General features: G+C 45.4%; 2 protein-coding genes across 5 annotated transcripts; one reads left to right on the top strand and one right to left on the bottom strand.

Annotated features, from left to right (window-relative positions):
* Positions 1-52,398: 52,398 nt before the first annotated feature.
* LOC137522655 (membrane-spanning 4-domains subfamily A member 4A-like) lies at positions 52,399-169,906 on the top strand. The gene is made up of 7 exons (XM_068242727.1): positions 52,399-52,472; positions 55,751-55,925; positions 90,703-90,822; positions 102,290-102,346; positions 126,597-126,758; positions 147,080-147,199; positions 167,978-169,906. Exons 2-7 carry the CDS (start codon positions 55,764-55,766, stop codon positions 168,104-168,106), a joined length of 750 nt encoding a protein of 249 aa, XP_068098828.1. The 5' UTR covers positions 52,399-52,472; positions 55,751-55,763; the 3' UTR covers positions 168,107-169,906.
* A 2,499-nt stretch (positions 169,907-172,405) lies between these two features.
* On the bottom strand, positions 172,406-255,785 carry LOC137522654 (pancreatic secretory granule membrane major glycoprotein GP2-like). 4 transcript variants are annotated; one of them, XR_011022382.1, is made up of 11 exons: positions 255,641-255,785; positions 244,103-244,165; positions 228,294-228,398; positions 220,843-221,057; positions 214,507-214,661; positions 200,580-200,819; positions 187,265-187,418; positions 185,568-185,640; positions 179,530-179,559; positions 173,463-175,038; positions 172,406-173,415 (listed from the first exon to the last, which is right to left on the bottom strand). XR_011022382.1 is itself a non-coding variant. In XM_068242726.1 (10 exons), exons 2-10 carry the CDS (start codon positions 244,149-244,151, stop codon positions 174,974-174,976), a joined length of 1,086 nt encoding a protein of 361 aa, XP_068098827.1. In that variant the 5' UTR covers positions 244,152-244,165; positions 255,641-255,785; the 3' UTR covers positions 172,406-174,973. The 4 variants fall into 4 exon arrangements, 1 of the variants encoding a protein (XP_068098827.1); XR_011022384.1 differs by lacking the exon at positions 255,641-255,785 and adding an exon at positions 247,780-247,788; XR_011022383.1 differs by lacking the exon at positions 255,641-255,785 and adding an exon at positions 247,625-247,784.
* Positions 255,786-288,358: the final 32,573 nt, after the last annotated feature.

Below are 288,358 nucleotides of genomic sequence, written 5' to 3'. Positions count from 1 at the left end.
GTTTGGATACCAGCATATTTCGTAAGCCAACAGCTACTAACTCCCTTTTGGCATGGGATAGCTATCACCCAGAACCCCTAAAATGTGGGATCCCGAAAGGACAATTCCTTAGGGCTAGATGAAATTGTTCGGATTCCATTGTGTTTGACAAAGAATGTAAAAATTTACATAAAAGATTTCGTGACAGGGGTTACCCTGTTAAAGTCCTGGAAAACGCTGAGTCTAAAGCGAGATCCACTGTCAGAACAGATCTCTTGCATCCCAAAGAAAAGCAGGATTCAAAAATGGGTACAACAAGAATCATTAGTACTTATTCCAGGGAGTCATCTTCTGTTAAAAAGATCATTAGCACACACTGGCCTATTTTACAACTGGATCCGGATCTGAAAAAAATGATCCCCCTAAACCCACAGTTTACTTATAGGAGGGGGCGAAATTTAGGGGATTCCCTGGTGCACTCCTTCCTACCAGAAAAAAGAGGTCCTAATTGTATTAATCAACATAAGAAAAGGACCTGGCTGGATCAAGACTTAAATGGCATGCACAGGTGTGGCAAGTGTAAAGCGTGCCCTTTTGTATCCAGATGTCGCGATTTTACGGCTTCCAAAAATGGAAGAGTATTTAATCTCCTTGATTTCTTCAACTGTGACACAGAAGGTGTGATATATGCAATTCAATGTTCATGCCCTCTTATATACATTGGTGAAACAACTAGATCGGTTAAAACAAGGATCTTGGAACATCTGGGCGACATAAAACATAAAAGGAACACATCTGTGGCTCGGCATTTTATTGAGAAACATAATGGAGAATCGAATTCCTTTAAATTTTGGGTGATACAGGAGTGGCATCTGGGCCCCCGTGGGAGTAACCTAGATCGGATATTGAGACAATTGGAATCCAAATGGATCTATAGGTTGGGTACCCTAAGTCCAGGGGGTCTAAATGAGGGGTTTACTTTCTCCCCCTTTCTATAACATACTTATTTTATGCAGTTTTGTTCATATCCATTAATTATTATTCTTATCCTGCAATCATTCACCATTTTTGATGATTGACATCTTTTCCTCTGCTCCAGCTATTAGTGAATATACATAAAAGATAAGTGTGTCACCTCCTCTATAAATATAGAGTTTCTATTCAATAATATGTGGGCAATGTGTTTTTCTTTCCCAATTTCATACGTATGTATATATTTATAGCATGTGTGTTTAGGGGATAGAGGTAATGCTGATATGCGTACTATTGTCCTCAAGGCAACACAACACATGCGTACATTTTTACGCATGTACCCTTACACATCCGCATGACGGGGCTGACGTATGCGTATTGCGTATTTTTGTACGCATGCGGGTACGGAATCCCGCCCCTGTTGCCACCTGATTGGCCAAGCCTTCGAACTGGCCGAGGACGGCCACTGACCAATCAGAAAGCAAGATTCACGGAGACATAGAGTTCTCCTAGAAAATATTTGTTCATGTGGACCTGAGGGGTATAAAAAGGAAAGATCTTAAAAGTATATGGTTACTACTAGATGGATATTAACTTTCAAGTCCCAAATCCCTTGGTGAAGGCATGTATTTTAATGCATGGGATTTACATGAATGATAGTCATTAGTGGAGTTGTTGATGGACAGAGACTCTAACCAATGAGTTGGCGGTTTGGAGGGGGTGGCGCCCCTGAATGAACCTGGGGGAGTGTTTGGATGCCCCCACCCCCCTTGGAGAGTATAAAAGAAGCCAAGCTCTGCCATTATCGTTTGGCTGCTATCATGTTATGAGCTGATATGCTATGTCTCTAAACTTGTTATTTTAAAATGTAAACTTTGCACCTTATCACTTTGGCACTTATCTTGAGCACTTTATCCCTTGAAAAAGCTCCGTTAATGGAGTGAAACATGTCGGGTTATTTGGTGGGGGGTGTGTAATTTTTATGTTTAACTAAGTGATGCTAGAGGACCTAAGAGAGGCAAATCTTTCCCTTATTCACTTAGCATTGACCGTATAGGTCCAGCATCATTTTTGCAAGAATTTTTGAGCAATCAGACAGCCAACAACCTCTTTTTTATATTTTATTAAAAGTTAAGTTTTAATGATTCAGTAAACAGGATTACTTGTAGTGTTTGCAGTAAAAATTCAGGTTCTGTGTTCATGTGTATACATCAATCAGGTAGTGTAATTAGTGTACTGCTTCACACTGACAGACTAAACTCACTGTGTAACGCACCGCAAACAGCTGTTTATGTAGTGACGGCCGTGCTGGACTGGTGCGCATCATGGCGAGAGTGCAGGTGATGGCGGTTTTCAAGCCCATATGGTCGGGCTGAGGTAGTTGAATGACAGAACAACAGTCACTGAGTGTCCAGCTGATCGAATTTGGTCTGCCCACAATGAAGCAACGACCTTATTATCTTCTTGGGTCAGGTGTGCCCCCAACCCCAACATACTAATTTAGCCGGTCATTGCTTCACTGTGATACGCAAGCCCCTTCACCGCAACAAGGTAACAATCACAAAGGGGAATTGACACATGTACATACCTTTTGTTTTGTTGTTGCAGCCGCAGTGCAGCCAGAAAAATTAGGCAGGCATGTACACGCACCATAAAAACTATTATAGCGGCTGCTGCTAGCAGCGGCCTTAACAATTCAGGAATCTACCTGGAGTCCTGGACCCTGTTGGTGGTGGCAGAGAAGGCAGTCACACAGTGTGCTGGCAGAGATGTTGTGTGTGGGGACTGACTTCGGGCAGGCAGTAGCCCTCCGCGATCCATGCCTCATTCATTTTGATAAAGGTGAGGTACTGAACACTTTTGTGACCTAGGCGACTTCTCTTCTCACTGACAATGCCTCCAGCTACGCTGAAGGTCCTTTCTGACAGGACGCTTGAGGCAGGGCAAGCCAGAAGTTGGATGGCAAATTGTGACAGCTCTTGTCACAGGTCAAGCCTGCGCACCCAGTAGTCCAGGGGTTCATCGCTGCTCAGAGTGTCTACATCCACACTTAAGGCCAGGTTATCGGCTACCTGCCAGTCGAGTTGTTGGTGGAGGGTGGATCCGGAATGGCTAAGGCGAGGCGTTGGACTTGGACTAAAGAATGTCCGACATCACCATGAGATCGCTAGAGCATCCTGTCTTTGCCTGCGTGGACATGGGAGGAGGAGAAAGATTACTGGCAGTGGCACCTTTATTCCATTGTGCTGTGACATCACCCTTAAACGCACTGTAAAGCATAGTTGCCAGCTTGTTCTGCAAGTGCTGCATCCTTTCTGCCTTCTGGTGATTTGGAAACATCTCAGCCACTTTGTACTTATACTGAGGGTCTAGTGGTGTTGCCACCCAGTACAGGTCTTTCCCCTTGAGTTTTTTTTTTTTATAAGGGGGTCCCTCAACAGGCTGGACAGCATGAAAGACGCCATCTGCACAAAGTCGGATGCCGACGTATCCATCTCCTCTTGCTCTTGCTCATACACAGGCATCACAGGTGAGCAGCACAAGCCCCCTGTGATGCCTGCTGTGGTTGTTCTTCCGCCTCCTCCTAAAAAAAAAACACCTTCTGTAACGATTGGTGTCAGCAACACAGATTCTTTCTGATTATTGGTGATCTGTAGTATCACCAATAATACAGATGCTATACCTGATTATGTGGTGATCTGCAGAATCACCAATAATACTAGTATAGCTAGACACAGGACACCCAATGTGAGATTGTGTTTGGTGCAACAGTATTTATCTCCCGAGAAGCGGGAGATACAGACACTACTGCAGCTAAGGATTCCCTGAGGAGCAGGGAATCAGACTGCACTGCAGCCAATGGTCCCCTGAGGGGCAGGTTCCCATTGACTGTGCTGCAAGATGATCTCCTGAGGTGGAGGTAATGCAGACTGTACTGCAGTCGAGAATTCCCTGAGGAGCAGGAAATTCGGATTGTACTGCAACCAGTGGACACCTGAGGAGCAGGAACCACTGGCTGAGCTGCAGGAGAGAGAACTGGTGGAATGAGTGATTATGATAGAACTGCAGCCGAGGATTCCCTGAGGGGCAGGAAATCAGATGGTACTGCAGCCAGTGGACACCTGAGGAGCAGGGACCACTGACTGGACTGCAAGAGTGATAACTGGTGTAATGAGAGATATGATCGGACTGCAGCAAGGGACTCCCTGAGGAGCAGGGAATCAGACTGTACTGCAGCCAGTGGACTCCTAAGAGGTAGGAACCACTGGCTGAGCTGCAAGATGATCTCCTGAGGAGCAGGTGACCATAAGCCTGTGCTTGCAGCTGAAGTACACCTGAAGAGCAAGTGTAACGGATAGTATAGTGAGGCTGATCACCCAAGGGTTGGGTGACAGCCAGAAAGGTTAGACAAGCAAAGTCGGCAACACACGGACAAATAAAGTACAGAGACGGAAGACTGATTCGGTATCCGGGTACAGGCAATGTCGGCAACAGGTTATCAGATAGGCGGAGGTACTGAATCAGCAAGCAGGAGAGAGGTCTGGAAAGCCAGAGATCATAACAGGTATAACAATCCTAATCTAGGTGTGAAGTCCTTGGTTTCAACACCTGGGAACTAGTCTAACACATAAACAGTAGCAACGTAGCAATCTCCTAGTCTTAGGTGTGAAGTCCTTGGTTTCAACACCTGGGAACTAGTCCAACACATAAACAGTAATACTTTAAAGGCTATCAACGGAATCTGACTAGAGATGTAGTGAACGGTTTGCCGGCGAACGGTTCCAGGCGAACATTGGGGGTTTGCGTTCGCCTGCGCCAGGCGAACTTTTCCGGAAGTTCGATTCGCCCCATAATGCACTATGAGGGTCAACTTTGACCCTCTGCATCACAGTCAGCAGGCACATTGTAGCCATTCAGGCTACACTAAGCCCTGGAGCCCCACCCCCCCTTATATAAGGCAAGGTCCGGCGGCCATTACACTCACTCGTGTGCCTGCTAGTGAGAGGAAAGGGACAGCTGCTGCAGACTTGTTCTTCTAGATACAGATTAGTTAGGTTCTTGGCTGCTTAGTTTGCTCCTGGCTGATTGTTATTGCTTTTATAGCACCCTAGCTCTTGTCAGAGCTCATCCTGTACTTTTTTTTTTTTTTACTGTGTGTCAAACTGACACTTTTGTTGCATGCACAGCCTTGCTAATTGATAGTGTGTGTGTGCCACTGCCAGCAGCCCAGCACATTCAGTGACTGACTACCTGTGTGTGTGACAGGGAGCTGCACATTGTACTGTACCCAGTACTGCATATACCCAGTACCTGTTGTGTTTACTTAACCCACCTCATCACTGCATATACCTAGCTTTGTGTTGAGTGAACCCAGCTCACTGCATCCTACTACTACCTGTTGTGTTTACTTAACCCACCTCATCACTGCACATAACTACCTGTAGTGTTGAGTGAAACCAGCTCACTGCATATACCTTCTACCTGTTGTGTTTACTTAACCCACCTCATCACTGCACATAACTACCTGTAGTGTTGAGTGAACCCAGCTCACTGCATATACCTACTACCTGTTGTGTTTACTTAACCCACCTCATCACTGCATATACCTAGCTTTGTGTTGAGTGAACCCAGCTCACTGGATCCTACTACTACCTGTTGTGTTTACTTAACCCACCTCATCACTGCACATAACTACCTGTAGTGTTGAGTGAACCCAGCTCACTGCATATACCTACTACCTGTTGTGTTGAGTGAACCCAGCTCACTGCATATACCTACTACCTGTTGTGTTTACTTAACCCACCTCATCACTGCACATAACTACCTGTTGTGTTGAGTGAACCCAGCTCACTGCATATACCTACTACCTGTTGTGTTTACTTAACCCACCTCATCACTGCACATAACTACCTGTTGTGTTGAGTGAACCCAGCTCACTGCATATACCTACTACCTGTTGTGTTGAGTGAACCCAGCTCACTGCATATACCTACTACCTGTTGTGTTGAGTGAACCCAGCTCACTGCATATACCTACTACCTGTTGTGTTTACTTAACCCACCTCATCACTGCACATAACTACCTGTAGTGTTGAGTGAACCCAGCTCACTGCATATACCTACTACCTGTTGTGTTTACTTAACCCACCTCATCACTGCACATAACTACCTGTAGTGTTGAGTGAACCCAGCTCACTGCATATACCTACTACCTGTTGTGTTGAGTGAACCCAGCTCACTGCATATACCTACTACCTGTTGTGTTTACTTAACCCACCTCATCACTGCACATAACTACCTGTAGTGTTGAGTGAACCCAGCTCACTGCATATACCTACTACCTGTTGTGTTGAGTGAACCCAGCTCACTGCATATACCTACTACCTGTTGTGTTTACTTAACCCACCTCATCACTGCACATAACTACCTGTAGTGTTGAGTGAACCCAGCTCACTGCATATACCTACTACCCGTTGTGTTTACTTAACCACCTCATCACTGCACATAACTACCTGTTGTGTTGAGTGAACCCAGCTCACTGCATATACCTACTACCTGTTGTGTTGAGTGAACCCAGCTCACTGCATATACCTACTACCTGTTGTGTTGAGTAAACCCAGCTCACTGCATATACCTACTACCTGTTGTGTTTACTTAACCCACCTCATCACTGCACATAACTACCTGTTGTGTTGAGTGAACCCAGCTCACTGCATATACCTACTACCTGTTGTGTTGAGTGAACCCAGCTCACTGCATATACCTACTACCTGTTGTGTTTACTTAACCCACCTCATCACTGCATAGACCTAGCTTTGTGTTGAGTGAACCCAGCTCACTGCATATACCTACTACCTGTTGTGTTTACTTAACCCACCTCATCACTGCACATAACTACCTGTAGTGTTGAGTGAACCCAGCTCACTGCATATACCTAATACCCGTTGTGTTTACTTAACCACCTCATCACTGCACATAACTACCTGTTGTGTTGAGTGAACCCAGCTCACTGCATATACCTACTACCTGTTGTGTTGAGTGAACCCAGCTCACTGCATATACCTACTACCTGTTGTGTTGAGTGAACCCAGCTCACTGCATATACCTACTACCTGTTGTGTTGAGTGAACCCAGCTCACTGCATATACCTACTACCTGTTGTGTTTACTTAACCCACCTCATCACTGCATAGACCTAGCTTTGTGTTGAGTGAACCCAGCTCACTGCATATACCTACTACCTGTTGTGTTTACTTAACCCACCTCATTACTGCACATAACTACCTGTAGTGTTGAGTGAACCCAGCTCACTGCATATACCTACTACCTGTTGAGTTTACTTAACCCACCTCATCACTGCACATAACTACCTGTTGTGTTGAGTGAACCCAGCTCACTGCATATACCTACTACCTGTTGTGTTGAGTGAACCCAGCTCACTGCATATACCTACTACCTGTTGTGTTGAGTGAACCCAGCTCACTGCATATACCTACTACCTGTTGTGTTGAGTGAACCCAGCTCACTGCATATACCTAGCATCCCCCCGAGATGGACAAAATGGACAAACCAGGTAGAGGAAGAGGTAGAGGCAGACCCAGAGGAAGGCCACCAGGCACCGGCAGGTCTGTGCGAGGTCAGGTGGTGTTGCTGTGATTTCGTGCGGACCAGCCCCAAAATACAGTGCTCAGAAGAAGGCACGTGCCATCACTTCCAAAAATCGTGAGGAGGTGATTGAGTATTTAACACAGAACACCTCATCTCCCGCAGCCACCAGCGCTACAACAAGCACCACATCCGCTGCATTTGACACTTCGCAGGAGTTATTTGGTGGTGGTGGTGGTGAAATCACCGATTCACAGCCACTACTGCAACAACAAGAAGAAGGCGTAGGTACACCACCTCCTACGTCTGAGTTAGGTGGCGATAGTATGGACGTAACGTGTGTGGATGTGGATGATGGACCACCTGAAGTTGGTGCAGTTGAGGAGGTTTCTGAGGAAAGCGCAGCTGGCCAGGAGGACTATGATGACGATTATACGGATACCACATATGTTCCCGGCAGAGGAGATGACCAGGGGGACAGTTCAGAGGAGGAGTCAGAGAGGACTAGGAGGAGATGACTCCATGATAGAAGCAGAGGGAGCTCGTCCTCAGAAACAGCTGGGGGCAGTGTCCGGCGCCATGTATCGCCAGCTATGGCCAGACACCCAACATGCCCTTCAACGTCAGCTGCTGATGCCACCGTAGCGCCATAAGCCCAGGGGGGCTCAGCGGTTTGGAAATTTTTTAACGTGTGTGTCTCAGATCGGAGCAAAGCCATCTGTTGTCTCTGCCAGCAAAAATTGAGCCGTGGAAAGGCCAACTCTCACGTAGGGACAAGTGCCTTACGAAGGCACCTGGAGAGAAGGCACAAACAGCTATGGCAAGAACACCAGAGGAAAAGCAGCACCCCTCAAAAGACAAGCCACCCTCCTTCTCCTCTTCCTCCTTCAGGTGCATCGTCTTCATCCACTTTCTCCCTTGCACCTTCACAGCCACCCTCCTCCACACCGCCTCTTCCCTTCAGCGGTTCCTTCTCCTCTGCCCACAGCAGTACCCAGCTGTCCGTGAAGGAAGTATTTGAGCGGAAGAAACAAATGTCTGCCAGTCACCCTCTTGCCCGGCGTCTGACAGCTGGCGTGGCGGAACTATTAGCTCGCCAGCTATTACCATACAAGCTGGTGGAGTCGGAGGCTTTCCGTAAGTTTGTGGCGATTGGTACACCGCAGTGGAAGATACCAGGCCGCAATTATTTTTCACAAAAGGCCATACCCAAACTGTACCGTGCAGTTGAGAGGCAAGTGGTGTCATCTCTGGCACACAGTGTTGGGTCAAGGGTCCACCTGGCCACGGATGCCTGGTCTGCCAAGCACGGGCAGGGCCACTACATCACATACACAGCCCATTGGGTCAACCTGGTGACCGATGGCAGCAAGCAGGGAGTACGTGGCTGCGCAGAGGACCGACTTGTCACACCTCCACGGCTTGCAGGCAGGCCTCCAGCCACCTCCTCTCCACCTGCTATCACCGCTTCGCTGTCGTCATCCTCCTCCTTCTCCTCCTCCTTGGCTGGTGCCGCCATCTCCTCTCCAGCTACACAGCCCCAGCACCCCAGGGCCTATGCTGCATGCAAGGTGCGACGGTGTCATGCAGTGTTAGACATGTCTTGCCTGAAAGCGGAGAGTCACACTGGAGCAGCTCTTCTGGCTGCTCTTAACAAACAGGTGGAGCAATGGCTGACCCCACACAAGCTTGAGATCGGCAACGTGGTGTGTGACAACGGCAGCAATCTCATTGCTGCATTGAATTTGGGAAAGCTGACACACATACCCTGCATGGCACATGTGCTTAATCTGGTCGTGCAAAGATTTGTGTCCAAGTATCCAGGCTTAGAGGACGTCCTGAAGCAGGCCAGGAAGTTGTGTGGGCATTTCAGGCGCTCTTACAAGGCCATGGCACGCTTTGCGGAGATTCAGCGTAGAATGAACTTGCCGGTGAGACGCCTGATTTGCGATAGCCCGACTCGCTGGAATTCCACCCTGCTGATGTTCTCTCGCCTGCTAGACCAGGAAACAGCCGTCACCCAGTACCTGTATAATTACAGTACAAGGATACAATCTGGGAGGATGGGGATGTTCTGGCCCAACAACTGGACACTGATGCGAAATGCATGCAGGGTCATGGAGCCCTTTGAGGAGGTGACCAAACTGGTGAGTCGCGATGAGGGCACCATCAGCGACTTGATCCCCTACGCCTACTTCCTGGAGCGTGCCGTGCGTAGAGTGGTGGATACAGCTGTGGAGGAGCATGAACAAGAAGAGTTACGGCAGCAGGAGTCATGGGAGACATTTACACCCGAACCCGGTGTTTCCACAACACAGGCGGCAGCACAGAGGGGGGAGGAGGAGGAAGAAGAGGAGTCGTGTGGGGAAGGAGAGGAGTCAGACTCTGATGATGGTGATGATGAGGAAGGTGTTTCTGTGGAGGAGGAAGAGGCGGTGGAAGGAGAACAACTGCGGCAGCCATCACAGGGGGCTTCTGCTGCTCCACATTCCCGTGGTATTGTTCGTGGCTGGGGGGAGGAAGAGGAGTTGCGTCCCGTCACTGAGGAAGAGCAAGAGGAGATGGAGAGTACGGCTGCATCCAGCTTTGTGCAGATGTCCTCTTTCATGTTGTCCAGCCTGTTGAGGGACCCCGTATCAAAAAACTCAAGACGAATGACCTGTACTGGGTGGCCACGCTACTAGACCCTCGGTACAGGCACAAAGTGGCGGACCTGTTAGCAACTCAACATAAGGCGGAAAGGATGCAGCACTTGCAGAACAAGCTGTCGATGATGCTTTACAATGCATTTAAGGGTGATGTGGCTGCAAAACGCAATCAAGGTACCACTGGCAGTAACCCTCCTCCTCCCAAGTCCACGCAGGCAAGGACAGGACGCTCCAGCGATCTCAGGGTGATGTCGGACATGCGGACGTTCTTTAGTCCAACTCCTTGCCATAATCCTTCCGGATCCACCCTCCAACAACGCCTGGAGCGGCAGGTAGCCGACTACCTGGCCTTGAGTGTGGATGTAGGCTCTGCGAAAAGCGACGATGAACCCTTGGACTACTGGTTGCGCAGGCTTGACCTGTGGCCAGAGCTGTCCCAATTTGCCATACAACTTCTCTCTTGCCCTGCCGCAAGCGTCCTGTCAGAAAGGACCTTCAGTGCAGCTGGAGGCATAGTTACTGAGAAGCGAAGTCGCCTAAGTCACGACAGTGTTCAGTACCTGACCTTTATCAAAATGAATGAGGAATGGATCACGGAGGGCTACTGCACGACCGAAGACTAAGTCAGTCCCCACACACAGCATCTCTGCCTGCAGGCCGCTTGACTGCCTTCTCCGCCACCACCAACAGGGTCCAGGACTCTAGGCGGATTCCTGAATTTTTAAGGCCGCTGCTAGCAGCGGCCGCTACACTAATTTTTCTGGTGCGTGTACATGTGCCCATCCCCCTTCGTGATCATTACCTTGCCGCGGTGAAGGGGCTTGCGCATCACAATGAAGCAATGACCGCCGGCTATTTGAGTGTCTCGGGTGGGGGTGGCACACAAAAGATAATAAGGTCGTTGCTTCATTGTGGTCAGACCAAATTTGATCAGCTGGACAGTCACTGTTCTGTCATTCAGCTACATCAGCCGGGCGAGCATATGGGCTGAAAAGCCACCATCACCTGCACTCTCGTCATGGTGCACACCAGTCCAGCACAGCCGTCACTACACAAACAGCTGTTTGCAGTCACTGCATACCTTTCACTGCATCTGTGACTGCACATTATACCTGGCAGTCAGTGCATAACTTGCACTTGAATGGATACACTTTTAAACAATTTAAAAATACAACCATCTATCATTTTCAAACAATTTAAAAAAAGGGAAAAAAAACTTGCCCTCTGTAAAACATTCTTGGCAAATGCTTTCGACTTGGTTTGTCTTCCGCTGGCTCAAGGGTCCATCTGACCACTGATGCCTGGTCTGCAAAGCACGGTCAGGGCAGCTACAGCATGGGTCTCAGCAGGCTCCCACTTCGGGCCGGAATCCAACCTTCATTCCCCGCGGTGACAATGGCAGACTTGCCCTCCATAACGGATTCCCGTTAAAGGATTTAAAGTTGATTCATTACAATTAGGGCCGCAAAAGGTCCTCCTGAGTCCTGTATTGTTATTTTTGGTCACTACCTCGGGGCGGGCGTGCATGCCTGCCTGCCTCCCTCCTTGCCTGGATGTGTGGTGGTAGCCGTTGATCAGGCTCCAACTCCGGAACGCAATACAAGAGGGAGCTCGTCCTCAGAAACAGCTGGGGGCAGTGTCCGGCGCCATGTATCGCACGCTATGGCCAGACACCCAACATGCCCTTCAACGTCAGCTGCTGATGCCACCGTAGCGCCATCAGCCCAGGGGGGCTCAGCGGTTTGGAAATTTTTTAACGTGTGTGTCTCAGATCGGAGCAAAGCCATCTGTTGTCTCTGCCAGCAAAAGTTGAGCCGTGGAAAGGCCAACTGTCACGTAGGGACAAGTGCTTTACGAAGGCACCTGGAGAGAAGGCACAAACAGCTATGGCAAGAACACCAGAGGAAAACCAGCACCCCTCAAAAGACAAGCCGCGGAGAACAACCGCGGCAGCCGTCACAGGTGGCTTCTGCTGCTCCACGTTCCCATGGTATTGTTCGTGGCTGGGGGGAGGAAGAATGGATACACTTTTAAACCATTTAAAAATACAACCATCTAAACTTTCAAACAATTTAAAAATACAACCATCTAAACTTTCAATTTAAAAATACAACCATCTAAACTTTCAAACAATTTAAAAATACAACCATCTATCATTTTCAAAAAATTTAAAAAAAGGGCAAAAAAAATTGCCCTCCGTAAAACATTGTTGGCAAATGCTTTCGACTTGGTTTGTCTTCCGCTGGCTCATGGGTCCATCTGACCACAGATGCCTGGTCTGCAAAGCACGGTCAGGGCAGCTACAGCATGGGTCTCAGCAGGCTCCCACTTCGGGCCGGAATCCAACCTTCATTCCCCACGGTGACAATGGCAGACTTGCCCTCCGTAATGGATTCCCGTTAAAGGATTTAAAGTTAATTCATTTCAAATACACAGCAGGGCCTCGAAAGTCCGCCTCCTGTATTGTTATTTTTGGTCACTACCTCGGGGCGGGCGTGCATGCCTGCTTGCTGCCCTCCTTGGATGTGTAGTGGTAGCCGTTTCTCAGGCTTCACACCGGATTCCATCCCTCATTCCCCGGCCATTACCCGGGGTCACAAATGGCAGACTTGCCCGCCTCCATATGATTTTCGTGAAAGGAATGTGGTGTCATCTTTGCCCGCCATAACTGGTTCTCGTTAAAGGATTTAAAGTACATTCATTTCAAATACACAGCAGGGCCTCGAAAGTCCTCCTCTGTATTGTTATTTTTGGTCACTACCTCGGGGCGGGCGGGCGTGCATGCATGCCTGCCCGCTGCCCTCCTTGGATGTGTAGTGGTAGCCGTTGCTCAGGCTCCACACCGGATTCAAACCCCTCATTCCCCGGCCATTACCCGGGGTCACAATGGCAGACTTGCCCGCCTCCACAGGATTCTCATTGTAGCGGTACTGAACAAGTACACAGCAAGTAGAAAATGTAATTTAAAAACAAAACGTAAGCTTTTTAACAATGCCATGGAAAGTTGAGAAGGAAGTCAGACATTACCTGACATCACTGAATGAGGAAGAGCAATCTCGCCATGTTGCGCAGTAGTCCAGCATGGCCGTCACTACACAAACAGCTGTTTGCGGTGCGTTACACAGTGAGTTTGGTGTGTCAGTGTGAAGCAGTACTCTAATTACACTCCCTGATTGATGTATACACATGCAAGATGTTTTAAAGCACATTAGGCCTGCAATTTAGCATTCAATGTGATTTCTGCCCTTAAAACGCTGCTTTGCGTCACATCCAGATTTTTCCCCGGGACTTTTGGAAGGTATCCCACTCCGCCATGCGCCCTCCAGGTGTTAGACCCCTTGAAACATCTTTTCCATCACTTTTGTGGCCAGCATAATTTTTTCTATTTTTCAAAGTTCGCCTCCCCATTGAAGTCTATTGCGGTTTGCGAACTGATCCGCGAACTGAACCTTCCGCGGAAGTTCGCAAGCCCGGTTCGCGAACCGAAAATCGGCGGTTCGCGACATCTCTAAATCTGACTAAGTGTGAATTCCCAGCTCCGGCTGGTTCTAACACACTGTAAAATCTGACTGGGGTCTGAGTGCTCACACGTAAGCATTCACAACAGCAGACAACTTGCAACTGACAGGCAAGTCGTATATATACCCAGAGCGCTCCACAGCGCCGCCCCAGTCACTCAGCCAATCCGGAGCATAGCTGGAGTCAGCTGATCAGCATGATCAGCTGACTCCCCTTCTGCCAGCATAAAGGTCCTGTCGCCTGGCACGCGCACGCGGGTAGCTCTCAATCTGTGTGCACTAGAAGGACCAGGCGAACCAGCAGCATGTTGCTGCGCGGCAGAAGCCGCTGGCTGGAACACGGAGATAGCCGCCATGCTGCTTGCCCACGCGGCGGCATCTCCGCTATTCATTACAGTACCCCCCCCCCCTATTTCCTCAGCATGCATCAGAATCAGAATCAGAATCAGAATCAGAATCTTTATTTTCGCCAAGCACGACTAGGTCTTGCCCGGAATTGGTTTTGGCACGTACAGGATGCAAGTAGTATAGGGCACACAGAATACATCAGAAGGATCAACAACACTATATCACACATTTACATACAGAGAAAGCAGGATAGGGCACACAGAAAACATCAGAAGGATCGACAGCACTATATCACACATTACATACAGAGAAAGCATACAATCGAAAAAAACGCGCAATTCTTCTATAATCACAAAATCACGTTATAGTGGGGAGTGCGTGGAGAGAGTTCAGTGAGTTCACAGCTGAGGGGAAGAAGCTGTTTCTGTGTCTGGTGGTCCTGGCGTAGATGGACCGATACCTCCGGCCCAAAGGGAGCTGGCTGAATAACCGGTTTCCTGGGTGTAAGGGGTCATTTGCAATCCTCAAAGCTCTGGAGCGCAGCCTTGAGTGGTAGAGGAGGTCCAGAGCAGGTAGCGGTTTACCGATGATTCTCTCTGCTGATCTGATGACTCTCTGTAATTTGTGTCTGTCGCTAGCGGAGGAGCTGGCATACCAGACTAGGATGGAAGAGCAGAGGACAGATTCAATCGTAGCGGAGTAGAAGTTGGTCAGAAGTTTTGGGGACATACCGAACTTCTTCAGTTGGCGGAGAAAGAATAACCTCTGCTGGGCTTTCCTCTGGGTGGTGGAGGTGTTTGCCTTCCATTTCAGGTCGTTGGAGATGATTGTGCCCAGAAGTCGTACACAGGGAACTCTTTCAACTTCTTTGTCATCAATACGGATTGGAGGAGGGGGGTTGGCGTGCTTCCTAAAATCAACAATCATCTCAACAGTCTTTGCCGTGTTTAGGACCAGCCCGTTCTCCCTGCACCATTGGCAGATGCTCTCAACCTGGTGGCGGTACGCTTCCTCATCATTTTTGGTGATGAGGCCGACGATGGTGGTGTCGTCAGCAAATTTGATCACTTTGACGGATTCCGCTGTGGATCTGCAGGCGTTCGTATACAGGGAGAACAGGAATGGCGACAGGACACACCCTTGAGGTGCTCCTGTATTTGTAATCCGAGGTTGAGAGGAGATGGTGCCTAGCTTAACGGCCTGGGATCTGTTGGTGAGGAAGTCCATGATCCACAGGCGCAGAGTGGGGTGGACCCCAAGTGTGGCAAGGTTCTCCTGAAGTATTTTGGGGCTGATGGTATTGAACGCTGAGCTGAAGTCCAGAAGGAGGATCCTGGCGTACGTGCCGGGTTTGTCCAGGTGTTCATGGATAAGCTCCAGGCAGATATTGATGGCGTCGTCGGTGGACCTGTTTGCTCTGTATGCGAACTGGTGCTGATCCAGCAGGGCCTCAGTGGCGAGCTTGAGGAGGGGGAGCACCATACTTTCAAGAACCTTCATGATGACTGATGTAAGTGCCACGGGCCTGAAGTTGTTAAGGTCGGCGACGCCCTGCTTTTTGGGGACAGGGATGATGGTGGACCTCTTAAAGCAAGCGGGGACTTTACCGCTCCGAAGGGACTTGTTGAAGATAGAGGAAAGAATGGGAGCGAGCTGTCGAGCGCCGGTTTTCAGGCAGGCTGGTGACACACCGTCCGGGCCAGAGGCTTTCCTGACATTTAGCCTTAACAAGTGATGCAGAACATCAGCCTCGTTCACCGGTGGAGGGGGCGAGTTTGTTCTCAGGGTCTCAGAGGCAGGGAGGGGTGGAGGTCCTCGTGGCTCTGGGGGAGTCTGGTTCTCAAATCTACAGTAAAATTCGCTGAGATTCTCGGCGAGCACAGCGCTCGGTGTTGCATGCTGCGGGGGGGGCTTATAGTTAGTGGCGGCCTTGAGCCCTTTCCACACAGCTCGTGAGTCGTTAGAGGAGAGGTTCTGTTCCAGTTTATCTGCATAGCTCTTCTTGGCAGCTTTCAGTTCTCTGTTCAGGTCATTCCTTGCCCTTCTGTATTCATCACGGTTGCCTGACTTGTGCGCGTCCTCCTTGCTTCTGCGCAGTTTCCGTAGTTTTTTTGAGAACCACGGTTTGTCGTTAGGGTAGAGTTTAAAGGTTTTCGTTGGAATACAGTGATTCTCACAGAAGTTAATGTATGAGGTAACATTTTCTGCCCATTCGTCCAAGTTTGGCGATTCCAGGGTCTGCCAGTCTGTGCAGTCGAAGCAGGCCTGAAGTTGTAGCTTAGCTTCACTTGACCACACTTTGGAGGATTTAAGGACCGGTTTCGAAGTCTCCAGGCGTCTCCTGTAGGTTGGTAACAGGTGTATGAGGCAGTGGTCCGATGAACCTAGTGCTGCCCAAGGGGTGGCTTTGTATGCCCCCTTCAAGACCGTGTAGCAGTGGTCCAGTGTGTTGGCATTCCTGGTGGGGCAGGTGACATGCTGATGAAATCGGGGTAGCTCCTGGCGGAAGTTGGCCTTGTTGAAATCACCCATGACGATGAACAGTGAGTCAGGGAGGGCCGTCTCCCACTGCGTGACAGTGTCGCTGAGTTCGCACAGGGCATTTTTTACCTCAGCATCAGGTGGGATATACACACCAACGAGAACAAAGGAGGAGAACTCCCTGGGTGAGTATGCCGGCCTGCAATTTACCAGAAGGAGCTCCAGCTCTGGTGTGCATTTTTTGGCAAGTACGGAGGAGTTGGAGCACCAAGCAGAGCTAATGTAAAAACAGATGCCTCCCCCTTTCTTTTTCCCCGAGAGGGTGCTGTCACGGTCTGCCCGGATAAGGCTGAAGCCTGGGAGATGTAGTGCGCTATCAGGGATGTTGTCATGGAGCCATGTTTCCGTAAAGCAAAGAATTGGGGTGTTGTTGCCAAGTTCACGCTTGTCACCGAGGAGTCTCAGTTCGTCCAACTTGTTTGGGAGGGAGCGGACATTTGCGAGGAGGGCTGCCGGGACGGCTGACCGCAGGCCTTTCCTCTTCAGTCTCACCCGAGCGCCTGCTCTGCAGCCTCTGTGCCGCCGGCTTGCGCGGGGTTCTGGCTCGGGGGCAGTGATTACCTGGATGTGGCTCCATACGGAGTCGGGCAGGAATCTGTCCTCAGGATGTAGGGCTGCAGCATGTTCCCATGTGAGGAGCTGTGCCCTAGAGTAGGTGGTACGTGGGGGGTGCCTCGTGGGATGCATGCCGGCTCAGTGGGAGTCTACAAAGTAGCAGTACAATACCGTGTCTAGCAGCGAAAACATACATGCCTCGAATTGCGACAGTCTATTTCAAGCAGTACAGCACATGTTAAAAAATTAGCGCAACACAGACCGTTCCCAGCAGTACAACCTTCCCAGCAGTTCAACCCAGGTATATACAGTGGTGCGATACAGGTTATACAGTAGACACAGACCAACTCAGTAGGCAGACCAATATGGCAGCGCAGTACAGTCCATCATATAGCAGTGCAACACAGATGAAAATAAAGTGCAGTACAGTCCATCCCTCAGCGGTGCAGCACAGATGTGTATGGCAGTGTGAAAAAGTCTATCGTTTAGCAGTGTGTCACAGATGGATGTAGCAGTTCAGTACAGACCAACATTTAGCAACAGCATAGAAGTCATAGCGGGCTGGGTGCATAGGCAGAAATAACAGGCTCTAGTGTGCAGCAGTATAGGACAGTACAGCGGCAGTGCCAGAGACAAGGGGGGTGCCAGTGCAAGGGTCATGAAGAGTGGAAGCATCACAGGTCAAAAAAAAGCACCCAAGTCTCACCTGGCATGGAGGGAGGGCCAGAGTGGTGGGCCCCAGCGAGGTGGCATCCGGATCCAGAGCCCATGCGTGCGTGCTGTAGCTGCTGAGTGGAGAGGCTGTGGCTGGGTGGCGAGGCTGCAGCTGTATGGAGAGGCTACTGGGTGGCGGGGATCCAGCGGCAAGCAGTGAGGAGCGGTGACTGATCGGCAGCAGCGTGAGGTGTCGGCTCTTTCGTCGGAGTCAGCGGCGGGTTCCTTCAAAGTGCAGTGGCAGTGGATTGATCGGGCTGCCCTGAGAGTAGGTCCCCACGTGGTCCCCTCATGGGTGGCCGTGCGGGCGCGCGGCCGAAGAAGTAGCTACCGCTACTGAGGAGGGCTTCTGGCTGGATCTGGCTGGATCTCCGGAGTGCGGGGAGCAGCAGCTCTCCGTTTGTCCACAGCTTGTGGTGGCGGCAAGGCTGTCCGGGTGTCCGGGTGAGGAGGAGTGATAGCAGGCTGCGAGCCTGCAGGCCTGGTGTGTCGGAGGTCCCCCGTGGTCCCCACGTGGGTGGCCGCGCGGATGCGCGGTCGAGGAAGTAGCTGCCGCTACTGAGAGGGGCTTCTGGCTGCCGTGGAGGACCGGATCTCCGGAGTGCGGGGAGCTTGTGGTTGCGGCGAGGCTGTCCGGTGAGGAGGAGTGATGGCAGGCTGCGAGCCTGTGTGCCGGGGGTCCTGTTCACGGCAGGACTGAATTCCCCAGGTGAGCGTGAGGTTGGTCCCTGATAAAACAAAGGAGCATGGGCCTGCGCTACTAGTGTAGCTATTTGGGGGAAAAGAGAAATAATAAGAAAAAAAAAAAAAAAAAAAAAAAACTAGTAAGCTAGGAATAAACTAAAAAAACTAAGGTGAAAGCAGGAGCCTTGTGCCGAGGCAGCCGTCTGCAGCGCCATCTTGCGACAATCCGGTACCCAAGTTCTCTCCTCCAGACCATACCCCTTCCAGTGGACCAGATACTGTACAGAATTCTGCACTAACCGAGAATCCAAAATCTTCTCGATCTCATACTCAGGTTGGTCGTCCACCATCACAGGGGGGGGGGGGGGGGGAGAGGAATCCACGTGCACCGCAGGCTTCAAAAGAGACACATGGAATTATCTCACACCTCTCATGCTGGCTGGGAGATCAATTGCATAAGTGACATCATTCATCTTTCTGGACACTGGGTATGGTCCTACAAATCTGGGTCCCAGCTTAGGTGACAGTTGTTTTAAAGCTAAATGCCGAGTAGATACCCACACCATGTCCCCTGGGGAAAACTTCCACTCTACAGACCGTCTCTTATCCACCTGTTTCTTCTGGAAGGCTTTCCCCAAATTCCTCTTAACCATTCCCCAAATCTCCCTCAATGCCCTCTGCCAATCCTCCAGGGCCGGAAATGGGGTAGATGCCACAGGTAACGGGGCAAACTTGGGAGAGCTTCCCGAAACTACTTGAAACGGGGAAAATCCTGAAGAGGAACTCTTCAGATTGTTATGTGCAAATTCCGCGAATGGCAAAAACTTTACCCAATCGGACTGTGCATCTGCCTCATAACATCTGAGAAACTACTCAAGGGACTGGTTAACTCTCTCGGTCTGACCATTGGTCCGTGGGTGGTAGCCTGATGAAAATGAAAGGTCCATACCTAGCTGATGGCAAAAGGCTTTCCAAAATTTTGACACGAACTGGACTCCCCGATCTTACACCACATTCTCCGGAATGCCATGCAGCCGGAAAACGTGCTGGATGAAGAGATCAGCTAACTCCTGGGCCTAGGGGAGTCCTTTCAAAGGGACAAAATGAGCCATCTTACTGAACCTATCCACCACTACCACCCAGATGATCGTCTTGCCCTCAGACTTGGGAAGCTCTCCTACAAAGTCCATTGACAAATGAGTCCAGGGTTCATTTGGCACTGGTAGGGGTTGTAGTGTACCCACTGGTGCCTGGCGGGAGAGCTTACTTCTTGCACAAACTGAGCACTCTCTTACAAACTCCTTACAATCTGTTGCTAGCGTAGGCCACAAAGCACATCTGGCCAGTAAATCCTGAGTTCTAGCAGCCCCAGGATGCCCCGCATTTTTGTGGCAATGGAATAATTGTAAGAGTTGCAGACGGAAAGGCAGTGGTACAAACATAACTCCCTTAGGCTTCCCCTCTGGAACGTCCTGTTGATAAGGGCCCAGAGTAGCCGTCCAATCCTTCCAAGTCTGAGTAGCTGCCAAGACTACTTTCTGAGGTAGGATGGTTTCAGGGGTTGAAGGTGGCACTGTCTCAGGCTCGAAACACCTAGATAGGGCGTCTGCTTTGACGTTTTTACTACCTAGTGTATACGTTATGACAAATCTGAATCTTGAAAAAAATAAAGACCAACGGGCCTGTCGAGGGCTAAGTGTTTTGGCCCCTTCTATGTACTCCAAGTTCTTATGATCCGTATAAACTGTGATAGTATGCTCTGCCCCTTCCAGCCAATGTCGCCATTCCTCAAAGGCTAATTTAATGGCAAAAAGCTCTCGATTGCCAATGTCGTAGTTCTTCTCAGCAGGAGAGAACCTACGGGAAAAGTAGGCACAGGGGTGAAGTTTGCCCTGCAAACCAGAGCGTTGAGACAGTACGGCACCAACCCCGACCTCCGAGGCATCGACCTCTACTATGAAGGGGAAGGTGACATCCACATGTCTCAAAATGGGAGCAGAACAGAACAATTTTTTCAATGTGGAAAAAGCAGAATGTGCCTCTGCTGACCAGTGATAAGTGTCAGCCCCTTTCTTGGTAAGACTGGTGAGGGGTGACACTACCGAGGAGAACCCCAGGAAATTCCCAATCTTTTTACAAAATCATAATCTATGAAGTTGGCCGCAGAACCAGAGTCTACAAAAGCTTCTGTGGGAACAGTCTGACCTTCCCACGTGATAGTGCAGGGAAGGAGCAGACGATTGTTGTTTAGAGGTAAAGACTGCTCGCCTAGGGTATTACCTCTGACTACACCTAGGCGGCAGCGTTTCCCGACCTTTTAGGACAATTCTGAACCATGTGACCCTCCTCCGCACAGAATAAACAGAGTCTTTCTTATTTCCTGCGATTCTTTTCCACCTGCGTCAAACTCGAGTGTCCGATTTGCATTAGCTCAGGCGGAGGTGACGAGGTTGGAGAGGAGGTGTAGGAGACATATCTTACAGCATTTCTACCCCGGGTATGTTTTTGATAGCATAAGCGGCGATCTACCCGTACAGCCAAAGAAATTGCCTCGTCAATGGACTTGGGCTCAGGATGTCCCAACATCAAACTGCATCAGATAAACCTGACAAAAACCAGTCCAACAGTGCATATGTTCCCCATCTAGCTGATACAGCCCACTTCCTAAATTCTGCTGCGTAAACCTCTACCGGATCTCGGCCCTGACGCAGGGTCTTTAGCTTCCGTTCAGCGTTGGAAGCGATATCCGGATCATCATATATAATGGCCATGGCCTTAAAAAATTCCTGAACTGATGACAAAGCCTCATGCTCAGCATGAAGACTATATGCCCATGTTTGTGAATCCCCTGATAAAAGGGTCTTTATAAACGTAACTCTCTGAGTTTCAGTTCCCGATAGGGTAGGCCTCAACTCAAAATATGATAGCACTCGATTTCTGAAATTCTGAAAGTCAGATCTATGTCCAGAAAACTTTTCAGGTACAGACATGCGAAGGTCTGTAACTGGAGGGGATCGCACTGCATTCACAGCCGTTTGGAGGACCTGTATAGACCCAGACAAAGCTGTGATCTGAGTCTGTTGGCCATCAAGCACCCTGATGAGATTATCCACCGAAGTGGCTAAACCGTCAACTCGGCTGTGTAGTGCATCCATATTGTTTTGGTCTGCTGTTCTGTAACGATTGGTGTCAGCAACACAGATTCCTTCTGGTTATTGGTGATCTGTAGTATCACCAATAATACAGATGCTATACCTGATTATGTGGTGATCTGCAGAATCACCAATAATACTAGTATAGCTAGACACAGGACACCCAATGTGAGATTGTGTTTGGTGCAACAGTATTTATCTCCCGAGAAGCGGGAGATACAGACACTACTGCAGCTAAGGATTCCCTGAGGAGCAGGGAATCAGACTGCACTGCAGCCAATGGTCCCCTGAGGGGCAGGTTCCCACTGACTGTGCTGCAAGATGATCTCCTGAGGTGGAGGTAATACAGACTGTACTGCAGCCGAGAATTCCCTGAGGAGCAGGGAATTCGGATTGTACTGCAGCCAGTGGACACCTGAGGAGCAGGAACCACTGGCTGAGCTGCAGGAGAGAGAACTGGTGGAATTAGTGATTATGATAGAACTGCAGCCGAGGATTCCCTGAGGGGCAGGAAATCAGATGGTACTGCAGCCAGTGGACACCTGAGAAGCAGGGACCACTGACTGGACTGCAAGAGTGATAACTGGTGTAATGAGAGATATGATCAGACTGCAGCAAGGGACTCCCTGAGGAGCAGGGAATCAGACTGTACTGCAGCCAGTGGACTCCTAAGAGGTAGGATCCACTGGCTGAGCTGCAAGATGATCTCCTGAGGAGCAGATGACCATAAGCCTGTGCTTGCAGCTGAAGTACACCTGAAGAGCAAGTGTAACGGATAGTACAGTGAGGCTGATCACCCAAGGGTTGGGTGACAGCCAGAAAGGTTAGACAAGCAAAGTCGGCAACACACGGACAGATAAAGTACAGAGACGGAAGACTGATTCGGTATCCGGGTACAGGCAATGTCGGCAACAGGTTATCAGATAGGCGGAGGTACCGAATCAGCAAGCAGGAGAGAGGTCAGGAAAGCCAGAGATCATAACAGGTATAACAATCCTAATCTAGGTGTGAAGTCCTTGGTTTCAACACCTGGGAACTAGTCTAACACATAAACAATAAAACTTTAAAGGCTATCAACGGAATCTGACTAAGTGTGAATTCCCAGCTCCGGCTGGTTCTAACACACTGTAAAATCTGACTGGGGTCTGAGTGCTCACACATAAGCATTCGCAACAGCAGACAGCTTGCAACTGACAGGCAAGTCCTATATATACCCAGAGCGCTCCACAGCGCCGCCCCAGTCACTCAGCCAATCCGGAGCATAGCTGGAGTCAGCTGATCGGCATGATCAGCTGACTCCCCTTCTGCCAGCATAAAGGTCCTGTCGCCTGGCGCGCGCGCGCGTAGCTCTCAATCTGTGTGCACTAGAAGGACCAGGCGAACCAGCAGCATGTTGCTGCGCGGCAGAAGCCGCTGGCTGCTGGAACGCGGAGATAGCCACCATGCCACTTGCCCACGCGGCGGCATCTCCGCTATTCATTACACCTTCGTCATCTGACTCCTCTTCCCCAGATGACTCCTCCTCATCCTCCCCCCTCTTCTGTGATGCCGCAGGTGTTGATGATGCCGCAGGTGATGTTTCCAAAAAAACTCTTTCTCCTCCTGTTCCTGGTCACGCTCCTCTACAGCTTGATCTGCCACTCTACGCATAGCACGCTCCAGAAATAAAGCATGTGGGATCAAGTCGCTGATGGCACCTTCACTGCGACTCACCAGGTTTGTCACCTCCTCAAACGGACACATGAGCCTGCAGGCATTATGCATGAGTATCCAGTGCGGGCTTCTTGACCATGTGCCTTCGTAAAGCAGTAGGAGAACAGAGGCGCCAGCAGGATAAAAGCGGATAAAAACTTTAAAATTTGCTGGGAGCAAGTGGTGGACTTACCTCCATAAAGCAGACACGAAAGACTGTCTGAATAGCAGCAATCACATTTATTAAATAGTACCCCAAAAAAGTGCAGCGCGTTTCGCAGGCCCAGCCCACTTCATCAGGCAATAAACATGGGGACAAAACAGAATTTCGGCAATAGCAGGTGAGACATCATCAACACTGTATGCTGTCTACATTTTATGTGCCTTCGTAAGGCAGTTGTCCCTACGCGGGTCTTGGTCTTTCCACGACTCAATCTTTGATCGTAGTTAGTGCAGATGGCATTGCTCTCATCTGAGGCAGACACACAAAAAAAATTTCCACACCGTTGAGCCCTGGAATGATGGCACTTTGGTGGTGGCGTCAGCTGCTGACCTTGAAGAGCATGTTGGCTGGCTGTCCATAGGTGGCAATACATGCTGCGGGACACTGCCACGAGCTGTTTCTGATGACAAGCTCCCCCTGCTTCTTTCAGCAACTCGTGTCCTCCTACTCCTCTCTGATTCCCCTCTGAACTGTCCCCCTGGTCATCATTATTAGGATCCCACGTGACATCCATGGCAGTATCATCACCATCATCATAATCATCCTCCACAGCTTTGCTTGTATCAGACACCCCCTCAACTGCACCAACAACAGGTACTTCATGATCCTCCCACCTTACGTCCATACTGGTGCCTAACTCAGACATATGAGGTGGTGGTGTAACATGCTTAGCGCCGTCATCTTGTTACAAGAATTGCTGTAAATCAGACAGTTAATTCCCCACCAAATAACTCATGCGAAGTGTCAAATAGGGCGGATGTGGTGCTAGTAGTAGCAGTGGTGGCTGCGGATGAAGATATATCATGGTTCCGTGCAGAAGCTGAGGAAGATGAGGTGTTCTGTGTTAAATAGTCAACTACGTCCTGGTAATCTTGGGAGTTGATGACACGTGCCTTCTGAACACTGTACTTTGGTCCAGGGCCGCATAAAATCATGCCTCGAACAGACCTGTCGGGTGGCCTGCCTCTGGCTCTGCCTCTGCCTCTTGTTTTGTCCATATTGGGGGGGGGGATGAAGTGAAAGGTATGCACTGACTTGACTAATACGATGTGCCGTTACACAGGTGCAGTGAAAAGGTTGCAGTGACTGCTGGTACAGCAATGTGCGGTCACACAGGTGCAGTGAAAGGTATGCAGTGACTGGTATTACAAAAGTGTAGCTGTCACACACAGGTACAGTGAACAGGTATGCAGAGACTGGTATATAAAACTGCGTGCTGTTACACAGGTGCAGTGAACGGTATGCACGGACTGGTATTACAAATTTGCAGCTGTCACACACACAGGTGCAGTGAACAGGTATGCAGTGACTGGTAATACAAATGTGCAGCTGTCACACACACAGGTACAGTGAACAGGTATGCAGTGACTGGTATATAAAACTGTGTGCTGTTACACAGGTGCAGTGAAAGGTATGCATGGACTGGTATTACAAATGTGCAGCTGTCACACACACAGGTGCAGTGAAAGGTATGCAGTGACTGGTATATAAAACTGTGTGCTGTTACACAGGTGCAGTGAAAGGTATGCATGGACTGGTATTACAAATGTGCAGCTGTCACACACACAGGTGCAGTGAAAGGTATGCAGTGACTGGTATTACAAATGTGTAGCTGTCACACACACAGGTACAGTGAACAGGTATGCAGTGACTGGTATTACAAATGTGTAGCTGTCACACACACAGGTACAGTGAACAGGTATGCAGTGACTGGTATATAAAACTGTGTGCTGTTACACAGGTGCAGTGAAAGCCATGCACGGACTGGTACTACAAATGTGCAGCTGTCACACACACAGGTCCAGTGAACAGATATGCAGTGATTGGTATATAAAACTGCATGCTGTTACACAGGTGCAGTGAAAGGTATGCACTGACTGGTATTACAAATGTGCAGCTGTCACACACACAGGTACGGTGAACAGGTATGCAGTGACTGGTATATAAAACTGCGTGTTGTTACACAGGTGCAGTGAAAGGTATGCATGGACTGGTATTACAAATGTGCAGCTGTCACACACACAGGTGCAGTGAACAGGTATGCAGTGACTGGTATATAAAACTGCATGCTGTTACACAGGTGCAGTAAAAGGTATGCACGGACTGGTATTACAAATGTGCAGCTGTCACACACACAGGTACAGTGAATAGGTATGCAGCGACTGGTATTACAAATGTGGAGCTGTCACACACACAGGTGCAGTGAAAGGTATGCACTGACTGGTATTACAAATGTGGAGCTGTCACACACACAGGTGCAGTGAATAGGTATGCAGTGACTGGTATTACAAATGTGCAGCTGTCACACACACAGGTACAGTGAAAAGGTATGCAGTGACTGGTATATAAAACTGCGTGCTGTTACACAGGTGCAGTGAAAAGGTAGGCACTGAATGTGCTGGGCCTGGCACAATATAGCAATTAGCAAGGGCCAGCTGCGACAGACAGGGCTGTATATGCAGTGTCAGTGGGCCACACACAAAAAATAAACACATCACAAGAACATTAGCTCTCAAAAGAGCTGTTTTGGGGTGCTTTTTAGCAATAAGTATCAGCAAGGAGCAAGCTAACTAAGCTTTCCGAATGTCTTTGCAGCAACCTCTCCCTTCTCTCACTACTACAGCAGCAGACAGAGTGAAATCATGGCCGACGCTGCTGCCTTATATAGAGGGGGGGGGGGGAGGCTCCAGGAGGGAGTGCAGCCTGATTGGCTGCCATGTGTCTGCTGACTGTGATGTAGAGCATAGGTTCTCAACATGTGGTACGCGTACCCCAGGGGGTACTTCTCATGGTTCCAGGGGGTACTCGGGCTTCATATACTTAACCAAGAATAACAAATTTAGAGTTTTAGAAAATGATGAATCTTATTTAAATAACACCAAATTAGTGTTTTAGCTAATTAAAAGCAACATTAACTGCTTGGAAATGGTTTAGAACCAATTATCATGTATTATGATTAACCACTTCCACACCATGACACCATGACATTTTATGCTGATCTGTGCAGCGTGGGCTCTCCAGCCCACAGCACAGATCAGCTAGCAGCCAGGGCGATCAGACTTCCCCCCTTTTTTCCCCACTAAGGGGATGTCCTGCTGGGGGGGTCTGATCGCCGCCGGCTGCTTGCGCTTGCGGGGGGGGGCTCTTCAAAGCCCCCCTCCGCAGCGCTTCCTGGCCTCCTTCCCCTTCCCTCCCTCTCCCTCCCCCTGTGAGCGGCGCAGGACGGAGTTCCGTCCTGCGCCTGATGGGATAGGCTTTAGCCTATCAGGTGCCGGCGGTCCCCGGCCAATCAGAGGCCGGGGATCACCGATCTCCTCTACGGCGCTGCTGCGCAGCAGCGCCGTATACATGTAAACACCGGGGAAGATCTTCCCCGTGTGTTTACATTTACCCTGCGAGCCGCCGATCGGCTCGCAGGGTGTTCACGGAGACACCCTCCGTGAGCTGACATGGAACGGCCGCTCATACGAGCGGCCGTTTCCATGGTATACACTTCTGGATTCAGGGGCGTGTATATACGTACCGAGAATCCGGAAGTGGTTAAATATATATTTGTCAAGGGGTACTTGTGATAATGTTTACGATGCTAGGGGGTACTTGGTGAGTACAGGGTTTTAAAAAGGGGTACATGCCAATGAAATGTTGAGAATCACTGATGTAGAGGGTCAAAGTTTAGCCCAATTATGTAGTATAGGAGCGGGTTGAACTCGCCATAATATTCGCGTTTCGACACGAACGCAAACCAGCGATGTTCACACGAATAAGTTTGTGGTCGAACTGTTCGGGACAACTCTAGTCAGCTTGTCATTAAGTGGTTAATGTTATTTATAAAAATATGGGTTTGTAAATAGCGATGAGCACAAAATTTAAAAAATGCACCTTATTTCCAAACAAAATATTGGCACCATACATTGTACTAGGGAAATATTTTAAATGCTTTAATAACTGGGACAAATGAGCAAATACAATGTGTGGGTTTCAACTATGGTAGCATGTAATATTTTAAAACTATAATGGCTGAAAACTGGGAAATAATACATTTTTCTTCTTCTTTTTCCTGGGAAAATGCATTTAGAATAAAACAATTCTTAGCAAAATGTACCACCCAAAGAAAGCCTAATTGGTGGGGAAAAAAAGTTATAGATCGTTTCATTGTGATAAGTAGTAATAAAGTTATAGGTGAATGAATGGAAGGAGCCCTGAAAGGTGAAAATTACTCTGGCACAGAAGGGGAAAACCCCTAAGTAGTGAAGTGGTTAATACATTTTTATATTTGATTTGGGCATTTTATAAAAAATATTTTGTATTTTTACATTTGCAATTGGATTGGCTATGTAAATTACATGAAAACAGAGAAACTGCATTAAAGAGAACCCGAGGCGGGGTTCTTACATCGCAATCCCCATACAGAGGCTGGGTCTGTCTATAGAGCCCAGCCTCTGTTGCTATTTAGCTTGCCCCAAACCCCCCCCCCCCCTGCGTGCTGTGAGACCCCATAATACACAGCCGCGCTATGTGGCTGTGTTTACCTCACTAATGTCAGTCTCCGCTCTCCCCCGCCTCCTGAATCGCTCCGGTCCCCGCCCACGTTCTTTCCCTCCAATCAGCGGGGAGGGAAGGGACGTGGGCGGGTACCGGAGCGATTCAGGAGGCGGGGGAGCGACGAGACTGGCATTATTGAGGTAAACACAGCGCGCTGCGACACGCTGCGTGTCGACAGCGTGGCTGTGATTAATGGGGTCTCACAGCGCCCAGGGGGGGCTTTGGAGGAAGCTACATAGCAACAGAGGCTGGGCTCTATAGGCAGACCCAGCCTCTGTATGGGGATTGCGATCTAAGAACCCCGCCTTGGGTTCTCTTTATAAAATCGCTTAACACCATGTTTTGCTTGCAATTTGTTTGCACTACCAATGAACATTACAAAAACGCTGAAAAACTGAGGTGGCAGCGTGTTAGCGATTGTGTAAAAATAGCTTTGCAGTCATGGAAATGCTGCACCAAGATTTGCTAAACTGACAGTGTTGTTCCATTGAGAAAAATGCATGTGTTCCAAAAATGTAAATGCATAAAGTGGAAATGGACTGTAAGGCTTCTGTCTGATGTTTTTTAATTGAAAAGGATGCTAGTGAGTTATTACTTTTAGTTATGCAGATGCAGATCAGACCAAAAAGGGGCAACCAACAAAGAGAAGCAAAAGGAAAAGATCCCAAAATAGGGACTGTCTCTCCAAAAGATGAACAATTCAAGGATATGAAACTCACTTCTAATGAAATGTTTATGTATTTATAGGTATTTCTTTGGTCATATTCCTTTGCTATTGACTTAAGCTTTATTGACTGAAAGAAATGGTTACAAGTAACTATGGTCATGTTTTTTCCCACTCTGATGTGTCTAGGGTTGCCACCCAGCCGGTATCTGGCCGGCCCAGCCCTTAATTTTGCTACAAAGCCGGCGCCGGAATTTTTTTTTTACCGGCAAGTCATTTGCCGGTAAAAGGCTAAACTGTCTCCTGCCCTCCTTACTGCGCAGTGGCCGGGCTAGTAGGGCTACGCCAGGCTGCTCCGCCCCTTCTCCCTGTCATCTGTGAAGATTCGGCCATGCTGAAGCTCCGCCTGCCAGCAAGTTTTAAATGGAGCGTGTACTTGCTGGGGCTGTGATGGGGAGCAGAAGCTGCCGCCAAGACTTCAAGGAGAGGGCTGCGGGACCTGGCACTTCACCGCACTGAAGAGGAGCGATGGAGCAGAACAGCAAACTGAGGAAGTCGAGAAGAAAGCCAGAGCAGCGTGATAAAGAATGCATGTCGGGGTCGGGGAGGAGCAGGTCGTATACGCTGTCTGGCTTTCAGTCTGGCTTGTTTACTTTTTGTGTCTCTCCCCCTCCTCTCCCTCCTGAATGTTGTGTGTGGTGTGGGCAGAAAAGATATGTATGTGTGTATGTGTAGGCGTGTGTACAGTGTGTGTGTGTACAGTGTGTGTGGTGTGGGCAGAAAAGGTGTGTGTGTGTATGTACAGTGTGTGTGGTGTGGGCAGAAATGGGTGAAGACAGAGATCTGTGTGTCTGTGTGCGTTTGTGCATGTGTGTTTTTGAGTGGTGTATGTTCGTGTTCTAAATTGGGGTAGTGTTTTTGTGTCTCTCTGTTTGTGCCGTGTCCTGTGTGTGTCTGTGCCACATCCTCTGCGTGTGTATCCCTCTGTGCCCCTTCCTCTGTGTGTGCATCTCTCTGTGTGCCCATTCATGTGGCACTGACATTGTCGGCAGCACTTTACAGAGTACATAGTCATGTCACTGACTGTCCCCAGAGTAGCTCACACTCTAATCTTACCATAGTCATAGCCCAATGTCCGACCATATTGTTATTATTAATATGTATTTATATAGCACTGACACCTCCTGCAGCACATTACAGAGTACATTTAATTTAATTCTGCCATAGTCATAGTCTAATGCACTACCATATTATTATTATTATGTATTTATACAGCACTGGCATCTTCTGCAGCACATTACAGAGTACATAGTCATGTCAGGGTCTGTCCTCAGAGGAGCTCACAATCTAATCCTACCATAGTCATAGTCTAATGCACTACCATATTATTATTATTATGTATTTATACAGCACTGGCATCTTCTGCAGCACATTACAGAGTACATAGTCATGTCAGGGTCTGTCCTCAGAGGAGCTCACAATCTAATCCTGCCATAGTCCTAGTCTAATGTCCTAACATTATTATATGTATTTATATAGCACTGACCTCTTCTGCAGCACTTTACAGAGTACATAGTCATGTTACTGACTGTCCTCAGAGGAGCTCACACTCTAATCCTACCATAGTCATAGCCTAATGTCCGACCATATTATTATGTATTTATATAGCACTGACAACTTCTGCAGCACTTTATAGAGTACATAGTCATGTCGCTGATTGTTCACAGAGGAGCTCACAATCTAACCCTACCATAGTCATAATCTAATGTCCTACCATATTATTATTATTGTGTATTTATATAGCACTGACATCTTCTGCAGCACATTACAGAGAACATAGTCATGTCACTGACTGTCCACAGAGGAGCTCACACTCTAATCCTACCATAGTCTAATGTCCTACCATATTATTATTATGCATTTATATAGCACTGACATCTTCTGCAGCACGTTACAGAGAACATAGTCATGTCACTGACTGTCCACAGAGGAGCTCACACTCTAATCCTACAATAGTCTAATGTCCTACCTTATTATTATTATGTATTTATATAGTACTGACATCTTCTGCAGCACATTACAGAGTACATAGTCATGTCACTGACTGTCCTCAGAGGAGCTCACACTCTAATCCTACCATAGAGTACATAGTCATGTCACTGACTGTCCCCAGAGTAGCTCACACTCTAATCTTACCATAGTCATAGCCCAATGTCCGACCATATTGTTATTATTAATATGTATTTATATAGCACTGACACCTCCTGCAGCACATTACAGAGTACATTTAATTTAATTCTGCCATAGTCATAGTCTAATGCACTACCATATTATTATTATTATGTATTTATACAGCACTGGCATCTTCTGCAGCACATTACAGAGTACATAGTCATGTCAGGGTCTGTCCTCAGAGGAGCTCACAATCTAATCCTACCATAGTCATAGTCTAATGCACTACCATATTATTATTATTATGTATTTATACAGCACTGGCATCTTCTGCAGCACATTACAGAGTACATAGTCATGTCAGGGTCTGTCCTCAGAGGAGCTCACAATCTAATCCTGCCATAGTCCTAGTCTAATGTCCTAACATTATTATATGTATTTATATAGCACTGACCTCTTCTGCAGCACTTTACAGAGTACATAGTCATGTCACTGACTGTCCTCAGAGGAGCTCACACTCTAATCCTACCATAGTCATAGCCTAATGTCCGACCATATTATTATGTATTTATATAGCACTGACAACTTCTGCAGCACTTTATAGAGTACATAGTCATGTCGCTGATTGTTCACAGAGGAGCTCACAATCTAACCCTACCATAGTCATAATCTAATGTCCTACCATATTATTATTATTGTGTATTTATATAGCACTGACATCTTCTGCAGCACATTACAGAGAACATAGTCATGTCACTGACTGTCCACAGAGGAGCTCACACTCTAATCCTACCATAGTCTAATGTCCTACCATATTATTATTATGCATTTATATAGCACTGACATCTTCTGCAGCACGTTACAGAGAACATAGTCATGTCACTGACTGTCCACAGAGGAGCTCACACTCTAATCCTACAATAGTCTAATGTCCTACCTTATTATTATTATGTATTTATATAGTACTGACATCTTCTGCAGCACATTACAGAGTACATAGTCATGTCACTGACTGTCCTCAGAGGAGCTCACACTCTAATCCTACCATAGTCATAGTCTAATGTCCTACCATATTATTATTATGTATTTATATAGCACTGACATCTCCTGCAGCACATTACAGAGTACATAGTCATGTCACTGACTGTCCTCAGAGGAGCTCACACTCTAATCCTACCATAGTCATAGTCTAATGTCCTACCATATTATTATTATGTATTTATATAGCACTGACATCTCCTGCAGCACTTTACAGAGTACATAGTCATGTCACTGACTGTCCTCAGAGGAGCTCACAATCTAATCCTACCATAGTCATAGTCTAATGTCCTACCATATTATTATTATGTATTTATATAGCACTGACATCTCCTGCAGCACTTTACAGAGTACATAGTCATGTCACTGACTGTCCTCAGAGGAGCTCACAATCTAATCCTACCATAGTCATAGTCTAATGTCCTACCATATTATTATGTATTTATATAGCTCTGACATCTCCTGCAGCACATTACAGAGTACATAGTCATGTCACTGACTGTCCTCAGAGGAGGTCACACTCTAATCCTACCATAGTCATAGTCTAATGTCCTACCATATTATTATTATGTATTTATATAGCACTGACATCTTCTGCAGCACATTACAGAGAACATAGTCATGTCACTGACTGTCCTCAGAGGAGACCACAATTTAAGGCAGCCATACACTGGTCGATGTGCCATCAGATCGACCAGCTGACAGATCCCTATCTGATCGAATCTGATCAGATAGGGATTGTATGGCTGCCTTTACTGCAAACAGATTGTGAATCGATTTCAGCCTGAAACCGATCACAATCTGTTCAGCTGCTCCTGCCGCCTGTCCTCCCCCCGCGCATACATTACCTGAGGCTGGCTCCCGGGCATCTTCTCCACGCTGCACCGCTCTGTTCTTGCTCCATTTCGGCGCTTCCTGTGTCACTCCGTGACCAGGAAGTTCAAATAGAGCGCCCTCTATTTGAACTTCCTGGGTCACTGCAGTGACCCAGGAAGCGCCGGGATGGAGCGGGTGCAGCGCTGAGAAGATGCGGAGAAGACGCCCGGGAGCCCGCATCAGGTAATGTATTTTTCATCGGATCGGCCGCCGCTAGCGACGCGCACTTTACCCGCGGGCGATCGAGGGTAATTTCCCGCACGGCGCGATCGACGGACCGATCCGATTTCGGGAGGAAATCGGATCGTCGGCGGCGTTTACCGCGAACGATTGGCAGCAGATTCGATCCCAGGATCGAATCTGCTGTCGAAACGGCCGGGAATCGGGCCAGTGTATGGCCACCTTTAATCTGTATTATAGTGTACCATATGTCCTAGACTTTTTTTTCCCCACTGCATCTTGTTACTTAGCTCCCACTGCACCCTAGCACCTACTGCATGTCTCTCACCCACTACTTGTTAGCATCTTCTCATGCTGGATCCACACCATACAATTTTTTGGCAGATTTACCTGCCAGATCGATTATTTACAGCATGTCCGATCTGAGCATCAATCAATTTTTTTGAGCAATTTTCTGATCGATTTCTTTTCGTTTCTATTAAAATCTATCAGAAAATGGCTCAAAAAATTCGATCCTCAGATCGGACATGCTGGAAATAATCGATCTGGCAGGTAAATCTGCCAAAAAATTGAGAATGAGAAGATGCTAACAAGTAGTGGGTGACAGACATGCATGGTGTGCATCCAGCATTACTACTGTCACTTGTCTGCTGCTGCCTGTCTATCACTACCTGCTTTTCACTAAAATATATTCATTAATATCTACCTTTAACTAGAATCTACTGATCACCACAAGCCTCTCATGTGAATCGACCAATCACTACCAACCTGCCACTAGCATCGTCCGATTACTACCAGCCTGCCACTAGAATAGTTAATTAATTAAGGTAATCAAGACGGCCGGGTAAGTTTACCTTTCTGAATTTGATTTGCCCCATCCAAAGAAGTGATATAGCCCCTGCGAAAGCTTATACTCTGTGCCTGTACTGATAGTAAACTCACTGAAGTGTTGCCTGATCTTTGCTCCCTCCAGTATGTACAGTGTAAGCGGTTACTCTGTGCATGTACTGATAGTAAACTAGCTGCAGTGTGTGCTGATCTCTGCTACCCCCACTGTGTACAGTATAAGCTGTTACTCTGTGCATGTACTTATAGTAAACTAGCTGCAATGTGTTCTAACCTCTGTACTGATAGTAAACTAGCTGCAGTGTGTGCTGATCTCTGCTACCTCCAGTATGTACAGTATAAGCTGTTACTCTGTGCCTGTACTGAGAGTAAACTAGCTGCAGTGTGTGCTGATCTCTGCTACCTCCAGTATGTACAGTATAAGCGGTTACTCTGTGCCTGTACTGATAGTATACTAGCTGCAGTGTGTGCTGATCTCTGCTACCTCCAGTATGTACAGTATAAGCTGTTACTCTGTGCCTGTACTGATAGTAAACTAGCTGCAGTGTGTGCTGATCTCTGCTACCTCCAGTATACGATGTTACTCTGTGCCTGTACCGAGAGTAAACTAGCTGCAGTGTGTGCTGATCTCTGCTACCTCCAGTATAAGCTGTTACTCTGTGCCTGTACTGATAGTAAACTAGCTGCAGTGTGTGCTGATCTCTGCTACCTCCAGTATGTACAGTATAAGATGTTACTCTGTGCCTGTACTGAGAGTAAACTAGCTGCAGTGTGTGCTGATCTCTGCTGCCTCCAGTATGTACAGTATAAGCTGTTACTCTGTGCCTGTACTGATAGTAAACTAGCTGCAGTGTGTGCTGATCTCTCCTACCTCCAGTGTGTACAGTATAAGATGTTACTCTGTGCCTGTACTGATAGTAAACTAGCTGCAGTGTGTGCTGATCTCTCCTACCTCCAGTGTGTACAGTATAAGATGTTACTCTGTGCCTGTACTGATAGTAAACTAGCTGCAGTGTGTGCTGATCTCTGCTACCTCCAGTGTGTACAGTATAAGCTGTTACTCTGTGCCTGTACTGATAGTAAACTAGCTGCAGTGTGTGCTGATCTCTGCTACCTCCAGTATGTACAGTATAATCTGTCACTCTGTGCATGTACTGATTGTAAACCAGCAGTATTGTATGTACAGCATTAGCTGTAAAGCCTGATTCACACATACAATTTTGATTAGCCAATTTTACTACTTCTAGGTATTATGAGAGCTCAGTTCTGTTCATAGTACCAGGCACGTGCAGAGGGGGGTGCTCTGGGTGCCCAGGCACCCCCCCCCTTTTTAAAAACAGCAAAAAAGGCCCCTCTGATCGCGCAAAATAAGTCCCGCCCCCTACCGCGGTAAGCCCCGCCCACCCGCGAGAAGCTCCGCCTCCGCCTGGGAAACTTTCAGGTGAAGAGGCCTGGATAGGAATCCTAGTGTGGCATACTGACCTCACCCTCCACCTAGGACCCATACTGACCTCTACCTCCCCAAGCACCCATAGTGACTTCTCCCTCACCCACAGGGACCTCTCCATCCACCTAGCACCCACAGTGACTTCTCCCTCCCCAGCACCCACAGTGACCTCTCCATCCACCTAGCACCCACAGTGACCTCTCCCTCCACCTAGCACCCACAGTGACCTCTCCCTCCTCCCAGCACCCACAGTGACCTCTCCCTCCACCTAGCACCCACAGTGACCTCTCCCTCCCCCAGCACCCACAGTGACCTCTCCCTCCCCCAGCATCCACAGTGACCTCTCCCTCCACCTAGCACCCACAGTGACCTCTCCCTCCACCTAGCACCCACAGTGACCTCTCCCTCCCTCAGCACCCACAGTGACCTCTCCCTCCACCTAGCACCCACAGTGACCTCTCCCTCCCCCAGCACCCACAGTGACCTCTCCCTCCACCTAGCACCCACAGTGACCTCTCCCTCCACCTAGCACCCACAGTAACCTCTCCCTCCACCTAGCACCCACAGTGACCTCTCCCTCCCCCAGCACCCACAGTGACCTCTCCCTCCCCCAGCACCCACAGTGACCTCTCCCTCCACCCAGCACCCACAGTGACCTCTCCCTCCACCTAGCACCCACAGTGACCTCTCCCTCCCCCAGCACCCACAGTGACCTCTCCCTCCCACAGTGACCTCTCCCTCCACCTAGCACCCACAGTGACCTCTCCCTCAACCTAGCACCCACAGTGACCTCTCCCTCCCCCAGCACCCACAGTGACCTCTCCCTCCCCCAGCACCCACAGTGACCTCTCCCTCCACCTAGCACCCACAGTGACCTCTCCGTTACCCAGCACCCACAGTGACCTCTCCCTCCACCTAGCACCCACAGTGACCTCTCCCTCCACCTAGCACCCACAGTGACCTCTCCCTCCACCTAGCACCCACAGTGACCTCTCCCTCCACCTAGCACCCACAGTGACCTCTCCCTCCCCCAGCACCCACAGTGACCTCTCCCTCCCACAGTGACCTCTCCCTCCACCTAGCACCCACAGTGACTTCTCCTTGCACCTAGCACCCACAGTGACCTCTCCCTCCACCTAGCACCCACAGTGACCTCTCCCTCCACCTAGCACCCACAGTGACCTCTCTCTCCACCTAGCACCCACAGTGACCTCTCCCTCCACCTAGCACCCACAGTGACCTCTCCCTCCATCTAGCACCCACAGTGACTTCTCCCTCCACCTAGCACCCACAGTGACCTCTCTCTCCACCTAGCACCCACAGTGACCTCTCCCTCCCCCAGCACCCACAGTGACCTCTCCCTCCCACAGTGACCTCTCCCTCCACCTACCACCCACAGTGACCTCTCCCTCCACCAACACCCACAGTGACATCTCCTTCCCCAGCACCCACAGTGACCTCTCCCTCCCACAGTGACCTCTCCCTTCACCTACCACCCACAATCACCTCTCCTTCCCCAAATCTAGCAGTGATCCTGCCTACCCCAGCACCCACACTGACCTATCCTTCCCCCAGCACCCACAGTGATCTTTCCCTCCCCCAGAGGCTACACTCCTGTCCCCTGCAGACAGGGGAGGACTGGGACCTTTTGGCCTGGAGGGAAAACACAAACTAGAGGCCCGGTTTCACGGCAGCCCCAGCACAAATGACGTCACATGCGCCCCACGTGCTATATACCGGTAGTCACATGGTCATGCCAATGCAGAAATACAGCAAGGATACTAGAGGGACAGCTTGACAGGTAAAGTATAAATGCACAGGCACCGTGGGGTACATAATAGATTTTGAGGGAAAACGCCGGGGTTTCCATTGCATACATAGTTTGTTATTATTGCACTTAACGAATACATCGGCACGAGATTTCCCAGCATCTCAGATTGATACATTCAACTACTTTCCACCCAAAATAAGTCAAATTGTTGATTGGGCATGCTTGTGGCGGCACAGATTTTCATCCGATTGGATAGTTATCGAAGCAGTTGGTGGATCGGCCAGCCCTAAATCATTAAAGGAGAGGCAGCCTGGGGGGAAATCTCCCCCCTTCCCCCCTGGCCAGTCCTCCCCTGCCTGCAGCACTTACAGGGACCTCCCATCCCAAAAGCAGCGCCCACAATGATCTCTCCCAACACACAGCATCCACAACTACTCCCTCCTCCAATAACTACAATGACCTCTCCCAGCACCCACAGTAACCTCCCCTTCCTCCAGCACTCATACTGACCTCTTCCTTCCACAGAACCCACAGTGACCTACCCTTCCCCCAGCAACCACACTGACCTCTACCTCCCCTAGCAGCAATTATGCCATTCATAGCAGTACCCACAGTGACCTCCCACTCCCTGCACCCACCGCAATCCCACCAATATTCAGCACCCACATTACACTCAACCAGTAACCCCCACTATAGCAAGCACCCAGTACTTGCATCAAGCACCCTGCACCTAATACTTATATCCAACCTCCATATGGCACTTAGTACTTGCATCATTCACCCTATAGCTGGCTCCCAGTACTCACACCCACTTGGCACAGTTCTTGCACATTATCTGAACTCACATAAACCAGTACTAGCACCAAAAGTACCTGCACTCAGAATCCACATGACACACAATGCCCACCCATAGCTAGCACCTAGTGCAGGCAATGCACCAAGTATTCGCACCAATGTACCTGCACCCAACACCCACATGTTTTATCTGCAGTACTTCCAGTTGCACTAAGCCTCCACTTGGTGCCCAGCACAAACACCAAACACTCACATATGACATCTAGTACTTGCACCCAGAACTCACAAGGGCTTGAGTACCTGCAATCAACACCTACATGATGCTTGACACCAACCCATACAGCCAGAATGCACATGACACCCTGTGCCAGCACCCAGAACCCACATGGCACCCAGCATCTGCCTTTAGCACTCACATGACAACAAATACCCCACTAGCCAGCACCCATTACCCAGATGTTACCATGTACTCGCTACCAGTACCCACTTGGCACTCAGTATTTGCACCTAAGACCCACATGACACCCTATAACCCCCATAATCAACACCCACATGGCATAGTACTCACACAGCACAAAGTTCCAAAGCCATTATATGCACCTAGTACCCATCCATGGCCAGCACCCATATAGCACCCAGTACCCATCCTTGGTCCGAACCCATATGAGACTCAGTACTCTCCCATGGCACACATCCAGACCACACATGGCACTCCCTACTCACTCATGTCCAACACTCACATGGCTCCCTGTACCAATTAGCACTCGCATGGCACCCACTATTGTTTATCACCATCTGCTACTCATTCAGCACTCAATACTGCATAGCACCCACTGCAAATAAACACCCAAACACTGGACCTTGGTACCCACAGCAGCTTGACACGGACTGTACTTTGGCTCATCGGCACCCACTGCAACTTAGCACAAACTGGACCTTTGCGTCTTACCACCCCCTGCATCTGTGCACCCACTGCACCTTGGCACTTACTGCAGTTTTGCATCTACTAATGCTTAGCAACCACTGCTTATTGGCAACCACTGCTTCTTTGCCTGAAAATAAGTTTGGGTGCTGATCTAGAGGGACAGAGGTCCCAGTAATGAAAGGTGAATCCATGCCTACATCAGGCTCCACTGTGCCCACTCTAATAGTGCGCACCTATGACTGCTGATTTGAGGGTGGTGGCACCAAAGAAGTTGGTTGGAAGAAGACACAAACTCTGCCTGATACTTCTATAAAGGTGTGTGTGTGTGTGTGTGTGTGTGTGTGTGTGTGTGTGTGTGTGTGTGTGTGTGTATATGTGTGGTGGTGGTGGTGGAGGGGGGGGGGGTTAAGACTGCCTAGTGCTTTCTGGAGAAGGGGTATTACATACACAATTTAGCACGATTTATCGATTAGGGCCCCTTTTTCAAATTTGAGCACCCCCCCTTGAGAATCCTCTGCACGGCCCTGCATAGTACTGTATATAAAGTCTGTTGGCTCTCATACTACATGGGGGTGGTAAAATTGGTCAGTGATTGACCAATCAAAATTGAATGTGTGTATGCATCTTTACTCTACACCTATACTGATAGTAAACTATCTAATTAAAGGATAGGGGCTCCGTCCAACATTTTGCTGGGCAGGCCCTTCATCTTTAGGTTACACGCTGCTAAGTTTATGTACATTTGGCCACGCCCACTCTGAATTACCACACCCATTTTTTCCGCTGGTTCTCCCTGCCTGGTGCCCGGATCTCCTGGGATCCTAGCAACGCCCCTGCCTTTCACCCCTCTTCTAAGATTGGCATCAATTCCAGCCAATCACCAGCGAGTGTTGCCGCGCCCCCTGGCTGTGTTATTCACTCGCACAGGCTGGGGTAGGAGGAGGAGTCGGCAGCTGACAGTTCTTGCTGCCTTTGTGAGCTGCACATGTGCCCGGTCTCTGTGCTGGCTGGCTCCACTGTACGCAACAATAATGGCTGGCTGTACAATAGATAGGACCTTTTAATTTCTCTTCACCGGCTGGGAGTCCCATCTAAGGGATACCATGGATAGGTCTCTATATTTTAATGTTATGCCTATTATCAACCATAATCTGTTGTAATCATGCCCTCTTCTTACTGTTCTTGTTCAGTTTTGGCAGTCATCTTGTGCAATTTTGAAAAAAATAGGGCGTAACAGACCACACCCACTTTTAGGCCACACCCCCACAGGCCACACCCCCAAGCCGGTATTTTTTTACCCAAAAGGTGGCAACCCTAGATGTGTCCTGGTTTAAGCTTTTTGTCTGAATGCAAGGCATGGATCAGTGCATGCATGTGTGTTCTTGCAAACAGGAAAGAGTTACAAAACAGCAGTTATTCCTGATGTAGCCCTGCTACAAATAGTGCAGCTTCTTTAATTTAAAAAACAAAAACAAAAAAACATGTATTTTTATTTCTGGCCAGCATCAGCTATGAGAATTAGTGCTGGCACAGGCTGTATTTACACAGAGCAAGCAGCCAGCACTCAAGATGGCTGTTCTGCTCTCAGTCAGGGGGCGGGTGTCAGTTACACAGGTTGGGAACGCCCCTCCAGCTGAAGAGGCAAGTAGAGATGGGAAGTTCGGATCTTTTCAATGATCCGGATGATTCGAATCGGATCATTGAAGAGATCCGGATCTTTGATCCGAATCTCGGATCATTTTACTACCGGAAGCGTTTGGGGGTGAAATGAACAGCAGGACAGGTCTGTGGACAGGAGAAGGGGAGGGAGTGGACACACAGAGAAGGGGAGAAGATGGACAGAGGGCAGGGAGTGGACAGAGAAGGGAGGAGGGACGAGCAGAGAGCAGAAATGTTTGCACGTAATACCCACATGCTGAAGTCATATGCTTTACATATATTTCACCTATATGTTCATCTGTACACTTTGAAAGAAAAGGTCGCACAGTGAAAGAAAGCATTCCCAGAAGATAAGTGCAGCTGTTTAGTGCCGAGTGCAGGAGGATTATATTGCCTTTCAATCACACTGTCTGCAAAGTTACTGAGCTGTGCTGAGCCAAAAGCTTCCCATGTGTTCACTGTGCAGCACTACGGAACAGCCAGCCTATAATGGGCAGCACATTGCAGCCAGTATGTGTGCTCTACACCAGTGGCGTAGCTAAGGAGCTGTGGGCCCTGATGCAAGTTTTACAGTGGGGCCCCCCAAGCACTCTATACATAACAATTGATACGGCGCACCAAAACCTGCCAATGGCAACTACAGTGTCAGAGGTGCAAGAAGAGAATGGGGAACAGCTTGTTAATGATTACCACTATTCAAAGGGCTCGATTCACCAAGCGGTGCAAAGTGTTAGCACCGTGGTGAAAAGGCCCTTATCACGCCTAAAGTCACTTTAGGCATGATAAGTAGAAACTCGCGCGAAGTTGCCGCGCGTACGCGCGTACGCGCGTAAGTGCGCGCGCAGCACCCGACGCTTCGCGCGAAGCTCCCATTAAGCCCTATGGGACTTTGCGCGCGCTCTCACGCGCGTACGCGCGAACGCGCTTACGCGCGGTAACTTCGCGCGAAGAGCAGGAAAAATCGGTGATAACTCAGTGGTGAAAAGGTCATCACGCCTAAAGTCTTTTAGGCGTGATAACTGGGTTATCACCGCTTTGTGAATCGAGGCCCAAGTATCTATAGAAGTGATTATTATGAGCACATGACCAATAGAGAGCTAATACTGAAGTTGAGGTAGGACCCCCCGGGGCCCCTCTGGCCCAAGGGCCCCGATGCGGTCGCTACCTCTGCACCCCCTATTGCTACGCCCCTGCTCTACACATATCTGGCAGTGGCACCCATGTCCCCTCTCTCTCATCTACCTGTCTCCCTGCAAGGCTGCCTCCCTTCCAACAGAGCGATCCATCTCAGCTCTGCTTCCAAGACCCCGCTGCCCGCTGAGAGGGGGCGTGTCGCTCCTGGCCCCGCCCCCTTTTACGATCCGAATCACTCATTTTGATGATTCGGATGATCGACTCATAAAATAGATTCGGATCAAAGATCCGAATCGTTCATGATCCGGACAACACTAGAGGCAAGCCCTCTCTGATTTTTACCTCAGGAGGTGACACAGGCAGCGTGAGGAGAGATGACAGAGACCAGAGGGGGAGAAACTGAGCTGACAGAGAGAGAAATGGCATTCAGTAGCAGAGGAATTTAGCTCACTGATGACACACAGAAAGGGGACCATGAGAGACAGCTCCCTGAGTCAAAACAGGGAGACACCTCATCCACAGAGGAGTGAGAGATAGCTCAGCAAGGCCAAGGAGACCACTTCAGGAAAAATTGACAGATAAGTGAAATTTCACCACACAGAAACACAGAAAGAAAATGACAGGAGTTTTCCTAATAGTAATGACACAAAAATCAGACTGTCAAATCAAATCAGCTAAATATTCTTCGTCTGATTCTCTACAGTTAGATAATATATATACAGTGTGTGTAAGGAGAAGAAATGTTGTCATAGCAACACCAGAGTACTGTATAATGTGAATCAATGACTGTGCTTCCCTACCTGTCACCACAGAGCTGATCAGTGAGAGAATCTGTGTGCAGTGGTGCTCAGCAGAGCTCGAATATTCGAGTAGCTCGAATATTCAAGCTCTTTTTCAGCTATCCGAGCTCGGTATTCGAGCTCCGAATAGCTGTAGCTATTCGAATGGGCTATCCAAGTACACTCAAATAGCCCATTCACTATTCGAGCTATTCGAGCAAACGGCGCTATTCGAGCTCGGTACCGAGCTCGAATAGCGTCATAGCCCAGATTGATGTCCTTAGAGCCAATCAGAGGGCTCCCAGGCCCTCTGACGGCAGCCAATCACAGAGGGGGACCCTGGCCAGCCCCTACCCTATGAATAGCGGCCGCCATGTTCCGTTTCTCCATGCTTGCCTGAGACTTGTACAGAGAGAGAGTTGCTCCTTTGTGCTTTGGCTTAGCAAGTGCTCTATTGTGATCATTTACCTAGCGTTTTTGCTCACCTACACCTGCCATATACACCTATATTGTTGTTAGTTAGATAGACATTGTATTTTAGTTAGTAGCTTGTGTGTTACATTAGAGACAGGCAGCTGCTGCAAGCTTACAGGTTTAGGCCTCAGGGGGGCCTTGCCTCTGTGGGCAGCTGTCCTCTGTTTATTTCTCTCATCTATACCAGTATTTCTGCTGTCCTTTACTAATAGTATTGTAGTTATACTGTACTAGGAGTAGGACACTCACTGACTGTCACTGTTTATAGGCTACTAGCTAGCTCCTGCGTGTGTGCACTCACTCACTGTCTGTGTGTACACACACTCTATTTCCTTCTGATTACTGATAGATTATTGTTAGTTAGTTGTACTTACTGTTACTACTTACTCTTACTGTACTAGGAGTCTAGGACACTCAGTCAGACAGTCACTGTGTTCATAGGCTACTAGCTCCTGCGTGCGGTCACTCACTGTCTGAGTGTACACACACCACCCACACTCCATTTCCTTCTGATCGCTGATTGATTATTGTAATTAGTTAGTTCTACTTACTGTTACTACTTACTCTTACTGTACTAGGAGTCTAGGACACTCAGTCACTGTGTTCATAGGCTACTAGCTCCTGCGTGCGGTCACTCACTGTCTGAGTGTACACACACCACCCACACTCCATTTCCTTCTGATCGCTGATTGATTATTGTAATTAGTTAGTTCTACTTACTGTTACTACTTACTCTTACTGTACTAGGAGTCTAGGACACTCAGTCACTGTGTTCATAGGCTACTAGCTCCTGCGTGCGTGCACTCACTGTCTGAGTGTACACACACCCACACTCCATTTCCTTCTGATCGCTGATTGATTATCGTAATTAGTTAGTTCTACTTACTGTTACTACTTACTCTTACTGTACTAGGAGTCTAGGACACTCAGTCACTGTGTTCATAGGCTACTAGCTCCTGCGTGCGTGCACTCACTGTCTGAGTGTACACACACCCACACTCCATTTCCTTCTGATCGCTGATTGATTATTGTAATTAGTTAGTTCTACTTACTGTTACTACTTACTCTTACTGTACTAGGAGTCTAGGACACTCAGTCACTGTGTTCATAGGCTACTAGCTCCTGCGTGCGTGCACTCACTGTCTGAGTGTACACACACCCACACTCCATTTCCTTCTGATCGCTGATTGATTATCGTAATTAGTTAGTTCTACTTACTGTTACTACTTACTCTTACTGTACTAGGAGTCTAGGACACTCAGTCACTGTGTTCATAGGCTACTAGCTCCTGCGTGCGTGCACTCACTGTCTGAGTGTACACACACCCACACTCCATTTCCTTCTGATCGCTGATTGATTATTGTAATTAGTTAGTTCTACTTACTGTTACTACTTACTCTTACTGTACTAGGAGTCTAGGACACTCAGTCACTGTGTTCATAGGCTACTAGCTCCTGCGTGCGTGCACTCACTGTCTGAGTGTACACACACCCACACTCCATTTCCTTCTGATCGCTGATTGATTATCGTAATTAGTTAGTTGTACTTACTGTTACTACTTACTCTTACTGTACTAGGAGTCTAGGACACTCAGTCACTGTGTTCATAGGCTACTAGCTCCTGCGTGCGTGCACTCACTGTCTGAGTGTACACACACCCACACTCCATTTCCTTCTGATCGCTGATTGATTATCGTAATTAGTTAGTTCTACTTACTGTTACTACTTACTCTTACTGTACTAGGAGTCTAGGACACTCAGTCACTGTGTTCATAGGCTACTAGCTCCTGCGTGCGTGCACTCACTGTCTGAGTGTACACACACCCACACTCCATTTCCTTCTGATCGCTGATTGATTATCGTAATTAGTTAGTTGTACTTACTGTTACTACTTACTCTTACTGTACTAGGAGTCTAGGACACTCAGTCACTGTGTTCATAGGCTACTAGCTCCTGCGTGCGTGCACTCACTGTCTGAGTGTACACACACCCACACTCCATTTCCTTCTGATCGCTGATTGATTATTGTAATTAGTTAGTTCTACTTACTGTTACTACTTACTCTTACTGTACTAGGAGTCTAGGACACTCAGTCACTGTGTTCATAGGCTACTAGCTCCTGCGTGCGTGCACTCACTGTCTGAGTGTACACACACTAAATTTACTTGTGATTACTACTGATTATTGTAACTGCTAGTTGTACTTCCTGACTGTTACTACTTACTTACTGTACTAGGGGACACTCACTCAGTCACCTCACCAACCAACCCACTCCATTAAAGTACCCCACTTTTCACCCGCCCTTTTACAAAACTTTTGTCTATACGCCCAAAACATTTAAGATGTCTGGAAGTGGCAGCCAGCGTGGTTTGGGCAAGGGGAAGGGCAGCAAGGGAATCAGGAGGAGAGGGAGCAGCATTGTGGCAAGCCGCGGCCGCGGGCGCGCCACCATGCACAGTTCCGCAGCAGCAGCAGCAGCGTCAGTGGCTAACATTCCTCCCATAGCCACTGGCCGTGGACGCCTTGGGCGCCGCCCAGCAGGAGCATCTGCAACTCACGCTGCAGAGACACAGCAGCAGCAGCGTGTAGCACCTGCTCCCATTTTCCTCCAGCCGGGTCGGAAACGTCCCATTGAGGAAAAGGATGCAGACACTGTGGTGCAACTCATGACGGAGGATGAGCAGCCCGCCATCAGCTCTGCATCCGAGGCCTCCACCCTCACCACCACCACCACCCCTGTTCGCAGCAGCCGCCCAGCAGGGTCTGGGGAGGAGGCCAGTTCACCGTCACTCGCCGACCTGTCATTCAGCAGTCTTTTGACCCCAGGCATCATGAGTAAATTGTCTGCTGTTGTTGGCGATCTTGAGGAGGAGATGCTGATGGGCACTTTGGGGGATGAGGGATTGGACAGCAAGACTGTGGCGACAGTCAAGCAGCCCATGCATGCATCAGGAGAGGAGTTTGGGGGGTCCTCATCCCAGCAGGACATGTTTCAGGAGGGGGAGGATGATGATGACCCGGTGACAGACAGAGACTGGGTGCCACCACCTCCAGGGGATGTCGTCCTCAGCAGCTCTGAGGAGGAGGAGGAGGATGCTCTTGTGGGCCTTGCAAGGAGGCGCATCATTGCAAGCATTGGCAGCAGCAGTAGGCAGGTCCCACAGCCTGCTGGTGTCTCAGGCTCAGCAGCAGCAGCATCTGCCAGTATCACCACCAGCCGCACCCAAGCCCCCCAATTTCCCCCCGTAACCACCACAGGGAGACAGGCAGCAGCGCTTCCATGCCGTAGGGGGATGTTTAAGTCACCAATCTGGCGATATTTCACCATGCCCACTGTGTACAGCAAGTACGCCACTTGCAACCACTGTCAGCGGAAGTTGAGCAGAGGTGCAGACCCCTTAAAGTTCTGCACCAGCTCGCTCATCAACCACCTTGCGGCTAAACATTTCCACCAGCATGAGGAGTTCCAGAGGCTGAAGGCATCTGGTGCTGGCAGTGGCACCACACCCATCACTGCACAGCCTTCAGCAGCAGCAGCAGCAACAGCAGCCACCCGCCCTCCTGCTCCTCCAGCAGCACCAGCAGGAGTGCGGAAACGCACTGCTCCTCCCCCCTCTGCAACTCCTGCCGCCGACACTGAGGCCTGTTCTGGCAGCCAGTCCTCAGTGGCCTCCTCCGCTGTGTCTGCTGATTCCCGTGTCAGCAAAAGGCCACGCCAGAGCCTTTTGAGCGAGTCCTTCCAGGGGGTGGTTAGGGCTCTGCCTCCCAGCAGCCGTCGCGTGCGGCAGCTGAACGGCTTGCTGGCACGGGCCATGTGCTCCCAACTCCTGCCGTACACGCTCGTGCAGGAGGGGAGCGACATTCGTGCGCTGCTTGCTTGCGCAGCCCCAGACTGGCAGCTCCCCAGCAGACACTTCTTTGCCCGCAAGGCCATTCCTGCACTGCACCACTTTGTGATGGCCAATGTGGAGCGAGGGCTGGAGCACGCGGTTGGTGAAAGGGTCCACGTCACCATGGACTCCTGGAGCAGCCGCTTCGGGACAGGCCGCTACCTGTCCTTCACTGTCCACTGGGTCAGCTTGGTGGAAGGGGGTGAGGATGGGAGAGCAGCAGCGGGCACAGCAGCAGCAGCAACACAGTGGGTGGTGCCACCCCGCAGGCTCAGGGGAACTGCAGCAGGTTCCTCCGATCCTCTGCCATCCTCCGGCACACCTGGCCAAACCCCCCGCCTCAGCAGCAGCGTGAAGGCCCGCCACTGCCAAGCGCTGCTGCACTTGGTCAGCCTTGGGAAGACCAAGCTGACGGCAACCCATGTGTTGGCCAAACTCCAGGAGCAGGAGAGGATTTGGCTGACCCCCAGAGGCCTCAGAGTCGGAGAGGTGGTGGCCGACAATGGGGCCAATCTGGTTGCCGCAATAGACAGGGGAAACCTGACCCACATCCCCTGTCTTGCCCACGTGCTGAACCTGGTGGTGCAGAAGTTCCTGCGCACCTACCAGGGGATGGGCGAACTGCTGGAAACGGCAAGGAATGTTGTGCGTCACTTCCGGCGCTCGGCTGCAGCCTGTGCGAGCCTGGAAGACGTGCAAAAGGAGCTGAATCTGCCACGCCATCGGCTGATCCTTGACGTTCCGACTCGCTGGAACTCCACCCTGGCGATGTTGGAGCGTCTGGTTGAACAGAGGCGCGCTGTCAAACAGTACCTTGCCCTGGCCACTGTTTCCGCAGCTCAGAGAAGGGACAAGACCAGCAACTTCCCGTCCATCGTCCCCGATGATGACTGGAGGCACATGCAGCAGGTGTGCTTAGTGCTGGCTCCCTTCCTGCAGGCCACAAACATGGTGAGCAGGGACCATGCTATGGTCTGCGAGTGGGTGCCCCTGGTTTCTCTGCTGAACAGGGCCCTCGATGCTTTGCTGGAACAGGGAGCGGCAGCCTTGGACCAGCAGGAGCGGCAACCAGCTGCGCAGTCCACCTCTGAGGGGGAGGAGGAGGAGGTCTTGGTGGAGGTCCCTGACCTGGCTGCTGATGAGGGGGATCAGCACAGCGCAGCTGAGTTGGTGCGGGGGTGGAGAGAGGATGAGGCGGCAGAGGAGGAGGATGAGGACAGCACTGACGTTGATGTGCCAGCAGACGTGGCCCGCCTCTTCCCAATGGCAGCGCACATGCTGACGTGCCTGCGCAGGGACCCCAGGGTGATCCAGATGAAGCAGAGGGAGGACATCTGGATCAGCATGATGTTGGACCCACGCCTCAAGGGGAAGTTGAGCCAGTTCCTGCCGCCTGCAGGAGGAGACCAAGCGCAACAAATAAGGAGCTTGCAGCAGGCCCTTGTTGAGCGCTTGGAGGAAGCCTTCCCCCAGCCTTCCACCCCCACTGTCCAGCAGCCAGCACAGAGGCAGCAGCAGGTGCCTGCATCCAGCAGCAGCAAGCGCCCCACAGACCTGCTGTCTCTCAGCCACGAGCTCTACAGGACTGTAGAGGCTCCGGCAGCAGTGACTAGAGAGGAGATGCATGCAGCAGCATCCTCCTCCGGTCACAGCCAGCGCCTGACCCGCATGGTGGCTGACTACATGGGGTCGTACAGCGGGCTTGACAGCGATGCCCCTGTTGATCCCATGGAGTATTGGGTCAAGCGCATGGAGATCTGGAGCGAGCTGGCGCAGTACGCCCTGGAAGTGCTGTCCTGCCCCCCTTCCAGCGTGCTGTCCGAGCGCTGCTTCAGTGCAGCTGGTGGCGTAGTCACCGAGAAACGCTCACGTCTGTCTCACAAGTCTGTGGACAGACTGACGTTTCTCAAGATGAACCAGGCGTGGGTGGAAGGCGAGTTCCTGGCCCCTGTTGTCGGCGAGAGGGGGACATGAACTGGCTGCCGGAACCATCGTTAATGTGCCTTACCACCCTTTACCACCTCCTGGCTCCTGCTCACTAAGCCAGCCTGGTTCACTTTGACTATTACGTCGCCTGCAGCCACACATTTTACACCTACAGTGGGCTGCTGTGTACTGCCCTTCTGCTGTCTGTCTGTGTTTCCCACTGCCAGGGTACACAGATGATTTACCTTCTGCTGCCACTCTGCCACCAGCTATTACGTCAAACAATAGCTATATTGGTTGCAAAACCAAAAACCAAAAAACCATAAAAAAAAAAAAAAGGTTTAATTTTTCTGAGGTGCCCGGGTTGAAAACTGTGTTGTCCCAGTTGTGTATTGGACACAATGTGGGCTGCACGACCGCTGTCTGGGACCTCCTGTTGTGTTTATTTACAGCCCTGGTATCACCGCTAGGTACCAGGGCTATTATGTCACGCTGCCTACCTGCTGCCACACTCACACTGCTCCTCCATACCTCCTCCTGCTGCTGCTGCTGCTGCTGTCTGTCTGTGTTTCCCACTGCCAGGGTACACAGATGATTTACCTACTGCTGCCACTCTGCCACCAGCTATTACGTCAAACAATAGCTGCTCGCCTACTCCTCCATTCCTCCTCCTGCTGCTGCTGTCTGTCTGTGTTTCCCACTGCCAGGGTACACAGATGATTTACCTTCTGCTGCCACTCTGCCACCAGCTATTACGTCAAACAATAGCTATATTGGTTGCAAAACCAAAAACCAAAAAACCATAAAAAAAAAAAAAAGGTTTAATTTTTCTGAGGTGCCCGGGTTGAAAACTGTGTTGTCCCAGTTGTGTATTGGACACAATGTGGGCTGCACGACCGCTGTCTGGGACCTCCTGTTGTGTTTATTTACAGCCCTGGTATCACCGCTAGGTACCAGGGCTATTATGTCACGCTGCCTACCTGCTGCCACACTCACACTGCTCCTCCATACCTCCTCCTGCTGCTGCTGCTGCTGTCTGTCTGTGTTTCCCACTGCCAGGGTACACAGATGATTTACCTTCTGCTGCCACTCTGCCACCAGCTATTACGTCAAACAATAGCTGCTCGCCTACTCCTCCATTCCTCCTCCTGCTGCTGCTGTCTGTCTGTGTTTCCCACTGCCAGGGTACACAGATGATTTACCTTCTGCTGCCACTCTGCCACCAGCTATTACGTCAAACAATAGCTATATTGGTTGCAAAACCAAAAAAACCATTAAAAAAAAAAAAAAGGTTTAATTTTTCTGAGGTGCCCGGGTTGAAAACTGTGTTGTCCCAGTTGTGTATTGGACACAATGTGGGCTGCACGACCGCTGTCTGGGACCTCCTGTTGTGTTTATTTACAGCCCTGGTATCACCGCTAGGTACCAGGGCTATTATGTCACGGCGAGCTGCCTGCCTCATTGACTGCCTGCTGCCACACACTCATCCTCCTCCTCCTGCTGCTGAATTTACCTCCTGCTGTCTTTGTGTTTCCACTGCCAGGGAGCACATACAATGGCGCTTCCAACATGCGTGCGCCCACCAGCTATTTGTTACGCTCAAAAATAGCTGCATTTCTTTAAAAAAAAATTGAAAAGAGAAATACGTGAAGAAGAATAAGACTATATTGAAAAGGAAGAAGAAGAAGAAGAAGAAGAAGAAGAAGAAGAAGAAGAAGAAGAAGAAGAAGAAGAAGAAGAAGAAGAAGAAGAAGAAGAAGAAGAAGAAGAAGAAGATATAGAAGAAGAAGAAGAAGATATAGAAGAAGACGATATAGAAGAAGAAGAAGAAGAAGAAGAAGAAGATATAGAAGAAGAAGAAGAAGATATAGAAGAAGACGATATAGAAGAAGAAGAACAAGTATATACAGTAACACTACTGAACAAAATTAAGGACACAACTTCTCTTTCCACATTTTTTTTTAAAGGAACATCCCCACATAATCACTTGCTGTTGTTACTTGGAAAAAAAGAGGTTTCTTGCATCATTCACCCTCAAAACAAGTGTTGGAAGCTATTTAAGGCCAATTCGAATAGTCAGCTCGAATAGTTAGCTCGAATACCGACTCGAATAGTGAGCTCGAAGTCCGAGGTCGAATCGAATAGTAAAAATTATTCGACTCGAATATTCGAATGACCTCGAATAATTTACTATTCGAATTCGACCAAACTCGAATTTTAAAAAGGGGTATTTGAGCACCACTATCTGTGTGTGCACTCACTGGTACTGATTATTAATCTGTCTCTCCACAGTAAAGCCAGTCAGCCTGTGTTTGAATGCATTTGCTCTGTACATTGACTGTGCATATGCCTCAAGAATAATCCCCAGTGTGGCTCTGCCTGATATGAGTGGAAAAGACACTTACCTGACGATATTTTTGGAGTGTTAATCTCTCTGTGTGGAGAAAAGAGAATAACACATTAGTAAAGAAATGTATCAATTCATGGGAGAAAAATAGGAACTTACCCGTGAACAGATCTGTTGCTGTGTTCTGTGTGTTCTGCAAGTGAAGTGATTGCATTTAGAGCTTAAACCAACCTGCAGTGAGAAGTAATAAAAGGAGAGAATTGATACTTACATATGCGACATACAGGAAAAAGAAAAACTTTGATAACAATAAAGGGAAGAAACTTACTTCAGAATTATTGAACTGGCATCTTGGAGTGTGCTGCATGTAAAGTAAAGTAAGGTTATTATAAGCTATCATCTGCTTCAGGAAAAGATCTTTCATCAGCAACTTATCATCAGTTCTTTTAAAGGAGTACCCCTACTCCATGATCATATACAGGTTTAAGTGTGAATATGAATTCATAGCCACTGTATGGTTAGATAAGACTTTTGCAAGGAACTGAAGACTGTTATGGTCATTACCATACAGTAAGGACTACTTCGAGTCAGTCACTACTTATCTACCCAACCAGAAGCATTAGTCCATTTCCTATTTGGTTTCTCTCAGGTGTATTTGTTCACATACATGTATGCATACATATTTTTAGATAGGAAAGAGAAAACTGTATCGCTATAGACGTATTGAGAGTGAGATGAAGAAAAAGGTCTGATGAAGATTTGTGAAATGTGTATTTGCTGTGTTTTGTTCTTTGTTTTTCCTACAGGTGCAGGAACTTCAAGCAAGGTCCAAGTGCAGTAGCCTCTAATGATATTTCAGGAAGTAACCTTTTTCTTTCCAGGTGCTAGATCTTTAAGCAAGAAGTGTTAACTCTGAATTTGTTGCTTATTTTACCTCATTAATTTAGTGTATTTCAAGGGTGGTCTTGATATTGAGGATTTCAATTGGGGGTTTGTATTCTTGTTCTGCATGTTAGTGGACATTATTTCTTTGTTTGCCAAATAAAATCAATTGTTATTTTTCACCAATTTATCCTCCTGGTCAGTCGCTGTCCTTCCGCTTTAAGAGTAATAAGGGAACTCTCTCCTTGTGATAGTAATCGATTGGTCTGTTACACTGATAAAGACCGGATTTGGTTATGCAAGCTTGTTCAGTATTTGGGTAACAGCTGGTCCAGTGTTGATAAAAAAAAGGAAGAAAACTCCTCCTAACAAGTAACGTCATTGCCAAGTTCCTGTAACTTGATTCACTGTGTCTGCTGAGACTGAGAGCTGTGAGCCAGAGAAAGGAATTCAAGGAAACAAACGGTTCTGCTAAAAAGTATTCTCCCAGAAACAGGTAGTATGTTACTACACAGATCTGGACCACTCCTCTCATGTCCCGGGGATCATCAGGGGTGTGGGACAAGGGGGTGACTGGCAATCCCCATAATACTGTATACTGTATGTTGTTTAGTAACATTTTCAGGCAGGCTGAGTGAGGGCAATAATAAAAAACACAAGTAATATTCCCCTTGCACTACACATTTTAATATGCCAAAGCAATGGTATTGCCTATAGCTGGGGTATTTTAAATATCTGAATTCATACACATTTGGTCATGGGTACACATTAAAGTGTAGCAACGCCAACAAGCACTGATGTCTTTTGCATGCACTGAGTGACAAATCGCATTTGTATGTGTACAGTATATAAGCTGCTTGAGTAGAAATAGTGATGGTCATTGAGATTCAGCTTGCATGCACATTTAAAGGACCACTATCGCAAAAAAAATTGTAAAGTTTAAAATATATGTGTAAACCACCAAATAAAACGTATGTTTCTTCCAGAAGAAAAGCACTATAAATTACTTTTCTCCATTCTTGCTGTCACTTACAGTAGGCAGTAGAAATCTGATGGAACTGACTGTTTTTTGACTAGTCCATCTCCATCCGGGGGTATTTTTGATATTTCATTGATTCTTTACAAAAGCACTCCCTGGAAAGGATCTATACAAAGATGCAGGCTGGCCTCTGTTCCTGTTCACTAAGTGCTTTTGAAAATATAGAAAACCCTAAGAATCCCTCATGAGGAAAGAGGTTTGTCCAAAACCTGTCAGTTCAGTCAGATTTCTTTTTTTTTTTTTCTGCAATTCAGTTTAGTCAGATTTCTACTACCTACTGTACACAAAAGTAACATAGGGGAAAAATAATTTATAGCACATTTTACTCTGGGAGAAATTTACTTTTTATTTATGTGTTTTGCTGTATTTTAAATTTTAAAATTGTTCGCAATTGTGGTCTTTTAATACAAATTCTATGCAGCTTGAAAGTGGACTAATCAAAACTCATAAGTCAGCATTTTATTGGCCTAATTCTAAGCTGCTTGCCATTTGTATTAACCACTTCCCTACCACTGATTTTTTTCCCTTCTGTACCAGAGCAATTTTCACATCACGCTCCTCCCATTCATTCGCCAATAACTTTATCGCTAATTATCACACTGAAATGATCTATATAGTATTTTTTGCGGGACAAACTAGGCTTTCTTTGGACAGTACTTTTATTTTATAATAATTTTACAGGTAAGACGAAGAAAAACATCGCAAAAATGTATCATTTCTCAGCTTTCAGCCATTGTAGTTTAAAAATAAAAGGTGCTATTGTAGATAAAACGAATACAATTTATTTGCCCATTTGCCCCAGCTATTACAATAATAATTTAATTTGTGTCTCTAGTACAATGTATGGTGATACTATTTTATTTGGAAATAAAGGTGTACTTTTTCCGTTTAGTGTTTTTTTTATAATAGAACAATAATTACAAGCCTTTAATTCCGAAAGCAACAGTAATATACCCTCATCACGTACATATTAAAAAAGTCCCTGAGGTAATGTTTTATGTAGTTATTTTTAAATTACATTGTTTTTTTAATTTTTCTTATAAGTGTTTTATTTTGGTAACTATGGGGTTGTGTGGAAGGAGTTAAAAATTAATAATTTATTCCATTTTTCTATGTAAAATTGTTTTATAGTGTAATTGGGTGTATTTCACTTTTTTGGCCACAAGATGGCACTACACTTAGTTCCTGTCTGCTGTTAATAGTAGACAGGAACTAATGCGTATGTCAGTTTGATTTCGGTTTTGAAGAAGAGCTGCGTTTCACTGCCACAAGTTTCCATTCATCATAGCCACGGTGATCTGAATTGGGAACAGCTGTTTTTCATACCCCGATTATGGAAAGGTAAGATTGCAGCACCGCTAGCGGGAACTTCGGCAGTAAGTAAACAGTGCATATACAGTATATACGCCCCTGATCCGCAAGTAAAGTAAACAGAGGCTTATATATATATATATATGTACCAAGGATCCAGATGTGGTTAAAGGACATAGGAGATAAAAATAAACTGATGATATAAACAATTGTATCTATCCTCCTCCTCCTAAAAATGACTTTTTTAAAGATATCCCGTAGCTTTATTTTGTATTTATATCTAATTTTTAAGTTTTTACAGTTTCATTGTCTCTGCTCAATGACACCTTCATTAAAGTATGCCAGAGCTCAAATCTCTGAACTATCTACCCTCTTTTATCTCTTTCCTTCTCTCGGAAGCCAGGAAAGTGTTTTATGGCTGTAATTACTTATCAGAAAGGGTTATGCTACTGTCCAACCCAGTCCAGAAACTGTTACTTGCATACCTGATTTTAACCTTTTTAGGCAAAAAACAAAAATAAAGGAACACAGCATAGTCATTTGTGTGCTTGACACTGTACAAACCCAGGTCTATCTCATCATGTCACATGTCACCTCGGTTCTCCTTTAAGTTTGCTTGCATGCTAGTGTGATGTTCATAAATCTGGTCTGTAGATGTCACTGTTCCATGTGTACTACTGCATAAGATTATCTAGACTGTAGTGGGTCTTTGATTCCTGTTCTGCCTGGCTAGGGACATGGAGAGAAGACACTGCTTATATAGAGAGTTGGTGAATCCTGTAAATAAACCTAGTTTCATGCTGGATCCACACCATACAATTTTTCGGCCAATTTACCTGGCCGATTGATTATTTCCAGCATGTCCGATCTGAGAATCGAACGATTTTTTTTAGAGAATGTATGACCGATTTCCATAGAAACAAACAGAAATCGAACATAAAATCACTCAAAAAATCGTTCGCTTCTCAGATCGGACATGCCGGAAATAATCGATCGGCCAGGTAAATCAGCCAAAAAATTGTATGGTGTGGATCCAGCATCAGTTTTCCTGCCTCCATAACTACTGAACACAACAGTTAGCTTATCATCTGATAGACCATGTCTATTTAGGAACCACTTCACTTCTTCCTGCACCACAGACTTACAATGCTGCAATCTAATCAGAAAGTGCTGTCTGTGCTCCCTTCCTCTCTGCAGTCTGATGCAAGGTGAGCAGCAGCCCCTTCCAAAGAGTGGCTGCTGTTTATCTCTATCACTTGATCTACTTCAGGTCACATGATGAAATGGAAAAAATGCAGTATTTATTAACTGCAAAATTATTTTACACACTCAATTACTTTGATTATTAAGGTACCAGGAATACAGAATGTGTAGATGTAATGCTGATTACAAATAATTAACTGACCACTTCTGTTTTCTATCAGCAGCTGGAGAACTATGTCAACACTTGACCCAGCAAAAAATACAAATGGTGTCCCTGAAGCCCACCTGCAAGTTAATCAGACCAGGGAGCCCAATGAAAGGGATTTTCAAAACCAAACAACAAATCTCCCCAAACCAGTTCAGAAATTTTTTGAAGGAGAGCCTGAAGCTCTTGGGGTAAGTCAGCTTTTCTGAGTGGCAGGAATAAAATTTTGATAAAATACAAACAATTCAACATTCAGATCGAGGGGTTTTCCTGCCAGTGGAAACCAAGTATGCAGTAGTTATTACCACTTGCAAATTGTAAAATGAGATGGGAGGGGGGGGGGGGGGGGCTGGGGTTGTTACACATTTTATTAAACAAATGATGGGATGTTCTCTCGAACAACCATTTCATAGCACTCATCACAAGAGGTACAGAGGCATGGAGATCTGGAAGGCCAGTTCAGCCAATAGCTTGGGTGCTCTTTGTTGCTGTTTATATAACAGCACTTATTCTGCATCTTCCGACTCCCTCTCCCACCCTTTAGGCCCATACACATGCTTGATTGATATACCCCAACTGGGATTGGGACCCAATCCCTTGTGTAACATTACTGGGCTGAGGCTATACAGACTCGTATTCAGCCTACAGTTTGGCGATGCATACTCGGCGGAGTCGGTGAACTGCGAGAACAAAACAATCGGCCATCGCCTGATCGAATTGACCCACCTAGTGAATCGCTTGCCAGGCAGTGGTCACCCTGACACACACCAAATTATCAACAGGCTGACTTTAATCTAGCGTGTATATGGGGCTTTACTTACATACTTTGCCCTCTGTGAAAATACACTTATGAAAATGTGGATCTGGTTTAAGACTTGAGACGATAGGAATATTGTTTCAAGGAACTGCAATTTTTGTTTTTTGTTAAAGCGTTTTTGTTGCTGTGTGTGTGCGTGTGTGCGTGTGTGTGTGCGTGCGTGTGTGCGTGCGTGCGTGCGTGCGTGTGTGCGTGTGTGTTTTTCACTAATAACTCCTTGAGGCAAGAAGGAAGCATTTGTGCTTGAAATGAGTATTTTATAAAATGTTTCTATAGTTGCTGGCCTTTGTTTGCAAAAGGTTATTCAGCACTCTTGGAGACACCTGGGTATGATGATGATGTGTATGTGTGTGATTTGAGAATGGCAGGTGAGTTGATTAATTGATTATTGAATACACTTTTTTTATTCTTGGGGTACTCTTTTAAGTATTGAGCTATATACACATGGCAAGATAATATCGTTGGAAATGGCGATTAAAGACCATTCAACAAGCAAATACAGAAGATGTTAAAGAGACTCCGTAACAAAAATTGCATCCTGTTTTTTATCATCCTACAAGTTCCAAAAGCTATTCTAATGTGTTCTGGCTTACTGCAGCACTTTCTACTATCACAGTCTCTGTAATAAATCAATGTATCTTTCCCCTGTCAGACTTGTCGGCCTGTGTCTGGAAGGCTGCCAAGTTCTTCAGTGTTGTGGTTCTGCTATGAACTCCCCCTTCCAGGCCCCTCTATGCACACTGCCTGTGTATTATTTAGATTAGAGCAGCTTCTCTCTTCTCTCTTATCTTTTACAAGCTGGATAAATTGTCCTCTGAGCTGGCTGGGCTTTCACATACTGAGGAATTACAAACAAGGGCAAAGCTGTTTGCAGGAAGAAAAGAGCAGCCTGAAACTTCAGTGCATGGGGGAAAGAAACACACAAATGATCTCTTGAGATTCAAAAGGAATGCTGTATACAGCCTGCTTGTGTATGGATGTATTTTTCTGTGTGTGGACATACTGTACATCAACCTACTTCCTGTTTTGGTGGCCATTTTGTTTGTTTACAAACAAACTTTTTAAAACTGTTTTTAACCACTTTTAATGCGGCGAGGAGCGGCGAAATTGTGACAGAGGGTAATAGGAGATGTCCCCTAACGCACTGGTATGTTTACTTTTGAACAATTTTAACAATACAGATTCTCTTTAAATAACAACTAGTGAGATATATGGAGGCTGCCATATTTATTTGCTTTTAGACAATACCAGTTGCATGGCTAGCCTGCTGATCCTCTGCCTCTATTACTTTTATTCATAGACCATGAACAAGCATGCAGCAGATTAGGTGTTTCTGACATTGTCAGAGATGACAAGATTAGCTGCATGCTTGTTTCTGGTGTTATTCAGACACTACTTCAACCAAATAGACCAGGGGGGCTGCCAAGAAACTGGTATTGTTTAAAGAGACTCTGTAACAAAATTTTCAGCCTTATTTCTATCCTATAAGTTCCTATACCTGTTCTAATGTGGTCTGGATTACTGCAGCCTTTTCTAGTTGCACTGTCTCTGTAATATATCTAATCTTCTTTTCTTTGTCAAGCTTTGTCGACCCAGGGAGGAAGTGGCTGCCTCTGCTGCGATAGGGAGAAGTTATGCATGCCCCCTGCAGGCTCTGTGTGTGTGCTTTGTTTATCCCTCACAGACAGGTCTCTGCTCTCAGTTTTCTGAGTTTGTGAGGCTGAGGGGGGAAGGAGTTGCTGCCTGTCACAGGCTAATCCCAGACTGGAGTGCAGATAATTCACTATGTAATAAAAACTTGTAGTATACTGTAACATGATATACAGTATATATATACAGTGGCTTGCAAAAGTATTCAGCCCCTTGAAGCTTTCCACATTTTTTCACATTACTGCTGCAAACATGAATCAATGTTATTGGAATTCCACGTGAAAGACCAATACAAAGTGGTGTACACGTGAGAAGTGGAACGAAAATCATACATGATTCCAAACATTTTCTACAAATAAATAGCTGCAAAGTGGGGTCTGCGTAATTATTCGGCCCCCTGAGTCAATACTTTGTAGAACCTCCTTTTGCTGCAATTACAGCTGCCAGTCTTTTTAGGGTCTGTCTCTACCAGCTTTGCACATCTAGAGACTGACATCCTTGCCCATTCTTCTTTGCAAAACAGCTCCAGCTCAGTCAGAATAGATGGACAGTGTTTGTGAACAGCAGTTTTCACATCTTGCCACAGATTCTCGATTGAATTTAGATCTGGACTTTGACTGGGCCATTCTAACACATAGATGTAACGGTTTTGTGTCGTAGCTCAGATGTCTGATTATATGGTGATCTGCAGAATCACCAATAATACAGACGCTATACCTGATTATGGGTGATCTGCAGAATCACCAATAATACTAGTATAGCAGACAAGGAGCAGAGAGAGTGTAGTGATTTGGTGCAACTGTAACTTTAATGGTTAATGAGACCTCACCAGAGGGGCTGGTGAGGTATAAACAGTACACTGACCGTGTACTAACGTACAACCTCCAGCAAGCTGGAGGAACAATACTGAAGAGGCTGAATCTCCCGAGGAGCAGGTGATTCAGAATATATTGCAGGCAAATGAACACCCGAGGGGCGGGTGAGTCAGACTGTACTGCAGCCTGCGAGACACAGTAATACTACAATGACAGATTACCTAACGAGCAGGTAATTAAGGCTGAACTATAGCCTAGCAGAACTGCTTCACCAGCGGAGCTGGCGTAGTTAACACCTCACCAGTGGCGAGTGCCCACTGGTGAGTAGAATGGTCAGGCAGGCAAGGTTCGGCAACAGAGAGGTAAGTATCAGTACAGGATCGTGAGACAAGAGAGTAATCGGTAATCAGGCAGAGGTTCAGCAACAGGTAGGCAGATAAGCGAAAGTACAGGATCGGAAAGCAGGATCAGAGTCAGGGTAATTGCAAAGAGTCATACACAGGAGATCAAAACAGTAAGTAATATCCTAGTCTGGGTGTGAAGTCCTTGGCATCAACACCTGGGAACTAGTCTAAACAAATCACAATAACAAGGTAGCAATATCCTAGTCTAGGTGTGAAATCCTTAGCATCAACACCAGGGAACTAGCCTAAGGTCTGAGCGCTAACACGCAAGTATTCACGACAACAGACAAAGAACAACTGGCAGCGGGGCTCCATATATGCTGAGGATAACTCAGCAGAGCCACCCATTAGCTCAGCCAATCGGAAGGGCTGCCAGAGTCAGCTGACCGGAGGATCAGCTGACTCCCCTTCTAGAAGCATAAAGGTCCTGCCGCTGGGCTCGCGCGCGCGCAACCCGTATTCTATGCGCGGCTGAAGGACCTGTAGGAGGCACACTGTCACTAAGAGCAGCGGGGACCGCCGCCAGCTGGGACGCGGAAGCGGCGGATCTGCCGCTCTCTGCTGCGGCGGTTTCCCCGCTGTTCATTACAGTACCCCCCCCCCTCTAGGCGTCGACTCCGGACACGCTTCCTGAGTTTCTCCTTTGATTCTGTTTACCCCAACCATCATAGGGCAGGGGGGAGAGGAACATCCCTGTGAGAAAGACCCCCTTCTCCTCCTGAACCTGATAGGAAGAGCCCAAACTCTGTCTGCCGTAATAACTTTCCAATCCACCACCTGTTCTTCACCATGCATCAAGGGGACCCCTGTGCTGGCCACTTGATCATCCTGTAGACCCAAAGTTGCAACAACTAGACTTTCAGGGAGGATGCTAACAGGGGTAAGAGACTGCACAGATTCTGGCTCAAAGCATCTCGAGAGAGCATCCACTTTAATATTCCTACTGCCTGGTCTAAACGTAATAATAAAGTCAAACCGAGTAAAAAACAGGGACCACCGGGCCTGTCTAGGTGTGAGCCACTTAGCACTTTCAATATACTGCAAGTTTTTGTGATCTGTAAAAACTGTGACAGTGTGCTGAGCCCCCTCAAGCCAGTGGCGCCACTCCTCAAATGCAAGTTTAATAGCCAATAACTCCCAATTCCCTATATCATAGTTTCTTTCCGCTGGGGAGAACTTCATGGAAAAGTATGCACATGGATGCAACTTGCCTTGTAAGCCAGAATGTTGGGACAGAATGGCCCCCACCCCAATCTCTGAAGCATCCACCTCTACCATGAAAGGGAGGGACACATCAACATGCTTCAAGATGGGAGCAGAACAAAACAATTGTTTGAGTGTGGCAAATGCGGTCAGTGCCTCTAATGACCAGTTGTGGATGTCCACCCCCTTCTTGGTAAGATCCGTGAGAGGCGCAACTATCGCAGAAAACCCCTTGATGAACCGTCTATAATAATTGTCAAAGCCCAGGAATCGTTGGAGTGCCTTCAAGCCGACAGGACGAGGCCACTCCAAAACAGCAGATAGCTTATCGGGGTCCATCTCTAAACCTTCAGTGGAGATTATGTAACTAAGAAAGTGAACCCGGGAGACCTCAAAGAGACATTTCTCAATCTTGGCGAATAGGGAATTTTGACGTAATTTGCCCAGGACAAATTTTACATGGTCCCTGTGTTCAGACAAGGTACGGGAAAAAATGAGGATATCGTCCAAGTAAACTAAGACAAATCGTCCCAGCACCTCCCTGAAAACCTCATTGATCAGTTCCTGGAAGACGGCTGGGGCATTGCACAACCTGAAGGGCATCACGAGATATTCGTAATGCCCGTCGGGCGTGTTAAACGCCGTCTTCCATTCGTCACCTTCTCTTATACGTATCAAGTTGTAGGCCCCCCTAAGATCAATTTTGGTGAACACACCCGCCTCTGTAACTTGAGAAAATAAATCGTCGATTAAGGGCAACGGATAACGATTTTTTTACTGTAATCTTATTCAAACCCCTATAATCGATACACATGGTCTGAGACCACCGTCTTTCTTTTTAACAAAAAAGAAACCAGCCCCGGCCGGGGACTTAGATGGACTGATAAAGCCTTTTGCCAAATTATTCGCAATATATTCTTTCATAGCCAGTTTTTCTGGTCCTGACATATTATATAAATGACCCCTAGGAGGCATGCAACCCTATCTTAAATCTATGGGGCAATCGAAGCTTCGATGTGGTGGCAGATTGTCGGCTGCCCGGGGGCAGAATACATCCGCAAAGTCAGAATACGGACTGGGTAACCCCTCTACTTGAACTTTGGTGCTACCAAGTGTGACCTTGGCTAAGCAATGATCCTGACAATAAGGGGACCAACTCAATAATTGCCCGGAAGCCCAATTCAAACGAGGAGAGTGCTTCTCGAGCCATGGCATCCCTAAGAGTACTGAGGTGGTGATCATCTTGATCACAAAGAACTGAATGTTCTCCTTGTGGAGGACCCCGATCTGACACGATAGAACTGGGGTCTGTAAAGGAGATTGTCTGTTCTGTAATGGTGAGCTATCTACTGCGGTAATTATCAGATCCTGACCTAAGGGCTGAAGAGGGAGCCCAAGCTGGAGAGCAAAGTCATAATTCATAAAGTTGGCGACCAAGCCTGAGTCCAAAAATGCCTGCGCCTACAGGACTCGGTCTTGCCAAGTGATAACACAGGGCAAAAGGAATCTGTCCTCCGCTCAAGGGACAGCTAGCTGAACCACCCATCGTGGTACTCCCTACCACCAGGGTGCGGTACAGCGCATCAGTTTCCTGTGGAGAGTCTGAATTCACCACCCCTGACTCTGTCAGGGAAGCCGACCCCTTTGGTTTCTCCAGTTCGCAACCCTGAGGTGACTCTGGGTCGTCTAAAGAAGTACTTCCAGCTACTCCCAATGATAAAGTTCCACCTTCTTGCTTGGGACAGCCAGAAATCACATGCCCTTTGTCAGCGCAATATAGACATAGTTTTTCAACACGCTTTCTATGTCCCTCGACCCCTGAGAGTCTGGCGTGTCCAATCTGCATTGGTTCGTCAGTGGGTGGAGAGGAAGGCGTAGGGGCTGCAAAGGTACAAGAAGCAAACCTTCCTAGGGTTCTAGCCCGAGTTTGCTTTTGATAGCGAACTCGTCTATCAATTTTGATGGCCAAGGAAATGGCCTTGTCTGGAGTCGTGGGTTCTGGATGACCCAACATAAGATTAGACACAGTGTCAGACAATCCTGACAAGAAACAGTCTAAGAGTGCATACTTCCCCCACCTGGCTGACACTGCCCATCTCCTGAACTCGGCGGCATAAACCTCAACCAAACTATGACCCTGCCTGAGGGTCTTTAACTTCCTCTCAGAAGTCACTGCCAAATCAGGATTGTCGTAAATTACAGCCATGGCTTTAAAGAATTCCTCCACTGAGATCAAGGCCTCATGCCCCATAGGGAGACTGTATACCCAGGATTGGGAATCTCCGGACAACAAAGTTTTAATGAATGTGACCCGTTGGGCTTCTGTACCTGAAGAAACGGGTCGTAATTCAAAATATGACAAGCATCTATGCTTAAAATTACTAAAATCTGAGCGATGCCCCGATAATTTTTCAGGTGGGGGTACCCTCGGCTCGATCACAGAAGGGGGAGACATTCGAGTATTAGGGTCCAATAAACGGTTAACTGACTCAGCTAGTTGGTCAATCTGAGTCTTTTGAGCGTTTACCGTTTTAATGAGTTCATTAACGGTGGTGGTTAACACGTCAACTCGTTGGCAGAGTGCCTCCATTACACTTACTGGTCTGTTGTTCTGTAACGGTCTTGTGTCGTAGCTCAGATGTCTGATTATATGGTGATCAGCAGAATCACCAATAATACAGACGCTATACCTGATTATGGGTGATCTGCAGAATCACCAATAATACTAGTATAGCAGACAAGGAGCAGAGAGAGTGTAGTGATTTGGTGCAACCATAACTTTAATGGTTAATGAGACCTCACCAGAGGGGCTGGTGAGGTATAAACAGTACACTGACCGTGTACTAACGTACAACCTCCAGCAAGCTGGAGGAACAATACTGAAGAGGCTGAATCTCCCGAGGAGCGGGTGATTCTGAATATACTGCAGGCAAATGAACACCCGAGGGGTGGGTGAGTCAGACTGTACTGCAGCCTGCGAGACACAGTAATACTACGACAGGTTACCTAACAAGCAGGTAATTAAGGCTGAACTATAGCCTAGCAGAACTGCTTCACCAGCGGAGCTGGCGTAGTTAACACCTCACCAGTGGCGAGGGCCCACTGGTGAGTAGAGTGGTCAGGCAGGCAAGGTTCGGCAACAGAGAGGTAAGTATCAGTACAGGATCGTGAGACAAGAGAGTAATCGGTAATCAGGCAGAGGTTCAGCAACAGGAAGGTACGTATCGGTACAGAATCGTGAGACAAGAGAGTAATCGATAATCAGGCAGAGGTTCAGCAACAGGTAGGCAGATAAGCGAAAGTACAGGATCGGAAAGCAGGATCAGAGTCAGGGTAATTGCAAAGAGTCATACACAGGAGATCAAAACAGTAAGCAATATCCTAGTCTAGGTGTGAAGTCCTTGGCATCAACACCCGGGAACTAGTCTAAACAAATCATAATAACAAGGTAGCAATATCCTAGTCTAGGTGTGAAATCCTTAGCATCAACACCAGGGAACTAGTCTAAGGTCTGAGCGCTAACACGCAAGTATTCACGACAACAGACAAAGAACAACTGGCAGCGGGGCTCTATATATGCTGAGGATAACTCAGCAGAGCCACCCATTAGCTCAGCCAATCGGAATGGCTGCCAGAGTCAGCTGACCGGAGGATCAGCTGACTCCCCTTCTAGAAGCATAAAGGTCCTGCCGCTGGGCGCGCGTGCGCGCAGCCCGTATTCTATGCGCGGCTGAAGGACCTGTAGGAGGCACACTGTCACTAAGAGCAGTGGGGACCGCCGCCAGCTGGGACGCGGAAGCGGCGGATCTGCCGCTCTCCGCTGTGGCGGTGTCCCCGCTGTTCATTACAATAGATATTTTTTATTTTAAACCATTCCATTGTTGCCCTGACTTTATGTTTAGGGTCGTTGTCTTGCTGGAAGGTGAACCTCCACCCCAGTCTCAAGTCTTTTGCAGACTCCAAGAGGTTTTCTTCCAAGATTGCCCTGTATATGGCTCCATCCATCTTCCTATCAACTCTGACCAGCTTCCCTGTCCCTGCTGAAGAGAAGCACCCCCAGAGCATGATGCTGCCACCACCATATTTGACAGTGGGGATGGTGTGTTCAGAGAGATGTGCAGTGTTCATTTTCCGTCACACATAGCGTTTTGCATTTTGGCCAAAACGTTCCATTTTGGTCTCATCTGACCAGAGCACCTTCTTCAACATGTTTGCTGTGTCCCCCACATGGCTTGTGGCAAACTGCAAACGGGACTTCTTATGCTTTTCTGTTAACAATGGCTTTCTTCTTCTCACTCTTGCATAAAGGCCAACTTTGTGCAGTGCACGACTAATAGTTGTCCTATGGACAGATTCCCCCACCTGAACTGTAGATCTCTGTAGCTCGTCCTGAGTCACCATGGGCCTCTTGACTGCATTTCTGATCAGCGCTCTCCTTGTTCGGCCTGTAAAATTAGATGGACGGCTTTGTCTTGGTAGGTTTACAGTTGTGCCATACCCCTTCCATTTCTGAATGATCGCTTAACAGTGATCCGTGGGATGTTCAAGGCTTTGGAAACCTTTTTGTAGCTTAAGCCTGCTTTAAATTTCTCAATAACTTTATCCCTGACCTGTCTGGTGTGTTCTTTGGACTTCATGGTGTTGTTGCTCCCAATATTCTCTTAGACAACCTCTGAGGCAGTCACAGAGCAGCTGTATTTGTACTGACATTAAATTACACACAGGTGCACTCAATTTAGTCATTTGCACTCATTAGGCAATGTCTATGGGCAACTGACTGCACTCAGACCAAAAGTAATTACCCACGCCCCACTTTGCAGTTATTTATTTGTAAAAAATGTTTGGAATCATGTATGATTTTCGTTCCACTTCTCACGTGTACACCACTTTGTATTAATCTTTCACGTGAAATTCCAATAAAATTGATTCATGTTTGTGGCAGCTATGTGACAAAATGTGGAAAATTTCAACGGGGCCGAATACTTTTGCAAGCCACTGTATATATATATATATATATATGTATGTATATATATATATATATATATATATATATATATATATATACATACACACACAAATATCACTTCCTTGTTAGCGGCCATGTTTTTTGTTTGTAAACACTGCCTGAAACTGGCGATTAAAAGCCAGGATGGCGGCGGGGAGCTGCGGAAACGCAAGCAGGGACCCTGGAGATCACAGTGACTCAATTGGTATGTTGGTATTGTACAAATCGGACAGTACAGTTTCTCTTTAAAAGGTAATATATATGGCAGACTTCATATACCTCCGACTACAGTTGTCCTTTAAAGGGAACCTAAACTGAGAAGAAGATGTATTTTTCCTTTTAAAATAATACCAGTTGCCTGACTCTCCTACTGATCCTGTGTCTTTAATACATTTAGCCACAGCCCTTCAACAAGCATGCAGATCAGGTGCTCTGACTGAAGTCAGACTGGATTAGCTACATGCTTGTTTCAGGTGTATGATTCACCAACTACTGCACTCAATGAGATCAGTAGGACTGACAAGCAACTGGTATTGTTTAAAAGGAAACATCCATATCCCTCTCAGTTAAGGTACCCTTTAAAGAGAGTCTGAAGCCAGATTAAAAATGTTTTTTTTAGCTAATATTCAGCAGGGGCATGTTTGCCCCTGCTAAAACGCCGCTATCCCGTGGCATAACGAGGGGTCTCTACCCCCCAAATACCCCCTGCTATCTCTGGGGAGCGCTTCCGTGTGAGGCCGGGCTATGAGCTGCAGCCCTGCCTCACACGCGTCTATCAGCGGCGTATCTCCGCCTCTCCCCCGCCCCTCTCAATCTGCCTTCGCTGCAGAGCTGCAGGGCTGCAGAGCTGCAGGGAATCCACTGAGAATGTTGTGCACGTTGAACACAGAGGTGTTGTTTATGACCCATAAACCTGGTTCAGATTGTGCATGAAGAATGTGTAATAGAGGAAGAATCCCCTCATTCCCCTGCAGAGTACCTGCACATCACTCTTACATGTACCCACAGTCACATTGCCTAGGGCCTGATAGATGTTCTTTGCTCCGGTCTGTACCTTTTTCAAGTACTCTTACCAAGGACTAGTTTTAGTCTATGACTAAAGGGAATAAATATGGCAGTCTACATATCCTTCTCACTTCAGTTGTCTTTCAAAATTCGTAAGCGTTGGCAGTTAATAGACACATTTAATGTTACATACTTTCAATCAACAAGATTGTATTATGCAAATTAGAGGAGTCGAAGGAATCCTAAACTGCAGAGTCGGAGTCGGTGGATTTTTGTACCGACTCCACAGCCCTGGGACTGTATACACACTGCTGCCAACGAACGGTGATCTGCCAAATTGATCCATCATGTCAGTCATTCAAAATGCGGGGATCTGTCAATTATTAATTACATTGCAAATAGAAATGGCTTTAACCTCCAATTTTGGGTTCGCAAACCTCGAATGCGAACTTCCGCAAAAGTTCGAGTTTGCGCAAACCGGACGAACCGCAATGGGCGTGGTCATGACCGGATGAGGGCGGGGCTAACTGTAATTTAAAGTGAACCCAGGGTGAGAGTGATATGGTGGCTGCCATATTTATTTCCTTTTAAACAATACTAGTTGCCTGGCAGCCCTGCTGATCTATTTGGCTGTAGTAGTGAACTGAATTACACCAGAAACAAGCCATGCAGCTAATCTTGTCAGTTCTGACAATATTGTCAGAAACCCCTGACCTGCTGCATGCTTGTTCAGGGTCTATGGTTGAAAGAATAAGAGGCAGAGGACCAGCACGGCAGCCAGGCAACTGGTATTGCTTAAAGGGAGATAAATATGGCAGCCTCAATATTATTCTCACCTCGGGTTCCCTTTAAAAGTGCAACGCAAAGACAGAGGGCCCAAGTTTTGGTGACCCTTTTCCCAGAAAATTCACATAATTGTGCAGGTTTTCTCAAGAAAATACACATAATGTGAGCAGATTTTAACAAAAAACACGTCCAATGACCCCAATATGCACAATCGGTGGCAGATATGGTCCCAATATGCACAATCGGTGGCAGATATGGTCCCAATATGCACAATCGGTGGCAGATATGGTCCCAATATGCACAATCGGTGGCAGATATGGTCCCAATATGCACAATCGGTGGCAGATATGGTCCCAATATGCACAATCGGTGGCAGATATGGTCCCAATATGCACAATCGGTGGCAGATATGGTCTCAATATGCACAATCGGTGGCAGATATGGTCTCAATATGCACAATCGGTGGCAGATATGGTCCCAATATGCACAATCGGTGGCAGATATGGTCCCAATATGCACAATCGGTGGCAGATATGGTCCCAATATGCACAATCGGTGGCAGATATGGTCCCAATATGCACAATCGTTATCAGATATGGCCCCAATATGCACAATCGTTATCAGATATGGCCCCAATATGCACAATCGTTATCAGATATGGCCCCAATATGCACAATCGGTAGCAGATATGACCCCAATATGCACAATCGGTAGCAGATATGACCCCAATATGCACAATCGGTAGCAGAAATGACCCCAATATGCACAATCCGTAGCAGATATGACCCCAATATGCACAATCCGTAGCAGATATGACCCCAATATGCACAATCCGTAGCAGATGTGACCCCAATATGCACAATCCGTAGCAGATATGACCCCAATATGCACAATCCGTAGCAGATATGACCCCAATATGCACAATCCGTAGCAGATATGACCCCAATATGCACAATCCGTAGCAGATATGACCCCAATATGCACAATCAGCATCACCTGAAAAAGAAAAGAAAAACCCATTTACTCACCTACAGCCAGAAGACCTTCTTTCCCGACCTCCTGTCCCGAGTCCCGACCTCATTGTGGCGCGCCCACGATCCTCTTCCTTCCCGACGTCACGACGAGACTTCCTGCCTGCATGCAGAGAGCAGGGCTACGGGAAAATGGCCGCCCGAAGCCATGCACTGCAGACTCGAAGTCTGCAGAACAGGGCTCCGGGCGGCCATCTTACCGTAGCCCTGCCTGCTGCTCCGTGCTGCCGCTGTGTGAACTGACTTGGCGTCTTTTAGACGCCTGAAGTCAGTTCACTCCAGGGGGTGCTTTGGGGGTGCTTGGACAATTCTAGGGGGTGCTCGAGCACCCCCTTGCACCCCCCTGGCGCCGCCCCTGTGTGTAACGCACCGCAAACAGCTGTTTGTGTAGTGAGGGCCGTGCTGGACTGGTGCACACGATGGTGAGAGTGCAGACGATAGCGGTTTTCAGGCCCATATGGTCGGGCTGAGGTAGCTCAATGACAGAACAACAGTGATTGTCCAGCTGATCGAATTTGGTCTGTCCACAATGAAGCAACGACCTTATTATCTTGTGTGTGCCCCTCAACACACTCATATAGGTCATTGCTTCATTGTGATATGCAAGCCCCTTCACCGTGGCAAGGTAACGATCACGAAGGGGACTTGACACATGTACATGCCTTTTGTTGTGTTGTTGCAGCCGCAGTGCAGCCAGAAAAATTAGTCAGGCATGTACACGCATCAGAAAAATTATTAGTCTTTTTGTTAGCGGCCACTGCTAGCAGCGGCCTTAAAAATTCAGGAATCCACCTGGCGTCCTGGACCCTGTTGGTGGTGGCGGAGAAGGCAGTCAAGCGGCCTGCAGACAGAGATTTTGTGTGGGGACCGACTTAGTTTTGGGGCAGGCAGCAGCGGCCGGCAGGCAGAGATTCTGTGTGGGGACTGACTTAGTCTTGGGGCAGGCAGTCACACAGCATGCAGGCAGAGATTCTGTGTGTGGGGACTGACTTAGTCTTCGGGCAGGCAGTAGCCCTCCGGGATCCATGCCTCATTTATTTTGATAAAGGTGAGGTACTGAACACTTTTTTGACCTAGGCGACTACTCTTCTCACTAACAATGCCTTCAGCTGCGCTGAAGGTCCTTTCTGACAGGACGCTTGAGGCAGGGCAAGCCAGAAGTTGGATGGCAAATTGTGACAGCTCTTGCCACAGGTCAAGCTTGCACACCCAGTAGTCCAGGGGTTCATCACTGCTCAGAATGTGAAAGGTATGCAGTGCATACAGATGCAGTGCAGTGCAGATGCAGCCAAAGGTACTGACTGCTGGTATAATACAATGTACAGTCACACAGATGCAGTGAAAGGTACTGACTGCTGGTATAATACAATGTGCAGTCACACAGATGCAGTGAAAGGTACTGACTGCTGGTATAATACAATGTGCAGTCACACAGATGCAGTGAAAGGTATACACTGACTGCTGGTATAATACAATGTGCAGTCACACAGATGCAGTTAAAGGTATTCACTGACTGCTGGTATAATACAATGTGCAGTCACACAGATGCAGTGAAAGGTATTGACTGCTGGTATAATACAATGTGCAGTCACACAGATACAGTGAAAGGTACTGACTGGTGGTATAATACAATGTGCAGTCACAGAGATGCAGTCGAAAGGTATGCACTGACTGGTGGTATAATACAATGTGCAGTCACACAGATGCAGTGAAAGATATGTACTGACTGCTGTATAATGATGAGATGAATACACTTGAAATCCTATACCAAGAACTGGTTATGAAGGGCAAGTCTGCCTTCCATTCAAGTGAAAGGTATGCACTGACTGGTATAATACAATGTGCAGTCACAGAGATGCAGTGAAAGGTATGCACTGACTGGTGGTATAATACAATGTGCAGTCACACAGATGCAGTGAAAGGTATGCAGTGACTGGCGGTATAACACAATGTGCAGTCACACAGATTCAGTGAAAAGGTATGCACTGACTGGTGTATAAAACAGTGTGCAGTCACACAGATGCAATGAAAGGTATTCAGTCACTGGTGGTATAATACAATGTGCAGTTACACAGATGCAGTGAAAAGGTATGCACTGACTGGTATCTAAAACAGTGTGCAGTCACACAGATGCAGTGAACGGTATGCAGTGACTGGTGGTATAATACAATGTGCAGTCACACAGATGCAGTGAAAAGGTATGCACTGAATGTGCTGGGCCTGACACAGTATAGCAATTAGCAAGGGACAGACAGGGCTGTATATGCAGTGCCAGTGACACACACACACACACAAAAAACACATCACAAGAGCATTAGCTCTCAAAAGAGCTTTTTTTGTGGTGCTTTTCAGGCAACAAATATCAGCAAGCTAACAGGACCTAACTAATGCTTTCCCTATCTCTCCAGCAATGTATCTCCCTTCTCTCACTAGCAGGCAGCAGACAGAGTGAGAAAATGACCAACGCTGCTGCCTTTTATAAGGAGAGGCGGGGGGTCCAGGAGGGAGTGCAGCCTGATTGGCTGCCATGTGTCTGCTGACTGTGATGTAGAGGTTCAAAGTTTTTAGCCCAATGATGTGGTATAGGGGGTGGGTCAAATGCGCTATATGTTTGCGGTTCGACGCGAACCCCCATTGTTCGCTGGCGAACTGTTCGGGCCATCTCTAGTTGCAAAATTATGCTATTATTTATTTATCAAAATGTATTGACCTTATAGAAAATGTAATGCTTACTCTATATCTGAATGCTCCAGTGCTTCCTCCATTAAAATTGGGTGAATACAGTCTTTGCATATATGCTGTTTAAACTTCGGATGAAGTCCAATTCATCATGTAATACCGCGCCAAAACCTAATACTACTCCTTTATTGGACCCTGAATCATACCTCACAAGTGTTCCGTTTTCGGCGGGAAAGCCCCAGGTTGTATATAATAGGACTGTGAATTATAAAACATATTTTTCTTATAGTATGTGTTACTAGGGGTGTGTCGTGGGTGTGATTAGGGGTGTGGCATGGGAATGGCTTAAGTGTCCCTCAAAAAGTTGGGACATATGCTGAATGTTCTAATGCTTCCTGTGAGGAATGCAATCCGTTTGCGCATATAAATCATCTTATATCCAGAAAGTTCAAAATACAACCAACAAATGCTTCGTGTTTCACTGAATGACACTACTATTTCCACATGTATAGTCCTGTGCATTTATATATCGCTTATGGTCACACTGATTGGCCATACATCTCTGGTAGGACTTTTACTGCAATCGCTGAAAGGGACACTATGGCAAAAATTGTGCTGTTCCATTATCACCACATCAATTACAGCATACATTTACACACAGAGTTTGTGTTTAAAAAGTAGCTGATAACACTAAAGGCTCATACACACATCATAGTCTTTTGAAAATGAAAGATCACAGACCAAATTTATCCCATTCCATGTAGTATGAGAGCCGTACCTTCACAGTCTTTTCTATGGAGCTGAAATCCCCATCAGAAAAAAATCTTTGCAAGATGCTGCACACACAGATGCTGTAAAGACACAAAGATCAGTATCTGCAAAAGATCGGTTCCTGCAAATTGCATTCATAGTCTATGAGATCTGCAGATCATCATACACACCTTGTTTAACAGACATTCATCTGCAGATCAGATCCACCAGGATGGTTTTTCAGATCTGCAGATGATTGTCTGATCTACAGATGAATGTCAGTTAAACAAGGTGTGTATGATGATCTGCAGATCTCATAGACTATGAATGCAATTTGCAGGAACGGATCTTTTGCAGGAACAAATCTTTTGCAGATACTGATCTTTTGTGTCTGTACAGCATCTGTGTGTGCAGCATCTTGCAAAGATTTTTTTCTGATGGGGAGTTCAGCTCCATAGAATAGACTGTGAAGGTATGGCTCTCATACTACATGGAAGGGGGTAAAATTGGTCTGTGATCTTTCATTTTCAAAAGACTATGGTCTGATGTGTGTATGTGGCCTTATTCTGTACTCCTACAGGACTGAGCTGCATATCATTTCCATGCTGTAAGCATCGGACTGCACTGCTAAACAGACACTGTTAGGACTCTTTTCCATGGACTGTTGGTAGGCAATGAAATGCCTTTCAAACTCTCACAACTGCTTGCTGCTGCCTGGTAACTGCTCACTGCTGCCTGATAACTGCTCACTGCAGCCTGATAACTGCTCACTGCAGCCTGACAACTGCTTGCTGAGCACACAGTTCAAAAGTCAGTGGAAAAGAGGCCTAACAGATGATTTATAACTAGCAGACACTCAACAGATGATTTGAGGCTGGCTGACACACATTACAGAACCCCTTTGGTTTTTACATATAAGATAACGTAGCTAAATAAATAAACAGGCTGCTAAGTAATGCCTCTTTTCCATGGACTGTTTATAGGCAGTGAAATGCCTTTCACACTCTCACAACTGCTCATTGTTGGCGGGTAACTGCTTGTTACTGCGTGATAACTGCTTGCTGAGCACACAGCTCAGGAAGCAGATAAGGTGCGTACACATGCACTACATCCGCCCGGCGGATCGCTCAAAACCAGTCTTATCACCCGAACGATAGTCTGTACACAGATCTGGCGTGCAAACGACTGAACGACGGGACGTTCAAACGACCCGTCGTTTGCAAAAATCAGACGTGTGTATGGGCCTTTATTGTGCCTGTGTGTACAGGTCCTTCTCAAAAAATTAGCATATTGTGATAAAGTTCATTTTTTTCTGTAATATACTGATAAACGCTAAACTTTCATATATTTAAGATTCATTACACACAACTGAAGTAGTTCAAGCCTTTTATTGTTTTAATATTGATGATTTTGGCATACAGCTCATGAAAACCCAAAATTCCTATCTCAAAAAATTAGCATATCATGAAAAGGTTCTCTAAACGAGCTATTAACCTAATCATCTGAATCAACTAATTAACTCTAAACACCTGCAAAAGATTCCTGAGGCTTTTAAAAACTCCCAGCCTGGTTCATTACTCAAAACCGCAATCATGGGTAAGACTGCCGACCTGACTGCTGTCTAGAAGGCCATCATTGACACCCTCAAGCAAGAGGGTAAGACACAGAAAGAAACTTCTGAACGAATAGGCTGTTCCCAGAGTGCTGTATCAAGGCACCTCAGTGGGAAGTCTGTGGGAAGGAAAAGGTGTGGCAAAAAACGCTGCACAACGAGAAGAGGTGACCGGACCCTGAGGAAGATTGTGGAGAGGGACCGATTCCAGACTTTGGGGGACCTGCGTAAGAAGTGGACTAAGTCTGGAGTAGAAACATCCAGAGCCACCGTGTACAGGCGTGTGCAGGAAATGGGCTACAGGTGCAGCATTCCCCAGGTCAAGCCACATTTGAACCAGAAACAGTGGCAGAAACGCCTGACCTGGACTACAGAGAAGCAGCACTAGACTGTTGCTCAGTGGTCCAAAGTACTTTTTTTTGATGAAAGCAACTTTTGCATGTCAGTTCACAAGTGTTGCGCTTCTTGATATAAATCAGTATCATCCACTGCAAACCCCCCTTCATGCAATCACTCACCAGATGTTGGGGTCTCAACAGACCACACTGCGCATTCAGGGTGTATGGCCCCCCGTCACCTTACGATCAGACTGTCTCTCCTCTGCAGGTGGACAAAGTTGGAGTGCGGAGGTTGTCTTTCCAGCATCCAGGGTGATCAGCTGGGCGCTTGCAAAAAGATATGGAAAAAACAGGAAGACCCGCTTCCAATAGTGTGATACTGTTTTATTCCATAAAAAAATATATGCATAAAAATCATTTCAGCAGTCGATATACAGAGCGGTTGAGGAGGAGCTATGTCCCTTGTGGCCACCTTACCCTCTCCCCGTCTATATCGCTATTTCCAAAAGTTAAAAAACTATAAAAGTTCGCCAGAGACGTCGAGCCGCTCAACAGCCTGCGCTCAGCGTATGTCGTCACTCTGTGGCTCCGCCCTACGCGTTTCGTTGCCTAGCAACTCATCAGGGGCTAACACAGAGTGACGTGTGCGCCCATTATATCCTCTCCTAGCCGTGCTAGAGCTTCCAGCAGGGAATTGGCTCCTCCCTCACATTGTTAAGCTTTGGAAATTCAAATAAATAGATAGATAGTGGCAGGATTAAAACGGCCTTAATGACCATCATCTATTACCATAAGGTTAGATAGTTTTATAACTACAGCATTTTGTTGTACATTTTTTGCCTCCTGTACATTTTTTTTCTTCTCTCCTCTCTTTCAATGACAGGATAAAACTTTATTTAAAAAACCCTAAAGTTAACAACATTTCGTAATTGACCTTAAATAGTTACAATCCACATCATGATTATATTAATGGACTATATGTATAGCCATGCTCTCCATATGCTCTCAATTCTAAGAGGGGGAATTATCTAGTAATGAGCAACCAAATCATATAGTCAATATATGTGTTCCCGATTTCTATCCATAACCAATTGTTAAGGGCTCCGCCTATGTGTAATATGTTCTCAACTGCTCCACCACCCTCATATGGGGAAACGGTCCTCCCAACCCAGTCCAAGGTTACCTTCATCAAAGCTGATGGTGATATAGCGAAGATAGCCCAAGCCCTGGAACTGGTATGTTCATAATGTAGACAGTGTGTCCCACAATAGGGATTATGCAGTTAAAAAACAATGCTCCAATACTCTTTCATATTTCCAACCATACTCATTGATGCCTCCCCATTATGAGTTGCTTAAAAAACAGTTCAGATCAATTTCTATGTTCAAACCAAGTGGTTCTAATGTGTCCATTTCATATATGTGCTATTTAATTGTCTGGCAACAGGATGGTTTCTATCCATGTAGAACCTGCAGAATTTGCCTGGCAGGTCTAACAAAAAGAACTACCACAGTAACATCGACCACAAATGGACGCCAGTTTAAAATAAAAGGATTCATAACTTGTTCAACCAAGTATGTGGTATACTGCTTGACCTGCAATTGCGGTAAGCAGTATATCGGACGCACCACTAGAGAATTAAAAGCACGGTTGGGAGAGCACTATCACAAAATTGAGAAAGAACATACAAACCACAGTGTACCCAGACATTTCACCATCAGTCGATCATGCAAATTGCACAAGATGCAGATGACTGGCATAGAGAAGCTAAAATCATCATGGAGAGCTTGCAATAAGATCAAAGAACTCTCAAAGCTAGAGACAAAGCACATATATGAAATGGACACATTAGAACCACTTGGTTTGAACATAGACATTGATCTGAACTGTTTTTTAAGCAACTCATAATGGGGAGGCATCAATGAGTATGGTTGGAAATATGAAAGAGTATTGGAGCATTGTTTTTTAACTGCATAATCCCTATTGTGGGACACACTGTCCCCATTATGAACATACCAGTTCCAGGGCTTGGGCTATCTTCGCCATATCACCATCAGCTTTGATGAAGGTAACCTTGGACTGGGTTGGGAGGACCGTTTCCCCATATGAGGGTGGTGGAGCAGTTGAGAACATATTACACATAGGCGGAGCCCTTATCAATTGGTTATGGATAGATATCGGGAACACATATATTGACTGCAGTGGTGCTCAAATACCCCTTTTTAAAATTTGAGTTTGGTCGAATTCGAATAGTAAATTATTCGAGGTCAGTCGAATATTCGAGTCGAATAATTTTTACTATTTGATTCGACCTCGGACTTCGAGCTCACTATTCGAGTCGGTATTCGAGCTCATTATTCGAGCTGACTATTCGAATTGGCCTTAAATAGCTTCCAACACTTGTTTTGAGGGTAAATGATGCAAGAAACATCTTTTTTTCCAAGTAACAACAGCAAGTGATTATGTGGGGATGTTCCTTTAAAAAAAAAAAGGTGGAAAGAGAAGTTGTGTCCAGAATTTTGTTCAGTACTGTATATACTTCTTCTTCTTCTTCTTCTTATTATTATTATTTATCTTCTATATCTTCTTCTTCTTCTTCTATATCTTCTTCTATATCTTCTTCTTCTATATCTTCTTCTATATCTTCTTCTTCTTCTTCTATATTCTCTTCTTCTTCTTCATCTTCTTCATCTTCTTCTTCATCTTCTTCATCTTCTTCATCATCATCTTCTTCTTCATCTTCTTCTTCTTCATCTTCTTCATCTTCTTCTTCATCTTCTTCATCTTCTTCTTCTTCATCTTCTTCATCTTCTTCTTCATCTTCTTCATCTTCTTCATCTTCTTCTTCTTCATCTTCTTCTTCTTCTTCTTCATCTTCTTCTTCTTCTTCTTCATCTTCTTCATCATCATCTTCTTCTTCATCTTCTTCTTCATCTTCTTCTTCTTCATCTTCTTCTTCTTCATCTTCTTCATCTTCTTCTTCATCTTCTTCATCTTCTTCTTCTTGATCTTCTTCATCTTCTTCTTCATCTTCTTCTTCATCTTCTTCATCTTCTTCTTCTTCATCTTCATCTTCTTCTTCATCATCTTCTTCATCTTCTTCATCATCTTCTTCATCTTCTTCATCTTCTTTTTCTTCTTTATCTTCTCCATCTTCTTCTTCTTCATCATCTTCTTCATCTTCTTCATCTTCTTCTTCTTCTTCTTCTTCATCATCTTCTTCTCCTTCTTCATCATCTTCTTCTTCTTCTTCTTCATCTTCTTCTTCTTCTCCTTCTTCTTCATCTTCTTCTTCTTCTTCTTCTCCTTCTTCTTCTTCTCCTTCTTTTTCTATATCGTCTTCTTCTTCTTCACTTATTTCTCTTTCCAAATTTTTTTTTAAAGAAATGCAGCTATTTTTGAGCGTAACAAATAGCTGGTGGCGCACGCATGTTGGAAGCGCCATTGTATGTGCTCCCTGGCAGTGGAAACACACAGACAGCAGGAGGTAAATTCAGCAGCAGGAGGAGGAGGATGAGTGTGTGGCAGCAGGCAGTCAATGAGGCAGGCAGCGTGACATAATAGCCCTGGTACCTAGCGGTGATACCAGGGCTGTAAATAAACACAGCAGGCAGGAGGTCCCAGACAGCGGTCGTGCAGTCCACATCGTGTCCAATACACAACTGGGACAACACAGTTTTCAACCCGGGCACCTCTGAAAAATTAAACCTTTTTTTTTTAATGGTTTTTTGGTTTTGTTTGTAAAACAAATTACACAGATATATAGCTATTTTTTGACGTAATAGCTGGTGGCAGAGTGGCAGCAGAATGTAATTCTGTGTACCCTGGCAGTGGGAAACACAGACAGACAGCAGCAGCAGGAGGAATGGAGGAGTAGTGTGAGTGTGGCAGCAGGCAGGCAGCGTGACATAATAGCCCTGGTACCTAGCGGGTGATACCAGGGCTGTAAATAAACACAACAGGAGGTCCCAGACAGCGGTCGTGCAGCCCACATCGTGTCCAATACACAACTGGGACAACACAGTTTTCAACCCGGGCACCTCTGAAAAATTAAACCTTTTTTTTTTTTTTTTTATGGTTTTTTGGTTTTGTTTGTAAAACAAATTACACAGATATATAGCTATTTTTTGACGTAATAGCTGGTGGCAGAGTGGCAGCAGAATTTAATTCTGTGTACCCTGGCAGTGGGAAACACAGACCGACAGCAGCAGCAGCAGGAGGAATGGAGGAGTAATGTGAGCAGCTATTGTTTGACGTAATAGCTGGTGGCAGAGTGGCAGCAGAATGTAATTCTGTGTACCCTGGCAGTGGGAAACACAGACAGACAGCAGCAGCAGCAGGAGGAATGGAGGAGTAGTGTGAGTGTGGCAGCAGGCAGGCAGCGTGACATAATAGCCCTGGTACCTAGCGGGTGATACCAGGGCTGTAAATAAACACAACAGGAGGTCCCAGACAGCGGTCGTGCAGCCCACATCGTGTCCAATACACAACTGGGACAACACAGTTTTCAACCCGGGCACCTCTGAAAAATTAAACCTTTTTTTTTTTATGATTTTTTGGTTTTGTTTGTAAAACAAATTACACAGATATATAGCTATTTTTTGACGTAATAGCTGGTGGCAGAGTGGCAGCAGAATTTAATTCTGTGTACCCTGGCAGTGGGAAACACAGACCGACAGCAGCAGCAGCAGGAGGAATGGAGGAGTAATGTGAGCAGCTATTGTTTGACGTAATAGCTGGTGGCAGAGTGGCAGCAGAATGTAATTCTGTGTACCCTGGCAGTGGGAAACACAGACAGACAGACAGCAGCAGCAGGAGGAATGGAGGAGTAGTGTGAGTGTGGCAGCAGGCAGGCAGCGTGACATAATAGCCCTGGTACCTAGCGGGTGATACCAGGGCTGTAAATAAACACAACAGGAGGTCCCAGACAGCGGTCGTGCAGCCCACATCGTGTCCAATACACAACTGGGACAACACAGTTTTCAACCCGGGCACCTCTGAAAAATTAAACCTTTTTTTTTTTTTATGGTTTTGTAGTTTTGGTTTTACAACCAATTACACAGATATAGCTATTTTTTGACGTAATAGCTGGTGGCAGAGTGGCAGCAGAATGTAAATCTGTGTACCCTGGCAGTGGGAAACACAGACAGACAGCAGAAGGGCAGTACACAGCAGCCCACTGTAGTTGTAAAATGTGTGGCTGCAGGCGACGTAATAGTTAAAGTGAACCAGGCTGGCTTAGTGAGCAGGAGCCAGGAGGTGGTAAAGGGTGGTAAGGCACATTAACGATGGTTCTAAGTTCCGGCAGCCAGTTCATGTCCCCCTCTCGCCGACAACAGGAGCCAGGAACTCGCCTTCCACCCACGCCTGGTTCATCTTGAGAAACGTCAGTCTGTCCACAGACTTGTGAGACAGACGTGAGCGTTTCTCGGTGACCACGCCACCAGCTGCACTGAAGCAGCGCTCGGACAGCACGCTGGAAGGGGGGCAGGACAGCACTTCCAGGGCGTACTGCGCCAGCTCGCTCCAGATCTCCAGGCGCTTGACCCAATACTCCATGGGATCAACAGGGGCATCGCTGTCAAGCCCGCTGTAGGACCCCATGTAGTCAGCCACCATGCGGGTCAGGCGCTGGCTGTGACCGGAGGAGGATGCTGCTGCATGCACCTCCTCTCTAGTCACTGCTGCCGGAGCCTCTACAGTCCTGTAGAGCTCGTGGCTGAGAGACAGCAGGTCTGTGGGGCGCTTGCTGCTGGATGCAGGCACCTGCTGCTGCCTCTGTGCTGGCTGCTGGACAGTGGGGGTGGAAGGCTGGGGGAAGGCTTCCTCCAAGCGCTCAACAAGGGCCTGCTGCAAGCTCCTTATTTGTTGCGCTGGGTCTCCTCCTGCAGGCGGCAGGAACTGGCTCAACTTCCCCTTGAGGTGTGGGTCCAACATCATGCTGATCCAGATGTCCTCCCTCTGCTTCATCTGGATCACCCTGGGGTCCTTGCGCAGGCACGCCAGCATGTGCGCTGCTATTGGGAAGAGGCGGGCCACGTGTGCTGGCACATCGATGGCAGTGCTGTCCTCATCCTCCTCCTCTGCCTCATCAGCCTCATCCTCTCTCCACCCCCGCACCAACTCAGCTGCGCTGTGCTGCTCCCCCTCATCAGCAGCAAGGTCAGGGACCTCCACCAAGTCCTCCTCCTCCTCCCCCTCAGAGGTGGACTGTGCAGCTGCTTGCCGCTCCTGCTGGTCCAAGGCTGCCGCTCCCTGTTCCAGCAAAGCATCGAGGGCCCTGTTCAGCAGACAAACCAGGGGCACCCACTCGCAGACCATAGCATGGTCCCTGCTCACCATGTTAGTGGCCTGCAGAAAGGGAGCCAGCACTAAGCACACCTGCTGCATGTGCCTCCAGTCATCATCGGGGACGATGGACGGGATGTTGCTGGTCTTGTCCCTTCTCTGAGCGGCGGAAACAGTGGCCAGGGCAAGGTACTGGTTGACAGCGTGCTTCTGTTCAACCAGACGCTCCAACATCGCCAGGGTGGAGTTCCAGCGAGTCGGAACGTCAAGGATCAGCCGATGGCGTGGCAGCTCCAGCTCCTTTTGCACGTCTTCCAGGCTCGCACAGGCTGCAGCCGAGCGCCGGAAGTGACGCACAACGTTCCTTGCCGTTTCCAGCAGTTCGCGGCCCAGGGGCGTAGCAATAGGGGGTGCAGCGGTAGCGACCGCATCGGGGCCCTTGGGCCAGAGGGGCCCCAAAGGGCCCTCCCTCAACTACAGTATTAGCTCTCTATTGGTCCTGTGCGCATAATAATCACTTCTATATATACATTGAGTAGTGGTAAACATTAACAAGCTCTTCCCCATCCCCTTCTTGCACCTCTGACACTGTAGTTGCCATTGGCAGGTTTTGGTGCGCCGTATCAATTGTTATGTATAAAGTGCATGGGGGGCCCCATTGTAAAACTTGCATCGGGGCCCACAGCTCCTTAGCTACGCCACTGAGTTCGCCCATCCCCTGGTAGGTGCGCAAGAACTTCTGCACCACCAGGTTCAGCACGTGGGCAAGACAGGGGATGTGGGTCAGGTTTCCCCTGTCTATTGCGGCAACCAGATTGGCCCCATTGTCGGCCACCACCTCTCCGACTCTGAGGCCTCTGGGGGTCAGCCAAATCCTCTCCTGCTCCTGGAGTTTGGCCAACACATGGGTTGCCGTCAGCTTGGTCTTCCCAAGGCTGACCAAGTGCAGCAGCGCTTGGCAGTGGCGGGCCTTCACGCTGCTGCTGAGGCGGGGGGTTTGGTCAGGTGTGCCGGAGGATGGCAGAGGATCGGAGGAACCTGCTGCAGTTCCCCCGACCCTGCGGGGTGGCACCACCCACTGTGTTGCTGCTGCTGCTGTGCCCGCTGCTGCTCTCCCATCCTCACCCCCTTCCACCAAGCTGACCCAGTGGACAGTGAAGAACAGGAAGCGGCTGCTCCAGGAGTCCATGGTGATGTGGACCCTTTCACCAACCGCGTGCTCCAGCCCTCGCTCCACATTGGCCATCACAAAGCGGTGCAGTGCAGGAATGGCCTTGCGGGCGAAGAAGTGTCTGCTGGGGAGCTGCCAGTCTGGGGCTGCGCAAGCAAGCAGCGCACGAATGTCGCTCCCCTCCTGCACGAGCGTGTACGGCAGGAGTTGGGAGCACATGGCCCGTGCCAGCAAGCCGTTCAGCTGCCGCACGCGACGGCTGCTGGGAGGCAGAGCCCTAACCACCCCCTGGAAGGACTCGCTCAAAAGGCTCTGGCGTGGCCTTTTGCTGGCACGGGAATCAGCAGACACAGCAGAGGAGGCCACTGAGGACTGGCTGCCAGAACAGGCCTCAGTGTCGGCGGCAGGAGTTGCAGAGGGGGGAGGAGCAGTGCATTTCCGCACTCCTGCTGGTGCTGCTGGAGGAGCAGGAGGGCGGGTGGCTGCTGTTGCTGCTGCTGCTGCTGCTGCTGAAGGCTGTGCAGTGATGGGTGTGGTGCCACTGCCAGCACCAGATGCCTTCAGCCTCTGGAACTCCTCATGCTGGTGGAAATGTTTCGCAGCAAGGTGGTTGATGAGCGAGCTGGTGCTGAACTTTAAGGGGTCTGCACCTCTGCTCAACTTCCGCTGACAGTGGTTGCAAGTGGCGTACTTGCTGTACACTGTGGGCATGGTGAAAAAGCGCCAGATTGGTGACAAAAACAACCCCCTACGGCATGGAACCGCTGCTGCCTGTCTCCCTGTGGTGGTTGGGGGGGGGGGGGGGGGGGGCTTGGGTGCGGCTGGTGGTGGTACTGGCAGATGCTGCTGAGCCTGAGACACCAGCAGGCTGGGGGACCTGCCTACTGCTGCCAATGCTTGCAATGATGCGCCTCCTTGCAAGGCCCACAAGCGCATCCTCCTCCTCCTCCTCAGAGCTGCTGATGACGACATCCCCTGGAGCTGGTGGCACCCAGTCTCTGTCTGTCACCGTGTCATCATCATCCTCCCCCTCCTGAAACATGTCCTGCTGGGATGATGACCCCCCAAACTCCTCTCCTGATGCATGGATGGGCTGCTTGACTGTCGCCACAGTCTTGCTGTCCAATCCCTCATCCCCCAAAGTGCCCATCAGCATCTCCTCCTCAAGATCGCCAACAACAGCAGACAATTTACTCATGATGCCTGGGGTCAAAAGACTGCTGAATGACAGGTCGGCGAGTGACGGTGAACTGGCCTCCTCCCCAGGCCCTGCTGGGCGGCTGCTGCGAACAGGGGTGGTGGTGGTGGTGGTGGTGAGGGTGGAGGCCTCGGATGCAAAGCTGATGGCGGGCTGCTCATCCTCCATCATCAGTTGCACCACAGTGTCTGCATCCTTTTCCTCAATGGGACGTTTCCGACCCGGCTGGAGGAAAATCGGAGCAGGTGCTACACGCTGCTGCTGCTGTGTCTCTGCAGCGTGAGTTGCAGATGCTCCTGCTGGGCGGCGCCCAAGGCGTCCACGGCCAGTGGCTATAGGAGGAATGTTAGCCACTGACGCTGCTGCTGCTGCGGAACTGTGCATGGTGGCGCGGCCGCGCCCGCGGCTTGCCACAATGCTGCTCCCTCTCCTCCTGATTCCCTTGCTGCCCTTCCCCTTGCCCAAACCGCGCTGGCTGCCACTTCCAGACATCTTCGATGTTTTGGGCGTAAACACAAAAGTTTTTTAAAAGGGCGGGTGAAAAGTGGGGTACTTTAATGGAGTGGGTTGGTGGGCGAGGTGACTGAGTGAGTGTCTAGTACAGTAAGTAAGTAGTTACAGAGTCAGTAAGTACAACTAGAAGTTACAATAATCAGTAGTAATAATCACAAGGAAATAGAGTGTGTGTACACAGACAGTGAGTGAGTGCACGCACACGCAGGAGCTAGCCTATGAACAGTGACTGAGTGTCCCTACTAGTACAGTAAGTAGTAACAGTAAGTACAACCAGAAATTACAATAATCAATCAGTAATCAGAAGGAAATAGAGTGTGTGTACAGTACACAGACAGTGAGTGCACGCACACGCAGGAGCTAGTAGCCTATGAACAGTGACAGTGAGTGTCCTAGTACAGTTACAGTATATAACTATTCAGAAGGAAATAGAGTGTGTGTACACTACAGTACACAGACAGTGAGTGCACGCACACGCAGGAGCTAGTAGCCTATGAACAGTGACAGTGAGTGTCCTAGTACAGTTACAGTATATAACTATTCAGAAGGAAATAGAGTGTGTGTACACTACAGTACACAGACAGTGAGTGCACGCACACGCAGGAGCTAGTAGCCTATGAACATTGACAGTGAGTGTCCTAGTACAGTTACAGTATATAACTATTCAGAAGGAAATAGAGTGTGTGTACACTACAGTACACAGACAGTGAGTGCACGCACACGCAGGAGCTAGTAGCCTATGAACAGTGACAGTGAGTGTCCTAGTACAGTTACAGTATATAACTATTCAGAAGGAAATAGAGTGTGTGTACAGTACACAGACAGTGAGTGCACGCACACGCAGGAGCTAGTAGCCTATGAACAGTGACAGTGAGTGTCCTAGTACAGTTACAGTATATAACTATTCAGAAGGAAATAGAGTGTGTGTACACTACAGTACACAGACAGTGAGTGCACGCACACGCAGGAGCTAGTAGCCTATGAACAGTGACAGTGAGTGTCCTAGTACAGTTACAGTATATAACTATTCAGAAGGAAATAGAGTGTGTGTACACTACAGTACACAGACAGTGAGTGCACGCACACACAGGAGCTAGTAGCCTATGAACAGTGACAGTGAAGCAGTGGCGTAGCTAAGGAGCTGTGGGCCCCGATGCAAGTTTTACAATGGGGCCCCCCAAGCACTCTATACATAACAATTTATACGGCGCACCAAAATCTGCCAATGGCAACTACAGTGTCAGAGGTGCAAGAAGGGGATGGGGAACAGTTTGTTAATGATTACCACTATTCAAAGTATCTACAGAAGTCATTATTATGAGCATAGGACCAATAGAGAGCTATTTCTGTAGTTAAGGGAGGGCCCTTTGGGGCCCCTCTGGCCCAAGGGCCCCGATGCGGTCGCTACCTCTGCACCCCCTATTGCTACGCCCCTGACAGTGAGTGTCTTAGTACAGTTACAATATATAACTATTCAGAAGGAAATAGAGTGTGTGTACACTACAGTACAAAGACAGTGAGTGCACACACACGCAGGAGCTAGTAGCCAATGAACAGTGACAGTGAGTGTCCTAGTACAGTTACAGTATATAACTATTCAGAAGGAAATAGAGGGTGTGTACACTACAGTACACAGACAGTGAGTGCACGCACACGCAGGAGCTAGTAGCCTATGAACAGTGACAGTGAGTGTCCTAGTACAGTTACAGTATATAACTATTCAGAAGGAAATAGAGTGTGTGTACACTACAGTACACAGACAGTGAGTGCACGCACACGCAGGAGCTAGTAGCCTATGAACAGTGACAGTGAGTGTCCTAGTACAGTTACAGTATATAACTATTCAGAAGGAAATAGAGTGTGTGTACACTACAGTACACAGACAGTGAGTGCACGCACACGCAGGAGCTAGTAGCCTATGAACAGTGTCAGTGAGTGAGTGTCCTAGTACAGTTACAGTATATAACTATTCAGAAGGAAATAGAGTGTGTGTGTACAGTACACAGACAGTGAGTGCACTGCACGCACACGCAGGAGCTAGTAGCCTATGAACAGTGACTGAGTGAGTGTCCTAGTACAGTTACAGTATATAACTACAATACAAAATACAATCAATCAGTACTAAAGGACAGCAGAAATACTGGTATAGATGAGAAATAAACAGAGGACAGGAGAGAACAGCTGCCCACACAGGCAAGGCCCTGAGGCCTAAAGCTGTAAGCCTGCAGCAGCTGTCTGAGTCTCTCTCTATGTAACACAAAAGCTACTAACTAAAATACAATGTCTATCTAACTAACAACAATATAGGTGTATATAGGAGGTGTATGTGAGCAAAAACGCTAGGTAAATGACCACAATAAAGCTCTTGCTAAGCCAACGCACAAAGGAGCAGATCTCTCTCTGTGCAAAGTCAGGCAAGGACGGAGAAACACAACATGGCGGCCGCTATTTATAGGGTAGGGGCTGGCCAGGGTCCCCCTCAGTGATTGGCTGTCGTCAGAGGGCCTGGGAGCCCTCTGAAGGACATCAATCTGGGCTATGACGCTATTCGAGCTTGGTATTCGAGCTCGAATAGCGCTGTTAGCTCGAATAGCGCGAATAGTGAATGGGCTATTCGAGTTCACTCGAATAGCCCATTCGAATAGCTCCAGCTATTCGGAGCTCGAATACCGAGCTCGAATAGCTGAAAAAGAGCTCGAATATTCGAGGTACTCGAATATTCGAGCTCTGCTGAGCACCACTGATTGACTGTATGATTGGGTTGCTCATTACTAGATAATTCCCCCTCTTAGAATTGAGAGCATATGGAGAGCATGGCTATACATATAGTCCATCAATATAATCATGATGTGGATTGTAACTATTTAAGGTCAATTACAAAATGTTGTTAAAGGGACACTTAAGCCAGAAAAAAAAAATGAGTTTTACTCACCTGGGGCTTCTACCAGCCCCCTGCAGCAGTCCTGTGCCCTCGCAGCCACTCACTAATCCTCTGGTCCCCCGCTGCCAGCTAGTTTCGTTTTTGCCGACAGGCCCGTCAGGACTGGCCGCGCGTAGCTTTTTCCGCATTCCCGCCTGTAATTAGCGCTATTGCGGGACCAGAGGATTAGTGAGTGGCTGCGAGGGCACAGGATTGCTGCAGGGGGCTGGTAGAAGCCCCAGGTGAGTAAAACTCATTTTTTTTTCTGGCTTAAGGTTCACTTTAACTTTAGGGTTTTTTTAAATAAAGTTTTATCCTGTCATTGAAAGAGAGGAGAGAAGAAAAAAAAATGTACAGGAGGCAAAAAATGTACAACAAAATGCTGTAGTTATAAAACTATCTAACCTTATGGTAATAGATGATGGTTATTAAGGCCGTTTTAATCCTGCCACTATCTATCTATTTATTTGAATTTCCAAAGCCTAACAATGTGAGGGAGGAGCTAATTCCCCTCTGGCAGCTCTAGCGCAGCTAGGAGAGGATATAATGGGCGCACACGTCACTCTGTGTTAGCCCCTGATGAGTTGCTAGGCAACGAAACGCGTAGGGCGGAGCCACAGAGTGACGACATACGCTGAGCGCAGGCTGTTGAGCGGCTCGGCGTCTCTGGCGAACTTTTATAGTTTTTTAACTTTTTGAAACAGCGATATAGACGGGGAGAGGGTAAGGTGGCCACAAGGGACATAGCTCCTCCTCTACCGCTCTGTATATCGACTGCTGAAACGATTTTTATGCATATATTTTTTACGGAATAAAACAGTATCACACTATTGGAAGCGGGTCTTCCTGTTTTTTCCATATCTTTTTGCAAGCACCCAGCTGATCACCCTGGATGCTGGAAAGACAACCTCTGCACTCCAACTTTGTCCACCTGCAGAGGAGAGACAGTTTGATCGTAAAATGACGGGGGGCCATACATCGCGAATGCGCAGTGTTGTCTGTTGAGACCCCAACATCTGGTGAGTGATTGCATGAAGGGGGGTTTGCAGTGGATGATACTGATTTATATCAAGAAGCGCAACACTTATGAACTATCTTTTTAAACTACTGGCAATAACCCATAGTAGAGTTGCAGCTCTTGGAGTTACAAGACTGGTATACTCATGCAAACGCACATATCTAATTTGTGGACTAATCATTAATTACTGCTGAAGCAGAGGCGAGCGCAGCTTCCACTCATACCATATATAACTTTTGCATGTCATTCGGAAATCAAGGTGCCAGAGTCTGGAGGAAGACTGGGGAGAGGGAAATGCCAAAATGCCTGAAATCCAGTGTCAAGTACCCACAGTCAGTGATGGTCTGGGGTGCCATGTCAGCTGCTGGTGTTGGTCCACTGTGTTTTATCAAGGGCAGGGTCAATGCAGCTAGCTATCAGGAGATTTTGGAGCACTTCATTCTTCCATCTGCTGAAAAGCTTTATGGAGATGATTTCATTTTTCAGCACGACCTGGCACCTGCTCACAGTGCCAAAACCACTGGTAAATGGTTTACTGACCATGGTATTACTGTGCTCAATTGGCCTGCCAACTCTCCTGACCTGAACCCTATAGAGAATCTGTTGGATATTCTGAAGAGAAAGTTGAGAGACACAAGACCCAACACTCTGGATGAGCTTAAGGCCGCTATCGAAGCATCCTGGGCCTCCATAACACCTGAGCAGTGCCACAGGCTGATTGCCTCCATGCCACGCCGCATTGAAGCAGTCATTTCTGCGAAAGGATTCCCCACCAAGTACTGAGTGCATAACTGAACATAATTATTTGAAGGTCGACTTTTTTTGTTTTCAAAACACTTTTCTTTTATTAGTCGGATGAAATATGCTAATTTTTAGAGAATTTGGGGTTTTCATGAGCTGTATGCCAAAATCATCAATATTAAAACAATAAAAGGCTTGAACTACTTCTGTTGTGTGTAATGAATCTAAAATATATGAAAGTCTAATGTTTATCAGTACGTTACAGAAAATAATGAACTTTATCACAATATGCTCATTTTTTTAGAAGGACCTGTATATGTCTGCAGGTTTTTATCAGAATCAGAATCAGAATCAGAAATATTTTAATCGCCAGGCACGACTGGGTCGTGCTTGGAATTGGGTTTGGCACATACAATTGCTCAGCAAAAGGTTCAAAGGTATAGATACACAGAAGGCATAAATAATAACAATAGGCATAAACAGGAGTGCAAATTGATAAACAGGCAGGACTGCAGATTGATAACTAGTTATAGCATGAGTGCAAGTTAGAATGATTTGCACAGAGTGCAGTTGCAAACATAAAAAGTTACTTCCGGTACTGGGCTGAAGATGAGTGCAATTTTACGCAGGAGGACAAGTCAATAACTAAGGAAGGGCAAGGTGCCATTCAGTTCACAGCGGTGGAGGGGGTGGGACGACCCGGATGGAGTTCAGGAGGTTGACAGCAGAGGGGAAAAAAGAGTTCCTGTGCCTCGAAGTTTTGGTGGCAATGGCCCGAAACCTCCGGCCCAGAGGGAGCCGGTTGAAAAAGCAGTGACCAGGGTGAGAGGGGTCACCGGCAATCCTCATTGCTCTGGAGCGTAGTCTGGAATTGTGGAGGAGTTCAAGCGAAGGGAGGTGTCTGCCAATGATTCTCTCTGCCGATTTAATGACCCTCTGAAGTTTGTATTTGTCTCTGGTGGAGGAGCCAGCGTACCAGACTAGGGTGGAGGCGCAGAGGACGGACTCGATGGTGGCGGTGTAAAAGCACGTCAGCAGTTCTTGGGCCATGCCAAACTTTTTCAGTTGGCAGAGGAAGAAAAGCCTCTGCTGTGCTTTCCTTTGGGTCAAGGCTGTGTTTGCCTTCCAGCTCAGGTCTTTGGAGATGGTGGTGCCCAGAAGGCGGACGCTGGCCACTCTTTCAACCTCGGTGCCGTCAATGAAGATTGGTGGGGGGGTGGGGGCAAACTTCCTGAAGTCTACTATTAGCTCCACAGTTTTGGATGTGTTGAAGACAAGCCTGTTCTCCTTGCACCACTGGCAGATTCTGTCAACCTCCTGACGATAGGCCTGCTCATCATTGTCTGTCACCAGGCCAACGATGGTGGTGTCATCTGCAAATTTTATGACCTTGACAGAGCTTATATATGTATGTGTCCATGCATTCATTATTTGATGGAAAATTTTACACACAGTGACAGTGACCCGGAAGCAGATGGCAGAAACCTTGGATATTAGACAGGATAAAAATGAAAAATTAAGAATGAAATGAGAATAGGAGAGCAACAAAAATTACTGGAATAGCCCGTATTTGGCACTTTCAGTGGGTATGTTTATTTAAAAGGTACCTTTTTATCTCAGGTTTCCTTTAAGCTGCCATTTGGGTTTACAAATTTCAAATGGTCCTTAGATTGTTCATTGTTTCCAACAATGTTATCCTGCCATGTGTACACCTAGCTTTAGAGTAACAACAATGTGTTTGAATAAGGTTGGAAACGTGTCAGTGGAGATACGTTGAAAAAATAGGCTAAGTCATGGACAAGAAAGATGTAAAATGCAGTAAGAGGAAAGGCACCTAGGGGGGGAGCAGGCAGTATGGGCATAACTGTAAATGGGCCCCCCAGAAGAACTTTGAATGGGAGAACGTCCTATGTTACTTCGCCTCTCTGTTTATGATCATAAAGGCAGTGCAGGCGCCATAACTTCCCATCCCTTCAGTGACATGTATGGCCATCTTAACCCCCTTCTACTTTTTTAAACAAAAGAAAGTGAAAATGGTTGCGCATCTAACCAAGATGCACCTGACATTGCATAGGGCTGATAAGCCTCTCAAAGGCACAACTGTGCTCATTGCAGTAGAACAAGTGCATTAGAACTAATGCATCTCACAATACAAATAATGGAAGCAAACTTATGCATTAACATTATTAACTTATTAGGGGTCCTTACCCTTCTCTTATTGAGAGAGACATCAGTTCAACAGCAGGGACGGCTCGTGCAGCCTTCTCTCGGGGTCCCCACCCTAACCTATGTTTAAAATCACCCAGCGATATGGGAACATGCCAGCAGCACCCCCTTCTACAGTGCATAGTCTCCACAGAAAATGCCCCCACCACCCTACTACAGTGAGTCGTGCTACCAAAACCCTTCACTTCCACCCTCTTAACAAATGCAGCCACAATCTTTCTTCAATGACAAGTAAAGAAACCATTCCCCCCTCCTTGAAATAATAGTGTCCACCATTCTTGCTCTTTAAATAAAAAAAATCCAAGTGCAACCACTGTTGTCCCCTGAAAATAAGTGGGCGGCCAGGCCAGTGTAATTTCCCTCCCCTCATAACAAGCATTTTGGCAAGCATCCCTCCTAATAACAAGAGACCATAGCAACCTCCTTCAATAAGTTGTATGGCCATGCACACCCTTTCCCCATGCAGCTTGGGGGCCCCCCTTCCTGTGCTCTACCCCCTTTCACTTCCACAAGTGATAGGTCCAAGCTGTCTTCCCTCGCTGCGGTTGCCCTCTCTCAGTGTGTTTCCCACTCCCCAGTCTTCTTGCTTGTCATAACATGACCAGGGAAAGGCCTAGACAGAGGAAGATTAGAGCAGACAGCTGACATTTTTTTTATATCAAACTATGACTATGTGTCCTGCTGCACAATTCAGGTACCTTACCAGTGTAGGAGCTGTAAGACATGACACTTTTGTACTGGCTGTTTTCTTTTATATCACCCTGTGACTATGTGTCTTGTGCTTTGTTTGACATCCAGGCAACGCAGATCATCATTGGAATATGGATTTGTATAACTGGAATTCTTTTCACACTTATAACAGAAATAATGCTGGCTCCTTTGTTCTACAGTGGCGTCACTTACTGGACTGGCACAGCGGTAACATTATATATAGAATATTTGAATTAACCTTCCACTTCTTTCTTAAAAATAAGCACCGATTTGCACTACATAGGGTTAACTTACTACCAGCTATAGATACATACCTCTGATTTTGCTATAAAAAGATAATGGCCAAATACTTGAAGATGAGTGGTCTGTCTGTCATCACATCAGACACTGACTACCTAAGCACTGATTTATATCTGAGGCAAGCCTGAAGTACATTAAAGACACAAAAGAGGGTGTGTGTTATTCCAAGGGATTAAACAGACTTCCTAGGGAGACAGGAAAAAACACAGAGACACTAGGAGTCCTTTATGACCCATACTCACAGGCTACAATTGTGGCCGCAACCATGTGGCACGCATGTGTTGCGGCGACAGGTCGCCCGTGAGTATGGCGCGCGTGCCCCGAACCGTTGCTCGTTGCTGCTGTCGCCAGGCGATTGGCGCGGTCAATCGTCTAGCAACAGTTGCCACCGCAACTCCGCCGCAACTGTCGCTAGTCCGCGTTAGTGTTGGGCGAACATCTAGATGTTCGGGTTCGGGCCGAACAGGCCGAACATGTCCGCGATGTTCGGGTGTTCGACCCGAACTCCGAACATAATGGAAGTCAATGGGGACCCGAACTTTTGTGCTTTGTAAAGCCTCCTTACATGCTACATACCCCAAATTTACAGGGTATGTGCACCTTGGGAGTGGGTACAAGAGGAAAAAAAAATTTAGCAAAAAGAGCTTATAGTTTTTGAGAAAATCGATTTTAAAGTTTCAAAGGGAAAACTGTCTTTTAAATGCGGGAAATGTCTGTTTTCTTTGCACAGGTAACATGCTTTTTGTCGGCATGCAGTCATAAATGTAATACATATAAGAGGTTCCAGGAAAAGGGACCGGTAATGCTAACCCAGCAGCAGCACACGTGATGGAACAGGAGGAGGGTGGCGCAGGAGGAGAAGGCCACGCTTTGAGACACAACAACCCAGGCCTTGCATGAGGACAAGAAGCGTGCGGATAGCATGCTTTGTACCACCATGCAGTCATAAATGTAATAAAGATAAGTGGTTCAATAAACAGGGACCACGCGGCAACGCTAACCCAGCAGCAGCACACGTGATGGAACAGGAGGAGGCGCAGGAGGAGAAGGCCACGCTTTGTGAGACACAACAACCCAGGCCTTGCATGAGGACAAAAAGCGTGCGGAGAGCATGCTTTGTACCGCCATGTAGTCATAAATGTAATAAAGATAAGAGGTTCAATAAACAGGGACCACGCGGCAACGCTAACCCAGCAGCAGCAGCAGCAGCAGTACACGTGATGGAACAGGAGGAGGCGCAGGAGGAGAAGGCCACGCTTTGTGAGACACAACAACCCAGGCCTTGCATGAGGACAAAAAGCGTGCGGATAGCATGCTTTGTACCGCCATGTAGTCATAAATGTAATAAAGATAAGAGGTTCCATAAACAGGGACCGGCAACGGTAACCCAGCAGCAGCAGCAGCAGCAGCAGCACACGTGATGGAACAGGAGGAGGCGCAGGAGGAGAAGGCCACGCTTTGTGAGACACAACAACCCAGGCCTTGCATGAGGACAAAAAGCGTGCGGATAGCATGCTTTGTACCGCCATGTAGTCATAAATGTAATAAAGATAAGAGGTTCAATAAACAGGGACCACGCGGCAACGCTAACCCAGCAGCAGCAGCAGCAGCAGCACACGTGATGGAACAGGAGGAGGCGCAGGAGGAGAAGGCCACGCTTTGTGAGACACAACAACCCAGGCCTTGCATGAGGACAAAAAGCGTGCGGATAGCATGCTTTGTACCGCCATGTAGTCATAAATGTAATAAAGATAAGAGGTTCCATAAACAGGGACCACGCGGCAACGGTAACCCAGCAGCAGCAGCAGCAGCAGCAGCACACGTGATGGAACAGGAGGAGGCGCAGGAGGAGAAGGCCACGCTTTGTGAGACACAACAACCCAGGCCTTGCATGAGGACAAAAAGCGTGCGGATATAGCAGCAATGCTTTTTGCCGCCATGCAGTCATAAATGTAATACAGATGAGAGGTTCAATAAACAGGGACCGGAAACGCTAAACCATCCCAGATGTTCATCGGTCATGTTACTTGGTTGGGGTCCAGGAGTGTTGCGTAGTCGTTTCCAATCCAGGATTGATTCATTTTAATTTGAGTCAGACGGTCTGCATTTTCTGTGGAGAGGCGGATACGCCGATCTGTGATGATGCCTCCGGCAGCACTGAAACAGCGTTCCGACATAACGCTGGCTGCCGGGCAAGCCAGCACCTCTATTGCGTACATTGCCAGTTCGTGCCAGGTGTCTAGCTTCATGCCCGGTTTCAGGTCCAGCGGTGCCAGCCACAAATCCGTCTGTTCCTTTATTCCCCTCCAAATTTCCTCCCCTGTGTGCTGCTTATCCCCAAGGCAGATCAGCTTCAGCAACGCTTGCTGACGCATGCCAACAGCTGTGCTGCACTGCTTCCACGATCCTACTGCTGCTGGTGCTGGGTTAGCATTTCCGGATGAGGTACAGCTTTGAGATGCGTTGGAGGAGAAGGAGTCAGAGAGGTAGGTGCTGCTGTTGTTATCCAGCTGTTTGCGGCGTGGGCAACACCCGCGCCGTAGCAGGTGAGGAATCGCTGCCAGGCTCCACAAGGTTCACCCAGTGCGCGGTAAGGGAGATGTATCGACCCTGGCCGAACGCACTCGTCCAGGTGTCAGTGGTGAGGTGAACCTTGCAGGCAACGGCATTCTTCAAGCTTCGGGTTATTTAGCTGACCACGTGCTCATGCAACTCAGGCACTGCAGAGCGCGCAAAGTGGTAGCGGCTGGGAACAACGTAACGTGGGATGGCCACTGACATCATGCCCTTGAAGCTGTTTGTCTCCACCACTCGATATGGCAGCATTTCGCAGGCCAGAAGCTTGGCTATGCTGGCTGGCTGTTACTGCCACGGCCCGGGGGTCATTTGCTGGCAATTTCCTCTTGTGCTCAAACATCTCAGAGACAGACAACTCAACCGTAGCGCTGCACACCGAAGGGCTGTTGGTTGTTGTGTTTGATGAACACTGGGAGACCTCAAGAGCACTAGTCCGGAAAGTGACAGTGTCAGCATCGTCTGATGTTTGTGAATGTTGTGAACCACGCAATGGCTGGGCTACTGCTGCTGCTGAGGCGGGTCTGGTGGTGAGTCTGGTGAACCCAAGGGAGGCAGTGTTGCTGGTGGTACCCTGTCCTGCCGCGTTTGCCCACAGAGTGGGATGTTTGGATAGAATGTGGCGGCTCATGCTGGTGGTGGAGAGGTTGTTAATACTTTTCCCCCTGCTCAGGCGGGTCTTGCACACCTTGCAAATCGCCATGGTAACATCCTCAGTGCAGTCTTCAAAGAAAGCCCAGACTTTAACTGGCTGAGGACTCGGACCTCGTGCGTGATGTGCTGGTGCTGCTTAACCCACTGCTGGACGCTTGAGAGGTCATCCAAGTAATTATCTGGTCCTGTTCTTTTGGATCTGTGAGGGTTGTTGTCCTGGACAACATGGGCAGTATTGAGTGGGTTTTCTTGGGTGCTCCCCTGTGGCCTGTACGTGAACCGTCAGGGGAAACACCTCTTCCCTTGCCCCTCCCTCTTTCACCGGATTTCTTCCTCATTTCACTTATCCTTAAAGTACACGCTGACTGGCAGCAGTACAGTGGCAGTACAGAAATGCTATACAGTGGTGGGTGAGCGGTGTACCACTATTGTCAGCAGTGACACAGAGCACAATGCTATACAGTGGCGGGTGAGCGGTGTACTACTGTTCCCAGCAGACACAGAGTGGAAGTAAACACAATGCTATATAGTGTGGCTGAGCCGTGTACACAGAGTGGCATTAAACACAATGCTATATAGTCTGCTATATAGTCACCCCGAACAGGGTGATGTTCTGCAGAACCCGAACAGTGGCAAACACTGTTCGCCCAACACTACTGGGAGGGAACGCAGATTTTAGTACCTAAACACACGATACAACATGTTTTCCGGGGTCGGACTCTGAGGCACATACAGATGGTCCCGATCATCATCCTCATCATACAACTCTTCTCCTGAGTCTGACCCACCCACCACCTCTGCCACCCCAACATCCCCAGACACAGACCCCTCATCGTCCTCAACATTAACTTGGGATGCTGGCCTGAGCCAGACCTCCTCCTCCACATCAGGCCCCATCATCTCCTCAATGGCAGCCCTCATTAATCGCTCTGGCGACGGACTGATGGACACAACGTTCTCCTCCGGGGAGGGCTGCTGCTGACCACTGGCTGCTGGGGTGGATGTTATAGCTTGCGTGGGGCGTTGGCTGTTGCTGTTGTTGGGAGTGCTGCTCACAGCGGAGGTCTCTGGGGAACTCATGTTGAGCTCATATAGTGGTTGACGGTGAGTGGAGTATTACTGATCCCAGCAATATACACACTGACTGGCAGAGTACGCAATGCTATATAGTGTGGCTGAGCGGTGTACACAGAGTGGCAGTAAACACAATGCTATATAGTCTGGCTGAGCGAGCGGTGTACTACTGTTCCCAGCAGAATCAGAGTGGCAGTAAACAATGGTATATAGTCTGGCTGAGCGGTGTACACAGAGTGTCAGTAAACAATGGTATATAGTCTGGCTGAGCGAGCGGTGTACTACTGTTCCCAGCAGAATCAGAGTGGCAGTAAACAATGGTATATAGTCTGGCTGAGCGGTGTACACAGAGTGTCAGTAAACAATGGTATATAGTCTGGCTGAGCGGTGTACACACAATGCTATATAGTCTGCTATATAGTGTCAGTAAACAATGGTATATAGTCTGGCTGAGCGAGCGGTGTACTACTGTTCCCAGCAGAATCAGAGTGGCAGTAAACAATGGTATATAGTCTGGCTGAGCGGTGTACACAGAGTTTCAGTAAACAATGGTATATAGTCTGGCTGAGCGGTGTACACAGAGTGTCAGTAAACAATGGTATATAGTGTGGCTGAGCGGTGTACACAGAGTGGCAGTAAACACAATGCTATATAGTCTGGCTGAGCGAGCGGTGTACTACTGTTCCCAGCAGAATCAGAGTGGCAGTAAACAATGGTATATAGTCTGGCTGAGCGGTGTACACAGAGTGTCAGTAAACAATGGTATATAGTCTGGCTGAGCGGTGTACACAGAGTGTCAGTAAACAATGGTATATAGTCTGGCTGAGCGGTGTACACAGAGTGGCAGTAAACACAATGCTATATACTCTGGCTGAGCGAGCGGTGTACTACTGTTCCCAGCAGACACAGAACAGTGAACAGAATGCTATATAGTGTGGCTGAGCGAGCGGTGTACCACTATTCCCAGCAGACACAGAACAGTGAACAGAATGCTATATAGTGTGGCTGAGCGGGCGGTGTACCACTATTCCCAGCAGACACAGAACAGTGAACAGAATGCTATATAGTGTGGATGAGCGAGCGGTGTACCACTATTCCCAGCAGACACAGAACAGTAAACAGAATGCTATATAGTGTGGCTGAGCGAGCGGTGTACCACTATTCCCAGCAGACACAGAACAGTGAACAGAATGCTATATAGTGTGGCTGAGCGAGCGGTGTACCACTATTCCCAGCAGACACAGAACAGTGCACAGAATGCTATATAGTGTGGCTGAGCGAGCGGTGTACCACTATTCCCAGCAGACACAGAACAGTAAACAGAATGCTATATAGTGTGGCTGAGCGAGCGGTGTACCACTATTCCCAGCAGACACAGAACAGTAAACAGAATGCTATATAGTGTGGCTGAGCGAGCGGTGTACCACTATTCCAAGCAGACACAGAACAGTGAACAGAATGCTATATAGTGTGGCTGAGCGAGCGGTGTACCACTATTCCCAGCAGACACAGAGTGGCAGTAAACAGAATGCTATATAGTGTGGCTGAGCGAGGTACACAGAGTGGCAGTAAACAGAATGCTATATAGTGTGGCTGAGCAAGCGGTGTACTACTATTCCCAGCAGACACAGAGTGGCAGTAAACAGAATGCTATATAGTGTGGCTGAGCGAGGTACACAGAGTGGCAGTAAACAGAATGCTATATAGTGTGGCTGAGCAAGCGGTGTACTACTGTTCCCAGCAGTGACACAATGACAGGGGGGACCCTGGCTAGCGTGGCTGGAGCGCGAACTACCCTGCCTGCCTACCCAAAGCTAAACCCACAGACAAATGGCGGAGATATGACGTGGTTCGGGTATTTATTTACCCGAACCACGTGACCGTTCGGCCAATCAAAGCGCGTTCGGGTCCGAACCACGTGACCCGTTCGGCCAATCACAGCGCTAGCCGAACGTTCGGGGAACGTTCGGCCATGCGCTCTTAGTTCGGCCATATGGCCGAACGGTTTGGCCGAGCACCGTCAGGTGTTCGGCCGAACTCGAACATCACCCGAACAGGGTGATGTTCTGCAGAACCCGAACAGTGGCGAACACTGTTCGCCCAACACTAGTCCGCGTGTGTATGCGGACTAGCGTCAGCAACCTAATAGCTAGTGCACTGAGTTTCCGGTGGGGTGGGAGGAACGTCGGCGACAGCTTCCGTCGCATCACTGATCCCTCTTCCGCAGTGTGTATGCGCAGGGACCTGACGACGAGCTGTCGCCGGACTGTCGCGCACACGCTCCCGTGTGCTGGCGACAAGCTACATCAGTAGCTCGTGAGTATGGGCCATAATGGAGTAGTATGTGAATGTCAAGTGCTGATCACGTACTCTTATGCTGAGTACACACGGGGGACAAAAGTGGCTAGTCGCTAGCGCAGACAATAAAAATTCTCCTGGAACTCCTATCTGAACTGCTTCTTGCCTATTTGTAAAACCCCTATGTAAATTGCAGGAGGGGCCTAAGATCCTAGATCATTAAAGGGAACTGACCACATTCTCTTTCATTGGAATCCCTCCTGACATAGAAGCTGCCATGTTCCCCTCTCCCCTTCTCACATTCCTTATTTACAGAAGTCAGAGATGCTATCTTGACACATTCACACACACCCTGGCTTTGAAGACACACTCCTAATTATTCACCCCCTTTGTGGATGAAAGGCATTGTTTACCTCTTGGTAATTAGCTCAATAAAACAATTAGAGGTTCCTGAACTCTCTGCGGATGGGGACGGTCGGCAGGCCTGCTCAAACAGGCCAATTTAACAACTTTGAATGTAAAATACAAGGTAAAATTAAAGTTTATTTTAATAATGAAACAGATAGTCGGCATACATTTTTCATGTGCTATAAAAATGTCCTGAGTGAAAAAAAGGTGCTCGGTTCACTTTAAGCTCAGCAATCCAATGTGACCAAGTGTGTCCTGAAAACGTACAAGTTTGTCTGACAAGTTAGTAAAAAAGCTGAAGTCATAACATTGGTTTAACTGTCAAACACTGTTAACTGAGAGAGATAAGAGGACCTCCGGTGCCTAGCCAAGTGACATCTAGCCAAAGATGCAACAATTTGGATGAATCTATGTAAGTGGTAAGGAACATCTTTTGGTTTGTTCCCCAATAAATAAACCATAGGATAAAAAAAGTAACAACAGGAATAATACTTAATAGTCAGGCATGCAATGCAGACCAGAAGAATGTACACCTGGACATAACCACCAAGTATGTCATAAATTGCTTACCTGGCCACACCCCAAAAGCATAAGATGAAATTATTAAAATCGATTTGGTTTATCTTCACAGGAGTCATATGAGAGTGATGTAACCTAAACAAAGTCTCTATCATTGAATAATACATACTGCCTTTCGCTAAATTGGAACTACAGTGGGTCCACCTTTCTTCAGACAAACTCCGTTGTTTAGCAGATTCCCAAAGTAAAATAAAGCCCAGATGGGTCTGATGATCAGTAGTAGTTAAGGCCTGGTAGAGGAATCATATAAGGCCCCTTTGCAGGGGATCATTCTTACACCATGTCTCAAAGGGGGTGTAGGAAACATCAACATCTGGAAGGTGTGTTGATTTCAGAAAGTGAAATACTTGTATTGTTCTGAAGAGTTCTTTCTGGGCCATAGTGAATTCCTGTGCAATATTGATCATATTTACTAATTTAAGAAGAGCGAAAAAATTACCAACTTTTCAATCCACCGGGGAGTTTTTGCGGCAGCAGGGAATGCCGTCATTTTGGCTCTTCTGGCGTCTAACTCACCGGCGATGCGACAATACATACCCCCCTGAAGTTCACCAACCAAAGGCAGGCACATCTGCTCCAGGGGTGAAGTCAGAGTTATTTAAAATTTCAATCATGCCACTTTGCTTAGATTGAAAGTTGTATTTAAATCCAGTAGCCTTCCTCAGTCTCGGCATGTGGGCAAAGGAGATAAATCATTCCATGAATGTTATTACGTTTAGACCACATAGCGCTTTGCCACGTCCATGGGTGAAGCAAACAACATTCAGGGGCTACCCATAACGGTGCGTATTTACCAGCATTAACTCCTGCAAGCTGAGACAGCAGAGGCAATTTATACTGCGCCTTAAATTTGGCAACATTAATCCCACAACGAGATCAGAATCAGAATCAGAATTTATTTCGCCAAGTACAACGGTGGATTGTACCCGGAATTGGTTTTGGCGCATACAGGGTCGTTGGTGAAAAACAAGAAAATAGCACGATTAAGCATGGTACATACGTAGACGTGGGACAAGCATACATAGGACAACATTACAGTTTGTGCGTACATTTAAGCAGAGCGTCGTATACAGTTAAGCATGGTACAAACGTATAAACAAAAGCAAAATCAAAGCAAAAACAGAGCATTACAGCATACACGTACAGATAACATAATACAAACAGAGCATTACAGCATACACGTACAATTAACGTAATACAAAACATAGCAATACACTGATAGCAGGAACAGAAAAAGAGTGGGACTGGAGGAGCAGCCTGAGAGCTGATATGAGCGCTGCCATTTTCGGCACTGGACGCTACACAGCGACGCGCTCCCAACTAGACAGGTTCTACCGATTGTCCACGGAAAGTAGAGAGGATGCTGGGGGGGGATCATGATGGAGGCAGACAGCAGAGATCACTTGAGCCAGGTTGCTCGAGGAGAATTGCTCCTAATTTCAGAGTCCGCACAGCTGGTTGATGAGGGTGCAGACACAGTGGGGCCCTGTGGTGCCAGGGGGCACCTTTGCTGGGCAGCAGTGGTGGACGTGGGGCCTGGGGCCACCCAGGCTGGGCAGCAGTGGTGGATGTGGGGCCTGGGGCCACCCAGGCTGGGCAGCAGTGGCGGACATGAGGCCGGGGGGTACCTCGGCTGGGCAGCATTGGTGGACATAGGGCCGGGGGGGGGGGGGCATCCTGGCTGGGCAGCAGTGGTGGACAGGCCAGGGGCAGCATACCTTCCCTGTGGCTGCGAGGAGCAGAAACAGGCCCTCCATTCACACGGTGGCAGCGTGGTCGTTCCCATGGTGACTGAGGGAGCTGCTGCAGTCAGGCCTCCTCTGCACGTGGAGGGTGTCCCATGTGCCCTTGCTTGTCCCTAGGCCCCTGAGCGACCCGTGGTGGAGGGGTGGGGGACCGGCAACCCCAGCAGTCCTGGGCTGCAGACGTCTGGTGATGGGGAGGTCTCTGGGGGAGGTCTCCGGTGGCGGCCCTGGTCAGCTGGTGGTGGCGGCGGGAGCACGTGGCGGCTTCTTCCCAGGCGGCAGCCCCCGACATGCAAGAGCGACCGAGGGCAGTGTGGAGCCGCCGCTACCCCTCTCCGTGTGGTCCCCGGCAGGAGAGGTGGACCTATGCAGCGTGAAGGTGGTGTGGTGCGGCGCGGCACTGCGTGGTACGTGCGGCATCCCCTGGCTCCAGAGCGGTGTCCCGGCTCCCCTGGCAACAGTGATTCCCCGGGCAGGCGATCCTCACCCCGCAGCACGCTACCTCCCGATCCTCCAGCAGCCCGCGAGGCACCTTCGTGGCCCCTGCATCATCCCCAGGTGGGTGAAGGTGGTCGGGAGATTGCCAGAGGGGGAGTTAGGGGAAGGGGAGAGAAAAAGACCGGAGCCCTGTGGCCGTGGCGACCTCACCCGGCGCCATCTTGTGTATAGGGGAGGTCATCATTTTGGATTTCATTCTTGGGTGCTTGTAATCCCAAATAAATTGCATGCAATTCTTTTGTAATTGTGTTATATGTCTGCTATTTATCTCAACAGGCAGTGATCAGCACCACGGTACATGTTGGTGTTTTATTAATCAGTAATAACAATAATCTGAAAAATACAGTATTCTCAGTAATAACATCCTTTTTTTTTTTTTTTGAAAAAAAGACATGTCCTGATAGAGGTGCTTACATCAGGTCCTTATTCAACTTCTTAAACAGGGGAGGTTAGTTAGTATTATAAAGATCTTAGGATCACCCAAGATAATTTAAAGCGGAACTGTGAAGTGTTTTTAAAAACATTGTTTCACTTACCAGGTGCTTCCCCAAGTCCCCATCAGCCATCCTGTCCCGCGTCGGTCCTGCCCAAGCCTCCGTTCTCCCGCCGCCATGCCGTCGATTTCTAAGTTGATGCCAGCGCAGCCCTGCCAAGCGTATCTGTTCATTGCGTTCCCCTCTGCAATACCAGGGGACGCGAAGAAAGGATACACATGGCCAGAGCCGCACAGGCGCAGTGGCCTGGCAGCGAAACCGAAAGTAGCTGTAGGGGGGAGAACGGCAGCTCGAGCAGGACCGGCGCGGGACAGGATGGCTGCTGGGGGCTTGGGGAAGCCCCAGGCAAGTGAAACAATGTGTTTAAAAACACTTTACAGTTCCGCTTTAAATGCTTAAGGCTCATACACATGCTCAACAAAAGTTTTTTAAATGCACAATTATCAAACAACTTGAAGAAGTTGCACAACATTTGTCAAGGCGTTATCACTGATAAGAGGCGACCAACAACTGATGCATTGACTTGGCAAACAAACTGAGAGAAGCTATGTCCAACACGGCAATGTGTACAGAAGTCTGCTATGACTTTTCAATGACTTCCATTACTAAACATATTAGTCATTTACCAGTTGAGTAACAATATGTAAATTTGTAGTTGTTCGTGAAGTTGTCCGTCAAGTAGTTGTTTGCACACAAAGACGTATCTTTCCAACTTTTTTAATCGTAGTTATTTGTAAAGTTGTTTCTTTCTCAACTTCTGTTGAGCTGGTGTATGGGGCTTTATAGGTTGGTATCGTACAGCCTCTTAAAGTCCATCTCCACGTTAAAACAGACTTTTCAGTATTGTATTTTAATGGACATTTTGAAAACATGTCAGCTTCTGATATATGGTAAAGAGATACTGCTAATGACTGAAATCCCCAATGCTGCACACAGTCTGAATTTCACTGATAGTCTTTCTTGCTGGCACATATAACACATAAATCAATAATTGAAATTATAAGTAATTATAACTATTTTGTAGTTTATTTTTTTCCATTTCACCTGCAGTACATCATTTGTGGATCGGTTTCAGTGTCTGCTTCCATCCTGCCTACTGTAGGAAAGGTAAGACTTCATGACAAAATTACTAATTAGGGGCATTATAAAAAAAAGTTATATTCAGTATATTACTTTAAAGCAACCCTGTCATTAATTTAACACAATTGCTTATGTGACAGGGCTTTTATATCGCCTCTTATACATTAACCACTTCCCGACCGCCTAACGCACAGAGGCGGCCGGGAAGTGAAGCCCTGAAGGACCGGCTCACCCACAGAGGCGGCGGTCCTTCTAAGGGCATGGGCGGAGCGATCGCGTCATCCGTGACGCGATCCTCCGCCCGGGATCGTTACATGGGCATTTTGTCTCCGCTCGCCGGCCACTTAGCAGAGCCGGCGAGTGGAGGAATCCGCAGAACGAGCCAATCAGGGAGTATAAGGCACTTTGTTAGGTAAACAAAGTGCCTTATACGTGCTTCCTCCTCGCCTCGTGGTCTCATTGTTGCAGAGACCACCAGCGAGGAGGAACCACTTTGTGAGTATCCAGCACACATTGGTTTTTTTTGCTCAGAGTCCCTGATCTCCCACCCCAGCCTTCATACCCCCCCCCTGATCACCCCAGCAGACCCCTGCCAGCACCCTTGCACCCCTGCAAAACCCCCACCCCCCCCCACCTGCCACTAACTAGCGACGCTGCCCTTTAGTTTAGGTCCCTAACTGCCACCTAATCACCCCTGATCCCCCCCCCCCTACCTTTAGATCACCCCCAGACCCCATCCCAGACTACCCCCCTGTATACTGTATACATCTGTATACAGCTACCTTATCCCCTGATCCCCCTCTGATCCCCCTCTGATCACCTGTCTATCACCTGTCCATCACCCCTTAGCACCCCCACCCATCAGAGCAGACCCTAACTGCCCCGCGGGGGTAACCGATCACCTGCCCAGGCCCTCGATTGCCCTCATACCCCCCGCCTGATTACATCCCCTGCTCTTTGTTTACATCTGTCCTCCCCAGCGATCACTAACTGATCTGCGGTCAGTAACCCCCTGTGTCTGCCTCTCATCAGATCAGGACTCAGTCTGCCCTGTGCAGGCTCCTGATCAACCCCCCACCCCCTCAAATCGCCCTCAGACCCCCCCCCCCTAATCACCGTCCAAGTGCATTGTATTTGACTGTGCTGCGCTTGTATTCGATTGTGCTGCGCTTGTATTCGATTGTGCTGTAATTGTATTTGATTGTCCCGTGATCGGCTTCGATTGCCCCGTGATTGTTTGATTGCCTGAGACCCCACTTCCCACCACACCCAACCCCACCCTCCCCCCCACCACACCCAACCCCCCCCTCCCCCCCCCCCCACCACCTTCCGAGTGCATCAGATTTGCTTGTGCTGTGATTGGAGTCGATTGTGCTGTAATTGTATTTGATTGTCCCGTGATCGACTTCGATTGCCCCGTGATTGTTTGATTGCCTGAGACCCCACTTCCCGCCACACCCAATCCCACCCTCCCCCCATCACCTTCCGAGTGCATCAGATTTGCTTGTGCTGCGCTTGTATTCGATTGTGCTGTAATTGTATTTGATTGTCCCGTGATCGGCTTCGATTGCCTCGTGATTGTTTGATTGCCTGAGACCCCACTTCCCACCACACCCAACCCCACCCTCCCCCCCACCACACCCAACCCCACCCTCCCCCCCCCACCACCTTCCGAGTGCATCAGATTTGCTTGTGCTGTGATTGGAGTCGATTGTGCTGTAATTGTATTTGATTGTCCCGTGATCGACTTCGATTGCCCCGTGATTGTTTGATTGCCTGAGACCCCACTTCCCGCCACACCCAATCCCACCCTCCCCCCATCACCTTCCGAGTGCATCAGATTTGATTGTGCTGTGATTGGATTCGATTGTGCTGTAATTGTATTTGATTGTCCCGTGATTGTTTGATTGCCTCTGAGACCCCACTTCCCACCAACCCCAATACCTCTCAAATACTCCCTTTTTGCTAGGTAGGTGCTCTTTTTTTCTGGGTAGTCTCGGAGGAAACCCCCATAAATTTAGTAATCCACAATGGCAAGAAGGGGGCTTTCCGATGACGAGGTATACAGGTACATGGACCAGTCGGATGAGTTCTTTTGGGAAGAATCATCCGTCGAATCTTCCGGGTCCGAATTTGAACCTGTAGAAAGCAGTGGTTCCTTGACCGAAAGTGATGACGAGGCTATGGTCCCGGCTAGAGCCAGGCGTACCAGACCCCAAGTCGTTAGACCGCAGGTGGCGCAGGATCTGCCTCAAGGGCAGCAGGGTGGTGCTAGCGCTGATGATAGTTTTCTTGGTGAGGCAGGCACCAGCAGCGCAGCATCTCCTGGACTTAGTGCCAGTGCTTCCGTAGACCCTGGCGAAGTGGTGAGCGTCAGCATGGAAGTTGAAACTGGTACGGTGGCAAGTGCAGTAGTACCCCCATCGCAGCCACCAATAAGAAGACGGGCCCGTAGTACCCATAGACTCCCAGAGGTGCTGGCACAACCAGATTGGCAATCCCCTGATTCCGCCGCACCCGTAGTGCCCCCTTTCACCGCCCAGTCTGGAGTCCAGGTGGCGACAGCTCATCTAGGAACGGCCCTAGACTTTTTGCAGCTGTTCATCACCCAGGTTCTCCTGGACTTAATTGTGGTTGAGACCAACCGTAAAGCCACACAATTCATCACCGAGCACCCGGAGAGCATGTATGCCCAGCCTTTCGGGTGGAAACCAGTCCAAGTTTCCGACATTAAAATCTTTTTGGCCCTTATCCTTCACTTGGGACTAATGAAACAGAATGTACTGCGGTCGTATTGGTCTACGAACCCAGTAAATCATGTTCCCTTGTACCCTGCTGCCATGTCCAGGACACGATTTGAGTCCATCCTGCACTTCCTGCACTTCAACGACGACAAAACCTGTCATGAAAAGGGCCACCCTGCTTATGACCGGCTCCACAAAATTCGGCCCCTCATAGACCACCTGTCATCAACATTTGCAGATGCTTATATCCCTGAACAGAACATCTGCGTAGACGAGTCCCTCTTACGCTTTACCGGGCGCCTTGGCATCAAACAGTACATCCCAAGCAAGCGCGCCCGGTATGGGGTGAAACTGTATAAGCTCTGTGAAAGGGCCACAGGCTATACATGTCGTTTTAGGGTCTATGAGGGAAAAGACTCAAAATTGGAGCCGGTCGGATGCCCTGACTACCTGGGGAGCAGTGGAAAGGTTGTGTGGGACTTGGTGTCACCCTTGTTCCAGAAGGGGTACCATCTTTTTGTGGACAATTATTACACAAGTGTGGCCCTCTTTCAGCACTTAAAGTTAGAAGGAATCCGATGCTGTGGCACTGCGCGGCCTAGTCGCCAGGGCTTCCCCCAACGGCTCGTTACCACCAGACTTCAACGGGGGCAGAGGGCCGCCTTGCGTACTGAAGACCTGCTCGCGGTGAAATGGAGGGACAAGAGGGACGTTTACTTTCTGTCCACCATTCACACAGACACGACAGTCCAAATTCAACGGGCAACTAAGGTCATTGAAAAGCCCCTTGTCGTCCACGAATATAATGTCAACATGGGAGGGGTGGACTTCAATGACCAGAGGTTAGCGCCCTATTTAATTTCCCGGAAAACAAGACGCTGGTATAAGAAAGTGTCTTTTTATCTGATTCAATTGGCAGTTTACAACAGCTTTGTTCTCTACAGTAAGGCTGGGAGAACTGGATCTTTCCTTCAATTTCAGGAACAGATCGTTCTGGACATCCTGTATCCAGGAGGTGCCAGGCCCCCCCCCCCCCCCCCCCAGATGCAACTAGCCGACTGCATGGAAGGCATTACGCCTATCAGCTTCCGTGTGCCCCAGGTCAACGCATCCGAAGAAAACGTTGCCGTGTCTGCAGCAGGGCTGGAACAAGGACTGACACCGTTTATTATTGTCCCCGCTGTCCTGACCAGCCTGGCCTATGTGTAGGGCCGTGTTTTGAGAGGTACCACGAGCAGGTACACTATTAGAACCTAGGGAACTCCAGACACAGGAGTAGGCACACACTCAGTGGTCTTTCGCACATTGTCGCAGGGAGAGGAGAGATAAGCTTGAAAACCAAACGGGTAAGCATAAAAGTGGCAAGAAGGATCGGTTTCCATGCTTGATATTGCTGATCTGTCCTGGGTTGGCGATATAAGACGGCATGTTTGAATTTCCCTTGAGTGTGGACACCCCCGGTTTATATGTGATTTGGGCCTATGATGATGCTTTAATGCCACACAGAGTCATCTCTATTGGCAGGCATATTGCTGTATCCTACAGGCATAATGCTGTATACTAAAGTTCTGAGGCCCAGTCACATAAGTTGGTGGCTCACCCTGAGTGCAGGGTGGCACGGGGTGTCTCTCTCCTGAGGTTATCACTGCCATTGATGTGGAGGAAGATCTGCCATTGATGTGGAGCAAGGTATGTTTGCCGTTCATTTTTCCTTTCAGCCCAGAGTGCATTACCCGTATACCCAATATAAGGAGTATAGCAGAAACTCCTAATACTGGCCATACATGTAATGATTGCAGAGACCCTAAAATGCCAGGACAGACTTCACAAATGACCCCATTTTGGAAAGAGGACACCCTAAAGTATTATGTGAGGTGCACGGTGAGTTCATAAAAGATTTTAGTTTTTGTCACAAGTTAGCAGAATTTTTTTTTTATTTTTTTTTCTAACAAAGTGTCATTTTCCGTTTACTTGTGACAAAAAATAAGATTTTCAATGACCTCACCATAACCCTCATGGAATACCTTGTTGTGTATTCTTTCCAAAATGGGGTCATTTGTGGGGTTTGTTAACTGTCCTGGCAAGTGGGCGGGGTGCTAAATTGTGATCATCCCTGTAAAGCCTAAAGGTACTCATTGGACTCTGGGCCCCTTAGCGCAGTTAGGGTGCAAAAAAGTGCCACACATGTGGTATCGCCATACTCGGGAGAAGTAGTACAATGTGTTTTGGGGTGTATTTTTACACATACCCATGCTGGGTGGGAGAAATACCTCTGTAAATGGCAATCTTTTGATTTTTTTACACACAATTGTCCATTTACAGAGGTATTTCTCCCACCCAGCATGGGTATGTGTAAAAATACACCCCAAAACACATTGTACTACTTCTCCCGAGTACGGCAATACCACATGTGTGGCACTTTTTTGCACCCTAACTGCGCTAAAGGGCCCAAAGTCCAATGAGTACCTTTAGGATTTCACAGGTCATTTTGCGGAATTTGATTTCCAGACTACTCCTCACGGTTTAGGGCCCCTAAAATGCCAGGGCAGTATAGGAACCCCACAAATGACCCCATTTTAGAAAGAAGACACCCCAAGGTGTTCCGTTAGGAGTATGGTGAGTTCATAGAAGATTTTATTTTTTGTCACAAGTTAGCGGAAAATGACACTTTGTGAAAAAAACAATTAAAATCAATTTCCGCTAACTTGTGACAAAAAAATAAAAACTTCTATGAACTCACCATACTCCTAACGGAATACCTTGGGGTGTCTTCTTTCTAAAATGGGGTCATTTGTGGGGTTCCTATACTGCCCTGGCATTTTAGGGGCCCTAAACCGTGAGGAGTAGTCTGGAAATCAAATTCCGCAAAATGACCTGTGAAATCCTAAAGGTACTCATTGGACTTTGGGCCCTTTAGCGCAGTTAGGGTGCAAAAAAGTGCCACACATGCGGTATTGCCGTACTCGGGAGAAGTAGTACAATGTGTTTTGGGGTGTATTTTTACACATACCCATGCTGGGTGGGAGAAATACCTCTGTAAATGGACAATTGTGTGTAAAAAAATCAAAAGATTGCCCTTTACAGAGGTATTTCTCCCACCCAGCATGGGTATGTGTAAAAATACACCCCAAAACACATTGTACTACTTCTCCCGAGTACGGCGATACCACATGTGTGGCACTTTTTTGCACCCTAACTGCGCTAAAGGGCCCAAAGTCCAATGAGCACCTTTAGGATTTCACAGGTCATTTTGCGGAATTTCGTTTCCAGACTACTCCTCACGGTTTAGGGCCCCTAAAATGCCAGGACAGTATAGGAACCCCACAAATGACCCCATTTTAGAAAGAAGACACCCCAAGGTATTCCGTTAGGAGTATGGTGAGTTCATAGAAGATTTTATTTTTTGTCACAAGTTAGTGGAAAATGACACTTTGTGAAAAAAAACAATAAAAATCAATTTTCCGCTAACTTTTGACAAAAAAAAAATCTTCTATGAACTCACCATACTCCTAACGGAATACCTTGGGGTGTCTTCTTTCTAAAATGGGGTCATTTGTGGGGTCCCTATACTGCCCTGGCATTTTAGGGGCCCTAAACCGTGAGGAGTAGTCTTGAAACGAAATTTCTCAAAATGACCTGTGAAATCCTAAAGGTACTCATTGGACTTTGGGCCCTTTAGCGCAGTTAGGGTGCAAAAAAGTGCCACACATGTGGTATCGCCGTACTCAGGAGAAGTAGTATAATGTGTTTTGTGGTGTATTTTTACACATACCCATGCTGAGTGGGAGAAATATCTCTGTAAATGGACAATTGTGTGTAAAAAAAATTAACAAATTGTCATTTACAGAGATATTTCTCCCACCCAGCATGGGTATGTGTAAAAATACACCCCAAAACACATTATACTACTTCTCCTGAGTACGGCAATACCACATGTGTGGCACTTTTTTGCAGCCTAACTGCGCTAAGGGGTCCAAAGTCCAATGAGCACCTTTAGGCTTTACAGGGGTGCTTACAATTTAGCACCCCCCAAAATGTCAGGACAGTAAACACACCCCACAAATGACCCCATTTTGGAAAGTAGACCCTTCAAGGTATTCAGAGAGGGGTATGGTGAGTCTGTGGCAGATTTCATTTTTTTTGGGTGCAAGTTAGAAGAAATGGAAACTTTTTTTTTTTTTTTTTTTCTCACAAAGTGTCATTTTCCGCTTACTTGTGACAAAAAATAATATCTTCTATGAACTCACTATGCCTCTCAGTGAATACTTTGGGATGTCTTCTTTCCAAAATGGGGTCATTTGGGGGGTATTTATACTATCCTGGAATTCTAGCCCCTCATGAAACATGACAGGGGGTCAGAAAAGTCATAGATGCTTGAAAATGGGAAAATTCACTTTTTGCACCATAGTTTGTAAACGCCATAACTTTTACCCAAACCAATAAATATACGCTGAATGGGGTTTTTTTAATCAAAAACATGTTTGTCCACATTTTTCGCGCTGCATGTATACAGAAATTTTACTTTATTTGAAAACTGTCAGCACAGAAAGTTAAAAAAATCATTTTTTTGCCAAAATTCATGTCTTTTTTGCTGAATATAATAAAAAGTAAAAATCGCAGGAGCAATTAAATAGCACCAAAAGAAAGCTTTATTAGTGACAAGAAAAGGAGCCAAAATTCATTTAGGTGGTAGGTTGTATGAGCGAGCAATAAACCGTGAAAGCTGCAGTGGTCTGAATGGAAAAAAAGTGGCCGGTCCTTAAGGGGTAGAAAGCCCTAGGTCCTCAAGTGGTTAAAGGACCACTTTCAAAAAAAATTGTAAAATTTAACGTAAATGAAAACACATAAATGATAAGTACTTTTCTCTCAGAGTAAAATGTGCTATAAATTATTTTTCTCCAACATCCTACCTACAGTAGGTAATAGAAAACTGACAAAACTGACAGGTTTTGAACTAGCCCACCTCCTCATGGGAGTTTTTAGGGTTTTCTTTATTTATCTTACTACTGTAAGTGACAGAAACAAAGGAGAAAAGTAATTTATAGCTCATTGTACTCTGGAAGAACTATACTTTTTTTTTTGTATGTGTTTACATGTATTTTAAATTTTACAATTTTTCAAGATAGTGGTCCTTTAATAAATGGCTGGATTCAGCTTCTTCAGGGAGAGTAATTGAAGATCACTTCTTTGATTCAATATATGTTGTTACATTTGTGTTCATCATGTATAATTGCGTAGACAGACAAATATCCATGTTTCAATATATGTATGCCCATTAACAAATTCATACAAGTCCTATAATCTGTATATACACAAGCCTGAAGAAAAACTGACTCAAAATGTTAGTTAACTTCACCAGGGCAAACACAGCTAGATACACCACATAATCTTTCAATAGTGTAGATTCAGGAGCACTTGGGGAATAGCAAGAATGATATGATAAAGTTTGACCTGACATTTAACACAATTTTGAGGTTGGGAACAACTAAAACTATGAATTTTAGAAAAAAACAAGTTTAAAGGGGCAGTATTGCGAAAATAGTCCTTTTTACTTCATTACATATAAGTTATGTACAAGTGGAGTAATACTTTAAACACGTTTAGTGGCTGAACAAATTAGTAATTAGTACACTGGCATTACCTATTTGCAGCAAGGGAGCCACGTCAGAAGAAACATTTACTGACGCCGATTTAGACAATACCATTATGCTGTAGGAGGCAGCTAAATCAGCTGTTTGGGATGGCATTATATTTCCCCCTTGAGACGTTAGAAATAGGATCCTCCACCTTGTAACTGCACTCTCGTGCAGTTCTTCAGCTCATGTGAGCCGAGTGATGTCACTGCAATTCACAGATCCTAATGCTACCTGCCGAGGCCCCTTCACCGCTGCTGGCAAGGACACGGACACCTATTGCTGTCCGTTGCTGTGGTTACCAGCTTTCAGCTCTGCGCAGGATTGTGGCGGCAGCACCGAGCAGACACAAGTTGTAGCTGTGTCCTGCTAGCATCTAATATTACGATTAAAGTTGTTGTTTTATTCACGAGGCAAGCATTCTTAGAAGGAAAGAGTTAAATTTTTACTGCTTTCCTTCTAAGAATGCTTGCCTCGTGAATAAAACAACAACTTTAATCGTAATGTTAGATGCTAGCAGGACACAGCTACAACTCGTGTCTGCTCGGTGCAGCCGCCACAATCCTGCGCAGAGCTGAAAGCTGGTAACCACAGCAATGGACAGCAATAGATAAGATAAGATAGACAAGATAAATAACATTTATATTGCGCTTTTCTCCTGGCGGACTCAAAGCGCCAGAGCTGCAGCCACTAGGACGCGCTCTATAGGCAGTAGCAGTGTTAGGGAGACTTGCCTAAGGTCTCCTACTGAATAGGTGCTGGCTTACTGAACAGGCAGAGCCGAGATTCGAACCCAGGTCTCCTGCGTCAGAGGCAGAGCCCTTAACCATTACACCATCCAGCCACTACATCCAGCCAATAGGTGTCCGTGTCCTTGCCAGCAGCTGTAAAGGGGCCTCGGCAGGCAGCATTAGGATCTGTGAAGTGCGGTGACGTCACGTGGCTCACATGAGCTGAAGAAATGCACGAGAGTGCAGTTACAAGGTGGAGGATCCTATTTCTAATGTCTCAAGGGGGAAATATAATGCCATCCAAACAGCTGATTTAGCTGCCTCCTACAGCCTAATTGTATTGTCTAAATCAGCGTCAGTAAATGTTTCTTCTGACGTGGCTCCCTTGCTGCAAATAGGTAATGCCAGTGTACTAATTACATTTGTTCAGCCACTAAACGTGTTTAACCACTTGAGGACCTAGGGCTTTCTACCCCTTAAGGACCGGCCACTTTTTTTCCATTCAGACCACTGCAGCTTTCACGGTTTATTGCTCGCTCATACAACCTACCACCTAAATGAATTTTGGCTCCTTTTCTTGTCACTAATAAAGCTTTCTTTTGGTGCTATTTGATTGCTCCTGCGATTTTTACTTTTTATTATATTCATCAAAAAAGACATGAATTTTGGCAAAAAAATGATTTTTTTAACTTTCTGTGCTGACAGTTTTCAAATAAAGTAAAATTTCTGTATACATGCAGTGCGAAAAATGTGGACAAACATGTTTTTGATAAAAAAAAACCCATTCAGCGTATATTTATTGGTTTGGGTAAAAGTTATAGCGTTTACAAACTATGGTGCAAAAAGTGAATTTTCCCATTTTCAAGCATCTATGACTTTTCTGACCCCCTGTCATGTTTCATGAGGGGCTAGAATTCCAGGATAGTATAAATACCCCCCAAATGACCCTATTTTGGAAAAAAGACATCCCAAAGTATTCACTGAGAGGCATAGTGAGTTCATAGAAGATATTATTTTTTGTCACAAGTAAGCGGAAAATGACACTTTGTGACAAAAAAAAAAAGTTTCCATTTCTTCTAACTTGCGACAAAAAAAAATGAAATCTGCCACGGACTCACCATGCCCCTCTCTGAATACCTTGAAGGGTCTACTTTCCAAAATGGGGTCATTTGTGGGGTGTGTTTACTGTCCTGACATTTTGGGGGGTGCTAAATTGTAAGCACCCCTGTAAAGCCTAAAGGTGCTCATTGGACTTTGGACCCCTTAGCGCAGTTAGGCTGCAAAAAAGTGCCACACATGTGGTATTGCCGTACTCAGGAGAAGTAGTATAATGTGTTTTGGGGTGTATTTTTACACATACCCATGCTGGGTGGGAGAAATATCTCTGTAAATGACAATCTTTTGATTTTTTTTTTACACACAATTGTCCATTTACAGAGAGATTTCTCCAACCCAGCATGGGTATGTGTACAAATACACCCCAAAACACATTATACTACTTCTCCTGAGTACGGCGATATCACATGTGTGGCACTTTTTTGCACCCTAACAGCGCTAAAGGGCCCAAAGTCCAATGAGTACCTTTAGGATTTCACAGGTCATTCTGCGGAATTTGATTTCCAGACTACTCCTCACGGTTTAGGGCCCCTAAAATGCCAGGGCAGTATAGGAACCCCACAAATGACCCCATTTTAGAAAGAAGACTCCCCAAGGTATTCCGTTAGGAGTATGGTGAGTTCATAGAAGATTTTATTTTTTGTCAAAAGTTAGCGGAAAATTGATTTTTTTTGTTTTTTTTCACAAAGTGTCATTTTCCACTAACTTGTGACGAAAAATAAAATCTTCTATGAACTCACCATACTCCTAACGGAATACCTTGGGGTGTCTTCTTTCTAAAATGGGGTCATTTGTGGGGTTCCTATACTGCCCTGGCATTTTAGGGGCCCTAAACCGTGAGGAGTAGTCTCGAAATCAAATTCTGCAAAATGACCTGTGAAATCCTAAAGGTACTCATTGGACTTTGGGCCCTTTAGCACAGTTAGGGTGCAAAAAAGTGCCACACATGTGGTATTGCCGTACTCGGGAGAAGTAGTACAATGTGTTTTGGGGTGTATTTTTACACATACCCATGCTGGGTGGGAGAAATAACTCTGTAAATGGACAATTGTGTGTAACAAAATCAAAAGATTGTCATTTACAGAGGTATTTCTCCCACCCAGCATGGGTATGTGTAAAAATACACCCCAAAACACATTGTACTACTTCTCCCGAGTACGGCAATACCACATGTGTGGCACTTTTTTTGCATCCTAACTGCGCTAAAGGGCCCAAAGTCCAATGAGTACCTTTAGGATTTCACAGGTCATTTTGCGGAATTTGATTTCCAGACTACTCCTCACGGTTTAGGGCCCCTAAAATGCCAGGGCAGTATAGGAACCCCACAAATGACCCCATTTTAGAAAGAAGACACCCCAAGGTATTCCGTTAGGAGTATGGTGAGTTCATAGAAGATTTTATTTTTTGTCAAAAGTTAGCGGAAAATTGATTTTTATTGTTTTTTTCACAAAGTGTCATTTTCCACTAACTTGTGACAAAAAATAAAATCTTCTATGAACTCACCATACTCCTAACGGAATACCTTGGGGTGTCTTCTTTCTAGAATGTGGTCATTTGTGGGGTTCCTATACTGCCCTGGCATTTTAGGGGCCCTAAACCGTGAGGAGTAGTCTGGAAATCAAATTCCGCAAAATGACCTGTGAAATCCTAAAGGTACTCATTGGACTTTGGGCCCTTTAGCGCAGTTAGGGTGCAAAAAAGTGCCACACATGTGGTATCGCCGTACTCGGGAGAAGTAGTACAATGTGTTTTGGGGTGTATTTTTACATATACCCATGCTGGGTGGGAGAAATAACTCTGTAAATGGACAATTGTGTGTAAAAAAAATCAAAAGATTGTCATTTACAGAGGTATTTCTCCCACCCAGCATGGGTATGTGTAAAAATACACCCCAAAACACATTGTACTACTTCTCCCGAGTACGGCGATACCACATGTGTGGCACTTTTTTGCACCCTAACTGCGCTAAGGAGCCCAGAGTCCAATGAGTACCTTTAGGCTTTACAGGGGTGCTCACAATTTAGCACCCCGCCCACTTGCCAGGACAGTTAACAAACCCCACAAATGACCCCATTTTGGTAAGAATACACAACAAGGTATTCCATGAGGGTAATGGTGAGGTCATTGAAAATTTTATTTTTTGTCACAAGTAAACGGAAAATGACACTTTGTTACAAAAAAAAATAAAAAAAAAATTCTGCTAACTTGTGACAAAAACTAAAATCTTCTATGAACTCACCGTGCACCTCACATAATACTTTAGGGTGTCCTCTTTCCAAAATGGGGTCATTTGTGAAGTCTGTCCTGGCATTTTAGGGTCTCTGCAATCATTACATGTATGGCCAGTATTAGGAGTTTCTGCTATACTCCTTATATTGGGTATACGGGTAATGCACTCTGGGCTGAAAGGAAAAACGAACGGCAAACATACCTTGCTCCACATCAATGGCAGATCTTCCTCCACATCAATGGCAGTGATAACCTCAGGAGAGAGACACCCCGTGACACCCTGCACTCAGGGTGAGCCACCAACTTATGTGACTGGGCCTCAGAACTTTAGTATACAGCATTATGCCTGTAGGATACAGCAATATGCCTGCCAATAGAGATGACTCTGTGTGGCATTAAAGCATCATCATAGGCCCAAATCACATATAAACCGGGGGTGTCCACACTCAAGGGAAATTCAAACATGCCGTCTTATATCGCCAACCCAGGACAGATCAGCAATATCAAGCATGGAAACCGATCCTTCTTCCGACTTTTATGCTTACCCGTTTGGTTTTCAAGCTTACCTCTCCTCTCCCTGCGACAATGTGCGAAAGACCACTGAGTGTGTGCCTACTCCTGTGTCTGGAGTTCCCTAGGTTCTAATAGTGTACCTGCTCGTGGTACCTCTCAAAACACTCCCCTACGCATAGGCCAGGGTGGTCAGGACATTTGGGACAATAAAAAACGGTGTCAGTCCTTCTTCTAGCACTGCTGCAGACACGACAACGTTTTCTTCGGATGCGTTGACCTGGGGTACTCGGAATCTGATAGGCGTAATGCCTTCCATGCAATCGGCTAGTTGCATCTGGGGGGGGGACCCTGACACCTCCTGGATACAGGATGTCCAGAATGATCTGTTCCTGAAATTGAAGGAAAGATCCAGTTCTCCCAGCCTTACTGTAGAGAACAAAGCTGTTGTATACTGCCAATTGAATCAGATAAAAAGACACTTTCTTATACCAGCGTCCTGTTTTCCGGGTAACTAAATAGGGCGCTAACCTCTGGTCATTGAAGGCCACCCCTCCCATGTTGACATTATATTCGTGGACGACAAGGGGCTTTTCAATGACCGCAGTTGCCCGTTGAATTTGGACTGTCGTGTCTGTGTGAATGGTGGACAGAAAGTAAATGTCCCTCTTGTCCCTCCTTTTCACCGTGAGCAGGTCTTCAGTACGCAAGGCGGCCCTCTGCCCCCGTTCAAGTCTGGTGGTAACGAGCCGTTGGGGGAAGCCCTGGCGACTAGGCCGCGCAGTGCCACAGCATCGGATTCCTTCTAACTTTAAGTGCTGAAAGAGGGCCACACTTGTGTAATAATTGTCCACAAAAAGATGGCACCCCTTCTGGAACAAGGGTGACACCAAGTCCCACACAACCTTTCCACTGCTCCCCAGGTAGTCAGGGCATCCGACCGGCTCCAATTTTGAGTCTTTTCCCTCATAGACCCTAAAACGACATGTATAGCCTGTGGCCCTTTCACAGAGCTTATACAGTTTCACCCCATACCGGGTGCGCTTGCTTGGGATGTACTGTCTGATGCCAAGGCGCCCGGTAAAGCGTAAGAGGGACTCGTCTATGCAGATGTTCTGCTCAGGGATATAAGCATCTGCAAATGTTGATGACAGGTGGTCTATGAGGGGCCGAATTTTGTGGAGCCGGTCATAAGCAGGGTGGCCCTTTTCATGACAGGTTTCGTCGTCGTTGAAGTGCAGGAAGCGCAGGATGGACTCAAATCGTGTCCTGGACATGGCAGCAGGGTACAAGGGAACATGATTTACTGGGTTCGTAGACCAATACGACCGCAGTACATTCTGTTTCATTAGTCCCAAGTGAAGGATAAGGGCCAAAAAGATTTTAATGGCGGAAACTTGGACTGGTTTCCACCGGAAAGGCTGGGCATACATGCTCTCCGGGTGCTCAGTGATGAATTGTGTGGCTTTACGGTTGGTCTCAACCACAATTAAGTCCAAGAGAACCTGGGTGATGAACAGCTGCAAAAAGTCTAGGGCCGTTCCTAGATGAGCTGTCGCCACCTGGACTCCAGACTGGGCGGTGAAAGGGGGCACTACGGGTGCGGCGGAATCAGGGGATTGCCAATCTGGTTGTGCCAGCACCTCTGGGAGTCTATGGGTACTACGGCCCGTCTTCTTCTTGGTGGCTGCGACGGGGGTACTACTGCACTTGCCACCGTACCAGTTTCAACTTCCATGCTGACGCTCACCACTTCGCCAGGGTCTACAGAAGTACTGGTACCAAGTCCAGGAGATGCTGCGCTGCTGGTGCCTGCCTCACCAAGAAAACTAACAGCGCTAGCACCACCCTGCTGCCCTTGAGGCAGATCCTGCGCCACCTGCGGTCTAACGACTTGGGGTCTGGTACGCCTGGCTCTAGCCGGGACCAAAGCCTCGTCATTACTTTCGGTCAGGGAACCACTGCTTTCTACAGGTTCAAATTCGGACCCGGAAGATTCGACGGATGATTCTTCCCAAAAGAACTCATCCGACTGGTCCATGTACCTGTATACCTCGTCATCGGAAAGCCCCCTTCTTGCCATTGTGGATTGCTAAATTTATGGGGTTTTCCTCCGAGACTACCCAGAAAAAAAGAGCACCTTCCTAGCAAAAAGGGAGTATTTGAGAGGTAATGGGGTTGGTGGGAAGTGGGGTCTCAGAGGCAATCAAACAATCACGGGACAAACAAATACAATTACAGCACAATCGACTCCAATCACAGCACAAGCAAATCTGATGCACTCGGAAGGTGGTGGTTGGAAGTGGTGGGGGGGAGGGTGGGGTTGGGTGTAGTGGGGGGGGAGGGTGGGGTTGGGTGTGGCGGGAAGTGGGGTCTCAGGCAATCAAACAATCACGGGGCAATCAAAGCCGATCACGGGACAATCAAATACAATTACAGCACAATCGAATCCAATCACAGCACAATCAAATCTGATGCACTCGGAAGGTGGTGGTTGGAAGTGGTGGGGGGGAGGGTGGGGTTGGGTGTGGTGGGGGGGAGGGTGGGGTTGAGTGTGGCGGGAAGTGGGGTCTCAGGCAATCAAACAATCACGGGGCAATTGAAGCCGATCACGGGACAATCAAATACAATTACAGCACAATCGAATCCAATCACAGCACAATCAAATCTGATGCACTCGGAAGGTGGTGGTTGGAAGTGGTGGGGGGGAGGGTGGGGTTGGGTGTGGTGGGGGGGAGGGTGGGGTTGGGTGTGGCGGGAAGTGGGGTCTCAGGCAATCAAACAATCACGGGGCAATCGAAGCCGATCACGGGACAATCAAATACAATTACAGCACAATCGAATCCAATCACAGCACAATCAAATCTGATGCACTCGGAAGGTGATGGGGGGAGGGTGGGGTTGGGTGTGGCAGGAAGTGGGGTCTCAGAGGCAATCAAACAATCACGGGACAATCGAAGCCGATCACGGGACAATCAAATACAATTACAGCACAATCGAATACAATCGCAGCACAAGCAAATCTGATGCACTCGGAAGGTGGTGGTTGGAGGTGGTGGGGGGGGGAGGGTGGGGTTGGGTGTGGCGGGAAGTGGGGTCTCAGGCAATCAAACAATCACGGGACAATCGAAGCCGATCACGGGACAATCAAATACAATTACAGCACAATTGAATACAATCGCAGCACAAGCAAATCTGATGCACTCGGAAGGTGGTGGTTGGAGGTGGTGGTGGGGGGGGGGGGGGGGGGGAGGAGGGGGGGGTTGGGTGTGGCAGGAAGTGGGGTCTCAGAGGCAATCAAACAATCACGGGGCAATCGAAGCCGATCACGAGACAATCAAATACAATTACAGCACAATCGAATACAATCACAGCACAAGCAAATCTGATGCATTCGGAAGGTGATGGGGGGAGGGTGGGGTTGGGTGTGGCGGGAAGTGGGGTCTCAGAGACAATCAAACAATCACGGGACAATCCAAGCAGATTACGGGACAATCAAATACAATCGCAGCACAATCGAATACAATCGCAGCACAATCAAATACAAGCGCAGCACAATCGATACAATCAAAGCACAGTCAAATACAATGCACTTGGACGGTAATTAGGGGGGGGGGTGAGGGCGATTTGAGGGGGTGGGGGGTTTATCAGGAGCCCGCACGGGGCAGACTGAGTCCTGATCTGATGAGAGGCAGACACAGGGGGTTACTGATCGCAGATCAGTTAGTGATTGCTGGGGAGGACAGATGTAAACAAAGAGCAGGGGATGTAATCAGGAGGGGGGTATGAGGGCAATCGAGGGCCTGGGCAGGTGATCGGTTACCCCCGCAGGCAGTTAGGGTCTGCTCTGATGGGTGGGGGTGCTGAGGGGTGATGGACAGGTAATAGACAGGTGATCAGAGGGGGATCAGAGGGGGATCAGGGGGTAAGGTAGCTGTATACAGATGTATACAGTATACAGGGGGGTAGTCTGGGATGGGGTCTGGGGGTGATCTAAAGGTAGGGGGGGGGGATCAGGGGTGACTAGGAGGCAGTTAGGGACCTAAACTAAGGGGCAGTGTCGCTAGTTAGTGGCAGGTGGGGGGGGGGGGGGGGGGGTTTGCAGGGGTGCAAGGGTGCTAGGCAGGGGTCTGCTGGGGTGATCAGGGGGGGTATGAGGCCTGGGGTGGGTGATCAGGGGGGCTGTTAGGCAAAAAATGCTGTGTGTTGTCTACTTACAAAGTGCTTCCTCCTTGCTGGTGGTCTCTGCAACAATGAGACCACGAGGCGAGGAGGAAGCACGTATAAGGCACTTTGTTTACCTAACAAAGTGCCTTATACATTCTGATTGGTCCCATGCACGGATTCCTCCGCTCGCCGGCGCTGCTAAGTGGCCGGCGAGCGGAGACAAAATGCCGGGCTTCCGACTCCCGGCGGAGGATCGCGTCACTGATGACGCGATCGCTCCGCCCATGCCCCTACAAGGACCGCCGCCTTTGAGCATGAGCTGGTCCTTGTGGGGTCCACTTCCCGGCCGCCTCTGTGCGTTAGGCGGTCGGGAAGTGGTTAAAGTATTACTCCACTTGTACATAACTTATATGTAATGAAGTAAAAAGGACTTTTTTTCGCAATACTGCCCCTTTAACCACTTGTGCCTCTCCTACAGTATATTAAGACAGTAAGTCTGTGGTGCATGTGTAGGCACCTGGTCATACAGTGGCTTGCAAAAGTATTCGGCCCCCTTGAAGTTTTCCACACTTTGTCACATTACTGCCACAAACATGAATCAATTTTATTGGAATTCCACATGAAAGACCAATACAAAGTGGTGTACACGTGAGAAGTGGAATGAAAATCATACATGATTCCAAACATTTTTTACAAATCAATAACTGCAAAGTGGGGTGTGCGTAATTATTCAGCCCTCTTTGGTCTGAGTGCAGTCAGTTGCCCATAGACATTGCCTGATGAGTGCTAATGACTAAATAGAGTGCAGCTGTGTGTAATCTAATGTCAGTACAAATACAGCTGCTCTGTGATGGCCTCAGATGTTGTCTAAGAGAATATTGGGAGCAACAACACCATGAAGTCCAAATAACACACCAGACAGGTCAGGGATAACGTTATTGAGAAAGTTAAAGCAGGCTTAGGCTACAAAAAGATTTCCAAAGCCTTGAACATCCCACTGAACACTGTTCAAGCGATCATTCAGAAATGGAAGGAGTATGGCACAACTGTAAACCTACCAAGACAAGGCCGTTCACCTAAACTCACAGGCCGAACAAGGAGAGCGCTGATCAGAAATGCAGTCAAGAGGCCCATGGTGACTCTGGACGAGCTGCAGAGATCTACAGCTCAGGTGTGGGAATCTGTTCATAGGACAAGTATTAGTCGTGCACTGCACAAAGTTGGCCTTTATGGAAGAGTGGCAAGAAGAAAGCCATTGTTAACAGAAAAGCATAAGAAGTCCCATTTTGCAGTTTGGCACAAGCCATGTGGGGGACACAGCAAACATGTGGAAGAAGGTGCTCTGGTCAGATGAGACCAAAATGGAACTTTTTGGCCAAAATGCAAAGCGCTAGGTGTGGCGGAAAACTAACTCTGCACATCACTCAGAGCACACCATACCCACTGTTAAATATGGTGGTGGCCAGGGCCGGGCCGAGGCATAGGCTGGAGAGGCTCCAGCCTCTGGGCGCAGTGTAGGAGGGGGCGCAGAATTCATTCAGATGTCATTCCTAATTGTGTTTGAAGCAGAAAGAAATAAGAAAAGGGGATACATGGCAGTGACTGCAAGCCAGATAACTAGATATTAAGGTGTTGGGGAGGTTGTGGGCCCTGTGGCGGCTCTTAGTCTAATAGCAATCAGTGTGTGATGGATGGGGTGGCAGGGATGGAGGGGCGCACTTTGGTGTCTCAGCCTTGGGTGCTGGAGGACCTTGTCACGGCTCTGGTGGTGGCAGCATCATGCTCTGGGGGTGCTTCTCTTCAGCAGGGACAGGGAAGCTGGTCAGAGTTAAAGGGAAGATGGATGGAGCCAAATACAGGGCAATCTTGGAGAAAACCTCTTGGAGTCTGCAAAAGACTTGAGACTGGGGCGGAGGTTCACCTTCCAGCAGGACAACCACCCTAAACATAAAGCCAGGGAAACAATGGAATGGTTTAAAACAAAACATATCTATGTGTTAGAATGTCCCAGTCAAAGTCCAGATCTAAATCTAATCGAGAATTTGTGGCAAGATCTGAAAACTGTTGTTCACAAACCCTTCCATCTAATCTGACTGAGCTGGAGCTGTTTTGCAAACAAGAATGGGCAAGGATATCAGTCTCTAGATGTGCAAAGTTGGTAGAGACATACCCTAAAAGACTGGCAGCTGTAATTGCAGCAAAAGGTGGTTCTACAAAGTATTAACTCAGGGGGCCAAATAATTATGCACACCCCACTTTCCAGTTATTGATTTGTAAAAAATGTCTGGAATAATGTATGATTTTCATTCCTCTTCTCACGAGTACACCACTTTGTATTGGTCTTTCATGTGGAATTCCAATAAAATTGATTCATGTTTGTGGCAGTAATGTGACAAAATGTGGAAAACTTCAAGGGGGCCGAATACTTTTGCAAGCCACTGTATATACTGTCATTACAGTGATGAGCATAGTGCGCATGCTAGGACATGCCTGTGCTCATTAACACAGGCATGTGCTAGCAGTGTTGGGCTGATGTTAGATAGCGGGGTCCGGGACTAGAGCCTTTTCCTGGTCTGGGTCTGGCCAGGTGGCTCGACGCGAGGAGAATCCTGTCTCCTGGAGTAACAGAGTCCAACTAGCGCTGGGGATTTCTCCAGCATGCGGGTGGAAGAGGCAGCCTGCTGGTCTGATTGGTCCTTTCCAGTCAGATGACTGGGAAGGAAGTTTGGCACGTCTCTTTGAATTGCCAATCTGAAGTAAATATGGCACCCTCCATATCCCTCTCACTTCATTTATCCTTTAAGGACAAAAGCAATTATTACATTTCATCACTGCTCCCATTCATGCGCTAATAATTTTATCACTACTTATTATCACACCTACACACCTACTCCAAACATGAAGATTATTTTAAAAATTACATTTTTGGATGTGATGCCGTTATTAACTCCAGTGAGCTTCCAATGATACCCATGTTTTTGAGATAGCGCACACAGCCTATATACTATAAGCATTTCCTAGACTGAAAACCCTTGTCAGTTCATCAAGGTTTCTGTCCTAACCACTTTCTCTTTATTCTCTCTATGTCCCTGAATAGTTTTTTCCAGCTCTTGCTATACTTGATTCTTGCTTTGCCTTGTTCCTGCTTGCTCCCTGTTACTTAACCTGGACTATTAACAACCTGTTCCAGACTTCCTCCTATGCCCTGACTCCATGCTTACCTTGCATAGAATGCTGACAACTTGTTACTGTTCACCTTCTAAGTCCTTACTCTGTACCTGCTTGCTCCCTAATACCTTGTCTGGTTTGCTGATCACCAGTAATCAGCCTCAGCTCACCTACAGGGTATGTACTTGCTACCTGCAAACTTTCAATCCAACAATCAGTTTAGGGCTTGTTAGTCTTCCACTCATCATGTTTGCCATTACTTTGAATATGGAACACTACAGGACCCAATATACACTACAGGTCCCAATATGCTTTTGTAGAATGTTGACACAAAGCCAGACCTGTGCAGTCGGCTTTATCTTTTAATCAGTCGATATGACCACCAATGCAAGCCCTTAGCAGAAATGATGCTTACTGGAAAAGAGAATATAGAGCTATTCCAGGAAATTTAAAGATGCTTTCACTGGGGCTTACAGTCAGTTTTGTATAGAAATGAGATGGAAGCCCTGACAAAAGCATCTACAATTTTTTGATTCCTATGTGTCCACTGATCTGATTATTGAGGATTCTGGAAAATAAGGATTTCCATTGGTCCAGATCAATAAACGAATGGTGAGTTTCAGAGAGAGATTTCAAGATGCTTTTGCTCCTCTTCAATACAATGTTACCCCTTGTATTTAAGGACATAACGTTTCTGGGAGTACCTTGTATTTCCAGTTCAGTACTGCTCTAGGTTTTTGGACATACCAGGTATGTCCAGCATTGAAATCCCCATGTGCGCGTTCGCACATGCACCCACAAATACTTGCAGAGCTCTGATTGGTGCAAGTGAACTTTTGTTCACAGAGCCAATCAGATGTCTGTGTTGTAAATTATTTCTACTATTGTCAACAGCAGCAATAATTCATAAAAAGTACAAAAAAAAAAAAAAAAAAAGCTGAGCAGTTTTACAAAAGGGAAGTGTTAACTCCTACCCAACTTAACCGGTAATAATACCTTATGTCAACTATATTTAAGATTCGTGGATTCTATAATGGCTGTCACCCGTAGTGATTGGATGTGATTGCTAGGGCGACAGCTCGAGGACCCAACACTGTATCAATGCATAGCCTAGCAATGCATCTGTACAGCACTGGGCTCTCCAAACTGTGCACCCTAGCTATCGCATCCAATCGCTACAAACACACAGGCTGATGATAATGGTATTGTACATGCCCAACTAGTGATGGAATACGCCATATATGGTATCATTTTAACCTGCAAAGAGCTAACATAATATATAATAATATCTTTTGAGGTGTTGGATAACTGTGGCACTTGTCATGTGAAAATTAGAAAGGTGAAAAATGAAAAAAAAATGTATTTTCTGCATGTATGTCTATTTTTCCACTGTAAAATGCCTATAAAATTAAACAAGTCATTAAAAAAATTACCCAAAGAATCCTCTCTTATTATCAAGCAGCTTCCATTTGCAAATTGACACACCTCTTTCAACCCCAGAACACCCCTCTTTGGGTCTTCCTGGAAATCCCCGATATGCTCCCCAGCACTCTGCTCTGGCTTCCCAATAAATTGAGGCCCCCTACAATCAGCCCTCCCCTACTTCATAACTTACAAGTATGGGACTCAATACGCTACTCAGCCAACTTACAGTCACCTTATCTACCCCTTCTACCTCTAACCGGCAACCCGCTTTTTAAGCCAGGCTTGGATGCTCCAGGATCCTTTTCTTGGTGGACCACACACAATTTAAACTATTTGACTCACCTCCTGTCTCCCAGCGGCTTCTACTCTTGGTCAGACCTCCAGGAAAAACACAAAATTCCCAAGTCAGAATTTTATCGCTTTCTCCAAATTAGACATTGAATTAGCACCCTCCTTAAAGATTGAGCCCCCCCTGGGACCTAACCCCATTCGAAAACATCTGTCTCCACCGCCCTGGCTCTCGTGGTCTCATCTCCTCAGTTTATTTATTTCTTACATGCCCACAACATCCAATCCAACATGCCTATGTCGCCAGATGGGAATCTGATCTCAGAGAAACCAGAGATAAGGAAGATTGGCTAAATATCTGGAGCAGGGTAACATGATGCTCTAATAACTTGCATACAGTTGAAGCAGCTTCTAAACTCCTGACTAGATGGTACTTAGTCCCGGCCAGAATAGCTAAAGTTTTTCCCTCAGCTAACCCCTTTTGTTTTAGGGGATGCAGAGTCAGAGGCGACATGCTCCACACTTGGTGCTCCTGCTCCCGCCTCCTTAGATTTTGGAGCCAGGTCTACAGACTACTGTCAGCCCTATTCCATAAGTCAATCCTCAAGGATCCCTGGCAGGCCCTCTTGCACGAGAAAATTGACACTCTCAACACTCACCAAAACAAGCTGACCTCTTTAGTTTTTTCCGCAGCTACCATGTCCATAGCTAAAAATTGGGGAAAAACCTCTGTAAATTTCGAAGAAGTTAAAATGCGATTGAACAATTATATGATAAATGAAAAGGTAACCAGCATCTTACACGACTTTTGAAGGGATCTGGGACCCTTGCATTCCTTTTCTACTCTCTCTTTGCCACAATAGCAGGGGATCCACACACTTTACAGTGTGGACCCTGAAGACACTAATTTGGGCCAAATATCCATATCCTGGCCAAATCCCCTTCCTATTCCCCAACCCATTTAAAAGCATGTTCCAGATAGCTGGTATTATACCTCTGGTTCACATTTGAGATCCTCATTAGTTATCTCCCTCCCGTCACTTCCCGTCCAATAATCACAAGTGGGCTTGGTATCTCATGCATGAACTAGGTGTGCGTATGCTATACATAAGATTGAAATATGGTCTATTTCTCTCTCATTTATGAACCGTTTGCCTAGCTGTGGTTCCCTTGTATGCTGAAAATGTTATACCAACACAATGTTACCTTGTTGTCTTTCTCATTCATGATAGTGTTATTGGAACCTTATGTTTGCTACCTTATTACAAAACTTCAATAAAAAATATTTGAAATAAAAAAAAATGTACCCAAAGAAAGCCTACATTACCCCCCCCCCCCCCTCCCCAAAAAATAAATAAATAAATAAATAAAATAAAATGTGTATACCACTTTGATGGCACAAGTGATAAAAAAAGTTATTGCTGTATCAATAGTGACACAGATTGAACCTTAAAGGACAAGCGAGGCAAGTGAAATAAAACTTTGTTTACTTACCTAGGGCTTATTCCAGTCCCTACAAGTCACGTGTGTCCCTCCCCTCAGCTCCGCTCTTTTCCTTCTCTCGCTGGCCTTTGAACCCGGCACAGGCGCAGTAGGCTACTGATGATGCGGGAACATTCATACGCGGCACTGGTGCATGCCTACGCATGCGCAGAAGACACCAACCCATCAGGGTCGGCAATCTTCAGAGGCTGCCTGCAGGAGACGGGAGAAGAACGGAGCTGCGGCGAGGAACACATATTATTATTATTATTTATTGTATTTATAAAGCGCCAACATATTACGCAGCGCTGACATATTACACAGCGCTATATGACTTGTAGGGGCTGGAAGAAGCCCATGGTAAGTAAAGATAGTTTGCCTTGCTTCTCCTTTAAGGGGTAAAAACACCAAAGTGGTCCGCCCCCCCCCCCCCCCTCCCCTTCCACAGATTGTAAGCCTCTGGCAGGGTCCTCCCTTCCCTAGTGTAATCTACATGATTGTGTGCTCAATTCCTGTGACTGCCTCGTACTTGTATTACTGGGCCTACCTAACCAGCCCATAATCGCATTATCATGTATCTTGTACCGTTTGCCTGGTATAACTTTGTTCTATGTTGTATACAGTAACCTTGTTATGTCTGTCGTCCTTGCATCATTGTATATATTTATTGTCCAGCGCTGTGTAATATGTTGGCGCTTTATAAATACAATAAATAATATTAAGTGGTTAAAATTAACGTTAAGCTGATAAAAAAATGATAATTATGCTGCTGTTTTTGTTCAAGGTGAAGTCCATTCTGGTCCTGAATATCATCTGCTCAGTAGTTGCTGGGATTGCAATTGCATTACTTTCCATTTCACTTGCATTACAATACCTTTCATCTTACATGGTGTATTGTGCATACCATGGACCCAGTAAGACTTGTGAAGGAGAATATAGCCAAAAAGTAAGTAACATATGTTATAAATTATTAGCAGTTATAGCACGGCAAGAAAAGAAACAGGAATATTGCCAGTTTACGCCTTGAACTTTCACTCTAGTGCGTATTCCCAGAAGGTTTTGTCACCTTGAGCCAGGAAAAAAACTGGACATTCTTTGCTACATTCCCACTCATGCCAACTACTTCTCTTACCCCTTATAGCACATGTTCCTTCTCCTGTGCCCACCTGATTCTCCAATGTATTGCCTTCTTTTCAAACCCCTATTTCCGCTTTCTAGAGGTTTGTATTACCTTTATGTGGTGATGGGGAACTGTGGATGAGACCCGTACAGTGATAAACATCAAAAGATCTGATCCAGCACTCCATTATATATATAAGATAATAATTTAGTCATAAAATCAAATCACAGTAAAATGAAAGCCATGTTGGGGCAAAAAGAGTAGCACATAAACCATACTGACTAATAAAAAAGAACTGATCACCAAGATACTCGAGGAGACTGAGAAGGCGCTCCAGCTATGGAAGTGTCACCAAATTAAAAAAGCCAGACTGTAAGGAAACGCGGAAAAGCCGCCGCGTGTACTGACAGCAAGGCGGCTGGTTCCGCGTCCAGCGTGGCGGTTTGCACGCAGCAACGTGCGTCTGGTACTGTGGGAGAGCGCAGAAAAGCCGCCGCGTGTACTGACAGCAAGGCGGCTGATTCCGCGTCCAGCGCGGCGGTTTGTCCGCACAGCAACACATGTCCGGGTCGGCTGGGATCTCTAGTGCACCTGGATGGAGAGCTACGCGCGCGCGCGCCAGAAGTCAGGACCTTTATACCAGCAGGAGATGTATCAGCTGATCAGGACGATCAGCTAATTCCTGCTGGACTCCTGATTGGCTGAGTGGTTCGGGCGGGGCGGCAGAGTCCTGCAACTATATATACAGCTTGCTTGTCAGTTGCTGGTTGTCTGCCGTTGCGAACACTACGTGGAAGCATTCAGACCTTAGTCAGATCCAACAGTGTGTTTGAACCAGGAGGACCTGGGAATTCACACTGAGCCAGATTACTTGTATTATCATTCTGTTATTCTTCAGACTAGTTCCAGGGTGTAGAGACCACGGACCTCACACCCAAGACTAGGGAACTTGTGTTATCATTCTGTTATTCTTCAGACTAGTTCCAGGGTGTAGAGACCACGGACCTCACACCCAAGACTAGGGGACTTGTGTTATCATTCTGTTATTCATCAGACTAGTTCCAGGGTGTAGAGACCACGTACCTCACACCCAAGACTAGGGAACTTGTGTTATCATTCTGTTATTCTTCAGACTAGTTCCAGGGTGTAGAGACCATGGACCTCACACCCAGACTAGGGAACTTGTGTTATCATTCGGTTATACATCAGACTAGTTCCAGGGTGTAGAGACCACGGACCTAACACCCAGACTACGGCACTTGTACTACCATTCTGTTATACCTGAGACTAGTTCCAGGGTGTAGAGACCATGGACCTCACACCCAGACTAGGGAACTTGTTATACATCAGACTAGTTCCAGGGTGTAGAGACCACGGACCTCACACCCAGACTAGGCATTTTTTGATATCTGTTATGACTTATTGCTTTCCTGACTACTCCTCTGATCTCTGATTCGGTACCTTGCACATCTGATATTCCGTTGCCAAACCCTGCTTGCCTTGGATACTGAATCAGCCTTCTGTCTTTGTATTTTGTCTGTCCGTGTGTTGCCGACCTGGCTTGCCTGACCTCGAGAGCTATCTCTCCCCTTAAGAGATAGTCTCCGGATCAGATAAAGACATACACCTTCAGGTGTCACTCACTCTCTGGTCCTTCCTACCTCCAGCCTGACTCCACCCTTTGGAGAGTCTCAGGCTGCTGGAAGGTTCCTGTACTCTCTAAAGCAGTATTGCCTATACTGCCAAAGATCACCTGCTCATCAGGTGTGTTTCTCAAAGTATTACTGTTACACCAAACACTCTTATATACATAGGTGTCCAGAGGTTAGTAATATATCTGTATTATCGGTGATTCTGCAGATCATCAATAATCAGGTATATATCTGTATTCTTGGTGATACTGCAGATCACCAATAATCAGATTCTCTCTGCATGCTGACACCGATCGTTACACAGACAGGACAAAATCCTGTATAAGTATCCAATCCTGTGCAGAGTAACTTAAGCAGAAATTCTAACATAGTTACATAGTTACATAGTTACATAGTTATTTTGGTTGAAAAAAGACATACGTCCATCGAGTTTACACTTTAGGTGCCTTTCCCACTGCGTGATTTAAGCCACGTTTTCAGCCATGCGATATGATCTGCAGGGCACTATCTGATGTCCCCATCCATGCATTGTTTGTAATTCACCCTGAAACAAATTCCCACAAATGAATAGTGATTTCCATTCATTAAAATTAATGGAGATCACAGCCACGATGGGAAGAATCACAGATAAAAGCAAGGGCCATGCGTTGTGATGGCACCAGTGTTTCCAGATGTGTGCAATTGGGGAAGGGTCTTTACTGCCACCAAGCATAAACAGAAACAAAGCCAAAACCGCTCTAAGTAACATCTCAATGTTGCAAGAATAAACCATACACCTGGTCTTGCAAGACTATACTGGTGAAACTCGAAAAATTAGAATATCATGCAAAAGTCCATTTATTTCAGTTACTCAACTTAAAAGGCATAACTAATATATGAAATAGAAACCCTTTGCAGATGATTTGGATTAATTGGCTCATTAGAGTCTGGCACTATGGGCTTGATTCACAAAGCGGTGCTAACCTACTTAGCACGTCTGAAGTCTTTAGCCGTGCTAACCAGGGTGCTAAGTAGGTTAGCACCAGATTTCTCAATCAGATCGCGCACAAAGTTTTGTGCGCAAAGTCCTATGCGCGTGCTAAGTCTCGTAGGCTTTAATGGGCACTTCGCGTGGAGCGCCCTGCGTGCAGTGCGCGCGTAAAGTTTTACGCGCATAAAGTTTTATGTGCGAAAAGCTCGTTTAGACGTGCTAAGGGGGTTTTCACAGGCGTGCTAACAGTTAGCACCGCTTTGTGAATCAAGCCCTTTGAGCCAAAAAAACCCCCTCTGAGGGATACTTACTTTGGGGGGAAGCCTCAGGGTCCCAATGAGGGAAGCAGGAAATTTGGGCGCATGAGGCAAGTGGACAAAAAGGGCACCACCATTCACCCCCATAATAAATATAGTTTGATGGGCGCCGAACAGGAAAAAAGGGCGTCCAGAGATTATTAATGTTTTCAAATGGCGCCCGGAGATTATTAACGTTTTCAAATTGCGCTTGTGATGATTAAGGCCTCTGTCACATTAGACAATGCGTGCAGGAGCCGTTCTTCTGCGCACGTTAATTAGTCTGTGGCGTGTAGTCGAGAATCTGCGGTGCGACGCTGAGTATCGGCAGTAGTAATTAATTAACCCGACGGGGAAACGCAGATTCCCGATGTTAAAATGCTCCCGTGTGCATTGTACCGCAACGCATCGAAACGCAGCATCGGGTGTGAAAGGTAAAATGAAAGTCTATGGACTTTCATTTTACCGTGGTCATGGTCAACGCAAAGTTTCGACTTTGCGTTGAAACGCAGAAAAAGGGCTCTAGTGCCTTAGGCCTCTTTCACAGTGGGACGTTGCATTTTGATGTGACGTTAAAGTCGCAATGCAAACTTACAACGCAACGCGCCCATAAAGTCGCAACACAGCATTACCAAAATATACAGCATATACAGTAGAAAATACAGGCAATGAAAAGTATGTCTCCAAGTCATTACTGAGCATGTGCAAACAGTCTAACGCAGCTGATAATGTGTATAGCGCAATGCATGCACTACTTTCACTTAACGTGCAGCGTTAAACACCTACAGAACGTGTGCACTGTGAACGGGGCATTGATTTTTCATTGCAGTGCATTATTCTGCGTTAAATGTTGTTTTAACGTAAAAGAGGGCTTAAGTTTACAAAATGAGCCCGTGACGAATAACGTTTACAAAAATACTAAACATATCTATCATATTTAACTAAAACGTTATTTAAAATTGTATCCCTTACTGTTTGTAAAACATTATTATTCACATAATTAAGCGATCAGTAAACAAATTGTAATATATTTTTCACAGTCACCATTTGTAAAACATTATTATCTACACAATAATGCACTCACTAAGGGGGGTTTTAGTGTTAGGCACCACTAGGGGGGATTTAGGGTTAGGCACCACTAGGGGGTCTTTAGGTTAGGCACCACCAGGGGAGATTTAGGGTTAGGCACCACCAGAGAGGTTTAAGGGTTAGTCACCACTAGGGGGATCTTAGGGTTAGGCACCACCAGGGGGGTCTTAGGGTTAGGAACCACCAGTGGGGTCTTAGGGTTAGGCACCACCAGGGGAAATTTAGGGTTAGGCACCACCAGGGGGGTCTTAGGGTTAGGAACCACCAGGGGGTCTTAGGGTTAGGAACCACCAGGGGGTCTTAGGGTTAGGCACCACCAGGGGGCGTCTTAGGGTTAGGCATCACCAGGGGGGTCTTAGGGTTAGGCACCACCAGGGGGGTCTAAGGGTTAGGGATAGGTAGAGGGGGGGGGGGTTCTGTGTGAGAGTAGGTTAGGTTTAGTTGTATTAAAATGTTAGTAATATTTACTAATGTTTTACAACAGTTATTACTAACGTCAATAAAATATACAGACACTGCGCTAATAACAAAGGTGTAACAGTGGGTGGTGCACTATCCAGATCAATGTGTACAAATATACAGTGGCTTGCAAAAGTATTCGGCCCCCTTGAAGTTTTCCACATTTTCTCACATTACTGCAACAAACATGAATCAATTTTATTGGAATTACACATGAAAGACCAATACAAAGTGGTGTACACGTGAGAAGTGGAACGAAAATCATACATGATTCCAAACAAATAAATAACTGCAAAGTGGGGTGTGCGTAATTATTCAACCCCCTGAGTCAATACTTTGTAGAACCACCTTTTGCTGCAATTATAGCTGCTAGTCTTTTATGGTATGTCTCTACCAGCTTTGCACATCTAGAGACTGTAATCCTTGCCCATTCTTCTTTGCAAAACAGCTCCAGCTCAGTCAGATTAGATGGACAGCATTTGTGAACAGCTGTTTTCAGATCTTGCCACAGATTCTCGATTAGATTTAGATCTGGACTTTGACTGGGCCATTCTAACACATGGATATGTTTTGTTTTAATCCATTCCATTGTTGCCCTGGCTTTATGTTTAGGGTTGTTGTCCTGCTGGAAGGTGAACCTCCGCCCCAGTCTCAAGTCTTTTGCAGACTCCAAGAGGTTTCCATCCAAGATTGCCCTGTATTTGGCTCCATCCGCCTTCCCATCAACTCTGAACAGCTTCCCTGTCCCTGCTGAAGAGAAGCACCCCCAGAGCATGATGCTGCCACCACCATATTTGACAGTGGGGATGGTGTGTTCAGAGTGATGTGCACTGTTAGTTTTCCGCCACACATAGTGTTTTGCATTTTGGCCAAAAAGTTCCATTTTGGTCTCATCTGACCAGAGCACCTTCTTCCACATGTTTGCTGTGTCCTCCACATGGCTTGTGGCAAACTGCAAATGGGACTTCTTATGCTTTTCAGTTAACAATGGCTTTCTTCTTGCCACTCTTCCACAAAGGCCAACTTTGTGCAGTGCACGACTTATAGTTGTCCTATGGACAGATTCCCCCATCTGAGCTGTAGATCTCTGCAGCTCATCCAGAGTCACCATGGGCCTCTTGGCTGCATTTTTGATCAGCGCTCTCCTTGTTCGGCCTGTGAGTTTAGGTGGACGGCCTTGTCTTGGTCGGTTTACAGTTGTGCCATACTCCTACCATTTCTGAATGATCGCTTGAACAGTGCTCCGTGGGATGTTCAAGGCTTTGGAAATCTTTTTGTAGCCTAAGCCTGTCTGGTGTGTTCTTTGGACTTCGTGGTGTTGTTGCTCCCAATATTCTCTTGGACAACCTCTGAGGCCGTCACAGAGCAGCTGTATTTGTACTGACATTAGATTACACACAGGTGCACTCTATTTAGTCATTACCACTCATCAGGCAATGCCTATGGGCAATTGACTGCACTCAGACCAAAGGGGGCTGAAGAATTACGCACACCCCACTTTGCAGTTATTTATTTGTAAAAAATTTAAAAAGCTAGTAAAATGTAAAAAATTGTAAAAAGCTAGTAGAGACATACCCTAAAAGACTGGCAGTTGTAATTGCAGCAAAAGGTGGTTCTAAAAAGTATTGACTCGGGGCCGAATAATTATGCACACCCCACTTTGCAGTTATTTATTTGTAAAAAATGTTTGGAATCATGTATGGTTTTCGTTCCACTTCTCACTTGTACCCCACTTTGTATTGGGCTTTCATGTGGAATTCCAATAAAATTGATTCATGTTTGTGGCAGTAATATGACAAAATGTGGAAAACTTTAAGGGGGCCGAATACTTTTGCAAGCCACTGTATATTATAAACAGTGCACATATGGAGTCCAGCATGAATTTCAGACCCTATGTCCACAAGTCCACTATGGTACTTAACTCACAGCTGTGACTCGTACAGTAGGTTGCCTTTTCAGTGCGTACCACCACCACACCCTTAAGATGGGACACTCACCACAAGAAATTGACCCACTGTCAGACTGGGTCAAACAGCGCCTGCAGGGATATCAAGGCCTCCCTCTGCCTGTACCGATCATCACCGATCCACTTCACAAATTCAATTGCGGCTCCATATCAATATGCACCTCAAAACAAACCAATAGGCTCCATAGTGTAAAACCGTTCTAAAATGTATTTAAAAATTATTCCAAACCACTCACATGCTATGTCCGTTGTATATATGACAGTTTTTATGGTCTCAACCCTGATCGTGGGCCACCCGGCAGGCTCTCAGCAGCGCTGTCTCGCTGGACTCACTTCTCACTTCTGCCCTCCGCGTTCCACGTACGTGCGTCCCAGCTCGATCGGTTTCGTCACTTCCGGTGACTCATCAGGGGCATGCGCGTACGTAGATACGTGTGGGACTTAACCCATACGGCCCCTCCCTCGCATGTAGTCACGATGTTCATCATACGCATCACCAGGGGATACCAAGGCAGTCACGCCTATCGGGTTGAGCACTCCGCCCACCAGACATCGCGCACTACAGCCTGCTAGGGCATAAACCTAAATATAAACCTAAGTTAGGGTCTGAAATTCATGCTGGACTCCATATGTGCGCTGTTTATAATATATAGTTATTACTAACGTACTTATATTTTTTGTTCATTGTGATAAACTATTATCAGATTTGATTACATGAAGACACGATAAATGAAGGTTATACACAATATTATACAATTATAACGATTATACATATATTATCGTTTTTTAACTAACGTAATTATAAGTTTCACTTTTAAAACAAGGAAGATTATCGTTTTCACAATTTGCAATTTCATAAACATTATTAAATGTTTTTTAATTTGTAAAACATTATTGTAAACGAAATACAACACAATATTATTATAAATGCTATTACCCCTTATCGTTTACACAACGCGCCTGTTTTTCCCGACGCCCTTTTTGCATGGACACCCAATGAGGCTTCCTCGTCCTCCGTAGCTTGGGGGAATCCAGTGCTGGCTCCCACGAAACCTCCTCAACAAATCCTAACAAGGGTGCGCCTGCGCGGGCAATATTTACCTACCACCACAGGTGCAGTAGTGGCTCTTCGTTCGGACTAAGGCTGAAATAACCGAGCCCGATCATATCCGCTCTACTGCACAGGTGCAAAGGACTTGCGCATGCACAGTAGAGTGGATACGATCGGGCTCGGCTATTTCCGCCTCAGCCCGAACTGTGCCCGCGCTGAATCGTGGTAGGTAAATATTTACCTAGCCATTCTTCGGGAGTCGGAGCGCTGGATTGCCGGGACAGCGGAGGACGTGGAAGCCTCGGTAGAATCCAAAGGTAAGTATCCCCCAAAGGTTTTTTCTTTTAGTTGCAGGTTCTCTTTAAGTTAAATTACTAAAATAAATGGACTTTTGCACAATATTCAAATTTTTCAAGTTTCACTTGTATAATGAACTGTTGGCTAATCTACTGCTATTTTTTTAATTAGTCATCCCTACACATTTGCTTCTTACACGGGGCTCGATTCACCAAGCGGTGCAAAGTGTTAGCACCGGGGTGAAAAGGCCCTTATCACGCCTAAACTCAGTTTAGGCATGATAAGAAGGGCTTCGCGCGCGAAGCTCCCATTAAACCCTATGGGACTTTGCGCGCGCTCTCACGCGCGTACGCGCGAACTTCGCGCGAAGAGCAGGAAAAAGCGGTGATAACTCAGTGGTGAAAAGGTCATCACGCCTAAAGTCCTTTAGGCGTGATAACTGAGTTATCACCGCTTGGTGAATCGAGGCCACTGAGTTTATATTTGGTGTTGTCTTGGCTTTATCTCTGTTTATAGTATTCTTTATTATTGATGACAGTAGAGATTATTTAATTTTTTTTTTTTTTGCTTAGGTTACTCGCACAGGAATGGATGTTCATGATTGTCTACTGTCTGACTTTTTTTTTGTATTTGATAACTCTTTATTAGCTGGAAGAGTACACACTACTGTAGTTCTCTTATAGCACACACTTAGTTCTCCTCACATGTCCTGGCAATCAGTTATTTTCTATAAGTCAGTATGGTTTGCTTAGTTCTGCTTTTTGTTTGCTCCAACGGGACTATTTTGGGTTGTCATTGTCCCCTGTAGCCTTGACGCAATGGAAGTTTGATGTTATACATAAATTATTACCTTGAATATAATGGAGTGCTGGATCACATCTTTCGCTGTTGACTATACAATGACAGTGGCCAACCTTGATTCACTTTGATTTATCCTTTATTGCATTGAACACTGTATATCCTGATCGGACTATTGCACTGTCGCTACATAATGGGACTGTATAGATGGAATGGTTTACAATTACAGGTAGTACAGAACATCACAGACATCCCCACTGTTGCCACATAACACCGATAATTTGCTCCCTCCATTGGTTACTCTAAAATGAATAATCAAGATCAGGACTCGCCCGTTGGCATTTAAACCAATATACTATTAAGGCCCTGCCTGTTGCAAATCCCTTCACTTCTCACGACCTTAGATTTTCAAAATCTAAAAATGTATTGCTCAGAATCCACCTCAAAACCTTAAGGGTACATAAGGTGACTTATACTTATTAAGATAAACATGTTATTGAAGTTCCAATCCAACTTACAACTCATCTGTAAGCAATTGTTTGTTTGTTTGTTTTTTGCACTGTAAGGGTTATTAATTCAATACTACACCGCATTGCGTTACTAATTATAATGCACATTATATATTTCTCTGATTTTCCTAAATAGTAGATGCAAATGGCAGTCAGCATAATGTTTGAATCATCAACTATTAGAGTAGAAGTCAAATTTTAGTGAACAAACCTCGTTATGATAACAGTATTAAAAAACGTAAAATGCACTGTTCCAAATTATTACAGACAACAGAGTTTTAAAACATTTTGTAGGCTGTGAAAACCTGAAAATTCTCATTTGTTGAATTTTCTACATTAGGAGGTCATATTTACTGAAATCAAACGTATTGACATAGGACTCCTTATTTAATAGCAGCTTCATAATTCCTGCACCCATTGAACTTGTGAGATTTTTGAATAGCCTCCCAGAGCTGCTGTTTGGATGTAAACTGTCTCCTACCTTCATAGATTTTTTACTTGAGGATGCTCCAAAGGTTCTAATTAGGACATAGGTCAGGGGAGGATGGGGCCACACCATGGCCCATATGCAATTAACTTTTTCACCTGAGTTTTCTCAGGAGATCATTTTTCATTTTCTATTTAAAATAGCTTTTCAGCATTCTGCAAATGAAAAAGTACCAAAAAGTTGGTGAAAAAGTACTCTCAACATTGTTTTGAGTATTTTCTTGCTTGCTGTTGGCTTATAAGGCATTTTATTGATAAGTTTAAAAATATCACCTAGAAGGAAACGCAGGGGAAAAAGTTATTGCATATGGCCCCATGAGTTTTTCTCCTTTTATGCCAAAAGCAGCCAATGATGCAGAGGTGTTCCTTGCAGCATAAGATGGTGCATTGTCTTGTATGAAGATTATTTTATCAGTGACAGCACAGTTCTTTTTGTGCCATGGAAGAAAGTGGTCAGTCAGAATCTCCACATACTTTTCAGAGGTCATATTCACACCTTCAGGGACTCTAAAGGGGCCAAACAGCTCTCTTCCCATGATTCCAGTCCAAAACATTCTGCCACCTCCTTGCTGATGTTGCAGCCTTGTTGGTACATGGTGACCATCTACCACTCCATCCTCTTGGACCATCCAGGGTTGCATGGCACTCAACTCTAAGACTGTCTGAAAATGTGTTGTCATGTAGTTGTGGGCCCACTGCAGCTAATTCTACTTGTGAGTATTGGTTAGGGCCCAAATAGAAGAATTAACTAACTAACTGCAATCCTCTGGAGGATCCTGCACCCTGATGCTTGCGGTACTCCAGAGGCACCAGCAGCTACAAATACCTGTTTACTGCTTTGTAATGGCATTTTAGCAGCTACTCTCTTAACCACTTGCCGACCGCCCACTGCACAGGGGCGGCCAGAAAGTGGATCCCGCAAGGACCTCCGCATGCACAGAGGCGGCGGTCCTTGTACGGGCATAGGCGGAGCGTTCGCGTCATCCGTGACGCGATCCTCCGCCGGGGATCCATGGCCGGGGATTTAGCCTCCAGCTCGCCGGCCACTTAGCAGCGCCGGCGGGTGGAGGAATACAAATCTCTGCCGATCCATGCATATAATAGGCTTTGTAATGTATACAAAGCCTATTATACAGGCTGCCTCCTGCCCTGGTGGTCCCAGTGTCCGAGGGACCACCAGGGCAGGCTGCAGCCACCCTAGTCTGCACCCAAGCACACTGATTTCCCCCCCCCCTGCCCCCTGATCGCCCACAGCACCCCTCAGACCCTCCCCCCCTGCCCACCCCCCAGACCCCTGTTTGCACCCAATCACCACCCTAATCACCCATCAATCACTCCCTGTCACTATCTGTCGACATATTTTTTTTTTATTTCCTAAACTGCCCCCTGCTCCCTCCTGATCACCCCCCACCCCTCAGATTCTCCCCAGACCCCCCCCCCCCTGTGTACTGTATGCCTCTATCCCCCCTGTAATAACCCACTGATCACCTGTCAATCACCTGTCAATCGCCCATCGATCACCCCCTGTCACTGCCACCCATCAATCAGCCCCTAACCTGCCCCTTGCGGGCAATCTGATCACCCACCCACACCAATAGATCGCCCGCAGATCCGACGTCAGATCACCTCCCAAGTGCATTGTTTACATCTGTTCTCTACCCTAAACACCCACTAATTACCCATCAATCACCCATCAATCACCCCCTATCACCACCTGTCACTGTTACCCATCAGATCAGACCCTAATCTGCCCCTTGCGGGCACCCAATCACCCGCCTACACGCTCAGATTGCCCTCAGACCCCCCCTTATCAATTTGCCAGTGCATTATTTACATCTGTTCTTCCCTGTAATAAACCAACTGATCACCTGTCAATCACCCATCAATCACCCCCTGTCACTGCCACCCATCAATCACCCCCTGTCACTGCCACCTATCAATCAGCCCCTAACCTGCCCCTTGCGGGCAATCTGATCACCCACCCACACCAATAGATCGCACGCAGATCCGACGTCAGATCACCTCCCAAGTGCATTGTTTACATCTGTTCTCTACCCTAAACACCCACTAATTACCCATCAATCACCCCCTGTCACTGCTACCCATCAGATTAGACCCCTATCTGCCCCTAGGGCACTCAATCACCCGCCCACACCCTCAGAATGCACTCAGACCCCAGCCCTGATCACCTCGCCAGTGCATTGCTTGCATCTATTCCCCCCTCTAATCACACCTTGAGACACCCATCAATCACCTTCTGTCACCCCCTAGCACACCTACCCATCAGACCAGGCCCTAATTTGCTCCTGATTACTCGGCCAAACCCTCAGATCCGCCTCAGACCCCCTTCTGATCACCTCCCCAGTGCATTGATTGCATCTATTTTCCCCTCTAACCACCCCCTGAGACACCCATCAATCACCTCCTGTCACCCCCCTAGCACTCCTATCCATCAGATCAGGCCCAATACAACCTGTCATCTAAAAGGCCACCCTGCTTATGACCGGCTCCACAAAATTCGCCCCCTCATAGACCACCTGTCATCAAAATTTGCAGATGCTTATACCCCTGAACAGTCATTTTGAGACCCGTAAAATGCCAGGGCGGTATAGGAACCCCACAAGTGACCCCATTTTAGAAAAAAGACACCCCAAGGTATTCTGTTAGGTGTATGACGAGTTCATAGAAGATTTTATTTTTTGTCAAAAGTTAGCGGAAATTGATTTTTATTGTTTTTTTTTTTTCACAAAGTGTCATTTTTCACTAACTTGTGACAAAAATAAAATCTTCTATGAACTCTCCATACACCTAACGGAATACCTTGGGGTGTCTTCTTTCTAAAATGGGGTCACTTGTGTGGTTCCTATACTGCCCTGGCATTTTAGGGGCCCTAAACCGTGAGGAGTAGTCTAGAAAACAATGCCTCAAAATGACCTGTGAATAGGACGTTGGGCCACTTAGCGCACCTAGGCTGCAAAAAAGTGTCACACGTGGTATCGCCGTACTCAGGAGAAGCAGTATAATGTGTTTTGGGGTGTATTTTTACACATACCCATGCTGGGTGGGAGAAATCTCTCTGTAAATGGACAATTGTGTGTAAAAAAAATCAAACAATTGTCATTTACAGAGATATTTCTACCACCCAGCATGGGTATGTGTAAAAATACACCACAAAACACATTATACTGTGTGGCACTTTTTTACACCCTAAGTGCGCTAAGGGGACCAAAGTCCAATGAGTACCTTTAGGATTTCACAGGTCATTTTGCGACATTTGGTTTCAAGACTACTCCTCACGGTTTAGGGCCCCTAAAATGCCAGGGCAGTATAGGAACCCCAAAAATGACCCCATTCTAGAAAGAAGACACCCAAAGGTATTCCGTTAGGAGTATGGTGAGTTCATAGAAGATTTTATTTTTTGTCACAAGTTAGTGGAAAATGACACTTTGTGAAAAAAAACAATCAATCAATTACCGCTAACTTGTGACAAAAAAATAAAATCTTCTATGAACTCACCATACTCCTAACGGAATACCTTGGGGTGTCTTCTTTCTAAAATGGGGTAATAAGTGGGGTTCCTATACTGCCCTGGCATTTTAGGGGCCCTAAACCGTGAGGAGTAGTCTTGAAACAAAAATGACCTGTGAAATCCTAAAGGTACTCATTGGACTTTGGGACCCTTAGCGCAGTTAGGGTGCAAAAAAGTGCCACACATGTGGTATCGCCGTACTCAGGAGAAGTAGTATAATGTGTTTTGGGGTGTATTTTTACACATACCCATGCTGAGTGGGAGAAATCTCTCTGTAAATGGACAATTGTGTGAAAAAAAAATCAAACGATTGTCATTTACAGAGATATTTCTCCCACCCAGCATGGGTATGTGTAAAAATACACATTTGGAATGCAGTATATTAATCACAGTTTCTTAGCAATTGCTGAAATCAAACTGCAGGGTGGTTCTCATTTACAACTAACTAGAGATCATAGGACATTTGTTTTATTGTAAAAACTTTCCTGACAGTAGAAAACTTATAAGAAGTTCAGTAGGTCATGATTTACTTTGTATAAGAACTAGGGATGGGACGAATCCACAATTTCTTTGAATCCGAATACGAATCCGAATCTAAAAAGGTTCTCGAATATCTCGAACCTTTCGAATCCCGAATCTATCGAATCCTGCGATCCGTGGAATAGTTGCCCACAGTATAGGTAGGCAGGCTAGGTGCTCACACTATAGGTAGCTAGGTAAAGGTGCCTTCAGTATAGCTAGCTAGGCATAGGTGCCTTCAGTATAGCTAGCTGGGTATAGGTGCCTTCAGTATAGCTAGCTAGGCATAGGTGCCTTCAGTATAGCTAGTTAGGTATAGGTGCCTTCAGTATAGCTAGTTAGGTATAGGTGCCTTCAGTATAGCTAGTTAGGTATAGGTGCCTTCAGTATAGCTAGTTAGGTATAGGTGCCTTCAGTATAGCTAGTTAAGCATAGGTGCCTTCAGTATAGCTAGTTAGGTATAGGTGCCGTCAGTATAGCTAGTTAGGTATAGATGCCTTTAATAAAGCTAGCAAAGCATATGGGGCCTTTAGTATAGCTAGCAAGGTATAGGGGCCTTCTTTAAAGTTAGTTAGGTATAGGGGCCCTCAGTATAGCTAGTTAGGTATAGGGGCATTTAGTGTAGCTAGTTAGGTATAGGGACCCTCAGTATAGCTAGTTAGGTATAGGGGCATTCAGTGTAGCTAGTTAGGTATAGGGACCCTCAGTATAGCTAGTTAGGTATAGGGGCATTCAGTGTAGCTAGTTAGGTATAGGGGCCCTCAGTGTAGCTAGTTAGGTATAGGTGCCTTGAGTATAGCTAGCCAGGGTACCCCTCCCTCTGTGCGCCTCCTCTGCTCACCCCCTACATAGAAAAAAAAAGCATCGGCTCACCTAACAAGGGGATCCAGCGCCGAATCCCGCTGCATCCCCGCGCAACCGCCGATCCCCCGCTCGTCCTCTTCCGACCCCCCCGCGCCTCCTCCGCTCGGCCCTTGCATAGATGTGAGCATTGGCTCACCTAACACCTGCCCTGGATTCCGTATCTGCCGCCAGCGCAGAGCCGCAGACCTCTTGCTTCCTCCTCTGTTCCCCCTAGTGATCCGCTTTTGCAAACGCGCAGGGCCAGATTTACAGCTCAGGAGCCTATAGGCACATAAGCTCTGGCGCCCTAAGCCCCGCCCCATAACAGGCCACATCCACTAATACCAAGCCCCTTTTCTGTATTTAATAAAACGACTCAAGGTAATATACAGATATTATCAAAGACAAGTAGTGAACACCAACAATGCACAGATATTAACAACTCATGGAAATTACCAAATTTAGGCTGATATTACAGTCAGTGGCGGTAAGTGGGTGGAAGAGCACAGCAGGTAGGTATAAAGAACGTGAGTTGTCAGTGGGGATAGAAGGTGGGAGAGCTCAGCAGGTAGGTGTAGAGAGCACAGAGAGGAGTCAGTGAGGGTAGGTAGGTCAGAGAGTGCAGCAGGTAGGTGTAGAGCACAAAGAGGAGTCAGTGAGGGTAGGTAAGAGGGAGAGTGCAGCAGGTAGGTGTAGAGAGCACAGAGAGGATTCAGTGGGGGTAGGTAGGTTTGAGAGTGCAGCAGGTAGGTGTAGAGAGCACAGAGAGGATTCAGTAGGGGTAGGTAGGTGGGAGAAATCAAATTACAACTTGTGATTAGACACAGGTGAGGGGGCAATTAGATTACACACAGATGTGGGCCAATTAGATTACACACAGGTGAGGGCCAATTAGATTACACACAGGTGAGGGGCAATTAGATTACACACAGGTGAGGGGCAATTAGATTACACACAGGTGAGGGGCAATTAGATTACACACAGGTAAGGGCCAATTAGATTACACAGGTGAGGGGCAATTAAATTACACACAGGTGAGGGGCAATTAGATTACACACAGGTGAGGGGCAATTAGATTACACACAGGTAAGGGCCAATTAGATAACACAGGTGAGGGGCAATTAGATAACACAGGTGAGGGGCAATTAGATTACACACAGGTGAGGGGCAATTAGATTACACACAGGTGAGGGGGCATTTAGGCTAAATTCTCTAAATAGTAAATACATACCGGGTTTATTTATCTGTTTTCATACTGTCCTGTAAGTTCCGGTCCATCCCAAGTGTGCGAGTAGGCAGGGCTCCCGGTGGAGGGGGCAGAAATGGAGAAAGTTCTAATGTGGGGGACTGTGTCAAGGCTGTGGGGGACTCTGGGGGCAGAAGAAGGAGTTTTATGGAGGAGGAGACCCTCCCTCCCTGCATACCAGCAGCAGCGGCGGAGGAGACCCGCATCTAGAAGAGCGACGGCGGCAGGCTGTCATGCTTACTATTAGTGGCGGTATCCTCCAGTTCTTCTTCTGCAGCAGCGAGCGGCTCCATGACATCACTCATCAGCGCCCCCTGCGTCCTCTCCATGGTTACACGCAGAGTCAGGCGCTGTATCCATGGAGAGGACGCAGGGGGCGCTGCTGGGTGACGTCATGGAGCCGCTCACTGCTGCAGAAGAACTGGAGGATACCACCACTAATAATAACCGTGACAGCCTGCCGCCGCCGATTTTCTAGATCCGGGTCTCCTCCAGTCAATGCTGCTGGTATGCAGGGAGGGAGGGAGAAAGCGAGATTCGGCAGATTCGTTAAGGGGGAAATGGCGTCGGGATTCGAATCCACGAATCTCGAATCTTTCTCAATATTCGAGGGATTCGTGGATTCGCCGGATTCGCCGTCCCACCCCTAATAAGAACTGAATGAACAGAGAATTCAGCAGCATATGGCACATGCCAGTTCAGTCTTCAATTCTAGATTTTAACCCTTAAAAATAAAATAAGCAGGGCTGGATTTGTGGGAAGGCCATGCAGGCCTGTGACTAGGGAGGAGCCAAGGAAAGGGCGGGTTGACAACCAGACAGTCAACTCACTAAACTGTGTCCCCAAAGCCGACCACACTGTTCCACACAATAATGCAGATCTGAGCCAATATAACATTGTTTGTCGGTACGGTAGACCCCCCCCCTCCCGCTCTGCTCTGCACACACAGCAGCATGTCTGTGTACAGCAGCGGCGGCTACAGGCAGGGCAAAGAGCGGGCAGCTTTGCTAATTTGACAGGAGAGGAGCAGTGGCTGTATCACTGCAGAGCTGCTTGCTGTCATTCACTAATTCTCTAAAGACAAGTGTTGAGCTGCTCTACCCCTGCTGCCTCTCCCGTGCTTGTGTCTGTGTCCCGGCCAGCTGAAGCACAGCAAGAGGAGCTCCGCTCAGCGTTCAGCCGACGACGTGAAAATGAGAAGAGACTAAACTCCCCCCATCTTTTCTACCTTCAACCCTGATCTGCTACCTGAAGGCTGAAGGAACTGAACAGCTGCTGGGTCCTGGCCTCGCATCCAGCTGTGAGAGGGCATTTATGATTCAGTGGAGGAGGGGACCCGGGCAGTGTAAGTTGATAAAGATGAACTCTCTCTATGTGCAGTGTGCTTATGCTGAACTCATATCAGGTTTAATATGGGACCTAAAAAACAGCAACACAAACATGATTTACATACCTGGGGCTTCTTCTTGCCCCCCATAGATAGTGTTCTTACCCCTCAGTTGCTTTGGACTCAGTCATATTGCTGTTACCCCTCTTAAAAAGTTGCAACTGGCCTGAGTTGCAGCTGTGGTGCATGTAATGTGCTGTGCGCGGTGCCTTCTCAATCATGCTCCTCAGCAGCTATGCACAGCAGCCACAGCTAGTAACATTCTGTGTATGTGCGGTTGTTATTCTTTCCAAACCACACGTGCAGAATGCTCTGGGCCACAATTGCCTTGCCTAGCTTCGCGGAAGCATGATCAAGTACATTACATGCACCATAGCTGCGACTGTGGCCAATTGCAGTTTTTAAGTGGGGCAACAGCAGATGGAGATGAGTCTAAAGGAACTGAGGTGCCAGAAACACTATAGGGGGAGGGGGCGGGGCTAAAGGAAGCCTCAGGTATGTGTAAATCGTGTTTTGTTTACTTTACATTTTGTGGAATTGTGTGGTGGTTTTACTTAATCTTAACCACTTTCGGACCAGCAGTCTCCAGGCACCTAAGGACCAGAGACCGCTGGTCCAATCCCGACGGATTCCCGACTAATCGCCGCATCTTACCGCCGCAACCGCCATCATCGCCGCTTGCCGGGACCCCCAGGATACAGACTTTTCCGTCTCTATGACGGAAGAGTCATGTGAGCGGGTCAGGAGCCGCTCTCATTGGCTCCTGACCCTGTTTTCCCATGTAAGCCAATGGGAGCTGCTTACATGAAAGACAGGGCCAGGAGCCAATGAAAACGGCTCCTACCCAGCTCACAGTGCTCTGCCATCATAGAGGCGGCAGAGCATGCGAATTTCGGCGGGTTGAACGTGACGGGAGCGACGGGAATGGCGGGGGCGTGTGGTCAATGGGACGTAAAAGATACGTCCAGTCAGGACCGCAGTGCCCCCTGCCCGCCGTAGATTTGTACTGCGTCGGGCCGGAATAGTTTAAAAACAAACAAAACTGTACTTTTACTTAGCCCCTTCCAGCCCCCCATAGTTCCTGAGAGGTCCCACTACATTCTCTGGGCCCCCTCCATTTTCCCACTGGGACTGCAGGCGCACCTACTGCACATGCACACTCCCGCCCATGTGTTCTACTCTAGTATGCCCCGCCTCTCCATCATGGTTATTTAACCCACACTGTGGCTTCCAGCACTGGTGCTTCTGTCCCCCTACAGAAGGGGTGGGAGGGGGGTCTTCTGGCTACTTATACTGCTAAAGGGGGGGGGGGAGAATGGCTACCTATCCTGGTGAAGGTGGTCTTCTGGGTACCCATACTGCTGCCCGAGACCCACTTGTTCCTTGTGGCTGTGCTCTCATCTGTGTACAAGCACAACCGTACTTGGCATGTGCAAGTATAGTCCGCACTTGCCCAGTCCAGTAACACGAAGCTGCTCGTGCACAGAGAAAAAAGCCATACACAAGTGGCTTTGTGCTACTGGAAATTTGCGGCTCATACTCGTGCATGCCCAGTACAATTGCGCTTGAACACAGATGCAAGTGCAGCCTCAAAGAAAAGTGTCCCGAGCAGCAGTGGTGAGGTCTGAACATGCTCAGAGGGTCCCAAAACTGGAACAGTGGGAACCAGGAGGATCTATTATGGTAAGTATCTAAGCTAATTTTTATTTTTGCTGCAGGTTCTTCAGTTGAAGGGCCCTGACACACCAAAAAGCATTTTTGCAGGTCGTTTTTGTTTTTTTAAAAATGCTTCCATTAAGTTTGCATTGAAAATGCGGTAAAATCGTGGTTAAATTGCAGCGATCAGGATTTTTTGAAAAATCGGGATCGCGGCTATTTTGCTGCAGTTTTAACCACTTGAGGACTGCAGTTTTAACCCCTGCCCCCCTCCCCCCCCAACAACCAGGCTGTTTTCTGTTATGCTGGGCTGTGCAAGCTTTTCAGCCTCCTGCACAGCCCAGCTATGGAGCCCAGCGATCGGACTCACCTCGGAGTTGTCCGAATGCTGCGGCAGTATTTTTTTTTTCCTGGCCTCTATGAGGCTCTCTCTCCCTCCCTCCCTCCTCCCCTCCGTTTTCTGAATTGGAACAGGACGGCGATCCGTCCTGTTCCGCCTCTCATAGGCATCAGCCTATGAGAGGACGGCGCTCCCTGGCCAATCAGAGGCCGGGGATCGCCGATCTCGTACAGCGCTGCCGTGGACTGCATCGCTGTACGGATGTAAACAAAGGGGATTACTTTCCCCTTTCATTTACAAACAGCCTCCTAGCCACGATCGACGGCTAGCAGGCTATTCCCGGAACTCCAGCCCCAGGACTTGACGCCAATTGGCGTTAGGCGGTCCTGGGGCTGCCGCCGCGGCCACGCCCATAGGCGTTAGGCAGTCCCCAGCAGGTTAATGTAAGTCAATGGAAGCATTTTTTGAAAAAACAAAAAAACAAAAACCTGCAAAACACTTTTTGGTGTGTCAGGACCCTAAGATTGTATGTTTGGAGAAAAGGTGTATGTAAGTTGGGGGGGGGTGTGAGCTGCTATTGGTCAGGGGGGCAGCTGGTGACAGTGGGCCTTGGACAAATCCGGCCCTGAAAATTAGTACATTGGACTACAGAAAAGCCATATTTCTTATTATTTCTATAGCTATCTCATGTTTATCACATCGATGCATTTTTATTATGTGCCCACTGTTCGAAGTAGGACCTTTTGTCATGCTTATTCTACCCAGCAGAACACCTTACCCAATTCAACCAAGGCAGTACCATTCCTAAATAAACTCCAGGTTAACTACACATCTGACAACTACAGACATGTACAGTAGTTCTGTCCTGTGACAAAACATACTGTATTCTACCACTAATTACTGATATGAGACATAATACAAGCTTTGGGTCATTTGGCAGAAAAGCATTTTACAACCATTGTTAAGTTTAGATTTTAGCTGTATCCATTCTCAGGAAATATCATTATCATAATCATATTTTTTAAATCTTGTTCCTTCTCTTTTTACTTTGTAGGTAGCTATAGTCGGCCTTGTCTCCATACATCTTATACTTGCTGTCCTGATGTTCTGTATCAGCATTTCCTCTTCTGTGTTTGGATGTAAAACGGTGTGCAGAGGATCCATCAATGAAGTTGTAAGTATTCTCTGTGGAAGCAAGGTGACTCTAGCGCTAAGATACATGAAAAGCTTTTGAACTCCGACTACTGGCACTGCTGTGGAGTACTCAGGGAACCCCTTGGCTTGCACTTGGGATGCCAGCCAGTTAATTTGGGCACTGGAAATCAGTTTCAATTTTACTTTTACATTCTAAAAATTAGCTCCCGCCTGACCCTACCTACTATAACACAAGCCTTATCTCCAGGCTTCTTCCAATTGCTTACTGTCACGGACGGTTGCGGGGCCGCAGGCGCGTCCTGTAACCGCCCGTGAAGAAAAAGCGATCGCACTCGATTCCCTGCATCGATTGCGCTTCAAATCGATACAATCTGGGTTGAGTGTGTAGGGGGAGCTGAAGTCCTTTTCTTAGCAGAGAGAGCACCATCCTAAAGGCTGGATGGCTCTTTTGATATGCTAATGAGCCTGGGCCCAGAGAGTCCCTGGCTTCAAGCTGTGCGGATGGCCCATCCATCAGGTATAAGGTGACACCTAGCTGATCTCATGTAGATGTTAATTAACCAAGGGGTGATCAGGATGCCTAGGTGCAGCCAGGCAGGCTACAAATCTCCGGGAGGTCTTGACACCTTGCTCACTGGTAAAGATCAAAGGGAAGTCAGCTGTTAGCAGCTAGAACACATCCTGAATAAACCTGAGTCTCATAGCATAATCCATAACTTCCCAGATCTGTCATATTTCTGGGGTTCCTGAGATGGCAGCTTCGCCAAACGTGGGGGAAGTGTAGCATGAGCCCCAGTGCTGGTTCTGAGGAAGTTTCAGAACATTCTGAGGTAAGGACTGCCAGTTAGGCAGTTTGAAAATGCCCTGATGATACCACAGGGGTCCCACCCCTCATGTCTGGTATCAGGGCGCTGGGTAAATCGAGACAGACCTGAAAATGTTAATAAATCTGCCCTGACCTGTACGGTTCTGTGAGATAGAGCCCATATATGGGTAGATATGATTTCTAGCCCCCAGGACAAGGGGAGGGCTCATCTCATCTTCTAAGGGGGTGTATGGCTCTCCGCCCTCACTCCCTCCTACTGAAGCAGGGGCATAAGAATGGCAGAGGACCCAAACTCAGGGTCCTCCACACTGAAACATCTTGACCTCATCAGATGCCAGCTTGAGGATATGCTGGCATCCACCTGGTCTGAACTCTGAACTCAAATTGAAACCCAGAACTCTGTTTTCCCACAAAAAGGACATCTTTCCAGGAACTAAGTATTTTTCTCCCTTCTTTTATTTTTTATACTGGCTATTACTGTCTTAATAATTGTGATTTTAATAATTGTCTGTATATATTAATTATTTATATTGCGTGAATAAACGACTTTCTCCAAGTCATTCACTGTCCGCTACCCTGCTTATCAGCACACGCAGAACTGATCCCGGGTCTCTGAAGATACGCTACTGTTTGTTTGTTGTTGGCTAGACAGAATACCGTGTGTTTAACCGTTTTATTCGCAGGACTAGTGAGTCAGTTAGTGGGCTCCACGGTCCCATGGTAACCGCGGTGGTGGCAGTTTACTCTGAACCAGTAGGTGACGTTGTAATTACCCGTGTCTCACAGGCTCCCTTCTGAGTTGTCTGCGGCTAATTCTTAACGGTTCCTGCGCATTGACTGCGACCAGAGTTCGCACGATCTGTGCGCTGGCACCGTTTAGAAGGCTAAGTGCGGTCAGCCACTAGGGCTCCTGTGACAGTGTTAGGCAGCGGTTGGGACCTGTGTTGTGCTGAAAGTATCTACGATAGCGCTAGCGCTATCAAGAAACGAACTAATTCGTTGGTGTAGCTGGAAGGCAATATATTTTTTTATGTATACAGAGAGACTGTGTAGCCAGTACCCCTCCCCAAAAGTTTTATTTTATTTGGCATGGAAATGTCCGGGAACTACAAGAAAATGTGCCTGGCGGACCTGCAAAATCTTTGCCAAGAGAGAGGCATTGATGTCGGCCGCAAGACACAACGGGACCTGGTAACGGAATTGTTTCAATGGGATACCCAGCAACTGCGGGAGCCGGGGGTGTCCGCTGAAGTGGATACCAGCCCATCTGACCCAAGTCAAGGGGAACCAGAGACTGAAGATTCTGCGCATACGGAGGTTGAGCATCCTGCGGGCCCTGCTGCAACAGTTACGCAGGAGAATGTCAGTGTGGACCCCAATCCCAGAGTTTCTGAAAGTACTCCCCTGGAACCGGCCAGTACTGGACTGTCCGTTTGTACTGATCCGCTAATGCAGCAGGCATTACAAAAGCTGATGGACACTGACCTGGACAAGTACCTGCAGTACATGCGTGAGGGGCGCCAATCTGCAGAAGCGCGGACAGAGCGCCAAATGCGGGAGGAACGGGAGCGCCAATCTGCAGAGGCGCGGGAGAGACGACAGCATGAGCTCAACATGGCAAAGGTTCAACAGGCCAGCCGGAGTTCACCGCCCAGCCTCCCTGCTGAAGGAGCTGCCCCACCCGTAAGTGCAAAATTTTAATTTGCTAATATTGAAAAAGACACAGACATTGACTTGTTTTTGCGGTCTTTTGAAAAAGCATGCCGTCAGTATCGTCTGTCCCAAGACCAGTGGGCCAGACATCTGACACCTTTGCTGCGCTACAAAGCGCTTGATGCCTTCGCAGAATTGCCTGCGGAGAAGGATAATGATTATGCTGCTATAAAAGACGCTATCATTACTAAGTACCAGCTGACGCCAGAAGCCTATCGGAAAAAGTTCAGGGCCTGGCAGAAAAAGCCTTCGGATTCGTACCGAGATGTGGCCAGCAGCTTGCTCACCACACTCCGCCAGTGGACACTAGGACTCACCAAAGGGTCTTATGATGTCCTGGAGGACTTGATAGTCCTGGAACAATTTCTGAACATTTGCCCTGCTGATGTACGCCAGTTTGTGCTAGAACGCAGGCCGGCTTCAGCAACTGTCGCTGCAGACCTTGCTGGGACTTTTGCAACTACCCGGGTGGCTGATACCCGCAGAACTGTCCCATCCAGCTGGAGAGGAGGTCAGCCCAATACCTCGGCAGACCCTCCTGCCCCTGTGAGCCGTCCGCCACAGAGGCCACCCAGCGCAGCTGCTGCACCCAGGCCTGCAGCGCCTGGAGAGGTCACCTGTCACTACTGCCGCCAGCCCGGACACATGAAATTCGACTGTCCGGAGCGGAGACAGACACCACCAGCACCTGGATCATCTGCATCACCTGCACCTCACCCACAGCAGAGGCAGCCCGCCAGCGAACCACAGCCTGGATCATCAGATTTTGTCCTGTTTGCCCGCGGAAAGGAAATCCGCGACCGGACCGACCAGCAGCAACTTGTTAGAGTGAACGGCAAAGTTGTCACCGGATTTCGAGACACCGGAGCTGACATCACGTTAGTTCACTCACACCTTGTGCCAAAGGAGAGCATCAGCTCCAGCCGATCCCTTGCCCTTACTGGAGTAGAGGGCACCCTTTTTCACATAGCCCACGCGACAGTGAAGCTGGATTGGGGATTAGGGATCCATGAAAGGGTTGTTGGGGTTATGAAGGATCTCCCAGTCCCTGTGTTGCTGGGGACTGATTTGGGCAAGCTTGTGTCCTACTATGAACCTGCCACGACCGCCTTGTCGCTCACGGAAGGAGACGGACTCTCCACCCACCACCAGGTACTTTATACACTTGGGGGAGCACCAGGGGGAGGCGGGTTGAATGTGCCCAGTTCAAGGGTACCAGGTTCAATAGTGCCTGCTTCTGTTGTGATGATGCTGTAACTGTACCTGAGTTTACTGCACAACCTGTCTGTAATGAAAAAATGTCTATACCTGTCAATGTCATTACTGCATGCAATGATGACTTGAGTAATGTCCGTCTGTGCCATTCTGACAGTATACCTGTGCTAGCAGTACCGCGCCGCTGCACTGCTCAGAACCCGAGCTCAGAACAGGTGGAGGGGATTCCGGCCTCCTCCCCCTCCTCTGACCGCAGGGATGAGACCTTTCAGCCGCTGGCCTCGTGTGACATGAGCCAATTGGCTGAAACTGACAGCGCCGTATTCTCAGCCGCACTACAAAGTGACCCAAGCCTGGAGGTGCTCAGGCAGCAAGCCGCTGAGCCCCTCGCAGACGGGGCCGCTTTCAAGGTGTACTGGGAAGGTGGGAGACTGTACAGTGAGTCTGTACAGCCCCCTACAGGTAGATCCCACGCGAATACCAAATGGCTTGTGGTCCCGAGTGTGTTCAGGGGACATGTGCTGAAATCCGCACATGGTAATCCTCTGACAGGGCACTCAGGGGTCCGCAGGACACTTGCCGGTATTCGGAAACAGTTTTATTGGCCCCGGATGAACAGGGATGTAGCAAACTACTGCAGAGCATGTGCCGTCTGTCAGGAGCTGGGAAGGTCCAGGGATCCCCGCGGGGTTCCCTTAGGTCCACCGCCACTTAGCAGGGGAACCCTGCGTGGGCTGGCTGTTGACCTAACCAACCCACTGCCCGTTGTCAGCAGTCCCGGCAGACACCACGTCCGACTGCAGTGGCGCAAACGCCCTGTCCAGAATGGTCCATGTCGGGTCAACCCTGAGGGTAGCAGACCGCGCCCGGTCCAGGGGAACCAAGCCACAGGCTCCAATAGGTTTTCCCGCCGCACCGGCAACCCGAGACCCGTCAGCCAGGTTGGCCGACACGCAGCGGGCAGCCGACCCCAGAACGCCAACGGGGAACTAGATCAGATCTCGCAGGTTAGCGGCAACGACACACATCTTGCTGATGAATGTCTATCTGCCTTCTCCCCAGGGAGGGCTGTCACGGACGGTTGCGGGGCCGCAGGCGCGTCCTGTAACCGCCCGTGAAGAAAAAGCGATCGCACTCGATTCCCTGCATCGATTGCGCTTCAGATAGATACAATCTGGGTTGAGTGTGTAGGGGGAGCTGAAGTCCTTTTCTTAGCAGAGAGAGCACCATCCTAAAGGCTGGATGGCTCTTTTGATATGCTAATGAGCCTGGGCCCAGAGAGTCCCTGGCTTCAAGCTGTGCGGATGGCCCATCCATCAGGTATAAGGTGACACCTAGCTGATCTCATGTAGATGTTAATTAACCAAGGGGTGATCAGGATGCCTAGGTGCAGCCAGGCAGGCTACAAATCTCCGGGAGGTCTTGACATCTTGCTCACTGGTAAAGATCAAAGGGAAGTCAGCTGTTAGCAGCTAGAACACATCCTGAATAAACCTGAGTCTCATAGCATAATCCATAACTTCCCAGATCTGTCATATTTCTGGGGTTCCTGAGATGGCAGCTTCGCCAAACGTGGGGGAAGTGTAGCATGAGCCCCGGTGCTGGTTCTGAGGAAGTTTCAGAACATTCTGAGGTAAGGACTGCCAGTTAGGCAGTTTGAAAATGCCCTGATGATACCACAGGGGTCCCACCCCTCATGTCTGGTATCAGGGCGCTGGGTAAATCGAGACAGACCTGAAAATGTTAATAAATCTGCCCTGACCTGTACGGTTCTGTGAGATAGAGCTCATATATGGGTAGATATGATTTCTAGCCCCCAGGACAAGGGGAGGGCTCATCTCATCTTCTAAGGGGGTGTATGGCTCCCCGCCCTCACTCCCTCCTACTGAAGCAGGGGCATAGGAATGGCAGAGGACCCAAACTCAGGGTCCTCCACACTGAAACATCTTGACCTCATCAGATGCCAGCTTGAGGATATGCTGGCATCCACCTGGTCTGAACTCTGAACTCAAATTGAAACCCAGAACTCTGTTTTCCCACAAAAAGGACATCTTTCCAGGAACTAAGTATTTTTCTCCCTTCTTTTATTTTTTATACTGGCTATTACTGTCTTAATAATTGTGATTTTAATAATTGTCTGTATATATTAATTATTTATATTGCGTGAATAAACGACTTTCTCCAAGTCATTCACTGTCCGCTACCCTGCTTATCAGCACACGCAGAACTGATCCCGGGTCTCTGAAGATACGCTACTGTTTGTTTGTTGTTGGCTAGACAGAATACCGTGTGTTTAACCGTTTTATTCGCAGGACTAGTCAGTCAGTTAGTGGGCTCCACGGTCCCATGGTAACCGCGGTGGTGGCAGTTTACTCTGAACCAGTAGGTGACGTTGTAATTACCCGTGTCTCACAGGCTCCCTTCTGAGTTGTCTGCGGCTAATTCTTAACGGTTCCTGCGCATTGACTGCGACCAGAGTTCGCACGATCTGTGCGCTGGCACCGTTTAGAAGGCTAAGTGCGGTCAGCCACTAGGGCTCCTGTGACACTTACATTCTACCATCTCCTTGCCATAACACTAATTGCCCGCCCTTACTAGTTGAAACCGCCCTCTTCGCCATCCTCCCCTTTCAATACGTATAACCTTTTAATTTTACCTCATCTCTTTTCCTGGAGAAATCTTGCAAAAAAAAAAAAAATTTGATTGGTCTAAACCTAAATTTCACCCTTCAAATTATTTTTAAAACATTATTATCCAAACTATCTTCAATGCTAAATTATCTAACATCCACTAATCTAAACCTGACATAACACGAAGTGAATGCCAAACTCTTATTTCTCTAACAGTGTCTACTAATGATACGATCTGTCACGCTGTTGCGTGATGAGATAGCGTAACGTGAGGAAACTGACACACAGATGAGTAATGTACAAATATACAGTGGCTTGCAAAAGTATTCAGCCCCCTTGAAGTTTTCCACATTTTCACACATCACTGCCACAAACATGAATCAATTTTATTGAAATACCACGTGAAAGACCAATACAAAGTGGTGCACACGTGAGAAGTGGAACCAAAATCATACATGATTCCAAACATTTAAAAAAAAGAAATAACTGCAAAGTGGGGTGTGCATAATTATTCAGCCCCGTGAGTCAATACTTTGTAGAACCACCTTTTGCTGCAATTACAGCTGCCAGTCTTTTAGGGTATGTCTCTACCAGCTTTGCACATCTAGAGACTGAAATCCTTGCCCATTCTTGTTTGCAAAACAGCTCCAGCTCAGTCAGATTAGATGGACAGCGTTTGTGAACATCAGTTTTTAGATCTTGCCACAGATTCTCGATTGGATTTCGATCTGGTCTTTGACTGGGCCATTCTTACACACGGATATGTTTTGTTTTAAACCATTCCATTGTTGCCCTGGCTTTATGTTTAGGGTCGTTGTCCTGCTGGAAGGTGAACCTCTGCCCCTGTCTCAAGTCTTTTGCCAACTCCAAGAGGTTTTCTTCCAAGATTGCCCTGTATTTGGCTCCATCCATCTTCCCATTAACTCTGACCAGCTTCCCTGTCCCTGCTGAAGAGAAGCACCCCCAAAGCATGATGCTGCGACCACCATATTTGACAGTGGGGATGGCGTGTTCAGAGTGATGTGCAGTGTTAGTTTTCCGCCACACATAGCGTTTTGCATTTTGGCCAAAAAGTTCCATTTTGGTCTCATCTGACCAGAACACCTTCTTCCACATGTTTGCTGTGTCCCCCACATGGCTTGTGGCAAACTGCAAATGGGACTTCTTACGCTTTTCTTTTAACAATAGCTTTCTTCTTGCCACTCTTCCATAAAGACCAACTTTGTGCAGTGCACGACTAATAGTTGTCCTATGGACAGATTCCCCACCTGAACTGTAGATCTCTGCAGCTCGTCCAGAGTCACCATGGGCCTCTTGACTGCATTTCTGATCAGCGCCCTCCTTGTTTGGCCTGTGAGTTTAGATGGACGGCTCGTCTTGGTAGGTTTACAGTTGTGCCATACTCCGTCCGTTTCTGAATGATGGCTTTAACAGTGCTCCGTAGGATGTTCAAGGCTTTGGAAATCTTTTTGTAGCCTAAGCCTGCTTTAAATTTCTTAATAACTTTATCCATTACCTGTCTGGTGTGTTCTTTGGACTTCATGGTGTTATTGCTCCCAATATTCTCTTAGACAACCTCTGAGGCCGTCACAGAGCAGCTGTATTTGTACTGACATTAGATTACACACAGATGCACTCTATTTAGTCATTAGCACTCATCAGGCAATGTCTATGGGCAACTGACTCCACTCAGACCAAAGGGGGCTGAAGAATTACGCACACCCCACTTTGAAGTTATTTGTTTGTAAAAAAAATGTTTGGAATTATGTATGATTTTCGTTCCACTTCTCACATGTACACCACTTTGTATTGGTCTTTCATGTGGAATTCCAATAAAATTGATTCATGTTTGTGGCAGTAATGTGACTAAATGTGGAAAACTTCAAGGGGGCCGAATAGTTTTGCAAGCCACTGTATATAAACAATAGGTAAGTAAGGTCCGGACCGGTCCGTGGTCAACACAGAATCAGAGATATCGATGTACAGAGTAATTAGGCTAAATCATAGTCAATAATCGAGCAGAGTCATATACATAAGTCAGATATAAGTCGTATTGTAAGGATTAGGCAATAACGTAGTCAGGGACAGGCCGAGTCGGTAACGAATATCAGATGATAGTGGTACAGAAGGATCAGACTAGAGCGAGGTCAAGAGGCAGGCAAAAGGTCAATACACAGATAAATATACAATAGATGTTACTTCAATAATATTACTGGAATATTACAAATAATTACAAAATATAACTACAAGAACAATACTGACTGACTAGAGTACATATATATTGTGCATCTATACAATATATCAATGTATCTCAGAATGGTTTTCTAGCTACACCTGAAACCAGCAAACTGATTAGTATCAAGGCAAGCACTGGCCTTATATACAGATCTTAATTCCCCAGAAACCACTCCCATAGTGATGTCACTTCAGTGACATCACTGCTGACCTCAGCTAGATCCTCCTCCTAAGCCTATAAGGCTTATCGGCAGTCGCACGCGCACGTTTGGTCGCACGCACGCCGGAACTCACCGCCGGAGGGACGCTGGGGATGCCGCCAGAGGTTGGCTGCGAAGTCCCGCCGCTCGCCCGGACCACGCCGGAGACGCTGCGGGACCTGCCGCTGGAAGGTAACAATGTTACACAATCTTATCAAATCTATGTAGTAGAAGAGTAATATACAGTGGGATGCGAAAGTTTGGGCAACTTTGGTAATCATCATGATTTTCCTGTATAAATCGTTGGTTGTTACGATAAAAAATGTCAATTAAATATATCATATAGGAGACACACACAGTGATATTTGAGAAGTGAAATGAAGTTTATTGGATTTACAGAAAGCGTGCAACAATTGTTTAAACAAAATTAGTCAGGTGCATAAATTTGGGCACCACAAAAAAATAAATGAAATCAATATTTAGTAGATCCTCCTTTTTCAGAAATTACAGCCTCTAAACTCTTCCTGTAGGTTCCAATGAGAGTCGGGATTCTGGTTGAAGGTATTTTGGACCATTCCTCTTTACAAAACATCTCTAGTTCATTCAGGTTTGAGGCTTCCGAGAATGGACAGCTCTCTTTAACTCACACTACAGACTTTCAATTGTATTCACGTCTGGGGACTGAGATGGCCATTCCAGAATGTTGTACTTCTTCCTCTGCATGAATGCCTCAGTGGATTTTGAGCAGTGTTTAGGGTCATTGTCTTGTTGAAAGATCCAGCCCTGGCGCAGCTTCAGCTTTGTCACTGATTCCTGGACATTGGTCTCCAGAATCTTCTGATTCTGAGTGGAATCCATACATGCCTCAACTTTGACAAGATTCCCAGTCCCTGCACTGGCCACACAGCCCCACAGCATGATGGAACCACCACCATATTTTACTGTAGGTAGCAGGTGTTTGTCTTGGAATGCTGTGTTATTTTTCCTCCATGCATAATGCCCCTTGTTATGCCCAAATAACAAAATTTTAGTTTCATCAGTCCAAAGCACCTTATTCCAAAATGAAGCTGGCTTGTCCAAATGTGCTTTAGCATACCTCAGTCCGCTCTGTTTGTGCTCTGGGCGGAGAAAAGGCACTCCTCTGCATCACTCTGGCAGACAGCATCTCCTTGTGTTAAGTGTGCTGAATGGTTGAACAATGCACAGTGACTCCATCTACAGCAAGATGATGTAGTAGGTCTTTGGTGCTGGTCTGTGGGCTGACTCTGGCTGTTCTCACCATTCGTTGCTTCTGTTTATCTGAGATTTTTCTTGCTCTGCCACTTCAAGCCTTAACTTGAGCCATTTCCTCAAGCCATTTCCTCAATATGTTTCTAACTGTGGAAACAGATAGGTGAAATCTCTGCAGCTTTCTGTATCCTTCCCCTAAACCACAATGGTGAACAATCTTTGTCTTCAGGTCATTTGAGAGTTGTTTTGAGACCCGCATGTTGCTACTCTTCAGAGAAAATTAAAAGAGGAGGGAAACTTACAATTGACCCCATTAAATACTTTCTCTCATAATTGGATTCACTTGTATATGTAGGTTAGGGGTCACTGAGCTTACCAAGCCAATTTGAGTTCCAGTAATTAGTTCTAAAGGTTTTGGAATCAATAAAATGACAACAGTGCCCAAATTTATGCACCTGTCTCATTTTATTTAAACAATTATTGCACACCTTCTGTGAATCCAATAAACTTAATTTCACTTCTCAAATATCAGTGCGTGTGTCTCCTAAATGATATATTTAACTGACATTTTTTATCATAACAACCAACGATTTATACAGGAAAATCATGACGATTAACAAGGTTGCCCAACCTTTTGCATCCCACTGTACCTTGAATAGGTACTTTATGTAGTCCCCCATATTAGTTATAAGTGGTAAGATTGTACAATCAAGATTGCATCATAAGAGGGCTTGGCTAACTTGTCTTGTTCTTCCTACCCCTCAATACTAACATTATTTACTGTAATGCTATGGGTACAATTCCAGAATTAACAGTACTAATGTGCTACAGGCTCTTGGAGGAGAAATTGAAATATAATGTTGGTTACATTGTGTAAAAGATTCAGCTGCAGTTTACAGGGATAAAATGGATAGCCTGCATCACTAAAAGCTTAAATAATAAGGAAAACATAAATTACTTTAGAAAAGATAACCAAGAAGTATAAAAATATAGCTAAACATAATACATCAAATAAAATCTATTTGTTTTTAGTACTGTCACATAAAGTAGTTCTTGGCCAGGTATGGTGACTGGGAGTGGCATGCTGAAGAAGTACCAATGATCAGCGCTTCTAAGGCATTGCTATGTAGAGTTAAGTCACCCTCCATACTAAATTCCCTGCTGATGGTAGATTGCTTAAAGCAAGAGCCATCTTCCTAAAGGCGTCATTAACGATACAATTCTTTTTACAATCGATTCTCTGATGTGATTGTAATATTGATTGAATCGATCAGTTTTTCAGATCAATTCCATTAATCTGATCAAGTTGGATAGCAGCTATCCTTCCATTAGTGGGCCTGAATGATCGTTTCTGATCGATCGTCCAAAAAATATTATCATTAATGTCCACCTTTCTAAAGAATCTTCCAGGCAAACTACACACCCCTATCCCTTGCTTCTTTGCCCCTTTATTAACTTGTCATTAGAAAATACTCTTGATTAAGATGTCATTTGAACAAGATTAGTGGTAGGACCAAAATAATTAACTTTGTTGGCATGTTGACTAAACAGTAAGGTTTGATTTGGCTGTTTACTACAATATGTTGGCTGTTTACTACAATGGGCCTGATGCTATTCAAGGTGATAAGTAGCTTGCAGATGCGAGCTACTTATCACCTTGCCATCGCACGAGGATTACCGGCAAATCCTATTGCCAGTTTCAGCATTACTCAGGCGAAAGCCTGAGCGATGCTCCCATGTTACCGGCGATGAGGAACGAGGTTTTACCCTGCGGTGCTGTCCATCAGCACCACGGCCTCACTCCCCACACATGTGCACACCCGACGAACTTCCCCGCTATCTTCTGCCTTTGCATCTGGGGGTCTCCTTAAATAAGGAGAACCCCAGAGCTCCCCGCTGGACGCCGCTCGTCTCTGCAACCCCCCACGTAGCTGCACAGATACTTTGTAACGATTGGTGTCAGCAAGAGCTGGATTCTGATTATTAGGTGATCTGCAGTATCACCTATAATGCAGATATATACCTGTTTATATGATGATCTGCAGAATCACCAATAATACAGGTATACCAACAGCTAATGCGATAGCAAAGTATAGTGCTTTGGTGCAACAGTAGTACTGACAGGTTTAGCTATGCCACACCAGAGGAGCTGATGGGCACTAACAGTACAAAACCCCTCACCAGAGACTTGGGCCCTCTGGTGAAAGTAGAGTGGTCAGACTAAACGTGTTGGCAACAGGCTGGCAGATACGGTACAAAGTCAGAAGGCAAAGGCAGGAAGGTTATAACAGGCAGAGTCGGCAACAAGATCAGATTGGCAGAAGTGCAGAATCACTGAGAGTAAGAATAGTCAGAGCTAGCAAGAGTCATACACAGATAATACAATATTCAGTTATAATTATGGCTATCAAACAATCCTATCACTGTGTGAAATCCCCGGTTTTCTCCCGGATCAAAGCACACCGGATCTAACTAAGGTCTGAGCGCTAACACGAAGTATTCGCAACAACAGACAAGTTGCGAGTGATTCAGGGAAGCTTAAGAAGCAGAGGAGACCCCTCCGGCACGCCCCCTCTCATCAACCAATGAGGAGCGGTGAGCGTCTCCTCTGACGTCAGCCGACCAGCCGGTCAGCTGGCGCGCCTCCTCCCCGCATAAAGATCTCGTCTATGCGTGCGCGCACGCGACATTGCATCCCTATGTGCTGCTGAAAAACCCGTCCTCGGCATGCTAGACGCCCGAGGAGCGGATAGCTCGCTAGGCAGAGAAATGGAGATGGCTGCGGTGGTATCGCTGTTCACTGCAGCTGTCTCTTCCGTGTTTGTTACATACTTGAAAGCAATTTCCCTCCCGCCGTTGAACACCCACCGTAAGTCCGTGTATGAGTCACTGTAATTACTCTGACTATAGTAGTGTCCCATCAAAGCATCTTTGTATCAGCCGCCGGGGCTCCCCATTGGTTCACAATCTGAGCCATTTTCATTGGTCCAGACTGTGAACCAATGGGGAGCCCCAGCGGCTGATTCAAAGATGCTTTGCAGGGGCTCTGCTATAGATAGAGTAATTACAGTGACTCACACACTGTATTTGCAGGACGGGACTTGCAGGCGGTGTGTTCAGCGGCAGGAGGGAAATAGCTTCACAGTATCTGTGCAGCTACGTGGAGGGTTGCAGAGACAAGCGGCGGCCGGCGGGGAACTCTGGGGGTCTCCTTATTAATGGAGACCCCCAGATGCGGTGGCGATGACATGCGCTAGCATGTTTAGACCTGTTTTTTGCAGATCTAAGCTACAGCTCATGTCTGCCCGGAAGCATCGCTTCCCGGAGGCATGCAAAGTGTAACAGGATAGGATGTAAGGAACTTGCCGGGCAATAATATCGGCCAAGCAAGTTTTTTTTAACACCCTGCATAGGGCTAAATGTAGTTGGATCAGGCGACTTTATTGTCGCCTGATTATCGGACTCACCAGCGTTTAACACTGGCAAGTCTGAGAATTTCATCATGCCCAGTATGTTACAATATACATTAACCCTCCTGGCGGTTAATTTTTTTTGCCAAAATGGCAAAAATCCTTTTTTTTAAAATTTTTTTTTTGTGTTTCATGTAAAGCTACCAGAGTGGTAGCTACATGAAACACCACTAGAGGGCGCATGTGTCCCTCTAGTGCGATCGTCGCCGGCATCAATAGCAAACAGGGGAACGCGTATATAACGCGCTCCCCTGTTTGGCTTCTCCTGTCGCCATGGCGACGATCGGAATGACGTCATGGACGTCAGTCGACGTCCTGACGTCAGACACCTCCGATCCAGCCCATAGCGCTGCCCGGAACTCATTGGTCCGGGCAGCGCAGGGCTCTGGCGGGGGGGGGGCCCTCTTGCGCCGCTGCGTACGGGCGATCGCCGCAGAGCGGCGGCGATCAAGCTGTACGCGCGGCTAGCAAAGTGCTAGCTGCGCGTACAGCATTTTAAATGGAGCAAATCGCTCCACCAGGGGCTGAGATATCTTCCTGCGCGGCATAGCCCGAGCTCAGCTCGGGCTTACCGCCAGGAAGGTTAATAAAAAAAATAGGAATTATGGTAACACATTAAATATTCAGTTCTTTATAAAGAAATGTGAAAATATCAATTTCTAATCTTGTTTTTATTTATTTTTGGAAAAAGAGTGATTTAATTGCATGTAAACAACAAAAATTAACCTTGATTTGCTCAGTAAACAAAAGATATTCACAAAAAGGTGTATTCTAATGGAGGAATAAGTTAGGACCCTATTCCTTAATATCTAGTTATACCCTCTTTGGCTAAAATTACTGCAGTGAGATGCTTGTTGTATCCATCTACTACCACTACCAGTCTGACATTGGTCTCAGGAAAGTTTGCCCCAGTCCTCATTGCAGAATTCTTTTATCTGTAAGATGTTTGAGGGGGTTCTGACATGTACAGTACATTTCTGACATGTACAGTCCATTTCAAGTCACCCTACCATTTCAAGTCACCACTCAGGACTCTCCATTTCTCACAGTTGGTATAGGTTTCTTTTCATTGAATGCCCTATTTGGTTTATGCCAAACATGTCCTCTGTTCTGGTGTCCAAATAATTTAATTTTTAGATTTATCTGTCCAAAGATCATTATTCTAGGAATCCTGGTATTTGTGTATGCCCTCCCTGGCAAACTCCAATCTGGTCTTGATGTGTCTCATTGCACACCTTCCATGCAAGTAAAAGTTGTGCAGTCTCTTTCTGATTGTAGATGAATGTGCTTTCGCATCAACAGTAGCAAAGGCCTGCTGTGGGTACTTGGATACTTTTTTTAGTATCTTGCGATCTTCTCTCGAGCTGAACTTGCTTGGACGTTTAGCCCTGGGTATGTTGGCAGTTGTTTTGAAAGTCCTTCTCTTGTATATTATTTTACAGACAGTGAAATGGTCAATTTCAAATTATTTTTAGATTTTTTTTTAGATCCCTTACCATACTTATAAGCTGCTAGGATCTTTTTTCTGAAGTCCTCAGACACATCTTCTGATCTCACCATGGTGTTCATTCTCACCTCAACAGTCAGGAGCACACAAGACTAAATGTCTGAGGTTTAAATCAGGGATGCTCATCCGGATTTCGGGTATCCGAACTACCCAGATAATGCGAACTTTTTCCGCTATCCGACCTCGGATTCGGATTCTGGATATCTGTGTAAATCTGAATAGCAGTATCCGGATTTCAGATATCTATCTGTAATCCGGAATCCGTTCGGATACTTAGGTCGGATATCTGAATCCGGATACTGTAACTATGGAGATGACGTCCATGACGTCATTGAGCCAATTAGAGGGCCCCCAGCCTAAGCCCTAGCAACCAATCACAGAAGGAAACCCTGGCCAGCATCCCCTGACCTCATTGAGCCAATCTGAGGGCTCCCAGCCTAAGCCCTAGCAACCAATCACATAAGGGAACCCTGGCCAGCCCCTCCTGTATATAAGGAGGGGTGCCATGATGAGAAATCTCATCTTTGCTTGTGTGACTGCTCACTGAGAGACATGCTCCAGTGCTGCTGGCCTAGCAAGTGCCGTATACAGTGATAAACCTAAATCTTTGGATTGCTAAACACCTTCACTACACTATGGGCCTGATTCACAAAGCGGTGATAACTCAGTTATCACGCCTAAAAGACTTTAGGCATGATAAGCTTTGCACCGCTGAGTTAGCACCGATTTGTGCTCTTTATCGCCCGCAAATCGTGCAACTCCGCGCGCAGCGCCCATAGGGTTTAATGGGCGCATCGCGCACGCTGCACCGTGCGCCGCGCGATTGCGCGCGCAAGACCTTGCGCACGGAAAATTTGCGCGAGTTTCTTCCTATCATGCCTAAACTGAGTTTAGGCGTGATAAAGGGCTTTTCACTGGCGTGCAAACACTTTGCACAGCTTTGTGAATCAGGCCCTATGTTTCTTACTTAGCTAGCTTGTGTAATTGTTTGATTTCATTCAGTGACAGTCAGACTCTGTGTGCTGCAGCAGCTGCTAGTTAGGTCCTGCGTCTGTGTGTGCTGTGCACAGGCCAGGGCTGCTGCTGGCCTGCTATTAGCCTTAGCTACAGTATAGGTTAAGGAATAGGATTACTGTGTTATTGTGTAGTTTGTAGTACTGCAGTGCTAGTTAGTTGTTAGAGTAGTACTGTTTTAGCTTACTACAGATTACTGCAGTGCTGCTGTGGTGAGCAGTGTCAGTGTGGCAGTTAGACAGTTAGTGTGCGCTGTCTTCTACTATGCTGTCTGTCACTCCATGCTGAAGTCCAACCCTGATTTTATTAAAGTACAAGTACCCCACATCATCTGGTGACATCATCACATATAAGTTGTACTATGTCTGCTGGCACTGGCAGCCGGGGGAGGGGCAGCAAGGCCAAGAGGAGAGGGAGCAACATTGCGCCACCGTTAGCAGTTCAGTCGCGTCAGTGTCCATTCCGCCGCTAGCCACTGGCCATCCAGCTGTTAGAGGTAGTCACGCTGCAGAGGCGCAGCAGCGTGTAGCGGCCATTTTCCAGCTGACAGTGGATGAGCAGGCCACCACCAGCTCTACAACTGAGACCTCCACCCCCACCAGCACTCCCGTTCACAGCAAGCTGGCGCTGGCAGTGGTCAGACTCAGAGCACCAGAACCCCCTCTGCCACTCCTGCTGACACTGAGGCCTGTTCAGGCAGCCAGTCCTCAGTGGCCTCCTCTGCTCCCTCCACCGTGCAAGGAAAAAAACGCTGCCAGACCCTGTTGGGCAAGTCTTTCCCTGTTGTTGGCAAGAGGGGGACATGAAGTGGCTGGGAAACACTATGCCTGTCTTACCACCCTTTACCACCACCACAACCTCCTGGCTCCTCCTGATTGTTAACTATTACCAAGCTGCCTGGTTCACATTTTTTTTACAGCCGTGGTACCAACGCTACATGCCATGGTACAATCTCCGACATGCTCCTGGCACACATTACACCTGCTGCTGCTGCATTGCCCTGCTCCTGCTGCTGTGCTGCTCCCACCGCCAGGGTGACACAGGCCACTGCTGCTGTGCTGATACCACCTATATTTAACCCAAGACACAATTGCTGTGTAATTTTTTTGAGGTGTCTGGGCTGAAAACTGTGATGTCCCAGTTGTGCGGTTGGACTTTGGACACAATGTGGGCTGCACGACCGCTGTCTGGAACCTAGTCCTGATGTTAATTTACAGCCCTTTTTTTGCATTTTAACTCCCCACATAATCAATTAGTGTTTCTCTTTAAAAAAAAAACATGATGCTACATGCATCATTTACTCTAAAAAACGTTTTGGAAGCAATTTAAAGGCCACTTCCGGTTTTCTATCTGGATATCCGAATTAATTTGGATTTACCCGAATATTGGGTTCGGATATCTAATTCTATTCGGATACCTGAACGTTCGGATTGGGATATCCGATTCAGATCCGGATCTCTAGCTATCCGGATCTGAATCAATTCAGATTTTAAAAAGGGGTATCTGAGCATCCCTAGTTTAAATAGGGCACACCTCCTACAAAATGCTGCATAACCGCGTTCTAAACATAAGCTCTCAATTTGAGCCATTTTAAGTGTTAATTAGGGGTGGGACGACGAATCCGGCGAATCCACAAATCCCTCGAATATTGGGAAATATTCGAGATTCGTGGATTCGAATCCCGACGCCATTTTTCACTTTCCGAATCTGCCGAATCCCGACGCTGCATCGCCGCATACGCCGCTCCACCCGCCCGCGCTCGTCCTCCCCCGACCTTCTCCGACCCCCCCGCGCCTCCTCCGTTCGCCAGCATCAACTCACCTGAGCGGAGCGCACAGAGCGGCAGACCTCTCGCCGACTTCCTGGTTCCCCCTAGTGACCGGCTCTTACAATGATGTCATCAGTAAGAGCCGGTCCGGCCACTAGAGGGAACAGGGAAGTATCGAAGAGGTCTGCTGCTCTGCGCTCCACGGACAGGTGAGTAGATATTCATGCAGGGGTGAGCGGAGGAGGCACGGGGGGGGGGGGGGAGCGGAGGAGGCACGGGGGGGGGGGAGCGGAGGAGGCACGGGGGGAGCGGAGGAGGCACGGTGGGGGGCGGAGGAGGCCGGGGAGGGGGGTTGGCGGTGAGCAGAGGAGGCATGGGAGGCCCCTATACCTACCTACAGGCCCCTATACATACCTACAGGCCCCTATACCTACCTACCCACCTACAGGCCCCTATACCTACCTACCTACCTACCTACCCACCTACAGGCCCCTATACCTACCTACCTACCTACCTAAAGGCCCCTATACCTACCTACCTAAAGTCCCGTATACCTACCTACCCATCTACCTACCTACAGGCCCCTATACCTACCTACCCACCTACAGGCCCCTATACCTACCCACCTACAGGCCCCTATACCTACCTACCTAAAGGCCCCTATACCTACCTACCTAAAGGCCCGTATACCTACCTACAGGCCCCTATACCTACCTACCCACCTACAGGCCCCTATACCTACCTACCCACCTACCTACCTACCTAAAGGCCCCTATACCTACCCACCCATCTACCTACCTACAGGCCCCCCTACCTACCTACGTAAAGGCCCCTATACCTACCTACCTACCTACCTACCTAAAGGCCCCTACCCCTACCTACCTACAGGCCCCTACACCTACCTAAAGGCCCCATACACCTACCTACCTAAAGGCCCCTATACCTACCTACCTACCTAAAGGCCCCTACACCTACCTACCCACCTACCTAAAGGCCCCTATACCTACCTACCTACATACCTACCTATACTGAAGGTCCCTTTACCTACCTACCTAAAGGCCCCTACACCTACCTACCTAAAGGCCCCTATACCTACCCACCCATCTACCTACCTACAGGCCCCCCTACCTACCTACCTACGTAAAGGCCCCTATACCTACCTACCTACCTACCTAAAGGCCCCTACACCTACCTACCTACAGGCCCCTACACCTACCTAAAGGCCCCTACACCTACCTACCTACAGGCCCCTATACCTACCTACCTACAGGCCCCTACACCTACCTACCCACCTACCTAAAGGCCCCTATACCTACCTACCTACATACCTACCTATACTTAAGGTCCCTTTACCTACCTACCTAAAGGCCCCTACACCTACCTACCTAAAGGCCCCTATACCTACCTACCTACCTACCTAAAGGCCCCTACACCTACCTACCTACAGGCCCCTACACCTACCAAAAGGCCCCTACACCTACCTACCAAAAGGCCCCTACACCTACCTACCTAAAGGCCCCTATACCTACCTACCTACCTACAGGCCCCTACACCTACCTACCCACCTACCTAAAGGCCCCTATACCTACCTACCTACATACCTACCTATACTGAAGGTCCCTTTACCTACCTACCTAAAGGCCCCTACACCTACCTACCTAAAGGCCCCTATACCTACCTACCTAAAGGCCCCTATACCTACCTACATACCTACCTATACTTAAGGCCCTATACCCTGCTACCTATACTGAAGGCCCCTTTACCTACCTACCTAAAGGCCCCTATACCTACCTACCTAAAGGCCCCTATACCTACCTACCTAAAGGCCCCTATACCTACCTACATACCTACCTATACTTAAGGCCCTATACCCTATATACCTATACTGAAGGTCCCTTTACCTACCTACCTATACTGAAGGCCCCTATACCTAGTTAACTACCAATACTGAAGGCCCATATACCCTGCTACCTATACTGAAGGCCCATATACCCTGCTACCTTTACTGAAGGCACATATACCCTGCTACCTATACTGAAGGCCCATATACCCTGCTACCTATACTGAAGGCCCATATACCCTGCTACCTATACTGAAGGCCCATATACCCTGCTACCTATACTGAAGGCCCATATACCCTGCTACCTATACTAAAGGCCCATATACCCTGCTACCTATACTGAAGGCCCATATACCCTGCTACCTATACTGAAGGCCCATATACCCTGCTACCTATACTGAAGGCCCATATATCCTGCTACCTATACTTAGGGCCCCTATACCTTGCTACCTATACTGAAGGCCCCTATACCTTGCTACCTGTACTGAAAGCTACCCATATTGAAGGCACCCATACCTAGCTAGCTATACTGAAGGCACCTTTACCTCACTACCTATGCCTGGGTACCTATACTGCGGGCAACTATACCATGGATCGCACAATTCTTATGTGCAGGATTCGTTAGATTCGGGATTCGAAAGGTTCGAGATATTCGAGAACCTTTATAGATTCGGATCCGGATTCGGATTCGAAGAAATTGTGGATTCGTCCCATCCCTAGTGTTAATAAATGTGAAAATTACATTTTACAAAAGATTTTGAGAAGTTTTTCTTCAGTTTTTGTTGTTTGATTATATTACTTGAATTCCTCTGTTTTGTTAAGTTGAAATTTAATATCCATAAGTCCAAGAATTTTGCAAGAAAACACCAGCTTTCATAGGGCGTACATCTAAAAAAGGTGGCCACAACTTGAGCGCTGGATAATTCTGATCGTAGAATGTTGGTAATGTTACCGATATTCTACTATATACTATTGCGTGAGCTAACCTATCTCTCACACAAACTCTCCCCTATACACACACAATCAAAACACACACTGTGACAGTGCATGCAATATCTGTAATAATAGATCCTGTTGATATTTTGTGTTGTTCACATCTATACCTTAACAGACCTCCAATAAAGCTTGGCTTTGTGTGTGTCATTTCAGAACATTGTCCTGTATCAGTCCAAATCACTGAATGCTCCTGGTGCACCACATGAGGCAGCATCCATGTCCACAGATCCATTATCTTCTAGTGATCACGTCATCACCCAAGGATGGAATGCAGAGCAATAGCATCTTGCGATGAAATTATTATTTTTTTAAATGTAAACATTTTATATTGTTGCAAATATGTTTAAGGTAAAGAGAGATACTTCACCTTTTACTGCTTAAAGATGGCAATCTGTCATGGATGGAAGCTGATAGAGGAAAAAGAGTGCAAGGGTGTATAGCCATTTAATACTATAAAGTAGAAAAGGAACACCCTTTACAGTAAGGTGAACAAAAAGCAGCTTCAACCTTAATTAATTAATTCTCACCAGGGAGTCATCACCAGAAACACCCAGCTCCACTATGAGTAAATATCCAATTCTAACAAAAAGGCCTGGCTATTCCCTTGGTATTGCTGTGACAAGAAATCTCTTATTTTATTGAATATCATAAATCTGCATGTTTTCTTAACTTCTGGCCTTTCTCAAGCAAGTTTTTCAGATTTATCCTATGATAAATCTGTTGTTGGGGGTTACCCTTTGCAGACCATCATCTACATGTCTTAGAAGACAATCCCATTTGAATAACAGTACTGTATATACTCGTGTATAAGCTGACCTGCATATAAGCCGAGGTATCCTCTTTTCCTGCAGAAACCATCAAAAAGTGATTCACTTGTGTATGAGCCCCCTCCCCAGCATAGCCCTCTCCACAGTATAAATAGCCAGATCTACCCCCAGTATAAAGCAGCCCCCCACCCCACAGCCAGATGTGCCATAATATGAGGCACCCCCTTCTTTTAGCCAGATGTGCCCCCAATATAAGGGCACCACCGCTCCATATCCAGATGTGCCCCAATGTGTTAGGCAGCCCCATGCCCATAAACAGATGTGCCCCAAGATGTTAAGTAGATCTCCTCTCCATAGCCAGATGTGCCCCAAGGTGTTAGGCAGCCCCACTCCCCATAGCCAGATGTGCTAGAGGACTGATCTGTGCCCCTCCCCTTGCTTGTGGAGTGGAGGAGCTGTTCCACGTGTCAGCGCTGGTGCAATCTTCAGGGATCCCTCTTGCCTCTCTGTCACACTCGCTGTGTCTCAACTAGAGCACAGGCTAAACTGAATTACACAATCTCCCCTATACTACAAGGAAACCTTCAGTTTCACCTAGTAATGTGGTAGCATGAGCAGTACAGGCAATTCAGATAAATAGCAAGCGCTGCTTGGTGAGTAAGCATTGCCTTTTTATGAGTGTTTGCATTTTATTCGGGTAGTAGTGGTGGCCCACAAGTCAACATGTTTGCTTGCCCCTGACCTAGGCTGATATTCACTTTGTGGTGAACAAAACTTTGAGATGTATTGGTGTCCCTAGCAGAATTTTACAAATCCTAGATAGATCCCCCCCTTCCTCATACACAGAAAGCCCAATTAGGAAAGGTCCTCTCCTCCAATGCCATAGTTGGTATTTTTTTTTCTGTTTTCTGCTCTTTTTATTTATTCTATAGAGCTGTGTAATATGTCAGTGCTTTAAAAAATAAAAATGTATAATAATGTCCTTGCTATTCCTTTAGATAATAGGCTTGGAAGGGCAGGGCTCTCACTTTTTGTGTCCTGGTATTTGCTATACATTTTTTCATAATGTTACATTTGTCACTGTTAAAACTATTCCTTCCAATTCTGTATTATGTACCAATGTCTGTTTCTGTATGTACCATTGCTTTTATTATTATGTACCCCATGCTTTTTTCCTACTCTGTACAGCACCACCAAATATGTTGATGTGTTTTAAATCAATAATGATTTCCTAGGTAGAGAATTGGTGTACCGCATTTTTCTACCATTAGATGTCAGCATTGCTCAGGAAACAGTTTAAAGAGAGTCTGAAGCCAATAACAATAACTCTTTTTACTGTCCTTTTACCTTCAGCAGTAAGATCCTAGCTGAAACGCTGCATTCCCGCGGCAGAATGATGTCTTTAAACCCCCCCCCCCCCAAATCCCCGGGGCAAAATTCAGGGGCTCCTTCCTGGTAGAGGCAGAGCTTTGCACAGTAGCTCTGCCTTTGCTCGCATCAATCCCCGCTGATCTCTGCCTATCTCTGCCCCTCTCAGTCTTCTTTCACTAAGAGGGGCGGGGAGAGGCGGCTATTGGCAGATATTGACGCGAGCAGAGGCAGAGCTACAGCGCAAAGCTCTGCCTCCCCCGGGCAGCAAAATCCATGACCTGGAATGTCGTTGAATTTTGCCCCGGGATTTGAGAGGTTTAAAGACATTGTTCTGCAGCGGGAATGTGGCATTTCAGCTAGGATCTTATCGCTGAAGGTAAACGGACAGTAAAAAGAGTTATTTTTATTGGCATCAGACTCTCTTTAAATGTAAGATATTTAATAAAACATGGAATAGAAAATCTCAGAAAAGCTGGCCATACACTTGTAGATTTCCACCCAATGTTCCAAAATGATCGATTCCTTCCTGTAACCCAATGATCCAAAATGATCGATTCCTTTCTGAAAATAATCAATTCTAAAGGAATCGATTCCTACCATACACTGCACATCAATTTCCAATAGTTTCCAGCAGGGAATCTATTGTAAATCAATTGGACTACAGAGTTGCACTTTTTGATGCAGAGAAAAGCTATAGGCCATCAATCTGCCAAAGTTCTTGCCCTGACGCCGGTTGATTTACATTTTCCATCCTGGCCGATTCTTTCAATTGATTTTTGATTAAAATGTATCAAAAATCGTTCTATATTTTGAGGAATTGATTCCCAATAGATAAATCAAATCTGAAAAGGAATCATATAAGAAAATCGATGAGTGTATGGCCACCTTTAGACTAAAGTTACAGTCCTGCCATATATCTATCTATGCAAATTCCAGTGTATTGGCAGGACCATTCAACCCATCAAAAAAAGGAAATTAACAAACAGATTTAATATTAAAATTTTATATACTCTACATAGTGTCTCTAGTCTCATTTGCTATCTTTCATGATGGAGATCTCATCACAAAGTTGTAACCATCCATGTGCTCAAGAATATTTCTGGGTCCAGAACTGAGGTCTTTACAGCCAATGAATTGAATGAAAGCTCCATCATTTCTTAAAGAACATTCTTCCTATAGGATATAAAGTGATACTAAAGCCAAGAAAAAAAGTCACATACTCACCTATGGAGAGGGAAGGCTCTGGATCCTATAGAGCAGAGTTCCCCAACCCTGTCCTCAAGGCCCACCAACAGTTCATGTTTTGCAGAAACCCACAGACCTGCACAGGTGAGGTAATTAGTGTCTCAGCAAAGCTGATTAACTACCTCTGTGGATTTCCACAAAACATGCACTGGTGGTGGGCCTTGAGGACAGGGTTGGGGAACACTGCAAGCCTTCCTGTCCTTGCTTGGTCCCCTTCTTATTTGATCAACTGGTTGAATAAGCCTTCAGTAATGCACGGAAGCACTCCCCTGGGTGCTTCCCAGAGACTGGCGATTTGGGAATAAACAGTATGGAGCTGTCTATCTTCGGAAGCGCTTTGGGGATGCAAATGCTTCTAAGGGCTCTCGGAGGAGGCAGATTTGAATGGGGACAGCGCTGGAACCAGGACACGTGAGACAGGAAGGCTTTATAGGATTCAGAGCCTTCCGTCTCCAAAGGTTATTATGTGCCCTTTTTGGTATTACTACAGATTTGATTTGAAATATATTGCTTAGACCACACTTGGCAAGCTACCATGGTTGTGTGTTTAGCCCACTCATAATATGCTATCCTTCAGTCACCCTTGACGATGGTGCAAGGCCGAAATCGGTCAAGGGATCTGGAGAAGTGTGTAAGTTGCCTTTACATGCAATCCGTTTTAAGGTGATTTGATGCATTGGGGCCCTGTATGCAGGGACCCACAATGTGAGTGCATTTGTCCCTGGAATATTTTATGTTTTGATGCTTTAATAAAGGTTTTATTGAGACCTGAAGACCTAACAACACATTATCATTATCACGTTTAGTGTCGGCCACTTGTCTGTGTACTGGGATTATTGGATACTGTTTTGTCACCTTTTGGATGAAGTAACTTCTGGCAGCTCTCTGGTTGGCCTAAGGAGTATTGGTGCGAAGCGCTTGTTCTGTTTTGTCTAATATGTTAACCTTGCCATTGTTTCAGGCCAGTTTGTTATGATTAGGCCAAATTACCATTATGTTTTGATATGTTCTGCTATTTAAAGATTAACTCTTTGGTGCCAGCGCTGTAGTGCTGCAGGGGGAGGATGTGCTGGGGAGGAACCTTTCTTCCTACATGCAGTAAGGAGCAACTGAATGCTGCTAGCTAGGATGTTTTAATTTTGACATTCTGATTTGACCTCCAATTATTGTGTGTGGACAAAGGAATAAAGCGGTCATGTTTCATGAAAAGTTTATTATACATGGAGTATACAGGATGTTCTGTACTTATTTACAATGTTTGCTATGTCACCCAATTCATTTCCTTTATCTAATGTAAAATAAATAGATTACATAAACAATGAATAGATCTCAAAAGTCAAATATATAACATAAGAATTTTTAGGATAATACTGTTAAATAGAGCTGTCCAGCTCATGCACACATGTCACCTGACCTGCAGGGTGACAAGCCACTAACTGCACTCCACGACTCAGTCCTTTCATTTGCATCACTGGCCACAAACACACAACACAGAATGCTGATTGGCCAAGTGGTGCAACTTTCTTTGCTCCCTCTACCTCTCCCTGAGTTACTGTGGTTGTGTTGGCTGCACGGGTGCTCCAGGCAAGGTGCACTTCTTTGCTAATTCATTTGTGGCCTTCTCATGCAGACATCCCACAATGGTGGTGGAGAGAGAGTGGCTTATAGGAGAAAAAATTGTGCAGCCACTATCAACTGTGACTTCAGTGGTGCATGTCCAGGAGGTCAGGAGCAGTTTTGTGTGTGAGTCACTGGACAGCCATTAACTGTCTGGAATGTGTACTGTAAGTGACAGTTTGCTGTGTCACTAAAGTCTGGTCTATAGCCAAGAGTCTGTCACTGAGATTTCACCTATTGTGTCTCTAAGGGTTTACTGAGTCAATGTGTGTTTTGATCTATGACTGGGTTTTCTGCACCAGTGGACTTCATACATGTCATTGTGTTTCTGTGGTGTCTCTGGGGTTCAGCTGTGTCACAGGGGGATGAAATGTAACAGGGTCTGTTGTATCACTGGGCATGTACCGTGTTACTGGGGTTTTTAGTCCTCACTGGGGTTCTTCTGTGTGGCTAGGGAATTGGGGGGGGGGGGGGGGGGCATTCAGTACCTAGATCAAGAAAAATGTGTTTAAACAAGGAGGTGGAGAATTATGCTGGCAGTGCCTGTTTTTAGCAATTAATTATATTAAGGCTGTATTATGGGGGCAGTGCCTGTTTTAGCAATTCATTATATTAAGGCTGTATTATGGGGGCAGTGCACCTCTTGTGCATGTGGGTATATTAATGCAAAATTGTTTTGCTTTCCTTTTTCTTTTTCTTTTTTTTTTCTTTTTTTTTTTTAGAGTGGGGGCACTTGCAGGGAGAGTGCTGCATTTTTGTAGTATGCATGTGTTCCTATCACAGCCACTGTCCTTATCAGTTGCATCTATGGCCCTGCCAGTATAGTATCTCTGTCAGTGCTGTAGTCTCTAGTTCCTGTCACTGTAGTGCCTTTCAGTGGACAACATGGGGTGGGGGAGTAAGAGGCTAGAAGCATGGGACACACTTGGAAGACACTAAAAGCTTGAATGGAAAAGGGGGGTGTCATCCAGCCTTCTAGTATCTTCTAGATCAAGAAAAGTCCCTCCTTCTGTGCCCTTGTAATTGGACAGCACTCATTTTAAACAAGGACAACAAGGAAGATACTTTATCAGTAGAAAAAATGATTTACTGTAAAATACATCTAACGTGTGTTGAAACTAAGGACAGGGACAATGAACATAGTTATAAGAATCATTAGTGTAATGGATATTCACTTGGGATGGTAGTTTCAGGAAAGCAATAATATGGTAAAGTACCCTATCTCCATCTATGTACTACAGCTCCTCATCAAAATGTTTCCAGTACTAAAAGAGAGCTTGAGCTGAAGGGTGGAGTGGAGCCAGTTGGTTTAGAACCAGCACTGTGGGGAAAGAGAGTACATAAGTAAAGGAGTAGAGGTGGGACTATAAAAGAGCTGAGCCATGCAATGAGAAAGGAAAGGAAAGGTTTTGATGGGTGGGAGCTGTAGAGGAGGAAAGCACAGACTATAAAGGAGGGGAGCCAAGTCTATGAAGGAGAGGTGCATAACATTGTAGTGTTAGTGGATAAGGAAACCTGGTGTTGTGAAACAAAAGAGTAGTGTGTGAAGGGGAGAGGGGAGTATATTAGTGTTGGAGTGTGAAAGTGGACAAAACAGCACTATGAAGGAGAGTAGGAGCTATGAATGAAGAAAGCCAATACGGAAGGTGAAGCTTAAAAGGCCACTATAGTGAAGAACTTAACAGTTAAAATCCGACAGAACCAACAGGTTTTCAACCTGTCCATCTCCTTATGATGGTTTCTCATGGTTTTCTTTGTTTTCCAAAGCATTTTCTGAATGGCACTTGCTAAGTCTAACTGCCAAAATTGTGTGCAAGTGAGTAGGGAGGCTGACTAGCATCTTACTATTTTGGCAGTTAGACTTCACAACTGCCATTCAGTAAATGCTTTTGAAAACAAAGAAAATCACCCTGGGAATCTCCCCACTTCCCCTCCACCGAAGAGATGGACTAATATAAAACCTGTTGATTCTGTCAGATTTGTATTGCTTTATTTTTTTCCTGTATTGGTCATTTAATGATGTAAAAGAGCAACCAAGGTACATGTAGGTTCTGATCATAAGTCTGCTTGGAAAGTCCTAGGAAGACTTCTCATGATGCTTCATGGTGACCAGGATAGACATTAGCTGAGGATTGCAGTTTGGTAGAAGTTATACCAGCTTCATAAGGACCCATGAAAAGATCAGTGTACTCAGTGTCCAGGGCAGAGAGAGTCCTATAAAAATATATACACAATGTTAGCAACAATGGACTGTTAACCTTTTATCAGCGGTGGTGAACCTTTAGGCTCAATTCACATTGAGATCAACACCAAATCCATTTTGCATTCTCTGTTTCCTTTGGCTTCTGTTTTTGTCTCCTGATGTCTGCAGGCAAATTTTAAGGGAAGCGTAGAGGAACTTTGCCACATTTCTTTAAACATTTTTAACCTTTTTGTGAGATTAGTTTAAAAAATCAGCGTGCCCTCTTTCTTCCTTTTAGGGCTCCGTTTCCGCTACTGCGTAATCTGCAGCGTTTCCCCGCATTCGATTCGAGCTGGGAAACATTGCGTATTTCAGTAGGCTTGCTATCCAGATCGCATTAAAAGGACTGCATGAAGGGACATTAGATTGAGCATTAAATAGGAATAATGTCTGAAATTGATACCTTTTTATTTATTTATTTTGTTCTTTAAAATGTAATAACTGAGTTTTAACATTCCTCAAACTCGCACTAGCCAACTTGTGATTGTGCTATTTGACTGATTGCCAGAGATAAGCTGAAGATAAAGAAAATATAAAGACAATAAACTTATCAGTGAAGTGTACCCAAAGGCAAATTTTGAGAAAAAGTTAGGTACTACATTAGTAGTGGGAAGCCTCTAGATAATCCAGGGGCTTCCTGCAACCCCCTCGAGTTTACCATTCCAGCACAAGGATTTGTCGAATATATTGCCATGGCTGTTCTCCTTTCTCTGTACGACTCGGGCACATTGCACAGGCACAATGACAGCCTGCGCCTACATGATAACAAGGAGCTCCTTGTGCATGGCTTTTTCATCCGTGCATGAGCAGGTCCATGCTACTGTGTAGGTGTGGGTTAAAATTGTACTTGTGCATGGATGGGAGCACAGCGAAGAAAGAGAAGACGAGGGTACCGACTTGCAGTGGCAAGAAGGATCGGAGAAGCCTCTGGATCATCCAGACGCTTCTTCCTACTTAGGTAAGATTCTAACTTTTGTATTTAAGAAAGTTGCAGGTTTGCTTTAAAGACAACTGAGTAGCTTAGCACTGCTTAGACTAAACTGCTTATTCAGTCCGGTGAAAATGCTGGCAGGTGCTGGAGTAGTCCAGATGTGAAAATGAGTAACAAGATCCTTCTCTGTGCTTCCGGTTATTAGTGTTGATGATGGTCGAATTCATGGCTCATTATATGTAACTCTGATGCTTCCTCCTTACAAATGTGGAAGGAGGAAGTATCAATGTCACGCGAAATGTACCGTGAAGCACAAGTAGTGAATTTTTCCTGACCCTGTCCACTTGTTCGGTACTGAAATGGTACTGAAGTGTGCTGTTCGGTCAATATTCAGGTGTTTCAAATTTGTTATGCTGAATTAAAACACCAACACTACTGTCACAATCCGCATCTGCTGGTAGCATCATGAACTATTTGTACGAACTTCCTCTGTCTCACCAGCAGATGTCCTTGCTCTCTACGGGGATTATGCAGCCTGAACCGTTCTTTGTCCACCAGCAGTGCTCTATCCTTCCTTCAGGAGCAATTCTGTTGCAGACTGCTAATGAGGGAAGGTCTGAGATCACCTGGACATTGTCATCTGACCTCCCAGCACGCTATATAATCAGCTCCAGCAGACCAGTTCACTGCTAGTATATCAAGCCTATTACCTGTTCGTGATAACTGTGATTTAGCCCTCCTTGCCTTGTTCCTGAACCCTGCAGCCTTGTTACCTGCCGTGTATGACCTTTGCTATTCCTTGACAAATACTTTACCTAAGAGATTATATTACCGTTTGTCTCTCTGTTTTTGACCATGCTTGTATGACTACTCGTTGCCTGTTGATATCTGGTTTAGTTGCCATGCGTGTATATATTATAAATAGTTCATGTGTATATATTAGCCAGGGTCCAGGTCTAAGTGTGCACACTAGGATTATATACTTAAGCCTGCCCTTCATATCCACTATATGCAAGGAGTGCTTAATATATACATATATATATATATATATATATATATATATATATATATATATATATATATATATATATATATATATATATATATATATATACTGTATATCCCTGAGTGCTACTACTAGTCCAGTGTATGATCTCCATTTGCAGTTGCATATTTCCTTATTTTTGATTGCCTGATTCTATTTGCATTGTTTCCTGTGCATAAAGTTAATGTACATTTTTAATGCACTTGCTTAACCTTCCTGGCGGTAAGCCCGAACTGAGTTCGGGCTATGCCGCCGGAAGGCACCGCTCAGGCCCCGCTGGGCCGATTTGCATAATTTTTTTTTTGCTGCACGCAGCTAGCACTTTGCTAGCTGCGTGCAGTGCCCGATCGCCGCCGCTACCCGCCGATCCGCCGCAATTCCTCTCGCCGCGGCCGCCCCCCCCCCCCAGACCCCGTGCGCTGCCTGGCCAATCAGTGCCAGGCAGCGCTATGGGGCAGATCGGAGTCCCCTCTGACGTCACGACGTCGATGACGTCGGTGACGTCATCCCGCCCGTCGCCATGGCGACGGGGGAAGCCCTCCAGGAGATCCCGTTCTTTGAACGGGATCTCCGGATCTCCGATCGCCGGCGGCGATCGGAGGGGCTTGGGGGATGCCGCTGAGCAGCGGCTATCATGTAGCGAGACTTTGTCTCGCTACATGAAAAAAAAAAAAAAAAATTTAAAAAAAAAGATTTGCTGCCCCCTGGCGATTTTTTTGCAAACCGCCAGGAGGGTTAATTTACCTTTGCCTTTTCAATTAACCTTTATCTTCCTTTATCCCAGGTCTGTGTCTCAGTATATTCCACAATAGTGACAAAACTGCATTTCTTGCAGTTCTTATGCTCCACACGTGATGTTAACCTCTTGAGGACCGCTTATACCCCCCAGTGACCAGGCCATTTTTTACAATTCAGGCCACTGCAGCTTTAACAGATTGCTGCAGGGCCATACCATTTAGCACACAAATAAATCTGGCTCCCGTTTCTTGCCATCAACAGAGCTTTCTGTTGGTGGTATCTGATTGCTGCTGCTTTGTTTGTTTGTTTAGTAAAATTATTGTTTTTTTAAAATAAAAAGTCATTTTTTAAAATCTTTTTTCCTCCCCCCGAGAGCCTATCACATAGATTGACTCTCATAGGCATTAGCCTATGAAAAGGATCAGCTTGTGAACCTCTCCTGGGGACAGCTCAGTGACAGTGCTGCACTAGCTTGCAAAGCTGTACAAGTGAGTTTGGTGGGGTTTTTTTTCGGTCTGCCAGCAGCTGTTTATGGAACTCCGCTCCGCAACTGAGCGGGAAAGTGCGTGCATCCGCGCACACGATCCCTGCTAATCTCCGCCCCTAGGACTTGACAGCAATCAGTGTTAGGTGGCCTTGGGGGAGCCACCTTCCCAACGGCTATAGGCGTTAGGCGGTCGGGAAGGGTTTAAACATTACCAGTGCATAGGAAGCATATCAACTACTAGTTAATCCTGCAGCAAGAAGGGAAGTATGCAGCCTATCCGTATTCCAGAAAGAGAACAGAATCCATACGCATGTCACTCCTAGTTTTTTCCTAGGTTTTCTCCTAGGTGATATAGTCACAACTTAAACTACCAGCAAGCAAACAAATACTCAAAATAATTTTGGCAATACTTTTTCACTCAATGTTTGGACTTTTTCTAGTGCAAAGTGCTAAAGAGTTATTTTGAATTGATGATGAAAAATCTCCTAGGCGAAAACCCAGGAGAAAAAGTAAATTGCAAATGGGCCCATGTTTGAAAATGTATAGTTAACTAAAATTTGAAATAGAAATATATGTTTAATAATATTAAAGGAATACTGTAGGGGGGGTCGGGGGAAAATGAGTTGAACTTACCTGGGGCTTCTAATGGTCCCCCGCAGGCATCCTGTGCCCGCACAGCCAGTCTCCGATGCTCCGGCCCCACCTCCGGTTCACTTCTGGAATTTCAGACTTTAAAGTCTGAAAACCACTGCACCTGCGTTGCCGTGTCCTCCCTCCCGCTGATGTCACCAGGAGCGTACTGTGCGGGCGCAGACCATACTGGGCCTGCGCCCAGTATACTTTCCCCCAACCCCTCTACAGTATTCCTTTAAGCAAAAAACAAGAAGAAAAAAGTCTAGTGAAGTACTAAAATATTTATGTTGCAACTCGCAAGGGCGAGAACATTGCAGTGACAGATTGCAGTACAATAGGTCCAAAGGACCCCTACATGTATAGGCCTGGTCCACTAAATGTTCTTTTGTAAATAAATAAAAAATAAATAAAATAGTAAAAAAACAAAAAAGGTGATATATGGAGTCTAGTGATTGAGATGAATTCCTACTAAAGCAAATTATTTTCTTCAACCATAAATCTAGACTTTCTAAAAAAAAAACTGGGAAAATTGTCTTATATCTGATGATGCAAAAAGGGTTACATTTACCTGAAATCAAAGAAAATTTCCCTAATAAGACTTTATAGCACTATAAAAGGTTCCTACTTACCATTAGCAGAGCTGTCGTCATAGCGTTCAGCTGTGGACCAAAACAAGCATTTGTTAATTTTGACTACTAAAGTAGCATTCTTTTGGAATGATCAACCTTTTATTTTTTGAGTTTGTACACAGAAAATATAACAGCTTTACATACATTTTTTTGAGCTCTAACTAATAAACTCACTTGACATCTCACAATTAAATAAAGTTAAAGTTCAAATTGTTATTTATAAAGTACTTGCAAAACTAGAATATCGTGCAAAAGTCCATTTATTTCAGTAATACAACTTTAAAAGTTGAAACCTATAAATGAAATACGAACCCTTTGCAGGTGTTTTGGATTAACTAGCTGATTAGAGTCTGACACTTTGGGCTTAATTCATAAATGGCACTGCTGTTGCAGCGCGAGTCAAAAATCAGCGAGCGCAAGCTACGCACGTTACATGCGGTCGTGCTGTGTAGTGGGTGTTCCTAAGTTACACACGCTCCTTTCTAAGTTACGCATGCTTATTTCATCTGCCGCACAGCGTGAAGTAGCATGACCGGGATATTTCACTAGCGCGGCCATTACTACGTTAACTGATGTAGTAGCGGTCGCGCAAGTGAAGTATCTACACTACAGCAGTGTTGCTTAATGAATCAATCCCTTAGAGCCTAAAATATTAAACATTTCCACAATATTGTAATGGTCTGAGATTTAGATTTTGGGGTTTTCATAAGCTGTAAGCCATAATCATCAAAATTATAACAAATAAAGGCTTGCAATATCTTGCTTTGCATGTAATGCATCTATTTTATATATTTACTTCACCTTTTAAGTTGAATTACTGAATTGAATTGTACTTTTGCACGATATTATATATTTTTTGCGTTTCACCTGTAAAACCAATAACACTGCTACTTTATTTGATACTCTAAACTAACAAGTAATTGAAGCGGATCCAGCTCACCCCTCCACCCACCAAAAAGAAAAAGAAAATGCTGCTAGATTGATCTGAACACGTTGTACTCGTTATTATATTTGTAACTGTTTGTTTGTAGGTTTCATAGAAGGGTAAAATGCATTGTTTGCTATTTTTAAAGTAAATTTCTAGCTAGAAATCTTTTTCTTTTTTGATCTGGATAAAATAAGGAAAGGTCAAAACCTCTGCAACATTTCTCTGGCTTTCTACCTGCTAACAGTTCTGTTGACATCCAAGTTTCTTCTATTCAACAAACTTCAAATTCCTGTCCCTAGTTTGCATTCTCTGTATGCTGCTAGACTGTATAGATGAAAGTATGTGTTATAAATCACCTTTTTGCTTCAGCACCAGCAACTTCTTTGAGTTGCACCTCACAGACTGTGAGATAACTTGACTCTCAACACAGCAAGCATTATAGGAGATAGAACGTTCTCAGTAAACAGATACAGATACTCATCTCTACATGTCGTTACATCTTAGCAAAGCAAGTGTTCTTGAAGTCCCTTTGCGTTACAAGCTCTTGACTAACATTCCTTCTGAATGGTAATCAGTTATCTTCTTTCTATACTAAGTTATGTATAAACTAAGTATATACAGCATACAAGATATAGCATACAAGATATCAAAACAGAAATAGATTATATAAAGGTTTAAGCCAGCAGGGACAGGTAGCAAGACAGAAAGTTCCACTCCATACTCCGGCTGTGGGTTTTATATGAACCAGAAAGAGTTAAATGTGACATCATCTGATCCATCCCCCAAACCCGACTATTGGCTCAGACCCCTCGTGGTGCCATCATACCCACCTACTCAATTAATATTCTATAATCCATTTCCCTTACATACAGGAATGTTCTCTGCCTCTGTTTTCCCCTTTGCAGTCTGAAAGTCTTGACATTTGAACAGATAGTGTCCCTGTCCTTCGGACGAGGACAATCTGCTTCTGGTAAAAGTCTTCATAATTTCTCTCCAAGAAATTATGCTTAAAGAGACCCTGTGCAAATCAAGTCTTTCAACTAACTCAGTTCAAATAACTGAGGCCTACATATAATACTTAAATTATAACAGTATGATTGCTAGAGATGAACATGTGAAATTGCCAATATCAAAATTTGTATCATAATACATGATTTCAATGAATATTTTGCCAAAATAAAAGGTTTTCTGAATTATTCATAGTATAAATCATAATGGAGATCATGATGATCAGTTTCTCCCTCATACAGTGGGAATGCGAAAGTTTGGGCAACGTTGTTAATTGTCACGATTTTCCTGTATAAATCGTTGATTGTTATGATAAAAAAAATGTCAGTTAAATATATCATATAGGAGACACACACAGTGATATTTGAGAATTTAAATGAAGTTTATTGGATTTACAAAAAGAGTGCAATAATTGTTTTAACAAAATTAGGCAGGAGCATACATTTGGACACCACAAAAAAGAAATGAAATCAATATTTAGTAGATCCTCCTTTTGCAGAAATTACAGCCTCTAAACGCTTCCTGTAGGTTCCAATGAGAGTCTGGATTCTGGTTGAAGGTATTTTTAATCATTCTTCTTTACAAAACATCTCTAGTTCATTCAGGTTTAATGGCTTCCGAGTATGGACTGCTCTCTTTAACTCACACCACATATTTTCAATTTTATTCAGGTCTGGGAACTGAGATGGCCATTCCAGAACGTTGTACTTGTTCCTCTGCATGAGTGCCTTAGTGTTTTTTGAGCAGTGTTTAGGGTTGTTGTCTTGTTGAAAGATCCAGCCCCAGTGCAGCTTCAGCTTTGTCACTGATTCCTGGACATTGGTCTCCAGAATCTGCTGATACTGAGTGGAATCCATGCGTCCCTCAACTTTGACAAGATTCCCAGTCCCTGCACTGGCCACACAGCATGATGGCACCACCACCATATTTTACTGTAGGTAGCAGGTGTTTATCTTGAAATGCTGTGTTGTTTTTCCTCCATGCATAACGCCCCTTGTTATGCCCAAATAACTCAATTTTAGTTTCATCAGTCCACAGCACCTTATTCCAAAATTAAGGTGGCTTGTCCAAATGTGCTTTAGCATACCTCAATCGGCCCTGTTTGTGCTGTGGGCGGAGAAAAGGCTTCCTCAGCATTCAGCATCTCCTTGCGTAAAGTGTGCCGAATGATTGAACAATGCACAGTGACTCCATCTGCAGCAAGATGATGTAGATCTTTGGTGCTGGTCCATGGGTTGACTCTGATTGTTCTCACCATTCGTCGCTTCTGTTTGTACAATGTTTTTCTTGGTCTGCCACTTCGAGCCTTAACTTGAACTGAGCCTGTGGTCTTCCATTTCCTCAATATGTTCCGAACTGTGGAAACAGACAGTTGAAATCTCCAAGACAGCTTTCTCTATCCTTCCCCTAAACCGTGATGGTGAACAACCTTTGTCTTCAGGTAATTTGAGAGTTGTTTTGAGACCCCCATGTTGCTACTCTTCAGAGAAAATTAAAAGAGGAGGGAAACTTACAATTGACCCCCTTAAATACTCTTTCTCATAATTGGATTCACCTGTGTATGTAGATTAGGTGTCACTGAGCTTACCAAGGCAATTTGAGTTCCAATAATTAGTTCTAAAGGTTTTGAAATCAATAAAATGACAACAATGCCCAAATTTATGCACCTGCCTAATTTTATTTAAACAATTATTGCGTACTTTCTGTAAATGCAATAAACTTAATTTCACTTTTCAAATATCACTTTGTGTGTCTCCTATCTGATATATTTAACTAATATTTTTTATCATAAGAACCAACGATTTACACAGGAAAATCGTGACAATTAACAACGTCGCCCAAACTTTTGCATCCCACTGTATATACCATAAGGCCACTGACTTAAGCACAATGGCTTAGGGTCACCCTCTTACCACCTAATTTAGAGTGGCCCTTCAGAGATAAATTATTTTGTAATTTGCAACTCGAGACTAAACTAACTCATTAGCCAGAGATTACAAACCATCGTGTGGTCCTCAGGCAATTACCAACACCAGGGAGACAGTACCCCTGACGCAATCACGTTTGGAGGAGCGGTAGAACGCAGAAATAGTGCCCGATCAGCGTGGGGATCTCGGAGTGCGGGATGCCGCCCGGGAGACGCTGCAGAGCTGGAGAGGGCCCTAGGAACACTTCTGTGATATGCTTAAGAATCTTCTGGAGCTTGTAATTGTCGGGAGTGGCGCAAGAAGTGCTGTTGTGAGCAATTTGATTGATACAGTAGCTTTGAGCAATTACGTTTTTACTGTGTTTTATTGAAGATTACAAAGTTTTATACCAAGACATCTGATATGATTCACTGAAATACATTGGTGAAACATAATTTGAATGTGAGATCCACCTGAAAAGCAAGGTGGTTAAAATCCGGTGAGCCTCTCTGTTTTTGGGTGACGGGTGCACGAGTGCCAACACTTGGTTCACACCACATGGAGGTTGTGTGCTGTTTATTCCTAGCGGAATTACACAATGTGCAGTCTGTTTGTTTTGTAGGTTGGCCAAACACAGATTGAAGAGTGAGAGCACGGTGGACTGTTTTTAGTTTGTTCAATTACCCACACCAAACCTATTCCAATATAAATTCCTTCCCAATTATTAACCTTCACCTTATCCCTCCAGGCACTTCCCGCAGATAATACCTTCTTGATATGTAAATGTAGCCTTCTAACTGTAACATTTAACATTAACCTCCACCTTCTCTGTCCCCTAACAATAACCCTCCTAAACTTCAGCTTCAGTACTGTGCACTGAGCTGAACAGCTTTGTTTAAGGAACCTTATCAGTGTTTTAAAAACAAAACATTTGTTCATTTTAAGGAACTTTAACATTTTAGTGTATTCCTACTGAAAGGGAACCAGAGATGAACGTTTCGCACAAAATAAACATCAATTGATAGCTTGTAAAGAATAAATACTCTACCTGATAATTTCACCGCTCTGGTCTGCCTTTTTGAGTGTTTTTTTATCCATTATTGCTCCAGGAAAAATCAAATATGGCCGCCGCCTCATACTCTTTCTGCTTCCGGGTTATGAGATGTGCTGTCTCTATGAAACTATAGGCAAGCAGGGCTGCTGCTGCAGCGATCTGTGTGCATTCAACTTTATTATTCTGGTATGCTGTGTGGCTGCGTGTAGGAAGTGTCTCTCATAGGAATGAAACTGCACAGATAATGATGATGACAACTGCACACAGATCACAGATGAAATACTACAGCAGCCACACTTGTCTATTGTTTCAGAGCTTCCTTCTCGGCAGGAGCAGCTCCTCCCAGTCATCAGAGCTCTGAGTATGCAAAGCAGGAAAACTGAGCCAGGAGGGGGTGGGCTTGAAAATACTTCACAAAAGACTCACTCAGCTATAATGATTCCAGGTCAAACCTAGACTGAATGCTCAGTCGGGGATTCTTATCAGAGCTGATAACAGGCAGACTGAGAAGAGAAGGATGAAACTAAAAGCAGGGTAAGTGTTTACTGTCATGTTCCCACTTATAAATGTAGTAAAATACATGAGGGTTCTCTTTAAGGATCCTTAAAATTATTTAAAAAGAGCCTGTTATACAGTGTACTTGTATTACTGGTTTTGCTTCTCTTCTAAAATACTAACTTATCACTGCCAGTGTTTAGATTTTAAAATGTAGTCTTTAACAGCTAAAAAATAAAATTAACTTGGGAATAGGTTGATTACAACAAAGAAGTAATATGGACTGTTTCAAAACTGGTTATTCAAACAGACATCACCCCAGCACAGAAGTTAGCATGTATCGGAGAGGTAACATAAATATTACAATTTCCTGACATTATTGATCAGGGTCTTATTTTAAGTACACTAGGAGCACTTTAGGAGCAGCTGAGGAAAGAAGCAAAGTCCAGCTCACAGCAGTGTTAGGAGTGACATCTGAACACTACCCAAATTGAAAAAAAAGAAGATTTTGGCTATAATTCCAACACAAACGCATGTTAAACACAATATAAGAAGCCAAAGTAGAGTAGCAAGGTTGAATAGAATACCTGAACTGCTTTATCACTGAGAATTTACCTTATAAATCTAACCATGAAAGATTACTTACCTGCATCTAAATAGACACTGACTGAAGTAGATATGCCTTCATTGGCTGTTGATAGGCTTCTAGAATTGCAGTCCTATAATCAAACCACAGAATATTTATTAATAAATATATGAAACAAATGTATGAAGTCCAATTCCTGCGAACATTGGACCTGTGGCAGAGCATGGGTGTTGCACTGGTGCAGACTAGTGTTACTGTAATCAGCCTCTGTCTTATGTTAACCACTTAAGTCTATTTGGATGGATATATCCATCCAGATAGACTGTGCTGCTGCAGCGGTGCCGTGCGCGCGATTGCACGCGCTCCCGCTGCCTGCTGTTACCCCCGAGATTAATGAATGGGAATATAGTTCCCATTCATTGATATATGTCCCCGGCAGAAAAAACTACGGCCTCTTAAGAGGCCGCTGTCTTTCTGCATAAAAAAAAAAGTTTCCCATCTTACTTGTAGTAATGTATTTATTAAAAAAAATGTATGTGGGTGTAGTTTTACTATTTGGCCACAAGATGGCCACAGTCAAAAAGTCCTGGAAGCGAATGATCTCGCTTCCAGGACTTTTTGACTGTGGCCATCTTGTGGCCAAATAGAAAAAATACACTTACATAAATTTTTTTAATAAATACATTATATTACATTTAAAATTAACTGTTTACCTCCCACACCAAAAATTACCCAAATAAAAATTTTAATAAAAAAAATAAATAAATAAAAAATTACAATAAAAAAAAATACAACATAAATAGTTACCTAAGGGTCTGAACTTTTTGGATATGCATGTCAAGAGAGCATACCACTATCATTTTTTTAATTATAAGCTTGTAAATAGTGATGGATGCAAATTGAAAAAATGCACCTTTATTTCCCCCAAAAATATCGGCGCCATACATTGTGATAGGGACATAATTTAAACCGTGTAATAACCAGGACAAATGGGCAAATAAAACACATGGGTTTTAATTACGGTAGCATGTATTAATTTCAAATTATATTGGCCAAAAAATTAGAAAGAAAAGATTTTTTCCATTTCTTTCTTAATCTTCCTGTTAAAATGGATTTAGGATAAAATCATTCTTAGCAAAATGTACCACCCAAAGAAAGCCTAAATGGGGGTGGAAAAAACAAGATATAGATCATTTCAGTGTGATAAGTAGTGATAAAGTTATTGGCGAATGAATGGTAGGTGAAAGTTGCTCAGATGCATAAGGTGAACAACACTGTAGGCTGAAGTGTTAAAGGATACCTGACATTTCACTGCATGTTTTTTTATTAACTGAGCAAACAGTTTCCATTATTATAATACCCAGATATTTAAATATTAATATTCAATACCGTGACATGCTACTCATTCAGGTACAGATATCAGATACCATCTTCTGATTGTACAATAGGCCTTACCTTTACAGCAGGGACAAGGTCCTCCAGCACCCAAGGCTGAGACACCAAAGTGCGCCCCTCCATCCCTCCCACCCCAGCCGTCACACACTGATTGCTATTAGACTAAGAGGTGCCCCAGAGCCCCCAACACCTTAATCTCTAGTTATCTGGCTTGCAGTCACTGCCATGTATCCCCTTTTCTTATTTCTCTTTGCTTCAAACACAATAGGGAAATGGTAGCTGAGTAACTTGTGCGCCCCCTACTGCACTGCGCCCTGAGGCTGGAGCCTTTCTCGCCTCTGCCTCGGCCCGGCCATGCTTACCTTGCAATCATTTGTGCAGAGCACAACTTCAGCAGTCAGCTGGATGCTGGAAAACCCCGCAATCTGGAAGACTTTCATTGCAAACAAAGATTCACTGCCATTTCTATTTCTGATCACAGTCATTAGGTCTGAAGTAAGGCCACCAGCTGGGCACCTGAACACAAACACCAATCAGTGGTCAGTTCGGGTCACAAGGTTCATAGTACAGTAAAGTCTTAAAGGTTCCAGGAGGATTCATGGACCAGAAGGTCCAGATGGAGACACAGGAGTAAAATCCCAAATTCTAACTCCTTTCACACTATTGCAAAAATAGTATAATTGTCATTAATTTAGTATATATATATATATATATATATATATATATATATATATATATATATATATATATATATATATATATATATATATATATATACATATATATATATATACAGGATCTTCTCAAAAAATTAGCATATTGTGATAAAGTTCATTATTTTCTGTAATGTACTGATAAACATTAGACTTTCATATATTTTAGATGCAAATACACACAACTGAAGTAGTTCAAGCCTTTTATTGTTTTAATATTGATGATTTTGGCATACAGCTCATGAAAACCCAAATTTCCTATCTAAAAAAAATAGCATATTTCATCCGACCAATAAAAGAAAAGTGTTTTTAAAACAAAAAAAGTCAACCTTCAAATAATTATGTTCAGTTATGCACTCAATACTTGGTCGGAAATCCTTTTGCAGAAATGACTGCTTCAATGCGGCGTGGCATGGTGGCAATCAGCCTGTGGCACTGCTCAGGTGTTATGGAGGCCCAGGATGCTTCGATAGTGGCCTTAAGCTCATCCAGAGTGTTGGTTCTTGCGTCTCTCAACTTTCTCTTCACAATATCCCACAGATTCTCTATGGGGTTCAGGTCAGGAGAGTTGGCAGGCCAATTGAGCACAGTAATACCATGGTCAGTAAACCATTTACCAGTGGTTTTGGCACTGTGAGCAGGTGCCAGGCCGTGCTGAAAAATGAAATCTTCATCTCTATAAAGCTTTTCAGCAGATGGAAGCATGAAGTGCTCCAAAACCTCCTGATAGCTAGCTGCATTGACCCTGCCCTTGATAAAACACAGTGGACCAACACCAGCAGCTGACATTGCAACTCAGACCATCACTGACTGTGGGTACTTGACACTGGACTTCAGGCATTTTGGCATTTCCCTCTCCCCAGTCTTCCTCCAGACTCTGGCACCTTGATTTCCGAATGACATGCAAAAGTTGCTTTCATCCGAAAAAAGTACTTTGGACCACTGAGCAACAGTCCAATGCTGCTTCTCTGTAGCCCAGGTCAGGCGCTTCTGCCGCTGTTTCTGGTTCAAAAGTGGGTTCATGCTTCCACCTGCTGAAAAGCTTTATGGAGATGAAGATTTCATTTTTCAGCATGACCTGGCACCTGCTCACAGTGCCAAAACCACTGGTAAATGGTTTACTGACCATGGTATTACTGTGCTCAATTGGCCTGCCAACTCTCCTGACCTGAACCCCATAGAAAATCTGTGGGATATTGTGAAGAGAAAGTTGAGAGACGCAAGACCCAACACTCTGGACGAGCTTAAGGCCGCTATCGAAGCATCCTGGGCCTCCATAACACCTGAGCAGTGCCACAGGCTGATTGCCTCCATGCCACGCCGCATTGAAGCAGTCATTTCTGCAAAAGGATTCCCGACCAAGTATTGAGTGCATAACTGAGCATAATTATTTGCAGGTTGACTTTTTTTGTTTTAAAAACACTTTTCTTTTATTGGTCGGATGAAATATGCTAATTTTTTGAGATAGGAAATTTGGGTTTTCATGAGCTGTATGCCAAAATCATCAATATTAAAACAATAAAAGGCTTGAACTACTTCAGCTGTGTGTATTTGAATCTAAAATATATGAAAGTCTAATGTTTATCAGTACATTACAGAAAATAATGAACTTTATCACAATATGCTAATTTTTTTGAGAAGATCCTGTATATATATATATATATATACTGTATATATATATACATACATATATATGTATATATACAGTGGCTTGCAAAAGTATTCAGCCCCCTTGAAGTTTTCCACATTTTGTCACATTACTGCCACAAACATGAATCAATTTTATTGGAATTCCACGTGAAAGACCAATACAAAGTGGTGTACACGTGAGAAGTGGAATGAAAATCATACATGATTCCAAACATTTTTTACAAATCAATAACTGCAAAGTGGGGTGTGCGTAATTATTCAGCCCCCTTTGGTCTGAGTGCAGTCAGTTGCCTGATGAGTGCTAATGACTAAATACAGTGCACCTGTGTGTAATCTAAAGTCAGTACAAATACAGCTGCTCTGTGACGGCCTCAGAGGTTGTCTAAGAGAATCTTGGGAGCAACAACACCATGAAGTCCAAAGAAAACACCAGACAGGTCAGGGATAAAGTTATTGAGAAATTTAAAGCAGGCTTAGGCTACAAAACGATTTCCAAAGCCTTGAACATCCCACGGAGCACTGTTCAAGCGATCATTCAGAAATGGAAGGAGTATGGCACAACTGTAAACCTACCAAGACAAGGCCTTCCACCTAAACTCACAGCCCGAACAAGGAGAGCGCTGATCAGAAATGCAGTCAAGAGGCCCATGGTGACTCTGGACGAGCTGCAGAGATCTGCAGCTCTGGTGGGGGAATCTGTCCATAGGACAACTATTAGTCGTGCACTGCACAAAGTTGGGCTTTTTGGAAGAGTGGCAAGAAGAAAGCCATTGTTAACAGAAAGCATAAGAAGTCCCATTTGCAGTTTGCCACAAGCCATGTGGGGGACACAGCAAACATGTGGAAGAAGGTACTCTGGTCAGATGAGACCAAAATGGAACTTTTTAGCCAAAATGCAAAACGCTATGTGTGGCGGAAAACTAACACTGCACATCACTCTGAACACACCATCCCCACTGTCAAATATGGTGGTGGCAGCATCATGCTCTGGCGGTGCTTATCTTCAGCAGGGACAGGGAAGCTGGTCAGAGTTGATGGGAAGATGGATGGAGCCAAATACAGGGCAATCTTGGAAGAAAACCTCTTGGAGTCTGCAAAAGAATTGAGACTGGGGCGGAGGTTCACCTTCCAGCAGGACAACGACCCTAAAGATAAAGCCAGGGCAACAATGGAATGGTTTAAAACAAAACATATTCATGTGTTAGAATGGCCCAGTCAAAGTCCAGATCTAAATCCAATCGAGAATCTGTGGCAAGATCTGAAAACTGCTGTTCACAAACGCTGTCCATTCACTCTGACTGAGCTGGAGCTGTTTTGCAAAGAAGAATGGGCAAGGATTTCAGTCTCTAGATTTGCAAAACTGGTAGAGACATACCCTAAAAGACTGGCAGCTGTAATTGCAGCAAAAGGTGGTTCTACAAAGAATTGACTCCGGGGGCCGAATAATTACGCACACCCCACTTTGCAGTTATTTATTTGTAGAAAATGATTGGAATGATGTATGATTTTCGTTCCACTTCTCACGTGTACACCACTTTGTCTTGGTCTTTCACGTGGAATTCCAATAAAATGGATTCATGTTTGTGGCAGTAATGTGACAAAATGTGGAAAACTTCAAGGGGGCCGAAGACTTTTGCAAGCCACTGTATATTTATAACTCCTTTCACACTATTGAAAAAATAGTATCAGTTTTATTCATTTTGTGTAATACTGTGTTTGTGTGTGTATATATATATATATATATATATATATATGTATATGTAGATATATATTTTATATATATATTTATATTTTTTTTTAAATCAGCCTTTATTAAACAAGAAAGATCAAATACAAATTACAATGTATCAAATTATCTTTGGATGCAGCAGGAAAAACACTTCTTAAAGACAACATACAAGTACATCGTATCGCCAAGTGGCAGTGTGATCGACCTGAAACCCAGGTAAACTCATCATGACTTTAATAAAAGTTCCCCAGTGAAAGGTGAAGTACTCATGTGAGACACTACAAAACCCATTAAATAAGAATAATAGTTCTAACTGCAAAGCCTTCTATCTACTACTAAGACCGCCCAATATCCTGTCCTGGATTAAAGAAAAATCTGGTAGTCCAGGGGTGTCCAACCATCCTGCCCAAATCCTCTCATATTTATGTAAGGGCTCTTTCACATTAGGGCAGATTTTCTGTGTTTCAACGCAAAGGGTAAAGTTTGCGTTACCCAAGGTGAAATGAAAGTCCATAGACTTTCATTTTAGCTTTCACATATAACGCTGCGTTTTTGTGCGTTGCGTTACACTGCACCCAGGCGCAGTTTTTCGGCCAACGCTAGCTTTATGCGTTACAATGTTAGTCAATGTAAAACGCACACTATGCGCGTTTTTAATCCGTTAACGCAGGCAATCAGTCCCAGAATGCAACAGAGGAACAATGTAGAAAGTTGACAACTAAAAGAAAAAAAAATTACCTGCGTTTTTCTATGTGCAGTAACGCATTGAAAACGGATTAAAAACGCACACTCACTGCAGTGCAACGCATATCAAAACACAGTAAAAGGCATACAACAAAACGTATGCTTTGAGCGTTCTCCAACGCAAGCTCTGATGTGAAAGAGCCCTAAAGCATTTCTATGCTCATATATAAGTTTTTCCATTTCTAAGTAGGCATTGACCTGTTTAATCCAATCATCAACCGTTCAGGGGTTTGAATCCTTCCATTTTATTAGGATTAGTTTCCTAGCTTGGAATAATAAACAAAGTACCATAATCTGAATATGCTCCTGTAGTTTAGACTCGGGAGACATGCCCAAAATACATACTTGAATAGATCTATTACAGAGATTACAGCGTTGTTTAGAGACTATATCAATAAGACTAACACTGCCACCCAATACCTATGTTATTTAGGGCAACGCCAGAGCATGTGTAACAGGTCTCCATGATCTCTGCAACACCTACGACAAATTGGATCCTCTCTACAATTCATAGAGAAAAGTCGTTTAGGAGTTAGTACATTTCTATATAGGATATTGAGTTGTGATAGTTTCTGAGAGGCTTTAGTAGAGACCAGGGGAACATTTTGGAGGATATTTATCCAGTCCTTAGTTTACAGATCACCCAATTCCTGTGCCTATTTATCATAACAGGTGAGAGGGAACTTCCTCAGAAACAATCCAAGAATCAATGAATAGCATGTTGAAGTGAAGACACTACGCCCACTATATTGACTAATAAAATTAAAAACTGGTGATGGTTGTAAACGTAAAGAGTGCAAAGAGCGTTGCTTTCTGATTGCATGTTTTAATTACATATACTGAAATTGTAATAGTAATGAACTAGGTTTCTGAAGAAGATGGAGAATCTCAGAAAAAGGTTTCACTTCTTCTTCATTCAACACCTGTACCAGTGAGGAAATCCCCTCTCTAACCCACTCCAACAAAAAGGTCAATTGTGACAATTCCTCTAACCGGACCAAAGCATTAAGAGGGGTGTAATTTGTGATCCCCTCAATATCTTGCATAAGGCGCACTCTATTCCAGGTTTTCTGCATAAGAAGGAGAGTGGGTTTCTTTCCACCTTTGAGACCACATATTCCAGCCTCCAAGGCCGCATATATAGATCTAAACTTCAGTACAAAACTTAACAACCTTCTACTTGAATCAAATAGCTCTTCATTCCCCCAGCCCATTAAGTGCTGCAATTGTGAGGCTAAGAAATAAACCCATGGATTGGGTACAGCCAAACCTCCCTCTTCTTTAGAGTATTGAAGAAATTGGAGCTTAATTTTTACTCTACCCTGACCCCAGATAAAGTCCCTGAATATCTTGTCTATAGTTTTGAACAGTTTGAGACGGAGCCATATTGGAGCGTTATGCAGAGCATAGAGCAATTGCGGCATAGTTACCATTTTAAGTAGGTTAATACGGGCTACCGGTGAGCTTAGACCATATCTTAAGTTTTTGCCGAATTTTGGTAAGTAAGGGGGTTATGTTAAGCGTTTCATATGACCCAATGTCTGCCGATATCACTATACCTAAGTATCTAAAGGAGCACACTTTTTGTATTTGAGCGCAGGAGCTTGGTAGTACGGCATCTGCCTTATAAAGGAGCAATAGAGATGACTTGTCCGAATTACAATAAGGCCAGAGTATCTACCAAATGACGATAAGGTAAGCATTACATTTTTTTAAAGAATCATCAGTATCTTGCAAAAACAGCAATGTATCGTCGGCATATAAAGCAACTTTTTCCTCTATATGCCCATATCTAAAACCCTTGATCAACCTATTAGATCTTAATAACTCTGCGAGCGGTTCTATGGCTATTGCGAACAGCAGAGGTGACAAGGGGCACCCCTGCCTCGTGCCCCTTCCCAAACTAAAAATCAAAGACATTGAGTCATTAACCCGAAGGTGTGCTACAGGGGCTTTATAAAGGATTTTTATCCATCTACAAAAGGATGGTCCAAATTGCATCATTTCCAGCACCCTAATTAAATATTGCCACTCCACACTGTCGAAGGCCTTGGCAATGTTAAGAGATGATAGAGCTCTCTCCCCGTGGTTATCAGCCTGTACTTGCATATTTAGAAAAGTGCGCCTAATATTAATGGCTGTGGATTTTGCGGGTATAAATCCCGATTGATTAGATTTGATTATAGTTGTGATTACTTTGCCTAATCTATTCGCCAATACCTTTGACAGTATCTCAATGTCAGCATTCAAGAGGGATATGGGCCTATATGAGTCAGTTTTAAGGACATCTTTCCTGGGCTTTGGAAGCAATATAATAGCCGCTTCGGCCATTGATTTAGGTAATGTGCCAGTTTCAAATGTTTCATTAAACACTTCCAGTTGGTGGAGGAGAAGAGATTCAGAATAACACTTATATAGCTCAATCGGCAATCCGCCACAGCCTGGGGCCTTGTTACCTAGAAATGCGGCTACCGCAATTTCCAACTACTCCAACATAAGTGGAGTATCCAACATGGCTCCATCTTCTTCAGATAGTTTAAGTAGGGATACTGTGTTCAAATAGGATACCAACTCTTCCTGGGTATAATCAACTCTGGATGTATATAAATCTACATAGGAACGATGCAGTTCATTAACTAGCCATATTATCAGATACAACATCGCCCCCTGGAGTCATTAGGGCACTAATGTGATTCATAGGATTCTGTGCTTTAGTGATAATTGAAAGCAAATGACCCGTTTGATCCCCTTGCTCGAAGAATGCTTGTTTGAGGAAGAACCTCTTATGCTTTGCTTTATCTAATACATAATCATTTAAAAAGTCCTGAGCCTGAACCCATGTGACTTTCTTTGCCTCAGTAGGATCCAAAATAAAGGCAGCTTCTGATTCCATTACCTTTTTGGTCAAAAGCATATGTCTCTCCCTTGTTCCAGACCTGATTTTATTGATTTCACACACAAAATTTCCCCTCAGAAATGCCTTAAAGACCTCCCATGAATTCCCATGTGCAGATGGGTCATTATTATAGTCAAAGAACATTCTGATTTCTTGTAGAATTTGTGAATGAGTATTTACAAGGGTAAGCCAAAATGGGTTTAATTTCCAGGACATTGTAGGCTAATACAACTTCAACGGGTTAAGTAAAGTAACCTTAATAGGAGAGTGATCTGAAAGAGACCTTACTAAGTATTCTACCTGACCCACTAGGGGTGAGAGCGCCTGATTTCCAATTGCCATGTCTATCCTAGAGAGAGACATATGCGTCCTACTGAAACACGAATAAACATATTCTTTAAGGTACCCAGCGCGCCAAATAACTATCAGTGTCAGCTCCTCGAAAAGTTTGGCTAAAGAAGAAGGCTGTTTGTCTAATAATCTTGACTGAAATCTGTCCAGGTGCTGATCCAAGTACATGTTATAATCCCCAATCCATAGTAATGGAATATGCATCTTATCCTGCAATAGTTCAATGATTGGTTGCAAGCTGGAAGGGGAGAAAAGGGGTGGAACGTAGATGGCTACTACAATACATTCTATTGAGTTGAAGTAGCCATGTACTATGATAAATCTGCCTTCAGCGTCCATGTGCGATTGAATCAATTGAAATTGGAGCTTTGCATGGATAAGTATAGATACACCCCTGGAGTATGACATATGGGTTGAATGGAATGCTACAGAAATCCATTTTTTGGAGAGCCATGACAGACTCTGTTTGGTTAAGTGTGTCTCTTGTAAACAAAAAATTGCAGGGCCTTGCTTTTGTAAAGAAGAGGGTACTGACTGGCGTTTGTTGTAATTAGCTAAGCCTCTCACATTCCAGCTTAAAACAGAAAAATCAGCCATTAATTAAGACTAGTGTATCACAAACGGGAATGATAAACGATCACACTGTATTTTATCAAGGTATCCACTGCTGCAAACTAAGACAAAGACTCTAAACAATAACATAAAACAGAAACAGAACTTAGTAGTAAGCCCCCCCCCCCCCCCCCCAACTCAAACAAGTCACAGCAGTCATTGCACAACTCTTCAATAGGTGCAAGTAAACTTCTGGCCGTGAGATCTTATTGTCTTTTCCTGACCTTTAGGGGGGATAAAATGTACTCTTTACTTATCGCTGAGTGCAGCAAAAAACGTTGAACCTTTGCACTAAATATAATTATCTAGTGGAAAAGATCGTGTGGGAACAGAAAGTTATAACATCTCTGCTCCTTTTCTTCACCTGAAGCAGATAGTTATACAGAGATAATAAAATGATCCCGTATATGCGGCAAAATTTGTAGAACAGGATAAAAAATAGAATATAATTAACCAATAAGGAGAAACAGTTCCTATAGATGTGCATGTACCTATGACATATTCCTTATGCTATAAAATAATGAGAAAAACTGCGTAAGTACTACAGCAAATAACTGTACAGAGAGAGAGTAACTGGTAGAAGGTGGAACGTGTATAGATAAAATCCAGCCTGTAGTGTGCTTGGCTGGCAAGGAAAATATTGAGCATTATCAGCTTGTGACTTCTGTTGGAGATGTTGCTCATTCTCATCCAACCACTGCATGGCTTCCTTTGGAGATAAGAAAAAGTGGGCCTCATTCTGAGCAATGACTGTCAACTTGGAAGGATATAACAGCATATTGAAGGCTCAGCTTTTGTAGGCGTTTTATCACATCATAAAACTTTGCTCTCTGTTTTTGTACTTCAGCTGAGAGAAGTCAGGATAAAACGATACTTTATGATCTCCATACTGAATGTTGCCTTTCAATCTTGCCTGCTTTAGAATAGCTTCACGATCTTGATAATGAAGTAACTTAGCCAGTATCGGTCTAGATGCCGCACCTGGTTTAGGAGGATGTGCGGGGACTCGGTGTGCCCTTTCGATAGCGGATAACTTAGAAAATGACTCTGCTCCAAACACCTCTATCAGCCATTTTTCAATAAATGCAGTAGGATTCAATTTCTCCACCTTCTCTGGAAGTCCTACTATGCGGACATTATTTCTGCGGAGTCTATTTTCCATGGCGTCAGACTTGTCAGTATTAGCTATAGCATGTTTGATGACTTTCTGCAGATCTCTTACAGCTGGGGCTACTGTGTCTTCAATGTCACTGACACGTTTTTCTAAAGCAGTGGTTCTTTCTCTAACCTTCGACATATCCTGTCTCAAAAGCCCCAACTCTTCTTTTATACCTCCAGTCTGCTAAGAGAGGGAGATAATGGCCGCATTACATGTTTGAACAGCAGCTAGAATCTCACTGAGCGAGGGTTCTTTTTTGTGTTCATCATTATTGGGGACATCAACAGCCATGTTTTCCTCCACCGCAGCAGGTACTTCTGCTTCAGAAGCAGTTTCCCACACCACATCTGCGGTGTCTGCGCTCTGTCTGCTCCCCCTCCGCTATTCCCCAGTCTGCCCTTTGCTGCTCCGCATCAGACAATTCGTTCCCTCTCACCGTTTTGCTGTCCTTGTGCGCGTATTTCTCTAGGCGAGCTGCTACCTCCTCCGGCTGCGGCCCAAGTTTACGTGAGCGCGTCTGTCGGGAGTCAGCAGTGGCGCCATCTTGCTTCTTTGCCACTTCGGCTAGGCCTTTCTCCTCCTTGTTCTCCGCTCTCAGCATGGTTGTCTCTGAGATCTCTGAACACCGCCTCCAGGAGCACAAATTCTTTCTCTGCACAGTGATGCCCGAAAACGAGTATAGATTGCCGCTATACAGGATCAGTTTATAGGATCACAGTGGGAGCTTTGTGAGACGCGTGTGCTCACATTGCCGGCCACGCCCCATATATATATATATATATATATATATATATATATATATATATATATACAGTGGCTTGCAAAAGTATTCGGCCCCCTTGAAGTTTTCCACATTCTGTCACATTACTGCCACAAACCTGAATCAATTTTATTGGAATTTCACCTGAAAGACCAATACAAAGTGGTGTACATGTGAGAAAAGGAACGAAAATCATACATGATTCCAAACATTTTTTACAAATCAATAACTGCAAAGTGCGATGTGCGTAATTATTCAGCCCCCTTTGGTCTGAGTGCAGTCAGTTGCCCATAGACATTGCCTGATGGGTGCTAATGACTAAATAGAGTGCACCTGTGTGTAATCTAATGTCAGTACAAATACAGCTGCTCTGTGACGGCCTCAGAGGTTGTCTAAGAGAATATTGGGAGCAACAACACTATGAAGTCCAAAGAACACACCAGACAGGTCAGGGATAAAGTTATTGAGAAATTTAAAGCAGGCTTAGGCTACAAAACGATTTCCAAAGCCTTGAACATCCCACGGAGCACTGTTCAAGCGATCATTCAGAAATGGAAGGAATATGGCACAACTATAAAGCTACCAAGACAAGGATGTGTATCTAAACTCACAGGCCAAACAAGGAGAGCGCTGATCAGAAATGCAGTCAAGAGGCCCATGGTGACTCTGGATGAGCTGCAGAGATCTACAGCTCAGGTGGGGGAATCTGTCCATAGGACAACTATTAGTTGTGCACTGCACAAAGTTGGCTCTTATGGAAGAGTGAAAAGACGAAAGCCATTGTTAACAGAAAAGCATAAGAAGTTCTGTTTGCAGTTTGCCACAAGCCATGTGGGGGACACAGCAAACATGTGGAAGAAGGTGCTCTGGTCAGATGAGACAAAAATGGAACTTTTTGGCCAAAATGCAAAACGCTATGTGTAGCAGAAAACTAACACTGCACATCGCTCAGAACACACCATCCCCTCTGTCAAATATGGTGGTGGCAGCATCATGCTCTGGAGTTGCTTCACTTCAGCAGGGACAGGGACTCTGGTCAAAGCTGATGGGAAGCTGGATGGAGCCAAATATAGGGAAATCTTGGAAGAAAACCTCTTGGAGTCTGCAAAAGACTTGAGACTGGGGTGGAGGACAACAACCCTAAAGATAAAGCCAGGGCAACAATGGAATGGTTTAAAACAAAACATATCCATGTGTTAGAACGGCCCAGTCAAAGTCCAGATCTAAATCCAATCGAGAATCTGTGGCAAGATCTGAAAACTGCTGTTCACAAACGCTGTCCATCTAATCTGACTGATCTGGAGCTGTTTTGCAAAGAAGAATGGGCAAGGATTTCAGTCTCTAGATGTGTAAAGCTGGTAGAGACATACCCTAAAAGACTGGCAGCTGTAATTGCAGCAAAAGGTGGTTCTACAAAGTATTGACTCAGGGGGCTGAATAATTACGCACACCCCACTTTGCAGTTATTGATTTGTAAAAAATGTTTGGAATCATGTATGATTTTCGTTCCACTTCTCACGTGTACACCACTTTGTATTGGTCTTTCACGTGGAATTCCAATAACATTGATTCATGTTTGTGGCAGTAATGTGACAAAATGTGGAAAACTTCAAGGGGGCTGAATACTTTTGCAAGCCACTGTGTATGTATGTATGTATATATATATATATATATATATATATATATATATATATATATATATATAATGTAGTGTATTTTTAAATAAGGTTCTAAGCTGCAGTGGACAATGTAAAACTTGAAGAATTCTTGATTTCCGTACAGTATTTCCTCTGATGGTCTTGAGCATGCTGTATTGCCATCAATGGAGATAGAGACGACAAAACAATATCGGCATAAGCTTCAAGAGCTATCAGCTTCCTGGGCCTTGTACTTCCGCATTCAAAATACAGCCATGCTTGTACATGACAGGCAGGGCCGGATTTAAGACAAGGCCACATAGGCCATGGCCTAGGGCACCACAGGATTAAGTACGGGTGGGCAGCAGGCTATACTGGGGGAGGAGGAAGGGTCACCTGGCTACCAGTACTGGAGGGAAGGGGGTCATCAGGCTATTTGGAAGAGGCAGGAGTGCTTCTTATACTAGAGGGAAGGGGGGTAAGGAGTCATCAGGCTACCTTTACTGGATGAATGGGGGGGGGGGGTTCATTAGGCTGTCTAAATTGGAGGAGTTGAGGGAAGGGTTATCTGTCTACCTATACTGGGGGGAGGTCATGTGGCTGCCTTTAATAGAGGTAAGGGTCAACAGGGTACCTATAATGGAGGAAGGGAGAAAGGTTCTCTGGCTACCTATACTGGGGGGGTCATGTGGCTACCTAAACTGAAGGGGGCGGCTGCTGACAGTGGCCTTGGGCGGTAAAGAGTACAAATCCGGCCCTGATGACAGGAAGCATGGCCACAAATTAGAAGAGGGTCCTGCCCAGTGGTGGTGGGGTCTAGGCAGATATAGGAAAGCCTTTGGACTATCCAGAGCCTTCCCTCTACCTGGCTGAGTATGTAACTTTTTTCTTTTTTTTTAAATGACAAGTTTGAGTTAAACTTAAAAACTCCTGATATTTTTTTACTTTTCAAATAAGTTATTAATAGTGAAGCTTATAGAAGCAATGCTTGCATTGTTTTGTTGCTTGTGTAAACAAAGGTAAAATTGCACTATGAGCTTACTGCAATCTTACCGTATTTTAGTACATCACCCTCAATATCTGTTTAGTTTTCTAGTCTATGGGCCTTATGCAATTCACTTTTTCACCTGAGTTTTCTCCTATGTGATATTTTTACAACTTGTAAATACAAAGCCTTTAACACCCCCAGCAAGCAAATAAATACTCAAAATAAATTTGACAGTACCTTTTCACCTACTTCCCGGTACTTTTTTTAGTTGAAAACTGCTGGAAAGTTATTTTAAATCGAAGGTGAAACATGATCTCCTAGGAGAAAACTCAGGTGAGAAAGTGAATTGCATATGGCCCCATGTTATTTTGGTTCTTCTTACTCATAGCTAAATAACCGAATGCTTCAAATATATACATCATGGTTCTGTGTACCTACCCATTCACAAGCAGATCATATTGTGGGAATGCTGCTGCTCCAGGAGTGGCATAAATCCTCTTCACGTTGAGGTTAAAAGTGCTGATATCCAGATTTTCTACTCTTACTGAAATATATACTGTATCATCCACATATAATAGGGCGGTGTCTGATAGTAGAGTGGTAAATGAGCTATCTGTATAAGCTGCTATGTTCAGTGCAAACTGACCATTTATTCCAGGGACATCTATTGTTGTGGACCTGAAAAAAATACAGCATGAAGTCAGTTTGTTTGCAAAGAAGTATGTGTTCATCTAGAGATATCACTGTTAGAAACTGTCTCATAGGTTGTTAACAGTACAATCTATAGCGGAATGAAACCCAGCATTTCTTCTTTGATCTAATACATTATATACAGCATATTATATACAACCAGCATTTTTTTTTGCAGAACAGCATTCAAAGGGTTAAACACAGGACTTTGAAGCTCCCTGCTGGGAAAGCTGGAGGGAAATCTAGACACTGAACTGGAGATAATGTTATCTTGTGTTTACTTAATTGTATCAAGTGAGGAATGTAAATCAGAAAGCATTTCTGCTTGCATTAGAAGATGAATAAAGCAGTTATGAATAAAATGCAACGTCAGCTCTAAGAGCAAAAAAAGTGTACTTTGAAAACTTGTAATTTCTAAATAAATAATAATACTTATGCTCAAACGCAAATATGATAACCGTATGGCTTATAAAAAGTAGGAAAATGTGTTTTTATTAAATATTATGTCAGGGTTTTATACCGCTTTAAATACATGGGGCCTGAAGAACAGGAATGGCAGACACTATACATAACAGTCATTGTTTTTCTCTACTTTCACTAATAATCTACTTTAAATTGTTTTTGAAATGTGTATACACTCACCTAAAGGATTATTAGGAACACCTGTTCAATTTCTCATTAATGCCGTTATCTAATCAACCAATCACATGGCAGTTGCTGCAATGCATTTAGGGGTGTGGTCTTGGTCAAGATAATCTCCTGAACTCCAAACTGAATGTCAGAATGGGAAAGAAAGGTGATTTAACCACTTGAGGACCCTGGGCTTTAACCCCCTTAAGGACCAGGCACTTTTTTTTTTCATTCAGACCACTGCAGCTTTCACGGTTTATTCCTCACTCATAAAACCTACCACCTAAATGAATTTTGGCTCCTTTTCTTGTCACTAATAAAGCTTTCTTTTGGTGCTATTTGATTGCTGCTGCGATTTTTACTTTTTATTATATTCATCAAAAAAGACATGAATTTTGGCAAAAAATGATTTTTTTAACTTTCTGTGCTGACATTTTTCAAATAAAGTAAATTGTCTGTATACATGCAGCGCGAAAAATGTGGACAAACATGTTTTTGATGAAAAAAAACCCTTTTAGCCTATATTTATTGGTTTGGGTAAAAGTTATAGCATTTACAAACTATGGTGCAAAAAGTGAATTTTCCCATTTTCAAGCATCTATGACTTTTCTGACCCCCTGTCATGTTTCATGAGGGGCTAGAATTCCAGGATAGTATAAATACCCCCCAAATTACCCTATTATGGAAAGAAGACATCCCAAAGTATTCACTGAGAGGCATAGTGAGTTCATAGAAGATATTATTTTTTGTCACAAGTAAGCGGAAAATCACACTTTGTGACCCAAAAAAAAAAAAAAAAAAGTTTCCATTTCTTCTAACTTGCGACAAAAAAAAATGAAATCTGCCACGGACTCACCATGCACCTCTCTGAATACCTTGAAGTGTCTACTTTCCAAAATGGGGTCATTTGTGGGGTGTGTTTACTGTCCTGGCATTTTGGGGGGTGCCTAATTGTAAGCACCCCTGTAAAGCCTAAAGGTGCTCATTGGACTTTGGACCCCTTAGCGCAGTTAGGCTGCAAAAAAGTGCCACACATGTGGTATTGACGTACTCAGGAGAAGTAGTACAATGTGTTTTGAGGTGTATTTTTACACATACCCATGCTGGGTGGGAGAAATATCTCTGTAAATGACAATTTTTTGATTTTTTTTTACACACAATTGTCCATTTACAGAGAGATTTCTCCCACTCAGCATGGGTATGTGTAAAAATACACCCCAAAACACATTGTACTACTTCTCCCGAGTACGGTCCAATGAGTACCTTTAAGATTTCACAGGTCATTTTGTGGAATTTGATTTCCAGACTACTCCTCACGGTTTAGGGCCCCTAAAATGCCAGGGCAGTATAGGAACCCTGCAAATGACCCCATTTTAGAAAGAAGACACCCCAAGGTATTCCGTTGGGAGTATGGTGAGTTCATAGAAGATTTTATTTTTTGTCACAAGTTAGAGGAAATTGATTTGTATTGTTTTTTTTCACAAAGTGTCACTTTCCGCTAACTTGTGACAAAAAATAAAATCTTCTATGAACTCACCATAGTCCTAACAGAATACCTTGGGGTGTCTTCTTTCTAAAATGGGGTCATTTGTGGGGTTTCTATACTGCCCTGGCATTTTAGGGGCCCTAAACCATGAGGAGTAGTCTGGAAATCAAATGCCGCAAAATGACCTGTGAAATCCTAAAGGTACTCATTGGACTTTGGGCACCTTAGCACAGTTAGGGTGCAAAAAAAGTGCCACACATGTGGTATCGCCGTACTCGGGAGAAGTAGTATAATGTGTTTTGGGGTGTATTTTTACACATACCCATGCTGGGTGGGAGAAATATCTCTGTAAATGACAATCTTTTGATTTTTTTTACACACAATTGTCTATTTACAGAGATATTTCTCCCACCCAGCATGGGTATGTGTAAAAATACACCCCAAAACACATTGTACTACTTCTCCCGAGTACGGCGATACCACATGTGTGGCACTTTTTTGCACCCTAACTGCGCTAAGGGGCCCAAAGTTCAATGAGTACCTTTAGGATTTCACAGGTCATTTTTGTTTCAAGACTACTCCTCACGGTTTAGGGCCCCTAAAATGCCAGGGCAGTATAGGAACCGCACTAATGACCCCATTTTAGAAAAAAGACACCCCAAGGTATTCCGTTAGGAGTATGGTGAGTTCATAGAAGATTTTATTTTGTCACAAGTTAGCGGAAATTGATTTTAATTGTTTTTTTTTCACAAAGTGTCATTTTCCGCTAACTTGTGACAAAAAATAAAATCTTCTATGAACTCACAATACTCCTAACGGAATACCTTTGGGTGTCTTCTTTCTAGAATGGGGTCATTTGTGGGGTTCCTATACTGCCCTGGCATTTTAGGGGCTCTAAACCGTGAGGAGTAGTCTTGAAACCAACAATGTTGCAAAATGACCTGTGAAATCCTAAAGGTACTCATTGGACGTTGGGCCCCTTAGCGCACATAGGGTGTAAAAACGTGCCACACATGTGGTACCGCCGTACTCAGGAGAAGTAGTATAATGTGTTTTGGGGTGTATTTTTACACATACCCATGCTGGGTGGGAGAAATATCTCTGTAAATGACAATCTTTTGATTTTTTTTTACACACAATTGTCCATTTACAGAGAGATTTCTCCCACCTAGCATGGTTATGTGTAAAAATACACCACAAAACACATTATACTACTTCTCCTGAGTATGGCGGTACCACATGTGTGACACTTTTTTGCAGCCTAGGTGCGCTAAGGGGCCCAACGTCCTATTCACAGGTCCTTTTGAGGCATTTGTTTTGTAGACTACTCCTCACGGTTTAGGGCCCCTAAAATGCCAGGGCAGTATAGGAACCCCACAAGTGACCCCATTTTAGAAAGAAGACACCCCAAGGTATTCCGTTAGGAGTATGGTGAGTTCATAGAAGATTTTATTTTTTGTCACAAGTTAGTGAAAAATGACACTTTGTGAAAAAAAAACAATAAAAATCAATTTCCGCTAACTTTTGACAAAAAATAAAATCTTCTATGAACTCGTCATACACCTAACAGAATACCTTGGGGTGTCTTTTTTTCTAAAATGGGGTCACTTGTGGGGTTCCTATACCGCCCTGGCATTTTACGGGCCCAAAACCGTGAGTAGTCTGGAAACCAAATGTCTCAAAATGACTGTTCAGGGGTATAAGCATCTGAAAATTTTGATGACAGGTGGTCTATGAGGGGGCGAATTTTGTGGAACTGGTCATAAGCAGGGTGGCCTTTTAGATGACAGGTTGTATTGGGCCTGATCTGATGGATAGTAGTGCTAGGGGGTGACAGGAGGTGATTGATGGGTGTCTCAGGGGGTGGTTAGAGGGGAAAATAGATGCAATCAATGCACTGGAGAGGTGATCGGAAGGGGGTCTGAGGGGGATCTGAGGGTTTGGCCGAGGGATCAGGAGCCCACACGGGGCAAATTAGGGCCTGATCTGATGGGTAGGTGTGCTAGGGGTGACAGGAGGTGATTGATGGGTGTCTCAAGGTGTGATTAGAGGGGGGAATAGATGCAAGCAGTGCACTGGCGAGGTGATCAGGGCTGGGGTCTGAGGGCGTTCTGAGGGTGTGGGCGGGTGATTGAGTGCCCTAGGGGCAGATAGGGGTCTAATCTGATGGGTAGCAGTGACAGGGGGTGATTGATGGGTAATTAGTGGGTGTTTGGAGGAGAGAACAGATGTAAACACTGCACTTGGGAGGTGATCTGATGTCGGATCTGCGGGTGATCTACTGGTGTGGGTGGGTGATCAGATTGCCCGCAAGGGGCAGGTTAGGGGCTGATTGATGGGTGGCAGTGACAGGGGGTGATTGATGGGTGGCAGTGACAGGGGGTGATTGATGGGTGATTGACAGGTGATTGACAGGTGATCAGTGGGTTATTACAGGGAAGGACAGAAGTAAATAATGCCCTGGCGAATTGATAAGGGGGGGGGGTCTGAGGGCAATCTGAGCGTGTTGGCGGGTGATTGGGTGCCCGCAAGGGGCAGATTAGGGTCTGATCTGATGGGTAACAGTGACAGGTGGTGATAGGGGGTGATTGATGGGTGATTGATGGGTAATTAGTGGGTGTTTAGAGGAGAGAATAGATGTAAACACTGCGCTTGGGTGGTGATCTGATGTCGGATCTGCGGGCGATCTATTGGTGTGGGTGGGTGATCAGATTGCCCGCAAGGGGCAGGTTAGGGGCTGATTGATGGGTGGCAGTGACAGGGGGTGATTGATGGGTGGCAGTGACAGGGGGTGATTGATGGGTGATTGACAGGTGATCAGTGGGTTATTACAGGGAAGGACAGATGTAAATAATGCCCTGGCGAATTGATAAGGGGGGGTCTGAGGGCAATCTGAGCGTGTAGGCGGGTGATTGGGTGCCCGCAAGGGGCAGATTAGGGTCTGATCTGATGGGTAACAGTGACAGGTGGTGATAGGGGGTGATTGATGGGTGATTGATGGGTAATTAGTGGGTGTTTAGAGGAGAGAATAGATGTAAACACTGCGCTTGGGTGGTGATCTGATGTCGGATTTGCGGGCGATCTATTGGTGTGGGTGGGTGATCAGATTGCCCGCAAGGGGCAGGTTAGGGGCTGATTGATGGGTGGCAGTGACAGGGGGTGATTGATGGGTGATTGACAGGTGATTGACAGGTGATCAGGGGGGATAGATGCATACAGTACATGGGGGGGGGGTCTGGGGAGAATCTGAGGGGTGGGGGGGTGATCAGGAGGGAGCAGGAGGCAGGGGGGATAAAAAAAAATAGCGTTGACAGATAGTGACAGGGAGTGATTGATGGGTGATTAGGGGGGTGATTGGGTGTAAACATGGGTCTGGGTGGTGGGCAGGGGGGGTCTGAGGGGTGCTGTGGGTGATCAGGGGGCGGGGGGGGGAAATCAGTGTGCTTGATGCAGACTAGGGTGGCTGCAGCCTGCCCTGGTTGTCCCTCGGACACTGGGACCACCAGGGCAGGAGGCAGCCTGTATAATACACTTTGTAAACATTACAAACTGTATTATACACTTTGTATGCGGCGATCGTCGGGTTAACATCCCGCCGGCGCTTCCGTATGGCCGGCGGGATGTTGCGGCGGGTGAGCGGAGCCAGGCGGCGGAGGATCGCGTCACGTATGACGCGAGCGCTCCGCCCATGCCCTTACAAGGACCGCCGCCTCTGTGGGTGAGCTGGTCCTTGCGGGCTCCACTTCCCGGCCGCCGCTGTGCGTTAGGCGGTCGAGAAGTGGTTAAGCTATTTTGAGCATGGCATGGTCATTGGTGCCAGATGGGCCGGTCTGAGTATTTCACAATCTGCTCAGTTATAGGGATTTTGACGCAAAACCATTTCTAGGATTTACAAAGAATGGTGTGAAAAGGGAAAAACATATGGGTATGCTGCAGTCCTGCGGGTGAAAATGACTTGTTGATGCTAGAGGTCAGAGGAGAATGGGCTGACTGATTCAAGCTGATAGAAGAGCAACGTTGGCTGAAATAACCACTCGTTGCAACCGAGGTATGCAGCAAAGCATTTGTGAAGCCACAACACACACAACCTTGAGGCGGATGGGCTACAATAGCAGAAGACCCCACCGGGTAGCACTCATCTCCACTACAAATAAGGAAAAAAAGGGTACAATTTGCACAAGCTCACCAAAATTGGACAATTGAAGAATGGAAAAATGTTGCCTGGTTTGACGAGTCTCAATAGAGTCAGAATTTGGTGTAAACAGAATGAGAACATGGATCCATCATGCATTGTTACCACTGTGCAGGCTGGTGGTGGTGTAATGGTGTGAGGGATGTTTTCTTGGCACACTTAAGGCCTCTTAGTGCCAATTGGGCATCGTTTAAATGCCACGGGCTACCTGAGCAATGTTTCTGATCATGACCACCATGTACCCATCCTCTGATGGCTATTTCCAGCAGGATAATGCACCATGTCACAAAGCTCGAATCATTTCAAATTGGTTTCTTGAACATGACAATGAGCATGGGCGTCCGCACATATGGCAAATTTGGGCGTCTGCTCGACCCTGGCCGCCCGCTGCCCCCCCTGGCCACGTGCCCGTGCGGCCAGCAGGAGGGGAGCAGCACAGAGAAGAGGAAGAGCTATGTGCACAGCGGGGAAGGGCGGACGTCTCCCCCCCCCCTTCCCTCACCTTGGGGCTCTCCCTCGCTCTCCCCTCCGGAACGAAGTGTTGTGCAGCGGCTGGCAGCGGGCGGAACTTACCTCCGTCTCGCTCCAAGCGCTGGAAGTTCTGGTGCCACTGCTCTGGTCTGGACATATACCCTTGACTACATAAACTGGGGTCATCTATACCCCTGACTACATATACTGGGGTCATCTATACCCCTGCCTGCATATACTGGGGACATATACCCCTGCCTACATATACTGGGCACATATACCCCTGACTACATATACTGGGCACATATACCCCTAGCTACATATACTGGGCACATATACCCCTGACTACATATACTGGGGTCAGGGCAGCCATCAGGGGGGGGACAACTGACACTAGAGTGAGGGGCCCAGGGCCACCAGGGGGCCCAGGTCATTCCCCTACATCACGGTCGTGGCATTAAAAAGGACATACGAGGCGAGAACATCATAAAAAATAAATATCTTGTAAAATGTCAATGATGCTGCTGGGAGGTGGTCTGTGCTTGAATTTAGGCTGTGGTTGCCTCTGAATGGCAACTAAACACTGTGTTCCAAGCCCTGACCCCCTCCCAGGTCAGGATGGCTGACTCGGATACTGTGCAGTTTGCTATACAGACATCCAGGAGCGCTCTGCACAGATGCATTACGTAGTTGAGACATTACAACTGGCCTGATGTGTGAGGGGCCCCAAACTGGGCACATATACCTCTGGCTACATATACTGGGCACATATACCCCTGCCTACATATACTGGGCACATATACCCCTGGCTACCTGTTCTTGGGACATCTCTCTACCCCTGGCTACCTGTTCTGGGGACATCTCTACCCCTGGCTACCTGTTCTGGGGACATCTATACCACTGGCCACCTATACTGGGGACATCTATACTGCTGGCCACCTATTCTGGGGACACCTATAGACCTGGGGCTACCTATTTTTGGGGAACCACTGCTGTCAGATTGAGTGTATATTGGGGAACTGCTGCCAGGTGAGAGGTGTCTACCATATTAAGGGGGCATTCTGCCTATTTATGTGAAATGCTGTCTATTTATGTGCCTCATGACTGCTGAATTTGTCTTGTTGGGGGCCTCCTGGTTACTGAATTTGTCTTGTTGGAGGCCTTATGATTTCTTGGGGGCCTCAAGATCGCTGAATTTGTCTTGTTGGGGGCCCCATGATTGCTGAATTTGTCTTGTTGGGGGCCTCATGATTGCTGAATTTTTCTTGTTGGGGGCCTCATGATTGCTGAGTTGGTCATGTTGGGGGCCTCATGATTGCTGAATTTGTCTTGATGGGGAGGGCCTCATGATTGCTGAATTTGTCTTGTTGGGGGTCACATGATTGCTAACTGCGAGACTATGGAAAAAGCTGAATCATCATCATATGAGACAATAGCATTAAACCTACTTTTTCAGCTTTTTAAAACAGAAAATGAAACTGGGAGGTTCTAAAAAAAATGAATACATTTTTCAGGAGTCGGATGGATGAAATTGTTTATCTTCACAGTTTATTTTCAACTTGGATTTTCCATAATGTTCATGTATGAGTTAAAACGTTTGTACTTAGTTTAAATTGCTGTTGGCACTTTGCAAAAGTAAAGTGACTTTTGGGTTGCAGATTGGGCACTCGACCTCCAAAAGGTTCGCCACCACTGTCCTAATCTAATGGCCCACCATTGCTAAGTTCATGTAAACTTGTCTCCACCCGCGACCACACCCACATTCTGGTTCATGACCACACCCAATTTTTGGTGCGGCGCTCTTATGACGTGCCCTGAATGTGCATCCCACAAATCTCCATCAACTGCAAGATGCTATCCTATCAATATGGGCCAACATTTCTAAAAAATGCTTTCAGCACCTTGTTGAATCAATGCTGTGTAGAATTAAGGCAGTTCTGAAGGTGAAAGAGGGTCAAACACCGTATTAGCATGGAGTTCCTAATAATCGTTTAGGTGAGTGTAAATTTGATATCTTCCACAGTGAGGGGGTGGTTAGGTTAGTTAGAGGTTCTAATACCTGCCTATTTATCCCTAATGTGAAGGCTTTTTAACTGGACTTGGGGATCACCCATCAACTGGACAGTCAGTCTGGGAAAATAGCGAGTCCTTAAAGTGGGATGAAACTCCATATTAACTGGAAAAAAAATAATCCAATAAGAAATTATTTATTTAGATTACCTAACCTGTTGTTTTTAGTGTTCACTGATATACAAAAGGAAAAAAATATTCTGTTTCTCTGTGATGCCCAAAGTGATATCACTTATGCCCCTTTTTTTCCTTTTATTTAACCCAGCTCACTGTTAATTTACTGCTTCTTTTACAGATTATTGTCCCTCCCACAGCAAACATCACATAGATAACAGATTTGCATCACTGTGTAAACTCTTGGAAGAGAGAGAGGGATTAAATTACCTTCTGACCAAAGTGTCCTTATCTTATCTGAAATGGGAAGTTTCTGTTATTTGCATTTTGAGATAAGCTTGTTACTAAAGCTAAAAAAAACAAACAAACAAACAAACACAAACAAAAAAAACTTTTCACAATTTTGTTGGCACTGCTCAGCTCAGCACACAGACCAGGTAAAAAAATAAAAAAATTAAGGGACATATAGGGACCTATTTCAGAAAAAAGGATTACATACAGTGGCGTGAAAAACTATTTGCCCCCTTCCTGATTTCTTATTCTTTTGCATGTTTGTTACACTTAAATGTTTCTGCTCATCAAAAACCATTAACTATTAGTCAAAGATAACATAATTGAACACAAAATGCAGCTTTAAATGATGATTTTTATTTTTTTGTGAGAAAAAAAACTCAAAATCTACATGGCCCTGTGTGAAAAAGTGATTGCCCCCCTTGTTAAAAAATAACTTAACTGTGGTTTATCACACCTGAGTTCAATTTCTGTAGTCACCCCCAGGCCTGATTACTGCCACACCTGTTTCAATCAAGAAATCACTTAAATAGGAGCTATCTGACACAGAGAAGTAGACCAAAAGCACCTCAAAAGCTAGACATCATGCCAAGATCCAAAGAACTTCAGGAACAAATGAGAACAAAAGTACTGTAATTGAGATCTATCAGTCTGGTAAAGGTTATAAAGCCATTTCTAAAGCTTTGGGACTCCAGCGAACCACAGTGAGAGCCATTATCCACAAATGGCAAAAACATGGAACATTGGTGAACCTTCCCAGGAGTAGCCGGCCGACCAAAATTACCCCAAGAGCACAGAGAAAACTAATCCGAGAGGCCACAAAAGACCCCAAGACAACATCTAAAGAAATGCAGGCCTCACTTGCCTCAATTAAGGTCAGTGTTCACGACTCCACCATAAGAAAGAGACTGGGCAGAAACGGCCTGCATGGCAGATATCCAAGGCGCAAACCACTTTTAAGAAAAAAGAACATTAAGGCTCGTCTCAACTTTGCTAAAAAAAACCATCTCAATGATTGCCAAGACTTTTTGGAAAATACCTTGTGGACCGATAAGACAAAAGTTGAACTTTTTGGAAGGTGCTTTCCCGTTACATCTGGCATAGAAGTAACACAGCATTTCAGTAAAAGAACATCATACCAACAGTAAAATATGGTGGTGGTAGTGTGATGGTCTGGGGTTGTTTTGCTGCTTTAGGACCTGGAAGGCTTGCTGTGATAGATGGAACCATGAATTCTACTGTCAACCAAAAAATCCTGAAGGAGAATGTCCGGCCATCTGTTCGTCAACTCAAGCTGAAGCGATCTTGGGTGCTGCAGCAGGACAATGACCCAAAACACACCAGCAAATCCACCTCTGAATGGCTGAAGAAAAACAAAGTGAAGACTTTGGAGTGGCCTAGTCAAAGTCCTGACCTGAATCCTATTGAGATGTTGTGGCATGACCTTAAAAAGGCAGTTCATGCTAGGAAACCCTCAAATAAAGCTGAATTACAACAATTCTGCAAAGATGAGTGGGCCAAAAGTCCTCCAGAGCGCTGTAAAAACTCGTTGCAAGTTATCTCAAACGCTTGATTGCAGTTATTGCTGCTAAGGGTGGCCCAACCAGTTATTAGGTTCAGGGGGCAATTTCTTTTTCACACAGGGCCATGTAGGTTTTGAGGGTTTTTTTCTCACTAAATAATAAAAACCATCATTTAAAACTGCATTTTGTGTTCAATGATGTTATCTTTGACTAATAGTGAACGGTGTTTGATGAGCAGAAACATTTAAGTGTGACAAACATGCAAAAGAATAAGAAATCAGGAAGGGGGCAAATAGTTTTTCACGCCACTGTATGTATTTGGGGTACTATTTTTAGACAATTTTTATTTTTGGTTGTTACAACACCCTACTCATTAAACATATAGTAAAATGCTAGAACCTATACAATAATTACATGACTCATAAACCTAACACACTTCAAATATAGAGGTTTTGTTAATGGAGATATAAACAAAGTGTCTCAAACATAAACATCTCCTGCACTTGTAGCCCTGTATTGAGCTTACTACAAATCTCTATCTCTCTGTAAACATTTATGTATGTGCACAGGATGCCATGGTAGGGTAGTGGATAGCACTCTTGCTTTGCAGCTCTTGATCCCTGTTTTGTATCTGAGTTTCTTTTAGGCAATTCCATTTCCTCACACATCCCAAATACATGTAACACGTAAACAGTTATGTTAATTAATTTCCCCCCAAAAATTGTGCCTTGGTCTATATGTGACATGTCACTGTGATAGGGATTAGATTGTGAGCCCCTCTGAGGGGCAGATAGGGACAAGACTATATATACTCTGTAAAGTGCTGTAGAAGATATCAGCAATATATAAATACAAAATGAATTCATTAAAAAAAAATAATATAAGCTCTCTTTCCCAGGAAAGTCTTTATTCGCTCTGGAGAGTAAACTGTGTGGAAATCATGGTAATTCTCATTGTTGAAAAACTTATGGGAAGAGGAAAGGTATGAAAACTTACCACTATGACCCTGTTTAAATCCTGGTAGTATATGTGGGGTATGTCTTTTCTCCACAAAGACAATATCTGCCCTGGCTAGTGAACTGGAAAGATGAATACAGCCATTTTCCAATTGTCATGGCGTGACACTATAACTCTCGGTTCTATCCCTCTGGCCAGAGCACTTTCAACAGGTGAGTACTCAAGTATTGATGGTGCTGCCCCCTGGGTGCATACATATCCTCCTTCCTTCTCCCTGCTTGAGCTCATGGTCTTCTTTATGCTGCTCTGTTCACCGAGCACAGAAGGACAGAGGAGCATGCCTGAGGGACCTTTACAGTAGCATGTACAAAAGCCGAGAGGATTGTCATTGATCTCACCCAAGGCCACCTTCAGGGCATCACAGGGAGGACTACTGTATGGAGCCAGAGTTAATCTGGGGCCCAGGCAAACAGTGCCACACATGGACCCCAGCTTCAGTCTATGGGCTTGATTTACAAAGCGGTGCTAACTATTAGCACGCCTGTGAAAACCCCCTTAGCACGTCTAAACAAGCTTGTCGCGCATAAAACTTTACGCGCGCAAAACTTTATGCAGGGCGCTCCGCGCGAAGTGCCCATTAAAGCCTATGGGACTTAGCGCGCGTAAAACTTTGCGCGCGCAAAGTTAGCGCGTGATCTGATTGAGAAATCCGGTGCTAACCTACTTAGCACCCTGGTTAGCGCGTCTAAAGACTTTAGACGTGCTAAGTAGGTTAGCACTGCTTGTGAATCAAGCCCTATGTCTGTCCGTGTCTGTCCTTCTGGCTGCCCATAAATGTGGTACGAGGTCCAGGGTGCTCATCCAGGATTTACCTTAGTCAGTTAATGATTAAAGTAAACCTGAGACGAATGGGAGAAAAGTACTTTTACTTACCCCCTTCCAGCCCCCTGTAGTCTGTCAGCTTTCTCCATACCCTTCCAGTCCAGACTGTTAAAGCTCCTGAGAAGAGCGCACAATCCAGCTGGGTTGCAGGGCCCTGCACATACACTGTTACGGGCCTTGCACTTCCTCCATTGTGCTCCCATAGCTGGGAGCATTCTGTGCAAGCGCAGTAACAGTCTTAACAAAAAGCATACGCAGAACACTCCCAGCCATGGGAGAGCGTGAAGTAGACACACGGACATTTGTGTGTTCAGGCCTTTAAAGATTGTGCTTTGCCATGTGGGGGAAGAGGAGCGTGAAGAGGGCCCAGTAGGTTTGCCCAGTGTGGGGCCCAAAAATTTCTGATGGAGGCCCTGATCTAACCCTGCTTTATGATGAGTTGCACTAATCCCTCTAGCAGTAGCATCATTGATGCTACATCTGTTGGAATATAGTGCAGTACCCCATAGACCTGTGGTCACTCATCCTCTTGTGACACAGGTGCAGTCATTAAACCTCCAGAGACATAGCTATGGTCATTTAACATTTTTTTGGGACATTGTTGTGGTCACATACCCTCCTGTGACAAGACTGTGTCATTAGGAACCTATAAAATGGTTGTGGTTTCTCATCCTCCAATAACATGGATGAGGTAAAAAAAAAAAAATAGTATTTTGTGTATAGCTATGGCCACAAAGTCTCCTGTGTCATGATGCACTCAGCCCCCAGTCACAAAACTGTGCTCACTCCTCAAGTGACATGGCCGGGCGGGGTCACTCAAACTCTTGGGACAATCTGTGGTCACTCAGCTTCCAAAGACATGGCTGTGGTCACTCAGAATCATGTGATGCAGAAAATGATACATCAAATATGGACACTGGTACAAAATACAGAATTGGTGATTACAATGACACATGTAACTTGATGAATCAAATGTATAACAGAGTGCAATCTACAAAATGAATCACAAAGATAATGTAGGAGTTCCACTATACTAATAGCTATAAGGATGATGATTACCCAAGTACTGGATGCAAGGCGATATTTAGCTGAACAGACATATTCAAAGGATAAGAGCAGGAAACTCTCGCAACAACATCAGGTCGTGTCTGTATTGGAATTGTCTTGGCAAAAATATACATTGAGTTCCAGTAAGTTACATGAGTTGCATTTATCTGTGGAGAGAAAAAATGCAGCACTGACTGAATTAGGGCAAGAAATGTACAAATATAAACTTAGTGGGAGAATAGGTAGTTAGCCTTATTTGCTATGCAGAATTAAAGATAAAACATAAAAAAAGATAAATCTACAATACGTAATTGATACACAAACCTATGTGATCCTGAAGATATTTACAGATGTACCTTGTTGCACAAGTACCAAGCAAACTTCATTGGCAACCCAACATATAGGGCTAGCTCTACTGGCCATGATACATTTCAAGGAGAAAAAACACATCTTTGAGCATGGCAAGGTGCACATTTTGGCAGAAAAGGGTGTAAAAGATGACATCTATGGCAAACTCAAGCAACCATCCCTAAACAGGGGAAAGGGTCTTTCACACCACTTGTCATACAATGTTATTTTACCAAATACTGTATGCCTAGACATTTTGTAAACAGTACACACCTTTAGCTTGGCACTTAAAGGACCACTATTGTAAAATGTATAAAAATAAAAATAGAAATTATTGCTACTGAATATTGATACAGGAAAAGATTCCCCTCTCCTTGAGCTGATAGTTACTGGCCCATCCCAACAGCATTTTCAGCTCCCGGGAGCACTGTAGTAAAACTGTACGCTGCTTTGCTGAAGAGATGCAGAGACAAAGCAGTTGAAGTCTCCAGTTTCACATGCTCCAGCATGTTCCAGCATGCCCAACCGGTGAGTTGCTGATATTGTAACAGGGTGACTCTGCCAGAGTATTTAGACTACCACGGGTCCACTCAAACAGCTCAGAGTAATGCTGCTTTAAAGCGGACCCAAACCAAACATTTTTTTTAATAACAAATATTTAGTTGCACCACTCTGACACATACAAATATAAATAAACACCCCTTCAAACCTATGAGCATTTCAGTGCATGCTTTTCAGCCTTCTCTTTTAATAACTAAGGTTATACTGGGGGCAGCCATTAGCAATTCCTCCATTGCCGGATACCACCTACTCCACCAGTTTGCCGGATTTTGTCCGGCAATTTGAAAGGAAGGGAGAGGTTCCTACAATAAATGTAAAATATCTTATATTTGTCATCATGCAACTGAAAAAAGGCTGCTATTTATTATTATAATTTAGAAAATAGATTTATTTCTGAAATCTTGTATTTTTAATTTGGGTCCACTTTAAGTACGCTGACCTTACGTCCCGCTTTACCTGGGACGCGTCCCGCCTTCGTGGGTCCGCTGTCCCAGGCTGCATGAAGTCCCGGGAAAGTCCCGCTTTTAGCTGCAAGACGTCCCGGCCTCGGGACTCTGGCCAGCTTAATGAATGAACTGGCTGCAGCATCTAATAGACGCTGAGCCAATTCATAGCCCACAACCCCGCTCCAGCCTCCTTAGGCTTCCTCTTCCGGCAGAGCAGGGCTACGGGAAGATGGCTGCCGAAGCCCTGTACTGGAGACTATTTGTGTCTCCAGTACAGGGCTTCGGGCGCCATCTTGCCATAGCCCTGCTCTGCCTGTCAGCGCGGGAGACTGCAGGAGGATCGTCCGGGGAGCCTTCTGTCAGGTGAGTAGATTCTTTTTTTTCCCAGGTGTTGCCCACAATACGTTTATTTTGTGCTGACATGTTGGCCACAATGCGTTTATTTTGTGCTGAAATGTTGCACACAATGCGTTTATTTTGTGCTGAAATGTTGCCCGTAATGCGTTTATTTTGTGCTGACATGTTGCCCGCAATGCGTTTTTTTTTGTGCTGACATGTTGCCTGCAATGCGTTTATTTCGTGCTGACATGTTGCCCGCAATGCTTTTATTTTGTGCTGACATGTTGCCCGCAATGCATTTATTTTGTGCTGACATGTTGCTCACATTGCATTTATTTTGTGCTGACATGTTGCCCGCAATGCATTATTTTGTGCTGACATGTTGCCCGCAATGCTTTTATTTTATGCTGACATGTTGCCCACAGTGCATTTATTTTGTGCTGAAATGTTGCCCACAATGCATTTATTTTGTGCTGAAATGTTGCCCGCAATGCGTTTATTTTGTGCTGAAATGTTGCCCACAATGAATTTATTTTGCGCTGACAGGTTGCCCGCAATGCATTAATTTTGTGCTGACATGTTGCCCACATTGCGTTTATTTTGTGCTGACATGTTGCTCCCATTGCATTTATTTTGTGCTGAAATGTTGCCCCCATTGCGTTTATTTTGTGCTGAAATGTTGCCCATAATGCGTTTATTTAGTGCTGAAATGTTGCCCCCATTGCGTTTATTTTGTGCTGACATGTTGCCCACAATGCGTTTATTTTGTGCTGAAATGTTGCCCCATTGCGTTTATTTTGTGCTGAAATGTTACCCGCAATGCGTTTATTTTGTGCTGACAGGTTGCCCACAATGCATTTATTTTGTGCTGAAATGTTGCCCCCATTGCGTTTATTTTGTGCTGACATGTTGCCCACATTGCGTTTATTTTGTGCTGACATGTTGCCCACATTGCGTTTATTTTGTGCTGACATGTTGCCCGCAATGCGTTTATTTTGTGCTGAAATGTTGCCCACAGTGCGTTTATTTTGTGCTGAAATGTTGCCCCCATTGCGTTTATTTTGTGCTGACATGTTGCCCACATTGCGTTTATTTTGTGCTGACATGTTGCCCCCATTGTGTTTGTTTTGTGCTGAAATGTTGCCCGCAATGCATTTATTTTGTGCTGAAACGTTGCCCATAATTTGTTTATTTTGTGCTGACAGGTTGCCCGCAATGCGTTTATTTTGTGCTGAAATGTTGCCTGCAATGCGTTTATTTTGTGCTGACATGTTGCCCGCAATGCGTTTATTTTGTGCTGAAATGTTGCCCACAGTGTGTTTATTTTGTGCTGAAATGTTGCTCACAATGCGTTTATTTTGTGCTGACATGTTGCCCACATTACGTTTATTTTGTGCTGACATGTTGCCCCTATTGCGTTTATTTTGTGCTGAAATGTTGCCCACATTGCTTTATTTTGTGCTGAACTGTTGCCCACAATGCGTTTATTTTGTGCTGACATGTTGCCCCAATTGCGTTTATTTTGTGCTGACATGTTGCCTGCAATGCCTTTATTTTGTGCTGACATGTTGCCCGCAATGTGTTTATTTTGTGCTGAAATGTTGCCCGCAATGTGTTTATTTTGTGCTGAAATGTTGCCCGCAAAGGGTTTATTTTGTGCTGACATGTTGCCCGCAATGCGTTTATTTTGTGCTGACATGTTGCCCCCATTGCGTTTATTTTGTGCTGACATGTTGCCCACAATGCGTTTATTTTGTGCTGAAATGTTGCCCCATTGCGTTTATTTTGTGCTAAAATGTTGCCCGCAATGCGTTTATTTTGTGCTGACAGGTTGCCCACAATGCATTTATTTTGTGCTGGCATGTTGCCCGCAATGCGTTTATTTTGTGCTGACATGTTGCCCGCAATGCGTTTATTTTGCACTGACATGTTGCCCGCAATGCGTTTATTTTGTGCTGAAATGTTGCCCGCAATGCGTTTATTTTGTGCTGGCATGTTGCCCGCAATGCGTTTATTTTGTGCTGACATGTTGCCCGCAATGCGTTCATTTTGCACTGACATGTTGCCCGCAATGCGTTTATTTTGTGCTGACATGTTGCCCACAATGCGTTTATTTTGTGCTGAAATGTTGCCCACAATGCGTTTATTTTGTGCTGAAATGTTGCCCACAATGCGTTTATTTTGTGCTGAAATGTTGCCCACAATGCGTTTATTTTGTGCTGACAGGTTGCCCGCAATGCGTTTGTTTTGTGCTGAAATGTTGCCCGCGATGCGTTTATTTTGTGCTGGCATGTTGCCCGCAATGCGTTTATTTTGTGCTGAAATGTTGCCCGCAATGTGTTTATTTTGTGCTGAAATGTTGCCCACAATGCGTTTATTTTGTGCTGAAATGTTGCCCACAATGCGTTTATTTTGTGCTGACATATTGCCCACATTGCGTTTATTTTGTGCTGAAATGTTGCCCCCATTTCGTTTATTTTGTGCTGAAATGTTGCCCACTATGCGTTTATTTTGTGCTGACAGGTTGCCTGCAATGCGTTTATTTTGTGCTGACATGTTGCCCGCAATGTGTTTATTTTGTGCTGAAATGTTGCCCGCAATGTGTTTATGTTGTGCCGAAATGTTGCCCACAATGCGTTTATTTTGTGCTGAAATGTTGCCCGCAATGCGTTTATTTTGTGCTGAAATGTTGCCCACAATGCGTTTATTTTGTGCTGAAATGTTGTCCCCATTGCATTTATTTTGTGCTGACATGTTGCCCACATTGCGTTTATTTTGTGCTGACATGTTGCCCCCATTGCGTTTATTTTGTGCTGACATGTTGCCCACATTGCGTTTATTTTGTGCTGAACTGTTGCCCACATTGTGTTTATTTTGTGCTGACATGTTGCCCCAATTGCGTTTATTTTGTGCTGACATGTTGCCCACATTGCGTTTATTTTCTGGTGTCTGGGGTAACTGTTGCTGCATTTATTATTTAATGGTCATAGTTGACTATGTTTGCTGCTTTGGGGTTACGGTATACTATTAAGAAAAACAAAAGAGATGAAGATTTCATTTTTCAGCACGACCTGGCACCTGCTCACAGTGCCAAAACCACTGGTGAATGTTTTACTGGCCATACTATTACTGTGCTCAATTGGCCTGCCAACTCTCCTGACCTGAATCCCATAGAGAATCTGTGGGATATTGTGAAGAGAAAGTTGAGAGACGCAAGACCCAACACTCCGGATGAGCTTAAGGCCGCTATTGAAGCATCCTGGGCCTCCATAACACCTGAGCAGTGCCACAGGCTGATTGCCTCCATGCCACGCCGCATTGAAGCAGTCATTTCTGCAAAAGGATTCCCGACCAAGTATTGAGTGCATAACTGAACATAATTATTTGAAGGTTGACTTTTCTTGTTTTAAAACACTTTTCTTTTATTGGTCGGATGAAATCTGCTAATCTTTTGAGATAGGAAATGTGGGTTTTCATGAGCCAAAATCATCAATATTAAAACAATAAAAGACTTGAACAACATCAGTTGTGTGTATTTGAATCTAAAATATATGAAAGTCTAATGTTTATCAGTACATTACAGAAAATATTGAACGTTATCACAATATGCAAATTTGTTGAGAAGATCCTGTAAGTTTGTGATGTTCACTGCTAAGATTTCTTACTAAAATAAGATTTATTCTAACTTTCAACTGCTTGTGATCCTTTGGTTCCACTACACTAGACACCTGCTGTTACAATATCACATTGAATCGACCATCTTAGTTGATCGAGCAGGATGCAAGATATTGGTCGATCACACAGTAATAATGAAAGTAAATCGCATAGGATATCGCTTCGCTTGTAATGTGTGGGTCGCTAGTTGATTGACTTTCGATCATTCATACTGAAGTCGATTCCCCAATATAGTTGATCGCTTTGTTGATTGAATCAGAACTGGTAGATGTATGGCTACCTTTACTGTGAGGCTACACTTAAGAGACTTTCATAAGCTGCTGTTCTGCGTGCAGAGGCTGTCCACTGTTGTGCCTGTCTGAAACTGGAGAGGGGTCCTTTAGCTGCTACGTCTCTGCATCTCTTCATGAAATTAGGTGACAATTTTACTGTAGTGCCATTAGAAGCAATTGAAGTCAATGGGGTCTGCTGCAAACAAACTGTTGAGGAAGCATTCATAGTTTTGTTTGAGATAGTCATCCATCACTATCTACCAAGATCACTATACATGCTGATAACGACTACCTCAGCCGGTAATCTGGCATGTGTATGGCAGCCACCAACCGCACATCCCCAACCCGCGAGCGATTTGCCTGGAGAATTTACTTACCCCTGCTCCCCCACCTTCTGCAGGATAGCATGCATGCACTGCTCAGCATCTCATGCCCCCCCTGCATAGCAACACAGCATGTCATCAGCTACACAGCTGACAAGCGTGTGTGCAGTGATGTTGCCTAAGGTCCTGATCCCCAAAGGGGCAACATCCAACAAAGGTGTTTATGCACCTTTACAGAGGCCTCCAGTCTGGAGGACCTTAGTACTGCCAACCCATAGAGTCTAGCCTTAATCATCTGGTAGTTGGAATGCTTGATTCATCTGTTTTCATAAAAATTTGTATTCACTTTTAAAAATGATTGATGCTGGTGTGGCACAGTCTTACCTCTACAGTAGTGTTGCAATTATCAGCTGTCAATGTCAATGGTGGCTTTAAAGCCATCTCAGCTGTACCATTCACAACCTTTCGTGCAGCTGTACAATTGAGGCTTTCCAGTCTTATACTTGACGTGTTATAAGCATTCTTTTCCAGCCAACATTTGGACACAAGTATTTCCATATTACCTCCATCACAGTTAACTGTTGGAGCTGGAAGGCTTCCTGATGAGACAAAAAAATGTATTCAAAATTAATAAGATCATTGTTAGGGACCCTTAATTAGATGTAAATAATTATGAGTCAATGCAGAATTTTTGCAGTGTGCAAATGGACCAATCAAATAAAGCCAAGGTCGGATTTGATTGGTCCATTTTCAAGCTGTATAAATTTGTATAAAAATGTTGATTATTCTTTTTTTCTGAACCTAGCAGCTGTGCTATTACACCCAACATATAATTGCATATATTGGCAAAGCTGTCTCCTCCCTGAGCTTCAAATACCACCTTTATGCCGAATACACTCAGATTTACATCCATACCCCTGATCTCTCCTCCACTACCATGGACAAGGTCTCTTCACGACTCTCTACTATATCCTGCTAGATAGGTTCCTGAAGCTACAACTAGACAAACCTGAGCTCCTGATCTTTCCACCCCACAGTACTGTACCCCTTCCTGATATCCACCTCACAATCAATAATACGACCATTCGCCCTACCTCCCAGGCCTGTTGCCTGGGCGTCACCCTGGATTCTGCTCTTTCCTTCATTCCCCACATGCAAAACATAACCAGAGCCTGCAATTTCCACTTCCTCAATATCTCCAGGATCCACCCTTTCCTGACACTCCCAAGCTGCTCATCCATCCATCCATCATATCCCACATTAATTGCTGCAACTCCCTTCTGTCTGGCCTCGTCTTGAACCGCATTGGCCCCCTTCAATCAGTCATCAATGTGGCTGCCAGACTCATCCTTTCTTCTCACTGGTCTGCATCCACATCACCCTCTGTGTAAATCCCTGCACTGTCTCCAGTGCAGTTTCTAGGCTAAAATGCACCCAGGGCGAGGGTGTAAAAATTGTACCCCCCCCGAGCAAGGTATGGGTGCCCGCAGTATAGGTTAGCCAGGTCTAGTTGCACTTAGTATAAGTCCCCCCAGTATAGGTAGCCAAGAATAGGTACCCCAGTATAGGTAGCCAGGCATAGGTGAGCCAGTATAGTTGCCCCCGCTATAGGTTAGCCAGGTAGGTGCCTCCAGTATAGGTAGCCAGTATAGTTGCCCCCAGTATAGGTTAGATAGGCAGGCGCCCCCGGTATAAGTTAGATAGGTGCCCCAGTACAGGTTAGCTAGGTGGGTGCCTCTAATATAGGTAGCCAGAATAGTTGCCCCCAGCATAGGTTAGATAGGTAGGTGCCCCAGTATAGGTTATTTAGGAAGGTGCCTGCAATATAGGTAGCCAGTATAGTTGCCACCTGTATAGGCTAGCTAGGTAGGTGCCCCAAATACAGGTTAGATAAGTGCCCCCAGCGTAGGTTAGATCGGTAGCTGCCCCTCAGTGTAGGTTAGATTAGGTAGCTGCCCCCCAGTGTAGGTTAGATAGGTAGCTGCCCCCCAGTGTAGGTTAGATAGGTAGCTGCCCCCCAGTGTAGGTTAGATAGGTAGCTGCCCCCCAGTACAGGTTAGATAGGTAGCTGCCCCCCAGCGTAGGTTAGATTAGGTAGCTGCCCCCCAGTATAGGTTAAATAGGTAGCTGCCCCCCAGTGTAGGTTAGATAGGTAGCTGCCCCCCAGTGTAGGTTAGATAGGTAGCTGCCCCCCAGTGTAGGTTAGATTAGGTAGGTGCCCCCCAGTACAGGTTAGATAGGTAGGTGCCCCCCAGCGTAGGTTAGATTAGGTAGCTGCCCCCCAGTATAGGTTAGATAGGTAGCTGCCCCCCAGTGTAGGTTAGATAGGTAGCTGCCCCCCAGTGTAGGTTAGATAGGTAGCTGCCCCCCAGTGTAGGTTAGATTAGGTAGGTGCCCCCCAGCATAGGTTAGATTAGGTAGGTGCCCCCCAGTGTAGGTTAGATTAGGTAGGTGCCCCCCAGGGTAGGTTAGATAGGTAGGTGCCCCCCAGGGTAGGTTAGATAGGTAGGTGCCCCCCAGCGTAGGTTAGATAGGTAGGTGCCCCCCAGCGTAGGTTAGATAGGTAGGTGCCCCCCAGCGTAGGTTAGATTAGGTAGGTGCCCCCCAGCGTAGGTTAGATTAGGTAGGTGCCCCCCAGCGTAGGTTAGATTAGGTAGGTGCCCCCCAGCGTAGGTTAGATTAGGTAGGTGCCCCCCAGCGTAGGTTAGATTAGGTAGGTGCCCCCCAGTGTAGGTTAGATTAGGTAGGTGCCCCCCAGGGTAGGTTAGATAGGTAGGTGCCCCCCAGGGTAGGTTAGATAGGTAGGTGCCTCCCAGCGTAGGTTAGATAGGTAGGTGCCCCCTAGCGTAGGTTAGATAGGTAGGTGCCCCCCAGCGTAGGTTAGAAAGGTAGGTGCCCCCCAGCGTAGGTTAGATAGGTAGGTGCCCCCCAGCGTAGGTTAGACTAGGTAGGTGCCCCCCAGCCTAGGTTAGATTAGGTAGGTGCCCCCCAGCGTAGGTTAGATTAGGTAGGTGCCCCCCAGGGTAGGTTAGATTAGGTAGGTGCCACCCAGGGTAGGTTAGATAGGTAGCTGTCCCCCTCCCCCCTCCCTAGGCTCCCAGAGTCCCAGGCATAGGGAAAGTCAGGTGGGTGACAGTGCAGCGCAGCAGGTCACTTACTGTCTCTCTGACTGTGACCACCTGCTGAAGAGGCGCTCGCTGATCCAGGGCCAGGGGGAAAAGCACGCATCGCCGCCCGTGAAGACAGCCTCTTCCCTCCATCGGCGCTCTGCCTGCAGACTGGCCTTCAATAACGGGCGGCGCTAGACGTCAAGTGTCACCACGCGCGGTGCCAGCGGTGACGTCAGAGCAGAATAAGACTGGCACAGGACGCCCAGGAGGAGTGTGGGTAGGATGGTGATGATCGCGCAGGCGTACTTTCGTTCGCCTGTACCGCTCATCACCTGTCCTGCTCACTCCCCGGCTCCTGCAGACGCACAGTCAGTGTCTTCTTGCCGGCGCCCCCCTTCCTGACCTGTCACTCTGCACTCCGTGCGGTCGCCTGGCCCGCACGGTGCAAGAAACGGCCCTGACTGTCTCCCTATCTGCTTCTGGATACGTTTCAAGATTCTGTGCATGGTCTATAAATCTGCACAAAACCTGCCCTACATACATCTCAGAGCTTGTTAGCAGATATACACAAGGTCCCCCCCCTCCGGTCCTCCAACAACCTTTGCCTAATTGCCCGCCACATTTCCCATTCCCATTCATGACTGCAGGATTTTTCAAAAGACGCCCCCATCCTATGGAACTCCCTTCCATCATCCATCAGACTCACCCCCTCCTTCAACACATTCAAGCATCCCTTAAAACCCACCTCTTCAAGATGGCCTACACATTCCCTACCATGAAGAAACTCTCTTTGCTGAATACTTATTTTACAGCCTTACCTAGTGTGTCCATCCCCCCTTCCCCTTAGATTGTAAGCCTTTAGCAGGGTTCTCCCTTCCCTAGTGTATTAAATATGATTGTGTGTGCACATCATTGTGCTTCTTTCCTATGACCGCCTCGTACTTGAATTACTGGACCTACCTAACTAGCCCCAAATCACATGATTATGTATCTTGTACCCTGTTTGCATTGTGTAACTTTGTCTTATATTGTATAACCTTGTTACATTACGCCTGCCATCCTTTGTACCATTGTATGTATTTATTGTCCAATGCTACATAATTTGTTGGCACTTTATAAACACAATAAATAATAATAATTTATTTGCATTCTTTACTTTAATGCTCTTTTGTTGGGAACCAATTTACATTGGCCTTTGAAAATAAGATTATTAATAAGAATATTAAACTAACTTAAATACAAAGGCTGGGTGCGCACTCAGGGTTGTGGAGTTCGTACAAATATCATACGACTCCAACTCTGAGTCCTCAGTATATGATTCCACCAACTCTGATTCTTCGCCTCCGGCTCCTCTAATTTGCTTATAACATTCTTGTTGATTGAAAGTATGTAACATAAAAGGCATTTCATCATTGCCAAAGCTTAGGAATTTTAAAGCTATATTAACCCCTTCAGTACCAGCGGTCTATGCCCCCTTAAGGACCACTGGTACCAGAAACCTTGGCATACCCATGAATCGCTGTACATACCCGCTGCCTGTCTCTATGACGGCAGACCTCCGTGAGCCTGTCAGGAGCTGCTCTTATTGGCTCCTGACCGTGTGATAAATGTAAGCCAATGGGAGTTGCTTACATTGTTGACAGTGTCAGAAGCCAATGAAATCGGCTCCTGACCGGCTCACAGAGCTCTGCCGTCATAGACACAGCAGGGCAGGTAATCTACCTCTCCTGGCTCCAGCGGAGGCGCTGTTGCGGATCTCCGCACGGAGATAGGCAAAAATAGCCGATCTCCGTCGGGTCCACTCTACTGCTCAGGCGCAGGAGACTTGCGCCTGTGCAGTAGAGCAACCCGACAGCGATCGGCTATTTCCGCCAGGGAGGTAAATATTTACATCGCCGCCATTCTGGGAGGATTTTCGCTGCTTCCGCGGCACCAAGAAGGATGGGGGAAGTCTCAATAGGATCCGGAGGCTTCCCCCACCCGAGGTGAGTACTCCCCAGGGGAGGTTTTCTTCATTACAGGTTTTCTTTAAACAAAATTAGGCAGGTGCATAAATTTGGGCACCACAAAAAAGAAATGAAATCAATATTTAGTAGATCCTCCTTTTGCAGAAATTACAGCCTCTAAACGCTTCCTGTAGGTTTCAGTGAGAGTCTGGATTTTGGTTTATGGTATTTTGGACCATTCCTCTTTACAAAACATCTCTAGTTCCTTCAGATTTGGTGGCTCCCGAGCATGGACAGCTCTCTTTAAAGAGACACTGAAGCGAAAAAAAAATTATGATATTATGATTTGTATGTGTAGTACAGCTAAGAAATAAAACATTAAGATCAGATACATCAGTCTAATTGTTTCCAGTACAGGAAGAGTTAAGAAACTCCAGTTGTTATCTCTATGCAAAAAAGCCATTAATCTCTACGACTTTCAAAGTCGTGGAGAGGGCTGTTTTCTGACTTTTATTATCTCGACTGATAGTTAATTATTTACTTTTTCTCTGCCAGAGGAGAGGTCATTAGTTCACAGACTGCTCTGAAAGAATCATTTTGAATGCTGAGTGTTGTGTAATCTGCACATGTTAGAGAATGATGCAATGTTAGAAAAAACACTATATACCTGAAAATAAAAATATGAGAATATTTTCTTTGCTGCTAATCTTCTAGTAATTATTTATAGTACACAACCAATTCATTATATCATATATATTTTTTTCGCTTCAGTGTCTCTTTAACTCCACAGATTTTCAATTATATTCAGGTCTGGGGACTGAGATGGCCATTCCAGAATGTTGTATTTGTTCCTCTGCATGAATGCCTTAGTGGATTTTGAACAGTGTTTAGGGTCCTTGTCTTGTTGAAAGATCCAGCCCCAGCGCAGCTTCAGCTTTGTCACTGATTCCTGGACATTGGTCTCCAGAATCTGCTGATACTGAGTGGAAACCATGCGTCCCTCAACGTTAACAAGATTCCCAGTCCCTGCACTGGCCACACAGCCCCACAGCATGATGGAACCACCACCATATTTTACTGTAGATAGCAGGTGTTTTTCTTGGAATGTTGTGTTCTTTTTCCTCCATGCATAACACCCCTTGTTATGCCCAAATAATTCAATTTTTTTCCAAAATGAAGCTGGCTTGTCCAAATGTGCTTTAGCATATCTCAAGTGGCTCTGTTTATCACGGCGGCGCTATGCGATTTGGCGCTCATTATCACAGCCGCACTACGCGATTTGCGCAATTTTGCTGCGATTTTCACATGCAAATGGTCGTGTTCACTCGCTAATTTTTGCGTTTGCACGCTAACGCAAACTTTAGCGCTCGTTTTCCTTCACGTTCACGCACAATTAGCATGCATACGTAAAAATTTGCAGGCGAAAATCGTGGCAAAATCGCATAGCATGGCCATGATAACAGTTATCACACTTTAGTGAATAAAGCCCCTTATCAGAGTAGCATAGCGAACTTATGCCTGCTAATTGGCAATGGCACTCATCCTGCCCTGAGCCCCTGCTTGTTTGTAGCGATCGCTATGCTACTCTGATAAGGCGTGTTGACTTTGATAACGTGTGATATCTTTGATAAGCTGTGATATTTGTCTTATAATGGTTTAGTGAATCAAGCCCCTGGTGTGATGTGGTGAACTTTCCAGCCCTTCCACAGCTCTGATAGGTTGTAGCTGCATATTGGGTCGGAGTTGGACTTGAAGAATGGCAGTGACAGTGAGTGACAGCTCAGGTTACAAGTCCCAGACAATTCGCCTGACCACTGCAGTTCATGTTTGGCAACTTGACTGCATGAGTGTGCCAGCCCATTGCCCACCCCTTGCTTCCTGGTGCCCTAGGCCATGGACTTGTGGCCTTTACTTAAATCGGGCCATGCTCATCTGATATTTCCATGATGGAATAAGAGAGATAGTCCCACATTTACAGGTGAGCTGCCAGTCCTCACCCATTAGTATACATTGGCTATCATTCATAGAAGTGCTGTCGGTAAAATAAATCCGTGCGGGGAAACACCGCTGGCGATATTTCAGCCTTCTGGGTGGTCATTCATAAAAATGTTGCCTGTTGTGATAGGAGTGCGGAGATATCCCGCTGTAGGCTGTCGGTAGGCATGCGGAAACAGGAGAGGCTGGTCGAGTCCCTCCATGCGGTGTTCTCTCTGCTGCTGCTTGGGAGGTCTGGTCTGTCCCCTTCACTTACATGTACTCCGCATGCTTATCGCTACATCCAGGGGAGCGGTAATCCCCGTCTACATACCGCTTGCGTGAAGTTTTATGAATTGACATTTTGTTACATTTCCACATAGAATCACCGCATAATGCAGTAATTTATCGCTCTGCTCGGAAATGTTAGCTTCGCATGCGGAAACAGCCTTTATGAATACACATTTTGCTCGGTGGTCGGTAAAGTCGGCTGTTTTTAGCATTTCCGCATCTGGGAATGTTTTATGAATGATAGCCATTATCTATTAATAAGGTGCCAGTACTGCGTTAATAATAGTTTCAGATGCATTTGTATTAGCCATTGTATTTTCATTTCTAAAACATTTCCATATTTGGTTGTCTCAATAGGCAGTGCTTTCACTATGAACTTGGGGAATGTGTTATTGCATGTACTCCACTTTTACATTAGAGTGTACATTACGTGCTTATCAGGGGTTGTACGGTGATAATAATCAAGTGTCTACATTAAAAAAAACCTGTGTCATTGTGTCACTTCATACTATACCTAGTTTGTTTATGTAGACAGTTGAATTGCACTGACAGGCTGTTCCACTGTTATTACATTCTTCATCACTAGCGCAGGTATCACTTCCACAAGTTGTTGGAGACACTGGAGACAGAAAAAACATATTTAAAGCGGGATTGTCACCATAAAAAAACAAATTTCAACAGCAACTGGTCTGAGTGTATTAAGTGCTAAAGAGGCTAATCCTGCATTCAAAACTTTCAAAACTTTTTCTGCTGTTATGATTTGGAGTTATCACATATTTTAGGAGCAATGGTCCTTTAGTAGTCAGTGCCAAACAGTTGCATGCTGGGGGTTCTTTTTATCTACAATATATTCCTCCTCTTCCCTTTATTTCCCTGCTCGCTGACTAACTGAAACCTGATCCTCTGCTCACTTGTGTTTACAAGTAAGGCAGAGGTGACTCAGTGATCGAAGAGAAAAGAAAAAAAAGTTAAGGGAAGAATGACATTACTATTTAGCCTCAGCTGTGGGCAACAGACATGGCCCCCACCAAGAACAGAATTCTCTTCATTTACTATATAAAATTCACTGAAATCAAAACGTGGACAGTACAATGAAGTACTGTCCACGTTTTGATTTCAGTGTTATGAAAGTAGATGAAGTATTTATCTACCTATATATGTGTTTTTTTTCCTAGCACAGTATGGCTAATCCTCCTGCTTTAAGCAGTCGAGTCTTCACAGTGAGTGAAACTCGATAGCTGTTGTAACTCTGAGGCAAATGACATGCGTAGCTGAGTATCCATAAAAACATAAGGAAAAGAGGCTAGGCAGGATTTAACTCAAGAAAGCAGAAGCGGAATAATTAGTCATTTTCAGAAATAATATTATTTACAGATAATTTACAAATATCTATGCACTGGTTGCTTAAAGTAAAATAAGTAGCAAATCTGAGGTATGTAGCATGAATACTCTCTGTATGTTTATAAAGAGTTATGAAAGATTAAATAGCTTCCACCTGCAAGGGTTTTTTTTGTGTGCATTTTATGGGTAGTTAGGCATTTTATTAAAACTCCAAGAGGATTCATAGTTTAAAGGAATTGCTGTCACTACAGACATGGATAGAAAGACTTAAAGGGAACCTGAAGTGAGAGAAATGTGGAGGCTACAGTGGTCTGGCAATAGGTGGTGCAGAGGTTGCAACCACACCAGGGCCCTTGCTCCAAAGGGGTCCACTAGGGGCCCTCCATCACCTGCAGTACTAGCTCTTTAATGCTATGCACATCTATATATGCTTTGAATAGTGGTAATCATTAACAAACTGTCCCCCTCCTCTGCTTACACCTCCCACTCTGTGGATGTACTTGGCAGGTTTTGTTTTCGCCATATGAATTGTGTATTAGAAAGCTTGTGGCCAATGTAAAACTTGCACTGGGTGGGGCCCATAGGTCCCTAGCTACGCCACTGGGAGGCTGACATATTTCTTTATTTTTAAACAATGTAAATTGCCTGGCTATCCTGCTGATCCTGTGCCTCGAATGCTTTTAGCCATAGACCCTAAACAAGCATGCAGCAGATCATGTGCACTGACTGAAGTCTGACTGGATTAGCTGCATGTTTGTTTAAGAGGCTCAGTGACGAGATAAAGAGCAGCTCTGATACTTACCCGGGGCTTCCCCCCACCCCATAAACACGTCTAAGTCCCAAGCCGTCCTCCCCCGATCTGCCGTTCAGCCGTTCAGGTGACATTTTTACTGTGGGCAGGTTATGTAGCTGCTCCTAGCTGTTTTGGCTGTTAGAGACAGCTGTAAACAGCTAATTCCTGTCTGTGAACATTGTTACATTGTGGCAGTTTGCCCAGAGTACCGCGGTACTCAGATATTCTTGTGGGAGGGGTTTCAGCACAAAATCAGTCATACAGCGCCCCCTGATGGTCTGTTTGTGAAAATCATTATATTTCTCATGTAAAAGGCGGTATCAACTACTGATTGGGATAAAGTTCAATTCTAGGTTGGAGTTTCTCTTTAAACAGCTGTTATAGTAAAGTTTGTTTAAACGGAGCACAGTTAGTCAGAACTTCACATACTTTATGATCTAATGCCACAATTCGGGATGGAGTGGACTATGGAGGCTCCCCACTGAGATACCGTATTTTTCATTTTCAAAACATTTTTATGAAGTGGTATAGTAGCATATATATGATATACATAGTTAGACGTCATTCTGAACATACCACTAATTTTCCAAATTAAAGGCATAACACTCTATGCAATATTAAATAGAGTGAAAAAAAATAACTTTAGAGAGACTCTGTAACAAAACTTTCAGCCTTATTTCTTCTATCCTATAAGTTCCTATACCTGTTCTAATGTGGTCTGGATTACTGCAGCCTTTTCTAGTTGCACTGTCTCTGTAATATAACTTTCTTTGTCAAGCTTTGTTGAGCCAGGGAGGAATGCACTTCCTCTGCGGTAATAGGGAGAAGTTATGCACACCTTCTCCACACCCCCCTGCAGGCTCTGTGTGTGTGTTTTGTTTATCCCTCACAGTCAGACAGGTCACATTCTACTCCCAGACTGGAGTGCAGATAATTCCCTAATAAAAAAACGTGTAGTATACTGTAACATTATATATATACAGTATATATATATATATATATGTATATATATATATATATATATATATATATATATATATATATATATATATATATTTGTTTGTAAACAGCAGCGGAAACAGCAAAGAGGGATCCAGGAGATCACAGTGACTCGATTAGTATGTTTTTTTATTGTAATCGGACAGTACAGATTCTATTTAAAGTAACATGTAAAAATGTTCCATATGGCAAATTCCAATATCCAATAACATCATATGTAGTATATACTGCCATATATTTTATGAGAAAAAAAGAAGAGAACAAAGTGGACACAGCACTCCAATGGAGACTCAGCCTGCTAGTGCTGACAAGGATTCTGTTGTCCACCACCAGAATCAATCAACAGCAAAAAAGGCAAAGTCAGCAGCACCACTGAAAAGAGTAGCTCTTTATTGAATAGACATGTATTTTATTTTTTGTCACAAGTTAGCGGAAAATGACACTTTGTGAAAAAAAAAAAACAATTAAAATCAATTTCCGCTTACTTGTGACAAAAAATAAAATCTTCTATGAACTCACCATACTGCTAACGGAATACCTTGGGGTGTCTTCTTTCTAAAATGGGGTCATTTGTGGGGTTCCTATACTGCCCAGGAATTTTAGGGGCCCTAAACCGTGAGGAGTAGTCTTGAAACCAAATATCGCAAAATGACCTGTGAAATCCTAAAGGTACTCATTGGACTTTGGGACCCTTAGCGCAGTTAGGGTGCAAAAAAGTGCCACACATGTGGTATTGCCGTACTCAGGAGAAGTAGTATAATGTGTTTTGGGGTGTACTTTTACACATACCCATGCTGAGTGGGAGAAATATCTCTGTAAATGGACAATTGTGTGTAAAAAAAATAAAAAAATTGTCATTTACAGAGATATTTCTCCCACCCAGCATGGGTATGTGTAAAAATACACCCCAAAACACATTATACTGCTTCTCCTGAGTACGGCAATACCACATGTGTGGCACTTTTTTGCAGGCTAACTGCGCTAAGGGGCCCTAAGTCTAATGAGCACCTTTAGGCTTTACAGGGGTGCTTACAATTTAGCACCCCCAAAATGCCAGGACAGTAAACACACCCCACAAATGACCCCATTTTGGAAAGTAGACACTTCAAGGTATTCAGAGAGGAGCATAGTGAGTCCGTGGCAGATTTCATTTTTTTTTGTCGCAAGTTAGAAGAAATGGAAACTTTTTTTTTTCTTTTTTTTTGTCACAAAGTGTCATTTTCCGCTAACTTGTGACAAAAAATAAAATCTTCTATGAACTCACCATGCCTCTCAGTGAATACTTTGGGATGTCTTCTTTCCAAAATGGGGTCATTTGGGGGGTATTTATAACATCCTGGAATTTTAGCACCTCATGAAACATGACAGGTGGTCAGAAAAGTCAGAGATGCTTCAAAATGGGAAAATTCACTTTTGGCACCATAGTTTGTAAACGCTATAACTTTTACCCAAACTAATAAATATAGGCTGAATGGGTTTTTTTTTAATCAAAAACATGTTTGTCCACATTTTTCGTGCTGCATGTATACAGAAATTTTTACTATATTTGAAAAATGTCAGCACAGAAAGTAAAAAAAATCATTTTATGGGGGGCGTGGCCAGCAGCCGAGGAAGATGGACGCGTGCTAGCCTCGTCCTGCACCTCCCAGCCGCATTAGACCTCAGCACACCCGCAGCAGACCTGTTCCAGCCAGCCCATCAAAACGGCAGAGCCCTCCAGCCCTCCTAGAACACGAATGGGCGGCCGGCGGACCGGCAAACAGAACGGAGGAGCCGCATCTCAGCCTCCCCCCGCAAGCAGCACCCCGCCCAAGATGGCGTCCGGGCAACAACAGCGCGCTGAGTCCCCGGCCCATGCCTCCGACGACAACAGCAGTGTCGCCTCGAGTCAATCGGTGGACCGCAGGAGGAAGCTAACATCCACAGCTAAAGGTACCGGGGGCACAACTGCACAGGACAGGGCTTTATTGGAGCAGTTTGAGGCAATACTACAGCGCAGACTAGATGAGGCCTCCACGCACATCACATCTCAGTTAAAGAAGGAGATCAGAGAACTGGGCAAACGTACAAATGAACTTGAGCAAAAGATGGATAAAGCTACAGTAGTACTGGATGCACATGAAAAAGATATAGAAACAGTACAAGCAGATGTGCAGCTCTCACACCTCAAAATGGAGGACTTTGAGAACAGGGCCCGGCGCTGCAACCTCAGGATCCGTGGGATCCCGGAGACAGTAACAGACCTCCAGTCCACAGTTACCGCTCTTTTCCAGGAGCTGAACCCATCCATTCCAATCGATAGACTGGAGTTCGACCGCATCCACAGGGCCCTCACTCCACTTAAAGAGAAAGGTCCCCCTCGGGATGTGATAGTGAAGCCCACCTTTTATAATACAAAAGAGGCCCTCCTGAAGGCAGCCCGCGATAAGGCGGAACTCACATTTCAAAACTACAGCTACCAGCTTTTTGCAGACCTGGCCCCAGCCACAATTCAGCGCAGACGAGCAATGAAGCCTATCTTACAAATATTGCTGGCACATAAAGTGAAATACAAATGGGGATTCCCCTTTAAGCTGATGTTCACTTATCAAAACAAGCATATCACTGCTTCTTCACCCGAGGAAGCCCAACGAAAGCTTGAACTGCTACAGCTCAGCCTACCTGCTGGATCCCCAGCACACAGCCAACATTCCAGCCGCTCAGAACCCCTCTGGGAAACGGTTAAATCCCGCCGTGCTGCATCTAGACGAGAAGCGACCTCACCCTCTCCATCTAGGATGTCTGACCCAGGATGACTGTCCCACTTTAACCTACGAGATCGCCAATCTGTGATGAGACACCGTCTGTCTACTTTTTTTTTTACTTTTTTTTTTTTTTTTTCCCACAGCTGACCCCCTTGGTTAAAAAAGGGGGAAAATACCATCCTACCATGTCTTTTAACTTCTGATTAACCTTTTTCCTCCTCCAGGTGATGCTGGACTCAGAACTATATACAGTATATTTTGTTCATTATCTCTTGTGTTTTAAGCTGGAGCCTGTTTGGTCTTCTGTAGGTGTTTAAACTATGACATTCTTTTTGTTCTAACAAACTATGCGGCTGGGAGGGGTCACTGACCCCCTGCCATGTTTTTGGCTTTACTCTCAGCATTGCTGAGCGTGCTCTTGACTTTCCCTGCGCTCTTAAAGCGCAGGGCTTGTCATTTACAGGTATTCTCAGGCCTCCCCCTGTTCGGCCTCCGACTAGAGGGACGCCTACATCTCACCTTTCTTCACTACTCCTACCTAGTTTCTCACCCCTTACCTCCTCAACTTTTCCTATCCCTTTACTGTTTTCTGGGGCCCCTCCTCTCCCTCTGGCACGATATCAACGTGGTTATACAATCATCCATCTGGCACAATGGCATTACATAATGATCTAGGAGGTTTAACAATAATCTCACATAATGTGCAAGGTTTTAATGTCCCACAGAAAAGAGCCAAAGCATTCCGTTATTACAAGTCCTGTAAGGCGGACATTGTCTGCCTGCAGGAGACCAGATTCTCAGTGTCTTCCCACCCCTCCTTCCTCAGCTACCACTACCCACTGACCTATAGCTCCAAGGCGCGTGAGAAGGTGAGGGGGGTCACAATAGCGTTTCGCAGAGGACTACCCTTTAAATGTATAACCCAGGCTATCGACCCAACCGGGAGATATGTGCTGCTGGTAGGGACTCTGGGAGACGTTTCCTTGACACTCGTATCATATTATGCACCTAATAGATTTCAGGAGCGGTTCCTCTCTCATCTGGTTCAGGTCATCAACAGCCACAAAGTGGGCACTCTCATCTTGTGTGGGGACACTAACTCAGTACTAGATGAAAAGCTAGACAGGTCTAAACCAACACCCCAGACCACCACATCCCAGGTCCCTGGGGCCCCATGCCCATCGGCCTTATACTCCTTATTTCGATCTCAAAATCTACATGATGCCTGGAGAGAGGTAAACCCCACCATGCGAGACTATACATTCTACTCCAACCCCCATGGTACCTTTTGCAGAATAGATCATCTGTTCATACCTCAACAACTACTCCCAAATATAATTAAATCCAAAATCCTAGCAGTTCCTTGGTCAGATCACAGCCCCCTGCTCACACAACTTTCCTCTTTAGTTCCCAGGAAATCCAGCTTCAAATGGCGAATGAACGACTCACTGCTTTCTGATCCAACAACCCTAGATAAAATCCATTCCTATCTGGAGGAATATTTGGATGAGAACGGTGGATCTGTCTCTTCTCCTGTGACCCTTTGGGAAGCATTAAAAGTGACAGTACGCGGCCGCATAATAGGCCTGGCCTCATATATTAAAAAACAACGCCAGAAAGAGGTCGCAGAGCTGACCACCAAGTTTGAAGCTGCGGAAGCAGCCTGGAAAAAGTCCCCATCCACCCAATTGAAACAAGAAAGGGACGCACTTCGGGCACAGCTAGACTCTAAATTAACCGACACAGCCGAAAAATGTCTTAGGTGGCAACGAAATAGATACTACAGATGGGCTAACAAACCACACACACTGCTAGCTAATAAACTTAAAAACAGGATCTATAGACCCCCTACAACGACAGTTCGTTTACCTACAGGTTCAGCTACCTCAGACCCACTTAAAATCACTGACAGCTTCCATAATTTCTTAAGCAAACTGTATGCCCAGACACATCCCCCCTCACCTCCAGACATTAAATCCTTTCTAGACTCAGTCTCGCTCCCACAAATCCCTACAGACTCTATAGAATCCCTTAACGGGGACATAACATTAGAAGAAATACTGGAAGCCATTAAAACAATCAAAATTTCCAAAACTCCGGGGCCTGACGGCTTTTCTGGCCTATTCTATAAAAAATTTGCTACGGCATTGGGACCTCTCCTGGTCTCACTTTTTAACGCCTACAAGAGAGGCCAGACCCCTCATGCTAGCTCCCTACAAGCTGATATAGCAATGCTTCCCAAGGCAGAGCAGGAGCCTCTAGACCTCCAGCAATTCAGACCTATATCTTTGCTAAATATAGACAATAAATTACTGGGGAAGGTTCTGGCTACCCGAATAAATAAGTTTCTAGCTAACGTAATCCATAAAGATCAAACCGGCTTTGTACCAGGGCGCCAGGCCTCCGATGCTACATTACGGGCACTCCAAGTATTTGAATTATTACACTCCAGGAAAATAGAGGGCATGTGCCTCTCCCTCGATATTTACAAGGCCTTTGACACAGTCTCATGGGAATACCTATTTGCAGTGCTGAACAAATGGGGGCTAGATGGTTCTTTCTCTTCTTGGGTAAGAATTTTATACTCCAAACCTTCAGCCAGCATTCATTATGCAGGCCAAACCTCCCCCCTTTTTCAGATAAATAGGGGTACTAGACAAGGGTGCCCGCTGTCACCTATCCTTTTCATCATGGCCATGGAGCCCCTAGCAATTGCCATCCGACAAAATAATGGAATTACAGGGGTAGAATTGACAGATATCCACCATAAACTCAATCTATTTGCGGATGACCTATTAATATTCATTACTAGACCAGAATCCTCTCTCCCAGAGCTTATGTCCTTATTAACTAGATTCTCCAAGGTCTCAGGGCTCCAGGTTAACACAGCCAAATCTAAAATCCTCAATATCACCTTACCTCCCAATATAAGTGAAACCTTAAAAACCCAGTTCCCCTTTTCATGGTCGGACACTTTTATCGATTACCTGGGAATAAAATTGACGGCCTCCTATCAAGCATTATTTAGGCACAATTACTATCCTTTAGCAAAATCAATCACCCATTCCTTGACACAATGGTCCTCACATAACCTCTCCTGGTTGGGTCGAATAAATTCCATAAAAATGACACTTCTTCCTAAGATCCTCTACCTTTTCAGGCTATTACCAACCCACGTCCCCCCTCATTTTCTCAGGATGCTGCAGAGCAAATTGAATAGTTTTATTTGGAACAAATCCCGTCCTAGAATCCCAAGAGCGACATTGTATACACACAAGAGAAACGGAGGCCTGGGGGTCCCTAATCTTACCAATTACTACCGGGCAGCACAGCTGAACCACCTTATCTCCCTTTATAAAGGGCCCAGGATGCCCACGTGGACTCTATTTGATATCCCGGCAGCTGCTCCCCAATCAATCCAAACCCCCATCTGGCTCCCCAAGAAGCTTCGCCCCAAGAATTTAAGCGTAATCATGCAACACTGTCTAACAGTTTGGGATGCGATACGCTATTCCTCAGGATTAATGTCACCCACCTTACCACTGATATCCTTCATAGATAACCCACTATTTACCCCAGCATACGATAATCCCAAGAGTTTTAAATGGTGGAGGGACCGGGGATTGGAACAAGTTAAAGCCCTGACCAATAGCTCAGGCATACTGACCTGGGATAATCTCTGTGAAAAATATCAAATCCCAACAACAGAAAGATTCCGATACACGCAACTACACCACTGGCTGAAATCATTAATTTCACACCAGACACAATTCCCCCTCATAATGACCAGATTTGAGAGGTATTGTGCCTCAGACCTTTTTGCTAAAGGGACAATATCAGAAATATATGCTTTACTTAATGATCCACCCCAATCCTTCCGCCATGGATATGTACAAAGATGGGAATCCGATTTGGGTAGCACCAAAACTAAAGAAGAATGGGGAAAGATATGGGATACGACCCCTAAACTATCTCTAAACCTAGCATTGGTTGAATCAGCCTATAAAGTGATGCTACGATGGTACTGGGTACCCTCCAGACTCCGTCACCTCTCCCAATCTAACACTGGCAATTGTTTTCGAGGTTGTAACACTAAAGGCGATATGCTACATACTTTTTGGCACTGCCTTATGCTCTCAAGGTTCTGGTCTCGGGTGTATAGACTGCTCAGATCATTATTTAACAAACCAATAGCTAAAGATCCATGGTCTGCTCTCCTACACTCCAGACTAGAAACACTTAATAAATCTCAAAACATCCTGGCTAATTTTATTTTTGTAGCAGCCTCTCAAGTAATAGCACGAGCATGGAGGACTCAGTTTGTCTCATTCGAAGAACTGAAAAGTAGAGTAACAAACTTTATGACCCAAGAACAGATGGCTGGAGTACTGGAAGACAAGGTGGAGAGACATTATAAAATATGGAATCCCTGGCTCTTACATATAGGCTTGCCCCAAATAAGTTAGGCAATTACTGCTTATCTTGATGCTCATTGCTGTCTTGCAACAAGATAAGAGGTTAAAAGAGGGCCCCAGACACCCTCATCTCTTCTTTCCTTTTCCCGCTTTCTTTTTTCCTACTTTTCTGTCCTCTTCCCCTCTACCCAGAAGGGACCTCTTCCCTTCAATCTATATCTGCGGGCTTATGCGCCCGATTAAGCCATGTTAATTTTAAAAATTGATGGAAGCAGCACTTTGTCAGTTGATGTAACTTCAGTGTAGCTGTGAGCCTCAGGCTAATCTATTGTGCTGGTTTACCGACGTATAATTTGTATGTTTTTATGTTCAATTCACTCTGTGCTAAGTCTGCAACAGAAGATATATTGTTGTGTAAAAATTTCAATAAAAATTTTGAAAGAGAAAAAATCATTTTATTTTACAAAATTCATGTCTTTTTTGATAAATATAATAAAAAGTAAAAATCGCAGCAGCAATCAAATAGCACCAAAAGAAAGCTGTATTAGTGACAAGAAAAGGAGGTAAAATTCATTTAGGTGGTAGGTTGTATGACCGAGCAATAAACTGTTAAAGCTGCAGTGGTCTGAATGGAAAAAAGGCTCTGGTCCTTAAGGGGTTTTATGACTGCAGTCCTTAAGTGGTTAAAAAAAAAGAAGAGAAGTATTTCTCAACAAGAAAAACAAGAATAAAATTTTGAGGAAAGAAAAATAAAAAGAAGCAGTATTAACACAATCTCCTTATATAGCATTTATATACTAGATATAATCCTGCCCGTATAATGTCCTCATATAGTATTTATTCTGTATACTAGATATAAACCCGCCAGTTTAAAAACAGGCACTAGGGCTCAGCTGTGACCCCCCCTCACCTCTTTCTTCCACCTCCCCAGTCTCAATTCCTACATCACTCGTAACATATTCTTATTATTGGTCACATTTACAAGATGCGACTTAGATGCGTACGTGCAAAAAGGGCGTCGGGAAAAAATGGCGCCTGGTGTAAACGTTAATCTGAAATATCGTTTATAAAACAGTTATATTTTTTAAAACAATATAATAAAACAATCTTTATTATAAAATTGATAAACCTTTAAAAAGTAATTTAGTACAGATTAAAACTTAATTCACATATTTTAAAAAATCAAATCATCAAAAAATATAAGTACGTTCATAATAACTGTAGTAAAACATTAGTAAATATTACTAACATTTTACTACAACTAAACCTAACCCTATTCTCACACAGAACCCTCCCTCTACCTATCCCTAACCCTTAGACCCCCTGGTGGTGCCTAACCCTAAGACCCCCTGGTGAGTGCCTTACCCTAAGATTCCCCTGGTGGTGCCTAACCCTTAGACCCTCCTGGTGGTGCCTAACCCTATGACCCCCCCTGGTGGTGCCTAACCCTAAGATACCCCTGGTGGTGCCTAACCCTAAGACCCCCACTGGTGGTGCCTAACCCTAAGACTCCCCCTGGTGGTGCCTAACCCTAAATCTCCCCTGGTGGTGCCTAACCCTAAGACCCCCCCTGGTAGTGCCTAACCCTAAATCCCCTCTTAGTGATCGCTTTATTGTGTGAATAATATTGTTTTACGAATAGTGACTGTAAAAATATATTACAATGTACTTACTGATCGTTTGATTATGTGGATAATAATGTTTTACAAAGAGTAAGTGATAACATTTTAAATAACGTTTTAGTTAAATACGATAGACATGTTTAGTATGTTTGTAACCCTTATTCGTCAAATTTAGCTATTGCTTGGTTTATCAGATGGATAATAGTGTTTTATAAGTATTACGTGTTAAAAACGATATATTATGATTTTGTTGTTGTGCAGTTTATTTGGTGGATAATAATGTTAATAAAAAAAAAGTATATTATGATTTATTTGTTGACAGCTTTATATGTTGAAAATAATGATTTATGAAAAGTGATTATTTAAATATTACATTACGATTTAACTCAAAACTATAAATAAGTATTATTTTATGTGTAAACGTTACTGGTCGCTGGCTAAGTTGGGAAACATTAATTATTACGGATGCAGTTTGAAAACATAAATTATCACAGGCGCCCTTTTTTCCTGTTCGGCGCCTGTTAAACGATATTTAATATGGGAGTCAATGGTGGCGCCCTTTTTGTCCACCTGCCTCATGCGCCCAAATTTCCTGCTTCCGACTTAGATACCGTATATGGAACACTCTTCCTGGCAGAAATTCTCCTTTAGATATGTGCATTATAGAACTTTGGTCTTGCCAAGTAGGCATACTAGGCAACATGGAATCCTTACTACCAGTAAGCCTCATTTGGTATTTTCACTAGAAGTGGCCAGAAGCTACAGCACAAGGTTAGATTTGTTTGCGATAGCGCAGGCCTTGGGAATACCAGTTGTCTGGGTTCATGGTGCACTTTATCAAGATGGGAGTACATAAAATTGGAGAATAAAAAATCAGTTTTACTTGCCTGGGGCCTCTACCAGCCCCCTGCAGCCGTCCCGTGCCCTTGCAGTCACTCAAGAAGCCTCTGGTCCCCCGCCACCAGGAAGTTTTATTTTCGTTGACAGGCCCTGACAGGGAGTCGGCGGGCTTTCTGCACCTGCACAGGCCTGGCCACGTGTATCCTTCTTCGTGTTCTAGTCCGCAATAGCAGCCTGCGCCTGCGCCTGTGGACGGGAACACGAAGAAGGATACATGTGGCCAAGCCTGTCGAGCCTGTCAGCAAAAACAAAACTTGCTGGCGGTGGGGGACCGGAGGCTCCGTGAGTGGCTGTGAGGGCACGGGACAGCTGCAGGATGCTGGTAGAAGCCCCAGGCAAGTAAAACTGTCCCTTTAAATACCACTTGCCTATGCAGTTGTGAAGCATGGGAAGGTGTGAGGGACAGTGAACTGTCACCCAGAAGGAGCGGTGGAAAGGCTGCAAGCTGTTCATTTAGAGAATGCAAAATGTCTGCAAGGCTTTTTGGTACAGACAGTACTCAGTACTCAGTGCAGACGGCACTCACTCCTGTATTCTGTCAGTGCTGTTATTTCACATTTCATAAAGAAGCTGAAGCCCATTTTTAAGTAAACTCTGGTGCCCTACACAAAATTAAAGTACTGTAACTATATTACAGTAATGTGACAGCATATCTCAGATCTCCCGATAATATTATTATGCATTGAAATGCAACAGAAGTAAAGTAAAATAAATTATCTTCAGAAGGGACTTTCTAGCTACAAAGTTACACGGCGCCTCTTTTGCCCGATCATGCTGAACAGGAAAAACTGCCTGCTATCTCATATAATCAGTATGTGAGTGAACACATTGTGGTGTTGCCCTCAAGCAAAATGTTTTGCTTTTACATTGTTAAAGGAAACCAGAGCTGTAAATATAAGAAGAACCGATACTTAACCGCTGCTTCCTCCTGCAGCTCAAGCAGGTGTGAGTCCCTCACTGTCCTCCCGTGGTCTGCCATTCAGCTGCAATCAGCCACTGTAATTGGCTCAGTCATGTCAGTCGGGGCTACTCAGGCTGATCCCGACAGAGCCTATTACCGGGGCTGATTGCGGCTGAACGGCAGACCACGGGAGGATGGCAAGGGACTTACACGTGTTTATGTTGCAGGAGGAAGCAGCGGTTAAGTATCAGTTCTTTTATATTTACAGCTCTGGTACACTTTAAGTTTGGGTAATGAGACCATGCTATTTTAGTGAACTGTACAGGTGCCCAGATACACAAGAAAAAAGCACCCACTACACAGTAACACAGTCAGTAACACAACTGGCTGGAGTGTACAATGATCAATAAACTGTAAAAAACATCAACCTCATCTATAAATAGAAGTAGGGACAGTCACTGTGGGGAAACCACAGTAGCCTGTGTGACAAAGATGAGACCAGGAGCCAAAAGGTGCAACATCGTAGGATAAAATCAGCTCAATATTACAAGAGTAGTTATACTCACAGAAGTGGGTTGCAAAATCTACAACCATCGCATATTGCTCAATACTCTGTCCCACTTTATACTCCAGGTCCTAGGTGGTCGCTCTCCTGGGGTCTTTACTAACTGTGGATGGCACCACACTAGTGGAAAGGACACCTCCAAAGGAGGTTTAGGTGGCAATGAAGAAGTAGGTGACAAAAAATAAATATCTCTCACAGTATACGTTAAAAAGACATAAATAAATACATGAGATACCTTACCTCTGCAGATAAACCAACTCAGAAAAACAAGGGTTTAGGTCAGGTAAGGTTTATTCAAGCACAATTAAAAAAGACAACGCATTTCTCTGGTCTCTGCCCGCTTCTTCAAGTCAATAAAGTGCCTTAAAGAATTCAGTTTGCAGCCTGGGTGCCAAAATGACTGTCATTTTGTTTTTCTGGGTTGGCTTATCTGTTTTTTTCTACGTTTTTCTGGGTTGATTTATCTGGAGAGGTAAGATACCTCATGTATCTATTTATGTCTTTATAACGTATACTCTGAGAGGTATTTATTTTTGGGCGCCTCCATCCATCTTCATTACTCATCTATAAATTACCACAGCAGCATCTCCCCCACACATGTACACTTAACACCATACTAGCTGCCGTAACATGGAACATGCAGCCCAAGCACTGTGATTGTATTAAAGTGGGCAGTCACCAATACACTGTAACCTCCCATGTAATATGCTCTAACCCCCATGCACCTGTCTACCTGTCTAGTTTACTAAAGGTACACTCTCACAATAGTGCATCCTCAGTTAGATAAATGGAGAACAAACACTAATAAACAGTAAAGTTACAGTCTGAAGCACTCATATATACCGTACACACAGTAAAGTAAGTACAGTACAGTAAAGAGTTCAGTAATGGCCACTTTTGCTTACTATTTGCTATATTTAAAGAGACCCTGTAACAAAAAAAAATGTTTCCTAGGGTACTCACCTCGGTAGGTGGAAGCCTCAGGGTCCAATGAAGCTTCCCCCACTGCTGTAGCTGCAGGCAGTCCAGCGATGGCTCCCCCGGAGTGTCCCGGAATCCTCCCTCGACAAGGCTGGTAAGCGCTGATTTATTTACCTTTCCTGGCTCCAGCGGGGGCGCTGTTGCGGCTTTCCGCGCGGAGATATGCGAAAATAGCCAATCTCAGTCGGGTCCGCTCTACTGCGCAGATGCAGGAGACTTGCGCCTGCGCAGTAGAGCGGCCCGACAGCAATCGGCTATTTCCACCTATCTCCGGGGCGGAGAGCCGATACTGCACCTGCGCTGGAGCCCGGGAGGTAAATATTTACATCCCCGCTGTTCCGAGAGGATTTTCGCCGCCGCTGTGGGACCAAGGAGGACAGGGGAAGCCTCAATAGGATCCGGAGGCTTCCCCCACTAGAGGTGAGTACCCCCCAGGGGAGGTTTTTCTCATTACAGGTTTTCTTTAATAGTATGTACATATATACAGATATTCTGATCTGGAGTGCCCAGGTCAGACAATGGGGCATATTCACTAAATTATGGTAAAACTATGCATACATGCAGGGTGCCCGAGAATTTGGGTGCTCAGAAAGTGCAGATAGTAGAATTAAATTAAATAGTAAATTTACCAATATTATACTCTATTCACATAGAAAGATATCGGGAAATGATGGTCAGGCACTGATAATAAATGAGAAGACCTGGCTTACAGTCTCCATTATTCATCCCAAAGGTGTTATTGGGTTCCTGAGAACGATTTTGAGCTTGGGACTGGTCAATGTCAATCAATAGACTGTGTATTTTTTTGCCCGATCCGATTATTAGCTCAATTGGAAGTAGGATCTAAAGTAAAAATTGCATGGTGTACCAAGTTTTATAGGACCACCCAGCATTTTTCTATTTTATAGGGGAATATCTCTTCAGATTTGCTTTCATAACCATGACTCTTCTTAATTGTGGTGGCCTGATCTCTGAGATATTACACGTCAAACAATTACATTTGATGTCATATTTCTGCTATATTATAAAATATATGAATAAAAAGAGAGAAACATCACCTACCTCTCATTATTGCACCAAATGCGATGGCTAGGACTAATAAAGACTTCATCGTTGAAAGGCAACCTAGTAGATATAATTTACAAAGCAATTTTAATAGGAGTGCTATTGGATTGCAATGAAGTGTAATGGTGGCCATTAATGATCCAATCTTTTTCATGTAATCATACCATTTCTATGTAATACAGTGGGATGCAAAAGTTTGGACAATGTTGTTAATCGTCATGATTTTCCTGTATAAATCATTGGTTGTTACGATAAAAAATGTCAGTTATATATATCATATAAGAGACACACACAGTGATATTTAAGAAGTGAAATGAAGTTTATTGAATTTACAGAAAGTGTGCAATAATTGTTTAAATAAAATTAGGCAGGTGCATGTCAATTTATTGATTCCAGAACCTTTAGAACTAATTATTGGAGCTTGTTTGCATATGTGTATCAGCGCCAAGGAAACAAAGTGGCCGCTGCTGAGAGAAGAACAATGTCCAGAGTTCACAAACAGGTAAATTATATATGATCAGCGCAGAGTCCCTAAAACAAAAGACGAGTCTTCAACAAAGAATAAGAGCAGGTAAATCTCCACCACAATAAATATTGAGTTCACGGCACAGCTCTGCAATCATGGATACCCAAAAAAAAGAAAGAGGCTTACCAGCTGGTGACAACCCACATTATAAGGTTGTATCAACGATTTGGTAGGACATCAGGAAGCAGCAGTCTGTCCAGGATCCACCAATTCAGCAATGATTCATTTCACAAATGGATATCAGTAAACATCATAAAAAACAAACAAACCCGGGATGAGCAGAAACTACACCAGTGCGCATTTACGCATCGTAGTTCGCATTTACGCATCATAGTTTGTAGGTGAAGTTTCAAAACTACGCTTACGAATTTACGCGTAGCGAAGTGCCGCTATGCATAGCTTATGCCCAATATGTGTAGTTAACAAGTGTATTGCGTAGTGAAGTTTGAATGCTTTACTCGCTGCTAATTTTCCGCGTGCGATTGTATGCTTACAAATTTACGCATTGGAAAGGGGAAGGTACGCATAGAAGAGTTCCTGTTAGAAGCATTTAAAGAGGAATTAATGCGTGAAATTCTCTGCATACGGGCATAAGCATCCGCATATACTTCGCTTCGCACTACGCGTAATTGCGTATTTTAACGCGTAGTCTACTAAATGCATACGAAACGGATATTTGAATTTGAAGCCGTAGTTTGGCGAAGCGTAATTGCGTAAAACTACGCGTAGTTCCAGCGTAGCGAAGTTGGCTGACTACGACCATCCCTGAAACAAACGGCAACGCTAAGTGTAAACCATTTAATATAGAGTTTTCATAGTAAAAACAGCTTCAAAAATAGCATAAAAACAAAACTTACATACGGAGCCCATGCAATGGGAACCCCGAGAAAGTTGAAAGCGTGTATGGGTCAACAGTACAGAAGTGTATAAAGGTGCCGCCTGTCTCCTTCCCGACTGGTCTCGCAAACTAGCGTCATCCCCTTATGACGACCCTAAACACTGCTCAAAATCCACTAAGGCATTCCTGCAGAGTAACAAGTACAACGTTCTGGAATGGCCATCTTGTCTCCAGACCTGAATATACTTGAAAATCTGTGGTGTGAGTTAAAGAGAGCTGTCCATGCTCAGAAGCCATCAAACCTGAATGAACTAGAGATGTTTCGTAAAGAGGAATGGTCCAAAATACCGTCAACCAGAATCCAGACTCTCATTGGAACCTACAGGAAGCATTTAGAGGCTGTAATTTCTGCAAAGGGAGGATCTACCAAATATTGATTTTATTACTTTTTTTGTGGTGCCCAAATTTACGCACCTGTCTAATTTTGTTTAAACAATTATTACACATTTTTTGTAAATCCAATAAACTTCATTTCACTTCTCAAATATCACTGTGTGTGTCTCCTATATGATATATTTAACTGACATTTTTTATTGTAACAACCAATGATTTATACAGGAAAATCATGACGATTAACAAGGCTGCCTAAACTTTCGCATCCCACTGTATATACCCATAGTTGCTTAAAACCAGGTACAGCAAAGTCCCCAGTATCCGGCAACGGCGGGGATCGCCTGGTGCCAGATACATGTGCTAAAGGCACTAACTTTCCCATCTGTGCTAAATAAAATACTCACAGAGTGTCCAGCGAGTATCCAGCACCATCTTCTAACCTTCCCGTCACTTGTAGCGGCTTTCCCAAGTCCTCCGTGCATGGCTCCCGGAATGTCACCTGACCCTTCTCAGGTCATGTGATATGCTGAGAGCTGTGAACGGAGGCTGGAAAGTTGCTAGGAGCGTCAGAAAGGCTAGAAGACAGCGCTGGACACTTGGTGAGTAATTTACTCACCGCAAAACCCAGAAAAACATTGGAGTTTGGTGTATGTAGATGTGCTTAGTAGTTAATATTTCACCAATAACATACCAATAATGCAATACATTACAGTCTTATTAGTTTTAACCTCTAATATATTTTAATGATGACAAATTCCAGAATAGTGCTAATTGCCTGGCTTTCCTGCTAATCTGCTATCTCTAATACTTTTAGCCGTAGACCAGGTATAATCATGCAAATCAGACGTTTGATTGAAGTTTGACTGGATTTGCTGCATTGTTGTTTTAGGTGTGTGATTCAGACACTACTGATGCCTGAAAGATCATCAGGACAGCTAGGCAACTGGCATTGTTTAAAAGTAAATAAATATGAAAGCCTCCATATCCCCCTCACTACCATTGTTCTTTAAATGTACACTGGTCATGAAAATGGAGGCACTCATTGCTGACCTCTTTCTGAAAGATGCCTGTTTCCCATTCATGTTAATCCCCTACTTATAATACTTTATAACTGACTCACCGAAACAGGAAACGACTATTCAGTTGTTCTGACCTTACAGATGGGGACAGCATTTTCAGAACAATGGCAGCCTCCGTGATTCACATGTATGTCAATGTAACTTCAACTGGTCACTTTTTTGTGTTGTAAAATCTAGATGATGTTACATCACTCTTAAGGTGGCCACTAATGATCCAGTCTTTTTCATCCAATTTTACCAAAGCTATGTAGTAGAAGGTTAAATTGAGTAAATATATTGAATGGATAATTTAGGCAGTACCCTTATATTACATAGAAATGGTAAGATTGGATGGAAAAGATTGGATCATTAGTGGCCACCATTACAAAGCAAAGATAAGCAAATCCACAGATAGTTCACTTTTTCATACCTCCCAACTTTTTAGGTTAGAAAGAGAGACACTTAAGCCACGCCCTTGCCACACCCCTAATCACACTCCTATTACACCCCTAGTTACGCATACCATAAAGATTTCATAAAGAAAATATGCTGTTTTATTATTCAGACCACACTAGTCCTTTCTATCCCGGTTCGTGTTCCTTCATAATAACACTTAAAAATAAGAAATATATACATTTTAAGGATGGGAATAAAGTTTAGAGTCAATTAAACACATTTTTCAGTAGAAAAATACATGTATTTACACAGATCTGTACATCAGTCTTGAAAGAGGGACATATGAGGAAGAAAGAAGGACAGTGGGATGTGGCTCCCAAAGAGTGACTGCCCCTCAAAAGAGGGACAGTTGGGAGCTATGTTTATTCCAGCTGGCAGGTTGGCTAAAAGGGTGTGCACACACACAATTGCTGTACCCCCAGCAGGGATTGGGACTCAAGCCCTCAGGCAACAGTTCAGGGTAGAGTTCTGTACAGATGGGTTGCTAGCCTCTAGTTCTGTTGCTACGGAGGGGCGGTGCATTGGACAGAGCAATGGGGCGAGTATAAAATCAATAGGCTCAGCCAAAATGAGTCACCAGCCCAAACCTCTCATTGACGCATAAGAGAAGAACATGGGGAAAAAAAAGAAACAGCCTATTATTTGGCTCTGTACATATACAGGTTTATCTCATCCTGTCACATGTCATCTCGGGTACACCATAATTCACATTTGAGATGCAAGTGTTAATTGTTTAACCACTTGCCGACCGCCCCCAGCCGATGGGCGGCGGCAAAGACTGGGCCTAAACGACCGCAATACGCCCATCGACGGAGGCAGCGGCAGGCGTGGTTATGCAGCGATCTCGTCATTCGTGACGCGATCAGCCGCCGGCGACTGGCTCCACCCCCTCGCGCTGTGACCCGCCGGCCGTTTGGAAGCGCCGGCGGGTTACTAGCACCCGGATCGCCGCATGTACATAGTATAATAGGCTTTGTAATGTATACAAAGCCTATTATACTGGCTGCCTCCTGCCCTGGTGGTCCCAGTGTCCGAGGGACCACCAGGGCAGGCTGCAGCCACCCTAGTCTGCACCAAGCACACTGATCCTGCCCCCCCTTCCCTCTGATCGCCCATAGCACCCCTCAGACCCCCCCCCCCTGCCCACCCCCCAGACCCCTGTTTGCACCCAATCACCCCCCTAATCACCCATCAATCACTCCCTGTCACTATCTATAAACGCTATTTTTTTTTAACCCTAAACTGCCCCCTGCTCCCTCCTGATCACCCCCACCCCTCAGATTCTCCCCAGACCACCCCCGGTGTACTGTATGCACCTATCCCCCCTGATCACCTGCCAATCACCTGCCAATCACCTGTCAATCACCCATCAATCACCCCCTGTCACTGCCACCCATCAATCAGCCCCTAACCTGCCCCTTGCGGGCAATCTGATCACCCACCCACACCAATAGATCGCCCGTAGATCCGACATCAGATCACCTCCCAAGTGCAGTGTTTACATCTGTTCTCTACTCTAAACACCCACTAATTACCCATCAATCACCCATCAATCACCCCCTATCACCACCTGTCACTGTTACTCATCAGATCAGACCCTAATCTGCCCCTTGCGGGCACCCAATCACGCTCCTACACGCTCAGATTGCCCTCAGACCCCCTTTATCAATTCGCCAGTGCAATATTTACATCTGTTCTTCCCTGTAATAACCCACTGATCACCTGTCAATCACCCGTCAATCAATCACCCCCTGTCACTGCCACCCATCAATCACCCCCTGTCACTGCCACCCATCAATCATCCCCTAACCTGCCCCTTGCGGGCAATCTGATCACCCACCCACACCAATAGATCGCCCGCAGATCCGACATCAGATCACCTCCCAAGTGCACTGTTTACATCTGTTCTCTACCCTAAACACCCACTAATTACCCATCAATCACCCCCTATCACCACCTGTCACTGTTACCCATCAGATTAGACCCTAATCTGCCCCTTGCGGGCACCCAATCACCTGCCCACACGCTCAGATTGCCCTCAGACCCCCCCTTATCAATTCGCCAGTGCATTATTTACATCTGTTCTTCACTGTAATAACCCACTGATCACCTGTCAATCACCTGTCAATCACCTATCAATCACCCATCAATCCCCCCCTGTCACTGCCACCCATCAATCCCCCCTTGTCACTGCCACCCATCAATCAGCCCCTAACCTGCCCCTTGCGTGCAATCTGATCACCCACCCACACCAATAGATCGCCCGCAGATGCGACATCAGATCACCTCCCAAGTGCAGTGTTTACATCTGTTCTCTCCTCTAAACACCCACTAATTACCCATCAATCTCCCCCTATCACCACCTGTCACTGTTACCCATCAGAATAGACCCTAATCTGCCCCTTGCAGGCACCCAATCACCCGCCCCACACGCTCAGATTGCCCTCAGACCCCCCCCCCCTTATTAATTCGCCAGTGCAATTTTTACATCTGTTCTTCCCTGTAATAACCCACTGATCACCTGTCAATCACCTATCAATCACCTATCAATCACCCCCTGTCACTGCCACCCATCAATCACCCCCTGTCACTGCCACCCATCAAGCAGCCCCTAACCTGCCCCTTGCGGGCAATCTGATCACCCACCCACACCATCAGATTGCCCCAGACCTACCCTCAGATCACCTCCAAAGTGCATTGTTTACATCTGTTCTGCCATCTAATCACCCACTGATCACCCATCAATCAGCCCCTGTCACTGATACCCATCAGATTAGACCCCTATCTGCCCCTAGGGCACCCAAACACCCGCCCACACCCTCAGAACGCCCTGACAAAAAAAAATCTTCTATGAACTCGCCATTCTTCTAACGGAATACCTTGGGGTGTCTTCTTTCTAAAGTTCCTATACTGCCCTGGCATTTTAGGGGCCCTAAACCGTGAAGAGTAGTCTTGAAACCAAATGTTGCAAAATGACCTGTGAAATCCTAAAGGTACTCATTGGACTTTGGGCCCCTTAGCGCAGTTAGGGTGCAAAAAAGTGCCACACATGTGGTATCGCTGTACTCAGGAGAAGTAGTATAATGTGTTTTGGGGTGTACTTTTACACATACCCATGCTGAGTGAGAGAAAGATCTCTGTAAAAAGACAATTGTGTGTAAAAAAAATAAAAAATTGTCATTTACAGAGATATTTCTCCCACCCAGCATGGGTATGTGTAAAAATACACCCCAAAACACATTATACTACTTCTCCTGAGTACGGCAATACCACATGTGTGGCACTTTTTTGCAGCCTAACTGCGCTAAGGGGCCCAAAGTCCAATGAGCATCTTTAGGCTTTACAGGGGTGCTTACAATTAGGCACCCCCCAAAATGCCAGGACAGTGAACACACCCCACAAATGACCCCATTTTGGAAAGTAGACACTTCAAGGTATTCAGAGAGGAGCATAGTGAGTCCGTGGCAGATTACATTTTTTTTTGTCGCAAGTTAGAAGAAATGGAAACTTTTTTTTGGGGGGTCACAAAGTGTCATTTTCCGCTAACTTGTGACAAAAAATAAAATCTTCTATGAACTCACCATGCCTCTCACTGAATGATGCTTGAAAATGGGAAAATTCACTTTTGGCACCATAGTTTGTAAACGCTATAACTTTTACCCAATCCAATAAATATACACTGAATGTTTTTTTTTTATCAAAGACATGTAGCAGAATAACTTTCGCGCTCAAATGTATAGGAAATTTTACTTTATTTGAAAAATGTCAGCACAGAAAGTTAAAAAAGTCATTTTTTTTTGACAAAATTCATGTCTTTTTTGATGAATATGATAAAAAGTAAAACTCACAGCAGTAATCAAATAGCACCAAAAGAAAGCTGTATTAGTGCCAAGAAAAGGAGGTAAAATTCATTTAGGTGGTAGGTTGTATGACAGAGCAATAAACCGTAAAAAGCTGCAGTGGTCTGAATGGAAAAAAAGGCTCTGGTCCTTAAGGGGCGAAAAGACTGTGGTCCTCAAGTGGTTAACCATTTCAGCCCGCTGGGATTTTTCACCTTATGCATCAGAGCAATTTTCACCTCCCATTCATTCGCTAATAACTTTATCACTTCTTAACACAATTTATTGATCTATATCTTGTTTTTTCCACCACTAATTAGGCTTTCCTTGGGTGGTACATTTTGCTAAGAATTATTTTTTTGTAAATGTATTTTAACAGGATTAATAAGAAAACAATGAAAAAAATTCATTATTTCTCAGTTTTCGGCCATTATAGCTTTAATGGCCGTGCATTTTTTCCGTTTTGCGTCCATCACTATTTACAAGCTTATAATTTAAAAAATGTTCATAGTATACCCCCTTCAAATGCATATTTAAAAAGTTCAGACCCTTAGGTAACTATTTATGTTTTTGTTTTTTTGTTTTTAATTGTAATTTTTTTTTTCCATTACACATTTTATTTGGGTAATATTTTGGTGTGGGAAATAAACTGTTAATTTTTAATGTTATTATATGTGTAAATTGTAATGTAAAAAATATGTAGCTGTAGTTTTACTATTTGGCCACAAGATGGCCACCTTGAGTTTTTTTCTCCTTATGCTTCTCGCTAAGCGGAAGCACAAGGAGGACGCAGAAAATTTTATTGGCAGAAAGACAGAAGCCTCTAGTAAGAGAGCTTCGGTTTTTCTGCTGGGGACACGGATCGGTGATCGGGAACCATGTTCCCGTTCACTGATCCCAGGGCTACCGGGGGACAGCACGAGGGCGCGCCCGCGATCGCGTGCGGGACCGTGCCGAAGCGCGGCACCGCAGCAGGGCAGCCGCCTGGACGTGAGCATCACGTCCGGGCGGCTGAAATGGTTGAAGTGAACCTGAAGTGAAAATAAACTTATGAGCTAAGGGGCCTGAAGCTCTAGCGGCAATATTACTCTTACTTCTGGCAGTGTGTACTGCGAGTTGCGCTATTAGCGGGAACTGAGGTACTCAAATAGCCCGGCGGTTGCTATGGTAACAAGGGTTACTTATGGCAATGCTCATTAGTAATGTACGTTACCGTACCAATGTTCGCACTACTCGAGTACTGCGGGTTGCGCTAATTGCATAACTAGCGGTTCATACTGCCAGAAAAGTAATTTTGCTATGAGCTGTCTATTACCGCCAGTTAGTGCATCAAGCCCAATCAATTGTATGATAGATAGTAGTATAGAAAGGTGTCTCACTTTTATTTTTATAGCTTTATTTTTAGGATTGCATCAGGCTGTCACAGCTACTGTTTAGAATCCACACCTTTTAAGCTGAAAAAAACCCCCAGAAATAATGACCCTTTGAATTGTCCTGCACAACTCTTGCTGTACTAGAAAACAGAAAGGGATATAAGATAATTTCTTAGTAGGGCAAGTACTATATGTGTATATGTTTATCTCATCATGTTACATGTCACTTTAGGTACTCTTCAAGTGTCTGTTTGTAGATATTTATTGTCTTGAAATGTCTAGGCAAGGATCAGGGGCATAGCAATAGGGGTTGCAGAGGTAGCCACCGCATCGTGGCCCTTGGGCCAGAGGGGCCCCGAAGGGCCCTCCCTCAACTACAGTATTAGCTCTCTATTGGTCCTGTGCGCATAATAATCACTTCTATAGATGCTTTGAATAGTGGTAATCATTAACAAACTGTTCCCCATCCCCTTCTTGCACCTCTGACAGTGTAGTTGCCATTGCCAGGTTTTGGTGCGCCATATCAATTGCTATGTATAGATTGCTTGAGGGGGCCCCATTGTAAAACTTGCATCGGGGCCCACAACTCCTTAGCTACGCCACTGGCAAGGGTTATAAAACAGCATAGTATACTAATGATAAAGGGTATTTTATCATCCTTATACAGACCTATCCTATGGTAAAAATGCTACGCATTGGCTATTCTTGGATAGTGAATGGTCCCCAATATATCTAAAGAAAATGTTACTGGTACTTACGCCACTAGTGTAGATCATGTTGCGCAATCAGGGCACCCTGCATTGCAAGCATATGCTTGCATTAAACACAAAATTAGACTAGCGCTGCAGCCTTCAACAATAAAAATAGCAATTATACAGCGTAGAGTGCTCCCCTGCTGCGTGTACAGCTAAAAACAGATAGTAAACAAGTGAGGTAGATAAGCGCTACATACAGTTCATGTACAGCCAATATGGCTGAAAGTTCTCACTAATTGGAGGTAAATTATATGCAACCAATGTGGCTGAAAGTTCTCAATGAATGGAGTTAATCTGTCATTCATCAACAACCAGTATGGCTGAAAGTTCACAGTAGACAAAAATCAGGCAAGCAGAGATACTTTGCAAAAGTTCACAATAGATGAAAGTCAGGCAAGCAGAGACACTTTGCAATAGTGGTTAGTGGCAAGTGCATTTAGGGTGCCACAGAGGCTGTGAGGTGGCCAATACCTCAGAGGCGCAATCGGGCCCAATCAGGCCGCATTGTCTGGTGAGTGGGGACAAGAAGAGGGGAAGCTGATCCCTAAATGCACTTGCCACTAACCACTATTGCAAAGTGTCTCTGCTTGCCTGACTTTCATCTATTGTGAACTTTTGCAAAGTATCTCTGCTTGCCTGATTTTTGTCTACTGTGAACTTTCAGCCATACTGGTTGTTGATGAATGACAGATTACCTCCATTCATTGAGAACTTTCAGCCACATTGGTTGCATATAATTTACCTCCAATTAGTGAGAACTTTCAGCCATGGCTGTACATGAACTGTATGTAGCGCTTATCTACCTCACTTGTTTACTATATGCTCGCATTGCTATGGTATGTTGCACAAGTAACGTAATGCGTGAGTAATGTAGCAATGTGAGCCATGTACCTTGGGTTGCACTAATTACGCAATGCACACTACATGAGTGTCATAAGTACTGGTATAAGTGCCATGTGCTAATACTAATTTTACTGTAGGGTAGTCAATTAAACCCGTTGAGACCTAAATAAATAAAAACCATCACAGAAATGCTGGATAAAGTTAGCATTGCTAGTAATAAATATATATTTTTGCATTAAAACAGATCTGATGCTGACTCTTTTAAGGTGCGTACGTACGTACACACGTCCAACTTTTCACCTGATTGTTGTTTAAACTTGTCGCTTGAACGACTTAAAGTGCAAACAACATGTCGTTCAGACGTCCTGTACACACTGACCAAAAAAGCAGCTGATATCCTAATTTACATGTCGTTTAACCAACTCGAAATGGACAGTGGAATGGATAGAACAATGGACTAAATTAAAGGACTGATCAAACGACAGTATGTTTTAACATTTATTAGTTGGACAAACAACTAGAAGTCATTTGTACACAAGTACACGACCTTACAGTCGTTTGAATGACAGTTGGTCCAACTGATCCGCCAAGCGGATTGGGCAGACAGGCTATCAGTTGCTCGACTGCGCGTACACACGTCCAACTTATCGTTCAAATGACAGGTTGGTCGACAAGTTGAATGGCAAATCAGGACATGTGTACATACCATTAAAGTGAGCCTGTCCCTTTTCTGCTTACTGTCTGTCATAAAGGTAAAACAACAGAGACTAAAAGCTCATACACACCTACCAACAATCTGTCCAACTATATTCCAAACTTGTCTGTTGGAAGATAAGTTGGGTGTGTGTACAGCTGACAAACAACCAGATGACCAACTGATAAACAGGTTGTTTGCTAGATCCAACCGGTGGATCAATCTGACCGTCAGGCAGGTTGGAAAGTGTGTACAAGTCTTTTGAACAACGTTATTGTTTTTGAATGGCATCAAGAGAGAGACCCAGCTCTGAAGCAATGGACAGACATGAATCTTTGGTAGCCAAAAGAATTGTTCAAGATCATTATGGAAGACAGCATCATGCCTGTACAGAGGTTTTTCCCCTCTGCAGTTGGCCATGATAGATCATATAATTACTGTTATTATTATTTAGTATTTATATAGCGCTGATTTTTTTCCATAGTGCTTTTACATATAGTCTTGTCTATTTTGTCCAGATCTTCTCCCCCTGCCTTCATCATACAACAGTACATGCTGCTCTGCAGATCTCAGTGTAAAGAACACCCATTTCAAGTTCTAAAGTCTGTATCTGAATATCTGAAAACTGAAACAAGTAAAAGAACTGTATCTGTCACCTATGGCATGAAATTTCATCTATATCAGAAAGCAAAAAGTGAGGGTATTTATGAATATATACAGTACGTTGTGACTGACTTTTAAACCAAAGTCTTCTACTTACCCTCACTGACCGATATGCCAATCTGATGTCCAGTATCTTTTAACAACTTCCAACTGTCCGCAGTTACACAAATGATGATCAAATGCTCAAAAATGAAATGTTCGTAAGGTTTTGTCACCCCAGAAAGAGGACGTTATACAACAAAGAAACAGTCATTCACGTAGCTAATTATATATTAAAGGTCTAGAAAAATGCCACATAGGGTGTTGGCAGGTGACGTTGAAATATGTAATGCACAAATTTATCGTATTGCTAGTGAGAAATGTGCCTCTCCCCTTAGCCTTAAGCTAGCTTGTGACTTTACAGTGGAGTTGGTTGTGCGGGTTTGATCAGCTCACTTTAGCATACATATTCATCTCTCAAGTGGCATACGAGTCAATTATTTAGTTTTTTGCTAATCCATAGAAATCTAATCATATTCTCAGCTTGATTGAATTATCAGAAAAATGAAATCAATATACCGTACACTTATGATCTATTTTTTCTGAAAATATCAAACAAATGATCGAATAGAAATTACATTTTTCAATTTGATTTTTCCAACACATCGATCAGATTTTTTCGAAAAAATTGAATAAACGTAGGATTCTTTCCAATTTCCTCTCTATTCGATTGTTTGGTCAAATAAACTTGAAAGTGGAATGATTTGATAGTACCATGTATGGGCACCTTTAGGGGGAATGGGAGTCAGTCAGAATGAATTCTTGGAACCTAAATGTCTCATAAACAATAATATGTGAAACTCCAATACATCTGGGAATGAGACAATGCCCATATAGACATTTGATCCCTATCCAATGCAATTGCAAATGGACAGATGCAACAAACGTGATGACTGTACCTCTCAGCCTCAGCTTCTTATCATGCATTCCTGATTGACTGTCTGTTGTGTCTTTTTTCATGACCTCTCACTTCTTAAAACTCAACATGAGTAAAACAGAACTGATCATTTTTGTACCATCAATATCAACCACATTAATGTAACAATAAATGTCAGTAACACCCCCTTAACTACCTAATGACTGCGTCATGCCAATGGGCATGAACGCGGCAGCATCCCCAGGACCACCTAACCAGATTGGCGTCAAGTCCTGGAGCTGCAGTTTACCAGGGAACGCACACGTTCATTCCCTGCCGATTGGGCTAGCAGACTGTTTTCAGCCGAAAGAGGAAAGAAATCCCCTTTGTTTACGTTTGTACAGCTCTGCGATCTCCTGCAGCGCTGTATGGGGGACACTGGGCTGTTCCTCAGAGTGGCTGGGGAATGAAGCCCTCTCATAGGTTGATGCCTAAGAGAGGCGGAGAAGAGGATGGATTGCCGTCCAGTGCTAGTTTAGGATGGGGAAGGAGGGAGGGTGGTGGAGGGAGGGGGGAGGGAGGGAGGGAAAAGCCTCTCTTTTTTTAATAAAAATAAAGACAATAAACAAAGATCGCAGCAGCAATCAGAGATTTCCTAAACAGTGTCCTATTAAAGAGACACTGAAGTCTCCTAAAAATCATGTTTTTTATTAAAAAATGTGTTTAACATCTTTGCCCTACCTAAACCGCCGTATCCCCGCCGCTGAAATCTATCTAAATCCCCCCTAACTCCCCCCTCCCACTCCCCTGCAAAATCCACGACTTTCCTGGTCGGGGATTTTGGGCTCCATGCCCGTCTATCAGCGGCAGATCTCCGCCTCTTCCCGCCCCTCTCAGTGAAGGAAGACTGAGAGGGGCGGGGAGAGGCGGCGATCCGGGCTGACAGACGCGCTGAGAGGCAGAGCTGCAGCTCATAGCTCTGCCTCTCACAGAAGCGCTGCCCGTATTGCCCCCCGGGGAGTTTGGGGGATTTAGTTAGTGTACAGTGGTGGGGATGCGGCAGTTTAGGTAGGGCAAAGATGTTAAACACATTTTTTAATTAAAAACATGATTTTTAGGAGACTTCAGAGTCTCTTTAAGGACAAAAAAACGAGGAAAAATTCATTTTTGTGCTTAGTTGTAGGGCTGTGCAGCACGCTGACAAAGCTGCACAGCCCTGTATTGTTAAAAATGGCCTGGTCACTAGGGGGATGTAATGCTGGGCATACACGGCTCGTTTTTGAGCCATTTAGATGGCTCGATAGATAATTTCCGACATGACCAATCTCCAGCTTGATCGTTTCGCCGCTCGATTCCTCATTGCAGTGAATGGAAAAAGATAAGAAAAACAAGAGGAAGATAAGAGAATCGACTGCAGGATCGAGCGGCGAAAGTAGAAGTAGAGAATTGAGCAGCAAAAATGAGCCGTATATGCCCAGCATTAGCCTGTGGTCCTGAAGTGGTTAAAGGATACATGAGGCCAAAGAATGAATGCGTCATTACTTAGCTGGGGCCTCTTCCAGCCCCTGGAAGTCACTGTGTCCTTTGCCGCAGTTTTGCTCTCATCTGGTCTTCTACTGTCTCCTCCGTAACATGCAGTGATCCTGCTGGGTCAGCGGCTTCTGCACATGCGCGGGTGTGTGTACGCGGCTCACGATTGTGCTCCCTTACATGTGCAAAAGCCACCAACCTGGTTGGGTCACCACCTGCTACAGAGGGGACAGCATAAGACCGAGTGATATCAAAACTGTAACGTGGGACAGAGAGACTCCTAGGGGCTGGATGAAGCCCCAGGTAAGTAAAGATAGATTCATTTTTCTGGCCTCATGTATGCTTCAAGTAGTGATGATCGTAATCAACAAACTACGATTTCGCTGAATTTCGTGTACATTTTCGCAATTACACTTAATTACGATTTGCAAATTCAATTGATTTCGTGTAGTCATTCGTAATTTTGCATAAAATTTCACGAAATATCACGTAATTTCTTGCTGACTTTAGCAGTGAATAGCAAAGCCCCCATACATGCTATTGACACCAAAATTTCTACATATGTTAAGGAGAATCGTGGGTACAAGTCAAAATGCAAGTAAAAAATGGTTTTTAAACTTAGAAAATTTTTTAAAAACCATTTTTCTTAGCATATTTAAAATCGAGATTCTCAAAAACTACAAGGTCTTTTTGAAAAATTATTTTTGTGACTTATACCCACTATTCTTCTTAACATATGTAGCAATTTTGGTACCAATAGCATGTATGGAGGCTTTGCTATTAACCTCTAAATTTGGCACAAAATGATGAAAAATTTCGTGAAAATTTTGAAATACTACTATTACATATAAAATAAATTACGGTTTTATCTGAAATTTCGCATTACGATTACGATGCGTAATTGCAAATTTTGATGTGACTGGCTTCATGTAATTTACAAACCCTTTATCTCATATATCCCACACATTCCCTCTCTAACCACCCTTTTCTGACCCTTTTCTTTCAGAACACCATTAGCCCCTTAGCAGACAAATGAAGTAAAACTGTATTTGGCTGTAGGGCCCAATTTTTCCTGCGACTGGGGAAGTGCGCCTTCCCCAGCCTGACAGGCTTGGCGGGGTATGTGGTGATGACAAGATAGAGGTAGCGGCAGGTTATGGGTGGCGGCAGGGAGAGCTGATATATACCTGTCCGATCGGCTTCTTCTTCCTCCACCGCAGTGGCCATGACGTACTCCCAGCAGGTCTCCTCAGTTCTCCTCATGTGATTGGGATCCAGGAGACTATGTTAGCAATACAGTGCCACCTGGTGGTAAAAGAGGGGTGATTGAAGAGTCTCTTCCATCACCCCTCTTCCGCCACCAGGTGGCGCTGTAACAGTGGCACAGTCTCCTGGATCCTGATCTCATGTCATATTATGTGATCGGAAGGGACCGGGACCCAGGTGACCTGCCGAGACTACATAGCCACCAATGGAGGAAGAGAAGAAGCCACCTGGAGCAGGTAAATATAGCTTCTTACTCCCCCTCCTCACAACTACCGGAACCTCACAGACTCAGCATTGAGGGCAGGAGGAAGGTCATCTCTTTTGCTGCTTTTGTAGTGTTAAACAGTATCTCAGTTCAATCTGAAAGTGTGTAATGTGTGCCCTGACTGCTAGGTGGTACTCAAGGCACATGCCAAAGTAGCCTATGCCTAGAAACAGTAATGGTCATCGTACAGAAGAATGGTAAAATATGCCTCTAATAAGCTACTTTAAAAACATCCCTTTGATATGAATTTCTGCAAACATAATAAGTACAGATGACTCAAGACTGGAGACTGTTAAATTGGTGACTAACTATATGTGCCTATTGGTGACTAACTATATGTGCCTGGAGCCAATTTCATACTACGTCAGCACCTCACACCTGCTGACTGTATAACATATTTCATATATTTATCATTAGTTCGCATGATGCATTTCGACATGGATCCATGGAACACACTTTGATAAAGCCATGCTGTTTGAGAGGGTATAAACTGACCCTACATTATCATAAATATAACACAAATATACAATAGAGTAAAACTCTGAATAACTCAATGATAATGCTAAAAAACATACTAATTTCTTCCTATAAATAAAGCAATGTTGTTTCTGAGTGAGTATAAATTAGTATGATTACTTCCAGATTTTATTGTTTAAAAGCGGTGCAATTTTTTCACAAACTTTTAGACCCTAAAAATCATACTGCTAGATAGATCTGTAGCAGCCCTGTACATTACACACCTTCCATGGATCCAATTCGGGATTACCACTCTGAGCTACAGATTTCCGTCCCAAGCCTGACTTAGGGATACCGCCAAGAAGGTTAAATCTGTGTGACATAGGAAAGCTTCAAGTGCAAGAAGATGGGAAGTCAAGCCCGCTAATGAAGCAGGAAGCAGACGATGAATGCATATGTTTGCGTGAATTACAATTTGCAGGGGAGATACGTTGTTAAAACTCATAAACATCCCTCCCAATATTATTATTTACATGAAAGGGTGGGTGTTCCTACAATGTATGACATAAAACTTTTTACCGGATCAATATTGCCACTTTAATCCAATAGTGATTTTACTCTTCTCCATGGATCAGGGGACCGCCGACTATGTTATATTTACAAAGGTGGGTGTGCCTAGTCAATGAACTCCAACAAATTCCAGAAACCGGAGAAAGAAAAGAGAAAACACCTGGGCCCATGTGAAATTGACTTTTTCTCCTGCGTTTTCTTCTAGGAGATAATTTTGCATCTTCACTTTTCGGCACTTTGCAATTGAAAAAGTACCAGAAAGTAGGTGAGAAAGTACTACCCACATTATTTTGAGTATTTTTTTGCTTGCTGGTGGTTTAAAGTGTATTTTATGTATAACATGTGATCATATCTCCTAGGAGAAAACTCAGAAGAAAAAGCTAATTGAATGGACCCAGGGTTGCCAATATAGTGTAATATTTAAAGCAAATGCAAATAAGAGCTAGTAGAGTTCTTGTGTGTTAATTTGTTTGCATAATTTTACACACAAACTTACCTGTATAATGATTCCCAAGATTGCCACCCCCATCACTACGACCAGTGGATGTAAGAAGAAATTCTGAATTGTAGAGGCCCAGTCCGAATGTCCCTGGAATATCGCCAGAAACCGTTTCCACCAGGTCAGACTGGAACTCACCTGATGATATTTATGTTCAACCTCTTTAAGATCACCTTGATCATGATTAAATATCACCTCTAATTTAGTGTTCTGTTTGTTTAACCATTTTAACAAAGTGTGATCTTGTGTGAAAACCTGTAACCATTTGTCCCATGGCGTGTTATCCCTCAGGATGGGCACTTCCTGTGGAGCTTTGAACTTTAGAGTTCTCCTAACAATTTGAGGGATAATGTAGTCAAACCTGGATGACTTGATCCGTATGGGATCTCCGCTCACACAATATGTTCCCCTTGAAAGATCAACCCTATCGGAACAACTATGAAAATGTACAATGAATGTGTCATTAAACCTAATGTTTAAAAAACACACTTTTCCTTCAGCCACCGGATATATTGGTTTGGCATTAGGAGGGATCTTTTGAATGGCAGCTGCGCACTCTGTGTTATTGAGCCAGCAGGCTTCCTCACTAAATCGGACTTGCCCCGGCAAACACAGGTACCTCTCTGAGAATTGCCAGCATGATGACAAATCTACTTGTTTCACCTGCCCGTCTAGCACCAAAAGCCGTTGACCTCTCAGGTCATGGTGTAAGACATGTGTTGAGGAAACAGGTGTACCCAGGGATACTACTGGAAAAACTACCTTGGTTTCTCCACCGGTAGGAACTAAGGAAGTAGCGGTGCATAAAAAATTGTCGCATCCTATCCATTTGTTTATCCACACCTCTCGGTGCCTCCATGCAAAAGATCCTTCCCCCGGAAAATCGACAAATCGCTCCTTGTCAAGTCTCAGCTGTAAAGGAGTTTTACCTTCTGATAAGGCTTGAGCCATTATCTTAAAATCTGCTGTTAACTCGGTCTGCATTGACAGGCATGCTGTCTCCCATGCAGTACCCCTAGCATGTGCAATCATCTTCGGAAGAATTATATGAATGTGCCTTTGAGTGTACCCCTGAACTCTATAGCTGTTGTGCGTTAACTGTTCCAAAACCAAGTTCAGATGGTGTTGGGTACCCACATTCTGTTGTCCCAATGTGCCTAATTGTTAAATGACCTCTGTCATCCCATCTATGTCTACACTGTTTGCTACCCCCATTCCAGCGCCCATGCCTCCCAAGAGTGTATCTGCTAAATCTTGGGACCTTCTTCTGGCTACACTATTCCCTGTAGAATGTGCCCATGACATAAAAGCCTGTACCAGGGTGGCAGTGACAGTGCTGCAGTTAGGGTATATATTAGATATTACCCACTCTTCTAAGTTAATCTACCAAGTGATTAATTGAAGCTGGGCCTCCATGATAACTGGAGTCGCCCTCAGTTGATTTAACTGAAAAGGGCCACTTTTTACAACCTGATGGGTATCACATGACGGTAGGTGGGGTTCCTGGGTAGTCACTGGCAGGGTGACTACCTGAGCTTTGGGCATTGTGGGAACCCCCACTTTTACTGTCACGGTTCCCCTTCTTATTATACAAGATCTATTTGGACCCTTAAACTCTAGGGACTGTGGGATGCAAAAACCGTATGTCCATGGTCCTTCATCCTCCCGGACTAAGGGCACTATTTTTAAACTCCCCCATTTTAGTCCCATCTCCCTTCCATCATAGAGAGTCCCCGGGGTGCTGCCTGATGTATCCCAGGATTCTACCTCTCTACTCCAAAAAAGTCCCCTGATCTATCAAACGCACATCCCATGCTAACCCTTGTGGCCCTCCCCAGAAGAATACGATAGGTACTCTTTCTTCTCGGAAATTGATTAGCATATCAATGACAAAAGATGTTCCCAACTGTCCTGCTTGGACCTTTGCCCCCCTTATGTCCTGAGGCAAAATGCGTACCTTAGGTCGGGAAGAATGTACTCTCTGCAATCTTTCGATTAAGAGTACCCCCTCACTTACCCATCTAGCATGAGGATAAGTGCTTGAATATGGACTGTGTGGTATTGTCTCATGTTGTGACCCATGTAGTGAGGATGTTACCTGTGTGGACCCTCCCTTGCTCGGGATTGCTCTCCCCACCCTCTTGGTCACCTGAGACTGTGGCTGGATCTCGATTTTTACTTCTTGTTTCGAGAACCACAAACCCTCGGCTTTCCAGCTTTTACATGTGTATAGTTGTTTCAGAGACACTCTCTGTTGGTAGATCGAGAGTGTGATGTTGTCCCCTGCGTCTCTCCTGTAGGAGAACTGACGCCTCCTGCTCGTTCCTCTCCAATCTGGAATCATCTCACTCTGGATAACCAAGACAAGGTACCCCTGAATCACACACTCCCCCTTTTGCATGTACCCATTGTACTGCAATGTATCTTTCAAAAAAACTTTGGATCGGTGCATTGATTCTGGGAGTGTGACATTCAATAGCAGATTTACACTGCCGTTCAATTCAAACTTCCAGCACACCTGACCCTTCAGACCTTTCACCCACATTGTGCCATGAAATTTGTTTGCACCTGGCACTTGTGATCTATTCCTCCTTCTCTGCTTGGACCCCACGTGTCAATCAGAAGGAAGTGGAAGAGGATCAGTACCTTTGTCTCCAAACATTAACATGCTTGGGCCATGTGTTCTCATTAACCCCTTATTGTTCATGAGAATGTCCTCTCTTCGTTCTCCTAGGATGAAATGGCAGCCTAGGATCACCATCAGCACGGTCCTCTTATTATAAAAGCACCTCCTTGGGAAAGAAAAACATTAGCAATTTGCATTATGCTTTGCTCAGTCAGTTTTTTTAGTCTCTTTCCGATCTCAGGAATCTCGTTTTTTAGTCTCTTTCCAATCTCAGGAATCTCGCTGTTCTCCAAACTCGGATTGGCATCTGGAACCTTTCGCTTATCCGACTGACATCTCTGTCTCGGCTGCCAGCACCTCAGCTCTCTGTCTTCCATATTGCCAAACTCCTGAAATCGAAATACAAACAAATCAATTCTTATTAATGATTTGGGTTTTGACCCTGCGGCTTGTACTCTGTACACTTTAATTTGATCAATATATACCGTAATTGATCTCGTTGCTTTATGGTTCTCATGAACTCTGTTTACTCTTTTTGGTAGATTGGAGTTAAAGGGGAACTGAAGAGAGAGGTATATGGAGGCTGGCATGTTTATTTCCTTTTAGACAATACCAGTTGCCTGGCAGCCCTGCTGATCCTCTGCCTCTAATACTATTAGCCATAGCCCCTGAACAAGCATGCAGCAGATCAGGTGTTTCAGTGGTTCAGACTTATAAGTCTGATCTGACAAGACTAGCTGCATGCTTGTTTCTGGTTTTAATCAGATACTACTGCAGAGAAATAGACCAGCAGGGCTGCCAGGCAACTGGTATTGATTAAAAGGAAATAAACATGACAGCCTCCATATACCTCTCTCTTCAGTTCCCCTTTAAACTTCTCTCCCCTACCTAAGTACTATCCTAAGTACTTACCTGTTTAAAATATGCTCCCGCGGATTTCACCTTTGGAAGCTCTCACCTCATTGCAAGCTCTCTCCACATCCCCCCTTCTGTACATATGCGGCCGTCGTATGCACAGAGTACGGATGCCACACACCTGTTGCTGCTTTGCATGTGAGCCTGCAATGCTTTTGCTCATTTTCGCATTTACCTACCTAGAACTTCATTGCGATACCAGCTCTGCTAGAAGTCCTGTGTGTTGTACCCTCTGACCAATGCTTGCCGTGCTACCACCCCCAGACTACAAAAAAAATGGCTGCCTCCCTGTAGGAAGGAGCACTTTGCACTTAAACTACACAGGGTGCAGGGCTAAGAATTCCAACGTCATATGCCTGTATGCAGATCCCTGAATGCCCACTTGGTAGGTAGTCATATGGCAAACCTGTACTGATACACTGTCACTCTGTAAATGGCAATTCCTTCATCTTTATAATTGCCCCATGAACTGCTGCCAGTTCTTGTTCTTTGTGCTACACTTGGTAGGAGCTGGAAAAAAATTTTGACTAATCAGTGGACGAGAAAACGCACAAACAGCCCCAGCCCAGCATTGACCTCTTAGTCAAGCACTAGCCCTGTCCACGTCAAAAAACGGAAAAACGTTACTGCTCTGCAGCCGCGGCGACGGATACCTGGATTGGTCAACTCCCTTTTTTCCAACTCCGGCACCCCCTGATGCACTGTCCCCCCCTTTTACACTATTGGGAACTCATGCTGCACCACCCATTAAGGTGCCTCACTTAAAGGAATCATCCCATAAGCAACCCAGTACAGATACTTCCCTGATCTGCGCTGTGCTTGCAAATCACTCCCTGGGAAATATCTGACTTCTACGTGTCTCCATGCCCCTAGCAGAGAAACACTTCCTATCCGTGACCATGCTAGTCTCACAGCAACTGCTTGGTGCACCTATTCTGGCATTCCTTTCCCTGGACCCAGGCTCTGGGGAAATACTCCGGGATCCGAGATACTCAGTAGAGTGTCTCATTATGTCTACCATCGCTTCCTCTCAGCTGCTCAGCCCGTTGCCATGAGCACACAGCCTGACATGACGTGGATCCCCCAGCCTCTCCTCCCCCCCTGCCATGACGTGTGGGGGCCATGACTCATGGAGGCGGGGGCGGGCCCTCCCCAATACCACCATTTTGAGTCCTGGACTGCCAGCTAAGATGGCTGCTATGCAATCTCCCATAGCAACCTCTTAATCCTATACACATTAGGAGAAAAAACAAAATCAAACAGAACAAACATGTTATGCCTAGTTACATATAGCATAATTACACATTGCAGAAGATCAGCATTCCGCTACATACACTATTGGATACCTGCGTCGAAAACTTGGAAAGACCCCGTCCCAGCTGTAATCCTAAATGCTATAAACATTAGTATCACCCAGTGACGTGCGAATCTCTCTCTACAAAACCAGCCATCTGCTCATCTCAGACATAACTCAGAACTACTAGAGCGTGCTGTATAACTCTAAACAACACCTTAACCGTTATCATTCCAGTTACAAACTTATTCTGAGACGAACATCCATCAGCCGTAGCTGGCCCAACACGCTCCACGATCCGTGAAAACAACATAAACTTATGCAGACATTCAAAAAAAAATTAACATTTAGCACTAACTGGAACCAGCTTGCTTTTCTCTCAGCTCTCTCTACCAGCCTCTCTCTCTCTCTTTAACACCCCCATCTACTACTTGTAGACTGAAACACCGCTGGCATCGCTCCCAGCTCTCCTAACACCCTACGCAGACAGTAGCAGACCTTCTCTGAGAAACCAAAAGCGCGAGAGAAAGAAAAAAAACCCCAAAAATCCAGCAGATAACACAGTTAACATCTGTCCAGCGAAAAAAAACATGCCCGTGAATAGACAAACATATATATATATATACCCACTATGTAAGCCGTAACATGCAACACAGGAACATTAAATCATAAAAAATCCTCACCTGCACATTAAAGCACATAAACTCTGAAGACAGCACTATGTACGCTCTGCACTGGAGCTATAACCCCCCCCCCCTTCCCACCACTCACGGGAAGGGGAAGAAGTACGCAGCCTCCAACCTAACATAGCAGCTGCACATAACACAGAATGCATTATCCACTCCTTGCACAACTCCAAATACAATAAAGATAATGCAATATAACAACGTAAACCATACTTACCTGGTCCACGGACTGCTATTCGCTTGCCAATTCGATCAGCCGTAGCAACTTCCCCGCGAAACTTCTGATTGGACACACCTGGAGCTCCTGAGTCTCACTTTACTCAGTGGATCTTCTCCCGCGGTAGTTGCTAGCCAGCCTCGGAGCGCTCCCACAACTCACGATCCTGTTTAGGCTTTTAACTGCATGTGCACCTGCAGCTTAATTTTAACGTCCAAGAGTTTCGCCGCTGATTTCCTCGAACTGCAGCCCGTGTGCTCACGCGCACCACTTATCAGCTTGATAAGCTTTCCTGTCCTCGTCTACTCCGCTTGTTTCGCTGTGGAATGTCTTGAAAACTTCGGCCCCTGGCCCTTGTCTGCCTGTTTGCTAGACAGTGAAGGGTTTAACGGCACCACTGTTATAATTCACCTTTTTGCTTTGACACCAGAAACTTCTTAGAGTTTCACCTCACAGACTGTGAGATAACTTGACTCTCCACACAGCAAGCATTATAGGAGATAGACCGTTCTCAGGCTTCTTCAATATACAAGTAGTTTATTCAGGAAACAGATATACAGATACAGTTCGTCATATCTTAGCCAAGCAGAGTCTTGCCTTGCGTTACAGTGTGTGATTACCTTCCTGCTGAAGATAATCAGGTCCTCTTATGCCTATCCTACGTTACATCTAGACTAACTATGTACAGCATACATTATATCAGATTACATAAAGAAAGGAAATGATTAGGTGTTCCAGTCAGCAGATAGAGAGCATGAAAGTAGGAATAAGAACACGCTCCGCTGGCCCATCCGGCCCTTTAATACTGACTAGGAAAGAGTTAAATGTGACCTCATCTGAGCCCTCCCCCAGACCAGACTATTGGCTTAGACCCCTCGTGGTGTCATAATACCCACCTACTCGATTAATATTTAATGATGCCTTTCACTTACATACAGGGAATGTGATATTTTGTAAATATGGCCTATGTTGATTGTTCTCGTAGTCCATTTGTCTGAGGCAGTGTAGGCCTGTGGCCTTCCTTCAGGAACATGTTCTCAGTATCTGCTTGTATTATCTGCTTCAAGCAGACACTGAGATGCTTCTGCCTGCATCACGAAAACCTCTATTTAACCACCTGAGCGGTCTGGACGAGCTCAGCTCGTCCAACACCGCCGGAGGTCGCCGCTCAGGCCCTGCTGGGCCGATTTTCATCAAATAAAAAGCAGCACACGCAGCCGGCACTTTGCCAGCCGCGTGTGCTGCCTGATCGCCGCCGCTCTGCGGCGATCCGCCGCGAGCAGCGGCGAAAGAGGGTCCCCCCAGCCGCCTGAGCCCAGCATAGCCGGAACAAAAAGTTCCGGCCAGCGCTAAGGGCTGGATCGGAGGCGGCTGACGTCAGGACGTCGGCTGACGTCGATGACGTCACTCCGCTCGTCGCTATGGCGACGATATAAGCAAAACAAGGAAGGCCGCTCATTGCGGCCTTCCTTGTTTATTCTGGGCGCCGGAGGCGATCGGAAGATCGCCTCCGGAGCGCCCTCTAGTGGGCTTTCATGCAGCCAACTTTCAGTTGGCTGCATGAAATAGTTTTTTTTTTATTTAAAAAAAACCCTCCCGCAGCCACCCTGGCGATTTAATCAGAACGCCAGGGTGGTTAAAGGTATATTCTGCGAACAAGCCTTTTACCTAAAACTCAGTCCAAATAACTGAGGCCTACTTAAATTATAACACCAACTGCACTGGGTGTTATACTGGCAGTCACTGCAGCAATTATAATAATGCCACCCAGCATCCTCTTGCTAACTAATCTGCTGTTAACATCTAATGGAAAATAAAACCCTTTCCTTCTTGTAACTGGGCATCCTGCTCTAATAGGCCAGAATTAATCCTTTTTGACTGAATCACAAGCACTGACATGAAAATCTCCAAAGAGCTTAGCTTAATGCCACTGTAAAAAGTATTTATTAGTAATTATTTAGGAAATACCTAAATAATTGCCATCAACTGAGCAATGAGTGCTAATTTACATGTTTATAGTATGTGTGATCGCCTCAGCACCCCGCAAAAATCACATTTTCACAAAAAAAGGTAAAGCAATTGGTAATTAACCTGACAGACTAATCCTAAAAGCGTTAATTAATATTGCAACATCTCAGGTGGGAGCATGGGACATTCCCTCTAGATTACTGGCATTTGAAACAACTCTCCCATTGAGTTAACACCCAGGGGTATGTGAGAGCAATAATAGACATGACCCTTTGAGAAAAACTCTTTGATCAGGAAGCAAAACCCCCACACATGACCATATATATATATATATATATATATATATATATATATATATATATATATATATATATATACATATATATATATATACCGGTCTTTATTGGAGGAAAAGGGCAAAAACAAGGAAGTGTTTCTGAGAGAATGGGAGAGGGATACGGACCATGCTCTTGACAGAAACTCAGGAAGATAGAGTACTGGCTATGGCTCACTCCACCTCTATAAGCTCTCATATCCAGGAAGGATGCTATCAACTACTAGTAGGATGGTATAGGACCCCATTATTTTGGGCTAAAATATATGATGGACAGGATCTATGCTGTTGGAGAAATTGTGGCAGACCTGGCTCCATTTTACATCTTTTCTGGGGATGCCCATTATTCGCTCCATTCTGAAAGACAAGACAAATAACATTTATATCGCACTTTTCTCCTGGCGGACTCAAAGCGCCAGAGCTGCAGCCACTAGGGCTTGCTCTATAGGCAGTAGCAGTGTTAGGGAAACTTGCCTAAGGTCTCCTACTGATTAGGTGCTGGCTTGCTGAACAGGCAGAGCCAAGATTCGAACCCTGGTCTCCTGTGTCAGAGGCAGAGCCCTTAACCATTACACCATCCAGCCACTGAGAGGAGGGAAAAGAGGAGGGAAAAGAGGAGGGAAAAGAGGTGGGAAAAGAGGTGCGAAAAGAGGTGGTCAAGGAGGTGACGGGTTTGGAGCTGGAGTGGAATCCATGGCAGCTCTTATACCATCTAGCCCCAATCCCTGCCATATATATATATATATACAGGGGCAAACGCAGGATTTTTAAGGGGGGGGTTCCTGAAAGGTCCAGAAGCACGTATGTCCCGAGTGCTTCCGAATACAGGTGGCTCCATACTGCCCATGCACAAAAGTGCGCTGGCGTATTACGGAGCTGCCTATCTTTGGAAGTACTCAAGGACACAAGTGTTTCTGAGGGCTTCTGGAAGCAGCAAATGTGAACGGGGTACAGCGCTGGAACAACTCCCCAAGAGAGGAACAGGAGATAGACTTAGTTTGGACAATTCAGTGGAATATGCTACATAGTGTCACATAGCGCAAGCGATACCCATATGATGCAGGGATATATGCATCTGCGGAAGATGTCGGCGCTACATAAATACTAAATAATAATATTTTGCCTCACCAGGATTGCACTTTTATTTAGCTTTCCTGTAAGACAAGAACACACAGTCAGCTCTAGGGGAAGAGGGAAACAAAGGTGAATGAGGGAGGGCTGGTGCACACCAAGAGGGCTTCTGAGCGTTTTTCAAATCAACAGTGATTTGAAAAGCGCTTGGCTAATGTTACCCTATGTGGGTGTTCCCACAGCAGCGTTGTGATTTTTTCAAAATCGCAGGTATACTGCATGTAGCATGTTTTTGAGCAATTCATTCAAAAATCGCTCTGAAAATCACTTCACAAAATCACACTCACAAATTGCTAGCGATTGCTATTGTCATTTTGGCGTTGCACTAGCCCAGAGAGAGGAGTGGAGAAATTGAGAATAGCCTGAGATGGAGCAGAGAACTTATCTGTATTGAAGTCCCACATCACACAGGCTACTTGCCTGTAATCGGACTCCTGTCCCTGTCAGTCTCTCACACAAGTCAGAAAGAAGCCCTCCTGGAGTCTAGGGACTGTCAAAAACTTTTCAGCTTGTTATCCACACCTTATCCACACATGCAGTCATTATAACAATGGGGAGAGACCAGACAGATGTTTGCCCACAGACCCTGAGTCCAGGCAAGCTCTGCATCATGCTGTGCATATTTACCAGCTTGCCTGCCCTCTAATTTCATCATGTCTGACACTTCTGTGCTGTGGAGAGTCCAGGACTCCATAATCATCACTGTAGGCTGCATCTTCTTGTGAGGGTTGTGAGGGAAGCTCGGCTGCCTCTCTCATTCTATTAGCTGGAGGGAGGCACCAGAAGTAAGAAGGGAGGGAGAATGAGGCTGTTTATATTATGCAGGCTTCCCTGGCTGAATACACAGCTCAGTGCAGGGGGGAGGTTCCAGACACCCGGAATAGCCCCCTGAGTTCGCTAGTGATATAGATCCTCAGTTACTCAGTCCTCTTACTGAATGCGGCAAAGAGCCTTATACCACCTTACTGGAGAACTACCAAGATTCCTACATAAAGGGATTGGTTTATTCGAATGAATAAATTACAGGAGGCTATAGAAGCCATATTGATGGCTAGGGACAAATTTGATAAGTATAAAAAAAGTCTGGATGACATGGATTCTGTATCAAACTACAGATGGGTATTTAAATATTATAGATGGGGCAACCTCATAACCTATATCTGAGATGGGCAATATGATGTAATTTGGAGCCATCCAAGCAGACTTGTGCGTTATTCTTTCTTTTCTTATCTCTCTTTTCTCTCTCCTTGTTTACTCTCTAATGCTATGTTAGTGCACCTTGTTTTGGGTGTATTGATTAGATATGATAGTACAATAATTGATTTATCAATAGTTCTAAAATATGTGAATTTCTTCATAACTTGGTCAAGCTGAAACATGATAGGCAACTCTGTTCTAAAGCAAGAAATTGCTAATGATTGGCTATGGAATGATAAACTATTTTATTGTACAACTCTTTTATTAGAGTATTGCCTTGAAACTGGTGGGATATGGAAGGAGGATTGACTATATTACTGTTTTGTTTGCTTTTGATTATCATAACAGTTTACCCCTTTTCATTGAAAAACTGTGCTTATCCTTGTGATAATATGTCTACCCTTGTTTCGAAATAAAAATGATAATATTGATGATGATTTGATGCTTTCATCTTTACTGTACATGTTGTACTTATTTGTTTTTTGTTACTTTTAAATCAATAAAAAATGGATTTGTAAAAAAAAAAAAAAAAAAAAAAATGCATTAGGACTATTATCCTGAGTTGGTATATTTTTCTTTAAAGCTTTAAGAAATAGATTTATGACCAATTAAGACAGACCTGGAAGGGGTCTATTGGGGTCTATTTATCTTTGTAACCCAATGTAAAGCCAGCCTCAATTTTATACATTGAAGCAAAAGAAAACCCATCTTTCCCTAAATTATAAATGCCCAGGAAAAGCAGGATTTATAGCAAGGGAGGACTGTAGTTCCTATCTGAAAATTTACCAGATTTGCCATGCATCAGTGTAAGCAGCCTTGTTTTAGATGAAAGCAATCTCTTTAGACTCTCCTGGACTAAATTTCAAGTTAGATCCCATAAGAAACCCAGGTGTGGGGTCCTTACTGTCACTGCATCTGTCTGAAAGTCCCATCTGTTCCTGAGGCAGAGCATCATCAGCACCTAATTCTTGTTGTACACAAAGGCATTTTACTATAGCCTAAAATACAGTATTATGCTTTAGAAACTACAATACCCCCCAAAACTCATAGTTTAACCACTTCAGGATCACAGGTTTTTTTCCCTTAAAAACCAAAACAACTTTTAAATTTTAGCGCTCCTCCCATTCATTCAGCGATAACTTTATTGTTACTTATCACACTGAAATGATCTATATATTTTTTTTCGCCACAAATTATGCTTTCTTTGGGTGGTAGTTTTTGCTATGAATTATTTTATTTTATATGCATTGTAAAGGGAATAATAAGGAAAAATGGAAAAAAAAATGATTATTTCTCAGTTTTCAGCCATTATAGTTTTAAAATAAAATGTGCTTTGATACATAAAACCTACACATTTTATTTGCCCATTTGTCCGGTTTATTACAACGTTTAAATTGTGTCCCTAGTACAATGTATGGTGATAATATTTTATCTGGAAATCAAGGAGCATTTTTCCATTTAGGGATTTTCAATACTTTTTCACTTATTACAAGAACCTTTTTTGCAAAATTAACAGTGATATACTCTCATGCCATCCGTATTAGAAAAGCCCGTTAGGTAACTATTTATGTAAAAAAAAATTAAATGATGTAATTTTTTTAATTTTTTTTTTAACAAGTGTTTTATTTCTGTAACTGTCAGGCAGGGTTGGAAGGGGTTAAAAGTAATAAAATAAAAAAATAATAATAAACTTTCTATGTAAAACAGTATAGTGGCATAAATAGGTGTATTTTACTTTTTGGCCACAAGATGGTGCTACTGAGACCGTGTTACTATTACTAGACCACGGCCCAACACGGAAGTGTCGGGTCTGAGAGCTTGTGTGACGTTTACAAGCTTTCCGAAGACACGGAACGGTGAAAAGATTCTCACATCCTGATCACAGATGGAGGTGGCTGCGACGGTGGATCGACGGTAAACAGCGCGGGGATCGTGAACGCAACGGTAAGGCAGCAGTACGCATATGTACCCCCTGATCCGCACGTGTATTTTAAAGGGGCGTAGATATGCGTACCAAGGATCCTAAAGTGGTTAAGCAATAAAGAAGAATGACTGGTAAATAATAAGCAGTGGCATATGGGAAATGCAGATGTAGTGACTGCTCCAAGGCCCTTGTACCAGAGGGGCCCTTCTTCAACCACTTTAGCTCTTTATTGGTGCTAAGCTGGTAATGATTACCTTTATATGTGCTTTGATTAATTGTATTCATTAATAGACTGTTTTGCTCCTCTGCTTACGCCTCTCTGCCACTGCAGCTGTCCTTGGCAGGTTTTGGCACTCCATATCAATTGTTATGTATAGAGTGCTTGAGGGGGCCCAACTCAACTTGCACTGGGCCCTAGAGCTCTGATAATATGCAGTTAATTATGTACATAACCCTTTTACTTTCTCAAACAATTACAATTCTCATTACAAAATAAATCCCAGCAGACTTATGAAAAGGGCCGTATTGCATTAAATAGGCCCTACATGGGAATGTGGCAACCTTGTGAGGTAAATCTGAGTTCTGTCATCAAGGGTTTTCATTTTTCCCTCTCTCAGGTAGCCACTTGTGTGATTGGCTGATGCCTGTCAGGCAGGTTGTAAGGAAAAATATGTAGCTCATCAGCTGATTGGTCAGCTCAGATGAGGTATAGTTTTCTGCCAAGTGTTGCTAGAGTGAAACATTGTTGCAGCAGCAAATCACAGGCAAGTGAGGTGTATATAAAGAGGGTCTTCTACTGTGTTACCTGCCTTTGTCCAGCATGGTCTGGCACGAGCTCCCGAGTCCCCACCCACCTCTCCCTATTCTACATGGATTCATTGTGGTCAATCTTTATTAGAAGAAGCACACTCTGAAGGTGTGGACAAGCTTTCCAGTGTGGGGTTTCTTTTGTATTCCTGGTGTGTATATTTGATCTGAACCATGGTGGTGGATCAAAACTGCGTTTATATGTTATGATGGCTTATTTGCAAGTCAAAGTCTCATTTTGAACAAAGTTATTTGGGACCCCACAGTTGTCATTATATTAACCCAGTAAAGATGGCCACGGCCTGTAAAACGCCATTCTGGAGTGTCTTGTGTCTTTCTGATTATTAAAATAGGTAAAACAAGAGTGTTGCCTGCAGTCCCATTCACAAAATTCTGTGCTTTTGGTAAATCCTTGTAAAACCCCCTTGTGTGGCCATCTTTCAGCGGAAGCAGGAGATTTGGGCGCATGAGACAAGTGGACAAAAAGGGCGCCCCATTCACTTCCATTATAAATATCGTTTAATGGGCGCCGGGATATCGTTTAATGGGAAAAAAAGGCGCCGGAGAATATTAACGGTTTACAAACGGCGCCCGGAGATTTTTAAGGTTTTATAACTGTGCTTGTGATGATTTAACTTTACAAAATGAGCCCGTGACGAATAACGTTTATAAAGATACTAAATCACTATTTCTAAAACATTTCTAAAACATTACTATCCACCCCAAAAAAATTATTTACATTTTTTTATTTACATTTTTTATTTATTAATGTTTGTACAACATTATTATCCATAGGGGGTCTTAGGTTTAGGCACCACCAGGGGGGTCTTAGGTTTAGGCACCAACAGGGGGGTCTTAGGTTTAGGCACCAACATGGGGGTCTTAGGTTTAGGCACTAACAGGGGGGTCTTAGGTTTAGGCACCAACAGGGGGGTCTTAGGTTTAGGCACCAACAGGGGGGTATTAGGTTTAGGCACCAACAGGGGGGGTCTTAGGTTTAGGCACCAACAGGGGGGTCTTAGGTTTAGGCACCAACAGGGGGGTCTTAGGTTTAGGCACCAACAGGGGGTCTTAGGTTTAGGCTCCAACAGGGGGGTCTTAGGTTTAGGCACCAACAGGGGGTCTTAGGTTTAGGCACTAACAGGGGGTCTAGGGGTTAGGGATAGGTACAGGGAGGGTTTTTAACAAACGTAAATATACGTTTCAGTTTAGAAGATTAACGTTTTAAGAATTGCCGATCTCATACACATTATTTAATGATTTAAAATTCATAAAACACTATTTGTAAACGAAATTCTACACAATATTTTTTATAAACGATAATACTGCTTATCGTTTACACCACGCGCCCTTTTTTCCCGACGCCCTTTTTTGATGTACGCATTTCAGCACACTCTATAATCCATAATCTACAGATCCTCCAATGATGAGCAGAATACAAAGTCCTGTTGCCACACTGACCTGTCATTTTACACTTCCAAAAATCCCAACCATACTTTTAGATCCACTTGAATTTCTGCAATTAGATGAACATAAACATAAGGTGGGAATTTAAAGTCCTCCTGAGCATTATTTTAGATATAAACGCTAGAATACCTTGTCACACCTGTATTCCTTTAAGAGTGACCTTTTTGTCCTACAATGACGGTATTTAACAAGAATTTTAACATACAGGTTTTTTTTTTCTTCAGGCAATCATAAGTTCATTAACGTAGTTTCTATCGTAATTCCTTGCAGCAAAACAAAATGTTTCTGTATTATGTTTGCCAAACAAAATGTATAGGAAAGAAAAATGAAATAATGTAAAGATTAGATCTATTATAAGCTGGCCCCCTATCAATACACTGCTAAATTAGCTACTGACATGCTTGTATTTCATCTGTAACACAGTATTTGTGTCACTTTATTCAACATAATGGAATGACTAAATGCTGAAACCTGACTGCTAAATAGGAAACAGTATAGTTGTCAATATCATGCTTCCATTTTATCTTGTGGAATTGCATGTGCTTCTCTGCATACAGCTTCTTGGGTCATAATACAGTAGAATCCCTTTCAAGTGAATTTCAAGGGACCTGGCCATGTAGTTTACTATATTTATTTATTTATTGTATTTATAAAGCGTCAAAATATTATGCAACGCTGGACATTAGTTAAGGTTGCAGACAATATTTAGGGGTGGGTGACAAAGCGATAAGACAATACCAGGGCTGCTCATCCAGATTTATAACCCAGATATCTAAACTTTTTTCAGCTATCTGGACAGATTTCGGATACCTGGGCCCAAATCCGGATAGCAAACCGCGGATATTTGGTCGCATACCTGGATATCTGCGGATATCCGGATCCGGATACTGTAACTAAGGAGATGACGTCCCTGGCGTCATTGAGCCAATCAGAGGGCTCCCAGGGGCTCCCAGAAGAAGCCCTAGCAACCATTCACAGAAGGGAACCCCGGCCAGCCCCACCTGACCTCATTGAGCCAATCAGAGGGCTCCCAGCCTAAGCCCTGGCACCCAATCACAGAAGGGAACCCTGGCCAGCCACCCCCCCCCCCTGTATAATAAGGAGGGCTGCCATGATGAGAAATATCGTCCTTGCCTGTGAATGCTCACCGAGAGACATGCTCCAGTGCTGCTGGCCTAGCAAGTGCTGTATACAGTGATAAAGCTGTTCAGTGATTAACCCCTTCACTATCACTACACTATTGTTATATTGTTAATTAGGTAGCAGCTAGCTTGATTTCATTCAGTGAGTGACAGTCAGGGTGTGTGCTGCAGGCCTGCTGCAGCTATTATGTGTCTGTGTGTGTGCTCTGCACAGATCAGGCCAGCTGCTGCCTGCTGGCCAGCTAGCCTTAGCTACAGTGGGCTTGATTCACTAACCGGCGATAAGCCAGTTAGTGTGCCTTATCACTTAGTGTGCGCAAACTACGACACTAAGTAGTTTGCGCCCTCACATCAGTCTTAGTACCGCTCACTGCGCGCGCATCACGGGTGCCCCTATATAAGTGCGCGGTGCGACGATAATGTCGCACCCGCTGCCTTTTATCAAAAGTTATCAACGGCAAATTGTTTGGCCCTGAAATGGCGCATTAATGCGCCACTTCCGGGGCACCCGATGCGCCGTTATCGTTGCACCAGGTGCAACGTTTAAGGGGCAGCGGGTACGACGGGATCATCGCACCGCACACTAATATAGGCGCACCCACGCTGCATGCGCAGTGAGCGGGTCTGCACACAAAGTAGCTTTGCGCGCGCTAGGGGCAAAAAATGGCTTTTCACACCGGCGCTAGCATTTAGCGCCGGTTAGTGAATCAAGCCCCATATAGGTTAAGTTAGGGAATAGTATTACTGTGTTATTGTGTAGTTAGTACTGTAGTACTGCAGTCAGTGCTAGTAGTTGTTAGAGTAGTAGTACTACTGTGTTAGCTAACTACAGAACTGCTGTGCTGTGAGCAGTGCCAGTGTGACAGTTAGTGTGCACTAGTGTCTTCTCCTCTGTTGTCTGACAGTCACTCAGTACTTGGCACTTGGCACTTTGCATTTGTCACTTTGCACTTTGTACGTGGCACTTTCCACTTGGCACTTTGCACTTGGCAATTTGAACTTGGCACTTTGCACTTGGCACGTGGCACTTTGCAAGTGGCACTTGGAGATTTGCATGTGGCACTTGGCACTTTGCACGTGGCACTTGACGTTTTGCACGTGGCAATTGAACTTGGCACTTTGCACTTGGCACGTGGCACTTGGCAATTTGCACTTGGCACATGGCACTTTGCACTTGGCATGTGGCACTGTGTCACGTAGAACATGCCACGCGTCACGTGGCACGTGCGAAGTGCCACGTGCAAAGTGCCACGTGCCAAGTGCAAAGTGCCATGTGCAAAGTGCCACGAGCAAAGTGCCAACTGCAAAGTGCCACATACAAAGTGCAAGGTGCCATATGCAAAGTGCCATGTGCAAAGTGCAAAGTGCCAAGTGCAAAGTGCCACATGCCAAGTGCAAAGTGCCAAGTGTAAAGTGCCAAGTGCAAAGTGCCAAGTGCCATGTGCCAAGTGCCATGTGCCACTGGCAAGTGCCACATCCGGCATGCTCCTGGCAGACGTTACACCTGCTGCTGCTGCATTGCCCTGCTCCTGCTGCCTAGTGTTGGGCGAACACCTGGATGTTCGGGTTCGGGCCGAACAGGCCGAACATGGGCCAGATGTTCGGCATGTTCGGCCCGAACCCCGAACTCAATGGAAGTCAATGGGAACCCCGAACATGCCGCTTTTGGGGGCCCTATGGGGTCGCAGGCATAAGGGGGGAGCATGCCCCGATCGCAGGGGGGGTCGTAAATTCCCCCCACCCCCTCCGCTAGCGCTCCCCCCTCTGCCCGCTTCCCCATAAAAAAAGTTTGCGTAAAGTTAATAGTACCTAGTGGTGGCTGGCTGTGGTGATGACGAGATGAGTGAGGACTGAGGAGGAGTCCGATCGACTAAGAGACGCGTTGAGGCCGGGCAGCGGGCGGTTCAGCGGTAGTACCCTTGTGGTACTTCCGCCCTTTCTCTGACCTCACGTCCTCTACGTGATGACGCATACGAGGGTACGCGTGACGCGTACCCTCGTATGCGTCATCACGTAGAGGACGTGAGGTCAGAGAAAGGGCGGAAGTACCACAAGGGTACTACCGCTGAACTGCCCGCTGCCCGGCCTCAACGCGTCACTCTCCTACTCGGACTCCTCCTCCTCACTCCACTGCCAGCCACCGGTACTATTTAACTTGCATTAAACTTTTTTTATGGGGAAGCGGGCAGAGGGGGGAGCGCTAGCGGAGGGGGTGGGGGGAATTTCCCCCCACCCCGCGATCGGGGCATGCTTCCCCCTTATGCCTGTGACCCCATAGGGGGGCCGTATTCGAACCGTCAGGGGACGTATTCGGGGACGTATTCGGCCGAACAGGGGCCCTGTTCGGCCCTGTTCGGCCGGCCATTGAGCAGTTCGGGCGAACCCGAACAGTTTGGCCGAACACCATAAGGTGTTCGGCCGAACTCGAACATCACCCGAACAGGGTGATGTTCTGCAGAACCCGAACAGTGGCGAACACTGTTCGCCCAACACTACTGCTGCCTGTGCTGCTCACTGCCAGGGTGCCACAGGCCACTGATGCTCTGCTGATACCACCTATATTTAAGCCAAAACACAATTGCTGCATAATTTTTTGGAGGTGTCTGGGCTGAAAACAGTCATGTTCCAGATGTGCGGTTGGACTTTGGACACAATGTGGGCTGCACGACCGCTGTCTGGAACCTAGTCCTAATGTTAAAAGACTTTTTAATGGGGTTTTTTTTGGGGGGGGAGGGGGGTTTTAAGTCCCCACATCATCAATTAGTTAAAAAAAATGATGCTACATGCCTCATTTACCCTAAAAAATGTTTTAAAACAATTTAAAGGCCACTTCCGGTTTTGCTATCCGGATATTCGAATCTGCCCGGATACTGAGGTCAGATATCCGATTCGGATTCGGATCGCACAAGTTTGAACTCGGATATCTGACCTGGATAGGATATCTGGGTATCCGGATCTGAATCGGATCCGGATTTTGAAAAGGGGTATCCGAGCAGCACTACGAGGAATACATGCAAACCAGATCACACAGCACAGTATGAGTACAAGGTAATGCTTAGTCAGTCACTGGATGGGAGCATGGAGATAAGGCAAGTCTAGTTCACTAAGATCCATAGTATGGGTGCACGGTGATGGAGGTGCGTGAACAGGTAGTAGACATAAGGAGGAGGACCCTTCCCGAATGCTTACAATCTAGAGGGAGAGGTGGGGACACAAAAGGTAGGGGACCAGATTTCAGCTGAGGGTTTAGAGCAGTAGTGAGGAGGGGGGCGGGTAGGCCTGAGTGAAAACGGTGAGTTTTGAGGGCCTTCTTGAAGATGTTGAAGGAGGTCAAAACCCTAATGGAGGGAGGTAGGGAGTTCCATAGTGTTGGATCAGCTCTTGAGAAGTCCTGGAGGCGTGCATGGGATTGGCTGATGCGGGGGCAGTCAGGCGAAGTTCATTGGAGGAGCGTGTACCTCACGGTAAGATTGAAAATGTAGGTTGGGCAGGTTTTGTGGACAGATTTGTAGGCCAGACACAGTATCTTGAATTTGATTCTGGACTGGATAGGAAGCCAGTGGAAGGATTCACAAAGGGGAGCTGATGGGTTTTTGCTGTGAAGTGCACAGGCGCATGAGGATAGCAGCTACAATTGCAGTGATGGATGGATGCCTTGTACAGAAAAGACGGGCAATATGGACACTGAATTTTTACTGTAATTTGGACGGACTGTTCATCCAAATACGGACTTTGGCAACTCTGGAATGAGCATGCAGATCAGGTGTTTTGACTCTGGTCTGATCCCTCTGGCAGCATGCTTGTTGCAGGTGTGTGACTCAAAAACAACTGAAGCCAGAAGCTCAGCTTGACGTCCTGGAAACTGGCTTCGTTTACATGGAAAAGACAATGTCTGCTTCCCTATTCCTATCACTTCAGGTTCCCTTTAAACAGGTAACTAATATCAAATTGACTATTGTGCTGTCAATTAATGAGCTGTCCTTAGGGAAGGAGATGTGATATACGAATCTGAATCCAGCTAAATACTGTGTCATTAGACTTGCTTTTTGAAGCAAACCTGAAGTGACAAATTAATTTCAGGTTTGATTCTTACTTCTGTAAAGGGAAGGTTCTGGAAAGTATAGACTCTAGACTCCCCTCTCCCCCAGCCCCCCTCCCCCATATCCCCAGACATAATTAGTCAGAGAGTCCCTCTCATAAATTTCCAAGCATAAAAAGGCAGAGACCTCCTTTAATCCACAAACAAAATTAGCCACAGCCCCAGAGGCATAGCTAAGCAGCTCTGGGCCCCAGTGTGAGTTTTACATAACAATTGATACGGTGCGCCAAAACCTGCCAAGAACAACTACAGTGTCAGAGGCGCAAGAAGGGATGGGGAACAGTTTGTTGATGATTACTACTATTCAAAGCATCTAGAGAAGTGAATATTACCATCACAGGACCAATAAATAGCTAATACTGTGGTTGAGGGAGGGGCCCCTGGGGCCTCTCTGGCTCAAGGGCCGCAATGCATTCACAACCTCTGCATCCCCTATTGCTATGCCACCGCACAGCCCCCTCATTCCCCAATCTAAAGGGGATGCTGCCTATTTAAAGGGGGCTACTGCCGACCTACAAAGGTACACTGTCTACCTAGCGGGGAACACTGACCTTCTAGAAGTGAAACTGCATAAATAAAGGGCGGCATTAGAAGTCTAACAGGGATAATTTCTATCCTGAGCGGCCTCTTAAGAAAAACTAGGCATTTTATCTGCCTAACTGCGATACTGTGTAACTAGATATTTAATATGGTGTTTGCAATGCATATTTTTGATCCAGATTTGATGCATAATATGGCCAACATGTATTTCAACAATTGTTTTTGCCAAGGGGTGCTTTTAAAACATTTCATTAAGGGTGCCCTGAGCCGGCAGTGTTTGAAAACCACTGTTATTGAGGCTTCCAATTCCTTTGTGTGGCCCATTATTCCAGTGCTGTCAGATAGTAAAGCTTTTAGACCGAACAGCTCTTCGTAGCTACCCATGTCCCTAAGTAGTCCTGTGCATCGCACACAAGTTCAAACTTGTGCATGGGCAGTACTAATGCACTCTTCCTCGGAACTACTGGGGGTACAAGTAGTTCCAAAGAGCTGTTCAGCCAAGGAGGTCAAACAGCTTTAACCCCGTAACCATTTGTGCTCGTATGTCCCGCATAGCGGGACATCGCGAATTCCGCGTTGCACTCATATGTCCCGCTATGCGGGACATTTCTGCAGTGGCAGTTTGCGGCGCATCAGGCCCCCCGAAAACCCTGATTTCTGTCCCCATATGTAGTTGGCATGAAAGATTACATGCCCACACTGGTGGTACCCCCCTGCCCCAAACCGGAAGTGTGCGATCAACGCTATCCAGGAAGTGACAGATGCAATGAAATTTAATTGCATTTTCCTTGCAGTTTTTTTGCAAATTTCTTTCAAATTCCATACTGATTCCTTTCTGCAGATTCCTTTCTGCAGATTACATTGCAGATTTCTTGCAGATTGCTTGCAAAGTTGCATAGAGAATCAATGGCATCCTATGCAATGGACGTGGAGGATAGTGTAAATAGTAGCCAGCATTTCATTGCTCTAATGCCCAATCAAAATACCAAAGATTGCATTGTGTGTAGTGACATGAAGACACCAGGTGGCAGGCATAAAACCACCTATTATTGTGAAACTTGCTCACGCAGGCCAGGATTACACCCAGGAAATTGTTTTAAAATGTACCATACCTTTGCTTTCTTCTCTGCTACCAGCCAATAGAAGATGCCAAACTGTCCAAATAAGGTATTAAATTAAACGTTATAATGTGTTCTTAAAAATAAGATATACCATGTTACTATGTTATGTTTCATGTTAAAATGGGAGAGAGAGTAAGAGGGAGAGTATTTCTGTAAAAAAAAAAACTCTGAGCAGAAACGACCCCGTGACCAGGCTATTTTTTTTCAAATTAGGGCTCTGCCGCTGGAATTGCTTGCTGCAGAGCCACACATAAGTGCACACAAATGAATCCCCCCCCCTTTTCTGCTCACCAACAAAGATTTCTGTTGGTGGGCTCGGATCGCTGCTGCAGGCAGTGGTTATTTTTTTGTATTATTTTAATTCTCCTTTTTTTATAATAAAAATGGTCATTTTTTTTTACTCCGTCATTCAAGCGAGCATCGGCGCACGCGATTCCCAGCAAAACACACCCCCAGGACTTCACGCCAATTGGCGTTACGCGGTCCTGGGGGAGCCGCCACGTTCATGCCAATTGGCATGACGCGGCCGTAGTGCGGTTAAAGGCGCACAGCAATGGAATGACAGGCCGGGTGGAGGAACGGAAAGGATCTACTGTATACTGTGGAGAGCCCAAGTATCAACCCAGAAATTCATTTTTCAAGTCAGGTTTAGTATAAAGCTTGTAGTAAAGCTGATTGGTCCTTAAATATGTTAAATGACAGGGAGGAAAACGTGTTTCCAGGAGGACCCTCTTGTTGGGTGTCAAGGTTGAAGTATGTGCCAAGATCCTCACCCCTGTACCAAGGGGTCGTATGCAGCAGAGTCCCCAAAAGTATCGGCACCACACACAAGTAGTATTTATAGCTCAAGAATTTATTTATTCATAGAACATGACAGCAATGATGGAAGCAGGAAAAAAGGGCGCATGTGGCTAATGGACAAAAGGCCTATTGCCATAGGCTGCAATTCAAAATATCGGTTATTGGACGCCCAACAGGAAATTAGGGTGCCCGAGAAATAGCGGTTAACTGTACACACTTTGTGGCTTAGGTTTGGCTCTCAGGCCTATACCCATATGACTACGAATGTCTTTAGGTCAGGGTTGGTCCCGGTCTGCCGCCTCCGGCCTCTAGGTAGTGTCCGGCCCACTGCCGCTGTCCCGGCGACTGCTATGGACTTTCTCTGCGCTGGTCTGGCCTACCACCCTGCTCCGCACCGCTCACTCCTGACTTCAAGTCCTCTCTCCTCCACGCTCTCTCCCGCTCTGCTCTGGCTCTCACCAGTTCCCTCCGGTTACACCCTTCTAGACTCTGCCCCCTGTGCCTGCGCTGTGGTTCTCTGACAGTCCGTGCGGGGCTCTGGAAAGTCCCAGCAAATTCCCCTACTTTGCATACTGCGGTCACCTAGCAACTGACTAAGCAACCTTTCTTTCGCTTGCTTTCCCTTCTCATGTGCCGTTTTGGTTCTAGCAGCTTAATACTTAGTCTTAAAGGCGCCACACACCTTTTACTTACACTCGTTTAATACCACACGAACTCATCACACAGACCCCTGGGTAGATTCTCTCATATCGTCAAAGTAACTCCGCAGGATTGATATCCATCAGGTCAGTGTCTGTAAATGCCCCTTTTTCCACAAGTTCACGCTTCAGTTCTCTTATGTAGGTCGCTGCCAACTGCTCATCATCCATTGGAAGATCCTCGGCCCAACACTGTCCTTCTTTGGTACGGGGGTGCCGTTCGGACTCCTCACTTCTGAGCAACACTCTAGACTCTTCCTTCTGCTGTACAACATCACTTTTAAGACAGCCTTGGTACACTCTTTCTCTTGTTGACTCACTGCAATCTTGAGGAGTGTTCCATCCCATGGCAAGTCTTCAGCAGGCGCAGGCCTTGCTCTTTTGCGCCTGAGTCGTTGCTCTTTGGATGTTGAATTCCAGCAACCTTCCTGGTCCTTGTTATTCGGGCCCACCCACTGTTCTCGCGTCCAGGTAAGTTGTTAATCTGGTGCTTCTTCAGGTTCTGCCACACTCTCTTTACTGGTCGGAGGAGCTTGGGTAACTGGACCTTCATCAACAGCTTTCAATAACAGTTGTTCAGGTTTCACTGGACTCTCTGTCTCTTCAGATCTCTGACCATACAAGGAATCTCGAGCTTTCCTCAACCCCGTGCAGAAGTTAAGTAACTCTTGCGGCTTTTATCAGGGGAGGAACCAAGTCTTCTCACATTGGTGGCCTCTGGGCCTTTCCTTCCTTCCACAAGGTCAAACTCAACCAGCTGTCCATTCCTCAGGCGTTGGAACTTCTCATGACAGTGCTTCTTCTTAATGGCAGTCCAGTGTACGAATACATCTCTCTCCACACCATCTCTGGATATGAATCCGTATCCTCTCTGGCAACTGAACCAACTCACTCTTCCTCTCGCTCTCGGGATCAGGGTTCTTTGTACTCCTCGTAAAGGATCTGGTTTCCTACTTCCTGGAAACTTCTTGTAACCTCTCCCTGTTAGCTGTCTCAACCAAAATGTCTGGGCATCCTCAGGGGTCAGTACATTGCATCCTGTAGTTTGACCCTCTACCACAGGATTCTTTATCTCAAAGGACGACTTTCTCCGGAACCGTTTTAGACCGCCACAGTTTCGAGCCATATGTCCAGCTTTTCCACATCTCCAGCAAAGGAACGGGGGCTTTCCTCCAACATCTTTTCCAACAGGAACATCTCTCCAGCCCGCAACCTGTCTCTCTTCCCTCAACTTCTGAACTGCTTCTGTCAACACTGTAATTGCTTTAATCAGAGCTTCAATGTCACTTCTGGGTGGTTCTGCCACTTCTTCTTCTTTTAATTCAGGAATTTCCAAGTTTCTCTGGAAGGGCTGCATCTGCTTGGCCTCTTCTTCTTGCTGACACTTCACAGCAAAACTCGACAGCTTTGGAAAGTTTATCTCTTGATCAAGGATGGTCGTAGTCAGCCAACTTCGCTACACTGGAACTACGCGTAGTTTTACGCAATTATGCTTCGCCGAACTACAGCTTCGGTATCAAATATTCGCTTCGTATGCATTTCGTAGAATACGTGTTAAAATACGCAATTACGCATAGTGCGAAGCGTAGTGTATGTGGATGCTTATGCCTGTATGCAGAAAATTTTACACATTAATTCCTCTTTAGATGCTTATTCCGGGAACTCTTCTATGCGTACATTCCCCTTTCCAATGCGTAAATTCGTAAGTGTAGTTCTGCAACTTCACCTACGAACTACGATGCGTAGATGCAAACTACAATGCGTAAATTCGCACTGGCGTAGTTTCTGCTCATCCCTGCTCTTGATCTCTTTCAATCTTCAATTTCAAGTGCTGTCGAATGGTCCGACTCCTCAATCCAAGCAAGAACTGGTTAACCAGCCAGTAGTTCACATTCACACCAGGAATCTCTCTCTCTCCTCTCTTTCCTTTCAAATCAGCACGCCCATCAAAGCCTTCAAATCATTAGCATACTGTGATATAGTCTCACCTTCTCCCTGGATGCGGTCCATGAATCTCCTATGAATCACATGCAGATCAGCTGGGTCTCCATAGATTTCCTCTAATGCTCCAACGATCACTTCCAGAGAGGCTGGCTCGGGCAAATCAGAAGTCACCACTGTCTCTCTGGCATCTCCCTCCAAAGCCAAGATAGCAATCTCTCTCTGAACATCAAGGGGCACTTTGTACGCCTTCGCTGCACTCCGAATTCCCTCCGCCCAATCTGGAAGTGGTATATTGTAGCCATCAAACTTCAGTAGGGAGGTCGCCAACAGGTTCACTAATGTCATGCTGAAAGCCTGTGCTGTGTCTCTCTGACAGGCCGTGCAAAGCTCTGGAAAGTCCCAGCAAATTCCCCTACTTTGCATACTGTGGTCACCTAGCAACTGATTAAGCGACCTTTCTTTCGCTTACTTTCCCTTCTCATGCGCCATTTTGGTTCTAGCAGCTTGATACTTAGTCTTAAATGCACCACACACATAGTAATGCTTTAGTATTTTGGAACCCTCTTTTTTGTTTATTTTTGTTTATTTTATCCATTATCCGTTCATTTCATTATTTTTATTTTATTTGGTTATTTTGATATTTTGGGGCCATAGTACATGGAGGGAGAGTTTGAGAAATCCTCTGAGCCAAAAGAGTGGAAAGTACTCCGGTGCCTTAAAGGAACTCTGAGCAGTGCCTGTGGGTATGCCTTTAAGCATACCCACAACTAATTAATTATCTCCTCACACCTACCGGCATGATGTTTGTAATTATATCCCCCTGGGTTCCTTGTATTTCATTGCATTGCACTGAATGGAGCTGCCGACACTGGGGAAAGTGTCCTCCTGCATAATACAATGCTGAATAAGGAGTCAAAGATGGCCGCCACAATTTTGATCGCAAAAATAACGAAAACTAAGTTTTGCTGAGCAATATAGCTTGGACTTGGTATCAAGGGACTGAGACTGTATAGAACTGAAGTTGCTCAGTAGACCTGTCCTTTCCCAAGCCCCCATATAACCGCCTATGGTACTGTGCTAATAAGTGTTGTATTGAATAGTGGTTGGAGGTTGTAAAAGAAAGAAGGAAGATCTGTTGTAGCTAAATTGTATGTAAGAAGTGTATACGTAACCTGACTTTTTATCCCGCAGCTTCTTACCGGTGCACCGGCTGTAAAGAGGAGAAGATTGTACTGCTATATTTATGTGAACAGAATATATATTTGTGTTGAGAGCTGGTACTGGTTGAGAAGTTACCAGTTGGCCATTGTTAAAGAGGAACTCCAGTGAAAATAATGTAATAAAAAAGTGCTTCATTTTTACAATAATTATGTATGAATGATTTAGTCAGTGTCGCCCATTGTAAAATCTTTTAAATCCCTGATTTACATTCTGACATTTATTACATGGTGAAATTTTTACTGTTGGCAGGTGATGTAGTTCCTGCATGTTTTTTGGCAGTTGGAAACAGCTGTAAACAGCTATTTCCCACAATGCAACAAGGTTCACAGACAGGAAACTGCCAGGAGTACCATGGTCCTCAGAGTTTCTTGTGGGAGGGGTTTCACCTCAATATCAGTCATACAGCGCCCCCTGATGGTCTGTTTGTGAAAGGGAATAGATTTCTCATGTAAAAGTGGGGTATTGGCTACTGATTGGGATAAAGTTAAATTCTTGGTCGGAGTTTCTCTTTAAAGTCACAAATAAATTCTTGATATTCACATTTAAGTCAGTGTCTGGTGGATTCCTCTCAGCCGGGGCTGAACAAAAGGATACATTACTTATTTTTTTCATTTTTAAATGTTGTTTTGAGGAGTGTAACAACTATAACAAGTACATTTTCGTTTACACTTATTTTATGATTTTAAAATTTGTTTTCATACGTATAATGCTTAAATATCATTTTCAAACTTATTGTATTAGAAATACATCACTTTTTGGTATTAAACTTGTTTTCAGAATTATAATGCGTTGAATATAGTTTTCAGATTTATTATCTTACTAATATATCACTTTTAATATTACCGTTATTTTAAGATCTTTAATGCGTACATGATTGTAAGGCTATTTATTCTATTATACATATATAACTTTTTCTATTTATAATATGTGAAATGTGTATGTGATTTTAAAGCTATTTATTCTATTAAAAATATATAAATTATTCCATTCAGGTTATTTGTAGTGAAGTATTTTAAGGATTAAATATATTATTGTTTATATGTGTGTAAGGGTGTTTGTGCAGTGAGGATGGTTAGGGTTAGGCACCACCAGGGGGTGGTTAGGGTTAGGCACCACCAGGGGGATGGTTAGGTTTAGGCACCACCAGGGTGGTTGTTAGGGTTAGGATCCACCTAGGGGGTTTTAGGGTTAGGCACCACCAG

Source organism: Hyperolius riggenbachi, chromosome 6, assembly GCF_040937935.1.
Source record: "Hyperolius riggenbachi isolate aHypRig1 chromosome 6, aHypRig1.pri, whole genome shotgun sequence".
NCBI classification, from domain to species: Eukaryota; Metazoa; Chordata; class Amphibia; order Anura; family Hyperoliidae; genus Hyperolius; species Hyperolius riggenbachi.
Note: the sequence above shows the minus strand (reverse complement) of the source record. Positions and strands in the feature narration are given on the sequence as shown.

What these genes read in the sequence shown, in the direction of transcription:
- LOC137522655 (XM_068242727.1), top strand. Translation starts at nt 55,764, where the DNA reads ATGTCAACACTTGACCCAGCAAAAAATACAAATGGTGTCCCTGAAGCC. An exon ending in CTTACTGGACTGGCACAGCG is followed by an intron (nt 90,823 to 102,289) that starts GTAACATTATAT and finishes TTTCACCTGCAG; the next exon opens with TACATCATTTGTGGATCGGT. An exon ending in GAGGATCCATCAATGAAGTT is followed by an intron (nt 147,200 to 167,977) that starts GTAAGTATTCTC and finishes GTGTCATTTCAG; the next exon opens with AACATTGTCCTGTATCAGTC.
- LOC137522654 (XM_068242726.1), bottom strand. Translation starts at nt 244,151, where the DNA reads ATGAAGTCTTTATTAGTCCTAGCCATCGCATTTGGTGCAATAATGAGA. An exon ending in TGTCTACATAAACAAACTAG is followed by an intron (nt 221,058 to 228,293) that starts GTATAGTATGAA and finishes TTGTCTCATCAG; the next exon opens with GAAGCCTTCCAGCTCCAACA. An exon ending in TCTGCACAAATGATTGCAAG is followed by an intron (nt 185,641 to 187,264) that starts GTAAGCATGGCC and finishes GTTTGATTATAG; the next exon opens with GACTGCAATTCTAGAAGCCT.